General features: G+C 36.7%; 4 protein-coding genes and 1 long non-coding RNA gene across 21 annotated transcripts; 3 read left to right on the top strand and 2 right to left on the bottom strand.

Annotated features, from left to right (window-relative positions):
• Window positions 1-8,149: 8,149 nt before the first annotated feature.
• Window positions 8,150-112,238, bottom strand: BLTP3B (bridge-like lipid transfer protein family member 3B). 15 transcript variants are annotated; one of them, XM_033427662.2, is made up of 24 exons: window positions 111,945-112,235; window positions 102,608-102,754; window positions 85,029-85,129; window positions 76,034-76,180; window positions 74,275-74,437; window positions 73,030-73,068; window positions 71,785-71,876; window positions 68,092-68,281; window positions 67,094-67,234; window positions 65,051-65,221; window positions 60,571-60,751; window positions 55,562-55,645; window positions 53,614-53,796; window positions 52,970-53,088; window positions 50,121-50,262; window positions 42,308-42,501; window positions 39,348-40,846; window positions 38,845-39,020; window positions 34,855-34,997; window positions 34,028-34,178; window positions 21,927-22,180; window positions 21,501-21,609; window positions 12,275-12,468; window positions 8,150-10,562 (listed from the first exon to the last, which is right to left on the bottom strand). In XM_033427662.2, the coding sequence occupies exons 5-24, from the start codon at window positions 74,335-74,337 to the stop codon at window positions 10,443-10,445; spliced, it is 4,245 nt and encodes a 1,414-aa protein (XP_033283553.1). In that variant the 5' UTR covers window positions 74,338-74,437; window positions 76,034-76,180; window positions 85,029-85,129; window positions 102,608-102,754; window positions 111,945-112,235; the 3' UTR covers window positions 8,150-10,442. The 15 variants fall into 15 exon arrangements, 12 of the variants coding, with proteins under 12 accessions (XP_033283553.1, XP_049550668.1, XP_033283554.1 ...); XM_049694711.1 differs by lacking the exon at window positions 102,608-102,754; XM_033427663.2 differs by lacking the exon at window positions 85,029-85,129.
• A 4,258-nt stretch (window positions 112,239-116,496) lies between these two features.
• Window positions 116,497-148,608, top strand: ACTR6 (actin related protein 6). Its single transcript, XM_004269491.3, has 11 exons — window positions 116,497-116,656; window positions 118,604-118,721; window positions 119,306-119,374; window positions 120,244-120,367; window positions 121,561-121,696; window positions 121,789-121,845; window positions 131,888-131,986; window positions 132,082-132,160; window positions 137,500-137,671; window positions 139,148-139,286; window positions 147,353-148,608. Exons 1-11 carry the CDS (start codon window positions 116,589-116,591, stop codon window positions 147,480-147,482), a joined length of 1,191 nt encoding a protein of 396 aa, XP_004269539.1. The 5' UTR covers window positions 116,497-116,588; the 3' UTR covers window positions 147,483-148,608.
• Window positions 148,609-158,490: 9,882 nt separating this feature from the next.
• DEPDC4 (DEP domain containing 4) lies at window positions 158,491-168,786 on the bottom strand. 2 transcript variants are annotated; one of them, XR_007470246.1, is made up of 5 exons: window positions 168,639-168,786; window positions 166,065-166,476; window positions 165,351-165,496; window positions 158,708-159,687; window positions 158,491-158,617 (listed from the first exon to the last, which is right to left on the bottom strand). XR_007470246.1 is itself a non-coding variant. In XM_049694737.1 (4 exons), the coding sequence occupies exons 1-4, from the start codon at window positions 168,760-168,762 to the stop codon at window positions 159,629-159,631; spliced, it is 741 nt and encodes a 246-aa protein (XP_049550694.1). In that variant the 5' UTR covers window positions 168,763-168,786; the 3' UTR covers window positions 158,678-159,628. The 2 variants fall into 2 exon arrangements, 1 of the variants encoding a protein (XP_049550694.1); XM_049694737.1 differs by lacking the exon at window positions 158,491-158,617 and having other exon boundaries at window positions 158,678-159,687.
• LOC125960516 (uncharacterized) lies at window positions 158,535-162,554 on the top strand. The gene is made up of 2 exons (XR_007470253.1): window positions 158,535-158,756; window positions 160,812-162,554. It is a non-coding gene; the product is annotated as an uncharacterized LOC125960516 (long non-coding RNA).
• Window positions 168,787-168,902: 116 nt separating the features above from the next.
• Window positions 168,903-227,327, top strand: SCYL2 (SCY1 like pseudokinase 2). 2 transcript variants are annotated; one of them, XM_004269490.3, is made up of 18 exons: window positions 168,903-169,125; window positions 184,673-184,877; window positions 194,520-194,677; window positions 200,380-200,524; window positions 203,194-203,343; window positions 204,556-204,777; window positions 205,570-205,686; window positions 206,600-206,725; window positions 207,658-207,834; window positions 209,499-209,621; window positions 213,297-213,410; window positions 214,680-214,812; window positions 216,892-217,010; window positions 221,292-221,392; window positions 222,848-222,914; window positions 223,052-223,147; window positions 224,141-224,260; window positions 225,681-227,327. In XM_004269490.3, exons 2-18 carry the CDS (start codon window positions 184,701-184,703, stop codon window positions 226,323-226,325), a joined length of 2,790 nt encoding a protein of 929 aa, XP_004269538.1. In that variant the 5' UTR covers window positions 168,903-169,125; window positions 184,673-184,700; the 3' UTR covers window positions 226,326-227,327. The 2 variants fall into 2 exon arrangements, with proteins under 2 accessions (XP_004269538.1, XP_049550679.1); XM_049694722.1 differs by having other exon boundaries at window positions 168,920-169,229.
• Window positions 227,328-230,573: the final 3,246 nt, after the last annotated feature.

Below are 230,573 nucleotides of genomic sequence, written 5' to 3' on the forward strand. Positions count from 1 at the left end.
TTTTCACAATGTTGATTCTTCCAGTCCAGAACATGATATATCTCTCCATTTGTTTGTATCATCTTTAATTACTTTCATCAGTGTCTTACAGTTTTCTGCATACAAGTCTTCTGTCTCCTTAGGTAGCTTTATTCCTAGGTATTTTATTCTTTTTGTTGCAATGGAAAAAGGAGTGTTTCCTTAATTTCTCTTTCAGGTTTTTCATCATTCGTGTATAGGAATGCAAGAGATTTCTCTGCATTAATTTGTACCTTGGTACATTACCAAATTCATTGATTAGTAGTTTTCTGGTAACACCTTTAGGATTCTCTATGTAAAGTATCGTGTCATCTGCAAACAGTGACAGTTTTACTTCTTCTTTTCCAATTTGGATTCCTTTTACTTCTTTTTCTTCTCTGATTACTGTGACTAAAACTTGCAAAACTATGTTGAATAGTAGTGGTGAGAGTGGACAACCTTGTCTTGTTTCTGATCTTAGAGGAAATGGTTTCAGTTTTTCACCATTGAGAACAATGTCGGCTGTGGGTTTCTCATATATGGCCTTTATTATGTTGAGGTAAGTTCCCTCTATGCCTACTTTCTGGAGGGTTTTTACCATAAATGGGTGTTGAATTTTGTTGACAGCTTTTTCTGCGTCTATTGAGACGATCCTATGGTTTTTCTCCTTCAATTTGTTAATATGGTGTATCACATTGACTGATTTGCATATATTGAAGAATCCTTGCATTCCTGGGATAAACCCCACTTGATCATGGTGTATGATCCTTTTAATGTGCTGTTGGATTCTGTTTGCTAGTATTTTGTTAAGGATTTTTGCATGTATGTTCATCAGTGATACTGGCCTGTAGTTTTCTTTTTTTGTGACACCTTTGTCTGGTTTTGGTATCAGGGTGATGTTGGCCTTGGAGAATGAGTTTGGGAGTTTTCCTCCCTCTGCTATATTTTGGAAGAGTTTGAGAAGGACAGGTGTTAGCTCTTCTCTATATGTTGGATAGAATTCGCCTGTGAAGCCATCTGGTCCTGTGCTTGTTTTTTGGAAGATTTTTAATCACAGTTTCAATTTCAGTGCTTGTGATTGGTCAGTTTATATTTTCTATTTCTTTCAGTCTCAGAAGGTTGTGCTTTTCTAAGAATTTGTCCATTTCTTCCAGGTTGTCCATTTTACTGGCATATAGTTTCTTGTGGTAATCTCTCATGATCCTTTGTATTTCTGCAGTGTCAGTTGTTGCTTCTCCTTTTTCATTTCTAAGTCTATTGATTTGAGTTTTCTCCTTTTTCTTGATGAGTCTGGCTAATGGTTTACCAATTTTTTTTTATCTTCTCCAAGAAAGAGCTTTTAGTTTTATTGATCTTTGCTATCGTTTCCTTCATTTGTTTTTCATTTATTTCTGATCTGGTCTTTATGATTTCTTTCCTTCTGCTAACTTCGGGGGCTTTTTGTTGTTCTTTAATTGCTCTAGGTATAAGGTTAGGTTATTTGAGATGTTTCTTATTTCTTAAGGTAGGATTGTATTGCTGTAAAGTTCCCTCTTAGAACTGCTTTTGCTGCAACCCATAGGTTTTGGTTCATGTTTTCATAGTCAATTGTTTCCAGGGATTTTTTGATTTACTCTTTGATTTCTTTGGTGGTATCTTGGTTATTAAGTAGTGTATTGTTTAGCCTCCATGTATTTGTATTTTTTACAGACTTTTTCCTGTAATTGATACCTATTCTCATAGTGTTGGGGTCGGAAAACATACTTGATATGCTTTCAATTTTCTTAAATTTACCAAGGCTTGATTTGTGACCCAAGATATGATCTCTCCTGGAGAATGTTCCATGAGCACTTGAGAAGAAAGTGTATTCTGTTGTTTCTGGATGGAATATCCTATAAATATCAATTAAGTCCATCTTGTTTAATGTAGAATTTAAAGCTTGTGTTTCCTTATTTATTTTCATTTTGGTTGATCTGTCCATTGGTGAAAGTGGGGTGTTAAAGTCCCCTACTACGGTTGTTTTAACTGTCGATTTTCCCTTTTATGACTGTTAGCATTTCCCTTATGTATTGAGGTGCTCCTTAAATATTTATAATCGTTATATCTTCTTCTTGCATTGATCCCTTGATCATTACCTAGTGTTCTTCTTTGCCTCTTGTAATAATCTTTATTTTAAAGTCTATTTTGTCTGATATGAGAATTGCTACTCCAGCTTTCTTTTGATTTCCATTTGCATGGAATATCTTTTTCCATCCCCTCACTTTCAGTCTCTATGGTCCCTAAGTCTGAAGTGGGTCTCTTGTAGACAGAATATATATGGGTCTTGTTTTTGCATCCATTTAGTCAGTCTATGTCTTTTGGTTGGAGCATTTAATCCATCTACATTTAAGGTAACTATCGATAAGTATGTTCCTATTACCATTTTCTTAATTGTTTGGGGTTTGTTATTGTAGGTCTTTTCCTTCACTTGTGTTTCCTGCCTAGAGAAGTTCCTTTAGCATTAGTTGTAAGGCTCATTTGGTGGTGCTGAATTGTCTTAGCTTTTGCTTGTCTGTAAAGGTTTTAATTTCTCCATCAATTCTGAATGAGATCCTTGCTGTGTAGTCATCTTGGCTGTAGGTTTTTCGCTTTCATCACTTTCAGTATGCCCTGCAACTCCGTTCTGGCTTGCAGAGTTTCTGCTGAAAGATCAGCTGTTAACCTTATGGGGATTCCCTGTATGTTAGTTATTGTTTTTCCCTTGTTGCTTTTAATATTTTTACTTTGTATTTAATTTTTGATTGTTTAATATGTGTCTTGGATTTATCCTGTATGGCACCCTTTGTGCTTCCTGGACTTGATCGACTATTTCCTTTCCCTTATTAGGTAAGTTTTCACCTATAATCTCTTCAAATATTTTTTCAGCCCCTTTTCTCTTCTTCTTCTGGGACTCCTATAATTCAAATGTTGGTCTGCTTAATGTTGTGCCAGAGGTCTCTGAGACTGTTCTCAATTCTTTTCTTTTTCTTTATTCTGCTCTGCAGTAGTTATTTCCACTATTTTATCTTGCAGGTCACTTATCTGTTCTTCTGTCTCAGTTATTCTATTGATTCCTTCTGGAGAATTTTTAATTGCATTTATTGTGTTGTTCCTCATTGTTTGTTTGCTCTTTAGTTCTTCTAGGTCCTTGTTAAACGTTTCTTGTATCTTCTCCATTCTATTTCCAAGATTTTGGATCTTAATTATCATTACTCTGAATTCTTTTTCAGGCAGACTATTTCCTCTTCATTTGTTTGGTCTGCTGGATTTTTACCTTGCTCCTTCATCTGCTGTTTCTGTGTCTTCTCATTTTGCTTCACTTACTGTGTTTGGGGTCTCCTTTTCTCAGGCTGCAGGTTCGTATTTCCCATTGTTTTTGGCGTCTGTCCCCAGTGGCTAAGGTTGGTTCATTGGGTTGTGTATGCTTCCTGGTGGAGGGGACTGGTGCCTGTGTTCTGGTGGACGAGGCTGTATCTTGTCTTTCTGGTGGGCAGGTCTGCATCCAGTAGTGTGTTTTTGGGTGTCTGTGACCTTGTTTTAGGCAGCCTCTCTGCTAATGGGTGGGTTTGTGTTCTTGTCTTACTAGTTGTTTGGCATAGGGTGTCCACAACTGGAGCTTGCTGGTGGTTGAGTGGAGCTGGGTCTTAGCGTTAAGGTGGAGATCTCTGTGAGAGCTTCCACCATTTGACATCACATGGAGCCGGGAGGTCTCTAGTAGACCAATGTCCTGAGCTCGGCTCTCCCACCTCAGAGGCACAGGCCTGACACCCGGCTGAAGCAGCAAGTCCCTGTCAGCCACATGGCTCAGAAAAAAAGGGAGAAAAATAGAAAGAAAGAAAACTACAAAATAAAATAAAATAATTAAAATTAAAAAATATTAAAAATTAATAAAAATATAGAAAAAAAAGAAAGAAAGAAGGAAGACAGCAGCCAAACCAAACAACAACAAATCCACCAATGAAAGCAAGCACTGAAAACTATACTAAAAAAAAACCCAAAAAACGAACAGACAGAACCCTAGGAGAAATGGTAAAAGCAAAGTTATACAGACAAAATCCCACAAAGAAGCATATACATACACACTCAGAAAAAAAGGAAAAAAAAATATATATATATATATATATATAAAGGAAGAGAGCAACCAAATCAATAAACTAACCTACCAATGATAATAAACTCTAAATACTAAGATAAACATAAAACCAGAAACACATTAGATGCAGAAAGCAAACCGCAAGTCTACAGTTGCTCCCAAGCTCGGAGAAATTTCCTTCTCTTCTTTGTTCGCCCACCTCCTGGGGTTCAGCTCTGGATTTGGCCCCGCCTCTGCATGTAGGTCACCTGAAGGCATCTGTTCTTCGCTCAGACAAGATGGGGTTAAAGGAGCAGCTGCTTTGGGGGCTCTGGCTCACTCAGGCCGGGGGGAAGAAGGGGTACGGAATGCAGGGCAAGCCTGCAGCAGCAGAGGCAAACATGACATTGCAACAGCCTGGGGTGCGCTGTGTGTTCTGCCAGGGAAGTTGTTCCTGGATCATGGGAACCTGGCAGTGGTGGGCTGCACAGCTCCTGGAAGCGGAGTTGTGGATAGTAACCAGTGCTTGCACACAGGCTTTTTGGTGGCTGCAGCAGCAGCCTTAGCATTTCATGCCCATCTCTGTCATCCACATTGATAGCCACAGCTCGAACCCATCTCTGGAGCTCATTTAGGCGGTGCTTTGAATCCCCTCCCCTCCCACACCCTGAAACAGTGGTCTCTTGGGCAGATCCAGACTTTTTCCCGGACTCCCTCCTGGCTACCTGTGGTGCACTAGCCCCCTTAAGGCTGTGTTCACGCAGCCAACCCAACTCCTTCCCTTGGGATCTGACCTCTGAAGCCCGAGCCTCAGCTCCCAGCCCCCACCCGCCCTGGTGGGTGAGCACACAAGCCTCTCAGGCTGGTGAGTGCTGGTCAGCAGCAGTCCTCTGTGCGGGAATCTCTCCACTTTGCCCTCTGCACCCCTATTGCTGTGCTCTCCTCCGTGGCTCCGAAGCTTCCCCCCTGCCACCCCCCATCTCCGCCAGTGAAGGGGCTTCCTAGCGTGTGGAAACTTTTCCTTCTTCGCAGCTCCCTCCCAGAGGTGCAGGTCCCATCCCTATTCTCTTGTCTCTGTTTTCTCTTTTTTCTTTTGCCCTACCCAGGTACGTGGGGAGTTTCTTGCCTTTTAGTAAGTGTGAGGTCTTCTGCCAGCATTCCATAGATGTTCTGTATGAGTTTTTCCAAATGTAGATGTATTTCTGATGTATTTGTGGGGAGGAAGGTGATCTCCATGTCTTACTCCTCTGCCATCTTGAAGGTCTCTCTTTTATTTTTAAAATTCTCAGTCTTGATGGTTGTAATTCAGTATTTGAGTTTTTTGTTACATCAATAAAACAATTCTCCTAAGTGGTTGCAAGAAGAGGGTTAATCACCTCACTGTACTCTCTTAAACTCCAAAACGCTCAGGTATATTTCTTCACCTAAACAATCAAATATGTCTTCACATAAAAGTGAAGAATTAAAGTCAAGAATGAGAAATTTTACTTACCATTCAATCAGCTTAATATAAGTTATTGGAAAGAATGAATTGACTTTTGATTGGTGACACAAGCAAAGTGAAAATAAAACCTAATGTATAAATTATTTACTATTGCCTTTTAATCTAAATGGTTTCAAAATCTTTTAAAACCCTGATTACTCCTCTTGGTGATGTAGTGATACATTTTTTTTTCCTAAGACTAGAAAAAACTATCATACTATACAAATAGAAAAAAAAGACATTTAGTTGATTTCATATGTCTTAAAATTTTTCTCGTAAAAGAGTTTCAAATCCTCAGACCTACCAGTCCAGTAGTGTGGGCAGCACTTATATTGAATTTCAATACTGTAACATTAACATGAATTTCCCTCCAGTGTACAATGATCTATTAGTTAATATCTAATGGTTTATAAAAATCATCATGCTTACGTTTTTGCTTCACGTTACCTTAATTTTTGTACTTCTCAAAAAAGCAGCAAAAATTTTTTTAAATGTCAAGTATTATAATTTAATGAAGAAATCAGTGTTTAAAAACATTACTTCTTTAATGTTTCTATATATATCCTGCATAATTCCATCTTTGGGTATTTTATTCTAAAAGGAAATTGAAACATAGCTCAAAATTTATTCTCTTTAGCATCCCTGGGTGCAAGGTAAAATGAGACTGTTAACACCTTAAGGAATTAGGCACAACTGATCCTGTGTATCAATTTCTCAAAATTGAAAACTATTTCAGCCACTACTTTTTTGGCCTTATTTCCATTCTGTTTAGCTGACAGGACTGGCAGATCTCAACAGCCGCAACACCATATGTTACAATCAAAGCCAGATGACATTCTGGCACTGCAGTGCCTGTATGAATCGATGTGCTAATTTTCTCTTTTGTGATGATTTGTGATAAATCATCTAGAATTTCAGGTATTTAAAATTCAGAAGGACATAATATGGCAAATTTATCCATTCTCCATCTTTTTCTTTCCCTATGGACTCAAGTAGTCTGCCACTTTTAATAACTACCACCTCCAACTTTTATGCCTATGTTCCATTTCCCCTCAATCCAACTGAGGGGAAGAACTCAATACCTGAAAAACATCTTTGATACCTCATCCATTCATTTTATTCTTTCAACAAATTTATTGAGAACCTACTATGTGCCAGGCACTGTATGAGGCACAAGGAATACAAAGTTGAACAGTGGCAACAAAAACACACACAATTCCTGTCCTCATGGAGTTTACAATGTAGAGGGTCTACATTAATCAAAAACATATAAAATTACAAAGGTGTTCAGTGCTAAGTAGTGGTATGTGTTCACGTGATAATGTATAACAGTGGGTCTTATTCTGGTGAAAGAAATTAGGGAATGCTTCCCTGAGGAAGTGATGAATGAGCTGAGATCCAAAAGACAAACAGGAATTAACTAAGCGACGAAAGTACTTCAAGCCAAAGGAATAGAATGAACAAAGGTTCCTATGGTGGAAGAGGCACTTTGATTCTCACTTATTCCAGATAGTTAAAGTGCAATGAGGGTAGAAGACAAAGAAAGTAAAACATGGTGCAAAATGAAACTAAGAAGTAATAATAATAACTAACCTCTATTAAATGCTTTTCAAGGTGATGTGCCAGTCATTGTTTTAATGTTTTGAGACATTAACTTTTTCAACGTTCATAATTATAATATAAATAGTGGCCCTAATACATAATCTCATAGGCAACATATTTTTGTTTTAATCATAAGAGCAATGAAATGCCATTAATGTGTTTTAAGCTAGAGGTGAAACTGGGGTAGGTGGGTTGCCTTGATTAAAACTGCACTTCAAAAAAGAGAATTCTCCCTGCCTATAAAAATGAATCAGGAAGGCCAGAGTAGCTTAGGAAGACCAGTTACGAGTCGACTGCAGTAATGCAGGTAAAAAGTGATGATGGTAGCTTAGATTAGGAAGGTGGTAAGTGAAGAGAAGTACACAAATTTACGAGGTAAAATGAGAGGATGCAGTAGTGAACTAATTTGGGGGTGGGGGGTTGCAGTTAGGGAGAGGAAGGTGTCTAAGAGGAGTTCTAGGTTACCAGCTTGGAAACCAGGGTGATGGTGGTACCTTAGATTGGATACGTTAATAAAAACATAAAGAGGAAGTTTTAACCCCTGTACTGACAAGTACTGAATAACAATAACTACAATAAAAATCCAAAAGGAGTTTCTGGTTAATTTTTTCACATATATTTGCCTGCAATCCTATATAGCCATTCTTACATGGCTTAAATAAAAATAATGTTTCATTACAACTAGTGTCACATGGTGATCTTTTGAATTCTAGGATAAAATGAGAAAAGAAAAAAAATACAAGATGCCAAGAAAATGTTTTTCACATATGTAAAATTAAAAAGGAAAACACAAGTATCATTTTCTTCCCCTGATTAACATCTCTGCTAGGGATTTAGCAAAGACATGGCAACTTTATATCTAATTTGTGGTCATTTAAAAACTCTGGTAGGTTGATTCCTGTATTTCTCACACAGCTAAAAAGGTTGGGGTTAACTTAAAAAAAATTCTCCCCGTATCTTTTAAATAGTTTGAGTAATACACACATCATACACACACACACACTTTAAAAGTATTATTATTTATGTTTAAAAGAAAAACAGATAAAAGACCAACAAGTGATTCCTTTCCCCACATCAGGAAAAAATCTGTGAAATAAGGAATAAGATAAAATAAAAGCATATAATTGGGATGTAAGTAAAAAGAGCAGGTTATTGTGATTTCCGTCAAGTCACTTGTTCTTTCTGAGCCTTAAGGTTTCTATTTAACTTTTAAAATGTTAATAATACCTACCTCCCAGGTTTGCTGTGGGAATTACATAATGGTTTTGGAAGTGTTTTATTAATTTTAAATCTCTATAAAAATAGTAATCACTATAAATTTTAAAAAATCTAACAAAGCATACAGAATGTTCAGATCCACATTAATTACCATCTCTACTGTTTACATGATTTTCTTGAGAAAGCCAAATAAATTGAAAATAAGAAAAACATTCAGCATCTATAACACTAAATAATTATAATATATCATAAATTTAAAATTCATATAGAGCAAATAGCTCAAGTCTGAGAAACACTGCAAGCTCTGAAGAAGTTAATGTCCCATCAATCCAGGTTTTCTATAATAGAGACTGCTTTTGTTGACTATATACCTACAGATCAAAAGTACTCTACTAAGGATATAAGCTATACATTTAAAATATTTAATTAGACCTTTGCTTTTAATCTAAAACTATATAATAGTCTTAGATTAAAATGGTTTATCAGGATTTTTAAAACACTCTGAGGTAAAATAATAACAATTTAACTTGTTCTTTGCTGTATCCTTAGCTCCCAAAACAGGGCCTGTATTTTAAATAATGTTAGTTAAAATGGACATTATAGAAAAAAAAAAAAAAGCCAGTACCATTTTCAATAAAATCTAAAATCACTCCAACACTTAATGTAAAATGAAAGATGTATTTCCTTCCAAGTACTTAGATAGAGGGATGGCTATTTAAGTCATACCAAACAAGCAAAGCACCATAAAGTGTCCGAACGTGGTTGAAAAATTTCAAGTATCTTAAAGAAAGAGCAGTCCAGCTAGTTCATGTTCTATCTTGGATATATTTATGTTTAAGAATGTGAATTTTAAAATAGACCCCACTTAGTTTAATTCTATAAGAAATATATTTCAAATTGTTAAAAGCCTCTGTTTCTTAAATACTCATAAACTTTTATTTCATAATGCATGATTGAGATTCTCTCTCATGTTGCTTTCAAACTTAACAATCCCTAGAAAATAGAATTCAAAATTTACCAGTTTTTCTTATTATAGAAGATAATATATAAGTCATACAGAACTTTAATCAAAACTAGCATTATAAATTTGACATGTGCAAACATCCACCTGTTGTGATACTACAGGAATGGTATGAAATTGTTTTATGTATGTGAAAAGAAAATTCTCTGAAAACATTCCCTTCCTTAAATAAAGGAAAGATGAAGGTAAAGAACTAATATAAATAGTATTAGTTAAAATTCTTACAGTTACAAATGCTAAATTTAGTAGGATAGTTAAATTACTCTTTTACTTCTAACAATAAATGTTTAAAGGAATGTACAAATAATGCTTTTTAAATCAGTTGGCCATATACTCTAATGTCTTGCTTTTTTACAGTTTATGCTTTTTATTTTAACATTTGTGCCATCTTCTTTGTTGAAAATTATAGCTTCAACTTACACAGTTTACCCATCACTTAAAATGATTCTTTTTCACATTTTCAAGTTACTTCATAAGTGCAGTAGGGTGATGATTTTCTAGAATTTTCAAACCGAGCCATTAGATATTTATTAATTTGATTGGACTTTTTTTTACAGTAATTAAATATAGATTTAAGTACATAATTTTAATAACATTTAAAATGTAAGCCTCCTTTTATTTTACATTAGCCCTAAAAGCATCTGAATCTTTGTAAATAATAGTAAATTATTAACAAATAGTGATAAATAGTGGGAACACATAGATTTTAACTTTTCTTTTTAAAAAATGCCTATAATGTAATATCAAAATTAGGAAATGACATCTTCTATTCATTAGGCAGGTAATTATTTTACAGTATGCATTGACTTCCTTATATCACACCAGTTTAAAAGAGGGTTTAAACCCCAAAACACAAAACAACCAAAAGATTGTAATGCCCGTACCTAGTATTTTCTAAACTGGCTTTGGAATAGTCACCACTTCATCACATTCTATTTCATTTTATTGTCTTTTCATGAAAAGGAAAGTCTTCCACTAACTGGAAACATCACATTATAAATATAACCACCATACTCCAGAGCTATAATTTGAGTTTCTGACTGCCACTCCTGCTATTCAACTGTCATCTTCTTTATATGATGGAGAAGAGCATCTTTTTCCAAGTGAGCTTCTGCAAGAGCTGTTTTAGCTTTAGCCAATTCCTGTTTAAGAGATTCATTCTCTTCCATGAGCTGAAATGATAAATTTGGAAAATAAGAAAACTTAACCATTTTCAGAAAACACAAACTATTTATACAGTATCAAAGGTGTGACACATGAGTCAGTAAAATTACCCAGTGCTGGTGAGGATGCACTTAAGCCGAAAACTGCTTTGAGAAGTTATTTGGAAACACATACCAAGCACTTAAAAATGTCCGTAAGTTTTGACCCAGCAATTCAAAACACTAATTAACTTCTAATTTCCAAATCTAATAGTGATTTTGTTTAATTTCAATTTCTCTTAAGATGCTGCTGCCTCACCACTCCTTGCTAAGCCTCTCTCCTCTTTTGCCTTTTATGCTACAGTTCTTTCTTGTTTACCCCTCTCTACCTATGGACTTTTCATCTCTTCCTCAGCTGTTTAATAACCCTTAAATTTTTCATATTCTATTAAATTCCATAATTGGTCACCTTCTCTTATCACTGGAGCCACTCTCTTAGATGATCTCATCTACTCCTGTGGCTCCAATAACTGTAGATAGCCTGATGCAGCACAAGCCTCTCTCTGGAGCACCAGACCCACATTCTGAATATCTCATTAGACATTTTCATCTAGATGTCAATAGGTCTCCCCTCATTAAGACTCGGTTCAAGCATTTTATCCTCTTAGAACCATTCCCTAACCCCTAACCAGGAAGATGTGATAAAACTTTCTCCAAAGGAAAACACATTTACACAGATATATTAAAATAAATTCGTTCAATTTCAAAGAGTTCTCAGACCTTTTAGTACCAGCTTAAGAATGCCTGCCTTACAGACCAAGTTGGGTATTTCACTATACTTCCCAAACTCTAGTACATATAACACATGAAACACTATGTTCTGACTACCGTTTACATGCTTCTGTCTTTCCCACTAAACTTTGAGTTTCTTAATAGACAGGGAGTGGTATACTGTTACAATTCTATATCCTTAGCTTAGAGTTGACATCCAACAAATCCTGTTAAACAGATGAATGAACTCATTCTGTGGTTCTATCATAGAGAATTAAAATTCTGCTGGACAGAATTTGATAACAGCAAAAAATAAAAAGCAACTCAAATATTAACAAATGTTAAGAGGAACCTTTAGAAATGACAATACGTCCACACCCATATTAATCTGCCACTAACAATAAATATGAAGCATCGACTATACTTGAATTAAAAAAACAAATAAAATACATATATGAAGCATATGTAGTAATATGGAAGATATCTGTTAAACAATGTTATGTAAAAAAAATACAGTTATATACACTAGAATAGTAATTGTTTAGAAAAATTACTAAAGAGCCTGGGAGGCTCTGGAAAGAGCCTGGGAGGAAAAATTTAAAAATACTGACAGCACTGTAGGAGGTTACAATATGTTAGAGTTGTTTTAAAATATTTTTCCAAAGTTCTGAAACGTAACAATACTTTTGCAACTTAAAAATAAGACATCAAAATGAATATATCTTCCAAGAAGCCTTCGTGGATTCCAGAAACTGGCACTGTCTCACACTTACTCCTTTATCTTCCATCAGACTACAAACTCTGTGAAGGCTGGGGATGTCCATACCTTGCTCAACACTGTATCAACAGCATCTAACACAGTGCCTGGCATATAACAAGCACTCAACAAATGTTAAATAAGTAAATAATGTCTTAACTATTTAATATTTAATTGCTGAAACTGAATGAAAATGAACTAGTTTTTCCATTACCTGTTCCCTAGTAAAGTCAAAGGAGCACTCAGGAAAGTTGACTGACTGAGAAGGCCAAGGAACCTCTGGGCTCGTCTGAGTGGCTTGAGTGACACTGTGTTGTTTTTTCAGATCACACTTTCCACTGGTAAGCAGCACTGAATCACTTTCGACATCTTCTTTCAAATCATTTCTAGTGTTAAGCATCTGAGAATCTAATACAACAAATAAATACTCAGATAACATTTCTAAATACTTGATAAATCTTAAGTTCTCTTGTGAAAAACTAATTTAAAAATGAGTATCTCTATTAGTAGGAAGACATTATGAAACAGAAAAACAATAAAGTCAATAAAACAAAAAAGCTCATTCATTGAAAAGATGAACAAAATCAAAACCAAAAGCTCATCTGTTGGATGAATAAAATTGATAAAACCTTAGTTAGATGGACCAAAAAATAAAAAAGGAAACAAATTACTAGAATCAGAAATGGAAGAGGGGACGTTACTATCAACCTAACAGAAATAAAAATAATTGTAAAGGAATACTGTGAAGAACTGTATACTAATAAATTAGACAGCTTAGACGAAACAGAAAAATTCCTACAAAGACACAAGCTACCAAAATAGACACAAATACAACAGGTAAAGAGATTAAATCAGTAATCAAAAACAAGTGATGGTGCTTCAGGTATAGCCAGATACTGAAATTCATACGATGTCCTCAGGAGTGTCAATTTAGGAACCTGACTCTCTCTACTTCTCAGGTCCACTTTTCTTCTCTTCTGGGTTAGTTCAGTCATATCATGGCAAAGGTAGACTCTGGTGACCCCAAACAAGTAAGTTTTACAGCCTGTGACCCCTTCTCTCTCAGTGTCCTTTTCAATTCACAAAAAAAGACTCAGAATGCTTGGGTCACAGTCCATTCATGTATCACTCAGTGTCCCAAGGGCTGAAATCTTTTGACTGGCCCTGCTGGGTCCCATCTCCATTTTTGTGATAGGGTTATATGATTGCTAAGTCCACCAAAATCACATGCAACAGTCATGATAGAAAGGCAGTTCACCATATCAAATTACACTGAGCAGACAAAAGAGTAATACTGCTCAAAATAATTTTTCCCCTTAAAAAGATTTCCAGGGCTTCCCTGGTGGCGCAGTGGTTGAGAGTCCGCCTGCCGATGCAGGGGACACGGTTCGTGCCCCGGTCCAGGAGGATCCCACATGCCGCAGAGCGGCTGGGCCCGTGAGCCGTGGCCACTGAGCCTGCACGTCCGGAGCCTGTGCTCCGCAACGGGAGAGGCCACAACAGTGAGAGGCCCGCGTACCGCAAAAAAAAAAAAAAAAAAGATTTCCAGAAGGGGTTAGCTAAGTCAAAGAACAAAAATATTTTTTAAAGCTTTTGTTCATATTGCCAAATTACCCTCCATAATGGTTCCATCAACTTTACCCCTATTCTGTATATATAAAAATGGAATAGTTCCATCAACATGGATAAATGACATCAAGTTGAGTTTTGGTTTCTTCTTGGGTTCATTATATTACAGTGGTCTCAAATCAGAAACTACTTTTTATAATATTGTCCTGTACTGATTATGTTTTAGTACTACTAAAAAATGTAGGAAAAAAACTACAAAAACTGTTGTACTGGTTCAGACTAGCATACAATTCAGCTTGGCAGTGACTGTAAGAGAAATTCTAAAGTACTATGCCATGGAAAAGCCAACTTCTCCACTCTTTCAACCTCAAAAAATTAATAACACCGCTAAAATTCTACTTGATTACAAATTTATAACATACTTTTGTTTTTCAAACTTGTAGAGGAGCAAAACTCTTCTTTTAAATGAAATCTGACATAGAATGCTAATATGAACTAAAAAAAAAAAAAAGCTGAGTTACATAGGCTGTAGTGAGAAAAATAGAGGGCCCAAGACCCATTTTATTTAGCCTATATCTCACTACTCATGGGATCCTAAGAATAAAGAAAAAACCACTGACCAAACAATTCTGAAACCCATTTTATTTCGATCACTAGCAGGTGGAATGAGGAGAGAAAAGGGAAGGAGAGGGAAAGAAGAGAAGAGGAAGAAATATGGGAAGAGAAAAAGAAGGAATGAAATAGAGGAGGAGGGAGGAGAGAGAGCTAGAGAGTGGAGGAGACAGAGGAGTGAGGATGGGAAAAGAGGAAGAGGGATGTAGCTGTAACTGGAGATAAAGACGGAGAGTTAACTGTGAGTCTGCTTTGCATATACACTCATTTGTAGTACCTAAATTTTAGATTCCACATATAAGTGAAATCATTAGTATTTCTTTTTCTCTGTCTGACTTATTTCGCTAAGCTTAATATTCTCTAGGTACACTCATGTTGCTGTAAATGGCAGAATTCATTCTTTTTTATGGTTGAGTAATATTCCACAGTGTGTGTGTTTATATATATATATATCTATCTCATATCTTCTTTATCCATTTGGGTTGCTTCCATATCTTGGCTACTGTAAAGAGTGCTGCTCTGAACAGAAACAGACTCACAGATACAGAAAACAAACCAGTGGTTACCAAAAGGGAGAAGAAAGCAGGGAGGGGCAAATGAGGAATATGAGACCAAGAGATACAAACTACTAGGTATAAAATAGATTAAAATAGATAAACAACAAGGATATATTGTATAGCACAGAGAAGTATAGGCATTATCTTGTAATAACTTTTAATGGAGTATAATCTATAAAAATATTGAATCACTATACTGTACACCTGAAACTAATATAATATTGTGAATCAACAATACTTCAATTAGGAAAAAAAAAGAGGGAAAGATAAGTAGGGAGAAGCAGGTAGGAAGGGAAAAGGAAGAGATAAGAAGGGGAGGAATGAGGAGGAAGAGGCAGGAAGAAGCAAGTGTAAAGATGGGAGGGACTGGAAAGGGATAGGAAAGGAGAGAACCTGTAACTGACAAGGGTAATTGGAGTCTATTACTATAGAAAGACATATTTCCTTTTATTTACTTTAAAAGAGCTTCTTTCTAGCTCTTTCTAGAGCTTTCAAGCTTCTTTCTTGTTTTTTTTTTTTTGCGGTACGCGGGCCTCTCACTGTTGTGGCCTCTCCCGTTGCGGAGCACAGGCTCTGGACGCGCAGGCTCAGCGGCCATGGCTCACGGGCCTAGCCGCTTCGCGGCACGTGGGATCCTCCCGGACCGGGGCACGAATCCGTGTCCCCTGCATCGGCAGGCGGACTCTCAACCACTGCGCCACCAGGGAAGCCCTTCTTTCTAGTTTTTAAGACAAATTTTGATGAACAAATCCATGCCCCTCATGGATGAAATGTGCACCTTACGACAATGTACACTTTTCCCCTCGCATAGGCTCTGCTAGTTACTTTCTAGATCTTGTACCTTGGACAAGCCATTCAACTTATCTAAACTTTAATTTCTTCATTTGCAAAAAGGAGATGATAAGAATACTTGCCTTAATTATCTCAAAGGGTTATGGTAAGAATTAAGTGAGTCAATATTTAATGTAAAAGAACTTAACAAACTGGAAAGCATTATTCAAATATTAACTGCTGTTAGTACCACAGCAGGTGTTCAATAAATACTTGACTCTAAATCGAGGTTTTAACAGTTCTCTGTTTATTCAGACAGAAGATGTCTATTCATTTGTCTTCTCTGAGTGTCATACAGGCACTCTTCCGAGTTTAGGTTTTACACTACTCCTTAGGTTTAGTAATTTAAAAATTCTTCCCTCATTCCCAGTGAGGAAGTATTATGGCAATGATTCTAAGGCTGTATATGGCAAAGAGTTGTTCATCACGGACCGTTAAATATACAATGCCCCATCCTACCCCCAACATTCCAATATAATCTATTGGGAGGTACTCCCTCACAACACTTTTGCTGGGAGTCAATGCCACAATGGGCACTCTCTCAGATGGGAGTATGCCAGGTCCTAGGTGTGTTGGGTGCAAGACATGTTGAGAGACAGGACACTACTATTAAAATTAATTAACAGCACATGGCATAGGATATACACACATACTATATATATATATATATATATATATATATACATACACACATATATACACACACACACACACACACACACACACCCCCAAACACATACACAACAAACATTTTCTATCTTTTTCTCTTATAATAGTGTTATTAAGTTACTCAATTAGTCATATTTCACTGGAGCAACAAGAAATTGTAGTATACCTTTGTAATTTTCTGAAAAATTATTTTAACTTTCTCTTTACTGAAAAACTAGTCTTTCCCAAGAAGTGTGGAGTACTATGATAAGTGGCAATAAATAAATAAAAACAAAAAAACACCTATTCCTTCATGATGAACTTTATTTAATCACATCCAGAGCAGCTGCAAGTATACCTCATAGTACACTAAAAGAACAGGAAGGAGTAAAGAAAAATATTAGGTAAGCTGCTATTATCACAGCAACAAACACCTAAAACTAATTTTTGAAACACCTACTAGTCAGATTATTCTGAATGCTCCTGTTGGCTAAATAAATTTGTTTTAAGGGAGAAAAAATCAGCATACCTCAAAATTTCTTTCCTTATTTTTCTTTTTTGGCTGTGCCACGTGGCTTGCAGGATCTCAGTTCCCCAACCAGGGATTGAACCTGGGCCACGCAGTGAAAGCACCGAATCCTAATCAATAGACCACCAGGGAATGCCCATACTTGAAAATTTCTTAAAGAGCTATTTGAGAAAGTAGGGCCATTCAAATTATTTACCCAAAGTGCTTCAAAATTCTAAGAAGCAAATAAAATTGTTAAATACTTGTTTATCATGGCTAATATATTAATTTGAGTAGTATTTATGATACATTATCATACAAGCTTTATGTGCGATACATTAGACTATGTGTTACATTACGTACATCATACACCAAAGACCCTCATGCAATTCATTTCCACATGATAAGAAAAATAACATAATGTAATCTGCTTCATGATATTGCGCTTAGGAATACACTGAAATAAAACATGAGACACTCTGTATAAAACAAAGCATACTTGCTTATGCTTAAAACATGTTGTTCTTTCCAGAGACAATGGAAAACTATTTTAAAATAAATTGTCTTAAATTTTGTACAATTGCTAATATCCTGAATAACACAACAAACTTTTCCATCGTCTCAATGAGCTTTTGAAAGGTACATCAACAATTTACAGGACTTCCCTGGTGGCACAGTGGTTAAGAATCTGCCTGCCAATGCAGGGGACACGGGTTCAAGCTCTGGTCCAGGAAAATCCCACATGCCGCAGACCAACTAGGCCCGTGCGCCATAACTACTGAGCCTGTGCTCTAGAGCCTGCGAGCCACAACTACTGAGCCTGCGTGCCACAGCTACTGAAGGCTGTACACCTAGAGCCCACGGTCTGCAACAAGAGAAGCCACTGCAATGAGATGCCTGTGCACAGCAACAAAGAGTAGCCCCCACTGGCCACAACTAGAGAAAGCCTGTGCGCAGCAACAAAGACCCAACACAGCCAAAAATAAATAAATATTTTTTTTTAAAAAGTAATGCTTAAAAAAAAAATTTTATATACATGAGTACTGCTGCTAAATTTAAATAATACCCTGAGTTTTGATGCCCACTTAAAGAAAATCTAGGATATGCTTTTCTCTAACATTTCATCACTACCTAAATGGCTTTGCTGAAAAGATCCAAGTGTCACTGTAAAAACATGAAATAAGAAAAATTATATTCCTAAAATGTAAAACATTTGATAAGGAGCAAGAGTTTTCAAAAATGTAAGAAATGAAGTGTATAAATATGTGACATATTCTGAAAAGATAAATATGTGATTTTTTTTTTTGGCCACACCACGGGGCATGTGGGATCTTAGTTCCCCGACCAGGGATCGAACCTGCGCCCCCTACAATGGAAGCGCAGAGTCTTAACCAATGGACCGCCAGGGAAGTGCCTCATATGTGATTTTTTTTTTTTAACCCATACAACTTTAAAGACAAATCCAAATGGAGTTTCCATACTGAAATGATCTTGCAAATATATGCCCTTGCTGTATCAGTGATTCACTTTTGCCTTAGCTACTACATTAAAATACAGTTCACAATTGGTAAAATATGTATTGATATTTCACTAATTGTAAAATATAGATAAGAAATATAGGGGAAAATACAGAGAAAATTTTTTCAAAGCACCTTGATTTTAAATTAGTTTTTACTCATTAAATTGATGTTTATTTAATTCTTTATTTCTCCATTATGTGTATGCAAGTGGATATTTTTCTTTAGATATTATAAACCTCTCATTTAAAACAAATATTTGTTTTTGTTTTCTTTAGCAAATAGTAATTAATCTCACTCAGTTGCCAATAAATCCCCAACAGTTAGAGCAAGGATTGTTTTAAATTTTGTCAAGTATAGATATTTTATTTGGGACTTCCCTGGTGGCGCAGTGGTTAAGAATCCACCTGCCAATGAAGGGGACACAGGTTAGAGCCCTGGTCTGGGAAGATCCCACATACTGCGGAGCAACTAAGCCCGTGTGCCACAACTACTGAGCCTGTGTGTCACAACTACTGAAGCCCGTGTGCTTAGAGCCCGTGCTCTGCAACGAGAAGCTCACGCACTGCAACGAAGAGTAGCCCCCACACCGCAACAAAGACCCAACGCAGCCAAAAATAAAATTAATTAATTAATTTAAAAATATTTTATTTTCTGGTACATTTTTATGTCAATGACAAACTTTATTGCACTGATATCAGAGAAATGGTCTGCATGAACTTCATGTTTTGGAATCTGTTGATATTTTCTTTAAGACTGAATTAATAGAGAAGTTTTATGGGTATTTGAAATTACCCATTTGTTGAATTCAAATATATATATATATACATACACATACACACACACACATATTTATATTTATGTATCTATACTTGTACTCTGAGAGGCATGTAAAAGTTTCTCTATGATTGTAGCATCTCAATATGATATGATTCCATTTCTCTTTACTTCAAATAGGTTTGCTTTATATTTTTCAGTTATGTTGTTAGATGGATAAAGGTTTATGACTGAGGTATGTTTTGGGGGATCTTTTATCAATATGAAATCTCTCTCTGAGGCCAAAGACTTTAAGAGGCACCTCACAAAAGAAGATATATAGATGGCAAATCAGCATACGAAAAGATGTGTACATCATATGTCATCAGGGAAATGCAAATTAAAACAACAGCATACCACTACACACCTACTTAGAATGGCCAAAATCCAGAACATTGACAACACCAAATGTTAGTGAGAACATAGACCAACAAGAAATCTCATCCACAGCTGGTAAGAATGTAAAATAGTACAGCCATTTTCTTACAAAACTAAATGTACTCTTAACCATAAGATCCAGCAATCACACTCCTTGGTATTTACCCAAAGGAGCTGAAAACTTATGTCTACACAAACACCTGCATGTGAATGTGTACAGCAGTTTTATTCATAACTGCCAAAATATGGAAGCAACCAAGATGCCCTTCAGTAGGTGAAATAAACTGTGGAACATTCAGACAATGGAATATTATTTGGCTCTAAAAGGAAATGAGCTATTAAGCCTTGAAAAGACATGGAGAAACCTTAAATCATATAACTAAGTGAAAGAAGCCAATCTGAGGGCTTCCCTGGTGGCGCAGTGGTTGAGAGTCCGCCTGCCGATGCAGGGGACACGGGTTCGTGCCCCGGTCCGGGAAGATCCCACATGCCGCGGAGTGGCTGGGCCCGTGAGCCATGGCCACTGAGCCTACGCATCCGGAGCCTGTGCTCTGCAACAGGAGAGGCCACAACAGTGAGAGGCCCGCGTACCTCAAAAAAAAAAAGAAGCCAATCTGAGACAGCTACATACTGTATGATTCAGGTCTGACTCTGGATATCTCTTGAAGGTAGAGCTGATAGATTTTAGGTGACCTACTATTTTTTACTTCAAAAATCAGGCTTTTAATTTTCAAGGATTTCTAACTGGTTATTTTCCATAAAAGCTTGTTCTTGTTTTGAGTTCAAAATCCTATCATCTGTCTGAGGATATTAATTATAATTCTTTAAAAGTCTCAACTTTTCTTCAGCACTCTGAAGCACTGGAACACTCTGTTCTGGTTTTGTGTAAGACAGACCTGCAGTTTTGGGATATAAAGCATCTGGGAGCAAGAGCCATATAACAAACCTAACTTCTCACACCTGAGCTATCTTCACCTGAGCTTTTATCAGTAATGAAGATGACATTTTTTTTTAATTAATTTTTATTTTTGGCTGTGTTGGGTCTGTGCGAGGGCTTTCTCTAGTTGTGGCAAGCGGGGGCCAGTCTTCATCGCGGTGCGCAGGCCTCTCACTGTCATGGCCTCTCTTGTTGCGGAGCACAGGCTCCAGACGCGCAGGCTCAGCAGTTGTGGCTCACGGGCCTAGTTGCTCCGCGGCATGTGGGATCCTCCCAGACCAGGGCTCGAACCCGTGTCCCCTGCATTAGCAGGCGGATTCTCAACCACTGCGCCACCAGGGAACCCCAAAGATGACATTTGATCTTCGTTGGCCTGACTTCTATGTTTGCTGTAGCTGTTCCCCAGCTCCAGAGAGGAAGGACTCTTCAGTCAAGAGTGCCCCACAAACTGCTTCTACCTCAGCAATAGTCTTCTCTTTCATGGTTTCTGGCTACAGATTTTTCTGGTTTGTCTCTTATCAGTCCCTTACATTTCACCCTCAAGTAGCTACTAACAAAGTGAGGACTAGAATACCTAGGTCTACCAACTCAAGCTCTTTCCACTACTCCACACTACCTTAGAAGACACAGTCCTTACATTAGAGACCTTAGAAATCTTGCTAGAATGGAGATACAAGCACTGAAACAGAACTAAATACATAGCAATATACTATAAGTAACTAAGGTATGGAGAATAAGTACTCAAGAATTTTAAGAAGTCACATCAAGTTATAGAGAAGGGTTCATTGAAAAGGAGAAGATTGAGATAACCCTGGAAGGACTTCATTCAAAACACCTTTGTAGAACAGATACTAAATCAATTATAGATGAGTTATTCCTGAGCTAGAGGTTCATACATGGATGATATTTTATCACAATGTACTCACAGTGTCCCTAAATCATCTACTACTACATATGCATACACATATAAAATAGTATATAAAAAGTATGAGTGAAAAAAAAACAATCAGCATACTAATAATGACATATTTCAGTTAAATGTTCACTTAAACTGTTTTCATATGTACCTCTGATATGAAAAGAGCCATCATCATTTCTCTCTACCACAAGATGATCAATATGAACAGTTACAGGAGCTGGTTCAAAGGATACTGTATTACTACGAGGACTGTCATCCTACAGGAAAGATAAATAGTATTGGCATGTTGTTATTAAAGTAAAAGATAAAATTAATCATCTTCAATTAATCATTTTCTTAAACATTACGTCAGCCAATAATATTCTTAATGAGTTTGAAATATATCTTTAACATGCTTTAGTTCATACAGTGAGAAAACTGCTCATTTTATTTTGATATTTTCTAATTTCTATGAAAAATCTCTACACCATCACCACAAAGACCAACCAGTTCATATTTCTAGACATGAATCAAAGTCCAGGTAGGCAAAGTGAACATTTATAACATGAAAATATAAAAATATTTGTTAACATACTTTTAAATTTATTTTTGTGTTAGAAACTTGTATCTTCATTGGCATCACTGTTGCAACAGTTTCATCTTCCAAAAAATGTTGAATATTCATAAGAGAAGATATAAGAAACTCAGTGCTAAAGTTTTCTATATGGCACTGCAGAAAGCCATTCTTTTCTGCAAGCAAAGAGTGTATTACAGCACCAGGCCCACTTTCAAATCTCAGAGTAATCTCAGGAGAGGATTTAGAATGAATTACAGCTTTATGATCTGAACCTATGAAAAAAGAACAAATAAAAATTATAACTTTGTAGCACTACTCAGACATGTCACTCTCAATTACCGGTCATTATTGTCACTTTGTACAATGTTAAAGCAATAATAAACTTTTAATATTTACTCTTAAAATAAGATATTTACAGTACATGTACCTCACCTTAATTTTCCCAATTTTCATTTTTATAGACAATCTTCTACTGCAATAACGCTGTCTTGTCTATACTTTTCTAAAATATTTATTTATTTATTTATGCCTGCGTTGGGTCTTTGTTGGTGTGCGTGGGCTTTCTCTAGCTGCGGCGAGCAGGGAGCAGGGGCTACTCTTCGTTATGCTGCGCGGGCTTCTCACTGCAATGGTTTCTCTTGTTGCGGAGCACAGGCTCTAGGCATGCGGGCTTCAGTACTTGCGGCACACAGGCTTAGGTGCTCCACGGCATGTGGGATCTTCCTGGAGCAGGGCTCAAACCCGTGTCCCCTGCATTGGCAGGCAGATTCTTAACCACTGTGCCACCAGGAAAGCCCTGTCTTGTCTATACTTTTATATATATTTTTTGGTAACATGGAAAAACATGCCGTGATATAAATCTGATGATGCATAACTCAGATATTTGGAGTGTGTCTGAGTGTGTACATAGCTATACATTTATTATATAATGGACAACTGTGATGAAGAAACAGTCATGGCATTTAAAGTGACTCAAGCCATTTCTCAAGTAGTGACAAAAGCCTGAAGTTTTGTACATTCTTCATTAAAATTAGGCCCTTAAATAACTGGAAAGGTAAATAGAGAAGACCCCATTAACACGTTACTACTAGAAGACAATTTTGAAACTAAAATTATAGCAAAGGAAATATATTTATGTTTATATTTATATTTACATTTATTTATGCCTTGGTCTTGCTCCAAAAAAGAATTTGAGGTGGCTTACAGAGCTATAAATACTCAAGTTCAAAACAAATTTCTTTAATTTCAATAAACACCCATAAAATATCTTTAAAAATAAAAGTTCCTAGTGGAACTACTTAAGTGAATTGGCGCTCATGGTAACTATTTTGTTTATTTTACATTACCTAGCTCTCAAAAGAATAGGAGAAAACATGCACGTGGTATAATCAGATTAAAAAAATAAGTAGGGGAGAGAGAGGGAAGATGGCGGAAGAGTAAGACACGGAGATCACCTTCCTCCCCACAGATACATCAGAAATACATCTACACGTGGAACAACTCCTACAGAACACCTACTGAATGCTGGTAGAAGACCTCAAACCTCCCAAAAGACAAGAAACTCCCTACGTACCTGGTTAGGGCAAAAGAAAAAAGAATAAACAGAGACAAAAGAACAGGGACACGACCTGCACCAGTGGGAGGGAGATGTGAAGGAGGAAAGGTTTCCACACACCAGGAAGCCCCTTCGCGGGTGGAGACTGTGGGTGGCGGAGGGGGAAAGCTTCGGTGCCGCGGCGGAGAGCACAGCAACAGGAGTGCGGAGGGAAAAGCGGAGAGATTCCCGCACAGAGGATCGGTGCCGACCGGCACTCACCAGCCCGAGAGGCTTGTTTGCTCACCCGCTGGGACGGGCGGGGCTGGGAGCTGAGTCTCGGGCTGCGGTCGGAGCGCACGGAGAGGAATGGCACTGGCAGCGTGAACACGGCCTGCAGGGGGTTAGTGCACCATGGCTAGCCGGGAGGGAGTCCAGGGAAAAGTCTGGACCTGCCGAAGAGGCAAGAGACTTTTTCTTCCCTCTTTGTTTCCTGGTATGCGAGGAGAGAGGATTAAGAGCGCTGCTTAAAGGAGCTCCAGAGACAGGCACAAGCCGCGGCTTACAGCGCGGACCCCAGAGTCGGGCATGAGACGCTAAGGCTGCTGCGGCCACCACCAAGAAGACTGTGTGTGAGCACAGGCCACTCTCCACACCCCCTCTTCCGGGGAGCCTGTGCAGCCCGCCACCGCCAGGGTCCCGGGATCCAGGGACAACTTCCCCGGGAGAACACACAGCGCGCCTCACGCTGGTGCAACGTCACGCAGGCCTCTGCCGCTGCAGGTTCACCCCGCACTCCATACCCCTCCCTGCCCCCGGCCTGAGTGAGCCAGAGCCCCCGAATCAGCAGCTCCTTTAACCCCGTCCTGTCTGAGCAAAGAACAGACACCCTCAGGTGACGTACACGCAGAGGCGGGACCAAATCCAAAGCTGAACCCCGGGAGCTGTGCGAACAAAGAAGACAAAGGGAAATCTCTCCCAGCAGCCTCAGGAGCAGCAGATTAAAGCTCCACAATCAACTTGACGTACCCTGCATCTGTGGAATACCTGAAAAGACAACGAATCATCCCAAATTCAGGAGGTGGACTTTGAGAGCAAGATTTATGATTTTTTCCCCTTTTCCTCTTTTTGTGAGTGTGTATGTGTATGCTTCTGTCTGAGATTTTGTCTGTATAGCTTTGCTTTCACCATTTGTCCTAGGGTTCTATCCGTCCATTTTTTTTTTACTTAAAAAATTTTTTTTATTTTAGTAACTTTATTTTATTTTACCTTATTTTCCTTTATCCTCTTTCTTTCTTTCTTTCCCTTCTCTTTCTTTCTTTCCCTTCTCTTTCTTTCTTTCCTTTCTTTCTTTCCTTTCTCTTTCTTTCTTTCTTTCCTTTCTTTCTCTTTTTTCTTTCCTTTCTCTTTCTTTCTTTCTTTTATTCCTCTCTCTTTCTTTCTTTCCCCTTCCTTCCTTCCTCCCTCCCTCCCTCCCTCCCTCCCTTCCTTCTTTTTCTCCCTTTTATTCTGAGCCGTGTAGATGAAAGGCTCTTGGTGCTGCAGTTAGCAGTCATTGCTGTGCCTCTGAGGTGGGAGAGCCAACTTCAGGACACTGGTCCACAAGAGACCTCCCAGCTCCACGTAATATCAAATGGTGAAAATCTCCCAGAGATCTCCATCTCAACACCAACACATAGCTTCACTCAATGACCAGCAAGCTACAGTGCTGGACACTCTAGGCTAAACAACTAGCAAGACAGGAACACAACCCCACCCATTAGCAGAGAGGCTACCTAAAATCATAATAAGTCCACAGACACCACAAAACACACCACCAGATGTAGACCTGCCCACCAGAAAGACAAGATCCAGCCTCATCCACCAGAACACAGGCATTAGTCCCCTCCACCATGAAACCTACACAACCCACTGAACCAACTTTAGCCACTGGGGACAGACACCAAAAATGGGAACTACGAACCAGCAGCCTGCAAAAAGGAGACCCCAAACACAGTAAGATAAGCAAAATGAGAAGACCGAAAAACACACAGCAGATGAAGGAGCAAGATAAAAACCCACCAGACCTAACAAATGAAGAGGAAATAGGCAGTCTACCTGAAAAAGAATTCAGAATAATGATAGTAAAGATGATCCAAAATCTTGGAAATAGAATAAAGAAAATGCAAGAAACATTAAAAAGGACCTAGAAGAACTAAAGATGAAACAAGCAACGATGAACAACACAATAAATGAAATTAAAAATACTCTACAAGGGATCAATAGCAGAATAACTGAGACAGAAGAACGGATAAGTGACCGGGAAGATAAAACAGTGGAAATAACTACTGCAGAGCAGAATAAAGAAAAAAGAATGAAAAGAACTGAGGACAGTCTCAGAGACCTCTGGGACAACATTAAATGCACCAACATTCAAATTATTGGGGTTCCAGAAGAAGAAGAGAAAAAGAAAGGGACTGAGAAAATATTTGAAGAGATTATAGTTGAAAACTTCCCTAATATGGAAAAGGAAATACTTAATCAAGCCCAGGAAGCACAGAGACTCCCATACAGGATAAATCCAAGGAGAAACACGCCAAGACACATATTAATCAAACTGTCAAAAATTAAATACAAAGAAAACATATTAAAAACAGCAAGGGAAAAACAACAAATAACACACAGGGGAATCCCCATAAGGTTAACAACTGATCTTTCAGCAGAAACTCTGCAAGCCAGAAGTGACTAGCAGGACATATTTAAAGTAATGAAGGAGAAAAACATACAACTAAGATTACTCTACCCAGCAAGGATCTCATTCAGATTTGATGCAGAAATTAAAACCTTTACAGACAAGCAAAAGCTGAGAGACTTCAGCACCACCAAACCAGCTTTACAACAAATGCTAGGCAAGAAACACAAAAGAAGGAAAAGACCTATAATAACAAACCCAAAACAATTAAGAAAATCAGAATAGGAACATACATATTGATAATTACCTTAAGTGTAAATGGATTAAATGCTCCCACCAAAAGACACAGACTGGCTGAATGGATACAAAAACAAGACCCTTATATATGCTGTCTACAAGAGACCCACTTCAGACCTAGACACACATACAGACTGAAAGTAAGGGGATGGAAAAAGATATTCCATGCAAATGGAAACCAAAATAAAGCTGGAGTAGCAATTCTTGTATCAGACAAAATAGACTTTAAAACAAAGATTATTACAAGAGACAAAGAAGGACACTACATAAAGCTCAAGGGATCGATCCAAGAAGAAGATATGACAATTGTAAATATTTATGCACCCAACATAGCAGCACCTCAATACATAAGGCAAATACTAACAGTCATAAAAGGGGAAATCGACAGTAACACATTCATAGTAGGGGACATTAACACCCCACTTTCACCAATGGACAGATCACCCAAAATGAAAATAAATAAGGAAACACAAGCTTTAAATGATACATTAAACAAGATGGACTTAATTGATATTTATAGGACTTTCCATCCAAAAACAACAGAATACACATTTTTCTCAAGTGCTCATGGAACATTCTCTAGGATAGACAATATCCTGGGTCACAAGTCAAGCCTTGGTAAATTTAAGAAAATTGAAATTGTATCAGGTATCTTTTCCGACCACAACACTATGAGACTAGATATCAATCACAGGAAAAGATCTGTAAAAAATACAAACACATGGAGGCTAAACAATACACTACTCAATAATGAAGTGATCACTGAAGAAATCAAAGAGGAAATCAAAACATACCTAGAAACAAATGACAATGGAGACACGACGACCCAAAACTATGGGATGCAGCAAAAGCATTTCTAAGAGGGAAGTTTATAGCAATACAATCCTACCTTAAGAAACAGGAAACATCTCGAATAAACAACCTAACCTTGCATCTAAAGCAATAAGAGAAAGAACAAAAAACCCTCAAAGTTAGCAGAAGGAAAGAAATCATAAATATCAGATCAGAAATAAATGAAAAAGAAATGAAGGAAACGATAGCAAAGATCAATAAAACTAAAAGCTCGTTATTTGAGAAGATAAACAAAATTGATAAACCACCAGCCAGACTCATCAAGAAAAAAAGGGAGAAGACTCAAACCAATAGAATTAGAAATGAAAAAGGAGAAGTAACAACTAACACTGCAGAAATACAACAGATCATGAGAGATTACTACAAGCAACTCTATGACAATAAAATGGAAAACCTGGAAGAAATGGACGAATTCTTAGAAATGCGCAACCTGCCAAGACTGAACCAGGAAGAAACAGAAAATATGAACAGACCAATCACAAGCACTGAAATTGAGACTGTGATTAAAAATCTTCCAAGAAACAGAAGCACAGGACCAGATGGCTTCACAGGCGAACTCTATCAAACATTTAGAGAAGAGCTAACACCTATCCTTCTCAAACTCTTCCAAAATATAGCAGAGGGAGGTACACTCCCAAACTCATTCTACGAGGCCACCATCACCCTGATACCAAAACCAGACAAGGATGTCACAAAGAATGAAAACTACAGGCCAATATCACTGATGAACATAGATGCAGAAATCCTCAACAAAATATTAGCAAACAGAATCCAACAGCACATTAAAAGGATCATACATCATGATCAAGTGGGGTTTATTCCAGGAATGTATTCTTCAATATACGCAAATCAATCAATGTGATAACACCATATTAACAAATGGAAGGAGAAAAACCATATGGTCATCTCAATAGATGCAGAGAAAGCTTTCGACAAAATTCAACACCCGTTTATGATAAAAACCCTCCAGAATGTAGGCATAGAGGGAACTTTCCTCAACTTAATAAAGGCCATATATGACAAACCCACAGCCAACATCATCCTCAATGGTTCAAAACTGAAAGAATTTTCACTAAGATCAGGAACAAGACAAGGTTGCCCACTCTCACCACTCTTATTCAATATAGTTTTGGAAGTTTTAGCCACAGCAATCAGAGAAGAAAAGGAAAGAAAAGGAACCCAAATCGGAAAAGAAGTAAAGCTGTCACTGTTTGCAGATGACATGATACTATACATAGAGAATCCTAAAGATGCCACCAGAAAACTACTAGAGCTAATCAATGAATTTGGTAAAGTAGCAGGATACAAAATTAATGCACAGAAATCTCTTGCATTACTATACACTACTGATGAATAATCTGAAAGTGAAATCAAGAATACATTCCCATTTACCACTGCAACAAAAAGAATACAATATCTAGGAATAAACCTACCTAAGGAGACAAAAGACCTGTATGCAGAAAATTATAAGACACTGATGAAAGAAATTATGGATGAAAGAAATAGATGGAGAGATATACCATGTTCTTGGATTGGAAAAATTAACATTGTGAAAATGACTCTACTACCCAAAGCAATCTACAGATTCAATGCAATCCCTATCAAACTATCACTGGCAGTTTTCAAAGAACTAGAACAAAAAATTTCACAATTTGTATGGAAACACAAAAGATCCCGAATAGCCAAAGCAATCTTGAGAACGAAAAACGGAGCTGGAGGTATCAGGCTCCCTGACTTCAGACTATACTACAAAGCTACAGTAATCAAGACAATACGGTACTTGTACAAAAACAGAAATACAGATCAATGGAACAGGATAGAAAGCCCATAGATAAACCCACACACATATAGTCACCTTATCTTTGATAAAGGAGGCAGGAATGTACCGTGGAGAAAGGACAGCCTCTTCAATAAGTGGTGCTGGGAAAACTGGACAGGTACATTTAAAAGTATGAGATTAGATCACTCCCTAACACCATACACAAAAATGAGCTCAAAATGGATTAAAGACCTAAATGTAAGGCCAGAAACTATCAAACTTCTGGAGGAAAACATAGGCAGAACACTCTATGACATAAATCACAGCAAGATCCTTTTTGACCCACCTCATAGAGAAATGGAAATAAAAACAAAAATAAACAAATGGGACCTAATGAAACTGCAAAGCTTTTGTACAGCAAGGGAAACCATAAACAAGACCAAAATACAATCCTTAGAATGGAGAAAATATTTGCAAATGAAGCAATTGACAAAGAATTAATCTCCAAAATTTACAAGAAGCAGCTCATGCAGCTCAATAACAAGAAAACAAACAACCGAATCCAAAAATGGGCAGAAGACCTAAATAGACATTTCTCCAAAGAAGATATACAGACTGCCAACAAACACATGAAAGAATGCTCAACATCATTAATCATTAGAGAAATGCAAATCAAAACTACAATGAGATATGATCTTACACCAGTAAGAATGGCCATCATCAAAAAATCTAGAAACAATAAATGCTGGAGAGGGTATGGAGAAAAGGGAACACTCTTGCACTGCTGGTGGCAATGTGAATTGGTACAGCCACTATGGAGAACAGTATGGAGGTTACTTAAAAAACTACAAATAGAAGTACCATATGACCCAGCAATCCCACTACTGGGCATATACCCTGAGAAAACCATAATTCAAAAAGAGTCATGTACCAAAATGTTCATTGTAGCTCTATGAACAATAGCCAGGAGATGGAAACAACCTATGTGTCCATCATCAGATGAATGGATAAAGAAGATGTGGCACATATATACAATAGAATATTACTGAGCCATAAAAAGAAATGAAATTGAGTTATTTGTAATGAGGTGGATGGACCTAGAGTCTGTCATACAGAGTGAAGTAAGTCAGAAAGAGAAAGACAAATACCGTATGCTAACACATATATATGGAATTTAAGAAAAAATAAATGTCATGAAGAACCTAGGGGTAAGACAGGAATAAAGGCACAGACGTAGTGGAGAATTGAAGACACGGGGAGGGGGAAGGGTAAGCTGTGACAAAGTGAGAGAGTGGCATGGACATATATACACTACCAAACGTAAAATAGATAGCTAGAGGGAAGCAGCCACATAGTACAGGGAGATCAGCTCGGTGCTTTGTGAGGACCTAGAGGGGTGGGATAGGGAAGGTGGGAGGGAGGGAGAGGAAGAGGGAAGAGATATGGGAACATATGTATATGTATAACTAATTCACTTTGTTATAAGGCAGAAACTAACACACCATTGTAAAGCAATTATACTCCAATAAAGATGTAAAAAATAAAGAAAAAAAATAAGTAGGGAATGGAAAAGTAAAGACAAGTGGTAAGATTATTAACTTAAAATACATTATTTAAATTTCTGTGCCAAAGGTAGACCAAAAATAACTTCCTAGCAGCAAAAAGAAAAATACGATCAGTTTCACACACAATTCATAGAATCCGTGAGTTAAAAACAAACTGTTCTGGAAAGGTGAAGCTGCTTCAGTTATTGAGGGTCCAAGTTATCTGTCCCATGGGCCCTCATAAGAAGACTTCATTTATCAAATTCATGATAGAAAGATGTTTAATTTTCCTCAGTATGCGTGTGAATACTCTAGTCTTACAGAAGTGAAATGTATATATATTTATGAAGGGGAGAAAGGTGCAAGAAATTAAAGATACTTATATTTATGCAGCACGGATAGATCTCTACATGCAACATAAAGTGGAGAGTTGTTTTTAAAACTTTTATTTCAGGTAAAAATTGATATTTAATTAATGTTAGCACTATTTATTAACAATTCAAAATAAATAAATGGTATAGATACTAGAAAAGATTAAAAATACTCCTAGGGAATTCCCTGGTGGTCCACGTGGGACTTAGCTGCCAAAAAAAAAAAAAAAAAGACACCCAAAGAATTCTTTTAACAATTAAGAACTCGATATTCTAATTTTTTTAAATAGAAGGTAAAAGAAATGGTCACAAACTGATCATGGTTAGTGTTTTTTCCTGTACCAAGAAAAATAAGAGTTAACTAACTTGTCTACTTAATACTAAGAGCAACTGAAAACAAACAACTTGGTAAATGTGATTTTATTTTGCCTTTTATCTATCTGTATATCTATATAAGTCTATCTACACACAAGCATACACACACACACACATACACACTACTCACTCCAGGGAGCTGAGAGCCATAAATAATTTCAAACGAAAAAGAGTATTTAGAACAGAGGTAAAACAAAACAAAATTCTCGTTAGTCAAAAATCACTCCTGCTTATTATCTTTTATGCCATGAAACTTACATTAAGGTTTTCCTATTAAAGGAATCCAAAGTCCACCCATTACAGAAAAACAAACAAAAGCAAAAACAACTTTGCAATTTTTTTTCTTTTTTTTGTGGTACGCGGGCCTCTACTGCTGTGGCCTCTCCCGTTGCGGAACACAGGCTCCAGACGCGCAGGCCCAGCGGCCATGGCTCACGGGCCCAGCCGCTCCGCGGCATGTGGGATCCTCCCAGACCGGGGCACAAACCCGCGTCCCCTGCATCGGCAGGCGGACTCTCCACCACTGCGCCACCAGGGAAGCCCCAACTTTGCAATTTTAACTGTTCATGTCAGAGTGACAGTGTATATAAACTGTAGATCAAATACAATCTTTGTTCATATGGCTTACTAATGTTTTAAATGTTCAAGCTATTTTTTTCTCCTTTTCCCTTTATTCCCTTTCCCTTTCCTTTCCTTTCTTTCTTGTTATTTTGTTTATTTTTAAATAACCAAGACAGCTGTGAAAAAATAAGGTATTAGACAGCACTGACTGTATACCCCATACATATAAGGCATTTCAAAATGATTTCTGCAGTCAGGAACAACATGAAACAAAGTAATAAGTGGGCCATGGTAATAAGTGGGCTATAAGAAGGAGTAAAAAACTGTGCAAAAAAGTGTTTGTGTTGGGTATAGAATAGGGTCTAGCTTTGGAAATTTTATGTTCAATCTTTTTTTGTTGATTTTTCATTGACTACAAAACCTTTCCAACTATATACTTATCTTCCTCCATTTTGTATGCTATTGGGATTTACACTTGCTAATATGAAATTCTTGAAGTTTTTTTTTAGGAGATACATTGTAAACTGCAAGGCCTACACACAGAAAAAAGCCAGGAGCCAATTTTTTTCTATAATGCTAGTTTATAGACAAATTACTTGCAATTCCCAGGATGTGAGGTGATAGCATACTTATTTGATATCATGCAGGACTATATGTATTTCAACATGTTATATATCAGATATAGCATTCTGTGTATATAGCAAAGAAAAACATTCCAGCTCAGTGACTTTTTAATAGAACATTGTCATTTAAATTTCTTAGTATAACTATTTTAATAAATTCATTTCTTTAAATAACTGAAAACCGTGAGTGATAATTCCACGTAAAGTTTGAGAAAGGGCTGGTTTAATGTGGTATTCCTCGTCATACACTGTATATTTTGTTGCTTATATCCCTCTATGTCTAAGTGAATGTGTTGATCTTAGAATGAAAAACCACAAGAACAGGATACGTGATTTTACCAAATATCAAGTAACATGCCAGACTCAGAAAATGTTTGCTTATAAGCAAGATAATAGAATACAAAAATTGACACTCATTCTAGTGTGGAACTAACTTTGACCTTTTAGGATTACTTTATCACTCTTTTTTTTTTTTTTTTTTTTGCGGTATGCGGGCCTCTCACTGTTGTGGCCTCTCCTGTTGCGGAGCACAGGCTCCGGACGCGCAGGCTCAGCGGCCATGGCTCACGGGCCCAGCCACTCCACGGCATGTGGGATCTTCCCAGACCGCGGCACGAACCCGTGTCCCCTGCGTCGGCAGGCGGAATTCCAACCACGTCGCCGCCAGGGAAGCCCCTATCACTCTTAATATAGAAAAGATTTTAGTTTTCTCAGACCTATCATCTCAAAGAATGGGACAACTGAAAAAGTAAAAGATGGAACTTAACAGCAGAAACAAAGATAAATGAGGAAGTACCTCTTCAACAGGTTATGTTTCTAATAACTTAAAGTACTTTATTGAAATATGGTAATCTAAAAGAACAAATCTCTTGCATTATTATAAATAAATGTCATTTTCTGTGAATGCATTTATATCAAAGACAGAATTGCTGATAAATCATATGGGTAAAAACAAAACAAGTTTAGGCTTTCTTGGTGGCACAGTGGTTAGGACTCTACCTGCCAATGCAGGGGACACGGGTTCAAGCCCTGGTCCAGGAAGATCCCACATGTCGCAGAGCAACTAAGTCCGTGCTCCACTACTGAGCCTACAAGCCACAACGACTGAAGCCCGCATACCTAGAGCCCGTGCTCCACAACAAGAAGCCACCGCAACGAGAAGCCCGCGCACCGCAACAAAGAGCAGCCCCCTCTCGCCACATCTAGAGAAAGCCCCCACGCAGCAACAAAGACTCAACTCAGGGGGCTTCTCTGGTGGCGCAGTGGTTGAGAGTCCGCCTGCCGAGGTGGCGGACGCGGGTTCGTGCCCCGGCCCGGGAGAAACCCGCGCGCCGCAGAGCGGCTGGGCCCGTGAGCCATGGCCGCTGAGCCTGCGCGTCCGGAGCCTGTGCTCCGCAATGGGAGGGGCCACAACAGTGAGAGGCCCCCGTTACCGCAAAAAAAAAAAAAAGACTCAACTCAGCCAAAAATTAATTAATTAATTAATTTTTAAAAATTAAATTAAAAAAGTTTAAATCACGTAAAAGTCTTACCTACTGGACGATTACAAAGGTAATGCCGTAGACTGATATTGCCTAACTGATCTGGTGTCACTTGGTCTACTTGAAGACAGATTTCCATATCTTCCCCTCGGATGTCAATTTCTCCATTAACACCAATAATTTTAAACACCACAACTGACATCTAAGAAGGATTGCATAAATAATATTAGTATACCAAATAATTTAAAACAAAATTTAGGAAATAACAAAGGAAACTACTATAACCTCTAAAAATACAACTGTGACTTAATAAACCAAAAATATATTTGTGATCAACAGAAAGCAGTTATTGCACTACAGTGATAAACTTCCACTTCCTTTCTTCCTACTTAGTCAAGAGAATATTTTTAGGTCACAAAGATTAATTATATGACATTTCTGAGTGAAATTATTTTCACTCAATGCTGAACTTATTTTCTAAGTCATCCATAAGAATATTTCACTGGGCAAAGATGGCTTAAAATAAACCAGTAACATTTCTTTTGTAGACAGCCCCTCATAAGGACTGACCACCATCTTTACTATCAAACTTTCTCAAAGTGTATTTAAATTGAACTAAGATCAAAATATAAAGAACTGAAAAAAGAAACATACAACCTTCCCTCCTCAATACAAAAAAAAAAAAATTAGAAAAGTGAAATTCAGAAAAAAATGATTCAGTAAGAGCAAAGGAAAAATTTCAAGAGTAGAATGAGCAAAGTAAATCACCCACAATCTAAGTCAATTCATTTTACATATTAATGTCTTTAAATGTGTACATATTGGATATGAGATAAAGTTGGTGGCATTTCTCTTCATAGAATGTCTCAAAAGATTACCAGGTCGTCATGATTTTCTTGAGCACCCTCTGAATTTGTACTGATGGCATCTGGAGAGGTTTCACCGTAATTCTGTAGGTTTTCACTGGCATTTGCCCGATCTGCTGGGCTCTGGTAATTTGTAGTTGAGTTCTTTTTAATACCTGAAATAATACAGAAATAATTAAATTAAATTAAAATCAGTTTACACATGGTCCAACAATGTTACATTTATCTAACCAAAACAGATTATTTCTTCAACACTTTCTCAAGCACAACCATGTTTAAAAGACAATAAGCAAAGAAAAATTAAACTGTGGTTAGTTAGCAAATAATAAGAAATAACTTTCCACAATAAAACGTTAGAGATACTAAACCCTAAACTTAGACAGTATGACAAGAAATCTACCACAGCCGACCACAATCTGTGTTCTTCCCATTGCAGGTGTGGTGCTGGCATTACTAGCAGGTTCCTGGTCAGCCAGCTTTGCCTCCTCTATTCTACCCAACATTCAGTGGTCCCAGTCTGACCACTTCATTTCCCTTTTCATTCCCCTTCATCTACATGAAGTTAATGCTACTATTGTCAATGTGATTGTTCTCCATCCTTATCGACCTGCCTTAATTTCTCAACATGCTATATTTCAATATTTCTCAAACTGTCTGTGGTAAAAGGCAATTTAAAAAAAATTTTGTGTCCATAACACATCAATACTTTAAAAAAATACTATAAAAATAACTATTGAAAATGAATCTAGAAAAATCAGAAGAACCAAAGACACAAAACAAAGCCTCAATTTTTTTTCACTTCAATCTTGCATGGATTCTGACTTTATATTTAAAAAAAGGCTAATAATTCTGAAAATGATTTCAAGGATTAATTCACTGAAGGATACAAGCAATCAAGTTACTCTTTCACTAAATCCTTTTGCTTAAGCGATAGTATTTTACAAAGCTTTACTTTGTTGCTGTTGTTGTTGTTAGAAACATCTTTGTTATGTCTTCATAACACTTCAGTGCATGCATTATAAAATGAGTATCACTTCCATTCACTGAAAGAACACTCTGCTGAATGCAGATTCCAAGTAGCTGGTTAAAAATTTCTTTCTTTTCAGATGTACATTATAATTTGATATCTGTATACACTACAAAGTGATCACCACCAAAAGTCTAGTTTACCATCCATAACCATACAATTGATCCCCTTCATCCATTCTGACCATTCTCCTACTCCCTTACCCTCTGGTAACCACCAATCTGTTTTCTGTATCTATAAGCCTGGTTTTGTTCTGTTTTCATTTGGGATTTTAAAAAATATATCTCACATATGAGTGACATCATATAGTATTTGTCTTTCTTTGTAATAATTTTTTATTATTATATTTACTACTATATAATTAGGTTCTAACCCAGTGCCTGACAAAACAGTAGGTGCTCAATAAATTATTTATTGAATGGATGAATAAAATGATTTTTAGGGCCAGGGAAAATGCATAAATACAATTGTGGTATGAGGAGATAATAAACTCCCATTTCACAGGGAATTCCTAACATTGCCAGAGGTTAAGATTTCACAGATAAAATAATATTTAAGCTAAAGTAAACAGAAAGAAAAAAGAACACTCTAGGCACAGGTACAAAGGCTAAAGAAGTTTGTCATAGTGAAGAGATTGACAGAAAGACTGAAATATACTATAGTATAATTAAAGCGTAGTAAGCACGTGGGAAAACAGCAGAAAAGGTAAGCTGGGGCCATATCACATGGAGCAACTGTCAGTAATGTTAAGTTTTTTAAACTTAATAGCCTTATAGTTGTTAGAAGTTATCAGGACTAAAATGGAAATTGACATGATAGTATATACATTTTTAAAAGAATATTCTGCCTGTGGAATGAAGTATGAACAAGAAATTGACAAGAAGAGAATTGGGGAGACTAGTTAGAAGCGTGTGGTGGAGTGGTACTCCAGCTACACATTTGTTCGTTTATAAATATGCATGTATATTCAAAAATATGTACTCACAATATACCTATGTATGTATATGTGTATGTGTATATGTATGTGTGCATTAGTGTGCATATGTATAAACATGAATGTATATAAAAACACACAGAAAAAGGTCTGGAATTATGTCAATATATACCAAAAGTCAATGGTAGTTACTTCCGGAATGGGGAATGGTATCAGGGCAGAGTAAGGGTGGTATTAAAGTGATATTCTAGATATCCCCATGACATCTGATTTTTTTTTAAAGAGAAAGTATTCATATATTTCTTGTAAAATTAAAACAAAACAAAAGAGAACTCAGAAAAAACAAGTCTTTTCCCAATGAAAATCAATTCCTTTGACAGAAAATTATTACAGTTCAGGAGAATAACGAATGTACAGTCACATATCGTCTAAGTGTTACACATAAAATGAATGCCCTTGTATTTTTCAAGATCCTAAAATCAGCCTACTGCTGGAATCTATTCTAAGACAGTTATTAGAAATGAAGACAAAAATTTATGAACAATGATATAATTATAGCATTTTATAGCTGTGAAAAAACTATAAACAATCTAAACATCCAGTATCAGGGAAACAATTAAAAGGTGAGGGTACATTCTTATGACAAGTTAATATAGACAAGTGATAAAAAGCAGGTTGAAAAACCATATATGTGATGTAATACCAAATATACATATATGTGAATACATACATACATATATATATATATATATATATACACATACATTTATAAGATAAATTATAATCGATAGCTCTAGATTGTGGGACTTTTGGGTTATTTTATTTTCCAAACTGTAGTTGTTTATATTTTCCAAGTTCTCCACATTGAGTGGTAGTCACTTTTATCAATTATTTAATTTTCAAAAATAAGAAGAAAATCACTGATGCTTTTTACGAGTAAGTAGAGATATTTTCTAGAGGAACTGTTTTTGAAGCATCATTTGATCACAAAACAGAAATCCTCTATTAAAGTAGAATTTTAAGCCATAAGGGGGCAAGGGAACTAGGCAATAGAGCTATCTGTGAATCTAGAATAGATTTTTTGACCCATACCAGTAACTTGTCTACATTTAACTGGTAAAGTATGCTGGAAAGGGGTTTGCTATGAATTGCCTATAAAAGTGTTGGGTTAAGGCTTTTAGTTTACATATAGTAATCATTTCCCAAGTCTGGGGTACTAGCATAGCATACTGGTTGGTTAAAAACTGAGGTTCCTGAGTCAGACTAGCTGAGTTCCAAATCTGCCTCTATTACTTCCTGACTGTATATTCATTTCTCTAAGCTTCAGTTTCTAAAGCTATGAGCCTTTCCTTACCTAAGCTGTTTTCAACTACATCAATAGGTTTATTACTCTTCATATACAAAGTAATTCACATTTGCCTCTGGTCTCTTATGCTTTAGGGTCTGTGGCAACTATTCTCTGGCTATGGTCCATGGTTTTATTCCTGTTCACAAAGTACCCAATGCCTTAATGATGGGGATGCATCTAATACTAAGTCATTCCTAGTGGTCTGTACTAGGGCATTAGTTGCTTCTGAATAAAATAGGGGAACCATGTAGTTCCATCATACACTATCATGTATGAAAGAGAATTCTGGTTATGGGAATCAACAGATCCAGTCTGGAAAAATTCCAGTCATAGGACCACATAGTTGAGAATTCATCATGCAAATTAAGCCTACCTAATCAAAATTCCAGATATAGGAGTCCCTGTGATAGAGGCTAGTAGAATTAATGTTGTCTGCTTTACGATCTAAATGACTGTATATAAATAATTGCTGGATGTCGTCCATAAAAAGGAAGGAGTATCTGGTCAAAAGAAGCAATGAAACAACCATTAGAAAGTTAGGTACAATGCTCTTTGTATTGTGCATGTATGTGTGTATAAATAAATAAGTCTTTTTGGGCTGTGATTGATTATTGAATATAAATTAAAAAACTTAAATACCACTTCTAAGATTTGTGTATATATAATATGAATTCTTAAACTGTATTGCTTTACCTTTTTCCAAAAATATATGACTATCACTTCCATCACTTTCTAACAACTGTTCTTCCAATATCATGCTGTCAAGTGAAATGGTGTCCAGTGAGGTTTGTGAGGGGCTTCTTCTCATGTTCTTGTAAGAAACAGAGAGTGGAGCCATGTTGGGTGGGCAACGTTCCTTAGGCTTTCTACTGTTAACAAACAAAATTATCAGAAAATCATCACATAAAAGGAAAAGAATTCTTTCTAAAGAATACTTCAAACAAAATAAATATATATTTATATAGTATATACAATTTTTAAAATTATATAAGCTTAAAGTATTTTCATATTTTGAAAACCCTACTCTTCCATGTGTTAACTCTAACAATGCCACATTTATCATGGTTTTCTGTCCAAAGCCAAAATATACTCATAAGTACATGCACATGCGTGTGTGCACGCACACACACACACACACACACACACACACAAATAAAACAAACCCCCCACCCCAAATTCTAACAGTCAGTTGTTACCTTAAAGATGACTGTGATGTAAGTGTTCTGACTGTGGGTGCTTCTTCTTTACTGATTTCCATGTTCTCAGAGAGTGAAACTGTTTCTGGAAGCAAATCTTCAGCTTTAAAGATTGACTCTATGGTTTCATTTCCTTTACTAGTTAAACTATTTGAAAGCATGTTCTGATTACCACCATTATCAACTGACAGGATACTTGAGTCTTCTCTGTAGTTTAAGACACTATTTGAATCTGTATAAGACGAATCCTTTTTGCCACTTGTTTCTGATCCAATTTCTCCTGAGCCACTTTTGCAAACAATTCCACTACTTTCATCTTCGCTTATTTTCCCTAAATTTTTATCTGATAAATAATCCACAAAAGAAATACCTTTCTGCAGATTTGTATCACTAGCTGATTTAAAAAGCAAAGAATCCTTCAAAGGGACATGGCTAAGGTCAATACTCATAGATCTGTTGTCTGACATATGATTAACAGTTACACTTCTAATTTGTTTTATACCACTATTAACTTGTTTTCTTTTTGAAGACAAAAATTCTCCACTTTCTGTAGGCAAATAATCAGGAACCACTGGACTCACACTTTCAGAAACAGGAGACTTAAGACTATTTGCTTTATCTACTGGATGAAGCAAAAGAGCCACTTCCGCACTTTTAAGTAAAATTCCAATGCAAATGGATGTCTGACTAGCTGGATTGCCAGTCACAGCTTCTACATCTTTCCTTAAATTCTCTGAAAGCAAAATAAGTGACTCATGGAGGAAAAGCAGGAGCAGATACTGGTAGTGATTGATCTGCATACTGACATGTTTATGAATGTGAACCAGGACATGAATATCTGCATCTGATGATGAAGAGGAAAATCTTAAAAATGTATCTGAAGGTTTCTGACTACCATTTGTCAAGGGATCAGACTCTGTACTATAATACTCCTTCAAGAGCTTTTTCCGCTTCCATCGGCCAGTCAGATCACTAGACTCACTTTGTGAGGTATTTAGAGATATTTGATTACAAGTCTGCAGCAATTTTTGTGACAATGCATACCTTTTTGGTTGACAAATCCAGATGGAAAGAGGGAAAGAATCTACAAAATTTATTGGTCGTCCTTTTCCACTTTTCATCCCTTCATAATCTATCCAAAATTGAGAAAAGTACACAGCCCAAACATCCGTGGCAGCAGAAGTTTTAAGAGTGTATTTATTCAACTTAGGAGTAACATTTCCTTTATAAACTTCATGCAGTTTGGTATCTTGTTCATGAGCATGTCTCTGGAAGATTGGATGCAGGAGATTAAAACTGTCACCAGATTTGGGGAAACTGGTATATGTTTTACTGAAAAAATCACAATCTTTGAAGTCTTGAAACAAAGCTTCTAAATCAGAATGTCGACAGTTTGAACAGTATCTTGTATTTGTAGCAATCATTTCTGAACTCTGAATAGAAATTGCATGTGGTTGATCTTGATGACATTCAGATTTCATTTCAGAAGGAATGACAAACTAGAAGAGAAAAAACATTAATCCAGTCTGACTTACAAATCCATATATCTTGAAGATAAAATAATTAAGAGCATGACTTGGTTCAGGAATTCTTTTTGACATTTTGCCCCAAAACACTAATTTTCTATCTTGACATAAAATACTCTCCCTCCCAAAGCTTATTAAACCAAATGAAAAAGGCTTAAATGATTAACAACTAAGAAAACAACCAAAGGAAAAAGCCCAATAAATAATGAATAAAGTACATAACACACATATACATATTTGTAGACAATATATCACAAAATAAAAGGAACAAAACTGAATTAAATGCTTACTATGCCCTGAGTATATATACACCCTGAGTAAATAAAAAAGCACAAAGTTTGGAAGAGATAATTTTTTGATATGATATTTTAAATCCAAGCAATTTGGAGGATGACTAGATAAGTAAATGGAATGACTGGACAACTGTCATTAGAATCACTTTTCTGGGATAAAACTATTAATAAAATAAACTTAGGAGTATAGGTCAAACGATTTAGTAAAATTATTTTCTACAGATAATTAAGCCCAGTCCTCAAAATATTCACAACAAAGAGTTCAAACTGACTGGTTTTAAAACTCAAACTGCCCATATTCACAAAATGTAAAGATCATTATGTAATTGTTTTAAATTATAATTATAAGTGTTATAAAGTGTGTCTTTATATTGAATATTTTAAGGTCTTTGAAACGATCTTTAAAACATTTCTGCAATGCAACCGTTGAGTATTATTAATCTCATTTTACAGAGAAGAAATTAAGGGTATGTAAATTTAGGCTACCAGCAACAGAGCCAGAAAATGAAATATTCATCCATGCCCAAATCTTACTGTATTTACTACACTATACTGTTTTGTTTTTTTTTTAGCTTCCTTCCTTTAAAGTTTAAATATCCATGGAATTCTGATTATCAACTACTTGGCTATAATAAAACACAACTTTCTTTTATCTTTGGCATTACACAACTTTCTTTTATCTTTGGATATTAATAACAGAATAAATGTAACAAATAAAACCCAGATATAACTTAAAAGTGTCACTGTATTATTTACCCTTCTTAAAAAAATTTTATCAGATCCAGCAAGAAGTAGAAAAAAAAAGATATTTAAATTTATTTCTACTGCTTACCTCCAAATGGATGAGCTCCAGTAAGAAGTAGAAAAAAAAAGACATTTAAATTTATTTCTACTGCTTACCTCTAAATGGATGAGCAGGGGGAAGAAAAGGAAGAAAAGTAGAGAAAGGGGTGGAGAAGGGTGGGGAAGCAGTCTCTTAAAGCTTCCATAATTGAAAACTGATATTAAAATTCAAATTTCAAAATCAAAATTAATATTGCAATGAAGTTGACTTATATTTGAGCACCCATCTTAAATCCTGGAAATAACTTTTCTTCTGTAAAAATGGTTTTGTTCTCACAGCCACTTGTTTATATGGTACCTTTAGCATTAAGCCATCAACTCGAATATCAACATGCTCATCAGATTTTGAATTGTCATTCAACTTGTACACAGCCATAAACTGATTAAGACTCTGTTTCAAATCCAACAGAAACTGATTTAACCATAGAATACTTCTTTCATCCACAGTAAACTGTAGTGCATTCAGCTGGCTATAAAGGTTGGGAGATGGAACTGTGGAGAAAAAAAATTTTTAAAGATTTTTAATAAACTGATAGTTTTAAATCTTCCCTGAGAAAAGAAAATACATTTTAACCAAGTTTTATTCTTCTTAAATTAAGATTAAAAGATTTTGCAATGTTATTTACAAAATTAAAGTGATACTACATGTAGATGATAGCAAACACATTTGGAGAGACAGAAAACATCTTTCATTGCTTCACTAATGGAAAAATATGCAGTTTAAATGCAAATCAATTAAGAAAATGGTAACAGGTACATATAGATAACTACCTTAAATGTAAATAAATTAAATGCTCCAGACAAAAGACATAGACTGGCTGATTGGATACAAAAACAAGACCCGTATATATGCTGTCTACAAGAGACCCACTTCAGACTTAGGGACACATAAGTGAGGGGATGGAAAAGTGAGGGGATGGAAAAAGATATTCCATGCAAATGGAAATCAAAAAAAAGCTGGAGTAGGAATTCTCATATCAGACAAAACAGACTTTAAAATAAAGATTACAAGAGACAAAGAAGGACACTACATAATGATCAAGGGATCAATCCAAGAAGAAGATATAACAATTATAAATATTTATGCACCCAACATAGGAGCACCTCAAAACATAAGGCAAATGCTAACAGCCATAAAAGGGGAAATCAACAGTAACACAATCATAGTAGGGGACTGTAACAATCCACTTTCGCCAATGGACAGATCATCCAAAATGAAAATAAATAAGGAAACACAAGCTTTAAATGATACATTAAACAAGATGGACTTAATTGATATTTATAGGACATTCCATCCAAAACCAACAGAATTCACTTTCTTCTCAAGCACTCATGGAACATTCTGCAGGAGAGATCGTATCTTGGGTCACAAATCAAGCCTTCGTAAATTTAAGAAAATTGAAATCGTATCAAGTATCTTTCCTGATCACAACGCTATGAGACTAGATATTAATTACAGAAAAAATCTGCAAAAATACAAACACATGGAGGTTAAACAACACGCTACTAAATAGCCAAGAGATCACTGAAGACATCAAAGACAAAATCAAAAAATACCTTGAAACAAATGACAATGAAAACACGACAACCCAAAACCTATGAGATACAGCAAAAGCAGTTCTAAGAGGGAAGTTTATAGCAATACAATCCTACCTTAAGAAACAAGAAACATCTCAAATAAACAACCTAACCTTACACCTAAAGCAATTAGAGAAAGAAGAATAAAAAAACCCCAAAGTTAGCAGAAGGAAAGAAATGATAAAGATCAGATCAGAAATAAATGAAAAAGAAATGAAGGAAACAATAGCAAACAACAATAAAACTAAAAGCTGGTTCTTTGAGAAGATAAATAAAATTGATAAACCATTAGCCAGACTCATCAAGACAAAAAGGAAGAAGACTCAAATCAAAAGAATTAGAAATGAAAAAGGAGAAGTAACAACTGACACTGCAGAAATACAAAGGATCAGGAGAGATTACTACAAGCAACTATACACCAATAAAATGGACAACCTGGAAGAAATGGACAAATTCTTAGAAAAGCACAAACTTCTGAGACTGAACCAGGAAGAAATAGAAAATATAAACAGACCAATCACAAGCACTGAAATTGAAACTGTGATTAAAAATCTTCCAAGAAACAAAAGACCAGGACTAGATGGCTTCACAGGCGAATTCTATCAAACATTTAGAGAAGAGCTAACACCTATCCTTCTCGAACTCTTCCAAAGTATAGCAGAGGGAGGAATACTCCCAAACTCATTCTACAAGGCCACCATCACCCTGATACCAAAACCAGACAAAGACGTCACAAAGAAAGAAAACTACAGGCCAACATCACTGATGAACATAGATGCAAAAATCCTCAACAAAATACTAGCAAACAGAATCCAATGGCACATTAAAAGGATCACACACCAGGATCAAGTGGGGTTTATCCCAGTAATGCAAGAATTCTTCAATATATGCAAATCAGTCAATGTGATACACCGTATTAACAAACTGAAGGAGAAAAACCATATGGTCATCTCAATAGAGGTAGAAAAAAGCTGTCAACAAAATTCAACACCAATTTATGATAAAAACTCTCCAGAAAGTAGGCATAGAGGGAACTTTCCTCAACATAATAAAGGCCATATATGACAAACCCACAGCCAACATCATTCTCAATGGTGAAAAACTGAAACCATTTCCACTAATATCAGGAACAAGACAAGGTTGCCCACTCTCACCACTCTTATTCAATATAGTTTTGGAAGTTTTAGCCACAGCAATCAGAGAAGAAAAAGAAACAAAAGAAATACAAATCAGAAAGAAGAAGTAAAGCTATCACTGTCTGCAGATGACATGATACTGTACATAGAGAATCCTAAAGATGCTACCAGAAAACTACTAGAGCTAATCAATGAATTTGGTAAAGTAGCAGGATACAAAATTAATGCACAGAAATCTCTTGCATTCCTACACACTAATGATGAAAAATCTGAAAGAGAAATTAAGGAAACACTCCCATTTACCACTGCAACAAAAAGAATAAAATACCTAGGAATAAAGCTACCTAAGGCGACAAAAGACCTGTATGCAGAAAATTATAAGACACTGATGAAAGAAATTAAAGATGACACAAACAGATGGAGATATATACCATGTTCTAGGATTGGAAGAATCTACACTGTGAAAATGACTCTACTACCCAAAGCAATCTACAGATTCAATGCAATCCCTATCAAACTACCAAGGGCATTTTTCACAGAACTAGAACAAAAAATGTCACAGTTTATATGGAAACACAAAAGACCCCAAATAGCTAAAGCAATCTTGAGAAAGAAAAATGGAGCTGGAGGAATCAGGCTCCCTGACTTCAGACTATACTACAAAGCTACAATAATCAAGACAGTATGGTACTGGCACAAAAACAGAAATACAGATCAATGGAACAGGATAGGAAGCCCAGAGATAAACCCACACACCTATAGTCACCTTATTTTTGATAAAGGAGGCAAGAGTATACAATGGAGAAAAGACAACCTCTTCACTAAGTGGTGCTGGGACAACTGGACAGCTACATGTAAAAGAATGAAATTAGAACACTCCCTAACACCATACACAAAAATAAACTCAAAATGGATTAAAGAGCTAAATGTAAGGCCAGACTCTATAAAACTCTTAGAGGAAAACATAGGCAGAACACCCTATGACATAAATCACAGCAAGATCCTTTTTGACGCACCTCCCAGAGGAATGGAAATAAAAACAAAAATAAACAAATGGGAACTAATGAAACTTAAAAGGTTTTGTAGAGCAAAGGAAAACATAAACAAGACAAAAAGACAACCCTCAGAATGGGAGAGAAAATTGTAAATGAAGCAACAGACAAAGGATTAATCTCCAAAATTTACAAGCAGCTCATGCAGCTCAATATCAAAAAAACAAACAGCCCAATTCAAAAATGCGCAGAAGGCCTAAACAGACATTTCTCCAAAGAAGATATACAGATTGCAAACAAACACATGAAAGGATGTTCAACATCACTAATCATTAGAGAAATGCAAATCAAAACTACAATGAGGTATCACCTCACACCAGTCAGAATGGCCATCATCAAAAAATCTACAAATAATAAATGCTGGAGAGGGTGTGGAGAAAAGGGAACCCTCTGGCACTGCTCGTGGGAATGTAAATTGATACAGCCACTTTGGAGAACAGTATGGAGATTCCTTAAAAAACTAAAACTAGAACTACCATATGACCCAGCAATCCCACTACTGGGCATATACCCTGAGAAAACCATAATTCAAAAAGGGTCATGTATCACAATGTTCATCACAGCACTATTTACAATAGCCAGGACATGGAAGCAGCCTAAGTGACCATCGACAGATGAATGGATAAAGAAGATGTGGCACATATATACAATGGAATATTACTCAGCCATAAGAAGAAATGAAATTGAGTTATTTGTAGTGAGGTGGATGGACCTAGAGTCTGTCATGCAGAGTGAAATAAGTCAGAAAGAGAAAAAGAAATACCATATGCTAACACATATATATGGAATCTAAAGAAAAAAAAGATTCTGAAGAACATAGGGGCAGAACAGGAATAAAGATGCAGATGTAGAGAATGGACTTGAGGACACAGGGAGGGGGAAGGGTAAGCTGGGATGAAGTGAGAGAGTGGCATGGACATATATACACTACCAAATGTAAAACAGACGGCTAGTGGGAAGCAGCCTCATAGCACAGGGAGATCAGCTCAGTGCTCTGTGACCACCTAGAGGGGTGCGATAGAAAGGGTGGGAGGGAGACGCAAGAGGGAGGAGATATAGGGATATATGTATATGTATAGCTGATTCACTTTGTTATGCAGTAGAAAGTAACACACCATTGTAAGGCAATTGTACTCCAATAAAGATGTTAAAGAAAAAGTATGCAGGGCTTCTATGGTGGCGCAGTGGTTGAGAGTCCGCCTGCCGATGCAGGGGACATGGGTCCGTGCCCCGGTCCGGGAAGATCCCACATGTCGTGGAGCGGCTGGGCCCGTGAGCCATGGCTGCTGAGCCTGCGTGTCCGGAGCCTGTGCTCCGCAACAGGAGAGGCCACAACAGTGAGAGGCCCACATACCGAAAAAAAAAAAATGTATACAGTTTAATCTAAAACTAACTGTATAAATAAGAGGTATTGTTTTGATTTCTTTTCCTATTGTTACAGTCAGCAAGAAGCAACCTTCAAAAACTTTCCCTTCTTGGGACTTCCCTGGTGGCGCACTGGTTAAGAATCTGACTGCCAATGCAGGGGACCCAGGTTCAATACCTGGTCTGGGAAGATCCCATGTGCCATGGAGCAACTAAGCCCGTGCACCACAACTACTGAGCCTGTGGTCTAGAGTCTGCGGGCCACAACTACTGAGCCCGTGTGCCGCAACTACTGAAGCCCACGCACCTAGATCCCGTGCTCTGCGACAAGAGAAGCCAACGCAATAAGAAGCCCTCACACTGCAACGAAGAGTAACCCCTGCTCGCCGCAACTAAAGAAAGCCCACGCACAGCAATGAAGACCCAATGCAGCCAAAAATAAATAAATAAATTTAAATGTATATATTTATATATATAAACAGAAACATCTTATTGGGATGTGGAGGTGCTTATCTCTGAGGATAGTAAGGAAGTGGGTTGCTGAAGCGATCATGTCAAGGGAAGAAAGTGGAGGGAATCTCAAATATAGATTGAGTGATGATGGCAGCCACAGAGAGAACTAGAGAGCAAATGTAGTCCAGGATAGAAGAACCCTGACTGCATATCCTGGGATGGAGGAAGAAACCTGCTACACTAAGCAGTAGAGAGATCTACCTGCAGTTTCTTACAGGGGTCTACTTATGAAATAGATTATTACATAGCTATTAAAGATATTTAAAATGAACTTGTAGAAACTAGGATCATTAAGGGAAAAGGACAGGATGTAAATCAAACATGTTAAAGAAACGCATACATTAAAAACAGGACTAACAACACTATACTTATTGTTATGGTCTGAAATGCATCCCCTCAAAATTGATATGCTGAAGTTCTAACCCCTAATACCTCAGAATGAGCTGTATTTGGAGATAGGGCTTTTAAAGAGGCAATTATGGTAAAAATGAGTTCATATGGGTGGGCTCTAGTCCAATATGACAGGTGCCATAAGAAGAGCTTAGAAAATGGATACACACAGAGGAAAGACCATGTGAGAAGACAGCCATCTACAAGCCAACTTAAGAGGTCTCTGAGGAAACAACCCTGTCAACACTCTGACCTAGAACTTCTAGCCTCCAAAACTGTGAGGAAATAAATTTGTTGTTTAAACCACCTAGTCTGTGGTATTTTATTATGGCAGCCTTAGCAAACTGATACACTTATGTTAGTAGAAGTTGTCTCTAAGTTGTAGGCTCACAGGCATTTTTTAAATTTTTGGCATTTTCTCTTTTTTTTTTAATATAATGAATGTATGTTACATTTACAATTATAAAAAAAGGTTATATATTTTTAAAGTTGGATCGCTTAACAGAAAGACGAAATGTGAGGACTGAAAATGGATCCCTATACACAGGGATTCAGTATACTATGTTCTTTACTTTTATATCTGTTTGAAATTTTCCATAATAAAAAGTTGAAAACAGTTAAATGTAAGCAACCGATTTCACTCCTAGGTGGCTAAGATTTACATTGCTGGGAAGGAGTTTTATATTTTTATCAGAAAAAATCATATAGATTATAGAATGGGATTATAATTCCCTTGGTGCATGTTAACAAAACTGATAGAAATAAACCTAGATTAGAAGTCTGAAATCCTGGAAACTATAGGCTTTAGTCTGAAGAAAAGTTACTAGTTCAATGAATGAGACATTATTTAAGGAAAACAATTTGGGGGGTGGGTGTTGGAAACAATGGGATTATCCAATTACAGGTAAATAGTTGTGAATAACCTGGGGAGGCAGTGAAATATAGTTGGGGGGAAAGGGTAAGAAGAATTTTGATTTAGAAGACCTATACTTGAGTTTCAGCTGTGCCATTTTATTCTTCATAAAGGTGCTGAGCAAATGCCTTAACCTATCTTAATTTTCTCACTGTTCCAGTCAAGGAGGTAGAAGAGAAAACAAATTTGAAATACACAAAAGAATACTGAAAAGCATGAAGATGGTGAGGAGATTAGATACTAAAAGGTCATTACAAATGAGGATTAAAATGATAAAATAGTTTGACATCTCTTTCTCCAAAGTAATTTCTTTCTCCAAAGGATATCTTTTTTTTAATTTAACAACAAAGGCATGAGCATCAGAAATTCCCTTTGAAACTAAAAACCTATATTAAGTGAATATTAAACAAATGAGCTAAGTAGGTCAAAGAATCTGGAGTTCTACTTAAAAAATTTTTTTTTCCTCAAATAATATAACCTATTTCATTTAAACACTTTTTCTCAACTATAATTTTCAACCAAAATAATGAAAAAGGTACCACATAAACAAAGGTAAATTTTAGTTTGAAGAATTAGATGAACTGAGACAATAACAAAGAATACAAATGTATAATCATAAAGTAGCTTACAAATAAAAATTCATGTAATTCAATGTTTCTAACAAAAGACAGTGCCAAAAGTTGTCCAAGGTATACATTTGGGTATCAAAACCTAGCCTCCCAAATTCTCTATAACTAAAAGGCTGACTTCACTATTCATTTTTTAATGAAATAGAGTTTTATGTAGCTGAAATATAAATGAAGTTTTACTAAAAAAAAAAAAATGACCTTATTCTACAATAACCTAACTTTCATTCATTCTTTCATTTAACAACAACAACTAAGAACAAAAATGAGTCAAACCTCAGGGATAAAATGAAGCATGAATACTACATGGTTCCTGATAACAAGGATGCTACAAGCTAGTAAGGGAAAAGAACATATGAACAAATAATAAGTAAGTAAAAATGCTATACTAGAGTTATATACTAAACACAATGATTACAAGGGCAAAGAACAATGGACTTTTTTCTTTTTTCACATTTATAATACTTGAAAACTTAGCAAGAAAAAATCAACTTCCCAAGTAATGGACAAACAATACCAAAAAAGGAAACTCTCTTACTTGGAAAATCCTTTCCATCTGGATAGTAATATTCTGTGAATTCTATATAGACAGCTGACATTTCTTGTGGAAGATACAGGGATTTTTTATTGCAAGAAATCATACTTTTGGGGGAAGAACGACATTGTTCTGCTGTAGAGACCTGAAAAAATAATTAATTTTATTGAAGTAACACTAAACAAAGCCCTTTCCAAAGAATTTATGCAACATGGACAGTACTTCAAACTCTTAAAACTACTTCCAATAATTAATTAGTTAATTGCCAATGTAATCTTTATCATATATTTAATTTCATATTAAATTATTTTAAAATAATACCAATTAACTTATTCATAAAACTATAACCTCTTTGGATTCTTATTACAAAGTCAACTCTGTACAATTTTCTTTGCAAACTTACTACTTTGAGCCTTACAATAACAGACAGAATATTTCTGTAAGACAATACAAATAAGTGGCAGTCAGGACACAGATACAAGTCCTCAAGACTAGACTGCTTCCCAACTATGTACTTTATAATAGTTCTTTACCATAATTCATTATTATGAAAAATAATTATATACAGAATGTTAGTTTAGAATAACAGAAAAATTACAGAGACAGACAGTGGTGATGGTTGTACAACAATGTGAATATACTTAATGCCAATGAACTGTACACTTAAAAATGGTTAAAATGATAAATGTTATGTCATGTATATTTTACCACAATAAAAATTAATTTAAAATTAACAGTACACTATAAATGCTCCTGTCAAATAGTTTAAGCTCGTAAATTATTTTTCCAAAAAGACTATTAGTTTTAAGATTCATGTTACACATTTTTCACTCTCTGCCCAAAACAGCTAATTTATAATCACATCAAAAACTTGTATACTAATTTCTCCAAAGTTCAACCAATAGCATTTTATCAGTTTCACTTATTTATGCTTGTTTAGCAGACCCAGGGATATATCTCAATGTTATTTTTTTTCATTCATTCAACAAACATGTATACTTCTCATGTGAAGTGGAATGACTCTTCAATGTTTTACTTGTTTCCCCTTGTATAAATTGTTAATCAAACCTTTGATTATTTGTACAGTCTTCATAAATTTAAGTCAGTTCCTTACATTGTCTAATAAGAAGCTTTTCTCTGCATGCATGGAAACAAATTCTTTTCAACTCCAGAGTGTCAAGTTATTTTATACAGTAGACAATAGCTTTTTTCCTTTTTCTTTTAATAGTTAAAAAGTTATTCAAATTGGGATGAACATACTATCTTATTTTCTTCCAGTTACTTTTGTTTGTTTTGTTCTGATGTATTCGTGTATGTCGGATTTCTTTATTGTATTTCATTCTCAATCATATGGGATTATGGGTGATTCCCCTTCCCCATTTCCATATGAATTTATTCAAATATAATGCATTATATAGAGAACATAAAGAAAGAAGCAATTGCACAATAAGAAAGTAACTCTTAAATCAGGGTATCTCAGAATTGGCACTATTGATATTTGGGGCCAGATAACTTTGTTATGGGGGCTGTCCAGTGCACTGTAGAATGTTCAGCAGCAACACTGATCTCTACCCACTAGACATCAGCAGCAACCCCCTCCAGCTGTGACAACAAAAATTGTCCTCAGACATTGCCAAATGTCCTCTGGAGGGCAAAACTGGTCCCAGTTGAAAACTACTGAGTAAAATGAAACCTTTCCAGATAAAACTAAGTCTCAAAGACACAGACTTATCAAAATATACACACAATTCACAAATGATAATACATACTTGAAATCCTTTATTTAAAAAAAAAAAGGGTCATATTTTTACCGTGTTGGTCTCAAGGATTGTGATGTTAGACCATGTTGTACCGATTATAGCCTGAATAAGAATGTTAGTATAAATAGGACAGAGTTCTTAGCTATAAAATTATGTTCACAGTGTAGTCAATACTTAGTAGTTAATTAAGCAAATATCGTGTTCTAGTTTATTCCACTAAGACCTTTGTGAAATAAGGAATCTGGCCTACAAAGAGAGGTCTGGCCTTTGTCCCTACTCTTGGGAGGTAATTCTTTTTTTTTTTTCATGTTTTCTTCTTAAATTTTTTTTTGGCCGCATTGCATGGCAAGTGGGATCTTAGTTCCCCGACCAGGGATCGAACCCACGCTCCCTGAAATGGAAGGCAGAGTCTTAACCACTGGACCCCTGGGAAAGTCCTGGGAGGTAATTCTAAAGTCTTGGAATTTCCTATTCATGGTAGACCCCTGAGACCACAACTGATAGTTTATGCTCACAAGATGACTCAGAATGGGACTGACCACACTTGATAGTCTTAGTAGTGTTTAAGACCACCTGTAGAGACTGAGTTCAACTACGTGGGCAATATTTCATACATATTGTTACATGTTCATTCTGGGAGGCTAATGTGTCCTAGGGACAAGGAAATTCTGAATTTGGAGCCCTTTGAAACTCCACTCTGTGCTCTCTTCCTATGGCTGGTTTTAATTCGTATTCCTGCCTTGTAATAAATGTGCCTCTGAGTATAACTGATTACAGCGAGTTCTTTGAGTTTTTCTAGTAAATTCTCGAATCTGAGGGTAGTTTAGGGAAACCCCAGAAACTACAGTGGTGTCAGAAGTCTTGTGCAGACTTGGCAGTCTGGCAAACTGTGCCCTTAACCTCACAGTTTGCCTAATTCTGGGTAACCATATAAGTGAAAATTAATGAACTGTATTTTCTATTCTGTCTAATTTAGTCATTTCACAATACTGGTCAAGATGTTTTTAAATAAAATGGTGGCACTGGTTTATAAGAGTTGTTTGCAGGAGATACTAAAGATGTTTATCAGAAGATTTAAGAAATAAAACATACCTGGTATATATTGAAATCTGCAAGTCTAACCACAACAGAACTAGACATTAACTTAACTTTGGATTGTTGAGGTAACACTGTAGGCGTTTTGGAAGTCCCTTTCAGAGTTGAGTCTTTCTCTGTGGGAAACAAAAATTCCTTTTAATTTATAATAAAATTATTTTTACCAGTCACTCTTTTATTACTAAGACAGCTACTAGAAATATAGATGAACCCTAATTTCTCAAACAAGGTAACATATGTGGAAATACTTTATATATAAACTGATATAAGAACATAAGTTATTATGATGATTACTCTTTTATTTTGTGATAATTATTCTTTAAATGGGAATCATATCACATTGAAGAAACTCTCATACAATAACTTTTGGGTGGAATTCTTGTTAAAAAGAGAAATCTACCTGTCATTTAAGAGTTTGAAATATTCTACATGGGTATTACTTTTATTAGTCATATTAATTTATAAAGTGCTTTGATCTATAAGCCTATGATCCGAATGAGGTACAGGCTTTTTAGACATTAATTAAACACCATATTTATTTACAGAAAATACCATATGGTGAACATACACACACACTCACACACATACACACACCCAATTAATATCAGGGGAATGACATAATGTTGTTAGAGGTAAAATACCTGTTTGTGTGTGCTGGGGAGAGGCATGTGTTGGGGATTTAGGAGGTGAACCTACATCATGATCCTTTACAGCCTGTTTAAGCATTTCAACGTTGCACTCAAATTCATGTAACAACTCGTTGGCCCAACCATTTTTTATTTTCGTTGCATCACTAAAATACATCCAATGATTACAACTATCTCCTGTAAAATGAATAACAAGTATTTCACTGAAAAATGTACACTTTTCATTTATTCAATTATAGCAGAGTTTCTAATGATAAATATTCATTTTCTCAAGGGACTCTTTAACCTGCTAATAAATTTGAAGCTTTCACCTACTACAGACATTAATCTTCCTAGAAAATATGAGTAAAACATTTAGAATGGAGGGAAAGAGTGTCAAAAGCAAATAACCTGGGAGGGTTTCTGTCTAGAACCCATCTTAGGTAGAACATCACTCAAAGTTTCAATAAGAAGCAGCAATGCTGGTCAACCTTCACTGAATGCTCAACCCCTGGCATGCCTCCATTGAATAGAATCCCAGTAAATACCATACAGGAAAAAGTCTCATCATCAGAGATTTGTTGCAAAGTGAGTAAATGCAGCCATATATATATATACACACATATATATATATATATATATATATATATACACACACACACACACATATATATATATGTATGTATATGTGTATATATATATCACATATAGGATTTTTGGAGGAAAAATTTTAAATCAGGATTATTAGGTTTATCTGTAGCAATTAAGAAAAGTAGTATCTACATAAAAGGGTTAAGAAAATAAAACCTACTTTATGACTAAAAGTTTTACCTTCTAAATAGGAATGATTTCTATGGTAAAAATTATTTTCAGTATATGTAAGTCACTTATGAATCAGGAGGTCAAACTGTAAGACAAAGCCCTTCAAACAAAACTCTAAACAAATAGTACAACCTTTAAATTCTACCAGGTACTGACACAGAAATGACAAACACTGAGAAATTGAAATTTGTGAAGAGAAAAATTTTATCATATTTTAAAAGTTCTAGAAAACTCATTATAGTTATTTGTTTTTTTCTTATTTGTATGAATTAAAAAATAAAAAGCCACATATCACCAAAATGCAGAGATGGGCATAAGGTCAAATTACTTAATTTGGCCATAAACATACATATTTTTGTTTTTATTATTTGGGGGGAAAGTGCCTATCAATATGTGATTATTAAAGAACCTATTAACTCTTATCTATTGATGAAATTTAGAAAATACAAAAAAGTTTTTAAAAAAAGGTTCCTGGGGCTTCCCTGGTGGCGCAGTGGTTGAGAGTCCGCCTGCCGATGCAGGGGACACGGGTTCGTGCCCCGGTCCGGGAAGATCCCACATGCCGTGAAGCGGCTGGGCCGGTGAGCCATGGCTGCTGAGCCTGGGCATCCGGAGCCTGTGCTGCGCAACGGGAGAGGCCACAACAGTGAGAGGCCCGCGTACCACAAAAACAAACAAAAAAAAAAAAAAAAAAAAAAGGTTCCTGGAATCCTACAATTTAACTAAAATCACTGTTATCCTTTTGCTTTATTTTCTTTTTTGATTTTTGAATATATATAATTAAAAAATTCAAAACATTAATAACTTGCTTTTGTCATAATTAACAAAATAGCACAAATATATGTCTTCTATCTTCTAATTTTTTAAAGTTTTAAATCACTTTACAATATTTTCAATTTCTAACAATTATATTTACTAATAATCTACATAAACCTCAATATAAGATTCATGAATATTTTCCATGGCAATTACATTTTCTTGGTAAGATACTGCCAGGGTGGGGAGGGAAATAATAAATGCCTTGATCTCTTTTCTCCTTAAAAAATTAAAACAAAATAATAAAATAACAACAAAACAAAATAAATTGGCTATATAATTTAAAAGCAAGATTTACATCTTTTAAATAAACTGTTATACAAACCTGCTTTGTGATAAGGATAATAATCTATAGTTAGCTGTGTAAAAGACAGTTGCATAGCCCCTCCAGTAATACGTCTGTTTGACTCTGGGAAAAGAAAAAGATGAAATTGAAAGAGAGACAGAGAAAGAAGTATTAAGCAAATATAAGAAACATTTCATTTACCATACCTGCAGTCCAAGCAGTGATAACTGTCTCTCTGTTACCAAGGTTAATACAACAAGGATTTTAAGAAATGCAATTCAGGGATTTCCCTGGTGGTCCAGTGGTTAAGAATCTGCCTTGCAATGCAGGGGACACCGGTTCGATCCCTGGTCCGGGAACTAGGTTCCCACATGTCGCAGGGCAACTATAAGCCCTCATGCCACAACTAGAGAGCCTGAGTGCCACAACTACAGAGCCCATGCGCTCTGGAGCGTGCGTGCCACAACTAGAGAGAAGCCTGTGCACCCCAACTAGAGAAAAGCCTATGCACCCCAACTAGAGAGAAGCCTGTGTACCACAACGAAAGATCCTACGTGCCACACTAAGTCCCAATGCAGACAATAAATAAATAAATAAATATTTTTTTGAAAAAGAAAGAAATGCAATTCAACCTAGTAAGTATTTATTGAGCCCCTATCCCCTGCAAGGTACTAAGCTAAAAGGTGAGGATACAAGAATAGCAGAACTTTTATATTTACAGACCTAACCATATGCCAAACATTGTTTTAAATTTTTTAAGTGTACTTATTCATTTGCTCTTCATGGCAACCCTATGAAATAGATACCATTAATATTATGCCTATTTTCTAGATAAGAAAATTAAGTAAATAGGCCAAGGTCATACAATCAGTTAGCACAGGGCTGGTTTTGAAACCAGGAAATCCTAACCACTACCTTATATCATCCTGCCTCTTGTTGAAGAAGCAATTGAATCTACTAGGTTAGGTAAGTTTTCTAAAGTCACACAGCTATGTTAAGATTGGAAGTATCCAAAAAAAAAAATTTTTTTTTCCATTTCAAATGTTCTAATTCTGTAAATATTTATTGATATAATCCACGTAAAAAAAGCTCTTGAGGTTCTTAATAGTTTTTGAGAGTGTAAAGTGGTCCTGAGACTAAAAAGCTTGAGAATTACTAAGCCAGGCTTATCAGAAAAACTTAAGATTGCTAGTTTTTTACTGCCATTTAATTATGGGTATATTATAATAGAGCAAAAGCATGGATCCTCACTCTTAGAATAAGCTTCTGTCATCTAGTTGGGCAGAAGCTTAGATAATTTCTTAGATATGGTATGTGGAATAGAATCTATGCTTTTAGAATCTATCAGACAAAAAATAAAACAACCTCCCCAAAACACCCTTAAGTAAATGTAGTTGGTCTTATTTAAATGCCACTGAATAGAATGTGGCATTAATGTTTGCCCCTTTGTTTAAAATGTGATTCTTCAAAATAAAATTTAGAGATCAAGTCTTCTCACATTTTTGAAATAAATGCTATTTGGCAGGGCTTCCATTTGTCCTAGTCTTTCTATTGCTTTTTGGGATGTCAAAACACCCTTAAACAGCTCTTTAGGGTTAGAAGTTCTCTTTTTTTGGCACTTTGCCTTCCCTTCTAATGCTACTAAAGGTTGGATCATTAGAAAGCTGACTGATAGATATATTCCACCCAAGGTTATCACCTCAAGATGAGGTTATGAAACTCCTTATATGGATAGCCATATTCCTTCTACCTGAAAATAGAGCTGTAGAAAAATAAAACTTTAGGGCTCGGTACAACAAGGTTTGTACCACTTATTATATTCCAAGTAATTTTCTAGATGCTTTACAAATGTTGACCCATTTAAATCTTGTAACAATCTTATGAAGGGCCAATGAAATTGAAGAACATAGAGGTTAAGTTACTTATTCAAGGTCACACAGCTGTTGCATGGTAGAGAGTCCAGACAATCTGACTTCAGACATGTGTCATTAACCAGGATAGTATGCTGAAATAGTGCTTTAATTGGGGATAATTTTAAAAATAATATTTCAAATGAAGAGTTGCTTTATTTTGGTGGACATAATCTTAATTAAATTTACTTGTGCTTTGGACAAATATGCTTACGCTTATAAAACTTCTGAGAAGAGATTCAGGAGCAACTGAAGGCACAGGGGATAGAAGTTGCAATGATTTGGAGTTGCCAGAAATCTAGTTATGCTGCTCAAACTCTGCCAGTAAAATACCCAAGAATGGCAGTATGAGAACCTGGTTCTCTGGTACTAGTGACAAATGTCTTTGAAATTTCATGCTTTCTTTTGTAAATGTTCTTGAATTCTGCAAACTATAATACTATATTTTAATACAAAAATCATGTTTTAAATGACTCCTCATTGAAAATAAATGATGCTCCAAGAAAAAAAAAAAAAGATTGGAAGTATCTAAAACTGTTTCTGTTTTGTTATGTCTGTTCATTTATTTTGTTTTTTAGATTCCACATATAAGTGAAATCATACAGTATTTGTCAATAGGTGATTGCCAGAGGGCAGGGGGATAGGGGAAGAAGAAAAATAGGTGAGGGAGATTAAGTGGTACAAACTTCCAGTTGTGAAATAAATGAGTCATGGGTATGAAATGTACAGTGTGGGGAATATAGTAAATAATTACATAGTATCTTTGTACGGGGACAGATCATAACTAGACTTATCACGGTGATCATTTTGAAATGTATAGAAATAATGAATCACTATGTTGTGTAATAGGAAGTAACATAGTGCTGTAGGTCAACTAAACTTCAAAAGCAAACAAACTCATAGAAAAAGAGATCAGATTTGTGGTTACAAGAGGCAAGGGGTGGGGGAAGGGAGAATACGATGAAGGCAGTCAAAAGGTACAAACTTTCAGTTATAAGATAAATAAGTACTAGGAATATAATGTACAACATGATAAATGTAATCAACACTGCCGTATGTTGTACATGAAAGTTAAGAGAATAAATCCTAAGAGTTCTCATCACAAGGAAAATTTAATTTCTTTAATTTTGTATCTATATGAGATGATGATGGTCACTAAACTTACTGTGATAATCATTTCATGATGTATGTAAGTCAAATCATTATGCTGTATGCCTTAAACTTATACAGTGCTATATGTCAATTATACCTCAATAAAACTAGAAGAAAAAATAAAAATAAAAAAAGGTAAAAAAGAAATCCGAAGTAGATGAAAAGTCAGTGTAACTCCAACATAGAACTCAAACACTAAAACAGCATACACAAATCAAATACAAATTAGTATAGAGCTATGTACACACTCTCTATATTAATTTGTTAACTGCAATTTATCTCAACTGGCAGAATTTCTAGTACAGATCTACAACCCCTTATTTAAAACCCTTGGAGCCAAATGTTTCAGAATTCAGAACTGTTTTAGATCTTATTAAAGTAATGTACGTATATCTGTGTATACATACATATATATGTATGTATATAAACACAACACTGCCAGCAGGTTCTGAAGCAGCACTAAGTAACAAAAGATAGTAATTCTGCAGCAAAACTCAAGTTTTTACACTAAGTGGGTATAAGAAAGATGATAAATAGCAACGTGCTCATTTAGATGAAGTTTTGCCAGCAAATGAATTCTTTACAAACTTATGAAAAAGCATTTCAGACCCTTCTGGATTTTAGAATAGCAGAGAACTGATTATAGATCTTTAAGATGAGGAAGCTATTTTGGTGGAGGGGTTTTCTCCTTAAATAACATCATTTAGCTTATTCTATGAGGGAATATAGAGGGAGGAATGTAAAAGAGCTGAGAAAACACTTTTCTGGTTTTTTGCTGATCACTTAACCTTGACCCCTCATATTGTTATTTTGGTTTGTTTTAACTTTTTTGATTTTCCTTTCAAATCACTAAAGCAGAAGATGCCAACTACAAGCCAAATGACACAAAGATAAACAAACAAAAGACAGCAAATCTCTCTCCAAACTCCAAATCTTCCTTACCTTTGCTGCTCCACCCTTTTATCTGGTAGCTGATATCTGGCTGCCCTTTCTGAGAAGGCAAGGTAACTTCCATTGCTAAGTATAGGAGCAACAGAAGTTACAGGGGTTGGTCTCAATATTCACTCTCTCAGCTTTAAAAATTCAGAGCAACAACTCTCATAGACATAGATTCTGATTCAGGTCTGAGGCCCCAGGTTGGATGTCTCCATTTAAAAAAGATTCTCAGCTTGATTCTCATGCTCACCAAGGTGCGAGAAACACTGTCCTAGAGGCAGGACTACCTGACGAGTCCTTCCAACACTTATGGGCCAGAGACACTCTCTGGAGGAGAAACAGAAATGCCCAGCACCTAGAGTATGGAACCACAGATTTTCAAAGTGACCAAGAGCAGCTCCCTGTTAACCACATTACCTGTGTTTACTAAATAGGGAAAAATAAGAGAAGCAAAAGCTAAAAGGAAAGAAAAAACCTTCCTAACTGGGATTTAGCTTCCTGACCAAATTTAGGGAGGATCTGGAGTAAGGAGACACAAAAAATGTTAAACAGCCACATAGTTCTGTTTATATGCACATAGGGTCAGAAAAATGTAGATAAACCATCATGCTGAAAATGCATGTGCATCGCTTTTCGGCCTTTTGGCTAAGATCAAGTGAAAATACATGTGCAAATAATTATGAATTGAGTGTGCACTAAAATTTAATTTACAATTTCAAAATTATGAAAAAGTTAATTCAAAGGCTAGTCTAATTTTTCATCAACCTCTAAGGATGTCAGTCGTGAAAAAAAAAAACAACGAATTTTACCATTAGCATTGACAGCTAACAATTAATTATGTTGAGGTACTATTAAAGCAAAATAAAATTTTATACCAATACAATGCTTAAAATTATACCTTTCATCTACATACCTCAATGAATGATAAAATTATGACTAGTTATCTTAAGAGTACAGACTATATATTGCATATGATAAACAATCCAGATGTGTAGTAAGTTCTACAAAAACCAAAAATAGTTTCAAATAGCAGCTTTTATTATTTATTACCTTTTTCTTTAGCATGAATATCATCACATATGTGTAGATCTAGATGAGAAATCACTAAATGATGGGAGGTTTCTTTAACATCAAAGTCATTGAATAGTTTCACAATTGCATCATTTAGATCAGGAGCATTTGAAGTCTGTGGTGTCTTCACTTGCTGGGTAGATGGGGCTACTGTAGAGCTCTAAAAGATTCAAAACTGCCTTAGCACTGCAAGTTAAATATTTGACATTCCTCACTCAAAAAAACTGAAATATTTTTAGTAATAAAGTCATAAAAAACAAGCAAATACATTTTCTTTTGTATCAGTAACTCAGTTTCCTAAAATATTTTCTGAATTATGTAGGAATAAAACTAAAGCCTAAAAACTGGAGAACTGTAAATAATTTGAATATGAACCCAATGCATTTTAGTAAATATCTGAATAGCTATATTTATAGCCCTTCCTGTTTTAGAAAATATATTTTTAACTATTAAAGGCAGCTTATTTAAATATTATTAGTTTTATATATTGAAAAAGAAAACAAATGTGAGCCCTGTATACATCAGCTATATACACTATTGTATGTCCTGTAGAAATAAATCATTACTTTGTAAAAGCACTTGTGATATTATTTAGTACTATACGTGCTCTCATGCCTCTTAAGAGGTGTGGTATGTCCTCTGAACTTGGATATCTGAAGAAGCCAGAAAGCAGAAGAGATTTATAACGGATTGTGAGTTCACATTCTTTTCTCCCCAAAGAGAAAAAACAGAATACTGTTGAAGTATAAAGATATCTGTGAACCTCCAACAGCCTAAAATAACTCTGCATACATAAGAATACTATGAGATGATATGTACATGTTAGCCATAGAACTATACATGAAACTCTGGTAACAATTAACAAAATGAAGACCAGATTTTTTATTAAAAATATTTAAAATTTTTCTAATTAAGAACAGTTCATTAAAAGTATAGTTATTTACAGAAAATTAAAGTACTATATACATATAGCTTGTATACAATATACATATTCTTAATAGTAAGAACTATGGTCATACTGTAAAAGAATTTCAAAGTGTACTCGGTAAATGAGAATCTCTCAATGAAAATGATTGGGGCCCACAGTATTTAAAGAAAAGCAAAGATGAATATAGTTGTGAAGGCTTAAATTCTAGGGGCTCAAGTAAGCTTTTTTACTAATTAACTGTTAAACTGATTTCCATCAGAAAAATCACTTTTTCTTATGTTTTCCCCCATCTACTTTCAAAGCCTTACAGACATGTCTATGATGGTACTGTTTTGAAAGAAAACACTCTCCTGTATTTCTTTAATCATGTATCCTCTTTTTCATCAAGACAAATGCTGATACAAATAAAAACATAAGCATTAATCTCCCTACAAACACTTTTCTTCATACTGAGGTAGATTTAGGTTTTTGGATGACAATTGTGGGGGGAAAAGTGGGTCACTATAAATTCTTTTGCCTCATGAATAATCTTAAAAAACTTAATTTTCAAGTTTGTAAAGCTCTCAAGTTATAAAGTTGAGCAAAGGAAAACTGTCACCTATTTCACTCTCTAATGCACTCTCTTGGTACCTCAAGTGATCAGGACATTCTGTATGATAACTAAAGTAGTGACGTGACAACTACTACCCAAGAAAGAAACTCCACAGTAATGTGAATGGTTAAGTACATCTACTATAAAATATTATGGTGTGACAAAAAATACTAATTACAAATACTAATGACATGGAAGAAAACTATAGCCATTTGCTACTACATCCTTACTAAAACTAGGAAAAAATGCAGATGCTTAGGCAAAAAATCTGTAAGGAAATACCTCAAAATGATAACACTGGTTTTGTTATGGTGGTAGGATTATAGAATTTTGTCCTTGTTTCTAGTTTCCTAATCTGTATCTTTATCTAGCTTCCTAATCTACATTCTATTTTATATAATCATATCCACATATTGCACAAGTAAGAACTACAGTAACATCAACACTTTGTCTATTGGTCTTTAATTTCAATTACCATCTCTGTTAATGACTTCCTAAGCTACATAAATCCTTATTGCAAGCCTTAACAGACTAGTGTTTATGTCTATGATGGTAATATTGTAAAATATTATCTCCTGTACTTCTTTAATTATTTTTCCCACTCCAAAATGGAACTCATTATTACCTTTTCTCAGCCTTACCTCCCCTAATCAAACCTGCTTCCTTCTGCATTTATTCTATTGGCCAATGGAATTACCAATTATTTGAAAAGTTTCAACTCTTCTCTCTTCTTTATCCTCAACTGGTGAAAGACTCAGATGTCTTTCCCCAATTTGGCTTGTTTTTTCTTCTTTCAAACCATTACCAGAGGTCCAAGTCCACTCCTCCCCTAGAATAGCAATCTTCCTACTCTTCAGTCTACCCTCTATAATACTACCATGTCATACTTGACTTTTGTTTCCTATTTAAAAACTTCCATTGGCTTCTGCATGCCTATAGGAAAAGTAAACATATAATGCTCATCATGTCTAGTTGCCACTTACTTCTGCTTAAACTCAGGCTACCTGCCTAGGAAAACTCTATTCTACGCTATGGTCCAGTACTCTGTTCATCAAACTTTTAAAATTAGGTTCCCTTGAAGAATTATGAAGACATCTTATTGGATAAATATTAATTATTGGTAGAATGATACAGGGTTCACCATCAATTCTCTGTTTGTTTTTATCGTTTAAAGCTCTGGGAAACTTTGTTATCATAAATAAGTAGATTAGAATGAAATGAATTTTGTTTTAGCAATGTGACACGATTCTTTGAACTCTTTCAAGTTACATGCCAGGATTCACAAAGTGATCTATTGTAAAAAATTATTTTTAATAGTCTAGCAGCTGACATTTATTAAACTTCCTTCAAATGTGTTGAAAGCAAAGAAGTGGGAATCACCTAATTTGTTAGTCTGTCATGGGTCATTCACTTCCAACATGGACAGCAATATTTCAAATTGCCTGTCTTATTTTCCAGAGGTTTGAGTCAAAACCCTCCCTTCCCAACCCCCCACCCCAACAAATCCATCAGAGTAAGAATGAGGATGAGTAAGAAGAATGCCTTTCATTTGTAAAGTAGGATACTAGGATACGAGAAATTATGGAAAGGGAGAACCAGTCTGACATCTTAACAAGAACATTCTCACGTAGCCCAAATTTAAGAAAGAGTACACATCAAAATGGAAGATGTGAAACAATTTCTTTAAAGCTTAGAAAGTTGTCATATATTCACAAGGCATGTATACCTCACTCTCAAAAATAATGCTCTAGGAACACCAAACCCCTTATTTTTATCAGAAAATACCATGCTCCTTAACACCATCATACTTTTGCAGATTCTATTTCCTCATCCAAAATACCCTTTCCCTCACCTGGAAGCTTCTACTCATTTTTAAGACTTAACTTCATTATCCTCTTTGTGAAACCTTTCCAAACTCCACAAGCAGTTGATTAAAACTTCTCTGTGCTTCTATAATCTCCTCATTCCCATTTTTAATTCTGCACTCTCGCATATACATTGAACTGCAATGATTTGTTTTATATTTGATTCCCCATTACACTGAGATCCTTGAGGGCAGGATCAGACAATATTTATTTTTACATCCACAGCATGTAGCCCTGCACCTTATGACAAAGCAGACAGGCAGTAAACAATGCCAATCTGATAGTCACAGGAAAGCCCATGCACCAGCCAGATCACCAACAAGCTATATATCTAAGATGTAATTACTCTGTTTCTAATGAAATAATTCATAGAAGTATGATTTCACAATATCCTTTAAGTCTTTATTGGATAGATATAAAAAGTCAATCGGACTTATAAAATTATCAAAAGACACTACACATTGGGATTTTCAATGTCCCTTCTACAAAAATCTTCATGTCAAATTCTCAGAATTTACTACTAGGAAAGATTAGAATACCTCTTTCTTTTAAGAAAAAACTAGTAATGCATCTGATTTTAAGAAAGTGATCAATAAATAGCTTCCCCCATTTTCGTCCCAGCCATCAGACAATTCTAACAGTTTTGTGTTCAACTTCAGCAATTCCCTAGGGCTTTAGTTTCCTATTTTAATATTAATCCTTACATTCTTTCCCTTGACTATAATTACCCAGGTTTTTACCTTTTGCACTTACTTTAGTAATTTTTAAATTGTATTTTTTAACTTCCTGAAAGGAAGTATTTATAACATCAAAATACTTTTATGTTATCAGTAACTCTGATGCCAAGCACAGACCTCCAAACAAGATAAGTACTATATAGACAGAAATACATTTAATATATGCTTTCATATAGATACCATGTAGGTAAAATTAATATAGTAAGATATATAAGAAGATTCTTGGACTCAAAGTATTATAATCTATTTTGCATAAAGAAAACAACCAACCATTCTGATTTTTAAACCATTTACATGTAAACTGAAGTGTTTTTCCTATTAACATATAATAGCATACCTGTGTAGGTTCAGGAGCCATACTCTTCCTTTGGTCTGTTGATTTTTCTATTGCTTCACTAAGAGATTTTGCATATTGTACCATAGCCTTCAACTGGGAATCCGTTAAAACCCATAATAAGTCATCCAGCATTAGAACTAACTTTGTTGCAATGACATTGCAATCCTTTAACTGTCAGGAAAAAATGATTCATAAAATTAAGCCAAGAAATAAAACTTATAATGCACTTGTTTATTTTAAAAGTTTTAAATTTTTCAATGGTTTAAATATGGATCCTTCCTTATTCACCAAATATTTATTGAGTTCCTATAATATGGAAGGAATATCTCCTAGTATTGGAGACACAGTGGTAAAAAAGACTGATAGATTCCTGTACTTTAACAGGAACAAGTTATATAGGTACAAGTATTTATATAATTTAATTTTTCATTTATAGCTAATAAATCATAAAATTACCTATGTTAATTCAACCCCAGTTGACCCTTGAACAATGCGGGGTTAATGCATATAACTTATAGTCGGCCCTCTGTATCCAAATTTCCTCCATATCCAAGGTTCCTCCACATCCACAGATTCAACCAGCCTCAGACCATGTAGTACTGTAGTATTTACTATTGAAAAATATCCACATATAAGTGGACCCATGCAGTTCAAAACTGTGTTGTTCAAGGGTCAACTGTAATTCTAGTAGAAAAAGGGGCATTAAAATTAATTAAAGGGACTTCCCTGGTGGTCCAGTGGTAAAGAACCTGACTTACAATGCAGGGGACGCTGGTTCGATCCCTGGGCGGGGAACTAAGATCCTACATGCGTGGGGCAACTAAGCCCATGCACCACAACTACCGGGCTCGCACGCGTCAACTAGAGCCCACGTGCCGCAAACTACAGAGCCCATGTGCTCTGGAACCCACAGGCCACAAATACAGAGCCCACGCACCCTGGAGCCTGCGCGCCACAACTAGAGAAGAGAAAACCCGCAAGTCATAACTAGAGAGAAGCCCGTGCGCCACACAAAAGATCCCACATGCCTCAACTAAGACCCGATGCAGCCAAAAATAAATAAATCTTTTAAAAAAAATTTAATAAAAAACTGAAATGCTATTTTAACCATATTTCACATTTTAGAATATCTGTATTGTCATACTCTGAAAAATTCTTTTCAATTTAATTTAGTACAGTGATTTGTGTCTAGTATTAGAAAACATATCGTTGAGATTTTAATTGAGCCAAGTTTTTTAAAAAGTCGTTACTCCCCCTAATTAAATTTCATCACAGTCCACAGTGGACTCTCAAATACTGACATCCTTAAGTAACTATCGTCCCTATTTATCTAAATTACCACTCATATCTTAACCTTCTAAAACTAGTCGTTTTGGTTACTAATAGTGAAGACTTTACCGTTTACCCACTCCTGAGCAAGATTCAATAAGAAGTAAAATTATAAAACAGTTAATGTTCAATAAATATTTGATAACTGAGAAATCTATTCAATTTATCAAAAATAAAAATCTGTGGGCTTCCCTGGTGGCACAGTGGTTAAGAAACTGCCTGCCAATGCAGGGGACATGGGTTCGAGCCCTGGTCTGGGAAGATCCCACATGCCACGGAGCAACTAAGCCCATGCACCACAACTATTGAGCCTGTGCTCTAGAGCCCATGCTCCGCAACAAGAGAAGCCACCGCAATAAGGAAGCCTGTGCACTGCAACGAAGAGTAGCCCCCACTCGCGGCAACTGGAGAAAGCCCACGCACAGCAACGAAGACCCAACACAGCCAAAAATAAATAAATTAAATAAATAATTTTTTTAAAAAGACCCTATTTCCGAATAAAGTCACATTAAAAAAAAATCTAAATATTAAACTTAGAAACCTGAAAAATGTTACCATTACATTAGATTTCTTCAAATATTGCTTGAGGCACTATATTTCCTTTTATTTTACACTGTTTTAATATGCCAATATTTCAGCTAAAAAATAATTTAAAATTTCCCATCAATTCTAATAGCTATCGCATAAATCATAAGGGTAACCCTGTTGACTTACTCTTCTTTTAAGTGTGACTCTGATTTTTGATTGGTTGGTTATTAATCGAACAGGAGCACACATAATTTCAAGATGTGAGCTTTGGGTAGCATCTGCCTCTATTCGAATCATCTGCCAATTTATTTCCTTAAAGGTCAAAACCTAAAGAGAATATAGAGATTAGCTTCACTTACACAAAATAGAATAAGAAAAATGTAAATTTGTAAAAACAAAATTATTATAAAAATGTATTTCTTCACTAATTTTCATATGACATTCTAGATCTATTCACTATGCTTTGATTTTTTTTAATTGTAGAATTCCAAATTCAGTAACACATCTTCATAATTATATTCATCATCTGTAAAGCTGTTAACAGTTTTATTCTAAGTAATTTAATTTTAATATAAAGCACAAAGAACATTTGAATTATGTAACCAAGAAGAATTTTAAAAACATATTTTAGTTATGTATATTTAAAATTCAATTCTGAGAAGCTAAGAAGTTAAAATAGGACTCATTAACTCTGTAAGTTGAAATATTACAGTAAAAACATTAAAATATGCACATTATATAATTAAATGATTAAAAGTAGTACAGAGAAAAGTATAAAGGGCAAAAGTAAATCTAGTAGTATGTGAATATAAGCAACCATAAAAAGTAATTATTTTAAATATACTTTTTAAAAATTTATTTATTAAAAAAAATTTTTTTTAACATCTTTATTGGAGAGAGTGGTATGGACTTATATATACTACCCAATGTAAAATAGATAGCTAGTGGGAAGCAGCCGCATAGCACAGGGAGATCAGCTCGGTGCTTTGTGACCACCTAGAGGGGTGGGATAGAGAGGGTGGGAGGGAGACCCAAGAGGGAGGAGATATGGGGATATATGTATATGTATAGCTGATTTACTTTGTTGTAAAGCAGAAACTAACACACCACTGTAAATGTACTTTTATATTAATCACTGACTAAAACATTTTTTAAACAAAGAAAGAAAAGGAAAAAATCTTTACCTCTCCTCTCTGTGGATCCTGAATACGAGCAAATCTTAAATCTCCATGTTCCCAGTTCGCATTTACACTATAGATCCGTAGCTGGGAAAGTTCAAAGGATGCATTGAAGGCTTTTGCTCCAATGCGGATGACAATGGAATTTACAGAAACAGTAATTCCCTCAACCACTTTTTCAGCAAAGCCGTATTCACTGGGAAAACAAAGCAGAACAAAATATAATGCACTAAAACCAAAATAAAATCATTAGAAGTGAAAAAGTTTTGTTAATATTCTCACACAAGTACACAAACTGCCATAATAGTATTCATTTTTGTTTAACAAAACACATTTTTGTTAAAACGATAATCTAGTCTGGTTACATGTAAGTTACAAAAAAATGTTCTTCTCAAAATGACAAAAGGTTTTTAAAATTGGAAGTTACTCTCTAAATTATTAAAATCACCTTCCAAAGTTGCCTAGTCTCAAAAAGCATTAGTGCAGACAACTGGCATCAATGTTAGTAAGTAAGAGGGCTAAATTCTTGACACAAAGAAGGTTGTAGAGGCCAAGTGGAATATAATCTCATAATTTAGAAATAAAGTCAGAAAAAGTTCACATTCTCTAATTCAATTCAGCAAGTATTGAGCATCTACGATGGGGACGATGCTAGGACATAAAGAAAAACAAAGTAGAGTTGTGGCGTTACAGGGTTTGCAAGTTACTTGGGAAGGAAAAAGAAACACATATCCTAGCAACTGAAATATGAGGCAGTCTGTAATTAAGTGTTTTCAAAAAGGAATCATCAGTACACTTGGTAGAGGAAGAAACTGTTTATAGTTAATGAGAAATATATCCAGGAAAGAAAGATGAACTTTCCTCAAGGAGGGATGAAAAGGAAGGGAAATCTTAGAATAGGGAAAAGCATGAGCAAAGACATGGAGAAAAATAAAGTAAAGGTCACATTTCAAGAATGGTAAGTACAGTATGACTTGAATATAGACTATTAGTATATTTTGGCAGGGGGGTGGTGAAAGTTTGCCAAATTGGCACCTTACTTCAATTATGACCATTATTCCTAAATCTATATCACTATCCAGATCTCTTGTTGTAACTTCAGACTGCAAAATTCAAATGTCCACCAGACAGTTCTACCTGGCTGCCTCTCACACATTTCAAAGCCAACACACATAAAAGTGAGGCCATCATTTTTAATGATCATGCACACTGCTCCTCTATACCTGCTGCTATGCTTCTTGATTTACTATCTTAATGAATAAATAAAATTACTCTTTTCTAAAATTTAGATGACATCTTTTAAATCAGGATACACTTTGTAGGTTATGTGTAGATTGCATGAAATAATGCATATGAACCACATAGCCCATCTCTGGACTCAAAATACTGAAAAAGATATAACTGTTATTTATAGTATTATAAATAGTAGTATATTATTATTAATACTACTGAAAGTCTCTGAGTCTCAGTTTCATCATTTGTAAAATGAGAATCATACCTATTTCAAAAGGTTGCTGTGGTCCTTAAGTGAAATGGTGTATGTGTAGTAATTTATACGGTCCTTGGCTTGACTGAGGTAATTTTGTTATTAAAAAAAAAGGTGGTTGTCTACCTGGGGTTTAGAAAATTGAGAACTGAAGAGGAAGAACTCATCAGCATCCTAGGGAGGAGTTGCTGTGATCCTAAGGACAAATACTGGTCACTTAGACAGAAATATTCCTGGAGTTGGAAGAATATTTCTATAATAATTATCTGGGAATACCCTTTGGAATATCCAAATCCATCTAATCTAATCTATGCACATTAAAAAGTGCTACAATTGTACTGGACAATTTACCATCAGAAGGGTGAAGGCAGACTCAATGACTAATGTCTACATGTTTCTGGTTTATGTCATCCATTATAAACGAAATTTCAGTTTACAAATAAGTCTCTTCTGAGTTTGGTTAATCTTCACGTAGATGTTTATCTCCTTCATGTGAAGTGATAAAATCAAATTTCTGAATTTACAAAGTTTCGTAGACCATCAATCTGTGGGAGCATTGTTAGCCTACAGGTTCTGCACAGAAGGAAGGGTCACCCTATTAATCGTTAATTTCCCTCTATTTTAATCTCTTAGCTAGAAATAAAATCAAATAGATCAGTGTTTCCTTAAATTGCATGACTATAAAGAATTGTTGAAAATACATATTCATATTCTTGATAACCATTCTAGACCTAATGAATCCTAATTTTAAAGGAGGAGCCTAAAAAACTGTGAATTTCATAAGCACCCTAAATGATTGCTACAATTAGGCAAGTCTGGAAAACATAGAAATAAAGCTACTACCATACAATATAAGGATTACCATCATATGATTACAAAGCCAAAATTATAAAGCTTGTTGACACTACAAAAACATGAATTGGGAAGAACAGTATCAACTACACTTAGCATACAATAAGAAAATACCTAATTTCTGTCACACCTAATTAAAATAAATCATTTGCTTATAGCAACTTTCCTGATCTTCTTTTGCCCTTTTAATAGTCTTATAAACATCTCAACTTTTTCTCCAATTTTCTGAGTCTAGCCAATTTTAAGATCAACTGCTCCAACCTACTCTATCTAACCTGAAATCATAATCTAAACTTTAAAATCTCAAATTGCTGGAAAATACGTAAACTACAAAGAAGTTAATGTGAAAGCTCTTTTCCCCATCACTATTACATATAGTCCAAATATAAACTGTATATCTGAAAAATCTGGCCTTCAGTCAACTCTCAGCAGTGGATGGATCACCATTTGATTCCCACACGAAAAGCCACTGATAAGACTGCAGGTATTCTCACAGAATGCATTAATAATGGTGGCTCAACCTTGGTGAAAGAGGAGGAAAATATGAGAGTGCAAGAAACAGAGTATGTGTGTGTATCTGTATGTGTATGTTCATTCTCAAGAAGAGTTTATCACTGGTTTTATACAGCACCCAGAATACTGTAAATGTTCAGGGCTGCCATGTTGTACAACTTGAGGAGGCACTAATCACATTAAAATCAATGTAAACTTTTTACGTGAATAGCTGCAGCATCCAAAAATAGTACAGAAAACCTGTTTTGAGGAAATGATATACAAGATCCAAATTTACTGAATGCAAAGATGAATAGGCAAGTTTTTGAAGATCTATTTTTTAAGAACTATTCTAACTTCTCAAGGCAGCTTTGTGAAACGCTCCCCATGCTCCTACTTTATTAACATCTGATTTTTATCTATCAAAATTCAATCTGTGTAAAGTGTGAGCATTCTATATTTAATGAATTTTAGAGCAATCCGAAAGGTCTATAATTTTTTAAGGCATCAACTTAACTCTTAAGAGTCATAAAAATTCCACTGATGCATAGAACAAATGTTATACAGAGAAACCAAGTAAGAGACTATCTGATTTAGAATGCCTAAGCTCTTCTTTTATTTTCTGCTACTGCTCTGCATTTGACTGATCATTAGTATTTAATATCAAGGAAAACAAGATGAATAAAAGAGGCTAAAAATCAATTCTGCTACTTTTGCAATGTATTTACTAAAACTGTAAAATGTTTGATGGGAGAAGTAACTAAAATAGAAACTGAACTTAGGAAATTTTACTTTATGTCCCATTACTGCAGATAACAGAAAAAAAAATTCCCTTTGCCAGTCATACAGATTAATGGAAAATAGCTTACCTTTGTCCTGAAGCAGTTGCAATTGGTGATGGGCCATTTGGGGTTCGTGGTTCTTCACATGTACTCATTTCCATTATTACTTTATCCAAGGACTAATAAAAATATATTAAAAATGTAAACATTAGGTATTTTATTTTATGTATATTACGTAGATATTATTTAAGACTATTTTCTCTTTCATTTCTTTAGGAGCAAAGAAAACAGTAAGTAAGCAGAGTTATTTTAAATGTTTCTCTAGAGGTCTAAAAAGAGAAATACTAAAAAAAAAGTGCTTAGTCCTTTCTCAAGGCACTTATTATCTGGTGGAAAAGCTTATTACAGGAGTACAGGAGAAAAAAACTATAAGAAGTAACCATATACTGATGACATCATCAAGTTTTACAGACATATAATCGCTAATCCCAGAGTGTACTACATTATTAATTGATAAATTAGATTATTTATTAATAAATAGGATTAAACCACCTCTAAAAGCTTAAACCTGAGCTTTAATTAAAACCTGGGCTAATTAAAATAAATAGAACCAATCTAAAACCTGAGATTTAAGATGTGTAACTAAGAAAAATGCAAGAAATATGAAAAAGTAAATACTCTCATAGTAAAAAAGTTTCTTTCTCAGTCCAAGTTTTTTCTTGAAGGAAGATCAAATGTCCTTAGTAGTCATCACTAACACATCTCCAGTCATTCTTCATTCTCTATTTAATATTGTACTTATTATCTGAAACTGTCTTGTTTTGTTTACTTGTTCGTTGTCAGTCACCTTGTAAAAATATGCTCTCTCAGGGCAGAGGGGAGGTGCTCAGTAAATATTTGTGGTATGAATGAATCAATAAATGACCAACTGATCAGTTTTCCTTAAAAAGTAAAGTATATTAAAGAACGTATTATATTAGATCAGTAAAAGCAGAAACACAGAAAGTCTGGACCAAAGTTTATTAAAAGAAGAATCTCATAAATAAAGTATAATATATCAATAAAAAGTTAAAAAATGCAATAAAATATACCAACTTACAATATAATATTCTAGACCTGAAAAACTTTAAAGACCCTCTCATTTTAAAGTTCAAACTTCTCATTTAAGAACTGATAAAACTAAGAACCATCAAAATAGAATGAAAGATAACTAGCAGAGAAGCCATGAGATTATGTTTCTATGAAACAAAATATTAATATTTTGTTTAATATTAGATTTGTTAGATTATATGCATATATAAGAGTTTATTTCTGAAGCAATTCAGAACTTACCAAACAGATGGGATGTGTTTTCAGTTTTGTCCATGGTATCTACAAAAGAAAATTTTTCTTTCTTTAAAATGAATCATTAAAAAAATAATATAAAACAGTAATCAACACAGATACTCTCTTAACATAGTGAAAGACATACCAAATTATATCAGATGACTTTTTTCTTAAATTGAAAAATAATAAACTGAGCAATTCATTCATACTCTTGAAATCAGCTGCACCTATTTTATATTAAAAAAGACTACTAGCCTTATTTTCTTGGTCATCTTTTTAAATAAAAATTTCAGGTTCTCTTAATATCTTTTTTCCCCAGTTCTGAAAACACATTTTAATTTTGTAGCTGAAGAATTCCTAGCAAAGTATAATCAGTGTTTTGTTTATTTAACAATTTTTTAAATTCTAGAATTCCAACCAATCTCCTTGTAGGTATTCAAGACAAATACAAAAGTGAGACCATTAATGTTAAATACAAGTAACATCAAATAAATAATGTTCAAATATATCCTGCACTAAAAATGTCATGTTTTTAGACATTTGGGCTTATGGAGGATAGAACAAAAATTAAAGGTTACCATCAAAGGATACAGCAACTTTTCTACAATCTTTTCTTTGGAGCCCAATTTTAATTTTATGAAAAGTTAGCATGCAGTATTTCTACTGAGTAGGCTCCCAAACTAAGCCTAATCTTTAAGAGAAGGAAATGATATGATGTATGATTAGAGCCAAAGATAATAAGAAAGCTTAAGTTTTAATAAGCAGAACTAGTATTAAAAGAAAACTTTAAAAACCTCAAAATAAAAAACAAATGAGGAAAAGAGACAGAATTTCAAATAAAAGTATAATGTCCAGAATAAGATAACTTATCAGTCCTTATGTCTTCATTTGAAGTAGTGTTTACTAACTACAAATTTAAATTGTCCCTTTTGACAATAAATCGTGTGAAAAAAATTTTAAATATGTACCAAATTATTTTATTAATAAAGCATGAACAATTTTATTTAAATATTAATATTAAATTTTAATAAAACTTAAAACCTATAAATTAATAAACATATATTAGCATTCAATTAAATTCAAAAGGCACACATTCATGCAATTATTTACAAGGTATCTGTCTTTTAAAATTATGTTAATAAAAATGCTTCTTTTCAGAATTACCGAAAACAAAATATTTATTTTAAAAGATAGGGATTAAATAAACAAAATGAAAACAGAAAATGCCTTGCACAGATATCAAAGTCTCACCCTAATAGATGCTTTATTACAAAAAACTTTGTTGATAGCAAGCCATGTTGGCAAATCCAACATATTCTGGAGCACCTCTTCATCCAACTCCAAATTCTTCAGTTCACCTTCTCCTTTAAGGGTACTTAGATTTATCTTGTCAGGAGATAAATTTTTGGTAAATCTGAAAGAGAATATATATTGACATTTATTTTAGTGTTAGTTACTGTACCCCTGACTTGTTCTTGCAAATATACAGAGCATTAAGAATGTAATAGCAGCACTAAGAAACACAAAACCACAATGATAGGCTCTACTCTAATCCGTGTTTTTCAATGTGGTTTTGTTATTATTGTTTTGATCTCCCTTGTCCATAGCTCTCTTACACAAAGTCTACAGTATTTTTGGTATACATTTAAATATCTTATAACCAGACACAATCAAGCTCTAGTTCTTACTGTCTTTCAAATTTATGAATACTTAGTATCCACTATTTTTCAGGAACTATGCAAGGCTTTGAGCCATCCCTTACAACATTTTGTTCACTTCACTACAGACAATATCACAGAAGTGGATATTCCTATTTCACTAACCAATATACAAGTAAGGTAAGGAAATGAGGTGGACCTTTAGAAATAGTAGCAGCAGCAGCTGCCACCACTGCCATTCATCATGCCAAGAGCTTAATGAAAGTGCCAAAAGTCACATAGGAGACTGGACCCTGAATTCTAATTAAAGAACTCAAATTCTCTATAATGATTTAGAAAGGAAAGTTCTTAAACTCAAAAGAAAAGATTGAAAATAATAATAGTTAAAATAACAGTGACCATTTTCCAAGGGTTTACTGGATACCAAGCTCTTCTCTTTGAGTGCATGCGTTACTAATTTTCATGATAACCCATTAGGGTCAATACTATTTTCATTCCCACTTTTTTTTTTTCATATTTATTTATTTGGCTGCACTGGGTCTTAGTTATGGCAAGCGGGATCTTCGTTGCTGCGTGCGGGATCTTTAGTTGCATCGTGCGGGATCTTTTAGTTGCAGTATGCGGGCTCTTAGTTGCAGCATGTGGGATCTAGTTCCCTGACCAGGGATCGAATCTGGGCCCCCTGCGTTGGGAGTGTGGAGTCTTAACTGCCGGACCACCAGGGAAGTCCTTATTCCCACTTTTTACAAGAGTAAATATAAAGAGAAACTAATTTATTTGCCCAATGTCACAACTAATAATGATGATAATAGTAATAATAACAATAAATTACACATGCACTTTAAAGAACTTTCGTATATGTTAATTCTTAACACAATCCTACAAAATAAAAAATTGCTAACTTTACCCAGCCTTACTTTTTCAAAAGTGAAACTATTGAAAAAGTTAACTACTGGCTAACAAAGGAGTTATTAGCCAGTCTTCTACCATTTTTTGATATTAAATATTAAAGTAACAAAATGTACTGGGTTATTTACATGCCCTACACATCAACAAGAATCAATATGCACATGCTTCTGCACTGACCCTAAACCAGAATTTCTTGAGCCAGATCTTATCTGGATTCCTATCTTCTCACAAAATGTCAACACACTGACTTTCTCAACATAAAGCTCGTATTTAACCCATATTTGACCAAAGATGCTGAGCTGTTTCTCACTTACTACCAATCATGTTTCATTTAAGAATATGAAGTTTCCTGAGAGGCTGCCATTTCTAATCATATAGGAATGACCTGCCACTGCCTCAAGGCAGAATATTAATGCAGAAGGGAACATTCAATAAGTACTTACTGAGGATTCACTATTCCGACACATACACTGGCAAGCAGTATACTCAAGGTTTTTGCCTTTCTGAAATATTCAGTTTAGTTGGTGAAGAGTGAATACAGGGGTTCTTAATCCAGATCTTCTTTGAAATAGGGACTTTTGAGCTGATATCTAAAGGATGAGTAATAGAAGTTAACTAGGCAAGGAAAAGAAGGGGTCAGGAAATAAAGCGTATTCCAAGTAGAGGGAATAAAACATATAAAGGTTCTGAGGCAGGAGGGAGCATGGTATAAAGTGGAAGTGAAAAAGATCAGCATCTGGCATGTAGCAAGAGAGCCAGGGGAGCAGAAGATAACTCTGGAAGGACAAAGAGAGGACTGATTACACAAGGCCTTGACCATTTTATTCATTCATTCATTCAATAAATTTTAACTGATTACCTATAATTTAAAAGGCACTAGGCAGGGCGGGCTTTCCTGGTGGCACAGTGGTTAAGAATCCACCTGCCAGTGCAGGGGACAGGGGTTCGAACTCTGGTCCGGGAAGATCCCACATGCCGCAGAGCAACTAAGCCCGTGCGCCACAATTACTGAGCCTGCACTCTACAGCCCACGAGCCACAGCTACTGAGCCCACGTGCCTAGAGCCCGTGTTCCGCAACAAGAGAAGCCACCGCAAAGAGAAGCCGGTGCACCGCAACGAAGAGTAGCCCCCGCTCACCACAACTAGAGAAAGCCTGCGTGCAGCAATAAAGACCCAATGGAGCCAAAAATAAATAAATATTTTTAAAATAAATAAATAAATAAAAGGCACTGGGGATTTGAGAGTAAACAAAATAGATAAAAATCTCTTCCTTCATGGAGCTTAACTGGGGGGTAGAACACAGAGAATTAAGAAATAAGTTAAATATATAATAAGTCAGATTCAAAGTGAAGAGGTACTCCTTATAGTTGAAATAAGAAATACAAATTTAAGTATATTGTTTAACCTCACAAACGTAAGCAATGGAAAAGCTAACAATAGTGATATAATTTATTAGGTATTGTAGGTCGGTAAAATTTGGAGTGGTTAATTTAGTAAAATCCTTACCTATCTTAGCAGTAAGTGAGTATGCAAGATCTAACACTGATACATCTAGAATGAACAGCATAGATATATAATTTAGAGCTAGTAGGGTAACAGTGAGGTAAATGCGACTGCCACTGGGGAACAAGATTGGAGGGATCAGGAAAGGATGGGTTGGAGGCTTGTTGCTTTTTGTGTTCAGCCCACTTGAATTCATTCATTCATTTATATAACAAATATTTGTTGTGTGCCAAAAATGTGCCAGACACATAAATGAAACAGATGAGTGGGGGAGACAGGGTATTTTCTACCACAACAATGCCAAAATTTGAAACTGAATATTAGGCAGCCTTGTTCTTAAAATTTTTTATTAGGCAATTGATGCCAACATTTTGCTCCCCTCTTCTCTTACCCCTCCTCTTACACTGTCATTCTGTAACACAAACTTTTCAGTCATCTGGTGCCCACACCCAGTCTTGTTTTTTGGTGTTGTGGGGAACTTATGAATGGGGCAGTAAAGGAGAACTCTTACCTGTCCTACCTTTCCCCTCCAATGGCATGGCTAGGAGAGGTCCCAGGATTTCTGTGGAGGGGATTTGTGGTTGTGGAGTTCCAGGTAGTTATGAGACACTGCAGTGAGCTGAAGCAGCAAGGATGATAAGCATACTGAGCAGACTACTTTGGAGCCCGAATGAGAAAAGCTGTCTCTTTTTCTATATATTCAGGTACCAGAGCAGTGCATATAGAACCACCTGGGAGCGCTTAAAAAACTCAATGCCCAGGCACAACCCCCTCCCTTCCCACCCTCACCACTACCAATTAAATTAAAAAGTCTCTGGCAAAGGGACCTCAGGCACATGATTCAAATCATTAACATATAGTTCATAAGCGATTTCTGCACAGTTGATTGAGTTAAAAAATTAGAGCTTCAAACCACTTTTCATCCTGATATTCATAATATAAAGTCTAAGAAAGAACAACACTGACTTCCTTGACTTTATAATACATAGTTATAGTGTAAATAGAAAATGTATAGCTTTTATTTCATGAATAAGGTTAATTCTGTGACCAAAAGCCCCCCCACACACCAACAAACATACTAGTTTACAGTTCTAATCTCACCTCTTACCCTCAGTGTCCCCATGCTGTTCTCCAAACATACCAGGCAAGCTCTCCTCCTTAGAATTTTTCACTGGCTGCTCCTACTGCCTGCAACACTATTTCCACCATATCCATAAGGCTAAGTCCCTTACCACCTTAGAGTCTACTCAAATATTACCTCCTCAATGAGGCTGCTGATGAAACAAAATTATTTTAAGGCAGGAAAAGAAATTTAACGTGAAATTTTCTCTGCTGTTTGAGCCACTATACCTTCTCCTTAGTGTGCATTGTGCATCTGCATTATACATTAACTAGATTCCCTAAGAAGACACAGGAACGTCTACACACACACACACACACACACACACACACACACACACATCAATTTCCTGCTGGCACCAGCAAGGAAACTCCTTAGGAGATAGCATTCCCTCCGTTATCGTGTAAGGGGTTATGATGACCCACTACTCACTTTGTTGAACTATGTAAACTGTCAATGCCACCTTGATGTTTAACCCTTTGATGTATAACCCTTTGTCTCAAAAACTTATATAACTGTGCTTAGACCTCTAATGGGCAGAACAGTCCTCAGAGCTTTCTGAAAGACTATCTCCCTAGTTATAATTTTCAGATTGGCTTGAATAAAATTTCCCATTTCTTTCTTGAAAAAAAAAAAAGTCAGATTCTGATAACTGTGGAAAAAACAAAGCGAAAGTAAGATAGGAGGTGCAAGCAGAGGACCTTTTAATTTTTAAAAGAGTAGACAGGGGGCTTCCCTGGTGGCGCAGTGGTTGAGAGTCCGCCTGCTGATGCAGGGGACACGGGTTCGTGCCCCGGTCCGGGAAGATCCCACATGCCGCGGAGCGGCTGGGCCCGTGAGCCATGGCCGCTGAGCCTGTGCGTCCGGAGCCTGTGCTCCAAAATGGGAAGGGCCACAGCAGTGAGAGGCCCGCATACCGAAAAAACAAAACAAAACAAAACAAAACAAAAAAGAGTAGACAGGAAAAGCCTCATTAAAAAGATGACATTTGGGCAAAGATCTGAAGAAAGCCAAGGAGCTAGCTATGCAAATATCTGGAGGAAGAATGCTCTAGGCAGAGGAAAAGCTAAGGGCAAAAACTGAGGTAGGAACATGCTTGGCAGGTCTGAGGAATAGCAAGAAGGCCAATGTGAGTGGAGGAAATGAACAAGGGCAAAAATGAAAGGAGATGAGGTTAGAGAAATAACAAGGGCCAGATCATGTGAGGCCTTTTAAGCCACTCTAAGGACTCTCTGGCTTTTACTCTGAGTAAAAATGAGAGTGACTGGAGATGGTTTTTGACAAGAACAGGGAGTTTTAAAGGATGGCTCTATTGAGAATAGATAAAAGAAGGACATGGACAGAAGCAGGGAGCCCAGACAGAAGGTTATTGCAATAAGACAGGTAAGAGAAGATGTTGCCTTGGACCAAGATGGAAGAGTAGGAAGTGGTGAGAAGGGAACAATTCTAGACATATTCTGAAGGTAAAGCCAACGGGATTTGATAGTACAGATTGAAGTCAAGGATGGCTCCAAGGTTTTTGATCTAAGCAAACAGAAGGATAGAGCCACCATTTATTGGGGTAAAGAGACAGAGGGAGAAATAAGCTTGGGATTAAGGATCAGAATTTAGGCTTGGAATAGTTTCATTAAGAGATGCTTATTAGATATCCAAGAGGAGATACCAATTAGGTAGCTGGATATTCAAATCTTATTCAGTAGTTGCAGACACAAATTTAATAATCACCAATGTTATATATGGTATTTACAATTGCAAGATGGAGACAAAAAATGAAATGGCTCAAGGACTGTGGTCAAGGACCAATAAGAGGCCAAGTAACCAATAAAGGCGATTAAGAAGGAAGGGCCAGTGAGGTAGGAGAGAAATCGTTTTTGTTAGGTGAGAGAAAATTCAGCAGGCTTGTATGTTGATGACCATGATGCAGAGAAAAGAAAACTACTGATGGACAGACAATGGATGGAATAAAATCCTTGATTAGAAGACAGCACATAGAGTACACAAGAAGAGGGACTGGCTTTGAACAGTTTTGATTTTGGAAAGCATATTAATACTCTATATATGCAAAAAATAAAATAAGAAAGAATGTGAAGAGGGGAAATGCCTAAAACTGAAAGCGACCTGAAACAAATGAACCTAATTGTATTAAAAAATACTGTAACCATATTCAAGGGGAAGATAGGAAGAAAGGACAGAGGGATAGATGGACAAAAACGAATCTGATTAACTCATGAATACAACATTTGACTATATATCCTTAGTATTGGGCAAGGAGGGGTGATTAGTGGAGAAATCAGGCAACATCTTAATGGTCTATGGTACAAGAATGTTCATCTCAATGATATTTACAAAAGGAAAAAAGTGAAAGCACTCCATAATAATCCCTTTAATTATGATACATTATGCCTACATATATATCAAGCAATACGTGTTGAGAATTATATAAAGAAATGGTTATACTATAGCGCCTGGTGAAAATTCAAGGTTCAAAATTATATACTGTGATTTCAATATGCAAAAGTGGAAGATGGAAAGATTAAAATGTTATTCACAAGAAATTCTATCTTCAATTTAGTTCATACCAAAGGGACAACATGTGCAAGGAGCATGGACCGTATTTAAAGTCAGACAAACAAATGTGAATTCTAGTTTAGCCACCTACTGTGACACCCCTCTGCCTCAATTTCCTCATCTGTAAAATGGAGAAAAAACTCAAAAAATGTGCAACTCAAAAAATTTTAGTGAGGATTAAAGATAATATGTAAAGTATTAAAGATAATATGTAAAGTATCTGATACAAAACAGATATCCAATTAAGAGTTCTCTTTCTCCTGACCTGCTTTTTATTGAGTTTAAATTATGAAGGCATTGATTATAGTTTTAACAGGAGCAATATCAAAAGTTCAAGCTTGGGGGGACTTCCCTGGTGGCGCTGTGGATAAGACTCCGTGCTCCCAGTGCAGGGGGCCCAGGTTCGATCTCTGGTCAGGGAACTAGATCCCACATGCATGCCGCAACTAAAAATTTGCATGCCACAACTAAGGAGCCCACGTGCAAGGAACCAGCAAGCCGCAATTAAGGAGCCCTGGAGCCACTACTAAGAAGCCTGCCTGCTGCAACTAAGACCCAGTGCAACCAAATAGATAAATATTAAAAAAAAAAAAGTTCATGCTTCGGAATTCCCTTGTAGTCCAAAATCTGCACTTTCACCACCGAGGGTGCGGGATCAATCCCTGCTCAGGGAACTAAGATCCCGCAAGGGGTGCAGCCAAAAAAAACCCAAAAAAGTTCAAGCTTATCCAAACAGGACTTTAAAATGGCAGAGCGGTGGAGCTAATCTTGAAACATATTAATACTGCTCATCTATTAAAATATTTTAAAGAGGAAGCTGAAGATGTATTGGTAACTGTCACATCCACAGCTATTAGAGAGTTGGTTTCTTATACTGGGTAGGCCGTGGACATATCAAATTATTTATCTTCTATTATTCATACATGAGGCTTTCATTTAACATATATTTCAGTTTTGCACAAATATTTCCCAATCATTTATTAATATAATTATGTTCCTTCCAAAAACAGAGAGAGGAGGATGGTTTTTCAGTCACATTTGTTAACTTAATTGATAGAGGAAAAGCACACTTTCAATAAGTAAACAAAGGGACTAAAACCCACAAAATAACATTAAGGCATGGACTAGCTATGTGTCTACCTATGCTTTGTCCAAGTGTTGCTATAGGCTCTTTGGACTAAATTGCCATGTGAAATTTCCAGATAATTGTATTATTCTACTAAATATTCTACTAATATTAGAAGGGTTATAATACTGGGCCTGATCCTAAAGAGAATAAATTATTATCCAAAGTAAACCTCTTCAGTTCACTAAAGACTCATTTAAAGTTCTAAAAGTTATATAAACATTTTAAAACAAACTTTTTAAAAAATGGTAGAAATCTAGGTCAATGAATTAAACTTCCAAATAATTAATTATTTGGTGGAGATAAGAGTGGAGTGGGAGAATGGAAGCATGAAATCTATATAAAACCGAAGTAGACATGTTAAAGACTCAAAATGAGGATAAAAAAGAAAGCTGATTGACTTGAATATGTCAAAGTCATAACAACTGTACAGAAGAAAGTCATAACACATAATAAAGATAAACCTGGCACAATTCTTACTGAATTTTTTATTTTTAAAATTCAGAACACACAATAATGTTCCATTACTATGTACATTATGGCATGTAAAGAGGTTTATTTTAAAGTAAACATGTGTTCTTTATTTTAACGTTAGTATTATATGAAATAAATTTTAAATGTGGATGTACATATTTTATTGGTTAACTATATTTTTAACAATGTAACAATTTTAAAGCTAACTTAAAACATGCAAACAGGCTTCCATTTTTCCAAAATCTTCTTTAATTACATGTAATACATGAAAATAAATTTACTAGGTTTTTCATTAGTAACAACAAAATAGCTAAGTAGAGGAATAAAATTTCCAGGCAAATGGAAAGGAAAGGTTTGATTTAGATTACACATTTTACAGTTAATACATAGAGTCTAAATTATGTGTAGAGCACTGTACACGGTAAAATTTAGGGCAAAACAAGTAAGTCAGTCCATATAATCAAGATTTATAATTTGCTTAAGGGAACACAGCACAAATGCACTAAAAGTCAAGAATCGCTCTGCAAGAAGAAAAATGCCACTTAACACTTAACCTCTTGTGGATGACCTAGAGTCTGTCATACAGAGTGAAGTAAGTCAGAAAGAGAAAAACAAGTACTGTAGGCTAACACATATATATGGAATCTAAAAAAAATAAATTAAAAAAAATGTTTCTGTAGAACCTAGGGGCAGGACAGGAATAAATACGCAGACGTAGAGAATGGACTTGAAGACACGGGGAGGGGGAAGGGTAAACTGGGACAAAGTGAGAGAGTGGCATGGACATATATACACTACCAAATGTAAAATAGATAGCTAGTGGGAAGCAGCCGCATATCACAGCGAGATCAGCTTGATGCTTTGTGACCACCTAGAGGGGTGGGATAGGGAGGGTGGGAGGGAGGGAGACACAAGAGGGAAGAGATATGGGAACATATGCATACGTATAGCTGATTCACTTTGTTATATAGCAGAAACTAACACAATAATGTAAAGCAAATATACACCAATAAAGATGTTAAAAAAAAATTGCATCCCCCTTCAAAAAAAATACTTAACCTCTCAGACTTCCCTGGTCGCACAGCGGTTAAGAATCTGCCTGCCAATGCAGGGGACACAGGTTTGATCCCTGGTCCAGGAAGATCCCACATGCCGCAGAGTAACTAAGCCCATTGCACCACAACTTCTGAGCCTGCGCTCTAGAGCCCGCAATCCACAACTACTGAGCCCGCGTGCCAGAACTACTGAAGCCCACGCGCCTAAAGCCTAGAGCCTGCAACAAGAGAAGCCACCTCAATGAGAAGCCCATGCACCGCAATGAAGAGCAGCCTCCACTTGCTGCATCTAGAGAAAGCCTGCGTGCAGCAACGAAAACCCAACGGCAGCCAAACATAAAATAAATAAAATTAATTTTTATTTATTTATTTATTTATTTATGGCTGCATTGGGTCTTGTTGCTGCATGTGGGCTCTACCCAGTTGAGGCAAGCAGGGGCTGCTCCTCGCCACAGTGCACGGGCTTCTCACTGCAGTGATCTCTCCCACTGCGGAGCACGGGTCCCAGGCGCACAGGCTTCAGTAGTTTTGGCACCCGGGCTCAGTAGTTGTGGCTTGCGGGCTCTAGAGCTCAGGCTCAGTAGTTGAGGCGCCCAGGCCCAGCTGCTCTGCAGCATGTGGGATCCTCCTGGACCAGGGCTCAAACCCGCGTTCCCAGCACTGGCAGGCAGATTCTCAACCACTGCACCACCAGGGAAGGCCAAAATAAATTTTTATTTAAAAAAATAAATAGGGTTTCCCTGGTTGCGCAGTGGTTGGGGGTCCGCCTGCCGATGCGGGGGGCGTGGGGTCGTGCCCCGGTCTGGGAGGGTCCCGTATGCCACGGGGCGGCTGGGCCCGTGAGCCATGGCTGCTGGGCCTGCGTGTCCGGAGCCTGTGCTCCGCAACGGGAGAGGCCACAGCGGGGAGAGGCCCGCGTACCACAAAAATAAATAAATAATAAATTAATAAATAAATAACCTCTCTATGGCTCAGTTTCCTCATCTGTAAAATGGTGATAATAATATTACCTGCCTCATGGGGCTGTTTTGAGGATTAACTGAGTTAGAACATGGAAAATGCCAGGAATTGTCTCTAACACAGAAAATTCACTGATGTTTATAAATAAAACAAAACAAACACCCCCCTCCCAAAACCAGCCTTTCTAATAAACAGACTTGTTTAAAAAAAAAAAAACAGAAAAGAAAATTCAGTGAGTGTTACCTATACTATTAATATGAAGATGCAGGTTAAATAGGAATATGAACAACACAGAGACATTACATAACCAGTGATCAAAATTTTCTAAAAAAAGATCTCTGGCTTGATAAATCACTAAGTATACAGTAGATCATAAATCAGAAAGGTATAATATCTGATGTTACTGTAAATTTTAGTTATGATTTATTTGAAGTTTCATCAGATCCATTTTATAGCTGTATCATAAAAACAAAGATCATAAAGTTGTTTTATTTGCTAAAGCAAACTGCAACAGATCTGTGAAATGAACCATCTCTAGATTAAATATAGTATTTGGGGGTAGAATCATAAAATCTTAGTGCTAAAAACAATCTTAGAACATAGCTTATAAACCCTTTTCTGACCTACTTACCTTCTTCCACAATTCTTTGTATTCAGATAACAGCCCCTCCCTGGGACATTGTTTTAAAACTTCATCAGCAAATATGCATTTCTTGAATTATTCACCTTGTCCTGAAAGTATTTATGGTTCCTATTATTGTACAGGTTGTTAGAGATTCACATCAATGCCTACTATTCTTCTAAACTTAAGAAGTGGCAAAAAAAAAAAAAGAAGAAGAAAGAAAGAAAAAGTAGCTATGCTACTTGATAACATTTTTCTCAAATAACAGTTGTAATTAGAAGTAATCATTCTGGGCCTCCCTGGTGGCGCAGTGGTTTAGAGTCCGCCTGCCAATGCAGGGGACACGGGCTCGTACCCCAATCCGGGAGGATCCCACATGCCACAGAGTGGCTAGGCCCGTGAGCCATGGCTGTTGAGCCTGCGCGTCCGGAGCCTGTGCTCCGCAACGGGAGAGGCCACAACAGTGAGAGGCCTGCGTACTGCAAAAAAAAAAAAAAAAAAAAGAAAAAAAAAGAAATAATCATTCTCATTCTGATATTTCATGCTATAGCATGAAAAACTAGACTTTACAGGGAATTTTAAAATGCACGTTAAATTGTTTAATTTAAAAGTTTAAAGTAGGCATACTTAATCTGAAGTTCTTGGATGGGCTTCAAGGGGTCCAAGGTACTTCATAATATTTTCAAAGGGGGTTTTTGGACACCGAAAAGGCTCAGAACCATTGCCTTAACGTAAATAGCATTAATTGTAACCATCCAGAAAATAAATTACTTCAATACTGTAATTTGATTATTAATATCATTGTTGTTTGATTTAATTAACTTATTATAAACAAACACCTCTCAGGGTGCCTACCCAGTTACCACTGATTCTGTCTTCCCAGAGAAAGGCTATAAACATAGGGGAAAGGTGCATACCTAACACATGTTATATACTTCCTTGGTTACAGCTGATTTGATCTAGAGAATGACAAGGCATTTAGACTCTTCAATCAGATTTCTTCCTTCAGAAATTTAAAACTAGAACACTACCTTAGGATCAAACTGACAAACAATAAAGGAGCAGAACTGAGAAACACAAATCCAACATTTAAGAACTTAAAGATACCATAAAGATTCTTAACCCATCATTGTTCCATTCTCTCCAGTTGGGCCTAACTAAAACCGTTGAAATGAACTAGTAATTGAAATCACTAGCTAGTATCTCAAGACTGTGCACCCCTACAAGGATTGTGTTCTCACTGCATATGAAAAGATATAAAAAGAACCAAAATCTTTATGTAAGCAAATCTAACAACAGCTTCAACTTGACTTTATTAAAAACAATATTTCTAGAAGAGAAAATACCTAAAGACCACATGGTAAAGCTGTACGAGAGAACATGTTACTGGAGCACGTTCCGAAAATCTGATAGTCTGCCAAGTCCTTTGGCTAAAAACATTAAGTTATTAATCTGCACCTAATTACACCCTTTCACAGACCATGGGCTTCATCATGCAGCCATAAAGATTCCTCCACTTAAAACTAAGAAACAGGGCTTCCCTGGTGGCGCAGTGGTTTAGAGTCCGCCTGCCGATGCAGGGGACACGGGTTCGTGCCCTGGTCTGGGAAGATCCCACATGCCACGGAGTGGCTAGGCCCGTGAGCCATGGCCGCTGAGCCTGTGCGTCCAGAGCCTGTGCTCCGCAGTGGGAGAGGCCACAGCAGTGAGAGGCCCGCGTACCGCAATAAAAAAAAAAACAACTAAGAAACAAATGAGGTGTTTCTAAAGAAACCCCTATTTCCTTTCTGCCTTACCCAACACCCCAGTTGCACCTCCTTTAACCTGGCAACCTCCTCTTAAGTCTAGTTGCCTTCTTGCCCCACTCTATGCCTCATTGTCTTCAGGTTCAAGAAGTGAATTAGTTATTTTCAAAATTTTGGATATGAGATCAAGAAATAGACTTTACAATCCAGTACACACATACAAAACAAAAATTTCTCAAAGTGATAGTTTAATACAGTCTGATATTTTCCATTCTATTTCCTCCTTTCAAAATGGTGATTGACTACACTATTTTCACAAGGCAAGCTATGACCCACAGTTTAAGAAACAATACATAAGAAGTACATACATCATGACCAAGTATTTATTCCAGTAATGAAGGTTGGTTTAACATTCAAAAATCAACTAATATAATTCACCACATGAAAAGTAAAATCACATCGTGATCTCAATAGAGGCATAAAAAAGCACTGGACAAAAGTTAACACCATGCATGGAAAAATAATTCTCAATAAACTAGGAACAGAAGAGAACTTCCCCAAAACTACAGGGACTTGTACAAAAACCCTACAGTTGCGATCATACTTAATGATGAAAGACTAAAATGCTTTTCCCCTAAGACAGAGACAAGGCAAGGATGTCTGCTCTCACCACTTCTATTCAACATTGTACTGGAGGTTCTACCTGACACAGTAAGGCAAAAAAAAAAATGAAATAAAATAATAAAAATAAAAGGCATCCAGTTTAGAAATGAAATAAAACTGTGTTATTTCCCAGATGACATTATCATCTATGTAGAAAATCCTACAAATCTTAAAAAAAACCAAACAAACTACCAGAACTAATAAATGAGTTTAGCGAGGTTACAAGATATAAGACCAACATAAAAAATAAAATTAATTAAAGACACAAGAGCCATATGAAAGAGCTCCCAATAGCCAAAGCTGGAAAAACCTGGGCAATAAAATAAATTAAATATTATTGGATTATAACTCAAAGTATAAAATAAATATACATCAGTCTACACAGATTAAAAAACATGACTGAATAAGTAAATAACTGGGAGAAAACAGATTAATCTCCCACACAGAAAATTTTTAAATAACTTAATAAGATATTCAAACCTTAGGGAACTGCAGAATTCCTCACTCATTTTGTGTGTGCTGCACATAGTATTTCCTTCCTTCCAAAATGTACAGTATGAAAGTGGGGAAGAGAGTAATTTTATAGTGGATAACCTGACAAACACTACATCAGCCAGGTGATCAAGGTCAATGTCAACAATAAGAGATCTAAAGACACATACAGACTGAAAGTGAGAGGATTAAAGAAGGTATTCCACGCACATGGAAATCAAAAGAAAGCCAGAGTTGGGCTTCCCTGGTGGTGCAGTGGTTGAGAGTCCGCCTGCCGATGCAGGGGACATGGGTTCGTGCCCCAGTCCGGGAAGATCCCACATGCCGCAGAGCGGCTGGGCCCGTGAGCCATGGCTGCTGAGCCTGCACGTCCGGAGCCTGTGCTCCACAACAGGGGAGGCCACAACAGTGAGAGGCCCGTGTACCGCAAAAAAAAAAAAAAAGAAAGCCAGAGTAGCAATAACTATAACAGAAAAAATAGACTTTAAAACAAAGACTGTAACAAGAGACAAAGAAGGACATTACATAGTGATCAAGGGATCAATCCAAGTAGAAGACATAACAACTATAAAGATATATATGCACCCAACATAGGAAAACCTAAATATATAAGCAAATATTAACAGACATAGAGGAAGAAATTTACAGTCACACAATAATAGTAGGGGACTTTAACACCCCACTTACATCAATGGACAGACTATCCAGACTGAAAATCAATAAGGAAACACTGTTGTTAAATGACACATTAGACCAAGTGAACTTGATTGATATTTAGAGAGCATTCCAACTGAAAGCAGCAGAATGCATATTCTTTTCAAGTGCACATGGAACATTCTTCAGGACAGATCACATGATAGACTACAAAACAAGTTCATTAAATTTGAGAAGACTGAAAACATATCAAGCATTATTTCCAACCACAATGCTATGAGACTAGACATCAACTACAAGAAAAAAAAAAGCACAAACGTGGAGGGTAAACAATATGTTCTAAACACCAATGAATCACTGAAGAAGTCAAAAAGGAAACTGAAAAAAAAAACCTGGAGACAAATGAAAACAAAATGATCCAAAATCTATGGGACTCAGCAAAAGCAGTAATAAGAGGGAAGTTTACAGCTATACAAGCTTACCTCAGGAAACAGGAAAATCTCAAATAAACAACCTAAAGAAACTAGAAAAAGAAGAACAAATAAAACCCAAAGTTAGTAGAGGAAAGAAATTATAAAGATCAGAGCAGAAATAAATGAAATAGAGACCAAAAAACAGAAAAGATAAATGAAACAAAGAGCTGGTTATTTGAAAATTTAAACAAAATTGATAAACCTTTAGCCAGACTCTTCAAGGAAAAAAAGAGGGCCCAAATCAATAAAATCAGAAATAAAAAAGAAATTACAACTGACACCACACAAATACAAAAGATCATAACAGATTACTACAAACAATTGTACATCAATAAAATGGACAACCTAGAAGAAATGGACAAATCACTAGAAATGTACAATCTCCCAAGACTGAATCAGGAAGAAATAGAAAATATGAACAGACCAATTACCAGTAGTGAAACTGAGTAAGTAATTTCAAAAACTCCCAACAAACAGAAGTCCAGAACCAGAGGGCTTCAAAGGTGAATTCTACCAAACAGTTAGAGAAGAGTTAACACCTATCCCTCCAAATTATTCCAAAGAATTGCAGAGGAAGAAATACTTTCAAACTCATTCTACAAGGCCAGCATCACCCTGATACAAAAACCAGACAAAGATACCACAGAAAAAAAAGAAAAAAGAAAATTCCAGGCCAATATCACTGATGAACATAGATGCAAAAATCCTCAAGAAAATATTAGCAAACCAGTTCAACAATACATCAAATGTATCACACATCATGATTGAGTGGGACCTGTCCCAGGGATGCAAGAATGGCTCAAAAATCCACAAATCAATCAATGTGATAAACCATATTAACAAACCAAAGAATAAAATCATAAGATCATCTCAACAGATAACGGAAAAGCTTTTGATAAAATTCAACATGTGTTTATGATAAAAACTCTCAACGAAGTGGGTATAGATGGAACAGACCTCAACATAATAAAGGCCAAATATGACAAACCCACAGCTAACATCATACTCAATGGTGAAAAGCTGAAAGTATTTCCTCTAAGATCAGGAACAACACAAGGATGCCCACTCTCCCCACTTTTATTCAACACAGTATTGGAAGTCCTAGCCACAGCAATCAGACAAGAGAAAAAAAATAAAAGGAATAAAATTGGAGAGGAGGAAGTAAAACTGTCAGTTTGCAAATGACATGATACTATACATAAAAAAATCCTAAAGACACCAAGAAAAAAATACTAGAACTCATTGATGGATTCAGTAAAGTTGCAGGATACAAAATAATATACAGAAATTTACTGCATTTCTATACACATATATCAGAAAGAGAAATTAAGGAAACAATCCCATTTACCATCACATAAAAAAGAATAAAATACTTAGAAATAAACCTACCTAAGAAGGCAAAAGATTTGTCCTCCAAAAACTAAAAGACAATGCTGAAAGAAACTGAAGACAACACAAACAGATGGAAAGATATACTGTGTTCTTGGATTGGAAGAATCAATATTGTTGAAATGACCATACTACCCAAGGTAATCTACAGATTCAATGCAATCCCTATCAAATTACCAATGGCATTTTTCACAGAACTAGAACAAATAATTTTAAAATCTGTAAGAAAACACAAAAGGCTCCAAAGAGCCAAAACAATCTTAAGAAAGAAGAACGAAGTTGGAGGTATCACACTCCCTGATTTCAAACTATACTACAAAGCTACAGTAATCAAAACAGTACAGTATTGGCACAAACACAGACACATAGATCAATGGAACAGAGTCCAGGAATGAACCCACACTTACATGGGCAATTCATCTACAACAAAGGAGACAAGAATATACAATGGGGAAAAGACAGCCTCTTCAATAAATGATGTTGGTAAAACTGGACAGCTGCATGCAAAAGAATCAAACTGTACTAATTTCTCACACCATGCACAAAAATAAATTTAAAATGGATTAATAAAGACTTAAATGTAAGAACGGAAACCATAAATAAAACTTCTATAAGAAAACATAGGCAGTATGCTCTTTGACATTGGTCTTAGTAATATTTTTTGGATATGTCTCCTCAGGCAAGGGAAACTAAAGCAAAAATAAACAATGAGACTACATCAAACTAAAAAGCTTTTACAAAGTGAAGGGAACTATCAACAAAATGAAAAGGCCACCTACTGAACAAGAGAAGGTACCTGTAAATGATATATCCAACAAAGGGTTAAAACAGAAAACAAAGAACTCATACAACTCAACATCAAAAAACAAAAACCAATTAAAAACCGGTCAGAAGAGCTGAATAGATATTCTCCCAAAGAAGGCAGACAGATGGCCAGAAGGCACCTGAAAAGATGCTCAGCATCACTAATTATGAGGGAAGTGCAAATCAAAACCACAATGAGATATCACCTAATACCTGTAAGAATGGCTATTATCAGAAAGACCACAAATAACAAGTATTAGAAAGGATGTGTAGAAAAGGGAACCCCCATGCACTGCTGGTGGGAATGTAAATGGGTGCAGCTGCAATGGAAAACAGTAGGGAGGCTCCTCAAAAAAATTAAAAACAGAACTACCATACAATCCAGCAATTCCACTCCTGGGTATTTACCCAAAGAAAACTGAAACACTAATTATAAAAGATACATGCACCCCTATGTTCATTGCAGCGTTATTTACAATAGCCAAGATATGGAAGCAACCTACCTGCTCATCAATGGAAAATTACTCAGCCGTAAGACAGATACTGAGAATAAACAGGTGGTTGCCAGAGGGGAGAGGGGTAAGGAAGAAGAAAAATAGGTGAGGGAGATTAAGCGGTACAAACTTCCATTTGCAAAATAAATGAGTCATGGGTATGAAATATACAGTGTGGGGAATATAGTCAATAATTATGTAATATTGCATGGGGACAGATGGTTAACTAGACTTATTGTGGTGATCATTTTGAAATATATAAAAATATTGAATCATTATGTTGTGTAACAGGAACTAACATAGTGCTGTAGGTCAATTATACTTCAAAAACAAACAAACTCACAGAAAAGAGACCAGATTTGTGTTTACCAGAGGGTGGAGGGAGGGGGAATTGGATGAACGCAGTCAAAAGGTACAAACCTCCATTTATAAGATAAATAACACTATGAATGCAATTTACAACATGATAAATATAATTAACACTGTTGTATGTTATATATGAAAGGTGATAAGAGAGTAAATCCTAAGAGTTCTCATCACAAAGAAAAAATATTTTTTTCATTTCTTTCATTTTATATGCATATAATATAATGGATGTCCACTATTACCACTATTGTGGTAACCATTTCATGATGTATGTAAGTCAAATTATTATTCTATACACCTTAAACTTATACAGTGCTTATACAGCACAATTATATCTCAATAAAACTGGAATAAAAATAATAATGATAAAATATGCTGATAATATGTACCCTTGATATGACAATAAAAATGCCACTTTACCTTTGTGGTCTTCTTGCCAAAAACCCATAACCTATTCAAATTAAGAGAAAAAGATTATACAAATCCTGTTTGAGAGACACTGAACAAAATATCTGACCAATACTACTCAGAACTCTCAAGGTCATCAAACACAAGGAAAGTCTAAGAAACTGTCACAGCTAGGAGGAGCCTAAAAAGAAATGATGACTATATATAACGTGGTATTCACAATGGGTTCCTGGAAAAGAAAAAGGACATTAGGTAAAAAGCTAAGGAAATTTGAATAAAATATGTGCTATAGTAAATAATAATTTATAAATATTGATTCACTAATTGCAATAAATGTACCATACTAATGTAAGATGTTAATAATACAGGAGATGGAATATGGGATGTATGAAAATTCTCTGTACTATCTTTACAACTTTTCTACAAATCTAAAAGTATTCTAAAATAAAAATCTTATTTAAAAATCATTGAGCTGCATATGGAAGGTTTACCTCAATAAAAAGTTACTGCAATAAAAGTGCTGATTGTGTTTCTATATACTAGCAACAAACAATCGGAAATTGAAAATTTTCAAGTACTGTTTACATTAGTATAACAAGTTTGAAATTTTTAGGGATAAATCTGACAAAGGGTGTATAAGACATACTGAAAACTACAAAATATTGCTGAGAGAAATTAAACAAGACAAAATAAAATGGAGAAATAAAACATGTAATAGACAGAAGACAGTATTGTTAAGATGTCAATTCTCCCCAAACAGATTTATAGTTCCCAAGCAAATATCTAGCAGGCTTTTTGGTAGGAATGACAGGCTGATTCTAAAATTTATATGAAAATGCAAAAGACCTGGAATGTCAAAATAACTCTGACAAAGATTAATCGAGTTGGAGGCCTGTACCACCAATTTCAAGACTTACTTAAAAGCTACAGTAATCAACAGTCTGATATTGGTGTAAAGATAGGCAAATAATCAATGGAACAAAAGAGAGTCCTGAAATAGACCCAAGTTTATAGTTAGCTGATTTTCAACAAAGGTGCAAAATCAATTCAATGAGAAAAAGATGATATTTTCAATAAATTGTGTTACAGCAATTGTATAGCCATATGCAAAGAGAAAAAAAAAAGAACCTTGACACTTACCTCACATCACAAATAACAAATTAACTCTAAATGGATCACAGACTAAAACCTAAGAACAGAAACTACAAAACTTCAGTAAGAAAATACAGGAGAAAATCTTGGTGACTTTGAGCTTGGCAAAGATTTCTATAACACAACAAAAAATTCACAAATCAAAACAGAAAAAAATCAATGTTATACTTTATCAAAATTAAAAACTCTGTGCATCAAAAGACACTGTTTCTGGGACTTCCCTGGTGGTCCAGTGGTTAACAATCTGCCTTCCAGTGCAGGGGACACAGATTCAATCCCTGGTAGGGGAAGTAATATCCCACATGCCATGGGGCAACTAAGCCTGCGCGCCACAACCACAGAGCCTGCACACCATGACTACTGAGCCCATGAACCACAACTAGAGAGAGGCCCGTGCGCTGCAATGAAGAGCCCACATGCCACAACAAAATCTCCTGCATGCTTCAACTAAGACCCGTCGCAGACATAAATAAATAAATAAATAAATAAATAAATATTAAAAAAAATTTTAAAAGACACTTTCTAAAGAACAAGCCACAGACTGGCAGAAAATATTTACAAAACATATGTCTGGAAAAGGACTTGTATCTACAATATATAAAGAACTCTTACAACTCAAAAATAAGACATCCCATTAATAAAATACGCAAAAAATTTAAACAGACCCTCAAACCAAAGAGGGCATACGGGTGGTGGATAAGCACACTGAAAGATTCACAACATCACCAGTCAATAGGAAACTGCAAATTAAAAACCACAGTCAGCGGCTTCCCTGGTGGCGCAGTGGTTGGGGGTCCGCCTGCCGATGCAGGGGGCATGGGTTCGTGCCCCAGTCCGGGAGGGTCCCGTGTGCCGCGGAGCAGCTGGGCCCGTGAGCCATGGCCGCTGAGCCTGTGCGTCCGGAGCCTGTGCATCCGGAGCCTGTGCTCTGCAACGGGAGAGGCCGCAGCAGCGGGAGGCCCGCATACCGCAAAAAGAAAAATAAAAAAACACAGTCAGATACCACTACTTACCCACTAAAACAGGTAAAATTAAAAAGACTGACTATACTGAGCGTTGGTGAAGATACGGAGCAAGTGGAACTCTCATATGCTTGCTGGTGAGAATATGAAACATACACCCCAGAACCACTTTGGAAAGCTGTAAAGCAGCTTCTTAAAAAAGTTATATATGTTGCAGAGAATTCCCTGGAAGTCCAGTGGTTAGGACTCCATGCTCTCACTGCTGAGGGCTGGGTTTCAATCCCTGGTCTGGGAACTAAGATCCCACAAGCCACGAGGTGTGGCCAAAAAAATTTTTTTAATTTATACATGTCAGGAATTCTCTGGCAGTCCAGTGGACTTGGCACTTTCACTGCCAGGGCACGGGTTCAATCCTGGGTCAGGGAACTAAGATCCTGCAAGCTGAGTGGTGCAGCCAAAAAAAAAAAATAGAAAAAAAGTTATATATGCACCCACATATAACTCAACCATTCTACTCCTACATATTTATTGAAGAGAAATGAAAAGCATGTGTCCTCACAAAGACTTATACATGAATGTTCATAGCAGCTTTATTTGTAACAGCCCCAAACTAGAAACAACCCAAATGACCATCAACAGTTAAATGGATAAAGAAGTTGTGGAACATACACAATGGAATATACTTAGCAATAAGAGAGAATGCATAGCACTCCCTCGTGTGAAAGCACTGGAATCATAACTGACCGCTGAACAATCATCGACAGGAAGACACTGGAACTCACCAAAAAAGATACCCCACATTCAAAAACAAAGGAGAAGCCGCAATGACACGGTAGGAGGGGCACAATCACAATAAAATCAAATCCCATAATTGCTGAGTGGGTGACTCACAAACTGGAGAACACTTATGCCACATAAGTCCACCCACTGGACTGAAGGTTCTGAGCCCCATGTCAGACTTCCCAACCTGGGGGTCCACCAACAGGGGCAGGAATACCTAGAGATCAGACTTTGAAGGCTAGCAGGATTTGATTGCAGGACTTTGACAGGACTGGGGGAAACAGAGACTCCAAAGAGCCAGGAAGGCTCCAGTGCTGGGTCACCTCACGCCAACCAACCAACAGGGAGGGAACCAACCCCACCCATCAGCAGACAACCGGATTAAAGTTTTACTGAGCTCTGCCCACCAGAGCAACACCCAGCTCTGCCCACCACGGGTCCCTCCCATCAGGAAGCTTGCACAAGTCACTTAGGTAGCCTCATCCACCAGAGGGCAGACAGCAGAAGCAAGAACTACAATTCTGCAGCCTGTGGAAGTAAAACCACATTCACAGAAAGATAGAAAATGAAAAGGGAGAGAACTTGGTACCAGATGAAGGAACAAGATAAAACCCCAGAAAAACAACTAAATGAAGTGGAGATAGGCAAACTTCCAGAAAAACATTTCAGAATAACGAGAGTGAAGACCATCCAGGACCTCAGAAAAAGAATGGAGGCAAAGATCAAGAAAATGCAAGAAATGTTTAACAAAGACCTAGGAAAATTAAAGAACAGAGATGAACAACACAATAACTGAAATGAAAACTACACTAGAAGGAATCAATAGCAGAATAACTGAGGCAGAAGAATGGATAAGTGACCTGGAAGACAGAATGGTAGAATTCACTGCTGCAGAACACAATAAAGAAAAAAGAATGAAAAGAAATGAAGACAGCCTAAGAGACCTCTGGGACAGCATTAAACGCAACAACATTCGCATTAAAGGGGTCCCAGAAGGAGAAGAGAGAGAGAAAGGACCACGAAAATATCTGAAGAGATTATAGTCAAAAACTTCCCTAACATGGGAAAGGAAATAGCCACCCAAGTCCAGGAAGTGCAGAGTCCCAGGCAGGATAAACCCAGGGAGAAACATGCTAAGACACATAGTAATCAAATTGACAAAAATTGAAGACAAAGAAAAATTACTGAAAGCAACAAGGGAAAAATGAAAAATAACACACAAAGGAATTCCCATAAGGTTAACAGCTGATTTCTCAGCAGAAACTCTAGAAGCCAGAAGGGAGGCAAGATATATTTAAAGTGATGAAAGGGAAGAATCTAAAATCAAGGTTACTCTATCCAGCAAGGATCTCATTCAGATTCGATGGAGAAATCAAAAGCGTTACAGACAAGCAAAAACTAAGAGAATTCAGCACCACCAAACCAGCTCTACAACAAATGCTAAAGGAACTTCTCTAAGTGGGAAACATAAGAGAAGAAAAGGACCTAGAAAAACAAACCCATAACAATTAAGAAAATGGTAATAGGAACATACATATCGATAATTACCTTAAACGTGAATGGATTAAATGCTCCAACCAAAAGACACAGGCTCGCTGAATGGATACAAAAACAAGACCCATGTATATGCTGTCTACAAGAGACCCACTTCAGACCTAGGGACACATACAGACTGAAAGTGAGGCAATGGAAAAAGATATTCCATGCAATTGGAAATCAAAAGAAAGCTGGAGTAGCAATATTCATATTAGATAAAATAGACTTTAAAATAAAGAGTGTTACAAGAGACAAGGAGGACACTACATAATGATCAAGGGATCAATCCAAGAAGAAGATATAACAATTATAAATATATATGCACCCAACATAGGAGCACCTAAAAACATAAGGCAACTGCTAATAATTATAAAAGAGGGAATCGACAGTAACACAATAATACTGGGGGACTTTAACACCTCACTTATACCAATGGACAGATCATCCAAAATGAAAATTAATAAGGAAACACAAGCTTTCAATGACACAATACACCAGATAGATTTAATTGATTGATATTTATAAGACATTCCATCCCAAAACAGATTACACATTCTTCTCAAGTGCACACAGAACATGCCCCAGGACAGATCACATCTTGGGTCACATATCAAGCCTTGGTAAATTTAAGAAAATTGAAATCATATCAAGCATCTTTTCCATCACAACGCTATGAGATTAGAAATGAATTACAGGGAAAAAAACATAAAAAACACAAACACATGGAGGCTAAAGAATACGTTACTAAAAAACCAAGAGATCACTGAAAAAATCAAAGAGGAAATCAAAAAATACCTAGAGACAAATTACAGTGAAAACACGACAATCCAAAACCTATGTGATGCAGTGAAAGCAGTTCTAAGAGGGAAGTTTATAGCTATACAAGCCTACCTCAAGAAACAAGAAAAATCTCAAATAAACAATCTAACCTTATCCCTACAGGAACTAGAGAAAGAAGAACAAACAAAACCCAAAGTTAGTAAAAGGAAAGAAATCATAAAGATCAGAGCAGAAACAAATGAAATAGAAACAAAGAAAACAGTAGCAAAGATCAATAAAACTAAAACCTGGTTCTTTGAGAAGATAAACAAAATTGATAAGCCATTAGCCAGACTCATCAAGAAAAAGAGGGAGAGGACTTAAATCAATAAAATTAGAAATGAAAAAGGAGAAGTTACAACAGACACTGCAGAAATACAAAGCATCCTAAGAGACTACTACAAGCAACTCTATGCCAATAAAATGGATAACCTGGAAGAAATGGACAAATTCTTAGAAAGGTATAACCTTCCAACACTGAACCAGGAAGAAATAGAAAATATGAACAGACCAATCACAAGTAATGAATTTGGAACTGTGATTAAAAATCTTCCAACAAACAAACGTCAGGACCAGATGGCTTCACAGGTGAATTCTAACAAACATTTAGAGAAGAGTTAACACCCATCCCTCTCAAACTCTTCCAAAAAAATTGCAGAGTAAGGAACACTCCGAAACTCATTCTATGAGGCCACCATCACCCTGAAACCAAAACCAGACAAAGATATTACCAAAAGAGAAAATTACAGACCAATATCACTGATGAATATAGATGTAAAAATCATCAACAAAATACTAGCAAACAGAATCCAACAACACATTAAAAGGAACATACACCGGGCTTCCCTGGTGGCGCAAGGGTTGAAAGTTTGCCTGCCGATGCAGGGGAGGCGGGCTCGTGCCCCGGTCCAGGAAGATCCCACATGCCACAGAGCGGCTGGGCCCGTGAGCCATGGCCGCTGAACCTGCGCGTCTGGAGGCTGTGCTCCGCAACGGGAGAGGCCACAACAGTGAGAGGCCCGCGTAACACACACACACACAAAAAAAGGAAGATACACCATGATCAAGTGAGATTTATCCCAGCGATGCAAGGATTCTTCAATATACGCAAATCAATCAATGTGATACACCATATTAACAAATTGAAGAAGAAAAACCATATGATCATCTCAATAGACGCTGAAAAAGCTTTTGACAAAATTCAACACCCATTTATGATAAAAACTCTCCAGAAAGTGGGCATAGAGGGAAACTACCTCAACATAATAAAGGCCGTATACAATAAACCCACAGCCAACATCATTCTCAATGGTGAAAAACTGAAAACATTTCCTCTAAGATCAAGAACAAGACAAGGATGTCCACTCTCACCACTATTATTCAACATAGTTTTGGAAGTCCTAGCCACGGCAATCAGAGAAGAAAAAGAAACAAAAGAAATACAAATTGGAAAAGAAGAAGTAAAACTGTCACTGTTTGCAGATGACATAATACTATACATAGAGAATCCTAAAGATGCCACCAGAAAACTACTAGAGCTAATCAATGAATTTGGTAAAGTAGCAGGATACAAAATTAATGCACAGAAATCTCTTGCATTCCTATACACTAATGATGAAAAATCTGAAAGAGAAATTAAGGAAACACTCCCATTTACCATTGCAACAAAAAGAATAAAATACCTAGGAATAAACCTTCGTAGGGAGACAAAAGACCTGTATGCAGACAACTATAAGACACTGATGAAAGAAATTAAAGATGATACCACCAGATGGAGAGATATACCATGTTCTTGGATTGGAAGAATCAATATTGTGAAAATGACTATACTACCCAAAGCAATGTATAGATTCAATGCAAGCCCTAAGAAACTACCAATGACATTTTTCACAGAACTAGAACAAAAAAGTCACAATTTGTATGGAAACACAAAAGACCCTGAATAGCCAAAGCAATCTTGAGAAAGTAAAATGGAGCTCGAAGAGTCAGGCTCCTGGACTTCAGACTATACTACAAGCTACAGTAATCAAGACAGTATGGTACTGGCACAAAAACAGAAATATAGAACAATGGAACAGGACAGAAAGAGATAAACCCACGCACCTATGGTCAACTAATCTATGACAAAGGAGGCAAGGGTATACAATGGAGAAAAGACAGCCTCTTCAATAAGTGGTGCTGGGAAAACTGGACAGCTACATGTAAAAGAATGAAATTAGAACACTCCCTAACACCATACTCAAAAATAAACTCAAAATGGATTAGAGACCTAAATGTAAGACCGGACACTATAAAACTCTTAGTGGAAAACATAGGAAGAACACTCTTTGACATAAAACACAGCAAGATTTGTTTTTATCTACCTCCTAGAGTAATGGAAATAAAAACAAAAATAAACAAATGGGTCCTAATGAAACTTAAAAGCTTTTGCAAAGCAAAGGAAACTACAAACAAGACAAAAGACAACCCTCAGAATGGGAGAAAATATTTGCTAACGAGGCAACTGACAAAGGATTAATCTCCAAAATATATAAAGAGCTCATGCAACTCAATATTAAAAAAACAAACAACCCAATCCAAAAATGGGCAGAAGACCTAAATAGACATTTCTCCAAAGAAGATATACAGATTGCCAACAAACACATGAAAGGATGCTCAACATCACTAATCATTAGAGAAATGCAAATCAAAACTACAATGAGGTATCACCTCACACCAGTTAGAATGGGCATCATCAGAAAATCTACAAACAATAAATGCTGGAGAGGGTGTGGAGAAAAGGGAACCCTCTTGCACTGTTGGTGGGAATGTAAATTGATACAGCCACTATGGAGAACAGTATGGAGGTTCCTTAGAAAACTAAAAATAGAACTACCATACCACCCAGCAATCCCACTACTGGGCATATACCCTGAGAAAACCATAATTTAAAAGAGTCATGTACCACAATGTTCATTGCAGCTCTATTTACAATAGCCAGGTCATGGAAGCAACCTAAATGCCCAATGACAGGCAAATGGATAAAGAAGATATGGTACATATGGAATATGTAATGGAATATTACTCAGCCATAAAAAGGAATGAAATTGGGTCATTTGTAGAGAAGTGGATGGATTCAGAGACTGTCATACAATGTGAAGTAAGTCAGAAAGGGGAAAACAAATATCGTATATTAACGCATATATGTGGAATCTAGAAAAATGGTACAGATGAACCGGTTTGCAGGGCAGAAATTGAGACAGATGTAGAGAACAAACGTATGGACACCAAGGGGGGAAAGAGGCGGGGTGGCGGGTGGGGGGGTTGAGATGAATTGGGAGATTGGGATTGACATGTATACACTGATGTGTGTAAAATAGATAACTAATAAGAACCTGATGTACAAAAAATAAATAAAATTAAATTTAAAAATTAAAAAAAAGAATGTCTATATGTGTAAAACAGTCATTCTGCTGTACAGCAGAGATTGGAACAACCCTGTAAATCAACTACACTTCAATAAATAAAGGTAATAATAAAATATGGAAAGAGAATGCAGTGCCAAAACTGGCCTGAACGCTTACAAAAAGTAATCAGACAGAAAGTCTGAGTGTGGGGCAGAGAATACTCCTCTATATTAAAAGACACTAAAAAGACCTAACAACCAAACATGTGAACCTTGCCTCCTGAACTGAAATAAAAATGCTGTAAAGACATTCTTGAGACCAGTAGGGATGACACGACTGACTGTTTATTTCCTTGGATTTGATGTGGTGCTCTAATGGTGTAGAGTGGGGTCTCTCAGCCTCAACACTTAGGAGACAGAAAATTAATTCTCTTCTGGGACTTTAGCAGCATTTCTGGCCCCTGCCCACTAGGTGTCAGGAGCACCACACCCGTTCAGGAGCAATAACCTGAAAAGTCAGTGCTGGTTTAGAATTAGGAATGAAGGTTGCATCACATCATGAATTTACTAAAGAAACACCTTAAAATGGTTAAATGGTGAATTTTATGTTACGTGAATTTTTTTTCAATAAAAAATGTAATAATAGAAAAAAAAGAGAGCGCATAGGGCTTCCCTGGTGGCGCAGTGGTTAAGAATCCGTCTGCCAATGCAGGGGAAACGGGTTCGAGCCCTGGTCCGGGAAGATCCCACATGCCAGGGAGCAACTAAGCCCGTGCGCCACAACTACTGAGCTTGCCCTCTAGAGCCCCCGAGCCACAACTACTGAGCCCGCGTGCCACAACTACTGAAGCCTGAGCGCCTAGAGCTGTGCTTGGCAACAAGAGAAGCCACCGCAAAAAGAAGCCAGGGCACCACAACGAAGAGTAGCCCCCACTCGCCGCAACTAGAGAAAGCCCGTGTGCAGCAATGAAGACCAAACACAGCCAAAAATTAATTAATTAATTAATTTAAAAAATATTATACTTAACATTAAGTACACAAAATAAACTCTTTAAGTCCTTCAGTGAATTGATCAAAACATCCTCATTATCAAAAGAGCCTTCATACTTCATTAATTAAATTAGACTATGATGCCTAACCCATTAAAGAGTAGATAATGCTAATTACTATTTTCAAATAGCTGACTATAAGTTTTAAAACTCACTCATGCAACATCAGAAAGAACTGGTTATAGCTTTAAGTGCATTGCCAAACCTTATATACTAGAAGACATTCTAAGAGAATTGCATGAGCCTGTAGCTACATGGTAAAAAAGAAAAAAAAGAAAAAAAAACCAAACAAACATGAAGTCGGTGCCTGACAAAAAGAAGAAGAATCAGAAAATATTCTCAAAGTATCTTTATGTGGGGCATAGTAAGTGCTTGCATCTACAGAAAGAAAAAAAAAATGGGGAATAGAAGAATTACCTGAGGGCAGGAAATTCAGACAAAAGGTCCCTACTCGTGGTGAAAGCAAGTAGTCAGTTGCCAGGGTTTCTTAGACTCCTCTGGTACTCATTTGGGTGATTATGAAATTCACAGCACACCAATCTCCACCACAGCCAGCAGGGATCGCTGCAGGGAATGGGTACACAGGGGACACAGAAGGGAGCAAGTTTAAGGGAAGGAAGAGGAAAGGAATGATATGATAAAAATATTTAGCTCTGATGCACTTTAAAGAAAATACAGTTGTATTTCACACTGGATTAACTAAAGGCAAATGCTGCTTAAATTCTAAGATAAATTAATCATTTATGATTTTCTTCATTCTCTCTACCACTGGTAGCACTACTACTCTATTAAATCAGTATTTTAAAATTTTTATATTAAAAATAATATTTAACAAAAATGAGATAGCTATATTGTACAAAAGTTATACAAAGACTGAACTGTACAATTCAACATTAAATGAAACCAATTAGCACAAGCACTCTAAAAGACAAGCAACCTATAAATACAAATTGTCAAAATTTTAACTGCCGTAAGGCCCAGTTAAAACTATAATCCTCATTTCATTTCATAGAGAATACTAAAGAGTAAAGTTACCTATGAAAAATAACCCACAAAACCAAGAGATCCAGCAATAAACTACATCTATATACTCAAAAGTAAATTGGAGAACTAAAGTATTAAAAAAAAGTTTTAATTTAAACTTTTTGGATATAAATCAACTTTTCATGTTTCTGAACAACTACTATGTACCACAGTACTGTGGCAGATGCTAAAGATACAATGGTGAATAACATAAGCATAGTTACTGCACTCAGAATTCAAAGCCTATCAGGGTTATTCTACCCTTAAAGAGATGAAGTCTATGGAACTAATAAACATGAAGCTTTTGTTTTAATAAATAGACAACAGTAGAGGAAAACAACACGATGCTATGATAGCAGTGGCAAAAAGGAGCCAGAGATTCCTCTCTTAACGGTATTTTTGGGTAGAAAAAGAGTACATTATACATATAGCTAAAATGAAGTCTTAAAGGATAGACTAATATAGAGATTCAAAATTTACACACAACATTCTCTTTGGCTGGGAGAAGTCTCGAAATAAGTCAGTGAATTATCAGACAGATCAATAGTAAGTCTAATGCCTGAAAAAAAAACCCAAACAAACAATAAATTACCATATCCTGAGTCAAATTTGCTCAGCTCTTAATTTTGTTTTAATAACTTGGTCTTGATATGATAACTACTTATATTTCACTTGTGGAAACAGTCATAAAGCCTTTCACTTGTAACTTATGTTCAATGTGAGCTAATACCAACTTGTAAATACCAATATTTAATAAATATTAAATTACTCATCCTAAGTAACATAATATGCAGACTTTAAAACATATAAACTGATAAGAGATCAACTTACTAAGGAAACGTTTAGACTGGAAACTGCAGTATTAAGGCAAAGTGCAATATTGCAAAAAAGTGATATTGCAAAAAAATTATGCAAGTAAAAAGAAATAAATGGAGAAATTGTCCTTCCCCAACTTTAAAGAATTGCTGAGTCAAAAGACTATGTTTCCCAAGCTTCAAAGGACTGCAAAGTCAAAGTATTCCCAAGTAATAAAAGAATCTCCTAAGGGATATTGCAGGAGGATGATAAAACACCATAAAAGAGTAATAAGGGAAATGCCAAAAACTAAAAGAAAAGCAAACTGTTAGGTGGGAACAACAGCCTGAACAGGTAGTATAGAATAATCAAATTATAAGGGTGCTGGATCAGTGACTTAACCACTCAACACTACCTGTTAAACCTTGGGAAAGTCAAAAACCTCAATGTTTTAATAACCTCCTTCTAGGAGACAGGAACAAATACCTTCTGATAGGATTATAATATTACAACATCCAATGGACCAAGCATCCAATCTCCATTTCACCTGAAGTTTTCAAATCAATCTCCTAAAAGTAACTTTTCCAAGAACCAATATCTTGGTTATAGTTGTAAATTAATGTGAAAGAAATGGGCACCTTGCTCAATTTCAGATGCTTCTACATAGTGTACGTAATAGAAAAAAGGAAAAATCCACCCCCTAAAATTCAACTCACAATTCACTTTTCTGTAATTATCCATTGCATAAGCCAAAGGATAACCACACACAAAAAACACTGACATTGTTGTTGCCTGACTATAAGAGATGCAGTCTAAATTAGCTTACAAATAAAAGGGATCTCCAGTAAGATACTTAATAGGCATCCAAATTAATGTATCCAGAGCCAAACTCCCGATCTTCTTCCAAAAGCCTGCTCCTCCTCCATATCTTCTCCAGCTTAATTAACAGCAACTCCATCTTGTCAGTTGCTTATGTCAAAGTCATCCATAACTGTTCTCTTTCTCAATGCACATCTTATCAGCAAATCCTGAGGCTCTGCCTTCAAAACACATCTAGAACCTATGTATCCCAACAACTCTACTGCATCCACCTAGCTCCAAGCCAATATTTTTCTCATCGGGATAGTTATCACTTTTCATTGGGCTCTTCTTCTGCCCTTGCCCTCCTATTATTTATTTCCCACTTGGCTGCAGTGATCAATGGCTCAAAGCCTTCCAGTGGCTTCCAATCTCACTCAGGGTAAAAGCCAAAGTCACTACAAGGTCCCACAAGATCTGGCCCTTGTTTTCTCTTTGATCTCATCTTCCTCCACTCACCTCATTCCTCACCTCACTTCACCTAGATCGGCGGCCTCAATATATTTGCCAAAAAATGACAAGTAAGCTTTCACTTCTGGATCTTTGCATTTGTTCCCACCCCCACTTTCAGGTCTCTTCTCAAATAACATCTTCTCAATTAAGCCTTCTCCATCACTAGATTTAAAATTGCAAACTCTGTCCCCGCCTCCTTGCACTTCCTATCCCCTTTCTGTGTTATTTTTTTCAACAGCACTTACCACAAATTGATATAATGTACTTCACTTATTCATTTAATTACTCTCAGCCTTCTCTGATTGAAATGTAAACTCCATCGAGGGCAGGGATTTTTGCCCAGCACTATGGACCAGTACCTGGTACAAAGTAGCACTCAGTAAACATTTGCTAAATAAACAACTAGTATATATAGCATTATTGGAGTAAATCAGCATTATTGGAGATTATTTTTAAAACAATTTAAGTAACCAAACATTACTTCAAAAAATCCCCAAAATTATAAAAGTAAATTTATTTATAATCCTAAAAGGTAATATTTAACTCACTCTTCTCCCAGTTGCCTCATCCAAGTAAACCAAATCTCACAAATTTGATATGGCAGTACAGTTCTAGAAATAGGTTACATTTAGTGATCCTATTCATGCTTCTTATGCCAGAATAGGAATCACCGAAATTTTCCAAGAGTTGAGACCATGTATCTCTAATGCCCAGTTCTCAATAACCTGGTACATATAAACTCTCAAAAATTATTTATTGAACTTTAAAGTGAAAAATGTAAATAATTTGCCTGTCAATAATTATATGAAATTATAATTTGAGAAAATAATTTCTTTTTTTTAAAGCTTTTTATTTTAAAAATATTTATTTAATTTATTTATTTATTTATTTTTGGCTGCAGTGGGTCTTCGTTGCTGCGCACGGGCTTTCTCTAGTTGCGGCGAGTGGGGGCTACTCTTCATTGCGGTGCGCAGGCTTCTCATTGCGGTAGCTTCTCTTGTTGAGGAGCACGGGCTCTAGGCGCGTGGGCTTCAGTACTTGCAGCACGTGGGCTCAGTAGATGTGGCTCACCGGCTCTAGGGCACCATCTCAGTAGTTGTGGCGCACGGGCTTAGTTGCCGGACCGGGATCGGACCCGTGTGCCCTGCATTGGCAGGCGGATTCTTAACCACTGCGCCACCAGGGAAGTCCTGAGAAAGTAATTTCCAACAGTCTAAATAATCTATGTTGTATTTCTTTTTAAGAATGTCTGATACAAGAAGAATTATGGACCCAGTGGTATTCATCTCCAATTACATGCACCTTAACTTCTCTTCAGCAATGCACTTCCATGGCCTTTTCTGATACCTTGCCCTAAACTAGGCTTACTCTAAAATCTTTTTTTTTTTTTTTTTTTTTTGCATTACCTGGGCCTGTCACTGTTCTGGCCTCTCCCGTTGCGGAGCACAGTCTCCGGAAGCGCAGGCTCAGCGGCCATGGCTCACGGGCCTAGCCGCTTCGCGGCACGTGGGATCTTCCCGGACCGGAGCACGAACTCGCGTCTAACATCTTAAACTTTAACATATATGACACTTTCAGACAAAACATCTAATCCTTCCAGTTTTCTCATTTGTTCTTCTCAACTGCTCTTCTAGTAGATAAAATTTCCAATCTTTTGAGGGTTTTTTCCTTTTCTCCCCAGGCTATCATCGGCTGCCCCACCCCCCTTCTAGCCTTATACAGCCTAAGCCATCCCAATCAATACACTGTGAAGCACTGGAAACTCACTTCACTTTGCCATTCAGTCACAAGATCATGCAAGCCCTCAACCCTTCCTAATCTCCTTAACAAATATTCCAAATATTTAACAATCTTCTCAGGCCACCCTCCCTTTCTACTTGTTCCTTCCCCTTTATTTAGGGAGCATGTCTTGTTGAGACTGTCAAGTAGTTTCTCTTACCTAGATCCTTGGAGCTGACCTGTATCCAAGCCCTTCCCAAGTCTGTTTCTCTAACCTTCCCATAGCCTCTGTGGTACACTGATATCCTTCTACATTACTTTTCTACTTAAGTTAATCAGAGCCCCTCTAGAGACTCTATGTTTCCACCCCAGACAACTGCTCCTGAACCCTGGACTCCAAACCAAACTGATTACCATGCACCTTTAGTGATCATGTCCCTCTTTTGTCAGAAACTCTTTATTAGCAGTCACCTCCTGGGATGAAGTTCAATTTCAATTTCCTTAACATAGCAAATGAGGCCCTCTGAAATCTAATTAAGTTCAGTGCCTATTAAAGACACCAAATGGAGCAGCAAAGCCTGACTCAAAATAGTTCTCCCCATGACCATATTTTTGCTCTATAACCCTTTGCCATTGTTAATTGATCCATAGATAAACAGAACTGGGCCAAACATTTTCTCTCCCAGGAATCTGAAACTTGACAGGAGATCAGATTGGGAGTTATGAGAGATGGGACAGCACCCTAAAGCAGTGATTCTCAACCAGGAGCAATTTTGCCTTCCAGGGGACATTTGGCAACGTCTGGAGACATTTTTTCATTGTCAAGACTGTGGGAGTGCTATTGGCATCTAGTGGGTAGAGACCAGAGATGCTGCTAGACATCCTACAATGCACAGAGCAGCCCTTCACAACATAGAATTGTCTTGTCCAAATGTCAGTAGTGCTGAGGTTCAAGCACGCTTCCAATTAGGCCCTAGGAGTTGTCTAGTTCCAGATTCTGTAACCCACCCCAAGAGCTTTCTGTTACATTTCCTTTTTCAGCCTAAGTTAAACAGAACAGGTTTTTGTTGTCTGAAGACAATATAATCTTAACTGGCATAGTATCCTAGTTTAATAATCTGACATACATGTGTATACTTTAAACCAGTTTCTCAACCTCAAAACTATTGACACATAGGCCAAATAATTCTTTCTGTGGGGGACTGGGCTGTGTACTGTAGGATGTTTAGCAGCGTCCCTGGCCTCTACCCACTAGTCACCGCCCCACCCCCACCCCTGCCAAGTTGTGAGAATCAGAAATGTCTCCAGACATTGCCAAATGTCCCCTGAGGGGTAAAAACACCCATATTTGATAACTACTACTTAAAACTATACAAAGACTGTACCCAGGTGTGGTGTATGTCTGTCCTGCCAAACCCCCAGTAAACCTTGTGCCCAGCATAATATGCCTTGAGCCAAAGGAATAGTGGGGAGCATTTGTATCTAAATCTTCCCCACCCCTTTTCAGGTCCTGGCTTAAATGTACCCCATCTTCAAGCTTCTATTCCCCCCCTCTGCCTTTGCTGGAGCACGCATGTACACATACCACAGTAACAGGTAATGAGGCCTTGAGCTGAAAGGTAGCTCCTGCTCTTATTTCTTTTCTTACACTTGTTCTAACTTTTCTTTAGAAGTTTCCATTTCCTTCTGAAAAAAATACTCTCCTAGAGAAGCCTCCAAAACATATTTTATGCTGATGATGGTATGAAAGATCAGGGTAAATTCTCCTTCAAAGGCTTTTCCTGTTTCACTTCTCTTAAAACGCAACTACTCCAACCCCCATATCCAACACACACACACACACTAACTCTCCCTCTTCAGTACTGTTTTCATTAACAATGAAAGAGATGCTTGGAATACAAACTAAACAATTAGGCAGGGAACAAGTATATAGATTTACACTTCTCAAATAGTTCAGCGTTTGCTTAAAGCATTTGTTAATCTCTTAAGAATAATTCCCCTTTCATACTTTTCCAATACACCAGTTTCTTAAGCCCCTGTATCTAAGTAAACCTGGTTTTAACCTTACAATTTCACCATACTTCAATCTCAAGGCTCAGAGTTGGCACTCTCTTTCTCCTGTTGCTTCCTAGATAGTCTTCCTTACTGGAAAACCCCTTATATAAAGGGTCATTTTCCTAGTTCTTCCTTTCCAGGACACCGGCACCACATTTATTCAATGATTCAATTGCCCATTATTCCCTAAAACCACAGGAAAATAGGTCATGCCCAATATCTGCAATAATATTGGTGGCTTATAGTCTTGCCTTAGTTAAAAAAAACAGCAATGTGAGGGAGAGTCAGTTCATTGTTGTCATTCATGCATTCATTCAAAAAATAGTCGTTGAGTGCCTACATTATTCTAGACTCCGAAAAACAAACAACAACAACAAAAATCCCTATCCTCATGGAATTTACATACAGTGGAGAAGACAAACGAACTGCAAATAAATAAGTATATATTATGACTGATGAGAATGAGCGCTACAGAAAGAGTATGGTCAGGTAAGGCCTCCGTTAAGAAGGTGCCATGAGTTCCATTCACTGGCCATAAGAAAGGTATTGGAAGGTAGTATGTTCTAAGTATTTCCTATCAAACTGTGTTCCAGATGATTAGATCAGTATAGTGACATCTTCATTACTGAATAACCTGTAAAATTAAGCTTGACCCAGGTAATTTCAAAAGTTCATTCCTATTTGAGTAACTATAATTTATCACAACATCCACCTTGTTTCTTCTACTGTCATCCTTTATGTTTATAAATAATTGTATTTTTCTTAGGAGATGACAAATGACAGCAACAGCAGTAAGATTAATATTTTAACCAAGAATATGAATTTGATGCTCTTCAGTTCATCTGACTTAAGGAAGTTTTGAAATGTGAAATAACTGAAAACTCAAGTGCTTCAAAAACTCATCTCAAAAAAATCATTGTTATTTACAACACAGCTATTGAAAATCATACAGATTAAAAAGTAATCCTCGAGAGTAGCACTGACATATATACACTACCAGATGTAGAAGAGATAGCTAGTGGGAAGCAGCTGCATAGTACAGGGAGATCAGCTCGGTGCTTTGTAACCACCTAGAGGGGTGGGATAGGGAGGGTGGGAGGGAGACGCAAGAGGGAGGGGATATGGTGATATATGTATACGTATAGCTAATTCACTTTGTTATACAGCAGAAACCAACACACCATTGTAAAGCAATTATATTCCAATAAAGATGTTTAAAAAATAAAACAAACAAACAAACAAAAAAGTAATCCTCAAGGCTCAATTCTGAATGTGTCTATTTTGTGAAGTTAGCCATTACCTTTACAACTAATTTTTAAGAGTCCTTCCAAACTGGAGTTCTACAAGAGAATTAAACTCTAATGCCCTAAAGCACTCACTGACAGAACAAACTTTTCTCCTACGCATCTAGAATGGAACTAGCTAAGTACTATCATCCTAGGGAGAGTGAGAAAATAGAAATTCAAATCATTTTCTATAGGTCTGAATTTTCTTGTAGGAACTGAGTATGAGAAAGGCTGGAGGACATCTGATAAGTCAGATCTTACTTAAATCATAAAAAATAATAATAAAGATAAAATCTTCCAAAGTGAAATAATTCATTATTGGACTATACGGACAATTTTAAAAGAAACTTTCCAATTAGTGATAATGTTAAGAAATGTAGATTCATAAATGCTGCTATAATTTGTTACTTTAAAAAAATATATCTTATTCAATGTTATAAGTGAGAAAAATATTTGCTGAATCACAGAAATAATTATTTTGTTCCCTAATATATAACCTGTGGTATACAACGATTTGGAAAATCAAGAATTGTTTGTATTACGAAAGTATATCATCACACCCAAGTGTTTTCCTAAAATCAGTTAAAATTAATCATTAATTTACAGACAAATAACAGAGAAAAGGGTCATAACTAAGCAGTTTGAATTCGCTGTTAACAACTTGCAAACAAGATCCTACATTTAGCCTGTGTCTTGAGACAAATATGGAGAAGTCAGGGGCAGTAACAAACTGCCAGCTTTACTGAGTCATGATTCCGACTAAAACCACGTTACGAAATGGAAAGAATGACAAGTCTCGGGTTTATTACCACAGATGTTGGCTCCCTGAATTTATGGGTCTTAGATTAAAATAAAGCAAAAAACAAACAAAAAAAACCTGCTTTGTACGAATGATGTGGGGCTAAAACGACTCCAGAAAGAACTCGCCAAAGCTGGTAACTCTGATTATTTACCTAAAACAAATCCTAACTGTGCAAACAGGCACACCCTCTAATGCATTAGACTGGGAACGGCGAGGTAAAGTGAATTCAGAACAATAACAAGGTTAACATTTCAGTGAGAAAACAATTCTCAGCCCTAACAGTCCACACTGCGCCAGACGCCCTCGGTTAACGGAACCACTCAGCTCCGAAGGGAGGCGAGCAGACACCGGGCACCTGGGTGACAAACCATCTGCAGCCTCCGCGCAGGACCGCCCGAGAGGGGTCCTCCAAACGCCCCCAGACGCCGTGTCGGCAACGATCCCAGTCCGCCGCCTCCCCCGGCAGCCCAACACGCTCCTTCGCGAGCCAGCCGGGAGAGAGAACCCGTCCAGGGGCGAACCCATCCAGGGACGAACCCGTCCGGGGGCGAACCCGTCAGAGGACTGACTCGTGAGGCCAGTCTTGGGCGCCGCAGGCGACGGGAGATCCGGGGCAGCGACCTCTGCCCGGACTGGAGCGGGGAGCCCGAGGGTCGCCTCCTGCTCGGCTGCCAGTCCCCGCCGCCCCCGAAGCCGCAGGTTGCCTCTGATAACCAACTAGGGCGGAAGCGGACTAGCGCCCACGCCCGAGGCTCTGACTGACCTGGAGAGGTGCTTCAGGATCTGTTTCTTGATGAGCCCAGCCATGGTGCCGAAGCGGGGGTCGCCGCGCTCTCTCTCCGTTCCTCACTGCCTGCTCTCTTCGTGGCCGTCTCCTCTTTGTCTGGGTTAACCCGGCCGGAGGAGAGGCGCGTGAGCACTCACGCCCAGGACAGACCTGAGCCCCCTGCCGAGGCCACATCCGCCACCGCTGCCGCCAAGGACCGGGAGCATTCCGCTTAGGTAGCCGCGGCCGCCGCCGGCGCCATCTTGGCTGCAGCATCACCTAAGAGATCTGGGGGAGGGCCGGAGCGGGGCGGGCTCGGGGCGGGGCGGGCTCGGGGTGGGGCGGGGCAACGCAGGCTCCGGACAGGCTCTTGCTGCCCCGCCTCCCTCCCTGGGACTAGCGCGCTAGTGCCCCTGACACTGTTGGATGCTTTGACTCCCAACCCCAGAAGCTTCTTGGGTTTTAGACCTCTGTCCCCACGCTCTAGTCATGTCCCCGTCTCCATCACTGAGTTCTTCATACACATCTTCTCTTTTTCATTTCCCTGTCAGAATTTGCTCTACAAACGGCTCTAATTGCTTTGCTTTCTTTACCTACTCAGCTTTTTTCATATTCTTGCCTCAGTGTCTTATCCTTTGCTTAGATATTCTGCTTTTCCCCCGGCTAAATGCTATAATTTGATGTTTCCTCTAGAAATTCTAAGAGAAGTAAAAGTTGATAATGTGTCTTAATAGAACCCAGGACCTGGGAATTAGAAGGCCTAAATTTAAGTCCTGGCTCTAGTATTTTCTAGCTGTGTTAAGCTGGAGAAAATAATTTACTTACGTTTAGCTTCAGTTTAATCTTCTATACAATAGATTAATAATATCAGCCTTACCCAACTCACTAGGTTGTTGTATCTAAAGAAATAAGGATTTTAAATTTCACTTAAAAATTTCTATGTGGGCTTCCCTGGTGGCGCAGTGGTTGAGAGTCCGCCTGCCGATGCAGGGGACACGGGTTCGTGCCCCGGTCCAGGAAGATCCCACATGCCGCGGAGCGGCTGGGCCCGTGAGCCATGGCCGCTGAGCCTGCGCGTCCGGAGCCTGTGCTCCGCAACGGGAGAGGCCACAACAGTGAGTGGCCCGCGTACCGAAAAAAAAAAAAAAATTCTATGTAAAGGAAGGAAATTGTTGAAATAGCAGGGAGAACTATTACAGCTCTGCACCTTCACCCCACCCAGCCCCAAACCAACATTTTACAGAGGTGAAAATGACCACTCTGTTTACAGAGGTGACATCTAAAAGTGGGGGGGGGGGGAGAATAACACTACCTCTGAGGGATGTATCAGAAAATGCTGTGGGTGTCTATGGGGATGGCCAGGGGATAGTTTACACATATAGTCCAACACCTGAGCCTTTTCAAGCAAGGGAAAGGAGATATATGTGGATTGACTGTTTACTCACTTAACATTTATAATGTACTATAAATGAGGCACTATTCAAGTAACTAGGTAGCCTAAACAAACAAAACCTGTTCCTGCCATCAAAGAGTTAACAGCCTCAGAGGGAAGCTAAATTCCTAGTGCTAGGACCTTGAGCTCTATCATTACACTCTTGTTCAAAGCCTTGCTCGACCATTTTGTAGCTGTGTAAACTTGGGCAAGTTATTTCACTCTCAGCCTCAGTTACCTCATCTATTGGAGATAATAGTACCTAACACAATTTTGTGAGGATTAAATGAGATTATGCATATATAGTGTTGAACAAAGTGCCTAGCATATGTCAAGCTCTTAATAATGCTATTATTATCCTTAGCATAATTGAAAATAGAAGCAAAGTGCTATGAAAACACAAGGGATGGAGTGATTCTATCTTGTTTAGCCAGAGATGGATTTACAGTGGAGATATTATTTCAAAGGTGAGAATGTCAGTTTAAAGTTAAACGGACTGGCCCTGAAGTCAGACTTGGATTGGAAACTTTGCTCTGTGGATTTTTAGCTATGTGGTTGTTGTGAGGATTAAGCTAATGAAGTTTAAGTACTTAGAGAATGCCAGACACAACTGTGGTTTAAATTTACATTTTTGTTAATTGGTATTTAATTCTCAAAGTATGATTTTCAAAAAGTTAAAAATGTGACTGTCATACAAATATATAATGAATGTGCATCAAAGATTTGTTAACTCATATTGGCAAGAACCAACAAGATAGGGTATAAAGTTAGTTCACTCATTAATGTGACTTAAATCTGTTGCACATGTTCATTATGTATTTATATCAGAGTGATATTTTTAACTTTTAAAATTACACATTCTCAAAATATACATGTATTTGAAAAGTAATAGTTACATGCTTGAGATTCTTTATACTAAAACCTGGGAGGGGAGAGTGCATGGTGTGAAGGTGAATAGAACAGTCTGTGCTGAAACTGGCTTATACTGGCTCATGAGAACCAGTTGTGCACATCTCTTCCCAACTCTGTGTTCTGGTGTTTGATGAGTTCAGGAAAGCTTGAAAACAGCCATTGTGACAGTATTTTCACCACAGAAAATGGTAAACACTACAAATCAGGACTTTTTTCTTGGAGATCCGGTTGTTAAATATTTACCAACACAGTGTAGGATGGGTTGAAGGGGGATGAGATTGCAAATGTATGGACATTATTTCATAGGCAGCGTCAAGTCTTGGGAGACTTCTATGGTGACTGAATTTGGGGAAGATGATCAGATTTCTGATTTAGAAAAATAGTCTGATAACCATACTGGCAGTACAGAGGACAGATCATGAGAAGAGAATGGAGACAGGAGCCTTGAGAAGGCAGCAGCATTACTATTTTTGGTGAAAGATAAGGCAGTATCAGTAAAGGTAAATAAACAAAAAAGGGTCAAGGACAAATTCCAGAGATTAATACAAGGATTGGAGTTGAAGTTTACTGAGGTTTTTAGTTTGGGGCACCGGGTAGATATTGGGGCACACCACTAATTGAGACAAGTAATATAGGTGAAACAAGCAGTTTTGGAGATAAAATTGTTTTGGATTTGTTACCTTTAAGGTTATCTCAGGACCCCCGGATAGAAACATTCAGGTTGCAGGTGGGGGTAGAAATTCTTCTTTAGGATTTATTGGTATTCAATGATAGCTGAAGCCAAGAACAAAAATGATCTTGATCCAGGATCAGGTAAATATGAAGGAAAGCGAAAAGGGAAGCTTTTTGAAAGAGCCTATTTTAAAAGATGAGAGGTGAATAGAAATGATGGTTACTCTGTGATGTAAGACTGATAAAATATTTTTTACATGGGGGATCCTATCAATTTAATATTGTTAGAGAAAATAGAATGACTAAAATTGGACATAACTAACTTTGGACTTTCAATGACTTTTTGATACAAAGGAATATAGACACCAATAGAATGCCTAACTTAAAGGAGTTTGCCATGGCAAAGGTAACAATGATCACATGATAAAAGGATGACGATGATGATAATTACTAACAGGTACTTGACTTTTATCATTTACTCTTCATAAAATAATTCTGCAAGGGAGGATTATTATAGTATTCCATTTTACAGATGAGGAAGCTAAGGTGTAGAGAGGTTAACTCACCTGTCCAAAAGGTTTGGTGTAGAGAGGTTAACTAACCTGTCCATTTTACAGATGAGGAAGCTAAGGTGTAGAGAGGTTAACTAACCTGTCCAAAACATGTAGTTAGCCAGGATTTGACCCAGGAGTTTGAATGCAGAGACTGCACTCTTAACTACTATCTTTGATTTCAATAATAGGACCTACTTCATAAATTGTAAAGATTAAATTAGTAAATATACATAAAGCTCTTAGAACAATTTAACCACACGCATTAAGCCCTATCTAAGTATTAACCCTTATCTTTATCGCCCAAGGTTACACAGCCATTTTGTGGCAGAGTCCGGATTCCAACTTAAAATTCATTCTCTTAACCATTACGATATAGACAAGTGAGCCCAAGACATTAAGGGAACACATACGAGGAACACCTAATTTCAGGAAGGGGAAAGGAGGAGTGTGTCAGAAGTCTAGAAGCTTTTTGAGATAAGACACAAAACTCCGTGCAGAAGAACAAGCAGACAGGGAAGGCTGTGAGTTAAAAAAGCGAGGCGGTTGACGTGTTGACGTGTTCCGTGTTTGTAACAGGGTGGTTGGATCCAACAGTCAGAATGGCAGTGGTGGGCAATAAAGCTGAAGAGTCTTCATATCCAATTCCGTGCTGCGTATGGCTTTGCAATTTATTCTTCAAAAGACGTTACTGTCTGAACAATACTATTCGAACACACACACACCCACAACCTTCCCCCCCAACCCCCCACAAAGATGGTTCGTTATAGGGGTTAGAAGAAACTCCCAAGAGCGACTCAATCTGCAAAAGTAAAGAACAATCACACATTGGGCGAAAAAAAACAGCGTTTTCTCTCTTATTGGATCTGGCCAAAACGTAAACGGGTTGAGACAGGAAGCACGTTACGACTCTTGCTGGCAGGCTGGGCTGCAGTGCAATCTCTGCCTTCCGGCGTCCTCAGTTGCTACGGGAGAGCGGAAGCGCCCTTACGCTCCGTGGGTGCCACCATAGAGTGCCGGAAAAAGCGTGAGCAGAAGGGTCGGGAAAAGAAAGCAACTGCGGTTAGTACTAAAATGACGACCTTAGTGCTGGATAACGGAGCCTACAACGCCAAAATCGGTTACAGCCATGAAAATGTCTCGTAAGTGTTCGCTTCCTCCGAGGGACAAAGCATATATGCCTAGTAGTTACGTATATTACGCTTCATCTTGGGACGTCTGTAAACTGCAAACGCCCCCGCGCGGCCCTCAGGCAGAGGGATGCTCTGGTTGGAGTTGGGTAGTTCGAATGCTTTGAAGTGAGACATGGTTACTAACTTTGGGCTACGTGGCCCCGGAAGTGGGACGTGTTTCGTTTCGTAACAGGAAATAGTTCAGGAAAATAGGCTTCTAAGGAAGCGGTTCCCGAAAGAGGGGTCCGTACACAAAGTTCATGAACCCTCAGGAATCGTGGGCAACGTTTTTGTGTATATGCATTTTTGGGGGGACGCGATCATAGCTTTCAAGAGATCCTTAAAGGGTTCCATGGCCCCCAAAAGTGTAAAAACCACTGTTTCAGTGGCTGTAGACTTTGAAGGCTTTGTACTTTAGCCGTTCTAAGTGCTCATTGGCTGACCAGGTTAATCAGACTCAAACAAATACTACACTGGCTTTCATAAACTATGTTTGAGTAGAGACTAAGCAAATTAAAAGACACACTTTTGCTCTAGAGTATTCACAGGGGACTTTTCCCCTTCCTCCCTCCTTTCCTTTTTCTTTTTTTAGAGGACAAACTGCGTAGGAATGTATATTGTTACAGTCTTATTTTGGCAATGTGTATCATTGTTCTCATCCTTTGACAGCAGTTCTATTATCAGTTACTTAAGGAATAATTTAGAAGTCTTGATAAGAGTGCGGAATACTCTATTATCATGTATAGACATTGTGTATGGTGACACAAAGGTGTAGGGAGAAGCAAGCTAAATATTCAAGAACAGTAAATTGACTAAAATTGTAATACAGCCAAGATTGACTACAAGGCAGGTTTTAAAATTATGTCCTTGGGCTTCACTGGTGGCGCAGTGGTTAAGAATTCGCCTGCCAATGCAGGGGACATGGGTTTGAGACCTGGTCTGGGAAGGTCCCACATGCTGCGGAGCAACTCAGCCGGTGAGCCACAACTACTGAGCCCGTGTGCCACAACTACTGAAGCCCGCACGCCTAGAGCCTGTGCTCTACAACGAAGAGAGTAGCCCCCAATCGCCACAACTAGAGAAAGCCTGTGTGCAACAATGAAGACTTAATGCAACCAAAAATAAATAAAATGAATAAATTTTAAAATATATTGTTTTTATGTCCTTGAAGACTATTTAAACATAGAGAAAATGACAGCATAGTAAGTGAAATAATCAGGTATAAAACATTTTTACAGTATTATCCCAATTAATGCAAGGATTTTAATCGCCTTTAGCGCAAAATAATCCTTATACCAAAGTGGAATGTTTTGGGGTGACAAATTATGTTCCCCTTCACTTTCTCTATCCCTTTCTCTGTATGTGTGTGCATATATATGCACACACACACGCATACACACACATACATGTGTACACATGTATGATGGATAATGGTTCTAGTTTGTCTTCCTAACCAGATTGTAAACCCATGGTGCGCAGCAACTATATTTAAAACTACTTCCTACATCTGTACCTTATAGCATCTTGCTGATTGAAAATCTTTGACTCCATGGAAACTTAATTTTATGGTCAGAATTTTGAACTTGGATTTTTTTTTTTTTCTTACCAGAATGGTATTAAGAATTTTCCAGGAACTTTATTTACCTCAGCCCCTCTTCACCTCTGTGCAGTGGCAGAACCAATACCCACCCATAAGGGTGTCCTGAAGATTATTTGAGAAAGATAATGGGTCCAGTACAGAACTGGTATATACTAGAACCTTAAAAAAAAAAAAAGGCATGTAAAAATTTTTTGAAGACAGAATGAGAAACACTGGTTTTGGATATTTTTTGACACCAAGGGTGGTGGTTAGGTAAATGTATTTTTAGGAACTAAGTATTTAGGGAATAATTACATTATTTGTTTCTTTGTTTATAGAGTTATTCCTAACTGTCAGTTCAGGTCAAAAACGGCACGTCTTAAAACTTTTACTGCCAACCAGATAGATGAAATAAAGGATCCTTCTGGACTCTTTTATATTCTTCCTTTTCAAAAGGTAATTCAACTGTATGTCATTTCTAGCATTAAAGACCTAAACTGAAGGATAATTTGGAATGTATATTTAAGATTTTGTATGTATGAAAATATTTTTGAATCTCTGAGAAAAAGTTATTTTAATTAAGATCTTATTAAAACCAAAAGTTGAATTTAAATTGTCATGTTAAAAAATTGACCATGATTAATTATACTTCAATGAAAAAAAATCAACTATACTTCAATAAATAAAAATAAAAATAAATGACCATGATTTAGTTACTGATTGTGGGTACTGAATTTTACTTGTTTATGTTAAAGCTAAGTGAAACGAACACATTAAAGAAAAAGAGTATAGAGAGGCATCTCTACATATTGGTGTGTCTTTTGAACCCTTGATATTTTGGTTATTGTTAATTTGTAATATTTTGAATTTCTAAAAGGAGAAAAACATACCAATATAATAGGTTTCAAATTCAAACATCATTAGACTGGTGAATGTGACCATAAAGAGATAAGAATCAGTGATTTAGAATATATTAATCTGATTTTTAAAAAATTGTTCAAATATTTTTGATAATTAAATTCATAAAACAAATTTTTTAGGGCTACTTGGTGAATTGGGATGTTCAAAGACAAGTCTGGGATTACCTTTTTGGAAAAGAAATGTATCAGGTAACAAATTGGAGTATGTATTCAAATTTCTATTTCCATGTCTTATTCAAATGAAAAATTTAAATCTGTGCTTATATCTTAAGATTTATAAATTTTTGAATACGTTTCTTATATATATTTAAGTCATTTAATCTACTGTGCTTAACTTCGATTTTCAAATAAGTGCAAGTGAATGGAATTTCCATTGTGAAGTGGAATTTGAAGTTGAGAAGAGATAGTCTGTATGAAACTTAAGATTAAAATTTTTACTTCAGATTTCTGCTATTCTTAGACCAATTCACTGTCTAATTTTTTTTACAATAAAATATTTTTGCTGATATATCTGAATGTGTGAATGATACAATGTTAAAATTTTGTGCTTTTAATATCTTTAGTGTGACTTTAGGTATACTGAGAAAATGTTCAAATTTTAATGCTTCTTAAGAGTGTGTGGGAGAGAATTATGTAAACGTTAAATATTCTAAAGCTTCTCACCTTTTAACTTTTAAAAACAAAATAACAGTCCCAGTGCCTGTAGTTGTATCATTTATTACTTTTGCATAATTATCTTTAAACAATTTGACAGTACCATTTTATCAATGCTATCATTAAGAGAGTTAAAATTATATAATAGTTAAAGTGCATGTATTCTGTAACCAGACTTCCCAAGTTCAAATCCTAGGTATGTCACTAACTAGTTATATGGACCTTCGTAACTCATTCAACATTATTGTGCCTCAGTTTGCTCACCTTTTAAAAGGGAATAATAGTAAGACGTGTCTCCTAGGGTTATTGTGAGGATTAAATAAATGTGTTTATATATATAAAACAAGTACTTATAATTATGACTACAAAGTTACAAAACTTTGGGAATTTTTTTCCTCACATAGGTTGATTTTTTAGACACTAATATTATTATCACAGAACCATATTTTAACTTCACTTCAATTCAAGAGTCAATGAATGAAATCTTATTTGAAGAATACCAGTTTCAAGCAGTATTAAGAGTAAATGGTGAGTTAAAGTTTTTATTGAAATTGAGTTATGTGAATATGAATATGAATAGAGTAAAGAAACACTTAAGGTCCAAGAATATTGGGTGACATTCTTTTTGATTTGAAGGAAATAAAACCTGGAATTTAAAAACTAGATGGACCCTTAGAGATTATCTAGTCAGATTTCTCTCACTTTATCTTTTTACTGATATGATATTTCTCCCTAATGAAGTTACTAGCCACATTTCTAATCTCTGAAAGATTATTGTTTCTGAGTTAGTTGTCTTTTCTGTCACTGATGTGTCTGCTATTGTTATTATTATTGTTTGAAATAATGTTAATAGCTCAGGCTGCCAATATGAGGGAAAATAATCTGTAAATATTATTTAGAAGTAAGTTTATTAAAGGCTAGAATCACACTACATGACTGTACAAAGAAAGTATTCACATATTTAGCTTGTAGAATTTAAGTCTGTATAAGCAACAGTATACTGTAATGGTTAGGAGCATAATCTCTAAACAGTGTTCTCAACCAAGGGTGATTTTGCTCCTGGGGACATTTGACAAAGTCTGGAGACATTTTTCGTTGTCACAACTGGGAGGGTGCTACTGGCATCTAATGTGTAGAGGACACAGATGCTGCTAAACATCTTACAATGCACAGTAAAACCCCCAACAACAAGGAGTTATCTGGCCCAAAATGTCAGGAGTTCCAAAGTTGAGAAACCCTGCTCTGGAGTCACACTGTCTATGTTTGAATCCTAGCTCTGTTACTTTCTAATCATGTGACCTTGGGCACATTATTTAACTTCCCTGTGCTTCACTTTCTTCATCTGTGAAATGGGATTGTTGTGAGGATTAAAACACACACACTCATGGAGTTTAGAATAGTGCCCAGCATGTAATAAATTCTCAGTAAAATCATCTGCTATTAAAATAATTATTATAAACTGTGAAGTGAATATTTACCTTTAAAAGTTGATCACAAATTTTTTATCATTTTCCACAAAAATATCATGTTTTAAAGTTTAAGCATTATAAAGAGCTTGTGACAGAATTAGGAATGTTATTTTAAATTAGCATTTTTCCTATAAATAAAGTTTTTGTCTTTCTGCTTGTTTTAGTTTGCTACCTTTCTTTATTTATTGCTTCAAATTAATTATACTCTTATTCAGTGTGTTTATTTTTTCTTTATCTTTTTTTTTTAAATAGCTGGGGCTCTCAGTGCACATAGGTATTTCCGAGATAATCCTTCTGAATTATGCTGTATCATTGTAGATAGTGGATATTCCTTTACACATATAGTTCCTTATTGTAGAAGTAAAAAGAAAAAAGAAGCAATTATTCGGTGAGTTGCATTCAATTTTCATCTTATTTCTTAGAATAAAACTGAATGAAATGTGTAATAAACTGAACCAAATTTGAATTCTCCCCTTTTAGGATAAATGTGGGAGGAAAACTCCTAACCAATCATCTAAAAGAGATTATATCTTACAGGTAATACTTAACTTTGATTCTTTGGGAGGATGGGATGCTGGGGGTGAACTTTTTAAAGTAATTTAAAATTATTCCTTACCTTTAGTTCTAAGTTCAGGTGGCAATTCTATATTATTGCTTAGAAGACTATATCACATATATAAATACTAATGATGTTCAAGTTGAAAAGCTTTCTAACATATGAAATGGTAGTGTCCACCAAAAAGACATTTCCAAATTCTAGAGAGCTTAATACTTAATAATATTTTAAAATGACAAATGTATATGTACCTCGTAAAACAAATTTTAAAATACGTATAAGGAAATAAGGATCCAAAAAGAAAATAAATCTCTGCCTTCCCTTTCCATTTCTCTTGTCAGTTTTACTCCATACACAGCATAATATTTCAACTTTATTATCTTTTACTCTTTTTTAATCTCTATAAGCCTTAATAATATATTGATATGTTTCTGGATTAGCCAATATTAGTTGACTGTCCACTATTAAAAGATGAAGAATTAGTACTTAATCACGTGCCAACTCTTCTCCTGCCTCCTAAATTTTATTAATGCTATTATTTTTAGTTTTATTGTGTTTAAAAACATAAGTAGAATTCTTAAATCTCAGTTTTTGCTACATTAACTTTGACCGGTATGATACTGTCAGTATCTCTTGGCTTCCCTCTGTGTTATATATGAAAATAAGTGCATCTACATTTTCTTCCCTCCTTTTCTTTCTCTCAGATGTATCATTACTTTTTTAAACAGCTTTATTGAGATATAATTCTCATACCATACAATTCACCCATTTAAAGTGTACAGTTCAATGGTTTTTAGCATATGCATCCATCACCACAATCCCCTTAGAGCTGTCTTACCCATCTCTAGCGCATTTAAAAAAACAACTTTTTATTTTGAAATACAGACACAGGAAGTTGCAAGAATAGTACACAGAGCCCTGTGTACCCTTAGTGACATTTTATATAACTAGTACAACATAAAAATGATAAAATTGACGTTGGTGCAATACTGTTAACCAGACTACAGATTATATTCAGTTTTCACTATTTTTTACGTGCACTAGTCCGCCTCTAGTTCTGTGTGGTTTTTATCCCATGTATAGACTCATAAACACCGCCACAGTCAAGATACAGAACTGTTCCACCATTACAAAGGAACTTCTATGTGCTCCCACTTTATATTTGCTCCCCCACCTTGTCCCAGTACCTTGGCAATTGCTAATCTGCTTTCCATTTCTATAGTTCTATTATTTCAAGAATGTTAGAGAAACAGAATCATATAGTATGTAACCTTTAGAGATTGACTTTTTTCATTGCTATACCATTTCTTCTTAATTATTGAAATTTATAATATTTACATAATGCTCTTTACTATAGTTAAGTCTTCTTGCCTTGATTGTAGATTAATTTTAAAAATAGAACACTTATAAATAGTATTTACAATATTATGATTACGTGAATGTTACTCATTATGAAACCAAACAGAATTAGGCTCAGCTTCAAAAAGTTTAGTTGTTTAATTCCCTTTCCCAGAAACAGCAAATTAGAAAGGTAAGGGAAGGCTGATACAGATGAGGACATTAACCAAGACCCACGCAGTTTCAGTCCAAAGCCTATATACTTAGTCCTTCTGAATGAAACACTGAATGAAAGAAAATTCATATGTTTTTAAAAGCAAGGCTGTTGAAGTCCAACTTGAAGAGAAGAAGCTGGCAGGAACAACTAGAAATACTGATGAAAAAGAATGATAATGAAAAGAGACTTCTCTAGTAGATGATTAAAAAATTAAAACTAATAATTAAATTAAGGTGACACTTGTATAAGAATTAACTGACAGGGACTTCCCGGTGGTGCAGTGGTTAAGACTCTGTGCTCCCAATGAAGGGGGTCTGGGTTCGATCCCTGGTCAGGGAATGAGGTCCCACATGCATGCCACAACTAAGAGTTCGCATGCCGCAACTTAGGATCCCACATGCTGCAACTAAGACCCAGTGCAACCAAATTAAATAAATAAATTTTTTTTTTTAAAAAAAGAATTAACTGACAGATCAGTGACACTGAATTGTTAATCCTAAATCAAACATTATATGTTAAAAAAAAAGTAATTACATATTAAACAAAGCATCAGAAACCAATGAGGAGGGGAGTAACTGTTCAAGAAAAGATACAGGTAAAGTTCCCTGTTTGGAGAAAAATTAAGATTTTACTTTGCCTTATACACTGAAGTTCAGATGGTTGTAAGACTTAAATATAAAAATAAAACCACAAGAAATATTTAACTGAGTTGCTAAGCATAAAAACAGTGGAAGAGGGCTTCCCTGGTGGTGCCTGCCAAGGCAGGGGACACGGGTTCGAGCCCTGGTCTGGGAAGATCCCACATGCCGCAGAGCAACTAAGCCTGTGCACCACAACTACTGAGCCTGCGCTCTAGAGCCCGTAAGCCACAACTACTGAGCTTACGTGCCACAACTATTAAACCCTGCACTCCTAGAGCCCACGCTGTGCAACAAGAGAAACTACTGCAATGAGAAGCCCACGCACTGCAATGAACAGTAGCCCCCGCTCGCCGCAACTAGAGAAAGCCCACGCTCAGCAACAAAGACCCAATGCAGCCAAAAATAAATAAATTTATTAAAATAAAAAAAGTGGAAGAAGTAACAAAGGGTGTATTTTCTTACAACTTCTTTTTAAAATAAACTTTTTATTGAAGTAAAACATATATAAAAAGAAGTTTAAGACCATGAGTGTACAACTCAGTGAATTTTCAAAAAGTGAATACACTCATGTAACCAGAACACAGTTCAAGCAGAATATTACCAGCACCCTTAGCCCCCCTTTTGTCTCTGTTTAGTCTGAAAACAACTGACTTAAGGACAGGATAGATTTTGCCAGCTTTTGTTTTTTAACTATGTAAAAATTTTAAACCTTATGTACATCAAAAGCCTTTGTAAGCAAAACTAAAGTAAACAATCCTGAGAAATAAACCTAAAAGAAATATGACACAGGGTTGTTTTCTTTAATATATTAAGAGCTCTTATCAATCCATAAGAAAAACACTACCCCAGTATAAAATGGTTAGATAATTTTCAGAATACAGATGGTCAGTGGCACAAATAGATAATCATTGGAGAATTACATGCTGTCAAAGGTTATAAAATGGATAATTCTCAGACATAAAAAGTGTTAAACATCTGTAGTAATCACAGATTCAATTGCGATATTTATTGAGCATTTATTTAGGAGCTTGGGATGCAAAACAGAAAAGAATTCCTCTTCCTCATGGCACATTCTAGTACAGAAAATGCAAATTAAAATACTACTCTTACAATCCAAATTAATAGAATTTTTTCAAAAGGTGTTGCAGATTTGTGATATGGACACTCTTATTTGCTGCTGGTCAGAGTATAATTTGAAATAACTTTTCTGGTAAACAATTTTGCAATATACCAAGAGACTAAGTATTTCATATTATGTGTCCTAGAGTATGAATAAATAATGGGATAATCAGAGATATCGATTAAGATGCCTATATTTCGAATACAGGGACTATGCTAAACGCTTTACATGTATGATTAGAATTATTTACTTCTTGCAGCTGTATTAAGTTGGTGAACTTATTACCCTTTTAGAGTTGAAGAGATTGAGTCCCAAAGAAATAAAGTAATTTGTCTACTAAGTTGTGATTAAGCCTGTCTCAGACTCCAAAGTCCATGTTTATAAACACACGAGTATTTTTCCTCCTGATCTAAACTTTCAATATTTGGAATATGGATAAATACATATTAATAGATCCCTCTGGTTGAAGTATGATAGGGCAATAAGAACCTGCTGTATAAAAAAGTAAATAAAATTAAATTTAAAAAGAAATATGATAAGGCATTAAATCATATTTTTAAAGAATATGTAATAGCATAAGAAAATGTTCATGAGATAACATTTGGGCTAAAACATAAAAAGTAAAAATCTATGTGCAGAGAAAAATATTCAAAGGAAATAACCTCACATTTTTGTTTGTTTTTAAAAACATGTTTATTTCCTACATTAAGCCTGTGTTGTCTCTGATTCACTCATCAAATATTTAAGCATCTACTTTTTTTTGCTGTTTTTTTTTTTTTTTTTTTTGCGGTACACGGACCTCTCAGTGTTGTGGCCTCCCCCGTTGCAGAGCACAGGCTCTGGACGCGCAAGCTCAGTGGCCATGGCTCACGGGCCCAGCTGCTCCGCGGCACATGGGATCTTCCCGGACCGGGGCACGGACCCGTGTCCCCTGTATCGGCAGGCTGGCTCCCAACCACTGCGCCACCAGCGAAGCCCTAAGCATCTACTTTTTGCTAATTACTGTGTGGTGCTGACTAACAGTCCTTGTCTAATAGGAAAAGAAAGTGCACATAGTTAAGGCATTTTAGCAAGGTTCTATTCAGAATGGTTGGAAGAAAATGTTTCCCTTTAATTGGATAATCCTTGCCGCTTAAAACCTCTCTTTTCAATTTCCTTCTGCAAACTGAACTGTTTGCCCTTAGAGGGATAATGGGGAGATTAAATAACATAATGGAATGGGTATTCCATAAAGTAAAAAATATTTTACACATTCAAAAATTTAATATTTTTAAAAAATCAGTTACCTGAAAATTTAATTCCAGAAAAATATTTTAAATGATAATTGTAAGTTATGGTTAAATTTTCTTTTTTTTTTATTAGTCATCAGTTTTATACACATCAGTATATACGTGTCAATGCCAATCGCCAAATTCGTCACACCCCCACCACCCCCACAGCTTTCCCCCCTTGGTGTCCATACGTTTGTTCTCTACATCTGTGTCTCAACTTCTGCCCTGCAAACCGGTTCATCTGTACCATTTGTCTAGGTTCCACATATATGCGTTAATATACGATATATGTTTTTCCTTTTCTGACTTACTTCATTCTGTATGACAGTCTCTAGATCCATCCACGTCTCTACAAATGACCCAATTTCGTTCCTTTTTATGGCTGAGTAATATTCCATTGTATATATGTACCACATCTCCTTTATCCATTCATCTGTCGATGGGCATCTAGGTTGCTTCCATGGCCTGGCTATTTTAAATAGTGCTGCAGTGAACATTGGGGTGTATGTGTCTTTTTGAATTATGGTTTTATCTGGGTATATGCCCAGTAATGGGATTGCTGGGTGGTATGGTAGTTCTATTTTTAGCTTTTTAAGGAACCTCCATACTGTTCTCCATAGTGGCTGTATCAATTTACATTCCCACCAACAGTGCAAGAGGATACCCTTTTCTCCACACCCTCTCCAGCATTTATTGTTTGTAGATTTTCTCGTGATGCCCATTCTGACTGGTGTGAGGTGATACCTCATTGCAGTTTTGATTTGCATTTCTCTAATAATTAGTGACGTTGAGCAGCTTTTCATGTGTTTCTTGGCCATCTGTATGTCTTCTTTGGAGAAATGTCTATTTAGGTCTTCTGCCCATTTTTGGACTGGGTTGTTTGTTTTTTTAATATTGAGCTGCATGAGCTGTTTATATATTTCAGAGATTAATCCTTTGTGCATTGATTCGTTTGCAAATATTTTCTCCCATTCTGAGGGTTGTCTCTTCATCTTGTTTATGGTTTCCATTGCTGTGCAAAAGCTTTGAAGTTTCATTAGGTCCCATTTGTTTATTTTTCTTTTTATTTCCATTACTCGAGGAGGTGGATCAAAAAAGATCTTGCTGTGATTTATGTCAAAGAGTGTCGTTCCTATGTTTTCCTCTGAGAGTTTGATACGGTCTGGCCTTACATTTAGGTCTCTAATCCATTTTGAGTTTATTTTTGAGTATGGTGTTAGGGAGTGTTCTAATTTCATTCTTTTACATGCAGCTGTCCAGTTTTTCCAGCACCATTTATTGAAGAGACTGTCTTTTCTACATTGTATATCCTTGCCTCCTTTGTCATAGATTAGTTGACCATAGGTGCATGGGTTTATCTCTGGGCTTTCTATCTTGTTCCATTGATCTGTGTTTCTGTTTTTGTGCCAGTAGCATATTTTCTTGATTACTGTAGCTTTGAGGTATAGTCTGAAGTCAGGGAGTCTGATTCCTCCAGCTCCATTTTTTCCCCTCAAGACTGCTTTGGGTATTCGGGGTCTTTTGTGTCTCCATACAAATTTTAAGATGTTTTGTTCTAGTTCTGTAAAAAATGCCATTGGTAATTTGATAGGAATTGCATTGAATCTGTAGATTGCTTTGGGTAGTAGAGTCATTTTCACAATATTGAATCTTCCAATCCAAGAACATGGTATATCTCTCCATCTGTTGGTATCATCTTTAATTTCTTTCATCAGTATCTTATAGTTTTCTGCATACAGGTCTTTTGTCTCCCTAGGTAGGTTTATTCCTAGGTATTTTATTCTTTTTCTTGCAATGGCAAATCGGAGTGTTTCCTTAATTTCTCTTTCAGATTTTTCATCATTAGTGCATAGGAATGCAAGAGGTTTCTGTGCATTAATTTTGTATCCTGCAACTTCACCAAATTCATTGATTAGTTCTAGTAGTTTCTTGGTGGCATCTTTAGGATTCTCTATGTATGGTATCATGTCATATGCAAACAGTGACAGTTTTACTTCTTCTTTTCCAATTTGTATTCCTTTTATTTCTTTTTCTTCTCTGATTGCCATGGCTAGGACTTCCAAAACTATGTTAAATAACAGGGGTGAGAGTGGACATCCTTGTCTTGTTCCTGATCTTAGAGGAAATGCTTTCAGTTTTTCACCATTGAGAATGATGTTTGCTGTGGGTTTGTTGTATATGGCATTTATTATGTTGAGGTAGGGTCCCTCTATGCCCACTCTCTGGAGAGTTTTTACCATAAATGGGTGTTGAATTTTGTCAAAAGCTTTTTCTGCATCTATGGATATGATCATATGGTTTTTCTTCTTCAATTTGTTAATATGGTGTATCACATTGATTGATTTGTGTATATTGAAGAATCCTTGCATCCCTGGATAAATCACAGTTGATCATGGTGTATGATCCTTTTAATGTGTTGTTGGATTCTGTTTGCTAGTATTTTGTTGAGGATTTTTGCATCTATATTCCTCAGTGATATTGGTCTGTAATTTTCTTTTTTTGTAGTATCTTTGTTTGGTTTTGGTATCAGGGTGATGGTGGCCTCATAGAATGAGTTTGGGAGTGTTCCTTCCTCTGCAATGTTTTGGAAGAGTTTGAGAAGGATGGGTGTTAGCTCTTCTCTAAATGTTTGATAGGATTCACCTGTGAAGCCATCTGGTCCTGGACTTCTGTTTATTGGAAGAGTTTTAATCACAGTTTCAATTTCATTGCTTGTGATTGGTCTGTTTATGTTTTCTATTTCTTCCTGGTTCAAGCTTTGAAGGTTATACCTTTGTAAGAATTTGTTCATTTCTTCCAGGTTGTCCATTTTATTGGCATAGTGTTGCTTATAGTAGTCTCTTAGGATGCTTTGTATTTCTGTGTTGTCTGTTGTAACTTCTCCTTTTTCATTTCTAATTTTATTGATTTGAGTCCTCTCCCTCTTTTTCTTGATGAGTCTGGCTAATGGTTTATCAGTTTTGTTTATCTTCTCAAAGAACCAGGTTTTAGTTTTATTGATCTTTGCTATTGTTTTCTTTGTTTCTATTTCATTTATTTCTGTGACCTTTATGATTTTCTTCCTTCTGCTAACTTTGGGTTTTGTTTGTTCTTCTTTCCCTAGTTCCTGTAGGTGTAAGGTTAGATTGTTTATTTGAGATTTTTCTTGTTTCTTGAGGTAGGCTTGTATAGTTATAAACTTCCCTCTTAGATCTGCTTTTGCTGCATTCCATAGGTTTTGCATCATCGTGTTTTCATGGTCATTTGTCCCTAGGTATTTTTTGATTTCCTCTTTAATTTCTTCAGTGATCTCCTGGTCATTTAGTAACGTATTGTTTACCCTCCATGTGTATGTGTCTTTTACGTTTTTTTCCCTGTAATTCATTTCTAATCTCATAGCGTTGTGATGGAAAAGATGCTTGATATGATTTCAATTTTCTTAAATTTACTGAGGCTTGATTTGGGACCCAAGATGTGATCTATCCTGGACAATGTTCTGTGCGCACTTGAGAAGAAAGTGTAATCTGCTGTTTTGGGATGGAATGTCCTATAAATATCAACTAAATCTATCTGGTCTATTGTGTCATTTAAAGCTTCTGTTTCCTCTTTTTTTTTTTTTTTTTTTGCGGTATGCGGGCCTCTCACTGTTGTGGCCTTTCCTGTTGTGGAGCACAGGCTCCAGACACACAGGCTCAGTGGCCGTGGCTCACGGGTCCAGACACTCTGTGGCATGTGGGATCTTCCCGGACTGGGACACGAACCCGTGTCCCCTGCATCGGCAGGCGGACTCTCAATCACTGGGCCACCAGGGAAGCCCCTGTTTCCTCATTTATTTTCATTTTGGATGATCTGTCCATTGGTGTAAGTGAGGTGTTAAAGTCCCCCACTATTATTGTGTTACTGTCGATTTCTTCTTTTATAGCTGTTAGCAGTTGCCTTATGTATTAAGGTGCTCCTATGTTGGGTGCATATATAATTGTTATATCTTCTTCTTGGATTGATCCCTTGATCATTATGTAGTGTCCTTCCTTGTCTCATGTAGCACTCTTTATTTTAGAGTCTATTTTATCTCATATGAGTATTGCTACTCCAGCTTTCCTTTGATTTCCATTTGCACGGAGTATCTTTTTCCATCCCCTCACTTTCAGTCTGTATGTGTCCCTAGGTCTGAAGTGGGCCTCTTGTAGACAGCATATATATGGGTCTTGTTTTTGTATCCATTCAGCGAGCCTGTGTCTTTTGGTTGGAGCATTTAATCCATTCACATTTAAGTTAATTATTGATATGTCTGTCCCTATTACCATTTTCTTAATTGTTACGTGTTTGTTTTTCTAGGTCCTTTTCTTCTCTTATGTTTCCCACTTAGGGAAGATCCTTTAGCATTTTTTGCAGAGCTCATTTGATGGTACTGAATTCTCTTACCTGTTGCTTGTCTGTAAAGCTGTTGATTTCTCCATCGAATCTGAATGAGATCCTTACCAGGTAGAGTAATCTTGCTTGTAGGTTCTTCCCTTTCATCACTTTAAATATATTATGCCACTCCCTTCTGGCTTATAAAGTTTCTGCTGAGAAATCAGGTCTTAACCTTATGGGAGTTCCCTTGTATGTTATTTGTCATTTTTCCCTTGCTGCTTTCAATAAGTTTTCATTATCTTTAATTTTTCCTAGTTTGATTACTCTGTGTCTCGGTGTGTTTCTCTTTGGGTTCATCCTGTATGGGACTCTGTGCGCTTTCTGGACTTGGGTGGCTATTTCCTTTCCCATGTTAGGGAAGTTTTCAACTACAATCTCTTCAAATATTTTCTCTGGTCCTTTCTCTCTCTCTTCTCCTTCTGGGACACCTATAATGCGAATGTTGTTGCGTTTAATGTTGTCCCAGAGGTCTCTTAGGCTGTCTTCATTTCTTTTCATTCTTTTTTCTTTATTCTGTTCTGCAGCAGTGAATTCCACCATTCTGTCTTCCAGGTCACTTATCCGTTCTTCTGCCTCAGTTATTCTGCTATTGATTCCTTCTAGTGTAGTTTTCATTTCAGTTATTGTATAGTTCATCTCTGTTTGTTTGTTCTTTAATTCTTCTACGTCTTTGTTAAACATTTCTTGCATTTTCTCAATCTTTGCCTCCATTCTTTTTCCGAGGTCCTGGATCGTCTTCACTCTCATTATTCTGAATTCTTTTTCTGGAAGTTTGCCTATCTCCACTTCATTCAGTTGTTTTTCTCGGGTTTTATCTTGTTCCTTCATCTGGTACATAGCCCTCTGCCTTTTCATCTTGTCTGTCTTTCTGTGAATGTGGGTTTTGTTCCACAGGCTGCAGGATTGTAGTTCTTCTTGCTTCTGCTGTCTGCCCTCTGGTGGATGAGGCTATCTAAGAGGCTTGTGCAAGTTTCCTGATGGGAGGGACTGGTGGTGGGTCTAAATTTTTTTTATTTCACGTTACCATTTTTTTTTTCTGTTTAGGCAGTTACATGTTATGGACGAAACACATGTGATTAATCAAGTGAAAGAAGATGTATGCTATGTGTCTCAGGATTTTTATAGAGACATGGATATTGCCAAGTATGTATAATGGTAACCTAAGAACTAGAAAGTTGATTCTTGGGTAATGTTACACATAGTTAAAATATTTTATAAGTCTATGTTTTGTTTTCCAGGTTGAAAGGAGAAGAAAATACAGTAATGGTAGACTATGTTTTGCCTGACTTTAGTACAATTAAAAAGGGCTTTTGTAAGGTAATTTTTAAAACTTTATTTTATATTGGCGTATAGTTGATTTACAGTGTTGTGTTAATTTCAGGTGTACACCAAAGTGATTCAGTTATACATATATCTATTCTCTTTCAGATCCCTTCCCATATAGGTTATTACAGAGTATTAAGTAGAGTTCCCTGTGCTGTACAGTAGGTTCTTGTTGATTATCTATTTTATATATAATAGTGTATGTTAATCCCAACCTCCTAATTTATCCCTCCCCCCACCTTTCCCCTTTGGTAACCATAAGTTTGTTTTCTAAGTCTGTGATGTAAGGTAATTTAAAAAATACTCAATGATATTTCTTCAAGTGACCACCTCAGTCAGGTTTGAACAGCATCCAGCTGGGATGGGTGGAATCTCACAGAGTTGTTGATGACTGCCTTCCTGCCTGGTGGCCATTTCTTTAGGCACCAGTGTATGAATTATTAGTTAATATCTCTACTAAAGTTATTTAGAAAAAGAACTATCTGCCATGATAGCACATGGGACAAATCTGGAGATTAACAGTATCATTACCTATATTATGGTTTACCCTTTTGTGTTTCATTAAGAATTAGTTTAAGTCCAGTTAGAAGTAGGTTATTTGTTGTGAATATTACTGGCACAGCTGACCCAAGGCTCTGCTATCAGATTGTAGTTGAAAACAGCAAAATCCAGTGCACTTTCAAAGTGTTGAGAAGAGTTTATCTTGGATGTGAAAACAAAGTAATTTCTCCCTATCTTTGAGCAGCTCAGGTAAATTATCAGTTCTGTGGTTGGGTAAATGTGAAGTTTGCCCTTCTAGTTACTGGCTTGGTGAGGAATGGTAGGAAGTTAAAAATCTTTGGTCAGAAACTTAAGCACAAGGAGATATTTTCTCAAGGGGACATGTATGGTAATGTTCATTGTAGTATACATTAAAAGAGTGAGAAATTGGGAAGAGCCTAGGTAGCCATTAATGGTAGAAAAATAGATAAATTTTGATATATTCATATTATAAAATAAGCAGTGAAAATGAAGTAGAGCTACATGATCATCATGGATAAGTCTCAGAAATGTGTTTCTGTCTAAAACATGATGATGTCTAAAAGCCAGTTTTCGAAGGACGTATACCATTTCAGGCTATTCAGAATAATTATTATGTTTAGGAATTTATAAATATGAAGTAAAAGTATATAAACTATGTATGTGAATGATAACACCAAATTTAAAGGGGGAGTGTTATATCTGTGAAGTTACATTAAAATGGTTGATGGATATATGGGGTTTTTTCTTTTTTTTAAAAAATTATTTATTTTTTGGCTGTGTTTCATCTTCGTTGCTTGCACAGGCTTTCTCTAGTTGCAGTGAGCGAGTGCTACTCTTCGTTGTGGCGCATGGGCTACTCATTGCAGTGGCTTCTCTTTTTGCGGAGCACGGGCTCGCGGAGCACGGGCTCCAGGCGCATGAGCTTCAGTAGTTGTGGCACATGGGCTCAATAGTTGTGGCTTGCATGCTCTAGAGCGCAGGCTCAGTAGTTGTGGCGCACGGGCTTAGTTGCTCTGCGGCATGTGGGATCTTCCTGGAGCAGGGCTCAAACCCGTGTCTCCTGCATTAGTAGGCAGACTCTTAACCACTGCGCCACCAGGGAAATCCAGATATATGGGTTTTATATAATTATTTATACTTGTTTTTATGCCTGAAATTAAAAAAATTTGGTGGCCAGATTATTGAGGTGAAATACACATCAGAATTCAGAGAAGGCTACCCAGGTCCTCATAAAATCAAAATCATCCTGTAGTGTCCTTAGAAACATATCCTTGCGGAAGGACCAAAGCCAGCTTTTAGAAGTGGGAATTGTGACAGATTATGGGATCATGTTGTCTGGCATGAACTGGGGAGAGAAACTGGAAGCCCATGTCCCACTTAGGATATGGAAGGTGTATTTTTTTCTTTACAAGACAGGGAAAACTGCCCCAAATATATAGATACCAAGCCACTTTCTCATTAGGCACGTTTGATCATCCTCATTTATTATAGCTGATTAAACAGTCCAGTGATATAAAACACCTTGTGGAGAATTTATAGCACTCTGGACTCATGGTGGTAAAGTAATCCATATTTCTACAGGGATGGACCCCGAGTAAAGTCTCAGTAATTCCCAGTTCCTCCAAACCTGACTAAAAATCACCTGGGTCACTTGAAGAACAATTGGTATCCATGTTCTCAGTCCCTGTCCCTGGCAATGCTTAATGCCTAAGTTTGAAAACTTAAACTTAATCTCTAAAAAAGAAAAAAATTTCTTCCAGGTGATTGGACTATCAGCTATGTTTGGAAATCTTTCTCTTTTTTAAAATGTAGTTCTCGCTTGCCCTGCAAATGAGAACTTACCAGTTTATTGGACATTATCTGCTGAACTCCGCTAGCTTCCTTCCCAAATCATAAGCCTTGATTTCTCAATCCTACACCTTACATAGTGAGCTAGTAGAGTCATGGTTGTTCCCCCAGTTGATTATTGTTTTACTCATCAGCTTTGGAGAAAAAAGGCAGAAGCCACATTGTATTGTTTGCAGCTCTTTTATTGGCCTTTGGCCTTGTGATCAGAATCTTGTTATGACGGCACTTCACTAATTGAGTATAGACTCCCTGTTACTTGTACACTTTAACATCAGTTGAGTGGACATAGTCAGTTGGACTGAACTTTTACCAGATGATGGAATGTTACATCAAATATTTATTTCAGAAATAATGGATTAACCTTTACTTTGTCAATTAATGTTAACATTTTTACCATAATACATGTTAAATTGTGTACATCTTAATAATTTTTAAGGTTTAGAAATGGTTATATTTTGTATATGTTAGGATTACTCCTAAAATGTATTTTTTAAATTTAATACTTGATTAACTTGTTTTCATCATTGCCTGACAATCAAAATCTTTGATGAGGGCTGTTAAATACTTATGAAACTAGAAAAACAATACTGCATAAGATGAAAGAGAATTATACTTGTTTGAGAGCCTTTATACTTAGGATATTGTTAAACTCGGACCTTGATTTTATTCAAGAATATTTTTAAATACTTAGGAAAAACTTACAACCTTGATTTTCTAGTACTGATGACAGTAACAATAATGATAACGTCTGTAATATTGTTGCTGATTACAACCGATAGAAATTCCAGTTTTATTTTTTAACAGAAAGAGGATGCTTACGAAAGTGTAATGAATGCTTTACTGACCTAAATTGAGAAAATTGTCCTCATAGTTAACTGTTATCACTTTCTGCAGAGCCATTGTAGTTTAAACATTTCTTTCATGGTACCGGAATGAAATTTATGAGGGCTGTACAGTAATCATGACTTGCATTGACTAAAATAGCAACTCCCAGCAGCCTTTATAAATTCCTTCATTTGTCTATGTCTAAAACAAAAATCTTTTTGAAATTGTACTCTTAGAAACAGAAAATACTTGTAGTTCCAGATTATATATTAACGATTAGTGGCTTTAGAGCTAACATTCAGCAAGGATATCTAGTTCTGGCTTTTCCCCCAGTTAGATATTTGACCCTGGGTCAGTCACAGGATCTTCTTCTGTAAAATCAGGGCTGTGGACTAGATAACTTCTAATGTTTTGTCAAATTAAATTCTCCAAGTCTGTATCTGTCTCAAGTTATTTTGAGTGTTGACAATATGAGTTATATCCTATACACTCAAGCCAATATCATTTTTAAATGAATTTGTAAATTTATAGGAAGTATTTTCCATTCTGCCTGAGAAGGAAGAATACTTTATCTGTGAAGAAATAATATTCTTCTCTTTGCTAGTGCAACCATAGTTTAATCGGGTTGAAAGTGATGTGTAGCTTTCCTTGTTCTTCCTAGGGTATTGTGAATTTTGTGTAATTTTTAGGATATTTTTATTTAAAAATAATGTTTCAAGGGACTTCCCTGGTAGTCCAGTGGTTAAGAATCCATGCTTCCAGTGCAGGGGTTGCAGGTTTGATCAACTGGTCTGGTAACTAAGATCCCACATGCTGTATGACGTGGCCAAAAAAATTAAAAAAAAAAAAGAAAGTTTCAAGCATGGAATTTCCAAATGATAGAAATCAGAATCATTCATATCCAGGTTAAGAGAGGCAATGTAGTAGGAGGAATATATTGCGTGTGCTCAAGTTATTAGTTGAATGATCTTGAGCAAGTCACGTAACCTTGCCTAGCGCAATTGCATCATTAGTAAAAGGAAAATATATCTACCTTACAGGGTTATATGAGAATTCAGTATGATAATGTATGTAAAATGCCTAAAACAAACACCACATTGTTGACTGGCATGCTATACTGGGTAGTGGATATGTGATGGCGAACAGTGTAGATGATGAGGGATAATACAGGGTGATAGTAAGAATACTAGAGGGATCTTTTATTTGGGAGTCAGAAGAAGCCTCTCTGAGGAAGCTGAAACCTGAACAGAGAGTAGATGACTAATTATATTAAGGAATAGTTTTTATATACTTTACTCTTTAACAATAAATTATTAATATTTCTTTTCATATATTTTAAGTATTTTTATATTTATATAGAGGATTGGGATATACTCTGTTACAGGTGGAAAATTGCATATATGAGTCAAATGAAGTTAATGTCTTTAACAATCTAGAAAAGCTGATGAGTCTTAGTGCAATTGAGAGGGACCATTATTTTAATGATGTAGAATGCTGTAGAAGGAGATTATTTTTTTCTGGCCCCTTCAGGAGCACAGCTCACAGAGTGGGTGGGTTAACAGAAAATAAATAGCAAAAGAATTTCAGTGATAAAGTCCATGTATTTGCTTAAATCATTTTGGAAACTGTTTTTTGAATAGAGATTGAATAAATAATAAAGAAGTTTAATGATGTAGGCTTTTTGCACAAGGGAAAGGGGAAATCCTAATAGAATAAAACCATAATGCCCAATAAAAATCTAAGGCAAGGCCAGGGGAGTGAAAGTAGATAGTGCTGGAAACATAAGGTACAGTGTTTTTTATTTAGAGTATGTTCTTTGTTCTTTAAAAACTGGAATCACTCTGTTCTTAGAGGTAGATTATGAAGTTCCTTCTCCTCTATTCTCCTTTTCTTTCTTTCTGTTTTAAAATGTGTGGAATAAAGCCAGATCATCTTTGGGGGAATAGCTATATTAAGAGTCAGTAGTTATTTATGTGTGTGGTTAGGCAACAGCAGAGAAGACCACATTTTTCTAACTTTTGAGAATCCTGAAACTTCCAAGAACATGGTTAATATATTGGTATTACATATTACTAAATGTTATTAGTGATGTGAGCTAGATAACATAACTTAAACTTTTCATCTTATTTTTCTTTAAGCCAAGAGAAGAAATGGTGTTAAGTGGAAAATATAAATCTGGGGAACAAATTCTTCGTCTGGCCAATGAGAGATTTGCTGTTCCAGAAATACTCTTTAATCCTTCTGATATAGGAATTCAAGAAATGGGAATTCCAGAAGCTATTGTCTATTCAATTCAGAACTTACCTGAAGGTGCATAAATAATGAGGAATAATGATATTTTTTAAAAATCATAAGCTCTGTGAACCCTAGAGAAGTCATCTGTTTCTTCTAAATAATTTGAGCAAATGGCTACTTTATTTGCAGAGATTTCCAGATCTAACTTGAATAATTCTTATTGTACTTTATTTTACTTGAATAATTCTTTATTGATCCTAGATTGTAAATTTGATATAAGAAGAGTAATTATGGTCTGCTTATATTTGAAGAACTTCATCTCTTTATAAGTATTAAATTGCTATATCCATTTAAAAAGTTTTAATTTAAGCCAAATTTGCACAGAGTAGAAATTTATAATTTAACAATTTAATGGGTTTTAGCTGTTGATGAGACTGGTTTATTCCTTCTGTTACATTTTGATTAATATACAGGAAGTTAGTTTTAATGAGATTGAAGTATAGTGCTTCACAGTGATTTCTGGGTTCTCCTGAAGCATGATTTAACTAAATAATGTTCTAAAGTTTTGGAGTACCTTTATAGCTTAAAAATGTCTTCCTAGTTCATAAGGAACAGTGTAGGCATTGGAGAAAATCTTGCCTATGCAGTGTCCTTTCCTCCCATTAAAAAAGAAAAAAAGTCAGATAATGCCATCACCTTAATATAGTTATTTCACAACTAATTTCACATTAATATTTCATATTGATTTCTCATTTTATCTAAAGTTGCAGTCATGAGATATACAACATTTTGTACTACACTGTTTTAATGTTGTGTTGTAAGACTCAATATTAACGTAACAGTACTCTGTCCCTGTTTTGTGAACAGAAGCATTAGGTGGGATGGCCAGTACCTATCAATTCCTGACAAATTTCCCAGTGGTGCTTGGTAGCCCTTTAAGATTGACTAACCATGTGGCACTTAATATTTGCTATCATGTAACTTTAATGAGTGTAGAACATAAGATCCTTTCTTTAAATATTATTAGAGATTGAGTATTTTTCACTATCAATTGTAAGTGTTGCACAATAAGAATGTGTGTCTCAGTGAGATAACATGGAAACTTGGATTTTCAAGTTTAAAATGTTATGAAGGACCTCCTTTTCATCTTTACACTAGCTAACAGTCTCAGCCTACATAAAGACCGCCTCCATTTTAGGGGAGAACAATTTTAATTTTCAAATGTCTGCTACTAGAATTTTACTCATTTATGTATAGCTTACATGTATATGTAATAAGTTGCTAGTAGTTCAACCCCTTCACCTTAGCCTTTCTTTTAAAGAACTGTGAGGTCATATTTCTGTTTAATATGTTTATTTGTATAAATGATAACCTCATTATAAAATCTTATAAGTTATAATTTATATGGTTATAAAAAACTATATGGTTTCCAACCAGTAACTTTCATCCCCAATTGCTTTTACCTAATCTCTCATCCCCATTTCTCCAGAAAGATAAGTAAACAGATATTCTAATGCCTTTTTTCTTTCTCCTATTTTTCTCTTTTAAAAGAAATGCAGCCGCATTTTTTTAAGAACATTGTTTTGACGGGAGGAAATTCCCTTTTCCCGGGATTTAGGGATCGGGTTTACTCGGAAGTTCGATGTCTCACTCCGACAGATTATGATGTTTCTGTTGTGCTGCCTGAAAAGTAAGTGTTGGCTTATATAGAAACAAATCATGGAAGTTAGTTTACAGATAAAGAGGTCTGTAGGCAGACTTGAGTTTAAAGCCTGGTTCTACTGGGTTGCCAGGTTAATTTCACCTTTGGGATGCTCATTTTTCTTTTCTCAAAAAATGAAATGATATAGCTGCTGGACAGTCATCGACAGGAAGACACTGGAACTCACCAAAAAAGATACCCCACATCCAAAGACAAAGGAGAAGCCAAAATGAGACAGTAGGAGGGGCGCAATCACAGTAAAATCAAATCCCATAACTGCTAGGTGGGTGACTCACAGACTGGAGGACACTTATACCACAGAAGTCCACCCACTGGAGTGAAGGTTCTGAGCCCCACGTCAGGCTTCCCAACCTGGGGGTCTGGCAGTGGGAGGAGGAATTCCTAGAGAATCAGACTTTGAAGGCTAGTGGGATTTGATTGCAGGACTTCGACAGGACTGTGGGAAACAGAGACTCCACTGTTGGAGGGCACACACAAAGTAGTGTGTGCATCGGGACCCAGGGGAAGGAGCAGTGACCCCAGGGAAGACTGAACCAGACCTACCTGCTAGTGTTGGAGGGTCTGCTGCAGAGGTGGGGGGTGGCTGTGGCTCACTGTGGAGACAAGGATACTGGCAGCAGAAGTTCTCGGAAGTACTCCTTGGCGTGAGCCCTCCCAGAGTCTGCCATTAGCCCCACCAAAGAGCCCAGGTAGGCTCCAGTGTTGGGTTGCCTCAGGCCAAACAACCAACAGGGAGGGAACCCAGCCTCACCCATCAACAGTCAAACGGATTAAAGTTTTACTGAGCTCTGCCCACCAGAGCAAGAGTCAGCTCTAGCCACCACCGGTCCCTCCCATCAGGAAACTTGCACAGGCCTCTTATATAGCCTCATCCACCAGAGGGCAAACAGCAGAAGCAAGAACTACAATCCTACAATCTTCTTGCAGAAGCAAGAAACTACAATCCTGCAGCCTGTGGAACAAAACCCACATTCACAGAAAGACAGACAAGATGAAAAGGCAGAGGGCTATGTACCAGAGGAAGGAACAAGATAAAGCCCCAGAAAAACAACTAACTGAAGTGGAGATAGGCAAACTTCGAGAAAAAGAATTCAGAATAATGGGAGTGAAGACCATCCAGGACCTCGGAAAAAGAATGGAGGCAAAGATTGAGAAAATGCAAGAAATGTTTAACAAAGACATAGAAGAATTAAAGAACAAACAAACAGAGATGAACAATACAATAACTGAAATGAAAACTACACTAGAAGGAATCAATAGCAGAATAACTGAGGCAGAAGAACGGATGAGTGACCTGGAAGCCAGAATGGTGGAATGCACTGCTGCAGAACAGAAAAAAGAATGAAAAGAAATGAAGACAGCCTAAGAAGCCTCTGAGACAACATTAAACGCAACAACATTTGCATTATAGGGGTCCCAGAAGAAGAGAGAGAGAAAGGACCAGAGAAAATATTTGAAGAGATTATAGTCAAAAACATCCCTAACATGGGAAAGGAAATAGCCACCCAAGTCCAGGAAGCGCAGAGAGTCCCAGGCAGGATAAACCCAGGAAGAAACACGGAGACACATAGTAATCAAATTGGCAAAAATTAAAGGCAAAGAAAATTTATTGAAAGCAGCAAGGGGAAAATGACAACATACAAGGGAACTCTCATAAGGTTAAGAGCAGATTTCTCAGCAGAAACTCTACAAGCCAGAAGGGAGTGGCATGATATATTTAAAGTGATGAAAGGGAAGAAACTACAAGCAAGATTACTCTACCCGGCAAGGATCTCATTCAGATTCGATGGAGAAATCAAAAGCTTTACAGTCAAGCAAAGCTAAGAGAATTCAGCACCACCAAACCAGCTCTACAACAAATGCTAAAGGAACTTCTCTAAGTGGGAAACACAAGAGAAGAAATGGACCTACAAAAACAAACCCAAAAGAAATAAGAAAATGGTCATAGGAACATACATATTGATAATTACCCTGAACGTGAATGGATTAAATGCTCCAACCAAAAGACACAGGCTTGCTGAATGCATACAAACCCAAGACCCATCTATATGCTGTCTACAAGAGACCCACTGCAGACCTAGGGACACATACAGACTGCAAGTGAGGGGATGGAAAAAGATATTCCATGCAAATGGAAATCAAAAGCTGGAATAGCAATACTCAGATCAGATAAAAGACTCTAAAATAAAGAATGTTACAAGAGACAAGGAAGGACACTACATAATGATCAAGGGATCAATCCAGGAAGAAGATATAACAATTATAAATATATATGCCCTCCACATAGGAGCACCTCACATAAGGCAACTGCTAACAGTTATAAAAGGAAATCAACAGTATCACAATAATAGTGGGGGACTTTAACACCTCACTTACACCAATGGACAGATCATCCAAAATGAAAATAAATAAGGAAACAGAACCTTTAAATGACACAATAGTCCAGATAGATTTAATTGATATTTATGGGACACTCCATCCAAAGACAGCAGATTACACTTTCTCCTCAAATGCGCACGGAACATTGTCCAAGACAGATAACATCTTGGGTCACAAATCAAGCCTCAGTAAATTTAAGAAAATTGAAATCATATCAAGCATCTTTTCTGACTGCAGCGCTATGAGATTAGAAGTGAATTACAGGGAAAAAAACATAAAAATCACAAACACATGGAGGGTAAACAATACTTTACTAAATGACCAAGAGATCACTGAAGAAATTAAAGAGGAAATCAAAGAATACATAGAGACAAATGACAATGAAAACACGATGATGCAAAACCTATGGAATGCAGTAAAAGCAGTTCTAAGAGGGAAGTTTATAACTATACAAGCCTACCTCAAGAAACAAGAAAAATCTGAAACAATTTAACCTTACACCTACAGGAACTAGAGAAAGAAGAACAAAACAAAGTTAGCAGAAGGAAGGAAATCATAAAGGTCAGAGCAGAAATAAATGACATAGAAACAAAACAATAGCAAAGATCAATAAAACTAAAACCTGGTTCTTTGAGAAGGTAAACAAAATGGATAAACCATTAGCCAGACTCATCAAGAAAAAGAGGGAGAGGACTCTAATCAATAAAATTAGAAATGAAAAAGGAGAAGTTACAACAGACACTACAGAAATACAAAGCATTCTAAGAGACTACTATAAGCAACCCTATGCCAATAAAATGGATAACCTGGAAGAAATGGACAAATTCTTAGAAAGGTATAACCTTCAAAGCTTGAACCAGGAAGAAATAGAAAATATAAACAGACCAATCACAAGTAATGAAATTGGAACTGTGATTAAAAATCTTCCAACAAACAGAAGTCCAGGACCAGATGGCTTCACAGGTGAATTCTATCAAACATTTAGAGAAGAGCTAACACCCATCCTTCTCAAACTCTTCCAAAACATTGCAGAGGAAGGAACACTCCCAAACTCATTCTATGAGGCCACCATCACCCTGATACCAAAACCAAACCAAACCAAAACCAAAACCAAAGAAAGATACTACAGAAAAAGAAAATTACAGACCAATATCACTGAGGAATATAGATGCAAAAATCCTCAACAAAATACTAGCAAACAGAATCCAACAACACATTAACACCATCAACACCATGATCAAGTGTGATTTATCCAGGGATGCAAGGATTCTTCAATATACACAAATCAATCAATGTGATACACCATATTAACAAATTGAAGAAGAAAAACCATATGATCATATCCATAGATGCAGAAAAAGCTTTTGACAAAATTCAACACCCATTTATGGTAAAAACTCTCCAGAAAGTGGGCATAGAGGGACCCTACCTCAACATAATAAATGCCATATACGACAAACCCACAGCAAACATCATTCTCAATGGTGAAAAACTGAAAGCATTTCCTCTAAGATCAGGAACAAGACAAGGATGTCCACTCTCACCCCTGTTATTCAACATAGTTTTGGAAGTCCTAGCCACGGCAATCAGAGAAGAAAAAGAAATAAAAGGAATACAAATTGGAAAAGAAGAAGTAAAACTGTCACTGTTTGCATATGACATGATACCATACATAGAGAATCCTAAAGATGCCACCAAGAAACTACTAGAACTAATCAATGAATTTGGTGAAGTTGCAGGATACAAAATTAATGCACAGAAACCTCTTGCATTCCTATGCACTAATGATGAAAAATCTGAAAGAGAAATTAAGGAAACACTCCGATTTGCCATTGCAAGAAAAAGAATAAAATACCTAGGAATAAACCTATCTAGGGAGACAAAAGACCTGTATGCAGAATACTATAAGATACTGATGAAAGAAATTAAAGATGGTACCAACAAATGGAGAGATATACCATGTTCTTGGATTGGAAGAATCAATATTGTGAAAATGACTGTACTACCCACAGCAATCTACAAGTTCAATGCAATCCCTATCAAATTACCAGTGGCATTTTTTACAGAGCTAGAACAAAAAAATCTTAAAATTTGTATGGAGACACAAAAGACCACGAATAGCCAAAGCAGTCTTGAGTGAACAAAGCGGAGCTGGAGGAATCAGACTCCCTGACTGCAGACTGTACTGCAAAGCTACAGTAATCGAGACAACATGGTATTGGCAGAAAAACAGAAATATAGATCAATGGAACAAGATAGAAAGCCCAGAGATAAACCCATGCACCTATGGTCAACTAATCTATGACAAAGGAGGCAAGGATATACAATGGAGAAAAGACAGTCTCTTTAATAATTGGTGCTCGGAAGACTGGACAGCTGCATGTAAAAGAATGATATTAGAGCACTCCCTAAAACCATACACAAATATAAACAAAATGGATTCGAGACCTAAATGTAAGACTGGACACTGTAAAACTCTTAGAGGAAAACATAGGAAGAACACTCTTTGACATAAATCACAGTAAGATCTTTTTTGATCCACCTCCTAGAGTAATGGAAATAAAAAGAAAAATAAACAATGGGACCTAATGAAACTTCAAAGTTTTTGCACAGCAATGGAAACCATAAACAAGATGAAAAGACAGCCCTCAGAATGGGAGAAAATATTTGCAAATGAAGCAACCGACAAAGGATTAATATCCCAAATAATAAACAGCTCATGCAGCTCAATATTAAACAACCCAGTCCAAAAATGGGCAGAAGACCTAAGCAGATATTTCTCCAAAAAAGACATACAGATGGCCAAGAAACACATGAAAAGCTGCTCAACATCACTAATTATTAGAGAAATGCAAATCAAAACTACAATGAGGTATCACATCACACCAGGTAGAATAGGCATCATCAGAAAATCTGCAAACAATAGATGCTGGATAGGGTGTGGAGAAAAGGGAACCCTCTTGCACTGTTGGTGGGAATGTCAATTGATACAGCCACTATGGAAAACAGTATGGAGGTTCCTTAAAAAACTAAAAATAGTACTACCATACCACCCAGCAATCCCACTACTGGCCATATACCCAGAGAAAACCATAATTCAAAAGGACACATGCACCCCAGTTTTCATTGCAGCACTATTTAAAATAGCCAGGTCATGGAAGCAACCTAAATGCCCATTGACAGACGAATGGCTAAAGAAGATTTGGTACATATATACAGTGGAATATTACTCAGCCATAAAAAGGAATGAAATTGGATCATTTGTTGAGACGTGGATGGATCTAGAGACTGTCATACAGAGTGAAGTAAGTCAGAAAGCGAAAAACAATATTGTATATTAACGCATGTATGTGGAAGCTAGAAAAATGGTACAGATGAACCAGTTTGCAGGGCAGAAGTTGAGACACAGAGAAGAAACGTATGGACACCAAGGCGGGGAAGCCGTGTGGGGGTGAGGATGGTGGTGTGATGAATTGGGCGATTGGGATTGACATGTATACACTGATGTGTATAAAATTGATGACTAATAAGAACCTGCTGTATAAAAAATAAAATTAAATTTAAAAAAAAGAAATGAAAACTTTACTTTCAGTGGATGAAAGGGGATGAAGTATGTGAAGTAGCATCCATTATTGTTGGTACATAATGGGTGCTCAGTTACTGTAAGATCACTTCCCTATAGTGAATCAGTCATCATTACTTGGAGATTTTTTACAGGCAAATCACTTAGGTTATTTATTCGATTTGGGACTTCCGTCGTGGAGCAGTGGTTAAGAATCCACCTGCCAATGCAGGGGACACGAGTTCAGGCCCTGGTACAGGAAGATCCCACATGCCGCAGAGCAACTAAGCCTGTGCGTCACAACTACTGAGCCTGGGCTCTAGAGCCCGTGAACTGCAACTACTGAGCCCGAGTACCACAACTACTGAAGCCTGTGCGTCTGGAGCCTGTGCTCTGCAACAGGAGAAGCCACCGCAATGAGAAGCCCATGCACAACAATGAAGAGTAGCCCCTGCTCGCCGCAACTAGAGAAAGCCCGCACACAGCGATGATGACCCAACGCAGCCAAAAAGAAATAAAAAATAAAATAAATTTTAAAAACTTTATCTATTTGATTTATCTGAGATATGCCATTTCTTGAGAGTTTCTATGAAGAATAGAAATCTGAGAATTTAACCAAGATAAATTATGTCAATTGGTAAGTTGTTTTGGAATGTTTTTAAATAATTTAAAATACTTAAACTTTTACATTTAAGTAGTCATTTTTTTTATAATTCAAAACTTTTATATGTACCCCCTATCCTGTTTTATGAGAAAAATCAGATAATTAAGGTATAATTTTAGAGCTGTAAGAAAGGCTTATAGATCATCCTCTTCTTTGTACTTATTTGTAAATAAACAAGGGCTCATGAGTTAGCAAAGGTCTTATGATAAGTTAATAGCAGTAACCAGACTAAAATTCAGTTCTCTTTATCTGGAGGCAGAAGTTCTCACGAAATCTAGTCTAAATAATCCCCCGTCACTGCTCCACTGTTTTAAGCGGCAGAGTTGCAAACAAGACCTGATTTTTAATTTTAGAGGTTTGTTTCAAAGCTAAAGAAGAATTTTTCAAAATCAATAGCAGTTAATAGAAGACCCTCATCAGATCACTTAATTTTATAGCTATCAGATAAAAGAATAAATTATCATTAGATATTGGAATGATTTTTATCAGCATTAATGTTCATATACGCTTTAGAATATGAAGCATATTGGATTTTTATCCTGCATTTTAAGTGTAAGTCATGCATACATTACAGGCCAAGGGATCTATAGAAATAGTTTTTATTCTTTTATTCATCAAATCTTTATTGCACATCTGATTTTATAGATAGATATATATTTAGGTTTTTTTAAGGTTAGGAAATGTAATATAGTAAGGAAAACACTTTTTTCTTTATCATTTTTCATATTTAAAGCTGAATTGGGGGAGAGGAAGAGTAGAAGTAGAATTACACAAATTCAACCAATTACACAGAATTACAACCAATTAACTTGGTTGTACATAAAATTAAACTAAAAGTTTGATGTGCTCTAATTTTGCTTATTGTCCATGTCCTACCATGTAGCAAGTTTATCATGCACTGTGGTTTTTAAATGTCTCATTTATTAGAGGCAACAAAGTATAGGAGCAAAAGCACAGACTGTGTGAAAACAGTTCCGAGTTGAATCCTAGTTTCAGTCTTAACCTCTCTGAACCTCATTTTCCAAATCTATAAAGTGGGAGTTATAATATCTATTTCATTGGTTGCTGGGTGAATTGATTTGATGACATATCTTTGCCATGTACAAAAGTTAGACTCAGTTATTACAGTGTTTTTATTTTTATGCATTTTTTGTATTTTGCTTGTATTCTTGTTTTTTATTAGAGGTAGAAGGTCCATAAATTCAGGGCACAGGGAAAATGAAAAGAACACTTACTTGTAGTGGTGACCAACTTTCCTTTCCAAGTTTGCTTTACTCCTATGAAGTTTATGCTTATTTTCACACTTTAAATGATTTTCTGTTAAATCAGGTTGTGTAGAGATTGCCACATTTTAGTTACTAATTAACGTTTCTGGCATTTCAGTTCTGTAAAATCATCTGGGTTCACTTATTTTACCTTTATTTTTAGCCCTATTACTTATGCCTGGGAAGGTGGAAAATTGATATCGGAGAATGATGATTTTGAAGATATGGTGGTAACAAGAGAAGATTATGAAGAAAATGGACATAGCATCTGTGAAGAGAAATTTGATATTTAAGAAACGTTTCTGAAAGTTTTGACTGTGACAAAGGTTTAATTTTCAATGTTCTTTTTAAAGGAAGTTAAGGACCTGTGTTAACTTTCATCCTAAGATAAGATAACATCTTGAACTTATGTAAATACTTTGATCCATGGCTGATTTTCAAAGGTTTCTTACCTAGGTTAGTAAGTAAACTGTAACTCAGCCCAAATTTTCATTTAGGAGCTAGACTTACTATAACAATGCTTATGCTGTTTCCGAGACTAAGTTATCTTTCATTAGAAGATGAAAGAGTGAGTGTATTTTAAGTTTAATTCTTTATAGCTAAAAGCACAAACTTAACTGTCTCACTGGTCAGGTTTCCTTAGAAGGTAGTTTTGTGTGACTGACTAGGAATTGGCCAGAGTATTTTCAGGCTGATATGATTTCTCTCTTTCTTCTAGAGCGAAGTATTTTATCTTTTAATTGTCATTTTTATTTGTATATACTAAAGTTAGAAAAACTAATCTATGTGTATGTAATGTTTATTTTTTACTTAGCCTAAGTTTGAAAGCATGAAGACCAAAGCCAATTTGTTAAAGTGTTTTTGGTCAGTACTGTGTTGCAGAAATGTATTATTTCACTCATAAAAATACTATACCATTTTTTAGGATGAAATTCTTGTGTCATTGGGCTCATGAATCAAATTCCTGCCAATCTCTTTACCTTAGCTTGGATCATGTGCCTACCCCATGGCTTCATGGATTTTAACAGCCCTACTAAGATAGCCTAGAGTGAAAGAAGGTAGTTTCCCAAAGGAAAATTAAGGTGAAGAGACAGATGCTGGGCAGGGTGAAAGAGCTGTCCACTACAATTATATTTGGATTATAGCGACTTAATGATTTTTTGACTTTACAATGGTGTGAACGCAATATGCACTCATTAGAAACTGTTCTTCAGATTTTGCACTTTAATATTTTCCTGGGCTAGCGATATTTGGTATGTTTCTCTCTTGTGATGCTGGGCAGCGGCAGTGAGCCACAGGTCCCAGTCAGGGTAAACAACCAATATGCTTACAACCATTCTGTACCCACCAACCATTCTGTTTTTCACTTTCAGCACAATATTCAATAAATTATGAAATATTCCACACTTAATTATAAAATAGGCTTTGTGTTTGATGATTTTGCCCAACTTTAGGCTAATGTAAATATTCTGAGCGCGTATAAGGTAGGCTAGACTAAGCAAGCTATGGTGTTTGGTAGGTGAGGTGTAGTAAATGCATTTTTGACTTAATCAAAGAAGATCTGTATTAGTTAGGGCCTGGTCAGTCCTTCCTAGACCTAGGCTAGTTACATTACTTGTTATCATTGCAGAGTTGCAAATTGATTGTGTTTGTATGATACCCAGGTACTAGCATATAATCTGTGGAGAGTGTAGCAAAAAGATGCTGGTGGCATAAAAGAAGTTTTTGCAACCATACAGCGTAACAGTGTAACTGTGCTAGAATTTCAGGGTGATGCAGTTAGAGTTATAAAGGTAAGTCACCATTTAAAGGGCTTTCCTTGACCTACCAGGACCTCATCTTGCAGGCAGAATACTATCATCAACAACCAAGATGTTTTTCGTATGAGGAACCGGGGAATTCCTCAAAGCTGCATTTCCAAAACATGCCCTAGCTTGATGTTTCCCATTTTGTTCTGCTGAGAATAATGTGTGTGTCACATGCTTACTACAGTACACTAATTTCTGTTCACAGTGTAGGTCTCATAGTGCTTATTTTTGAGACACTAAAAATTCATTTCTGAAATTAATGAACATAGATGCTAATCGTTTATCTCTAGCCTTGAAGCTCCCATCAATTTTAACACCTGCCTAATTTTGAAACTTTATTGCTAGAGATAATGTTTTAATATTATACAGTAAGTTGACTTCAAAGAGAACATTTAACATTATCTCTAAATAATAACAAGGTTATCTATTTTTGAAAGATGTTAAAGATCCTGATTTGAGATTCACTAGAAGTATTGAGCGAGAACTTAGCCACGTTAGAGTTTATAATTTTGTGCTGCAAATTGCATGCATGGAAACAGTGTTCTAGCATTGGCCATGCATAATATGCACCTTAAGACAGTAGAGGATTAGGGTTTACATCAATGACTAATCAAGATAGGATAATTCTCTCCAACACTTTTCTATCTTGGTTTTGAATTTTTTAATTCAGTGGTGATTGGCTTGACGTGGCAAACTGATCACGTTCACCTACTTTACCTGTCCGAAATCCCTTTAAACAATTTCTAGTGGAGGAATGCACAGGGAACACTTACTTCAGTGCTTTTTGTGATATATTATGTCTCAAGCTGGGTTGGTGGGCACATGGGTATTCATTATATTAGAATCTTTATTGTGTGCATGAAATAGTTCATATTATATTTTGATAGTAGAGTAAATCCTTAAGGGGACTCTAGGAAATAAAAAGGGTGGCACTGATGAACAAATGTGGAAGAATTCCTAAAAGATGGAAAACAAATGGGATTAGGTTGTTAGAGAAACAAGAAAACGTATGTGCCAGATCAGGGCAGGAGGAAACTACTAGAGACGTAAGAGCAATTCCAGAGACGTTTTAATTCAGGACAAATAGAGGAGATCATGGATTAGACAGTAAAAGAATGAATTGGAAACACTGAGCGCGACTCCCTTTTTTTGGTTGGGGGGGCGCTGTGCTGCCTGGATTGCAAGATCTTAGTTCCCCTACCAGTGATCCAACCCCGGGACCCTGTGCTCTGCAACGGGAGAGGCCACAACAGTGAGAGGCCCACATACCGGAAAAAAAAAAAAAAAAAAAAGAATGACCCCTTGGGGGACTTCCCTGGCAGTCCAGTGGTAGGACTCGGTGCTTTCACTGTAGTGGCCTGGGTTCAAGCCGGGAATTAAGATCCTGCAAGCTGTGTGGTGTGGCCAAAAAAAAAAAAGTCCCCTTATGGAATAAAATTTTAAAAATTTTATAAATAACATTCTGTAAGAGATTGGTGAGGCAGTTGCATTTATTGCAACAAGAATAGGTTGCTGTACAGGGAACTATATTCAATATCCTGTGATAAACCATAATGAAAAAGAATATATATGTGTAACTGAGTCACTTTGCTGTAGAGCAGTAATTAACACAACATTGTAATTCAACTATACTTCAAAAATAGGTTGCTATAACAGGCTCCAGACGCGCAGGCTCAGCGGCCATGGCTCACGGGCCTAGCCGCTCCGCAGCATGTGGGATCTTCCCGGACCGGGGCACAAACCCGTGTCCCCTGCATCGGCAGGTGGACTCTCAACCACTGCGCCACCAGGGAAGCCCCGAACCTATGTACTTTTATGCCAGTTTGCTGAAGAGTGCACAGTCCTGGAGGAACGTGACACGTTAAGGAGAATGACGTAATCGTAATAAACTGGGGAAAACTTAGCAAGGTCTGTTTGTTTAGATTCTTCTTGGCCTCCCTTTGTCTTTGGAGCTAAGGATACTCCTTTCCTCTGGGTATAAGGAGGGCATCTCTCATATGAGGGTTTTATGGCCAGTTTCAGGGAGGAAGGACAAGGGGGAAGTAGGTCAGAGTGATCCTCCTGCTTCTGCATTTTCTCAAGCCCTTTCAGCTTAAAATATTCAATATGTCAGGTGCCATATTTTGCGGTAGTGTGTCCTGAGCCCTATCAGAAGCATGTGCAAAACATGGACAAAGAATTTCATGAACATGAGCAGTGTTTTTTCACTGCTCTGTGAGCTGTCTTAGCATGTACAGTCAACCAATCAACCAAGCCTCTCCCTAGGCTGATCTACAGATGGGGACGCCTTAGCCTCCAGACACACGAAAGCACCTCTCAATCAGGGTAACCTTTGAAATCCTAAAGCCCATTAATATTAGGGGTTTGCCTATTTTCACTATAAACACAGCTTCACTTAAACACACCTATGGTGACACCTGGTATTACACTGCCTCTGAAAACTTAAAATCCTACACCTAACTCTCTATTCAGAATCTATTGTCCTTCAAATAATAATACAATAATAACTTACGGGACTTCCCTGGTGGTGCAGTGGTTAAGAATCCACCTGCCAATGCAGGGGACACGAGTTCGAGCCCTCATCCGGGAAGATCCCACATGCCGCGGAGCAACTAAGCCCATGTGCCACAACTACTGAGCCTGCGCTCTAGGGCCTGCGAGCCACAACTGCTGAAGCCTGGGCACCTAGAGCCCGTGCTCTGCAACAAGAGGAGCCACCGCAGTGAGAAGCCCACGCACGAAGAGTAGCCCCTGCTCACCACAACTAGAGAAAGACCGCGCGCAGCAACAAAGACCCAACCCAGCCAAAAGTAAGATAAATAAATTGATATTAAAAAAAATAGCTTACAATGAGTGCTTACCATGTGTCAAGCTTTTTGTACTTTTTCTCATTATATCTTCAATGTTCTAAGGTGTAAGTGTGCAGGTATTATTATTAACAGCCCTGCCTTATCGATAAAGAACAGAAGCTTGGACCACATGGCTAGCTAGGATCTGAACCTGGGATTGTCCCACTCCCAGGGTTTGGGGTCCCTATACTATGCCATACTGCCTTTAGCTCTGTCACAACTCTCGTCAATCTCAGAGCGATGTGCCATTTTTCTTTGTTCATCATCTCTTTTTTCCCATCCTGAGTCAGACACATATCGGATCATCTGAACCACTTTCTCACTAATTTGTGTCCTCAATCTTCTTGCACTCCAATCTTTCTGCAACACCTGACAAAGCAAAATTTCAGCCCTTAATCAATGCTTGAATCCACCTTTTACACTTGAACATTCAAGTATATAAGTGCTGCTGAGAAAATTACTGTCCAAATTGGCATCACTAAAATTTATAATCTACTTCATCTGGATCCTCAGAATTACTCATCAGTCCATTTATTTGTCTTTTCTCAACTGCTTTTCCCGTTCCCTGTCTACTTCAAACTATTCCTTTTTTCTCATGTCATCCATTCAATGGTCCCCCTACAACTCCTCAGACAACAGGGTCTCCTCCTCCTACTTTGTCAAGGAAAATGGATTCATCATTTAATGATCTCCTTCAACTTTCTACCATGGACCTACATATTTATTTATATCCATACACACTATCAACTTTACTCTTCATATCCCTCCCCTGTTCAAGGCAAACCCTTGGTCCTGTGCCCTTGAAGACATTTCCTCCTGCCTCCTCCAGGGCCTGGCTCCATCAGTAATCTCTTTTGACCTCTCAGCGGGTCATTATGCTCAAATCTCTGGCTTGATTTAGCATCGCCCCCGTTATTCCCAGCTTCTCTCTTCCCTTATCATAGATCCACTCTTAATCTCTCACCCATTCATTCCTTTTCATCCTACTTGCAACCTGGCTTTTGCCTCTCAAGCTACTAAATCAGCTCTCACTAATTGGCTCCAGAGAGTCCGGAGCAGTCCTGATCTGCTGCCACATGCAATCCTCTTCTTTAAAATGTTACATTTCCTTGGCTTTACGAGGACGACTTCACCTCATTCCCCTTCTAACATTCCTTCTCTGTCTCAGTCATAGGTTCCTCTTTACTCACCCCTTGATGATTAGTGTTCTTTAATGTTTTATCCTGGACCTCTTATATTGCTCAACATACTCTAAATGACCTCAATTTCCACATGCTCCCAGATATTTAGTTTTAGTTCATATCTTTCCCCTGAACTTCAAAATTGCACATCCAGCTGCTCTGCTGAAAATATCAACCAGAATGTCCCACACATATCTTAAATCAAATGGTCAAAACAGATTCAATCATTTCCCTACACATGTTCCTCTCCTGTGTTTTTCTATCTGAATTGGTGGCAGTCACCTCACCTGGAAACTTGAGAATTATCTTTGAGTCCCCTTTCTCTCGGACCCCCAGATGCAATCAAGTGTTGCCACTTTTACCTCCTAAATATTTCTCAAACCTGTCCCCTCCTCTCCATCCCTCTTGTCTCTGCTACAGTACAGGCCTGCATGATTTCTCACTTGCACCATTGTAGTAGTCTCCTAAGAACTCTGCTTCCAGTCCCCCTGGCCAACCCATTCTCCAAACTGCTGCTAAGCACTATCTAAAATATAAATCTAGCCGTATCACTTTTTAAAAAATAAAAAATGCCTCCCCAGCTGCCTAGTGAATTCCTTGGCTGCTAAATGAGGCCCTTCAAGATCTGACATCTATTTCTCTAGTTTCAATTCCTGCCACCGCTCAGCTGTAATTTCTAGCCTGTACCTATTTTTGCTCACAATGTTCCTCCTGTCCAGAATATCTTCCCCTTCTCCACTCCTCTGGTTTAGCTTGCATCTAGTTCTTTAAGACTCCTAGGTATCATCTCCACAAGCCTAGCCTGATGCCCTCAAACTAGGTCAAGTAATCCTCCTCCTCTAGTCTTCTATAACCTCCTCTGGCTTGAACATATCCCTCTTATATTTTATTATGATTGATTTATAAATGGTTGTCTCTCTCATACTTCAGTTCTTTCACTGAATTAATTTACTCAACAACTATCTATTGATATCTGTAACTACTAAGTGCCAGGTGCTTTTAACATGGAACATAAACTTATTGCAAGCAGGGGCATTATCTTATACATCTTGTATTTTGCGGTGCTTATACAAAGTCTGGCACAGAGTAGATCTTCAAAATGTTTAGTGAATAATTGAATGGATGGATGGATGAATATTTGATATCAGGAACATTTTAAATCAAGATATGAATTTCAAGTAATCAATTCAAGCATGCAGAAAAGAGCATACAACACCAAACACAGAGGCAATTAAAAAATTCAATTAAGTTGTATACTGATATCATCTGACAATTTTACTGAATAAGGGATAAACTTCAAGAAGAGACGAGAGTTAAGCTATTTAGGGAAAAATATTATCAGATAACTCTTCAGTTCCCAAGTGCTTATAGCACACGGCACAATGCAAAGCACTTATATTCATTATCTCCCTTTAAAGCATATTGTTGAATAAATGTTGGATGGAAATAAATGTTAAAATGCCTACAATTCCTCCATTTTCCTCAAAGCCAAAACTAATGAAAAATTGAATGTGAAAAGCTAATATAGTATGGCAGCCAAATGAAGTTTATTTTGAAATTAGTCAGATGAGATCTAATTAATCTAAAAAGATTCCAGATGTTAGGTTCTGAATACTTCGTTAGTATCTGTTTAACAGCATCAAACAGGATGCATGTGGCAACAGACCTGTGGCCATATGCCCTATGTTCAAAGAAGGGAATGGGAGGAAATGGCATCTATTAGCTGAGAAATTCCAAATAATCCTGGCAAATAAATGTATGCCCTACTCTATGAATACTTTTCTAGAAATTAGTAATGCCTTAGAAAACTTTTTTTTTTTTTTTTTGCGGTACGCGGGCCTCTCACTGTTGTGGCTTCTCCCGTTGCGCAGCACAGGCTCCGGACGCGCAGGCTCAGCGGGCCTAGCTGCTCCGCGGCATGTGGGATCTTCCCGGACGGGGGCACGAACCCGTATCCCCTGCATCGGCAGGCGGACTCTCAACTACTGCGCCACCAGGGAAGCCCGAAAACTTTTTTTTTTAAGGAAGAAATGTTACCTACATTTCTAGTTGGTCAAGTTACTTAATCTAAGTTTCAGTTCTTACCTATAGAATGGGGTAATAATAATGCCTACATAATAGGTTATTGTGTAGAATAATTTCATAAATGCATGTTAGTGCTCAGCACAGTCTGACACAGAGTAGGGTTTAATACTAATGTCAATTAATATTAAACATCATTAGTACTTAGTATTTAAATAATACAATTTAAATATAGTATCTGTGATTTATAACTATATTATTTTTTTAATTATGAAATTCACCGTATTCTCTCATTTTGTGTTTATTTTTTATCTATAAATTTATTTATTTATTTATTTTTGGCTGAGTTGGATCTTTGTTGCTGCGTACGGGCTTTCTCTAGTTGCGGCGAGCGGGGGCTACTCTTCGTTGTGGTGCACGGGCTTCTCATTGCGGTGGCTTCTCTTGTTGCGGAGCATGGGCTCCAGGTACATGACTTCAGTAGTCGCGGCTCGCGGGCTCTAGAGTGCAGGCTCAGTAGCTGTGGCGCATGGGCTTAGTTGTTCCATGGCATATGAGATCTTCCCGGGCCAGGGCTCAAACCCATGTCCCCTGCATTTGCAGGTGGATCCTTAACTACTGTGCCACCAGGGAAGCCCCCAATGTTATATTATTAATATAAATACTAAATATTTAATAACAACAAGGTAGATACTATTATTCTCATTTTGGAGATGAGGAAGGTGAGGCACAAAGAAGTTAATTTGCCCAGGCAATTTGGCCCTAGCACCCAAAGTTATACCTATTACTTTATTTTGTCTCTCACATGACAATCTTAGGAAATTTGACTTTTAAATATTTTATGGTTTAAAGAAATTAAAAGTAAGGAATCAGATCAATTGCCAAAAGACATGGAGTAAAAAGAATCATGAAGCCTTTTCAACTGGGTAGGGGGAAGTGTTTAAGCTCCTTCTCTATAAAAACTTTGTCATTTCCTAGAAAAGAGGAGGGAAAGAGAGAGAGAATGAAAAACAGGAGAAAGAAAAACAGTGTGCACAGGAGCAAGGAAGCAGGCAGGTGGGTAATAAATGAGGGGAAGGTGAGACCTGGGAGCAGCAATGAGATATAGTAAGTGTTTACCTTTTTAGAAGAAAGGTAATCAAACAAAGAGCTTCCAAAAACAACTAGAGAAGAACTTGCTCTGGAGATATTAAAAAATAACCTTAATGTAACCACCTTTTATAGCATTATATATTTATTACATACTCACCCTTGGCTCCTTTCCAACTTATGTGGCTATAACAGTCACTTAATGATAAAGAATGACTGAATCAATACCTGATATAGCATCTGTATCTTCTCCATGTAGAAGCTTCTTAAGTTTCTTACTAACCAGATCCAATAAAGTAACCGGTGTCTACATAAAACCAGATATTTTCAAATTTTTAATATGAATTTTTTTCTAGCCAGTAATCCAATATAGAAAAAAAAAAAACCCTCAATATTTTTGACCAATGCATAGGGGAAGAGGATTGCAGATGGGGAGAGGGGGCGGGTAGCAGAAGGCCTCTGAATTATAAAGGGTATAAATACTTGAAATTCTTTTTTAGAATTCTTAAAATTCTATATTCTACTCCCACATATGTAGTATATCTGAAACTAGATTAACCAATCATTAGTGCAATGTTCTCTTATAATAATAAAAATTATTTGTACTTCCATAACAGCACTGGTCTAAATAATCTTACATTGTAATTACATGATCCATATGTAAATAGTAGCTCTAAAATACATAATAATTTCATTCTCTTAAAATGGATAAATACTCCTTTTCCAGTTTTGGTTATACAAAAGAAATCCCAGATTATAACATGTATCTGGGGGAAATAATTCCTCAGCTAATATTGTTACAGAGGGCACCCCCTAGACCTACCAATGTTGAACCTCATATCCACATAGCTCCTTCATCTTGAGCCCCAGGGTACCTTTCCATTAACTTCTATTGTCCTGAAAATTTACAAACATGAAGCCATCCCCATTAATTCATTCTGTCATTCAACAAAAATTTAGTGAATGATTTCTACGTTCCAGGACAGTTCTAGGTGATGAACAAGCAGATCTAGTCTGAACTCACAGAATTTACATTCTCATATGAGAGAAAGACAATTTCAAAAAATCAGCAAATACATAATATAGTTTCAGGTAATGATAAGTGCCATTAAGAGAGCATAAAGCAGGATAAGAAGCTAGAATGAAGAAGATGGGTAGCTATCTCAGTAAGGGAAGGCTTTTGTCTTACTGAGAGGGTATCATTTTGAGCAGAGGCCTGAAATGATGTGAAGGAGTAAGCCATAAAAATACTTGGGAGAAAATGTTCCAGACATACAGTAGACAACACAGGTAAAGCCCTGTAACAGGAAAAAGCTAGGCATGCTCAAGATCCCCTATTATAAATACCCACATCTCAATCTCCCTGAAATACTTCATTCCCTAATCTCCAGAAACCAGTCATTGGAGCCACTTCTCCCTGCTTCCTGAATCCCATACCCCCACTTCCTCCAGCCCACATCAAGTTCCTTTTCTCCCTTTGTGTCCTGCCACAATATTTGAACCAGTATGTTTCTTTATGGCACTGCTAGTTCTGACATGAGGGGAAGTAAAAAATGAAAAAATCCTTTCTAACTTCTCAACCATATGTAGGACAGAGGAGAATTCATTTACCTAGAGGAGGAAGCAGGGTGAGAAAGAAGAAAGTGGAGAGGCTAAGTGGTAAGGAAGAGGAGGGTAGAGAAAATGTTCATTCTAAATTCCTGGTTGGAATCTGGGACCCATTTCACAAGCTATAAACATGAATTTTGGTTTAGTGACTGTAGAATTAAACATTTATGTAACCTGGGCCCTAATCTCCATTTATTATATTTTTTGATGAAAAACTAGGTGCAGAATAACTAAAAACTTTTTTTTAACATCTTTATTGGAGTATAACTGCTTTATAATGGTGTATTAGTGTCTACTGTATAACAAAGTTAATCAGCTATACGTATACATATATCACCATATCTCCTCCCTCTTGCATCTCCCTCCCACCCTCCCTATCCCACCCCTCTAGGTGATCACAAAGCACCGAGCTGATCTCCCTGTGCTATGCGGCTGCTTCCCACTAGCTTCTGTTTTACATTTGGTAGTGTATGTATGTCCATGCCACTCTCTCACTTCGTCCCAGCTTACCCTTCCCCCTCCCCATATCCTCAAGTCCATTCTCTATGTCTGTGTATTAATTCCTGTCCTGCCCCTAGGTTCTTCAGAACCTTTTTTTTTTTAAGATTCCATGTATATGTGTTAGCATAAGGTATTTGTTTTTATCTTTCTGACTTACTTCACTCTGTATGACAGACTCTAGGTCCATCCACCTCACTACAAATAACTCAATTTCGTTTCTTTTTATGGCTGAGTAATATTCCATTGTATATATGTGCCACATCTTCTTTAACCATTCATCTGTTGATGGACACTTAGGTTGCTTCCTTGTCCTGGCTATTGTAAATAGAGCTGCAATGAATATTGTGGTACATGACTCTTTTTGAACAAACTGTAAACAGAAAGAGTAACATTAACTTGAATCATTTTTATTAAAAAAAATAGCAGAAGATTGTAAAACTGTTATTGCAATTTTTTTCACCTGTTTTTGTAATTTGTAGGCATTGGGTTCTGATGCAGTTGCCATAAAAGTGAGTAGCCATCGTAATTCTTCTCTAACGTTGGGCAACAATAATCTTAGATATAGTTGTGTTGCTTCAAGTGCTTCTGTTCTTTTCTCATTTTCTGTTACATGGGTTACAAAGAAGACAAAGCAAGGGACAAAAAAACCCCAGAGATTATAGTACGTAGCAGTCAATTAAAATGCTATGATACTGTGTTTGGTTTGCAGATTCTTTTTTACACTTGAAAGTTTTTATTAGGAAATATTTCAAACACACAGGAAATTATCTACATATTATGCCAAACACCTGCATAATTATATCCAGCATTGTCAAACAGCAATTTGTTTTTAACATGAAATTATATGGCCACCTACAAAGCTAAAAAAGAGACATGATGTGTCACTCAATTTTTATTTTGCTAAAAGGTCATCAAATTAATACAATATTTCCAGATACCTCAGTTCTTTAATCCTCTAGTACTATATCAAAATTTTTCTTAGAATGTCCCTGTGATAGAATTACCTTAGATCTAATTGCTATACTACAGTATTACATTTGATAGTACAATTTACGTGGCAGGCCAAGTGAATTGAAAAAAGACTCTATGAAGTACTTTGACATCATAGAAGAAAAATATTAAAATGTAATACTCATATAATACATAAAATCTTCTGCAACTTGTATTATTAAAAAAGATTATGCAAAAAAACTGAAGTTTAAACATCTCTTACCTAAAAGTTCAATAATTCCTGAATGAATATCAAAATACTCATCAGTTAATAAGCAATCTCTCTCTTGATTATAATATTTTACTATGACATCAAAGAGTAACTTTTTCTGTGTATTCAATCTTGTCTCTTCATTTCTGTTTTGAACTAACTGCTCACTGACAGTAACTATTAACTGGTCAGGGAAATATTCCAAGCATTCAATTGCTGAATTAAGCCAGTTATCAATCCTGGAGGTAAAAAACAAAATAAAATAAATTAATGGTTAACGTTTCCATTTAACTGCCTAAAACATTGTTTGATAAAACAATAAAATCTAGCTTATAATTAACCAAACCTAAAGAAGAAACTAGTTTTGAGAATCTTTTTAATAATTTTTGCTGGATGACTGAAGGAGTAAATGAGAGGGAATAGCTTTTCTCCTCACCAAATACCACCACACCTTTCTGTACCTTTACTTTCAAGGAATTAAAATATTTGTGGGCCACCTTTTCATTATTTGTTTCTAACTTTGTTAAATTTTGTTCAGAGGAGTTCATCTGTACTGTTGCATTGCAATGGTGTTTCCTCTCCCCTTTCCCACTCTGATCATTAGGTGCATATGGTTCTATCACTATTCGAAAATAAGATACCAAATATTTCCCCCATTAAGATGCACCGTTTATCCCACCACACACTGTTTTCCCCTTTTTTATCTCCCGACCTCAATAAGATAAGCAACTTAGGATCCTTTCACTCCTCCCTCCCTTCAGTGATGATTTTGGAAGGCCTTTAATTCCCCCTTCTCCTCCACCTTCCCCACCCCCAGGTTTTGCTGAGATAGGTTAGTATTCATTATAATTTCCCTTAATACTACGTCCTTCTTTTTTTGATATCTTATTTAGCACTTATATTTTGTACATTCTCACACAGCCTTACCATATCAACTTCGAATATGTTGTGTGTACATGTGTGTTTGTATGCATGCACATATGTGGGTACAAAATTAGGGAGAAGAGAAAATAGTGAGAGTGCACAGACCAAAGTTCATTGCCTACCAATTTTTCCTTTCCTCTTCATCTGTCTCCATCTTGGGGTTCTGGTTATTTCTTTGTAGTCAGATTAAAATCTTTCCTCAAATATTTTCCTAGGAGGGGGTTCCTGAGTGATATATTCTATGAATTCTCGGTGATCCTCAAATATCTTTCCTTCTTCCCTCCTATTCTCTTTCCCGTTCCATTTCCTTTTTTCTCCCCACCCACACCAACCCCTGTTGAATGGAACATATTGCCTAACATGTGTGACTTATTATCTTCTAGCTCCTAGTGTTGCAGATGAAAAAATTAATGACAGTTGGATTGCATTTCTCTTGCAGATAACCTACACTTTCTACTTGGAAGCTCATAAAGGCTGACTAGCTGCTGTCTGTTTCCTGCAGAGGCATCTAAAGAAATCCTGTTTCTTTGCTGGTGTCCCTATATTCTCCCTGACTCAGGGGCTGGGGAAGACTCATTTGCTAGGTCTTTCTCAGCCTGTTGAATTAGGAGCAAACATGTCATGTGCAAACAGGACAATGGTTGACGATCTAAGTGGGTTCACAGGTCTCTGATCATCAAGCTCCTTGTAGGATCTGAAGCTTTCTGGTTCTCAGGTTTGGAGTCTGATGTTCTTTTCTTGTTTGGCCCATGCGGCAGAAAGCATCATATCAGTTCTCTTTGCTGGAATCTCAACAGTACCCAAGGTCTTATACTTATGGTTCCTAGCAACTGATTTATGATAGGGCTTATTTCATTGGACTGTAATGTTTTGTTTCATGAATGTCTCCCCTACTAGACTGAGGATTCTCTTAAAGCAGGAATAAATAAACTGGTAGAAACCATGATGGTTTTTATTTTATGGTTATAGAACGGAAATAATAGAACTTTGAAAAAACACTCAGGGCTGGTGCAGGGAAAGAATGATTGACAAATCATGACTGAACTCATATGAATGAAACCACTCAGATTTCCAATAATCTTCTCACAGGTCATAACCAGTGTCTTTCTATTTTAGATCAAATGAAAATTCACAGTGATTAATTTTTAAATCAATGATGATGTCTGCTCATACATATGAATATGTTCTCCCACCTTAAAATACCAAGGGCAAAATATGTGAAAGAACATTTTAGTTATAAATTGACAATAAAAATGGTCACTCACTCAAGTAGACATAAGCTTGGAATAACCTCTTTGTCGAGGTAAGTGTTTGAGATAACAAGATCTTCCTCTTTACTTAATTAGAGATTTTGTGTTTTAACTGGAGGCTCCAAAATATTTTCTAAGAATGGAATGTGAATCAGTTGAAGAATACGTAGCAATGTTTTTTGTTTCCAAACATGTTCCACAGCTTAGAAAGAAAAATAATATAACTATCATACTAATAAATAACATATACATATTCAACCAGTATCATAGAATTCTTCCATTTCTAGTAATACAACAGAAAAGCTAATAATATAATGGATTAATTTGTTAGGATAATTTAACTTTGCTAAATTACAATTTCTCTTTTCAAGATTGACCTTTAAATAGACATCAGGGTTATGAGCCATATTGATTTTATTTTCTGGCTATGTTAATTATAAAGTGATATTATCTAGCTTTTAAGGTGATCAATAGGTTTATTCCAGATATTAAAAAAAACTACTGGTCCTGCTTATAAATTATTTTGATGATTGGAGAGAATGAGATTACTAATTATTTATAATTTTATTCAAAGCAGAGATAATTGTAGTTAAATTGCTTTTAAATAAAAATACAGTATTAGGTTAATTTTAACTTGGGTTTCTGGTCATTTATGTTAAGGGTTAATAAAGTTTTTCGTTATCCTAATTATCAGATCATCATTAATATTTTGTTTTTCCTTTAAATGAAACAAAATTACAAAAGCAACAGCTGGGCTTCCCTGGTGGCGCAGTGGTTGAGAGTCCGCCTGCCAATGCAGGGGACGCGGGTTCGTGCCCCGGTCCGGGAGGATCCCGCGTGCCGCGGAGCGGCTGGGCCCGTGGGCCACGGCCGCTGAGCCTGCGCGTCCGGAGCCTGTGCTCCGCAGCGGGAGAGGCCGCAGCGGTGAGAGGCCCGCGTACCGCAAAAAAAAAAAAAAAAAAAGCAACAGCTACAGTAAATCTCTCGTGGAGCTTTACTGCCAGTAGCCTACGTATTAAATTTGGACCATAGTCATGATTTGTTTGGTTATAAAGTATTTTGACTAGCATTAACTTGTATAAATAATGGGAGATTTCAGGCTTCCCTGGTGGCGCAGTGGTTGAGAGTCCGCCTGCCGATGCTGAGCCTGCGCATCCGGAGCCTGTGCTCCGCAACGGGATAGGCCACAACAGTGAGAGGCCTGCGTACCGTAAAAAAAAAGGGAGATTTCATATAAAATTCCGGGTTTCAAGCTTCTCTAAAAATATCTTAAGAGGGCTTCCCTGGTGGCGCAGTGGTTAAGAATCCACCTGCCAGTGCAGGAGACACGGGTTCGCGCCCTGGTCCGAGAAGATCCCACATGCCGTGGAGCAACTAAGCCCGTGTGCCACAACTACTGAAGCCTGTGCTCTAGAGCCTGTGAACCACAACTACTGAGCCCATGTGCCACAATTACTGAAGCCCGCGCACCTAGAGCCTGTGCTACGCAACAAGAGAAGCCACCACAATGAGAAGCCTGCACACCTAGAGCCTGTGCTCTGCACAAGGAAGAGTAGGCCCCCGTTCGCCGCAACTAGAGAAAGCCCATGCGCAGCAATGAAGACCCAACGCAGCAAAAATAAACAAATAAATAAATAAGAAAAAAAAATCTTAAAATCTCATGACACCGGGCTTCAATTAATGCCTGACCAAAGTTAGCTGATATGAATTAGTGGCTACCTTATTTGCATTGGAATGTCATTTCCAGCTCACCACAAACCCCACCACTTCCTACTGTATCCCAAACAGTGAAGTTGAGTGTCAGCTACCATTTTCATGGTATTGTCCTGTTGGTTTTGTTACAGTAGAAATTAATTTCCCTATAGTTATATCTCTTCCTTAAGTGGGAAAAGGAAAAATAGCCAAGAGGGCCCTACATTTCAAGCAAAACAACAATTTTTCCTACACGTTTGAAAATGAAGTACTCACCTGCTCTCCAATCTGCCTGGCTCCTAAAGGCATCTGAGTTTACTACTTCTGAGTTATTGGCCCCAAATAAATCAAATTAGCAATCTTTTAGTAAAGACTTGAGATCGTAAGTAGCCTCTAATCAATCAGTCCACATTTGTCAGAAAGATAAATAAATAAATAAGACATGGTTCCTATAAAACTATAAAAAGGAAGTTTTACCCCTCACTTTACAGGGCTATTGTTAAATTACAGAGAATAAATATAAAATGCATAAGAAATTGCCTGGCCCAGAGAAAGGCCCAATAAGTGAAAATTACTTTTATAAGCATCTTTACTGATCAATTATATCCATCTTTAGTTAGAAATTTCTAGAGGTACCCTATATCCTCATGGGAAAATGATGACAAGTTTTTCTTTTTCATTTGTAATAGGTAAAAACTGAACTTTTGTTGGCTCCTCTTCTTCAGCCTGTCCTCTAAATATTAATCTTTCTCGGAGTCTTCTTCTAATCCCTCTTCTTTTCTCACTCTGCACCCTTTCTTTGGGCACCGTGCATTTCCCTTATCACACTTATCCTAGTTATTGTTGATAACCTTTGCTCCTCCAGTGTGCAAATCATGCTTGTCTTACTTCCATCATGGTTTGACCACATGCAGTAAAGTGTGTAACCATTAATGAATTGTGTATGCAACCCTCCTAATTGCCCTGGGTATGCGGCTCTTCTTTCAACTGTTAAGTTGCCTTATAAGGACAAAACCACAAGTAGATAGATGAAGTAAATGGTAAAGAGAATTAGAGCAATAGGTAGCCTAGCTAGTTTGTTCTGAAAGGCAAAGAGTAGGGAGATGTTTGGGAGGAGCTTATACAATGGGCAAAGGATATGCTCATAAGAAGATGGTCTTGCATTATAAATAATAAGGACTGGTAATGAGTTTGCATGTTTTTTTTCCGGTAGTAAGGACTGTAGTACCTCCAGTTAATCTGATCATGGTCATTGTAAAAAAATAAACTAAATGTTATTGGATCTACATTGCCTCACCTGTCTTGTGTGATGCAATCACTATGTAGAAGGAAACTCTTACGGGGAGAGGAGTAGTGAGTCAGTACGCCAAACACACTACTTCTATTGTATTTGAAAAGTCAGTTCTTGGAGACAGTAAAAAGATCAGTGGTGGGCTTCCCTGGTGGCACAGTGGTTGAGAGTCTGCCTGCCGATGCAGGGGACATGGGTTCGTGCCCCAGTCCGGGAGGATCCCACATGCCGCGGAGCGACTGGGCCCGTGTGTCTGGAGTGCTCCGCAACAGCAGAGGCCACAACAGTGAGAGGCCTGCGTACCACAAAAAAAAAAAAAAAAAAAAAGATCAGTGGTTGCCAGCGGGGTAACGGGGAGGGAAGGAGGAACAGGTGAAGTACAGAGCATTTTCAGGGCAGTGAAACTATTCTGTATGATACTATAATGGTGGATACAGTCATCATACATTTGTCAAAACCCACATAATATACACCACCAAGAGTGAACACTACTGTAAATTGTGGGCTTTGGGTGATAATGATATATCAATGTAGGTCCATGGATTATAACAAATAACCACTCCAGTGCAGGATGTTGACAGTGGGGGAGGCTGGGTATGTGTGGGGGGCAGGGAGCACATGGGAACTCTCTGTACTTTCTGTTCAATTTTTCTGTGAACCTAAAACTGTTCCAAAAGTAAGTTCTATTTAAAAAAGTCAGCTCTTCTTACAAAGTTCGGAAAAAAGTAATGAAAACTGAAATTACCTTCTTTTGAAAGTGGAAGAACAGGTTTGTCAACTGTGATGTTTGGAGGTAAAGCCAGAGTCCCACTCATTGTATCAATAAGTTCCTCAATTCTTTCCTCACCAATCTCTTGTGCTAGAGGATTTGAAATCACTTTGCCTTCTGGTCTGTTAAGAAATAATATGTGAATTTTTCCATTACATACAGGGCCAAAATTACAAATATGCATTTTAATTTACTTATTAAAACTTATTTATACATTTCCTATTTCCAAAAAGGATGTCAGGCAGCTTACAATAAAAGATACAAGTAATAAATGTATTAAATAACAGAATATCACGAGAAGAGGATGTTAGGATTGTAAATAAACAGAAAAAAAAAAGTTAATTCTAAGGTTATCATGGCTGCTGTGACAGAGTAGAAAATTTCTGGTCTAGTTTCGTTTCCATAACTTTGGCTTTAGCTACTTTGGCTAAGTCATGTTTCAAAAATTAGGAAGCATATAATTCATCAGAGGAGATAAAGTTTTTCCTGGTACAAATTCTGAAATATTTTTGTGATCATGTCCTCCAAAACAGTTTTACAGCAAATGCAGAAAAGATTAATTTTTACACGGCTATTTCTTTTATTGACTTCTGAAAAAAACAGAAAGCATAATATTCAAGGTTTGTTCAATGACGACTGTCCTGCCAGCAACTAAAAACAATATATTACAGTATCTTGGTTAACACTAACCTTAAAGATTCCTTTGCTTTTATTTCATCATTTAACCCAGTCTCAGAATCCTTTTTTCTTTTGCAAAAAACATAAGATGATTTATTCCCTAGAAACCTGTAGAGACTATTGTTTGAATCCTCAAATTCCAATTCCTTTTCATTTTTGAATAGCTTCATTTCTACTGGTTCAAATACTTTATGGTTCATTAGAAGTTGACAAAGACGAACTCCTTTAAGACGAGAGATATCATTACTGCTCAGGCACGTATTTTGCATAAGATGACTTAGTACTACATCAACAGCATCAGAACCAGTAAAACAGTCTCTGTATGTTCGTAAATGATGCCTCCTTCTTTTTATTACCACTTGAGTCTGAAGGGAGTGAATAATACCATCCCATAGCTGAGTAGCTTGAAAAGGACCAGAGCATCCTGAAAAAAAAAAATTAAACATATGTTTCTAACAAATTTAGATTACACAAAAATATGTAAGTTTTTTTTGTTTTGGCAACCTTATGCTTTTGTATGGCACATCTGCTAACAATGTCTTTCTTAAGTTTCTTCTCTTCCCATCTTGTGTAAACTATAATATGTTTACTAAGTTTGCACATGTTCGTCTGCCAATAAAATCAGAGTAAACCTAGGAACTTGCTTTACTGATATGAAATATACTACTATGTGAATTTATACATCCTAATGTTACATGCTTAATAACTAGCTAGACTTAGTCTTGAAGAATATTATTTCAGGCTACATTTTAAAGGAATGTACACACACATTGGAGTCTTGATTATTACAGAGATGTGGCTTCACCAGACTCTGCTTTTCCTTTCTTCTTTTTGCCTTTTGAACAATGACAAGCATTGCATGAAAGAAATCTACAGCAAGGAGCTGAAAAAACTGATCAATTTATCTGCCAGCTGTTCTTCTTGAAAAATAAAAGTTTGTGAGGAATAATGAAAATCTGAAAACAATGAAAATGTCCAGTGCCTGGGGAATAGTTAAGTAAATTATGGAATAGCCTTATTATAGGATATTAAGCAGCCATTAGGAAGAATGACATTTATAGCACGGAAGGATTTCATTAAGTAGTAAAAACAAAAAACCAATGAGGTTGGGCAGAACAATTTATATACTATCATCCTAGTTATGCAAAAATGAATTCCCAACCTACATACAAATATATGTAAATAGAAAAGTCTGGAAGGATAAACCTCAAAGTAACCTTTAGGAAATAGGTGTAATGAAAGGATACTCACTTTTTAGAATACATATTTCCAGTTTTTATAACGTACATATATAATTTTTTCAATTAATTGTAGACAGTAAAATTTTAAAATTGAGATATAATTCACATTCCACAAAATTCACCCTTTTAAAGCATACAATTCAATGGTTTTTAGGTACATTCACAAAGCTGTGCAGCTATCTCTATTATCTAACTCCAGACCATTTTATCACTTCAAAAAGAAACCCATACACACATATACACTCTTGATACTATGTATAAAATAGATAACTAATGAGAGTATACTGTATAGCACAGGGAACTCTACTTAGTGCACTGTGGTGACCTAAATGGGAAGGAAATCCAAAAAAGAGGGGATATATGTATATGTATAGCTGATTCATTTTGCTGTACAGTAGAAACTAACACAACATTGGAAAGCAACTATACTTCAATAAACATTAATTAAAAAAAAAGAAACCCATAGTTAGCAATCACTGCTCATTCCCCTCTACCCCAGTAAATTTTTATTAAAAAATTTTTAATAAGGGAATACGTTGAAACATCTAGAATGTTGTTTCTAGATTTTCGTTGTTGTTACAATCTGAGAATTTAAGCTCTTTCTTCCTCTGACTATGAATAACTGGAAACAGGATGTCCAACTTTACATAATGGTCTGATGTTTAGGACAGAAATAAAAGCCCATCACCTTCAAATGCCTTCTGTAACAGAAGCTTTCTGTCTGTCTGTCCTTGAACTATTGGCCCGAGACACTGTGGACAGTGCATAGACAGGAGTAGGGCGTGGAGGGCGAGGAGTGGAAACGGGGAGGGTTTGAGGAGGGAGTAGGGACTGGGTTAGGGTAGGGTGGGGTGGATAAAGCTAGGAATCTATGAGAGGAGGAGACAGGGGTATTTTCCGTCTGCCCCCTAAGCGTCATTAAACAAGTAGGCTAGGTTAAAGAAATAGTCCTCGTGCTCAAGGACTTGCCATCTAGTACTTTTAACCCCTTGTTCTAAGTGTAGCCCGCTGACCAGCAGCAGTGGCATCATCTGGGAACTTATTAGAAACGCAGAATATCAGACCCTACTCTTGAATCCAAACTGCATTTTAACAAAGTTCCCAAATGATCTGTATGTATATTAAAGTTTGAGAAGCACCGCTTTCCAGGACGCCCCAAGGAGAGTAGCTTCTGAAAAGGTCCAGTGCCCGTCCTCAGCGGGACGGGGAGAGCAGTGGGCCGGGAAAGAGGCGGGTCCAGGAAAGGGGCGGGCCCCAGAGGCCTGAGGCGCTAAGGCCAAAGCGCCCGCTCCCCTCAGCCGTCCCCCCACTTCGGTGCACATTTGGTTAGGATCCAAAGGTGTACCTGTCCTCCTTTTCCGGCAGAAAACATCTCTAGGGCTCACGAAACTTGACACACTCCGCCCTGGGCCGGGAAACTGGCTCTGGCTGCCAAGGCTACGGAACCACGGAGTCAAAAGAACCGCCATAAACTCGTCCGCCGGGCTCCTCCCCCGGCCCGTAACCCCGCCCCCACCCCGTTCTCGGGAGGCGGAGGCCGAAGACGCCCCGGCCCCGCCCCTTCCGAACAAGCAGGAAGTGACGTCATGCCAGGGCTGGCTGGTCTTTCGGTCTTCTTCCCCCTCCCTTACTCTTCCTCCCCAGTCCCTCCCCTCCCCTCCCCCTTCCCTCCTCCGGTTCCAGCCTTTGAGGCCGCGCGAGTGTGAGAGGCTATGGAGTAAGCCGGCGGCAGTGGCCAGGCGCCGGGGCTGAGCAGGAGCAGCCAGGAGGCGTTTGGGGGGGCGGGGGAAAAGAGCCCCAGCACCGCCCCTCCCGGGGGAGAAGGGGAAGAGGTGAGTGACCCCCCCACGGGCACGGAACGACCTCCTTCACCGGCAGCGCTCTCGCTTGGGCTCCTCAAGCAGCGAAAAGGAATGGGGAAGGACCCGCGCCTGGGGTAGGCCTCCCAAGGTCCCCGGGGCTGGCGACTGTTGCCAGGTGACGGGCCTGCCGGGTGCAGGCGGGGCGGCGGGGCTCTGGGCGCCCGCGCGAAGCCGGGCTGGGGGAGCGGCGAGCTCCGGGGAGAGGATCTGGGAGGCCCGAGTCTCCCCTAGAGGCCTGGAAGCGACTGGAGACCCCGGGCTGGAGCCATCTGCTGGAGGGAGAGCCCCCGGCTCCGGCTCGGGAGCTCGGGTTTCCGTGGTGGAGATCTTGGTTCCGTTTTGGGAAATTGGACACTACTCTGGGACTGGGTGAGAACAAACAGCTCCCCTCGGTTCTGAGGTCCACCTCTGATAACCTGGGTTACCATCTAGGGCCCTACCGCCCGGCGTCCTTTTCTGACAGTAGCTTTAGTTCTGGAATGGAAGGTTATTGTTTGTGAGGTGGGTGGGGCAGGTGTTTTGTTAAATACCCGCTCCGAGGCTCCTGCACTCCTGTTTTTCTAAGCGGGAGAGAAAGGATGGAAGAAGGTTGAGACCCATGAGGCTTGCAAAAACTTGGGATACGACTGAATACATACCTATGATCAGTTATGAAGGGGACCAGTATTGTCACGTCAACTCCCAAAACAGTCTTCCCGAGACTCCAGACTCAAGCGAGTTAAAAGCACTATGTCGGTAGTGACTTACGATTGTAAGTTGCAAACTAGTATTTTTGTAGATCAAAGTCAGGAATCATCTGAAAAATGAAATGAAAATCATCTGAAAAAAAATCATCATTTTTTTTTACAAATTGGATTCTATGAGTAAGAAGTTTTCTAAGTCGCATTCGGAAGCCTCTCCATTCTGGAAAATTAATATAGTTTAAGGTTAATGCTCCAAACCAACCTGTCACTAAAACCGGTCATGTTCTGGTAACAGCTTGAAAGTCAGGTGATTGAAGCTTCCTTTTGGACTTTGCAGGCCTTTTTTCGTTTGGCTTCTTATTTTTTGGTTTAAATATTAAGTTTTAAAAAGTTTTAAAATAATTTATCAGCTGAGTGTATAAATAGAATTCTTGAGACACTATTAAACTGTAGTCATAAAAGACACTTTTGGGGGACTCTAAAGGAATGGAACCTAAAGGAAGGACCTTCATTCTGTTCAGATCCACTTAACACACATGCAGAAACCTTTTGTCTCTAAGATCCATAAACACCCAATAAAATAAATAGAAGAACATTGTACTTACATACACTGGAATATTTCTGTAAAAATCAACCCCATACTTGGGAATAACTACTCATACTCACATGTTTGAAATTCATGACTTATCCCCCAAGAAAAAGAGGTCCTCTTACTGTTTGACTCAAGTGACTAGCTTCATCATCCATCCCTTTCTATAGCAGTAGAGATTTGACAACTTCCTGTCTCTCAGGCCTCATATCAGTCTCTCTTGAAGTCTCTTGATTTTGCCTCTTTGAATATCTCTTGAGTCTGTATACTCGTGGTTTTCAAACTAGTACTCTAGTTCCAGCCACCATCGTTTCTCATTTGAAGTACTTATGGTCTCCTAATTAGGGTCTACCTGCATTTACTGTGGCTCCCTCTGTAGTTTTCCACACCAGACTTAGTGACTTTTTCAAAATGTAGATCTAATCACATTATCTCCATGTTTAAAACTCTTCACTGTTTTTAAGCTCAACTAAAATCTTTAACAGGCTGTTTAGGTCCCTCTTAATTACCTTTGCGACCTCATCTCCACAGCACCTTCTGGCATTCTTTCCTCCTAGTCACTCTGTTCTTTCTGTTCTGCTTCAGGTATATGGCTTTTGATTATGATGCATCCTTTGCCTGGAAATGCTCTTCCTTTCCTTTTCATTCAGTTAATGCCTGCTCATCACTCAGCTCACGTCAGGGAAGACTTTCCTGATTACGATAGATTCCCCTAATTATATGTTCTCATGATGCCATTGCAGAGTTGCCATGCTTATTAATACTTAATAAATTAATGAGATTTCCCTAATCTCCTGATACTGTGTAAGTGCTTAATAAATGTTTTTTAAATGAAAATTCATTGACTGCTTACTAAATGTGCCAGGAATTGTACTAAGCATTTTCTGTGTACCATCTTTAATCCTCACAACAGTCACTTGAGGAATGGGTGGCAATTCCCTCTTTAGCAAGATTGGAATTAGTGTTAGGGACGCTAGTTGGTGGTCATAGTGCTTGTATTAGAACTGGCGTTTGAACCCAGGTTTTGTTGCCACTGAAGATTGTGTGCTTAATTATATAATTCACTGTGCATCAGAATCACCTGGGGAACTGCTCAAACTATAAATGCCTTGACTGCACATTTATGGATTCTGATTCCAAAGGTTTGAGATAGTACATAGACATCTATATGTTTTAACAAGTTACCCAGTCATTCAGATGTTATTAGATGTTTTTAGATGTTCACCAGAGTTTGAAAATCATTGCTTTGGAGTTTGAAAACCATTGTTTTAGACAACACTTCAGTGCTTTATGAGTTTCAGTTTTCATGCATTGTACTATGCTGTGTTTCGGATTTTATACGCTCTTAAATCAAGGGCACTAGGGAAGTGCCCTTAATGACCATTTCGTCTAATTTCCTACCCAGTTATTCCTTTTTCCTCTTTCTCTGGCTAGAGGAGCTGAATAGTGAGACACTGCCACCCCAGTGCTGTTGCTACTTTTTTTTTTTTTAATTTCAATAATTTCCAAGTATCTGGTTGACTTCCTATAGTAAAAGCTACACTAAGTTCATGGGCTGGAAGGGCCTTCTAAGGAGTTGGATGTAATCTCTCCTCAAATTTTACTTATTGTTCAAATTAGTAGTTTGATATTTAAGTATATGTTGCCTTATAACCTCTCATTCTGCTTTTAAAATCTTATTGTATACAAACTTAATGATAGAAACAATGTTTTACTTCTTGTTTCTCCTATTGCATCTTAGCATGGTGTTTTCCACCTCTTCTGTACCCAGTAGTTTGTTGAATGGATGTGTGCTTCACTGTACATTGCTAAGTCTTCTTAGTTTTTTATGTTTGTTTCTTAAATCACGTGTGTCCCCTGAAGTAATCTGTTCTAGCTCAACTGATAATAATTAGATACCTTCTGTAGTTGTAAAGAGAATGATTGTATTGAGCTGGTACAATCTTTGTTTCCTGAGTAAAATTAAACATGGTTTCTGTATAGGCCAAAGAATGTTTTTAACCATTTTTTAAAAACTACCTTTTAAAAACTTTTAGTAATCTGTAAGCCCCCCTACAAGAAAAAAAACACGTATTTCAAAGGTATATCTCAGGATCATCTTAGATATAAACAGATAAGTACTGCATATAGGAGTATAGGTACAAAATTTTTACCAAGTTTTACGAAGCATTTTGTCAAAATTATTTGTCATGTTAATGTAATTCTTATTTCAAATTATAAAATTTTATGAGTATTTGTACAAATGACTATATAAGTGGTATTTTAAAATTCTCAGACCCTTGTACCTCTTAAGGACTAAAACTATTTTGAATTCATTTGTATTTTTTTGTGTTGTTTTTTGTAGTCAGTGTGTATTATTTTGTACTTATTGAAAGTCTAGTCTCTGTAACTAACAGTTACTAAACATAATTTCATTATCAGGTGTAATTACAGTAACCTTTTTATTTGCATTACAGTGTTTCCAACAAAAAAATCAAGCTAATTCTACTTATTGTTCAAATTACTAATCAAATTACTAAAAAAAGAATATTTTATTCTTGGGGAAGTAGAAAAAGGGACTTTTAGAGTTTTGCTACTTGAAAATTCACAAAGTTTTATTTCATCCTGCTATATCTAGAGTTTATGAGTAGGCAGAACTGAAAGAATTGCCAGTTCCTTTCAGCCACCTGCCATCAGGTGCCGAATACCCAACTCACCTTATGCCAGGTGCAACTAAAATCTAGTATGAACAGATTCATCTACTGGTTTTAGTAGAAGCCAAGTGATGGCTGAATCAGATGGTAGGGAGATATAATCTTGGGATCATACTGAAGCTGCCCCAAGTCTTATTTTGGCTGGGATTTACAAGGGGAATATTGAATTTCAAGTGAATTCTACTAAATGGTGTACAAAGGACAATCACTTATACGAATAAATATTTCTATCACTTATAATTTTGTCTTAGAGAAATAAGACTTCTTTTCATTTATCAAGTGAAATATGAAAAGCTATCATTTTAAGAAAATATATTTGGTCTCTAGGTTGCTTACATGTCAAAGAGCTATTGCCGGGCTTCCCTGGTGGCGCAGTGGTTGAGAGTCTGCCTGCCGATGCAGGGGACACGGGTTCGTGCCCCAGTCTGGGAAGATCCCACATGCTGCGGAGCGGCTGGGCCCGTGAGCCACGGCCGCTGAGCCTGTGCGTCCGGAGCCTGTGCTCCGCAACGGGAGAGGCCCGTGTACCGGAAAAAAAAAAAAAAAAAAAGCTATTGCCAATAATTCAAAATCTCATTTAGGCTCAGATCTTATTTCATAAACTCATTCATTTCATTTTGTCCTTAGCCTTCTGTTACTCATGATACACTTTTTCTTTTTTTTTTCTCCCCTTCATTCGTCAAAGTAGCCTTCTGTTACTCTCGTGATATACATATTCTTTTTTGGTCTCCTTGGGTAACCTTTTTCAAGCCCGTAGTCTTAACTACTATACTGCTTTAAGCTCATGGTGCCCACATTTTTATTTTCAGCTGAGACATTTTTTTCTAAGTTTTTGGTCTGCATATCTAAAAGCCTCCTAGCTATATATGCATATTAATGTCATTCAGGCAACTCAACTTTAACATGTCCAAAATTGAGGTTTTCCTCCCACAAAACAAGCAATTGTCTCCTGTAGCCTTGCCTTGGTAAATGGCTTCATCCTCCGCCTAGACTCTGAAATGAGAGACTTGATTGGGATTCCTAGTTTTGTCTCTTTCCATTATCTAATTATCTAGTGGGTCACCAAGTTCTCTTAGTTCTAACTTTTAATTTTTCCTTTCCTCTCCTTCTTTACTGCTATTTCCTTAATTCAGCAACCTCTCCCTCTCAAAGTTTGTTTAAAATTTGATATATGATACATTTAAATGCATAATGAAGTTTAATATGTAATTATAAAATAAATATCCATGTAACCAACACCTTTAAAACACCCTCTCCACCTATTGTCTCTTTCCTGTCTTCTCTATCCCTATTTCCAAGTGTCCTTTCCTTTGTTTTGTTTTGTTTTGTTTTTGTTTTTTGGCCTATATACATTCTGAATTATGTATGTATAAAATTCCTGAAGTACAAATTGACAGTGTCTTCAGTCTTGTCATATTCCCTACTTCCACCCCTAGTATATCTTTCACTTTGCATGATGGAGTGATTAATCATTTTACTCAGGCCTGAAACCTATCTGTGGCTTATCATAGCTTGGTTTCTTACTACTTAATGCCCTTGGTAACCTGGCTTTTCTAAGTCTCCTTTGCCATACTTGTCTCTTTTCCTCCAGTTTTTATCTGAACTGCTAGTTTTTACTCCTACACTTGTTCCATTCTCTATCTAGTTCACTCCTCCTCCCCTTTAAAGACGTGTATGATTTTGCTGTTTGGGGGAAACTTTCTTCTGTCTGTTCCTCTTCTTTTTGTTCCTGTAGCGTCTGTGTATGTATATTCTGTAGCATTTTATTACTGTAGGATAATAATGCTGTGGTTGGTTTACTTCTCTGTCTCTTACCTTTGATGGTAAGCTCTTTATGGCTTATTTTTCCTTTACTTCTTTCTTCCCCAGTTTCTTATGTGGTATCAGGTACATAGTGGGTGCTCAATAAATATTAAATAATTCACTGGATTAATTTCCATGTCTGTTTCTACCTTGTGTACACCAGTGTTGACTCCGGGTGATGGATAGGCATCTCAAATTTGACTATTAACTCTGAAAATATCCTTTGTTTTCATACTGAACTATCTCTAGTTTTCAAATCACATCATGTATAGTCTTCCCTCCATGTCTTGGCACGTAGTAATCCTTCTTTCTGAAAGCTCCTTCCCTTTTCTCCTACCTGAAAAACACTTTTTTTTTTAGTTGGAGTATAATTGATTTACAAAAAAACCCTTCATTTTTGAGCCAATCTTCATGTTCCCAAAGCATGGTACATTCATACCTCTAGTTAATTGCTATAAATCTTTGCAGGTCTGAGTCTGCTACTGGACTGATCCCTAAATATCAGACATGTTTCCATTTACATCTATATTTCCAGTGTATGGCAAGTGCATGGCATGTAATATGTAGCTACTCAGGCAGAGTTAGAGGAAAGTATATGTAGATTTTTAAATAGCGTTTTTATGTCTCTTCCACCTCCCCATCAAAATCAGCAGCAGATGTTCATAGAGAACAACTTGGCATGGCAATGAATGTTTTCATGATGCCAGTAGCAACATTTTCTAACTGCTTACAGAAATGCAGCATTAAATTAAAAAAGGAAAGTGAATTTTTATTTCTATTTACAGATAGTTCAAATCTTTAATAGAAAGTAAATTATATGAATATAATGTAATTAACTGAGGAAATAGGACACAAACTAGTGCTGCCTTAGCCCAGTGGCCTTCCAAATATTTTTGCTTGTGTATTCTCTAAATAATTTTGTAAGATGTTGTACTTCTTTTTGTGTTTTAAGTTGATGGCATCTGAATTTTTTTGTCAAGGGCTAGATAATTACAAAGTATCTGATTTCTAGATTGTGGTGTATTATGATTATGTTTTACTTTTATCAAAACCTTGGAGTTTTTGCTTATTAATTGAAATAAATAAACTTGTTCCTATACAGCCCTGTGACGACTATCTTGTTTCTTAATTGTAATTCTGTGACAGATAAGGCATGGGGTTTTGCTGTTAAGAAATTAAGCACAACCCTCTTCAGAATTTCTTACCAAACTTCTTTTTGCTTTACTCTTAAGAGACTTTCAGGATTAATGTATTCTCAGATTGCATTTTCCCTTTTGGCATGCCTGCCAAAGATTTTTATACCCAGGGAAATACCCTAGAACAAGACTGGGATGGCTGAGAAAAATATTTTACTTTGTTCAGGTGGGAGAAAACTGTGAAAAAAGAGTTGGTTAAGGAAAATTTTGCAGGACACAGACTTGTTCTTAGGTAAATCAATTTTTGGAAAGAATACACATGGCAGGTGAAGGTTTGAAGAGTGATAGGACTTTAAACCTCTTTCTGGGGCATGGACCCTTAAACAATCTAGTGGACCTGTTCTCAGAGTAACATTTTAACAGCTTGTCAGTTTCTTTCTACAGAAGCCTCTGGGATTCTGATTGGACTGCATTGAGTCTATAGATTGATGCGGAAAATTGACACCTTAACAATATTGAGTCTTTCATTTCCTGTACAAGTTTTTAAGTCATCTTCAATTTTTTGCAGAAATTTTTGTTATTTTCATTGTACAAGTCTTTGTGTCTTGTCAAATTTATCCATAGGTACTTCACATCCTTGAAATGGTATTTTTTTTAATTTGCTGTTTATTGTGTTTGTTTGCATCAATATTTGTCCTTTACATTTTTTACTTTCTTCGCAAATTTTTTCTAGTTCCTTAATTTTTTTTTTTTTTTTTTTTAGCGGCATTTTTGTTTTCTTCTCTAGTTGCAGTGAGCAGGGGCTACTCTTTATTGCGGTGCGCGGGCTTCTCACTGTGGTGGCTTCTCTTGTGGAGCATGGGCTCTAGGCATGTGGGCTTCAGTAGTAGCAGCACGCAGGCTCAGTTGTTGCGGCACATGGGCCCCAGAGCATGCGGGCTTCAGTAGTTGCAGCACATGGGCTCAGTAGTTGCGGTGCACAGACTCCAGAGCACAGGCTCAGTAGTTGTGGTGCTCAGGCTTAGTTGCTCTGTGGCATGTGGGATCTTCCTGGACCAGGGATTGAACCCATGTCCCCTGCATTGGTAGGCGGATTCCTAATCACTGTGCCACCAGGGAAGTCCCTGTGTGCATCCTTTAAGAGTGAAGTCTCTGTTTCCCTCAGTCCTGTGGAGCTCCTGCAGTTGAGCCCTGCTCGCCTTCAAAGCCAGATGCTCTGGGGGCTTCTCTTCCCAGTGCCAGAGCCCTGGGCTGGGGAGCTGATGTGGGACTCAGAACTCTCACTCCTGTGGGAGAACCTTGGTAATATAATTTTTCTCCAGTTTGTGGGTCGCTCCCCCAGGGTGGTATGAGATTTGATTATGTCGTGAGTCTGCTCCTCTTACCAGTCTCATGGTTCTGTCTTTATGTCTTTAGTTGTAGAGGATCTTTTTGGGTAGGTTTCAGTCTTTTTCAACAGTGGTTGTGCAGATTGTTGTGATTTTGGTGTGCTCAAGAGAGGAGGTAAGCTTAGGTTCCTTCTACTCCACCATCTTGGCCGCTCCTCCCTTCAAAATGGTATTTTTGAAATTTCAGTGTTCAGTTGTCTGTTTCTAGAATAGTCTTTTTAAAAAAAGTATTGTTTTTGTATTCTGCCATCATGCTAAACTCACATATTAATTTCAGTAGCTTTCTTGTGGGTTACTTATGGCTTTCTCTGTACATGATCATGTTGTTGAGAATAAAGAATTTTACTTCTTCCTCCCAGTATGAATGTCTTTTATTTTGTTTTCTTTTTTGCTTTGGCTAGGACCTCCATTAGAATAGTGAATAGAAGTGGTAAAAGTAGATATCCTTACTTTGTTCCCTAATTTAGGGAGAAAGTGATTAATCTCTTATCTTTAAATGTGATATTAGCTATAGGTATTCAAAGGTGCCATTTATGAGGTTGAGGAATTTCCTTTCTGTTCTTAGTTTGCTGAGAGTTTTTATTGTGAATGAGTATTGAATTTTTATCAAAAAATTTGTTCTGCCTTTACTGAGATGATCATATATTTTCTATTACCCATTATTCAGTTAATATGGTGAATGACGTGGATTTGTTTTTGAGTGTTAAATCAATGCATTCCTGAGATAAATTCCACTTGGTTGTGGGGTTGGATTTGTTGGATGTGCTAATGTTTTGTTAAGGATTTTTACCTGTTGATGATGTATATTGATATGAAGTTTTCTTGTGTCATTATTTGGTGTTGGTATCAGGGTTATACTGACTATAGAACATCAAAGTGTTCTATTGTCTTCTATTTTCTGGAAGAGCTTATATGGATCTGGAATTATTTCTTCCTTAAATGTTTGATAATATTCAGCAGTGAACCCCTCCGAGCCTGGAGTTTTCCTTGTGGTGAGAGTTGCAGTTATGAATTGCATCTCTTTTTTTCTTTTTTCTTTTTTTTTTTGCGGTACACAGGCCTCTCACTGCCACGACCTCTCCTGCCGCAGAGCACAGGCTCCAGATGCGCAGGCCCAGCGGCCACGGCTCGCGGGCCCAGCTGCTCCGCGGCACGCGGGATCCTCCGGGACCGGGGCACGAACCCGCGTCCCCTGCATCGGCAGGCAGACTCTCAAGCACTGTGCCACCAGGGAAGCCCTGCATTTCTTTTAAATAGGATTATTCTGACTTTCTCTTCAGTTATGGTAGTTGTACCTTCCAAGGAATTTTTTCACTTTATCCAAGTTGTTGAATTAATTGGCTGGCATAAGATCATCCATAATATGATATCTGATTTGTTTAGAATCTTTAGGCTCTATATAGGATTAGCATCCGTAGGATTTCTTCTGTTTCTGATATTGGTCATTTTGTGTTTTTAAAAGTTTTCTTAATGTAGCTAGAGGTTTATCTTTAAAAAAAAAGAAAGAGCATGGCTTCATTGATTTTTCTTTTTCATTTTTCTATTTAATAGAGTATTAAATTACATTAAATTCAGTCGTTCCATTGATTTCTACTCTTTTTTTTTTTTTAATAGATTTATTTATTTTTGGCTGCGTTTGGTCTTCATTGCTGCACGCAGGCTTTCTCTAGTTGTGGCAGCCAGGGCTACTCTTCATTGCTGTGTGCAGGCCTCTCATTGCAGTGGCTTCTCTTTGTTGCAGAGCACAGGCTCTAGGCGAGCGGGCTTCAGTAGTTGTGGCACACGGGCTTCAGTAGTTGTGGCTCGCAGGCTCTAGAGCGCAGGCTCAGTAGTTGTGGCGCACAGGCTCAGTTGCTCCGTGGCATGTGGGATCCTCCCAGACCAGGGCTCAAACCTGTGTCCCCCGCATTGGCAGGTGGATTCTTAACCACTGCACCACCAGGGAAACCTGATTTCTACTCTTTATTTCCTTCTTTCTACTTATTTTGAGTATAATTTTCTCTTTTTTTCCTAGCTTCCTAAGATAGAAGCTTATACCATTGATTTTTTTTTTTTTTTTAATAAACATTTAAAGCTATAAATTTCCTATGGGGCACTGCTTTGCCTACATACCACAGATTTTTCGTTTTCATTCACTTCAAAATATTTAAAAATTTTCTCTGTGATTTCTTTTTTAGCCCTTGGGTATTTAGAAGTATTGTTTAATTTCCAGATATTTGCATTTTTCTAGATATTTATCTATCACTGACTTCTAGCTTAATTTCATTGTGGTCAATGAACGTATTTTGTATTATTTCAGTAGGTTTAAGTATTTTGAGACTTGTTTTATGGCCCAGCATATAGTCTATCTTAGTGAATATTCCATGTACATATGAAAACAAAACGCATTCTGCTTTTGTAGAGTGGAGTGTTTTAGGTCAGGTTATTTGTTAGTGTTGTTCAAGTCTTCTACGTCCTTATTGATTTTCTGTCTACTTGGTCTATCTGTCCATTTGCTACTGAGAAAGGACCCATGAAGTCTCCAACTACACTTGTGGATTTGTCTATTTCTTCTTTCAGTTCTGTCAGTTTTTGCTGCATTTATTTTGAAACTCTCTTATTTAGTGTGTACACTAAATAGGATTGTTATGTCTTCTTGAGAGTTTAGGATTGTTATGTCTTCTTGAGAGTTGACAACTCTGTCATTATGAAGTGTCCCTCTTTGTCTTGAAGCCTGTTCTGCCTGTTATTAATATAGCCACTCTAGCTTGTATATTTTCACATTTTTTTAGTTTTAAATCATCTTGTAAAGTGTGTTTAAAGTGGGTTTCTTATAAACAGCATACGGTTGGGTCTTGCTTTTCTAATCTAGTTTGATAGTCTCAGCCATTTAACTGGAATTTTAAATCATTTACATTTGATGTAATTATTTATATGGTTGGATTCAAACTTATTATTTGCTATTTATTTTCTGTTTTTCACATTTGTTCTTTGTTCCTTTCTTTTCCTACTTTTTTTTTATTAATTCAATTTACTTTAGGAATTGCATTTTATTTCCATTGTTAGCTTTTTAGCTTTGTCTCTTTATTATTTTAGTTATTACTCTGGGGTTTATAATATGTCTTAAATATGCCACAGTCTACCTTCAAATGATGTTGTACTACCTCACATATAAGGATATTTCAAAAATATACTTCCATTTCCCCCTCTCTTTTTTTTTAATAAATTTATTTATTTGTTTTTGGCTGCATTGGGTCTTCGTTGCTGTGCATGGGCTTTCTCTAGTTGTGGTGAGCAGGGGCTACTCTTTGTTGTGGTGTGCGGGCTTCTCATTGCATTGGCTTCTTTTGTTGCGGAGCACAGTAGTTGTGGCACATGGGCTCAGTAGTTGTGGCATACAGGCCCAGTTGCTCTGTGGCATGTGGGATCTTCCCGGACCAGGGCTCGAACCCATGTCCCCTGCATCGGCAGGCAGATTCTTAACCACTGCGCCACCAGGGAAGCTCCCTCCATTTCCCCTCTCTTATCCTTGGTTTGTTTTATCATATTTTTACTTCTACATATATTATAAGCACAACAGATTTTTGTTATTTTTGCTTTAAATGATCAGCTGTCTTTCAAACATAACATGAGGAGTTTTTTATAAACCTGCATAATTTTTATTTTCAGAGTCCTCCATTCCTTTTGTAGATTCAGATTTCCATCTGGTATCATTTGCCTTCTGTTTGAAGGGCTTCCTTTAATATTTCTTATAGTAAATATATGGTGGCAACAAATTGTCTCAGGTTTTCATGAAAAAGTCTTTATTTCACATTTATTTTTGAAAGTTTTTTTTTTTCTTTCCCTCATGGCTTATAGAATTCTATGTCAGCAGTTTCTTTTAGCTCTTTTGAGACCTTATTCAGTTGTTCCCTGGCCTTTCCCTATTCAGCCTGTTCCCTAGTATAGTTTCTGATGAGAAGTTTGGGGGAAATTCTTATCTTTTTTCCTCTGTATATAATTTGCCTATTTTCTCTGGCTGCTTTTAAGAGTTTTCTCTTAATCACTGATTTTCAGCTATTTGATATGACATGTTTAGGCATGGTTTTCTTTGTGTTCATCCTGCTTTGTGTTTATTGAATTTCTTGGTGCTATATAGTTTTCATCAAATTTGGAAAATTTTTGGCTATTTTTCGAATATTATTTTTCCCCTTTCCCCCTCATTTTTGAGATTCAGTTATATACGTTAGACTGTGATATTGTCCCACAGGTCACTGAGACTTTGTTCATTTATTTTTTCCCAGCCTTTTACTCTATCTTCAGGTTTCACTGATCTTTTTTTCCTACATTGTCTAATCTGGTAATTATATCCTCTGAGTTTTTTATTTGAGATATTTTTGTCTCTAGAGTGTTCATTTGATTTGTTTTTAATATTCCATTTTCTTTTATTATGTTCGTGCTTTCCTCTAAATACTTGTTTTGCAGGAGAAGAGAGAAGCGAGAGAATAGTCATGTCTCAGGTCTCTGGCGAGTCCCAGGACAGGCTGCCAAGTGAGGGTCCTTGGCTTCCTGTATGGAAAGAATTCAAGAGCCAGCCAAAGTAAAGTGAAAACAGGTTTATTTAGATAGATAAACATTAAAATTGGCAGAATGCGGACTGTCTCAGAAAGTGAGAGCGGCCCTGGGATATGAAGTTGTTAATTTTTATGGGCTGGGTAATTTCTTATGCTAATGAGTAGGAGGATTATTTCAACTATTTGGGGGAAGGGGCAGGGATTTCCAGGAACTAGGCCACCACTCACTTTTTGGCCTTTTATGGTCAGCCTCAGAACTGTCATGGCACCTGTGGGTGTGTCATTTAGCATTCTAGTGTATTACAGTGAGCATATAATGAGGCTCAAGGTCTACGGGAAGTCAGATCTTCTGCCATCTTGGGCCTAACCAGTTTTTGTCATATCCTCAATGGCTGTGTCATTCTTTTTTTTTTTTTTTTTTTGCGGTACGCGGGCCTCTCACTGTTGTGGCCTCTCCCATTGCAGAGTGCAGGCTCAGCGGCCATGGCCCACGGGCCTAGCCACTCCGCGGCATGTGGGACCTTCCCAGACCGGGGCACGAACCCATATCCCCTGCATCGGCAGGCGAATTCTCAACCACTGCGCCACCAGGGAAGCGCTGGCTGTGTCATTCTTTTAACTGTTGTCCCCTGACCTCTTCCTTCCTGTCTCACTTGGACATATGATAGTTTTTTATATCTTTGCTGCTAATTCTATAAGCTCATTTTGGAGTCTGTTTTTATTGACTGATTTTGGTCTTGGTTATGATCACATTTTCTTGCTTCCTGGCACGTCTGATAATTATTGATTGCATACTAAACATTGTGAATGTTATATCGCTTAGTATCTGAAATTATTTTTGTCTCCATTTCATGAGTATTGGATTTCATTCTGGTAAGCAGTTAAGTAATCTATGATTAGTTTGATCATTTGAGGCTAGCTTTTTAGTTTGTTAGGTAGGGCAGGTTTAGGATACTTTAAGAATGGTTTATTCTGTACCAAGGCATAGTCCTTCTGGGGTTTCTACTGAATGCCTTTAGTGATCAATGAGGTCTCTCCACTCTAGCTTGAAAAATTAAAAGATTTGCAGCCCTGTATGAACTCTGTAACTATTCAGCTCACAGCTCGCTATTTGTTCCTTGCCTGACCTTCTTACTGAACTCAGGTTCGGCTGCTTGCTGTTTGAAAGCCAATACTTGAGAGGCAAGTGCTGGTAAGAACGGAAAGGTGCTTTATTCAGGAGGCCAGCAACTTGAGGAGATGGGAGACTGGTGTCCAAAAACCCAACTCCAAAGATTCTGCTTGATCTTGAAAGTTTTTAAAGGGAGAATCATTTGGGGAGGGGATCAGTCCAGTTTATCTGCCACTGTGTGCAGATTTTCTTCTGCTTGGTTGGTGGTGAGGTAACAGGGTGGTGTTCCAGGAATCTCATGCTCAACTTGGGTGGGGGTGGGCCTTAGTTCCTGTAGAAGAACTCAAAGGTATTGTTATGTATATTCTTTGAGGACCAGGACCCTGCCCTGAGGCTGCATTATTGTTTCTTGACTCCTCCTCTTTTGTTTCTGCATTCCCTCCATTCCCTGATAAGCAATTGTTTGATTTTGCCCTTTGGAACTCAGGGAAGGTCAAGGGGGCTGAATGAAGCCTATTTCCTACAAACAAGAAATGGGGGGACACAGAAAGTATTTGTACCTGAGAGGACCCCATAGGGTCCTGCTCCGTTTCAACCTGGTGAAGTTGCACACTATGTATGTGCATCTTAGTATTCAACAAAGCATCAGGGGGACCCCTGCAAATTTCTGGAGCTCTTTTTCAGCACTGTTCCCTTCTCTTTTTTTGCCTTAAAAATTTTTTTTTTCTCTTCTTCCCCCTTCTCTTTGAAATTCTGTCTCAGAAGTCCCAGCCATCTCAGCATCATTGAATTCCAATTTCTTTCCTCAACTCCTTAATTCAGTTAGACTATGCTTGGGATTCTTTGTCTACTCCATGGTTTGCAGTGTGCCTCTAGGCAGAAAACTGGGGCAACCCTAGAATTCACCTTGTTTGCTTTCTCACTGGGATCACATGGCCTGTGCTGCCTGTTCAATATCTGAAAACATTTGTTTCATATATTTTGTCCAGTTTCCAGTTGTTGAGGAGGGAGGGTAAATATAGTGTTTGTTCTTCCATCATCACCAGATATGTGTAAAATCTGAAAAATATTTTATTACCTATTGCTTGTTCATGTGTTATTGTCCTTTAGCTTTTTGTTTAGAAAATATTCTTAAGTGACTTCATAGTTCAACAGTGGACAAAACGTTTATGAAATACAAATTTATTGCTTAGTATAACATTAGAGCCTTTCAGGTTTTTTATAGTTTTTTTTTTTACTGTGAAGATTCAGACCCTCTACACCCCTTTAAGTCTTAAAGGGTCTTATAATATGGACCATGTTATATAGTTGAGCAACATTCATGTTAGTGTCAGTGTGAATATGTCTTTTCTCTTATTGGTCTGTGACAATTGAGGTTGAAGCACAGTTCAGTTCCTAGACTTAAATTTGCATTCAAGTATATTGGGTTCTCTGAAGGCAAAACTAACATACAGCTTTTGTTTCTATAGGATTGTTTTGCTCATTGTTTGGGGTATATTAAGCTTTCAGACTAAATAATGAATAAATACTTAAAGAAGTAAAAACAAATGATCTGTGCTCTCCTATCCCCCTATGTTTCTAGGTAACTATAACTACCCAGAATTGCAGCCATGGAGTCCATGCTTAATAAGTTGAAGAGTACTGTTACAAAAGTAACAGCTGATGTCACTAGTGCTGTGATGGGAAATCCTGTCACTAGAGAATTCGATGTTGGTCGACACATTGCCAGTGGTGGCAGTGGGCTAGCTTGGAAGATTTTTAATGGCACAAAAAAGTCAACAAAGCAGGTAAGTTTTAGTTTAGAGTCCAGTTGGAAGGAACACACAAGCTAATAAGTACCATAATGTGCATGTATGCATTTTTATGTTAAGAAATGCTAAAAGTAATGGGTTCTTTAGTTGTCATTTCATCTAATGAAGTCATAGAAAAACAAATGCTTTTAAACATGTCCTTGAATCTCATTGTTACAAATACATTGTTTGATATATCATCTCATCTTGTACTTTAATTTTGTTTACTTAATGACAAACATATCAGTTGCATAAATGAGTGTATTAGATTTTAATATTTAGCAAAGTGGTTTTTATTATTTTTTTAACATCTTTATTGGAGTATAATTGCTTTACAACTGTGTGTTAGTTTCTGCTTTATAACCAAGTGAATCAGCTATACATACACATATATCCCCATATCTCCTCCCTCTTTTAGCAAAGTGTTTTAGGATAAAAATTGCCATGTTCCTTTTTATTTTTATCAATACATTACGACAAAATACTCAGTTAAATTTTTCTAACATTCTTTTTTTAAGCATCCTTATTCCCTCTTTTATTCTATAGCCTTATAGAAAATAGGCTTCTATAATATTTTTTCATATTTATTAACACTATAGTTTTTACCGTCAGGGGATACATTTGTGGCATATAATCAGTAGTATGTTTGGGGGTATATTGATTTAAAAATTATTTTAAAACTGTTCTTTTAGTGAAGAGTAGTTTGAATGAGTTGTATTTTTATTTTTATTTGACTTAAGAGACCAACAGACTGTTCTTAGAAATGTGGAGGATTGTTAGTGTTAAATTTTACTAACAACTTTCTGTTGGAATTGTTAAAGAATTGAAAAATCACCAGGTTTAAAATGTTTGTGGAAATATGTTCTTTAAAAAGAAGAATCAAAAAAGAAAAAAGAGGGCTTCCCTGGTGGCGCAGTGGTTGAGAATCCGCCTGCTGATGCAGGGGACACAGGTTCGTGCCCCGGTATGCCGCGGAGTGGCTGGGCCCGTGAGCCATGGCCGCTGGGCCTGCGCATCCGGAGCCTGTGCTCTGCAACGGAAGAGGCCACAACAGTGAGAGGCCTGCGTACCGCAAAAAAAAAAAAAAAAGAAAAAAAGAAAAATCACTTTCCATAAGTACTTTTACTTCCCTATACGTGAAACATATCAAATTTAAGACATGGGATTTAATACACATATTTTCCAATGACTATCAAAATTGTACAATTGTGGGTATGCATTGTGACTTTTCCAAAACCAGCTTATTTCCCAAAGAAGTATGTTAAAGACGGAATTGGCTTTGGTTATCCTTTTATGAAGGAAGAATCTTGGTTCTGTGATAGATTGCTGGTATGTGGTTTGTACCCGACGTGTAAATCTTGTTTTTATTGCCATTTGGTTAGAAGTCTTTAAGTCCAAAGTTGATCTTTATCTTAAATATTGATTGGTCATTTTTTTTTTTTTTTTTTTTTTGCGGTACGCGGGACTCTCACTGTTGTGGCCTCTCCCGTTGCAGAGCACAGGCTCTGGACGCGCAGGCTCAGCAACCATGGCTCACGGGCCCAGCCGCTCCGCGGAATGTGGGATCTTCCCGGACCGGGGCACAAACCCGTGTCCCCTGCATCGGCAGGCGGGCTCTCAACCACTGCGCCACCAGGGAAGCCCGATTGGTCATTTTTGAACATTGTTTTCTCTTTCACCAAGAGCTCATCCAAAAAAATAAATGATTTCTTGAGTATTGACTACTTAAAAAGTTATGAATGAGGTCATGAAGTTATATAAATGACCAACCTCCAACACCAGCACAAATTGCTTTTATAATCAATTATAGAAAGGGAAAATGAAATAACGCCAAATTTACTAAATTTTGCATTGTTTATTAAGGACGTGATAACATAATAGTGTCTTTGTCCTTAACCAAAAGAGTTCTAGGTGTTTGTGTTTATATCATTAGTTCATATGCTGAAATCCTCTAATGTTGGAGCTTCTGTTGTTGCTAATAGAACATGAGAACCAGGCACAAATAATAGATAGTTAATTCGATATTACACATTAATACAGCATTTCTCAACTGCTGACTTCCGGAACTGAGATCTCTTATGACACTTTAACTGTATTCCTTTTTTTCCCCAAATTTATTGCTTTGAGGAAAAAGGTAGTTTTAGAATATATCATTGCTCTCTGTGGATTTTGAATTTTCTTTTGCCTCTTTCAAACCTCAGAGGGTTAGAACTCTGAGTATCCTGTCTTGACTGCTGGCTAATTCCTTAAGGAATAGCTAAGTCTCTTGGCACTGAAGCCTCATTTGAATTTCTCCCTTAATTGAAAAGTTTTAGTTCTTTTTTCAATGGCCTCATTTTTATTAAAAAGGAATCAGAGAAAATAGATAATCTAGAGCTGTACTTGATACAATATGGTAGCCATAAGCTATATATGGTTTTTTCAATTAATTAAAATTTAATAAGATTAAATTCAGTTTCTTTATTGGACTAGTCACATTTCAAATGCTCCATAGCCACATGTGGCTCATATTACCCTATTGGACAGTGCAGGTAAAGAACTTTCTATCATCACTGAAAGTTCTATTGGGCAGTGCTGATTTTAGAGAAACTGGGAGAAAAATAATGGAAAAGGATACTCTGCTAGTCGTTTTCTTCCCCCTTAAAGGGACATTGAGACTGAAGGCATCTTTCTTACCCTCTCAGCTTTATTTGATTTAGCATACAGTGTACTTGATTGTAGTTGTGTTTTATAGTAGAATATATGATCTTAAATTTGACTTTGAGGTAAACATCGGGTACGAGGCTTTGGGCCAGGAGATTTTCATACCTGTTTTTTAAAAAATAAATTTATTTATTTATTTGTTTTTGTCTGTGTTGGGTGTTCGTTGCTGTGCGCCGGCTTTCTCTAGTTGCCGTGAGTGGGGCTACTCCTCATTGCGGTGTGTGGGCTTCTCATTGTGGTGGCTTCTCTTGTTTCAGAGCACGGGCTCTAGGCGCATGGGCTTCAGTAGTTGTGTCACACGGGCTTCAATAGTTGTGGCGTGCGGGCTTCAGTAGTTGGGGAGCGCAGGCTTAGTTGCGGCATGTGGGATCTTCCTCGACCAGGGCTCGAACCCGTGTCCCCTGCATTGGCAGGCGGATTCTTAACCGCTGCGCCACCAGGGAAGCTCTCATACCTGGTTTTAATAGTTAAAAATATGAAGGTGTTTTCTGTGTTACATGGCAGTGAAATAAATACCATGATATTTAAACCATTGCATTTAAAGTTTAAATCTTGTTCTTTTTCCCCATTTCACTTTTTTACATGATCTTCAAAAAAAGTATCATAATTTCACATTGTCCAAAAAAAACCCAACAACAACAAAAAACACAGCAGTATTTCCAAGTTAAAAGAATCCTTTTTAGGGTTTGCATACCCCTTTAAAGATTACCTGTGTATTTTTTCCTAGGGTTATTTCAAGTTCACATTAGTACATGATTAATTATAATTTTCAGATCATGTAGAACTTTTAACTTTAAAATTTATTTTTATTTATTTTTGGCTGCATTGGGTCTTTGTTGCTGCACACGGACTTTCTCTAGTTGCGGTGAGCTGGGGCTACTCTTCTTTGTGGTGTGCGGGCTTCTCACTGCGGTGGTTTCTCTTGTTGTGGAGCACGGGATCTAGGTGCACGGGCTTTGGTAGTGTGGCGCGTGGGCTCAGTAGTTGTGGTTCCCGGGCTCTAGAGCGCAGACTCAGTAGTTGTGGCACATGGGCTTAGTTGCTCCGCGTCATGTGGGATCTTCCCGGACCAGGGCTTGAACCTGTGTCCCCTGCATTGGCAGGAGGATTCTTAACTACTATACCACCAGGGAAGTCCCAACTTTTAACATTTTAACCTAAATGTTTGAAGACCTCTTAGAAGAGTAGTAATAATAGCACCTACGAAACTGATGAGAAAAAGTACATATTTATGAAACCTGGAATGCAGCACGATAAAGAATTGGTAAATAAAAAGTTACTTGCACCTGGTTACTTGTGCCTTCATTGTACCTGATTGGACATCTGTATTATTATTCTGTCTTTATGCTTCCAAAAATAAGTTTCTGTTGCTTTTTATTATTTTTGAAATAATAAAAACATTCATTGAAGAAACACCTCATAGTGAATAATTTATGAAAGTGAAATTAAGAATTCTAAGAATCTTCAAGACAAGTATATAGTTGATTTTTTGCAGTAAAATAAATTTCTTAGGCCAGTTTTGTATATAAAATGAGCCGTTAAGATTTTTAAAAGTTATTATTTAGATAAACTTAACCAAATACAACATGTAAACATGTTGAAATGGATAGATCTTTACAGCTTATTAGCACTGGAAGCTACTATTTAGGCTCAAGTGCTATTTAGTTTCCTTTTTGAGTGTTTATTTAGAAGCAGCTCTTAGTTCTTAACCATTACTCTTTCTAGAATGTCTTTCTAGAGATGCTATAAAACATTTCAAGGTAACATTTAGGGAATTTAAGTTGTCTAATTTTTAAAATATAAACTTATTTTTAAGAACTCACATGTGGAATAGTGCACAAATCATGAGTGAGCAGCTTTTTGAATGTTCACCGTGAACACACCTGTGTACCCAGCATCCATATCAAGAAAACATTGCTAATACTCATGTCTCTTCACATTTATTACCTCCCCCCGCCCCAACCCTGCCCCTTCTCTCCAGGGCTAACTGCTCTCCTGTCCTTTGACACTGAGGAATAATCTTGCCAGTTTTTGAATTTTGTTTAGGTGGAACCATAGCATGTACTTTTGTGTTTGGCTCCCTTTTCTTAAATTTATTTTCATGAAATACATCTATGTAGTTGAACATAGCAATTTTTCTTTTCATTGATATATAGACTACTGCTGTGAACATTGTTGTGTGCTGTTGGCATATATGACATGTTACCTACATATGGAATTGCTAGGTAATAGTGTATGTATCTGTTCAGTGCCAAAAAGCTTTCCAGAGTGTTTGTGCCAATGTACACATCCACCAGCAGTTATAGATCTCCACATCTCTGCCCAGACCTTTCCATAGTTAGTCTTTTGAACTAAAAAGGGCTATTTAATTTTTGAAAATTCAGTGAAATATTTCCTGCTCCCCTACCTATTGAACTTTTATAATGTCTAGTAGATAGTTGCTAGGCTTAGAGTTTATGCTGCTGTATTTCTCTTATAGCTTTGAAACTGACTTAGTCTTTCTACAGAGTAGCATATTTAGGACTAAAATGGTTTTATAAACATAGACACTTTTCAAATATATCCTTATTTCCTTTTTAAAGAATATTTAAGAGAGATTTCTGAGACAAATGCCCTGCACTGGATTTCATTAGCTTTTCTGATTTTTAATTAGACTTTATTTAAACAAGTCATTAAAGGGAAATTTTTTTGGTCAAACTGTATATATGTGAGAAACGTTTGCTTCATATATATGTCCTTTAAAATTGAAATACCATCACCGTATCTGTTAGATAGGAATACTATAACTATAAAGGCTGCTATATATTTAAATAATTTGTAATAAAAGCACTACATAAATAGTTTCTGTCCCACCTGTATATATAACTTTTACTTCTTTTCAAGTAGAAGAATAGCTCAACATTTTGAAATCTCTTTCAACTCTGCTATGTCAAGCCAAGGGATTTATTTGGGGGGAAAATGTTTTAAAAAATACGTGTGCGTGTGTGTATGTTTATATATAAAATTTTGCCTGGTTCTCAGGCTATTCATGCATTTATTTATTAAGCATTTCTGTTTATCTTGACACAAGATTCTGTGTTGCCAGGTGACTACTCTTCAAATGGATTTAACATTTATTAGGAGTCTTCTAGTGTCCCACATTTATTACGATCTTTTTTATCCAGCTTTGGAGTAGTTCTTTTTTAAAAAAATAAGGCAACTTCAGTCTTATTTTGCCTTAAAAGTCATACTTGTTGGCCTATTTCTTTTGCCTTGCTTCATAAGCTTCGTAACACCCCCAGTTAAATTGCTATTCATATGAGGATAATAAACATTGATCAGTTTTTTAAAATCATGCAGTAAAAATTTACCTATTCATATTTATCCACTCTACTACATGTAGGCTTGGACACAGTCCCTTCCTTATTACAGAATTTACATTATGTTATTTTAGATGCCAGTGTCCATGGGGTAAAGCTTGCTAATATTGTGTAGACAGAGGCATAATTAAATTATTATAAATAGTTAAATTCTAAAATATTAACAGCTCTAATGTAAAGGAAACCATTGTGCAAAGGTGAATGTGCTAGTCAAGTTGCTTAGATCAAAAATGATCATAGACTATCTCTAGTAATTTTAAGGAGTATATCTTGTTATCTCTCAGTCATCTCAACTTATTTTTAACTTAATCTAAATAAAAACTTATATTTTGTTTTATTGTTTTGAGAAAGGAACATTGTCCCAAAATCACACAAAAAAAAGAAGAACATGATGCTTGGAGTTACCACCAGCCAGTCCTGAAAGGCCCATAAAATAAAGGATTTCAGGGAATGTCTATGTTTCAAAAACCATCTCTGGTAGCTCTGAGGAATAGGTTAGTGGAGTTCATGATTGCTATTAGGGAATCCTAGATACATTGGTGTATACTAACTCAGATTTTATTACTTAAATTATCTTGTTTTCAGTGAGAGTTCAACTTTGTAGTTATAGTAAGCAAAGTAGCTTTTAAAAATTATAAATTAGGTCTATATCAAAAGACAGCCTCCATTATGACAAATATTAATTTTTAGAAAAGATAATTTATTTCATATCCTTTTCTGTTTAAAGATAGGCTATTGAGAAAAATACTTTTTATTTATGGGTAACTCTCTTTGCCAATGTATTTTAAAAAATATTAAGTGAATAAACAATAGAGTGCCAAATGTTGCTTACATTATTTTATATTTGGTATTATTTGTAATTTTGCAAAAAGGGCCTCACATTTTAATTAGCGTTAACAGTTGTTGAATCTTAAGTGGAAGATATATTGGATGATTGCACTACCTCATTTTTTTTGTATATTTGAAAATTTTCATAATGAAAAGTTGAAAACGGTTTTAATTCAACATGATAATGAAATGCTTCGAGTAGTTGCTTATCTTTACTGACCATCAGTAGGCAATGAACATCTGAGTATCTTTTAGGTGAAGATCCTGTGGTGGGTACAGAGACACTTATGTCATGGTTTCTTTCTTCAAGAAGCTTGTAATATACATATAGGTATAGACGGATAGGATTTTTATACAAGTGATATGTGTTAGCAGAGGGAGTAGTATAGTGAAGTAGTAGAGGAAAGACAAATTTAGAAATTAGATGATAGTCTATTCTGTTGAAAGGTTTCAAGGTGCAGGCTAAGAGTTTTCTTTTAAGGAGTCAGTATGAGGCCTAAAGGTTAGTTAATTAGTCATTACTTTGTTGACGTTGGTTAATTTTAATTAACTGATCCGAACAAAGAAATTTTTTTTTTTTTTTTTTTGCGGTACGCGGGCCTCTCACTGTTGTGGCCTCTCCCGTTGCGGAGCACAGGCTCCGGACGCGCAGGCTCAGCGGCCATGGCTCACGGGCCCAGCCGCTCCGCGGCATGTGGGATCTTCCCGGACCGGGGCACGAACCCGTGTCCTCTGCATCGGCAGGCGGACTCTCAACCACTGCGCCACCAGGGAAGCCCCGAACAAAGAAAATATTTTTAAGATAGTTGATAACCTGCTCTGATCTATGTAGGAATCTTTCATTTTTGACCTAAAACAATAAATGAATGTCAGAGAGAGTTGTGTTTTTTTTCTTTATGAACTGTAGTGTTCTGCCTTTAGAATGGTGAATCTGTAGGAGCTCAGAAGTTACTTCATGTAATCTTTTTTTAAAGACTTAAAACATCTTGAAAAAATAAACACATTTAAATCAGATGCATTTATAAAATATGTTGGAACACTTACTAAAAATTGTACACATGAATAGTGAGGTGGGAACTTGAACTTGTAGGTCATTTGTTTTTAGTTCAAGTTAATATTACATAATTCTCTTAGCTCCTGTTCTGTGTCTCAAAATGATCAAAAGAGCTAATATTTTGTGTTTGTGTGTGTGTATGTGTATATGTATATGCCAGGTTAACTTGTGAAGGCAGTATATATATGAGTGCTATTTAAAGCTCTCACGCAAATAGTTTTACTGAAGGCATATATCATGTTTTACTAGGGTCTTATTTATTGGCCCTGTTATTTCTGGGGAGACAGAATGGTGTATTGGCTAAGAAAGTGACCCCTAGAGCTGGACTGACTGGGTTTGAATCTTGATTCTTCATCTTACCAATTGTGAGATCTTAGATAATATGTTTATCTTTTCCACAGTGTCCTCATTTGTGAAGTGAGGATAATAACTTGTCTCATGGGTTGCTGTGAAGAGTGGAATAATTCCTAAAAAGTACACAGATGCTTGGGGAATAGGGTGTTCAATTTGAGTTACTAATGTAGTCCCTTTACGTTATAACTTTTCAGAGCCTCAATCCTCTAAAATCCTTAACTTATCTATATATGTCTAAGGAGGCTCCAACTTAAAACAAGTTGTGTTTTGAGGAATTTACTGATTTGGATTTCTGCAGTGAATCTCCGTTGTGTAAATAGGTTGCCAGGCTAACTTGTGAAGGCAGTAATCATAATGTAGCAAAAATAATTAGAAGAGAACAGCAATAAAATGGAAAGACACTGTCTTGGTATCAACTCAAAGATAGTTGAGTAGTAGTAGGTTTAATTAAAAGCATTTGAAAGAGACACAGAGCTCTGAAAGAGTCATTCAAAATCTTCCATAGAATTTTGGAGGGCTACCATTGATTCTTTGCTAATTTTACTTCCAACTTTATCAGTTTTCTTTGCATTTATGATGGAGAGCTAGCAGCATCACTGATGTATTACACAGTTGTAATATATCATCTATCAGTACGGCTATTTTTTGACTGATTTGTTAAGATTAGGTAACTTGATGGGAACTGTTTTCTTTGTGCAACTGAGAGAGAATGAAAGAGAGAAGGTGGTTAAGGAGGTTGTGTGATTTTAGTAGTATAAAATAAGCTGTGACTGATCTCAGAGAGACGATAGGGGAGCAGTTTCCCGTGCTGGTAACCATTCCCAGTTACTGCCCTTAACAAGAGGAGAGAGAGAAAGAGTATGGGTTATTCATATGTAAAAGATGCTTACAAATTGAGTTTTTGTATAAATAAGCACTCCCTGACATATAAGACGTTTCTTTTAAAAAGTATTTCAAGATTCTGTAGTATAATCCAGGGTTATCACTATGAAAAGCATTTTGAATTTTTTAACATTTTAACTTTTATTTGAATTCCAGTAAAATAAGAGATTACTACATAGGAGACAACACATTACACACAGTTTGTGTGTATCTCTGATACCAGAGTTGAAAGATGGAGATTTTCCTATGTTCTCCTTAGATGAGGGTTCTTAGTCTTATAACTCTAAAAATATTTAACTTTGGTAATTATGAAGAAACCAACGTATCAGAAAAGTATTACAATGGTGCTAAAATGCACCGTTTTTAGTTATTTCTCTTTGTAGACTGTTGTGACACTCAAATAAAATTTTATTGCTTTTATATATTCTTGATTAATTAGTTACACATTTCTTTCATTAGGAAGTAGCTGTTTTTGTCTTTGATAAAAAGCTGATTGACAAATATCAAAAATTTGAAAAGGATCAAATCATCGATTCTCTAAAACGAGGAGTCCAACAGTTAACTCGACTACGACACCCTCGACTTCTTACTGTCCAGCATCCTTTAGAAGAATCCAGGTAAATTTTTATGAAAACTTACATAAGAGACTTCCTAAACAAATAGTTTTTTTAAAAAAAAACTTAATGTTTGAAATCTATCTATACAGTATACTGTCAGTGAAAAGTTCTTATCAACTGAGTGTTGAGTTCTTATGGATTAGTTACTTCTTTGAAATTTATTTGCATATTCTATGTATATGTCTCTTTTTGAAATATTAATAAAAGTTTTCTTCACATTTGCCATGAGTCTGTATTTGCTTACTCTATGTTCAAGACTACAGCAGTCCAAATGGAAGATGCGAGAGAAGTATAGAATACAGTCCCTGCCTGAAAGTAATTTTTCTTGTTAATTTGCTAGAATTCATTGCCCCCTTTTCATTGATTCAATATTCAGAGGCTATTTTTATGTGTATTCCAGGTAGTACTGTTCTCGACGTTTAACCTTTTACTATGTCCATCCAGTATGTCAGTCCATAGTCCTCAGTTACTCTACTATCTCTTTTTCTCAAAATGAGCTTGGGAACTGTTGCTGAGAATGACAAGAAAACAGAATTTATGTTGTGTAATCTTAACTGGATCCTCAAGCCTTGGTGCTTTCAATAACTCCTTTAGATACCCAGCTATATAAATCTTTTCCACATTACTCATAACCCCTAATTTATTCCTTCCTTCCTACTTAGCAGACTGTATTCCCCTCTCTTAAATCAGATCTTAACCAAATGGTTTGCCAATGCATTCTGTGGACCCTAGGATTTTAAGGATAGGGAAAGAAGAGGCAGGGGGAGGAACCTAGCTGGCAGGGGCCCAGGCTTCCCATCTCCCTTCAACCAGGACAGTTTGGTTTTTATCTATTTTATATTTTGGATTTCTACATAGTTCTTACTTTAGAATCTTAGTAACCCACTGTCACTTACTCACTTCCCCCAAAGACACAAGATCTTTTCTTTGAACCTAAAAGAAAAAAATCTAATGTTTACCATGTGAAAAACTGTACTAAATTTTTTGTATTTGTTTAACTTATTTAATTCTCAACAACTATATAGAAGAACTGAGGATTGGAGCTGCTACTACATAAGCCACATAGTTATGGCACCCTGATTCCTGAGCCTATGCTGTGCCTACCCAGAAATATACTTATTTTATGTCTCTTATCATGATAATATTTTACTGCCCTTCTTTGTGTAAATAAACCCAGAAGAAGATTATAGTTGTTGTCTTCTTACATAACACTCACTATTATGAACCCTCTATCTCAAAGTGGACTAAGTTTTGTTGGTCACACTTGTCCTGAGCTTTCCTGACTCCATGCTTGTTTGTGCTATTTCCTCTAGAGTGTTTTCTATCAGTAGTTATAGTGTCACCTATCAGAACCTACCCACCTTTGTTATTTTAACTTGTATTTCTTTTTTTTTTTAATATTCCATTGTATGAATATAGCACATTTTGTTTACCTGTTCATCAGTTGATGGGCATTTGAGTTGTTTCTCCTTTTTGGTTTTTATGAATACTGCTGCTGTAAACATTTGTGTACAAGTTTTTGTGTGGACATACGTTTTCATTTCCCTTGGGTGTACAACCTAGGAGCCAACTTGCTGGATCATATGGTGACTCAATATTTAGCCGACTGAGGATAAAGTAGGATTTTTTAAAAAATTTAATTAATTAATTAACTTATTTTTGGCTGCATTGGGTCTTCGTTGCTGCGTGTGGGCTTTCTAGTTGCGGTGAGCGGGGGCTACTGTTCGTTGCGGTGCTCAGCCTTCTCATTGCGTTGGCTTCTCTTGTTGCGGAGCATGGGCTCTAGGCGCGTGGGCTTCAGTAGTTGTGGCACGTGGGCTCAGTAGTTGTGGCTCACGGGCTTTGTTGTTCCGCGGCATGTGGGATCTTCCCGGAGCAGGGATCGAGCCTGTGTCTCCTGCATTGGCAGGTGGATTTTTAACCACTGCGCCACCAGGGAAGTCCCTAACTTGTATTTCATCATTACGTTTTAAGTCTCTTGAAGGGAGAAAGGCCAGTGCTTTATATCTTTCTTTGTCCCTGCAGCTTCTTTTATAGTGATTTAAATATTATAGGACTAGGGCTTTTTTGGCGTTCATGAAGAGAGATAATTCAAAGATTACTTTAAGGCATTTTCATTGATAGGTTGTAAAAATTGCAGTAGCATTGATAGAAATAGGAACCCTTTAGGGAAGGAAAAAAATAACTTCTGGTTTTTAATGACTTAATAATGTGGAGATGACACTGGAATCATCCAAAAGAAATGTGCTATAGAAAATAATCCAGGGACTTCCCTGGCAGTCCAGTGGTTAAGACTTTGCCTTCCAGTGCTGGGGGTGCGGGTTCAAACCCTGGTTGGGGAGCTAAGATCCCACATGCCTCAGGGCCAAAAAAACAAAACATAAAACAGAAGCAATATTATAGCAAATTCAATAAAGACTTTAAAAATGATCTACATCAAAAAAATTCTTTAAATAAATAAATAAAAAGAAAAGTAATCCAGGTGAAAGTTCAGAGTTGGTGATGTATATGGGGGTGAGTAAAATATAGGTAGTAATTAAAACCATGAAAAAAAAATGAATTTCAAGAGCATGAGTCAAAAGAGCAGAGTAGTGAGGACAGAACTTGAAATGTAGAGGGGAAAGAAGAGCCAGCAAAAGAAATTGGAAGGATCATGTCGTATGACAGGAGAAAAATTGGCAACATGTTATGGAAGCCAAAGGAGGGAAGAAAGGACTCCCTAACACTGGGGACCACCAAATAAAAAGGAAATAAGGACTGAGAAGAATCCATTGCATTTGACTAGTGAGAGGTTGTTAGTGATATTCAGTAATTTCAGTAGGATGGCAGTTTGGAAGCTAGAAAGGAACCCAGCAGAGAAGACATCATTATGTGAATAAAGTCCCATAGGAGGAACTCAAAGGAAATTTCAGGAGGATAGTTGCAAATCACTAATATACTGAGGTAAAGTGTAGGGAAATGAGATCATTCATGTTCGATGAACTTTACTTTTTCAAGATAGAACGTGGATAATAGATGAGTAGTAGGTAAAGGAATAAGGAGTTAATGGAATGAGGAGTTAATATAAGAGGGCTATGAAGGGATGTTCTTGAAAAATAAAAAGAGCGAGGTTAAATAAAGTATACTATGTATCTTTAGGCTATGAGTCTACAGAGACTTGGGTTTTCTATTTTTTCCTTCAGCTTACGACATAAGCAAGAGAGTAAAAGAAACCTGTGATGGCGCCTACAGGGTTAATAAGGGTTTGCCCAGTAAAGGGTAGTAAGGGCGATAGTTTATTGTTGAGGTAGTAGGGAGAAAGACAGGAATCAAGTGTAGTCAGAACTGAATACTTCAAATTTGTTGAATAAAGATACTGGGAAGCTAGGTTAGGTGGTGGTAGTAAAAGGATGGGAGATGAATGGCTAGTAAACAGCTGCGGTTGGGGGAGGTGGTCCTTGAGAGAGGATTTAGCCCTTCTGGTGTGTAACTGTTTGTAATGATGATGGAAATAAATATTCATGAAAGATAATAAGGCCTTCAAGCTTGAAGAATAATCTTACGAATATTGATATGACCAAGGATGATTTTGGGGACAAGACAGAAAAGGAAAAAAATAAGAGTTGCTAGAATAAACGAGTCCTGGGAATCATTGGAAACTGTAGAGAAGACTAAGGGGTTTTTGAGCAGTTTTCCTCCAGTGCAGTTCAGCAAACGAAAGCCTGTGTCCACTGTGTTAATGAGCTTAGTGTGGGAGTCAAGAACAAGATCAAGATCATCATCTTTATTGATAACTGAGCAGGGAGGACAGTGTAACTTTCTTCTTCAACCTAAGCAGCTCTGTCTTTATCACTCATACATATTGAACTTCTGCATATGCTTTCATTTGAAAAATGGGTTCAAAGTGAAAGAAAAGTAACTCAAGTATTACTGACAGAACAGCAAAAGGCATATTTGCCATTAAACAGTTACTGTCCAGGTGCAGAGGCTTGGTATAGCTTTGTTACCGCACTGCCTTGTAGTTCTTCATAGCCAGAGCCCAAGCCAAAGTCCAAAATGTTAGGACTTGAATCTCAGACAGTTGGTAATTACAATAGCAATTGTAAACATTTATTGAGCTTACATTTTAGTCAACATGCTATGTATTTTATATGCATTTGCTCATTTGATCTTTACAGTAACCTTTCAAGGTGGTCTTTTATCACCAGTTTACAAATGGGCAAAGTGAGGCTCAAAGTGTCCAAAGTCACCAACAAGGAATAGAGATGCTGGGACTTGAAGTTGGGTATTTGTATTCAGAGCTTGAGCCCTTGGTCATTACTCTATTAGACTTATTGAAGGCTTATTGAATGTTACTAATGCTGAGGGCCCCGGCTCGATCCCTGGTTGGGGAACTAAGATCCCGCAAGCTGTGTGGCACAGCCAAAAAAAAAAAAGAACAGTAATTTAAAAAATTGGAAACTTGTGACACCTTTAAAAATGATACATAAAATAGATAAAAGCAAAGGTGCTCTGAGATTGAAGCAGTCATCAGGCTAGTCACTCGCACTGGCATCTGGACCTGACTGCCCGGTCCTGAGATCTTCCACATGGACCTCCTGCCAGGGAGCTCCCCGAGCTCCAGGTATGTCCATGTGGCCGTGCTCTGGCCAGGACGTCACATCTCCTGACACGTCCTGCCCCTCAGCAACCTGGGGAAGCCCTGCTGATCCTCTGCACACAGGCTCCACGGTCACTCCTACTCACCCACCCGGAAACAGGAACCCCCCCCCCGCCGCCGCCACCCCCCCACCTCCTCCGCACCGAGCACACACATGGCATTCCTGTCCTGGCAATGTGCTGTGGAGGACAAGTGGACATCAGGGCTTGCAAAGTACCCTAGGACAGTGGTCCCCAACCTTTTTGGCACCAGGGACTGGTTTCGTGGAAGACAGTTTTTCCATGGACGGGGGTGGGGGTGGTTCAGGAGGTAATGCGAGCGATGGGGAGCGGCAGATGAAGCTTCGCTCCCTGGCCCGCTGCTCACCGCCTGCTGTGCGGCCTGGTTCCTAACAGACCGCGGCCTGAGGGTTGGGGACCCCTGCCCTAGAAGACACCACAGGATGCCATGTTTCCCAAAGCAAGAACAAAAGGGTTTTCACATTGTTTACAGGAGCAAAAGACAGTCCTAGAGATGCAAAAATGATGTGCCCTTCCAGGGTTCCAACAGCTCACAAAGGTCCCAAGAGACGTAATTCAGGACCCTTCCCTCACCCAGGTGTTTGCTCTTAACAGTGAAAAAAAAAGTGACCGTCCTGTGGGAGCTGGAGCTATGCCCTGTCCCTCTTCCTGACTCATTGCTCCAGAGGTGTCTGTGGGAAATCTACAGGTTCCTTTGAGCATATTCTGAGATTTAGAGCCTTAGAAATAAGGGTAATATCATAGGTATAATGTAACAGTATGTTAAATTAATTCATTGGTTTTCCATAAAGAATATCAATCATTCAAAATGCACAGTTGATATAATGTTTATTTCCTGACTTTTTAAATTTAAAAAATGTATCACAGCTGTTATAACACTTAAAAGACTGAATGATTTATCCAGTGGAATTCATATACAAAGCTTCCTGACTTTGCTTTATTGGCCTAAGTGTGTTATATTAATGCTGAAAATAAATCTAAAATTGTCCACCTTCTTGTTGATAGTTAAATAGGACCACTAATATTTTTCTTTTTTAAAACAGGGATTGCTTGGCATTTTGTACGGAACCAGTTTTTGCCAGCTTAGCCAATGTTCTGGGTAACTGGGAAAATCTACCTTCCCCTGTATCTCCAGACATTAAGGATTATAAACTTTATGATGTAGAAACTAAATATGGTTTGCTTCAGGTATGTATTTTTATTCATCATGTGGATAGAATATTTTCCTTCAAAATTGTTTTTAGCCATTTCAAATTTAGCTGTATAAACTGCTTTATGTAAACCTTTAGATCTTCTCAGTAATTTAAAAATTATTTCTATGTTCTAGAATTTTTCTACAGTTTATTGTTAGGCTTAAACTATCTTTTTAATGTATGAAACATAACATTAGTAACCTTTGGAGAAGAGCACTTGTTGATTGGTGGATGTGGTGGTTCCTTTTTAATGTTTTTGAATTGTAAACCTTCACAGTGCATCCGTTAAGTCCATCCACTTTTTCTGATTTTCCTTCCCCTGCTTACCAAAATATCTTTGGCTTTCGAGAGTGAATTGATACAGTAGATTCTTTGTTTTTGGGGGGCAGAGATCATTTTATTCATTATTTTTAACAGTACTGTTAAGGTATAATTAATTGGCATACAATAAACTTCACATGTTTAAAATATACAGTTTTTTAAGTTTATAGGTGGAACCGTCACTACAATCAAAACAATTTACATATGGACCTTCCAAAGTTTCCTCATACCCATTCCGGTCCTCCCCTCCTGCTCCTTGCTGTCTTCTGTCTCTCACCCCAGGAAGCCACTGACTACTTTCTGTCACTAAATCAGTTTGTATTTTTAGAATTTTGTAAATGAAATCATACAATATGTACTCTTTTTCTGGCCTGGCTTCTTTCAATCAATCTGATTATTTTGGTATTCATTCATATAGTTGTGTATATCAATACTTCTTTTATTACTGAGTAGTATATCATAGTTTGCTCATTCATTCACCTGTTGTTGATCATTTGGGTTGTTTCCAATTTTGGGCTATTGCAAATAAAGCTGCTATGAACATTCATATGCAAGTTTTTGTATGGACGTATGCTTTCATTTCTCTTGGTTAATTACCTAGGAGTGGAATGGCTGTCAAATGGTATGTGTATATTTTATTTTTTAAGAAACTGAAAAACTGTTTTCCAAATGGTAGTACCATTTTACATTCCCATTGCAGTGTATAAAAGTTACATTTTTTTCACATCTTTGCAAAACTTGGTATGGTTGGCCCTTTCAATTGTAACCATTCTTTTTTTTCGTGGGATCTTAGTTCCTTGACCAGGGATTGAACCCAGGACCTCAGCAGTGAAAGCATGGAGTCCTAACCACTGGACCGCCAGGGAATTCCCTCAATTGTAGCCATTCTAGTGTGTGTGCAGTGGTATCTCATTGGAGTTTTAATTTGCATTTCCTTAATGAATAATGATGTTGAACACCTTTTTATATGCTTCCTTGCCATCTGAGTGTCTTTTTTGGTGACATGTCTGTTCAGATCTTTTGCTTATTGTTTAAATGGGTTGTTTGTTTTCTGTTATTGAGTTTTGAGATTTCTTTATATATTGTGGACACAAGTTCTTTGTCAGATACATGACTTAAAAATATTCTCTCTTAGTCTGTGGCTTATCTTATTCTCTTAACAGTATATATTTTCTAATTGTGGTAAAATACACATAACATAAAATTTGCCATCTTAGCCATTTTTAAGTGTACAGTTTAAGTACATTCACATTCTTGTGCAACCATCACTTCCATCCATCTCCAGAACTCTTTTCACCTTGCAAAATTTAAGCTGTACCCATTAAACAATAACTCCCCACACCCCACCTCTCATACCTCCCAGCCCCTAGCAACCATCATTCTACTTTCTGTCTCTATTAGTTTGACTACTCATATAAGTGGAATCATGCAGTATTTTTCTTTTTGTGACTGGTTTATTTCAGTTAGCATAATATCCTCTAGGTTCATCCATGTGGTAGCGTGTGTCAGAATTTCTTTCCTATTTGAAGGCTGAATAATATTCTGTTGTATGTATTTACCACATTATGTTTATTCATTCATTCGTTGATGGACACTTGGGTTGCTTTCACCTCTTGGTTATCGTAATACTGCTATGAACATGGGTGAACAAATATCTCTTCAGGACCCTGCTTTCAGTTCTTTTTGGGATATACCCAGAAGTGGAATTGCTGGATTCTATGGTAATTCTATTTTTAAGTTTTTGAGGAACTGGCATACTTTGTACGGTTAGCCCTTTCAAATCCAGTTTTCACTTTTTGTTAACAAATTCCATGGTAATCTCAGGCACAAATATAAAATTACCAAATATTAATCCCGTGTGAGAATGAGTGAATATCAGTTAATGTTTGAAAACTGAGTACAATGCTATTCAGAAAAACTTAATTTCAATATGAAGTATAAGTATATAAAAATATTAAGAATTAGAATCAAATTGACAAAGGTATTTCTTGATATTTACTGTCTTTAAGTAAGAAACCAAAGATTCTCTTGCTTTTCGAATTCAGGAACTGAATAAATTTGGGTAGCAAAGTGCTTTTATTACTGTCTTTTCTTTTGCTTTTGTGCGTATAGAAAGGAACTTAATAAATAGTTGTCCTCTGTTTTTACAATTGGGTTTTTCTTGCTAATGCTTAGAATGCTCTGGCAACTGAGAATATCTACACTTTTGCATTTATGAAATTTAATTGTTACCTGGCGTGTAAAAAATTTTTATTGGGAGAAGCAGCAAATTTGATTATTATGAGATTTATTATTGTAATTGAAAGGAGTTTTATTAAAAATGTCTTTTATTTCCATTTACAGGTTTCTGAAGGATTGTCATTTTTGCATAGCAGTGTGAAAATGGTTCATGGAAATGTTACACCTGAAAATATAATTTTGAATAAAAGTGGAGCCTGGAAAATAATGGGCTTTGATTTTTGTGTATCATCGACCAATCCTTCTGAACAAGAGGTAATGAAGGTTTTATTCTTCTCATTTTTTAAAGCTCTGGAAATTTGTGATTGCATCTGAAATAGATTAGAGAATTTATAAGCCTGATAAATGTGTAGAAATAGGCTATGTGGTACAATGGTATGTTTAAATGTATAGCTTTATAGAAAATTTCTAGTGTTCATTGTACCTATGAATATTTAGCTCATTAATTCCTCAGTAATGTTACTTGAGAAGAAAGTACTAGAGTTAAGCAAATTTGAGCACTATTGGGTTAAGTAGATTTTTTTCCCTCAGAGTGTCAGATACACAAACAAACATTGTGAATCTCTAGCAGTGTTTCCCCAGTTTATTGGATCACAGAATCTTCTTTAAGGAGCATGATAACAATAGCAGTGATAATAATGGGTAACATTTATTGAAGCGCTTTTCTGAACACTTCTTGTGTATTTACTTATTATCCTCACAACGACTCAGTGAGGTATGGGAATAATACAGATGAGTAAGTTAGACTCATAGAATAAAATAATTTGCCTAAGTTTAGGCAAGTGGTAAGTGGTAGAGCTAGGATTTAAACCCAGTCTTTCTGGTTAAAAAGCACCTGTTACTTAGTGATTATGAAACCTGCCTATTTATACTTAGGAAAACACTGCAATATTTCAAATTTTTACAGTATAGTTGTTACCTTTAACAACCATGCTTTGACCTAAAATACATTTCTAATTTAAGTAAACATTTTTAAGGGAAGCAGAAAGAATTAGTATTGGTTGAGTACATACTATGCATCAGGCACTGTGCTGGCTCTGTTTTCCATACTTTTGTTTATCTTACAACATCCCTTTGAACCTGTTAACTAAATCACATAGCTAGTTGGTGAAAGAACAAGGTTTCAAACAATAATCTATTTGAACTCATAAATTTGAAGCCTGTGTATCAGAAAACATAGGCCAGACCTTTCCATATTCATAATGCATTGTATAGTGTAGTGATAAGTTGTCTTCTGGGAGAGAGCGCCAATAATCTCAAAGTTATAAGAGTTCTTATTCTTATCTCTTAACTTGTTTCATGCACTTTCTAGTTTTGGGATTTGGGGAAATTTAGAATTGAAAGTGATGGTGACATTTTTACTTGCATGACTGAGTATGAATTTAAAACTAAATTGTTACTACTTGACAGTGGTTTGCTTTAATTTAACTATTTAATCTATGTAATCCCTTTTCTGTCTTTTTATAGCCTAAGTTTCCATGTAAAGAATGGGACCCAAATTTACCATCATTGTGTCTTCCAAATCCTGAATATTTGGCTCCTGAATACATACTTTCTGTGAGCTGTGAAACAGCCAGTGATATGTACTCTTTAGGAACTGTCATGTATGCTGTATTTAATAAAGGGAAAGCTATATTTGAAGTTAACAAGCAAGATATTTACAAGAGTTTCAGTAGACAGTTGGATCAGGTATTTGCCTTTAAACATTTTCTTGCATTAAAAATGTATTAAGTGTTTGGTTTTTTCTAAAATATGTTCAGAAATTTCTCTAAACTGAGATGAGTGTCTCATATTTTAAGTTTTCATAAAGTCAACTTAACAAAAGTAATTCTTAGGATTAATATTTGTTACTACAACTTTAATCATGGCATTTATTTACTAGAGTGAAAATTGAAATATGGTCTAAAATACTGGGTGTTTTGTTTTAGGAATAGAGACAATTTCAGGTATTAAAGATGTGTTTTAATTATCTTGCAACAGTAGAATTAGCCCTTTGTTCAATCTAAAAATATATTTTTTAGTAAATTTCAAAAATTTTTTTTTTTAATTTATTTTTTATTTATTTTTGGCTGCATTGGGTCTTCGTTGCTGCGCGTCGGTTTTCTCTAGTTGCAGTGAGCGGGGGCTACTCTTTGTTGCGGTATGCGGGCTTCTCATTGTGGTGGCTTCTCTTGTTGCAGAGCCCGGGCTCTAGGCTCTTGGGCTTCAGTAGTTGTGGCATTCGGGCTCAGTAGTTGTGGCTCATGGGCTCTAGAGCGCAGGCTCAGTAGTTGTGGTACACGGGCTTAGTTGTTCCGTGGCATGTGGGATCTTCCTGGACCAGGGCTCAAACCCATGTCCCCTGCATTGGTAGGTGGATTCTTAACCACTGCACCACCAGGGGAGTCCCTCAAAAAGTTTTCTTAAGTGGACTATTGACAGTATAAATGTGTATCTTTTGAATATTTTATATTCATATTTAACATTATTACTCTTTTGAAGTTGAGTCGTTTAGGATCTAGTTCACTTACAAATATACCTGAGGAAGTCCGTGAGCATGTAAAACTACTGTTAAACGTAACTCCAACTGTAAGACCAGATGCAGATCAAATGACAAAGGTGAGTGCATATGAATTCCTGCCTTAGATGGAGGGACAAAAAATGAGTTAAAGTTGATTAAATGCATCTGAAGATTTAATCAGATACAGTCCCCAGATAACATCTGTATTCTTGAATGTATTAAATATTCATCTTCTTTTAATCTTAAAGAGTTAAACAATTTATGCAGGTAAGTGCTCTGATATAAAGTTTAAAATTTAAAATAAAGAGACCTAATAGTTACAGTTAGGCATGCAGAAGTTCTAGACACCCCAAGAATTCATAGCCTTCAAATTCACTCATATAACCAATGGATTTTTTTTTTTAATGTTTATTTGTTTATTTATTTATTTATTTATGGCTGTGTTGGGTCTTCGTTTCTGTGCGTGGGCTTTCTCTAGTTGTGGCAAGCGGGGGCCACTCTTCATCGCAGTGCGCGGGCCTCTCACTATCGCGGCCTGTTGTTGTGGAGCACAGGCTCCAGGTGCGCAGGCTCAGTAATTGTGGCTCACGGGCCCAGTCGCTCCACGGCATGTGGGATCTTCCCAGACCAGGGCTCGAAACCGTGTCCCCTGCATTGGCAGGCAGACTCTCAACCACTGCACCACCAGGGAAGCCCCTAACCAATGGATTTTAATGAATGGTACTGTTTATGCCCTCAAGATATTTTACTTAATCTTTTAATATTTTACTAGTTATGTAAAGAAAATGTTACTGTGCAGCTAACTCACAGGTACTGTTTCTGAAAAACTGACCTTGAAAAGAAAAATAATTTATTACTTTCTTATTCTGATTTTTATAATTAGAATTTTTATTAAGTGGTCTTTAGCATTTCGCTAAATGTTTCTGAATATTTTTTCACCATAATGTGTCAGTTTCAGATATGAGAAGTACTTTAATACTTATCAGAATAATTCTGTTTCTCTGTTTTTAGATTCCCTTCTTTGATGATGTTGGTGCAGTAACACTGCAGTATTTTGATACCTTATTCCAAAGAGATAACCTTCAGAAATCACAGTTTTTCAAAGGACTGCCAAAGGTTCTGCCAAAACTGCCCAAGGTTTGTTGTTGATCAGTTTGTTATTATATAGTCAGAAGTATAGAATTTAAAATTTACTTTGACTTACTATAATAACCCTTCCAAAAAAAAAAAAATGTAACTTTTGCCAGGGGTATATAAATGACTATAAAAGGCTACAGACTGAAGTCACAAAAGTTTAGTGGACCTTTTGTGTGTGCTCCAAAAATTATTAAATAGGGTAAAAAATTGGAAGGATACCACCTATGCAAGGGCAGCACTTGGACATTAAACATCAGAAGAGAATTCCGTAAACCGTCATTGTGGAAATCACTGCCTCACTAGCAGTTATACTGCTGTATTGATACTAGTCTCTCCAATTCCTTTACTCTCCCTTTCTGGCTTATTAAATCGTGAGGATAATATGGTATAAAAATATTAGTGATTGCTAAAGAAGCCACTGGCTGGAAAACTAGTAATTCCTTTGCAGAAATATCTCCAGTGTTTAATCTATCAGATATTCATTGGTTATGCACTGTTTGTCTAGCCCTTTACTTAGATGCTGTGGAGAATAAATGGGAAACAAAATATTGTCCTTGCTTTCAAGGGCTTTACAGTAAGTGTAGATAGGGTTAACGTGCATGAAACAACAATTAACAATGTGTGGTATGAATCATAAGTAATGAAGAAATTAAGAGGAGAACTGTATTAGTGAAGACTAATTGGGGAAGATTTCCTAAAGGAAGGGTAATCGTATGTCCCTCTTTATCTGTGATGTTCCCAAGTTATGTCTTTTGTCCTGGCATAATTAGCAATAGCACCCTATTTTACTCTCAAAAGTGTCCCAGTTTCAACTATAAATTACATAGTCACCTTACCCAAAGGGATTGAAGATTTTAGACTCTTAACTTCAATGTTAATACTAAAGACCTGATATAAAGATTAGTTTTATGAAATCATTTTTTGCCTTTCAGCGTGTCATTGTGCAGAGAATTTTGCCATGTTTGACTTCAGAATTTGTAAACCCTGACATGGTACCTTTTGTTTTGCCCAATGTTCTACTCATTGCTGAAGAATGTACCAAAGAAGAATATGTCAAGTTAATTCTACCTGAACTTGGCCCTGTTTTTAAACAGCAGGAGCCAATCCAGGTATGTATGTAGATATTTTTTTCCTGTTTATTCAATGGTCTTAGTCAATGATAACTATCATTGAAAAGAAAAGGAAAGGATATTTGACTTTTTAAAAATTGAGGTAAGTATGAGAGACTTTCTTTTCCATTAGTTAGAAGCTATTTTGCATATGTTTGAAGTGAACCATTCCTAAAATTATAATTGAACTTTGCAAATAAATGTCTGTAGCTCTCCACAAGTTACTGTCTCAGAAAACAAATGGTAATGAGATTTTGCATGTGTTATATTGTTCCCATTGCCTTATTGAAAGTTACAGGTTTAGGAAAATATTTATTTTTCTCCTGCACTTTTAAGTATTTCTGTTTTTTTGTTTTGTTATTAAGAGTCTTTAATTTGTAGATGGTTTATGCCAGTTGTTTATTTTATTGCTAATAAATATTTTCACCAGAAGAGGAGAAATGCTTCCAGCACCATGGAAGTAATATGTGTGTGTATATATTGTTAAGGGAAAATTTAATTAGTCTCTGATATAGACACTATTAAAATATTTATTTGCCAGATTCAAAGTAGACTTGGATTTAAGAGAGCAGTAGGGTCACATACCTGGGTTAGAATCTCGCCTTCTTCATCTCCTTGGACAAGTCATTACTCTCTTAAAGTTTCTATTTTGCTCATTTCTGAAATGTGAAAAGGGTTGTTGAAATTAAATGAAATTTTCTGGCACATGGTAAATATTATTAAGTTTCTGCTACTACATGGCAAGAGCTTATTGGTAAACCATTGATTACCTGATTTAATCGTTTTATGACAGACTGTTTGTGGTCCTTCCATTGAAAGGAGGGGAACAGAAGGAAGTCTGTGGTAGTAAGACAGGAGTTTCCCTGCTTAAGGAAAGGGCAGGTGAGAGAACTGTAGGCTTCGAAGCAGAGTTCTCCAAACATGGTCAAGGTGTCAGGAGGGAAAGGAGTGGAGTCCCATGGTCACTAAGCTATGCATCAGATAAGATCCTAAGGAACCTATCATCTGAGCTCTTATTTGTCTTCATTCTTTGTATTTTTTTTCCCGTAGTAGTAGTAGTAGTCGACGTCGTCGTCGTCGTCGTCGTCGTCGTCGTCTAGCTAAAAATCCCTTCTGAAAAATTTTAACTGAGCCTTGACAAAACTAAGTATTCTGCATGGATAGAAGGGATAGTTTCTTCCTTATTACTTACATATGTGGTGGCAAACAAATGATCAGGGACAATTGAAAATGTTTCTAGAATTTTTCCCGACAGTCCTTTTCATTTCTGTACCTTTTCTTCTCTTGAACTTTATGGAAGCCTAGTGATGGAATTTACTTCTTTGGGACATCTGACTTTGCTGCCCTCAGGCTTTTATTTTTTTACCCAGTAGCTTTGCAGATAGTTGGTACTTGTGGGTGAGTGATGTATTACTGAAGATATGTGAGAGTTAGGACATTAGTCTTTATTTAAATGTTTAAACTGAGAGCAGATGTTAAATATAGTGCGTCTAGAAACATAAGAGACTTGATTTATATGTTTTTGTCTTCCATGCCTTCAGGCTAGCAACATGGTGAGTGTCAAAATACATAACTTATTCTTTTGAAGCTACTTTAAATTTTGACATGTATAAAGTGTCATAAAGATTCTAGACTTTAATACATTGTTTGCCTTTTCTACACAGATTTTGTTAATTTTCCTCCAAAAAATGGATTTGCTACTAACCAAAACTCCTCCTGATGAGATAAAGAACAGTGTCCTGCCAATGGTTTACAGAGCCCTAGAGGCTCCTTCCATTCAGATCCAGGTATAATATTCAATTTTTTTCCTTTAATGATGATTTTGATTCTTAAAGCAAAAGAAAGAAGTAAAGTACCTCTTAAGTTTGTCATAATTTTTTTAATGTAAAGCTCAATAGTATATATTAATCCATTGAATTGCATGATGTATACTACTACTAGTGTGTTCACTCCTAATTTGAAGAATCAATTGATGAACACCTGTATTAATAAAGTAAAATGATTTGTTGCTTTTACTTATCAGTAATGTACTATTATAGAAGCTTTGATTTGTTGTAGTTTGGATTGCTATATACCTTCTTCCTAAATGAGTAATTAGTATATGAATGAAAATGACGAAGATGTATGTGCCTTTTTCTTATGAAAGCGTTAAGTAGGTACTTCTCATACTCATAATTTTCTTCCATGTTTGGTAACTCAGTCTTCTATTCAGAAATGTTCCTTTTGCATTGAAGTTAATTTGTATAGGAGGTAGGTAGAAAAGCAGATAGTAATTTAGTGTGACCATCCCTAATGCATTTATAGTCATGCTTTTGTGTTACAAAAGTGCTGTTAAAACATCACATACTTTGCCAAACTTTTAGTTCTGTAATTTTGCTACTAAAATTTTGGTTCTATGGGTTATCTGGAAAAAAATTTTTGGATTGCTATTAAAAGTATAATTTAGTTTGAGCTTTTTTTTCTCACTTTGGAAAATAAATACTTATGTTAAGAACATCTCACTGCATAAAAGGTGTCGTATTTAAAAGTTTATGGTCTCTTCACCAGTGCAAAGATTCTAGTAAAGAAAAACAAAGAATTTTACTTTTTTTGTGTGTGTGTGGTACGCGGGCCTCTCACTGTTGTGGCCTCTCCCGTTGCGGAGCACAGGCTCCGGACGCGCAGGCTCAGCGGCCATGGCTCACGGGCCCAGCCACTCCACGGCATGTGGGATCTTCCCGGACTGGGGCATGAACCCGTGTCCCCTGCATCGGCAGGCAGACTCTCAACCACTGCGCCACCAGTGAAGCCCAGAATTTTACTTTTTATAAGTTATTGACCAAAGCTTTTTTTTTTTTTTTAAATGCGAACCTAATACCACACATATAAGGTCACTTGTTTGACTCATTTCAGTCCTTATCTAAGTTTTCTTTTATTCCAAGTTGTGAAGTTGATGTTAAAAATTTTCCTTATAACGTCATCTCTTGCTGCCTTTGTCCAAATGACGTGGAATGATTGGGGAAGGTACTTACTATTACTTTTAAGTGTTTTCCAAAGGAATTGTGAATTATAGCTTCTTGAAACGTTCCCACAGACCCTGTGTAGTCCACCTGGTTTTATATTCAGTGAAATTAGGGAGGAGAGGGAGGATCGAGTGATGTGAAAGGTCATTTTTCTTCCTAAGAGGGTTAGTTTGGCCAATAAGTTACCAGCAAGTATTTTATTAAAATAGTTAATACATAATTCAAATTGAGTTGTGCACTTTGCCAAGTTTTAGAAACTAGCTTTTCTGATATCATTCAATATAAGTGTTTAGTCACCAGTCCAATTAACTAGTATCAACATTGCTTGGTACGAGTCTGATAAAGTTAAAGTCTATCTAAGCTTTGGGAGAGAGAGCAAGAGCAAGAAACAAAAATCTTTTCCTCAAGCTTCATGCAAGTTAGAAGGCTAGGAGATAACTTCTGAGATTCATTTTTGGAATGGTATTTTTATTTTTATTTATTTATTTTTTTTTAATTTTTTTTTTTTTTATTTTGGTACGCGGGCCTCTCACTGTTGTGGCCTCTCCTGTTGCGGAGCACAGGCTCCGGACGCGCAGGCTCAGCGGCCATGGCTCACAGGCCCAGCCGTTCCGCGGCATGTGGGATCTTCCCGGACCGGGGCACGAACCCGTGTCCCCTGCATCGGCAGGCGGACTCTCAACCACTGCGCCACCAGGGAAGCCCTGGAATGGTATTTTTAAATTGAAGTTTGATTAGAACTATTTAAGAGGCTAGAGAGAGTTTAGAAAAGCATTTGGAAAAGTAAAAGATGGTTTACAAAAGTTAGGGTCATTAGAGGCATTAATAGAAATGTATATGAGAACCAGTTTTTAAAATTATTTACCTTTAAATAAACGTAGAATATGTTTTCATTCTCCCCTCCCCACCACCAGTTACAGAGAAAGTAGAAAATAATAGGCAGAAGTTCCTGAGAATATGCTAATTGGACTTCCTTTTGTTTGTTTTGTTTTTTTCAATCTCCTGTTCTTAGGTTCTTTACTCTGTCTCCTCCTATGGTTCTCCCCTCCTCTAGCTAAGTGATTTAGACATAATTTAAGATTTCCCTCTTTGTAACCTACTGCTGGATTATATGGCATAGTGCATGTGTGCAGTCAGTCTCTGTCTCTCTGTCACTCTGATATCAATTAAGCGCTGAACTTCCTTGTTCCCGTCTGGTAACAGGAACACAGTATCTCACTGACTGCTCATCCTTGCTCATTCTCTACCATCTGTGGAAAATAGTCCCTTAAATATAGTTTGTATTTATTATCCTCAAGTTATATCACCTACATAATTTATTATACTTCTGAATAGATATTAATATTAACTCTTTTCTTTCTGTCTGCCTTTTGGAAGTATGGGGATAAGTTAAAGCAAATAAAATACTTGCCAGTATACTGATAACAGATTTTTAGTGGTTGATTCATTTCTATCTGCTAACCATAAATGAATGTCTTTAAGTTTACCAAATATCGTCAATAACTCCTTCCCTGATATACATTTATACCCCCATTTTCTTCAGTAATCTCTTTTTTGCTTTCCTACAAGGATCATTCTGCCTTATAAGGTATCTAAGATTAGGTTCTTCAGCCAGTTAGTTCTCAAGCCATTTCCTGTTCTTTTTTTATCTCATTTAATCCTTCATCATCCCCCCTTTCTTCTGTTATCCTTGAAGTTCCCAGTTACAGTCATTTACACTATGGCATGGCATTAAGTTAACAAGAACGTTTTAAATAACTTTTCTGTTTCTGTCATTTATAGTGGCTTTAGTTTCAGAATTTAGAAATAGTTAAAAATATAAAGGGAAATTAAAATCCTCTGTCAGAGATGCCCACAGTTAACATTCCCAGATATATCCTTCCAGTTTTTTTCCCTAAGCCTGTAGACAGATTTAAAAAATGGGATTATATAATAGTATCTTATTGCATTTTATCCTTGATATTGTTAAACAGTCTTGAAAATATATTTCAAAATGTTTGTCTTATATCCATCATATGGATATATGTAACAGCTAAGAAATTCCTTATTTAAAGAGGAATAGTTTTACGTGACTTTGTACTTGATTTTCCCTTGTTGTGAAAGATAGCAAAACTTAGATGTTACTTGTTTTTTAGATGTTCCTATTTCTAAAAATAAATGAAGAATTAATTGTGTTATCAGGGAAAGAAACTAGGAATGCGATCAGGGAATTTGGGTATATATGCTAGTTGTATGACCTAGCGTGAATTTGAGCAAGGTCTTCTGAGCCTGTTTCCTCATCTGTAAAATTCAAAATTGATACTAAGTATTTTTCTTTCAAATAGTTGTTGAAAAGGTCAAACGATATGCCGTACATAAAAGTTTATTTCAAGCTATGTGACAAATTAGCCATGCAAATGCAAAATGTTTTTTAGTATGTGAGAGAGTCTCTAAGATTGATCCGATTTATTTTCTTAATAGGAACTCTGTCTAAACATCATTCCAACCTTTGCAAATCTTATAGACTACCCATCCATGAAAAATGCCTTGATACCAAGAATTAAAAATGCATGTCTACAAACGGCTTCCCTTGCTGTAAGTAATAGCATATTAATTTTTGTTTTTCTTTCACGCCTCATTGGCTTAAATAATTTTCTTATTGTTTAATAACCCTTTTATAGTTTGTTCATATATTTTGTCATGGCTATAAGTAGACTATATATAGTACTATGAAAGTGAGCAATAGCTGTAGTTTTCCCTGATATATAATTTTACAGTATTCCATCCCTGACATTACTCCCTGTCCCCTAACTTTGAGTGCTTCAGTAGAAAATTTGAGTAATTTTTTTCTTAACCCTTTTCTGCTTTAATCCAGTTTATTTTTTTTCATCGTTCTTGCAGAAATGTGGTGCTTTTTGTGTTTTTTTACCAACTAATTGTTTTCTGCTTTTCTTAGTTTACTTTAAAAAAAAATAGTTTCATTGATATTATGATCCTGACTAAAAGTATTCTATCTTAACAAATTCTAGCTAAAAAAGTAGGGTGTGAAATATTTATCAAAATAGTCAAGAGAATATAGATATCACAATTGATAGAATTGTGATAAAAGAGCTCCTAAATATCAAGTGTTAGTAACTATATTAAAGATATATTTAGAAATACAAAACTTTATGTAGGACAAATATACTTTTCACATGTTGTTAAAATATTTAGTTTAAGAATGACTCGAACCTGAATTAGAGAAAAATACTGGAAGCCCAGTAAAATTAATCACTTGGTGGGAAAATTTAGTCCTTTTTTTTTTTTTTTTTTTTTTTTTGGCGGTACGCGGGCCTCTCACAGTTGTGGCCTCTCCCGCTGCGGAGCAGAGGCTCCGGGCACACAGGCTCAGAGGCCATGGCTCTTGGGCCCAGCAGCTCCGCAGCATGTGGGATCCTCCCGGACCAGGGCACGAACCCGTGTCCCCTGCATCGGCAGGTGGACTCTCAACCACCACGCCCAGGGAAGCCCAAGTCCTTTTTTATAATTCAAATGACCCCAAGGAAATATTCTTGGCAAACAAATGTGTAATAAAGCTTTTCAAATCCTAATTACTTTATTTAAAAAGATATAAAATTAAAGTCATTCCTTACCTTTAACTACCTAGTATCCTGGCAAAGCAATCAAAGATTCTTTCTGAAACAAGTCAGTGGAATTTATAAATATGTGAATTTTCTATATTAATAAAGGACAAGAGCTTTTAAACCTACTTTTATTCTTGAGGATTTAACATATACCTATATGAAGATTATACTCATACTTAAAATATTTTGGTCTAGATTGCAAAGACTTTAAATGACTAATTCAGTTTACCTCTTTTAATAGGTACGTGTAAATTCATTAGTGTGCTTAGGAAAGATTTTGGAATACTTGGATAAGTGGTTTGTACTTGATGATATTCTGCCGTTCTTACAACAAATTCCATCCAAGGAACCTGCAGTCCTCATGGGAATTTTAGGTAGCTGAAAACTTAATGTCATTTGATGCTACTTTGTTTTACAGTTATGCAAGTAAACTTTTCAATCTATAAAACCATTTTGTACTCTTTTCATGTATATAGCATTCAGTAACTGAAGAATGATGGGGTAAATGCCATGATATAACTTTTTCTTCGTGTTAATTTTAGCAAAAGTGGTAGTACTTGACATTTATAAAGGAATAAGATATTTGGGAATCCTGGCTTCACAGGTATCATGATAGCATGTAGTTTTCTCTATAAAATGGTACTAAATAAGAGAGGCAAACAAGACTACTTGAAATGCTGATACCAGTCTTAATAGTAATACCTGATGTTTATTTGGTACCTGATTTGTAAGAGGCACTGTGCTGAGTCTTTTCTCTGCATTACCTTATTTTGTCCTCTTCAAAATCCAGTGAGATAGGTACTGTTATTTCTGTTTTACAGTAAGGAAACTGAGGCTCAGAGGGGTGAAGTAAATTATTCAAGGTTATACAGCTGATAACTGGTAGAGCTGGTTTTTAATTTAGATATGTTTAAGTCTGAACAAATATTTTTCACTGCTAAGTGATGTGCCGATGAAGCATTATTGGCCTTACAGCACATTCTGTTCTATCAGCATAATTATAAATCACTCTGTAAAAAAAACTCTGAAATTGCCTATAAATAGTTAAAGCCCAATCTGAAACTGTTCAGGGTCTGCTGTACTAACAGAGATAGACCTAGCTGTGGAATCACAGAAACATTAACAAGTTACTGAACTTGAAGTTCTTTGTTAGTTTTGAAGAAAAACTATGTTATTCAGCCATGTATCTTTAATACCTACTGTAGTGCCTGATTTATAGAAAGCCCTCAGTAAATATTTGTAGAAATGGTCAGTGAGTAATCTGTTGTGGACCTCTGTAGACATAGAACTTTTGTGATATGGTATGAAACTTTTGAGCTCAAAGAAATTAGTCTTCTTGAGAAGAAGTTTGACATAGTGGAAAGAGCCCTAACCCCAGTCCTGGCTATGCCAGTTCCTGGAGTGACTTTGAAAAGTTTCTTCATCTGTCAAATGAGGATAAAAATAATATCATTATAGGAGTTTTGTGAGAATCAGTGAGACCAAGTGAAGGGAAAGTAATGAGCATAGTGCCCTGCAAATAAGCATTTAATGGGCACTCAAAGTTAATCTTTTTTTTTTTTTTTTTTTTTTTTGCGGTACGCGGGCCTCTCTCCCGTTGCGGAGCACAGGCTCCGGACGCGCAGGCTCAGCGGCCATGGCTCAAGGGCCCAGCCGCTCTGTGGCATGTGGGATCTTCCCAAACGAGCGCACGAACCTGTGTCCCCTGCATCGGTAGGCGGACTCTCAACCACTGCGCCACCAGGGAAGCCCCAAAGTTATTCTTTGAGTATGTAAGTGAAGTGTGCATTAACAGCAGAATAACAGGAGATGGTGTGTTCTAAAGCTTTGGATTCTATACAAAACACTATAACACAAAAGCATTCAGAGAATGAGAAGCAAACGTGCTCAGTTTACCAAATGAAGGCTGTGTGCAATAGGTGTATCAAGCAGGGTCCTGAAAGTTGAGTAAATAGGTAAGACAAGAGGGAAGGACTTGTGTGGAGTTGACTTAAATTATTAAAGTTCAGAGATGTTGAGTCTGGTTAAAGAAGTGAATAAAGGTATAGGACCTATACTTAGACACTTTAAATAGATGTCTCGAGTTTGAATGAGATGTCTGAAATATATATTTAGATTTGTTCAGAATAGAGAGACATTCTGTAGCCTTACTGCTGCACTGTAAGAACTGTATCTAGTTCTGATAGACTTTTAATTTTATACTATCATTAAATGTGTTCTTAAAACCAAAAGAATACAGGATAAATGTGTCATGGTATGTTAAATCTAAACTGACAGTAAAGCTGAAATCACCCTGATCCATATATAAGAGCATCCTTCTTCTAAGCATTGATAAGGAAAAATTTGTAACTATACTGATTATCAAGAGATTTCATATAGATACACTGTTTTTCTGATTTCTATTGATTTGTGGTACTGAATTATATAACATTTGTCTTACTCTTTTCTGTCAGGTATTTACAAATGTACTTTTACTCATAAGAAGTTGGGAATCACCAAAGAGCAGTTGGCTGGAAAAGTATTGCCTCATCTGATTCCCCTGAGTATTGAAAACAATCTTAATCTCAATCAGGTAGGAGTAGTTCTGTGCTTTATTCAGTTTATTCAGCTTACTGTTTTCTTGGCATTGAATGTATAAATATATTACATATAAATTGGTAAAACAAGGAAAAATGTGCCAAAGAGATGAATGAAGATAGTTTGTGGGTTCAAAGTAAGGAGTATGTGAGTTGGAAGGATGGATTATTGATTGGAGGCCTAATTGGGAGATAGTAAATGAGCAGAATTTTGAAAGATGTGTAGGATTGGGGACTACTTCAAATTTGGGACTGTGAAATTGACATGAACAAAGGGAAAAAAAAATATGTCTGGGCTGTGTATTCATTATTTATTGCTACCTCACAAATCACCACAACTTGCAGGTTTAAAACAACATAGATTTATTATCTCACAGTTTCTGTGGGTCAGCCAAGCCAGGGCATGTGTGCTCTGCTCAGTTTCTCACAATGCTGCAGTCAAAGACTGAGGTCTCATCTGAATGCTCAGCTGGGGGAGGATCTGTTTCTAAGCTCACTCAATGGTCCTTGGCAGGATTAAATTCCTTTCAGACTCTTGAACCGAAGGCCTCACTTTGTTGCTTTCTGTTAGCTGGTTGCCACTGTGAATTCCTTGTTTCATGGGCCCCAACACGGCATCATCTGGTTTCATCAAAACCACAAAGAGTCTGCTAGAAAGATGGAAGTTATAGTCTCTTATAATGTAATCAAGGAAATGCCATCCCGTTACCTTTGCCATATTCTGTTGGTTACAAGCAAGTCACAGGTCCTGCCCATGTTTGAAGGTAGGGGATTACAGAAAGACAGAGTAGCAGAATGAGGAGATAATTGGGACCATTTTAGAGTCTATCTGCCACAGGGAATGAATAATACAGTTTGAGAGATACCTATAGTATAATCAGGGAGTGATGATATTAAGATAAATTGAGACTAGAATAGGTAGACTTTCGTTTTATTTTATTTTGGCCATGCCGTGCAGCTTGCAGGATCTCAGTTCCCCCACCAGGGATTGAACCTGGGCCACGATAGTGAAAGCCCTAGAATAGGCAGACTTTAAATGCTCATCTCGTTTAGGTATTTGAACTTTCAAGATGTGGTAAATGTTTGAGCAAAGGGACTATGTACTCAAAGGTTATTATAGAATTACCTCTGCATACTTCTGTCACCGTAGTTGTCACAGCTATATACTTGTGTGTCTGACTTTCCCAGAAGGCTGGTTGTTATAGCTTATTCTTCATTACATCCCCAGTACTTAGTACAGTGCCAGAAACAAAAATTTTTATTGAACTGAGAGAAAATTTGAGGTATAGAGTAATGACAAGGCATTTTGTTCACCATAAAACTAATGTTTAATGATGTATAATGGAAAAGATGGGGAAGGGTTACTATTTAACTGAGAGTGTCAGAAATGGATAGGCTGGCAAGGTTTGGAATTAAGGACTAAAAGTGAATTAGAGCAATGAAGGAAGCAGAAAGCTGAGAGTTAAGCAAGAGAGCTTTTGGCATAGGGGAGAGTGCTGAGTGAATGGAGTTTTCAAAATAGAGAAATTTGTAAAATTAATCAGATCCAAAATTTCATTTGAAGTGGTAGGGTAAGCCCCTGAAGGTTTGTGTCCTTAGATTTCAGTTTCTGTCTTGATAATTTCTTCATATCTTGGATGGCAGGGTTGAAATTAGGATTGGCAAAAAGGGAGGATGAATATTGGGGAAAAATAGAATGATAACATGCCTAAGATAGTCTTCAACTTTTGGTCATTTCTGTTCTTAGTTCTCATATTTATGATTTAGGGTGTTTTAAAATATTCTCAAATGCTTATTTTAGGATATATAATTACATTTGAAGTGTGTTAGTTTTCTTCAGCTTTATGGTTGTTTTTTGGGGGGGCCTATTTTCATCAGCAGAAATATTTAGATTCATATCATCTTGTATTTTACAATAGTTAGCATGGATGTGGTCTGCTTTCCTATTCATTTCATAGACAGGGTTCCTAATTCAAGACTGCCCTCTTCTGTCAGTTCTGATTTAAAATAATCTAAGTATATTATACATTATGTGAAAAAGATAAAGTAACTTAGGAAAATACATTTTTAGCATTTGATTAAAAAAGAGAAAACACCATGCAGCAATCCAAACACAATCACAACTTGTGTTGGGGGACGGTTCCTATGACCACCCCCAGATTCAGTGATTCACCAGCAGGACTCAGGCCTCAGCCAACTGTTGTGCTCACAGCTATGATTTATTATGGTGAAAGAATATAAAGCAAAATCAGTGAAGGGAGAAGGTTCATGGGGCAAAGTCTGGGGGAAACCAGGCTCAAGCTTCCAGAGTCATCTTTTGGTGGAGTCACACAGAATGTGCTTAATTTCCTGGGTAATGACTTGTGACAGTGTGTCTGAAATATTGCGAGCCAGAGAAGCTCATTGGAGACTCGGTGCCTGGAATTTTTATTGGGGGCTGATCAAGTAGCACCCCCTGCCTGGTACTCAAATTCCAGTTAGACACAGTGAGCCACTATTATCAGTTAATGGTGGGAACCTCCCAACATCTGAGTTCCTGGACACCAGCCAAGGGCCAACCTTGCAAGCAGGCTTTTCCAAGGATAGCCGTGCAGGCCTACTATGTTAATGCTGCAACAATATAGATGAATCTCACAAACATTATGTTGAGCAAATGAAGCCAGACATAAGAGGATCTACTGAATGATTCCATTTGTATGAAATGCAAAGACGGTTAAAACTACACTGCTAGAAGTCAGAATAGTGTTTTGTCATATGGCGAGGGAGGGTAGGAAATGACTAGAAGGGGGCACGGGGAAGCTTCTGGGGTGCTGCCAATGTTCTGTTCTTTTTCTGGCTACTGGTTAAATTCAGTTTGTGAATTTTTTGAGATGTGCCTTTATATGTATACTTTTCTGTGTATGTTATATTTTGTTAAAAAGTTAAAAAATCTAATCAGCAAAGAGTCAGTCATGGTAAACAGCTAAGGAAACATGCCATTTGTTACTCTTATGATCAGACAGAGGATAAATGGATGATAGAGCATGGTTGAGAGGCAGGATAACGTAGTAGAAAAGAGTACAAGCTTTGGAGACAGACTTAGTATGAATTCTAATTCTGCCATATAAGTTATTTAGTATTTCTGAGTAAGTTGCTTTCTCTCTTGCTGAGCCTGAGTTCCCTCATTTATAAAGTAGAAATATTAATAAATTTACTTTGAAGAGTTGTGAGGATTAATAAAATAGTGTATTTATAAGCACCCAGCCCAAAGACGTAGTTGCAAGATTTGGGGAGGGGAAGAAAGCAGTTTCTAGAGTCTTCCTGTAATATGTGGTATTATTAAAATAAATTGTTTATGATGATCCTAAAGTACCATAAGAATTATTTAACTAGGGGCTTCCCTGGTGGTGCAGTGGTTAAGAATCCACCTGCCAATACAGGGGACACGAGTTTGAGCCCTGGCCCGGGAAGATCCCACATGCCGGGGAGCAGCTAAGCCCGTGAGCCACAACTACTGAGCCTGCGCTCTAGAGCCCGCGAGCCACAACTACCAAAGGCTGCACACCTAGAGCCTGTGCTCCGTAACAAGAGAAGCCACCACAATGAGAAGACTGCGCACCGCAATGAAGAGTAGCCCCTGCTCACCGCAACTAGAGAAAGCCCGCGTGCAGCAACGAAGACCCAATGCAGCCAAAAACAAACAAATAAATAAATAAATTTAAAAATTATTATGTAAAGTTTAACCAAAGCTTAAACTATGTTTAACTTTAAATTAGATATACTTTATGAATTTTAATTATTTGGAAGTTAGATTATGTATATTTAATATTTCTACTAACTTTTTAGAAAACAGGCTTATTTTAGCCAAACGTCATTTTTACAATGATTTGAATAAAGAGTAATTTTTTATGCATTATTAAGCAGATTGTTTTCAGATATGCACAAATTTAGAAGGTCATTTTTGGATTAGTCTAGAAAAATCAATATGTAATAACTGCTGGAGTTGAATTTATATAAGACTGCTGAATAATAGCTGTTAGGATATAAAACTTATTGAGAACATGTTTTCTGGAACTTAAAAGTCTCATCAACTATATCACCACCATACAGAGATACTGTAAAAGCTTGCTATGATATATTGAGCTAAAATGTACTATTCTTATGTCATCAGTGCTATGAGTGGGTCATATTCTGATAAAAATAGAGAATATTATGAATGACTTGTTGAATTATTTTATTAGATTACCTTTGTGGCTAACTTGAAACATTATAACCATATCAATTTCTTATTACACCAGTTCAATTCCTTCATTTCCGTCATAAAAGAGATGCTTAATAGATTGGAGTCTGAACATAAGACTAAACTGGAGCAACTTCATATAATGCAAGAACAGCAGAAGTAAGTAGGTTGCATATGAATTGCACATGGTCCAGGAGTGACATCAAAGTTATGTCATGGTTGATTTTCTAGAATACGGACTAGAAAAATTGAAGGATTTCATTTTTTTTTTTTAACATCTTTATTGGGGTATAATTGCTTTACAATGGTGTGTTAGTTTCTGCTTTATAACAAAGTGAATCAGTTATATATATACATATGTTCCGAAGGATTTCAATTTGACTATATGTAAAGCATATAAAAATTTTCCAACATATTAAGTTGAACTGAGTTTAGAATGTTGTTGAAAATCTGATGTCATTTCTGAATACAGAAGCATAATAGGATGTAACCCTAGCATTTTCTCTACATAAAGAAAATTCTGTTTCTAAGAAAATCTCTTGTCACATTAGTTACTGGCATTGTAAACTCAGGGTGCTGATTGCCAAGAGCACCACTTAAAAATATTTTTCAAATCTGTGAAATCCTGGTGTTTTGATTTCTCCTTCTTTTTTCTCTAACCCCAGAAACAGTTATAGAGAATTCATTCCATATGTAGTACCACAGTGTGTACCTCTTTTTTTGTTTGTTTTTAGGGAGGATTTTCTCAATTATTTGCAAAATACTAGTATTCAAAGGAAGAGGGGAAGGGTAAAAATTATTCAGTGGAAAATGCCAGTTTTTATGATCAAATCTCCACTATATTCTTTGCTCCAGAGGCAAAACATGATTTTAGGATGCCTGTTAAAGTTTAATCCTGAGTCAAAGACATCTGAAAATCAGTAAAATTGGTATCAATCATGAGCCAAGTCCCCCAAAAGAAACTTTTTAGGTTCTGCTCCTGTGTAAGATGAAAGCTTTATGGAAATAAATACACAAGGTGTAGAATGATGTGAAATAGCTCTTTGTATGCACTAAGTATTCTGTGATGTATATATTTATCATGTTTAATGGATTGACTATATTAACTTAGGAACCCTGGAAAATAATCTTTAAAAATTACAACAGAGAGAAATTTTCTATGTATTCTCTTTTTCTCCTTCCTATCTATATCTTACCTGTTTTTCAAGGCATAGATCTTGTCCACATCACTTATTCAGTGATTATAGCATTTATTGTTAGAATCACAGATTCTGAACTTAATCACATTAAGTTCCCATATCATATCTTGTCTCTCAGTGAGCTGTAAACTCTCCTATGGTAAGAACCATGCTTGCCCGGTTTTATGACACTAAGTTCTCCAGTAAATCTCAAATGCTGAGCTTTAAAAAAAAGACGTGTACAAATGTACATTTTGGGGGCAAGCAGACATTAATAGTAGTAAATAACGAAAGAGATTATGATTCTCCTTAAAGAATGAAGTTGCAGTTTGTTTAGATTGTAGTAAATTCCATGTGGATGAACTATTTTTAGTACAAGTATTTTTAAAACATACATTTCTTTTTATTGCTTTGTCATAACTCAACTCTCTCACAGATCTTTGGATATAGGAAATCAAATGAATGCTTCTGAGGAGACAAAAGTTACAAATGTTGGGTCTCAGGTAAGAAGATATTTAGATTATTCTAATTTTTGAAAAAAAATGCTTGATAGTGTGCTCCATTTCGGGGGCCTCTGATCTTTAAGCAGTAAAATCACAATCTTGCACGTCATTCAGCTGGTTCACTTTTGGTATTTCAGCATATTGACAAAGTCTTTAACAACATTGGAGCAGACCTTCTGACTGGTGGTGAATCAGAAAATAAAGAGGATGGGTTACAGAATAAACATAAAAGAGTAAGTGTCTTTACTGTTCTTTTAGTACTCGTATTTATATTATATAACTTCTAAAACCACATATTTTTGTTGGGAAATACTATTTAGCTTAATAAGAAACATTCTTTAATTATCTTTATGAAATTTAAAAGTTATCAGTGGGTCATGCATGACCTGACTCATGTTGAGAATAAACATGCTTAAGATTTTTAACTTTCTTTATTATTCAGTCTCCCATGTTGGTAACATTTCTAGGTTGCCTGACCTCTTTGTCCTTTCTACTGTACTTTGCCGGTCACATCCCTTGATAAATTCTACAGTGTCTCTTCTCTGATTCTGATTTTGAATAACAAACTTTAAAATGATACTTTCCAATCGAAATGTTGGTTAGCATCCGATATAAAAAATATGTCAGTTTTGAATTTCTGCTGAGGGCAGTTTTCTTCTGTTTATTCAACAGATATGAGTACCTGTACGTGTAGAGCCAAGGAACTACTAGACATTGTGGTTTACAAAATTTGTTAATAGGACATACTGCGAGCTTATAGGTTGGCAAAGTTGATATAAGAAAAAGACAGATGTTGAATTTGATGCAGACATTAGCAGTGAAAGGAATGTTCACGTTAAAAAAAAAGTTGTTTCCTTTTTACTTAGCTTTTTGATGAGTTTCTAAAATATTTTTAGAGTGAGCTAGAATCTCCCAATTTTATAAAATGATATCACCTAGTCATATTCTCATTGTCTGGAAAAAGATGATTCTAATGAATGGTTTTAAAATAATAATTTTATTATTATTTTCATACTGGAAATAGTTTAGCAGGGATCCTGTGAGTTTCTACCTAAAGTTAAATTTTACCGTAATTCAAAGTATAACTTACGCTGTGGCAATCACCAATACAGGAGTAGTTTGTAAACTACTTGGTATTGTCAGACATACCAAAAAGAAATCTTCTGTTTTACAAATGGAATTATGAAAGTTGTCAGTTGATTTTTTTGGTTTTGTTTTGTTTTCAGGCATCACTTACACTTGAAGAAAAACAAAAATTGGCAAAAGAACAGGAGCAGGCACAGAAGTTGAAAAGCCAGCAACCTCTTAAACCCCAGGTGCACACACCTGTTGCTCCAGTCAAGCAGGTCAGAGTTCATTTCTTTTGCATAATTCAAGCATACTACAGTTTTTTTTCCACATCTTTATTGGAGTATAAATGCTTTACAATGTTGTGTTAGTTTCTGCTGTACAACAAAGTGAATCAGCTGTATGTATACATATATTCCCATATCCCCTCCCTCTTGAGCCTCCCTCCCACCCTCCCTATCCCATCCCTCTAGGTTGTCACAAAGCACCGAGCTGATCTCCCTGTGCTATGCAGCAGCTTCCCAGTAGCCATCCATTTTACATTTGGTAGTGTGTATACATCAGTGCTACTCTCTCACTTCATTCCAGCTCCCCCCCCCCGCAAGTCTGTTCTCTACGTCTGCATCTTTATTCCTGCCCTGCCACTACGTTCATCAGTACCACTTTTTAGAATTCCATATATAAGGCATACTACTCTTAAGGAGTAAGGTAGTATAGAACTTAGTCTACCTACTAGTGTTTTATAAAAATGTATTTCAGAAAATACTTTAATGTGTAATTTCTAAGAAGTATGGGCGTCAAGAATTTTCGAACAACTCCTCAATAGCCTGCCTAATATATAATGTTTTGTAATAGTGCTTGTTACCAACAAAGAGGAAGCTAGATTAATGGGAGGGTTCTTAAAAAATATTAGGTCTATGGTACTAATTCAACGCTGCTCACTTTGAAATGACCAGGAATATTATATTCATGCATTTATGTAGTTTTGAGCAAAAAGTAATTTTCAATTTGTAGCTTTTTTGTTATAGTCATGTTTGTGACTTGATTTAGGAACACTTACCTGTATGTCCTGACCAGTATTTATTTCCTGCTATGGTCCAGGCAGTGTTCTACGTGCTGGTGTTAGAGCAGTGATTAAGGTCTCTGCTGATAGAAAGTTTACACTATTGCTGATTGCAGAAATTACTTTATCTTAGAAGCTTTCTTTAAATTATTTTTTTGTTGTTGTTGTTGCCTCTTAATCATTAAATTTCTTCCTCTGGGAAAAATCTTTGTGAGCCAAGAGGCAAAAATAAAGTATTTTGTAGGTACTTAGAATAGAGAAAATAAATTTCCACAAACTTTTGATGAAATTCAAAATACAAAAATAATAGAGTATCCTTGTCTGTAATACAGATCTAATGAGAAAATGCAATTCTGTTTTTTGGTGGAGGTGCAGCGAGGGAGACAACATTTCATTTAATTGGAGTTCAGAGTTGGGTTCCCTATCATCAGATTGATTACAAATGTTCATGCTTAAAAAGCCTTACAAAAATATGTGGCAGGCTGGATTTGGCCTGTGAGCTGTGGTTTGCTGTCTTAGTGTAGACTATTGAGCTTAATTTTAACTGTCCTTTATAATAAAATTTATCAAATGTTTACTAATTTTTAAGTAATTTGGAATTCTTGGAGATAAAGTAATTTCCTCATATTTTTCAGACTAAGGACCTGACAGACACATTGATGGATAATATGTCATCTTTGACCAGTCTTTCTGTTAGTACCCCTAAAATTTCTTCTTCAAGTACCTTCACTTCTGTTCCTTCCACGGGCCTTGGTATGATGTTTTCTACACCAATTGATAATACAAAGAGAAATTTAACAAACGGCCTAAATGCCAACATGGGCTTTCAGACTTCAGGATTCAATGTGCCAGTTAATACAAACCAGAACTTCTTCAGCAGTCCAAGCGCACCTGGAGTGGCCAAGATGACATTGGGAACACCTTCCACTTTGCCAAACTTCAGTGCTGTGAGTGTTCCTCCTGCTGGTACGAAGCTGACTCAGCAGAGACCCACAGATATGTCTGCTCTTAATAATCTCTTTGGCCCTCAGAAACCCAAAGTTAGCATGAACCAGTTATCACAACAGAAACCGAATCAGTGGCTTAATCAGTTTGTGCCTGCTCAAGGGTCTCCAGGTGTGGGCAGTTCGGTAATGGGAGCACAGACACGCATGATAGGACAGTCTGCCTTCGGTGTGCAGACTAATCCTTTCTTTAACCCGCAGAACTTTGCACAGCCGCCACCTACTATGACCAGTAGCAGTTCAGCTAGCAGTGACTTAAAAGATCTTTTTGGGTGAGGTGTCATGCTCCTGTTTTTGAAGGATCACTTCAGTTTTAATCATGGGTAAGCTGATTTACATCTATATAATTGGCTTGGAGGAAGTACTTCTGTGGGAAAGTAAATGGTCTTGTCTGACAGAAAAAAACCTGTTGTCATGCCAGCATAGTAGTTGTATGGACTCTTTAACAGTTGAGGTTTTTAAAGCCTTGAGGATTTTTTTCCTCTTACCAACTCCTCTTCAGGTTTTTAAAAGACCCAACCCATATCAATCTCAATGAGAAAAAAAGACACCTGAGTATCTTGAATAGCAGAATTTTTAAATCAAATGTTTATTTTGGCTTGTAAATCTTGGTGTTATTTAAAAAATTGAGTTGATGGTAATTGCAAGTTTCATCTGTTAAATACTACATGGTACACAGTCTGCCTTCACAAGTCATTAGTCTTCATTTTTACTATGTGAAAAATCTTGATGCTGTATTGATTTGTTTGCATTTAGTGTGACTGAGTGAGAAAATGATAAGCCTAACGAAAAGGATCGGGTCATTTGCTTTTCCAATCTTATTACTTCTCAGATGAACTAATGTTTAGTGCAAAAGACTGAGCAAATACTGCAGAATTTAACTTAACCTTGATTTCATTGGTTCAAACTAAGGCATTATTAACTATCATAAATGCAAACTAATCATTGTAAATTATATTTTAGCATGGTCTGCCTCAAATAGTAATGTTTTTTTCTGCATTTACTTGGATATGTTTAGAATCACTTTTTTTCCTACTGTATCACAGACAGAAGAGGTAGGTACTGATTTGTACAGATATTTGACAAAGCCCTCTGATGTGCTTTCCCTGACTACTGCCTCCATATTTCATTTTGAATTCAAACTTCTGAGGTTGCAGCACATATGAATTGCATTTTCAAAAGGAGATTTGTAAGAATTAAACTATATTTAATGAGTATACTTTTGAGATTTCTGCTGTATTGTTTCAAATGTAATAAACTTTACTTCTCTAAAAATGAGCACTTGTATCTTCTGGCTACTAAAAGATTAATTTTCAGCTTGATACGTTATGATAACGTCTGACTTCGTCAGTTACTGCATCTGAAGTTTAAATCTTCTCTAGGAATTTCAGGACCCTTTGTTCAAACATTTTTATGTCCATAATTAGCCATTTTTAGGAAAGAAAGAATAAATTCTTCTAACAGGAAACATGCTTTCTTTTTCAAGGCCTTTCTCTGATATTTTTCTTTGATTTGCTGATTAGTCAACCATGGAATCTTATGCTATAGATGTCATTTGTATTTCGTTATATTCCATCATTATGTTATAACTTTAAACTGATCTTTCAGAGAACTATAAATGTATTATAATCGCAGCCATAGAGTTTGTGGTTTTTAATTATCTGAAACCAGCAATCATTTAAAATAAGTCATATGAAGTTTAGTGTGCTGACACTACATTTATTCATTGAAAAAATACGTATACACACACTGAACATACAGTACTTGATTATAAAATGTAAGTTGATAATATTGCTGGCAGCATTCAATAAGAGGGTATGTTAAAAAATAAAAAGTCAGCTTAACATCTGGTTTCTGTATGAGCTGTATTTTGTTACATGGTTTTAGGAGAAGGACTGATAGGAATGCTAAAGAAACTTTTCCAAGAAATGAAAAGCAGTAGGAAGAGCAGATGTTTTTGGCAAATACATTCATACCTGCACCTGATTATTTGTCTCGTTCGTAACACAATATCTATCTTGAGAAAAGTTTACATAAGGAATAAAACTGCTTAACATTGAAGAATTTTTCTTTGTAACAATTCAGTAGTCACAGTTCATTAGGAAATTGCTTTTTATTTTGTAAAATAACTTTGTCAGTGTTGAACTCCTAATTAGAAGGAAAACTTAATAGAACAATTTATATAATTTGAACTTCTAAATATAAAAATAGATTATTTGAAAAAATATGTGATTCTTAGGTAATTTTCACGTCTTGAAATTTGTTCATTCATTGAGGTAACGATGCTACATTTTTAGAAGATTTTCTACACTTTTTTCTTACTTTCTTGAAGGTATTTTGTTTAAATCATTTCTATCACTCGAACTGTTACCATTGCCTTTTTCTGTTGTGAAACTGCCTCTAAAAAATAGTGCTATTTTTAGGCTTGTATCTCTCTGTGAACAAAATTTTCAAAGTACTAGATAGATCACCTTAAAATTATGGTAGATATTGACGGCATTTTAAGTCCCTTGGGCTTAGAGTAGAAAGTTAGTAGGTTAAAAAGCACCTGTAGACAAAAATTACAAGAAAGATTCCCTTTTATTTGAATTGGTTCTTTATTCTCCTAATGCTAAAGTGTGTGATATATTTAGAGGATGCATAAAAAGAAATGGAAATAGACTGTGTACTTGGCTGGGGTTTGTTTGTTTTGTTTTGTTTTTATTTTGGAACGCTTATAACCCTCTTTTCACCTGAATAAGTTAAGGAAATAGGTTTTTGTTATTGTTTTTTAACCTGTAAAATACCTCACATGGTTGCTTTTACATATTAAAGGAAAAGGTATATGTGAAAGTACCTGATAGCAAGCACAGAGTATGCACCAAATAAATTTCGGCTTTGACGAAACTTTCCACATTAAGTTGTGATTTCATGCTTTGTTATTTACTGGTCTTGAAATAATTTTAGAACAAAACAAATCTGTAAGAATTCAAACTGTATAGGATCTTAAGAGATTATTTATGTTGCTGGCTTTCAAGCTATAACTGTGACACTCAGTAAGAAATATATCTTACATTACAAACCCAGTATATGAAATTTATACCTGAAACAAAAGTTTCAGAAAATCTTTGATACATATAGTGTACTCTGTTTTTTTTATTATATCCTACTAATTAAAAAAAAAAAAAAACTGGTTACAATCCCTAACAAGACTTCATGATATAGTTTGAGTAAAACTGAAATAATTCAACACCATGCAGATGTAGAAACAGAGGGTCAGAGATTTACATGCCCTAACCCAAGAAAGTTAGAGCCAGGAATAGAAGCTAGATTTTTTTTTTTTTTTTTCTGATCTGCAATCCCATGCTTTCTACCATTATATCTTTTATTGTATGAATTCTGGAGTTGCTTTTGTCAAAATGGTTTAATATAGTAAGTATTATGTGTTCAGTACTTATTTGGTACCATAAATATATTTACATTGGAAAAATTGGCATTGAAGAGGAAGAGGGAGATGATAGAACGGAAATGTTCGTGGTCAAAATCAGCCTCTGGGCTGTTTCTCTGAATTGTGGATGAGATGGTTGGGGGAGCCAGGTTAGCAGTGCTTGCAGTACCCAGACATGTAGTAGAATTAAAGCATATAACCTTGAGGAGGGGGTGGCATAGTGGAAAAAGCCATTTCACCAAAATGGAGCTTGTTAGATATTAGAAACTTCTATCCAAAGCAGCCAAGTTGCTCTAGCCACTCAGAGAGGACTTAACTACCTGGAGTGCAGAACACATACGTAATTTAAAATTTCCTAGTAACCACATTAAAAAATAAAAATGGGGCTCCCCGGTGGCGCAGTGGTTGAGAGTCTGCCTGCCGATGCAGGGGACGCGGGTTCATGCCCCGGTCCGGGAAGATCTCCCATGCCGCGGAGCAGCTGCGCCCGTGAGCCATGGCCGCTGAGTCTGCGCGTCCGGAGCCTGTTGTTCTGCAACGGGAGAGGCCACAACAGTGAGAGGCCCGTGTACTGCAAAAAAAAAAAAAAAAAAAAAAGTAAAAATGGATGAAATTAATTGTAATAATATATTTTGTTTAACTTAATAGAGCCAAAATATCTTTTCAACATGAATTGATACAAAATTTAATGATATATTTTACGTTCTTTTTTGTACTTAGTCTTGAGATCCAGTGTATATTTTACACTTAGGACATATCAATTCAGGCTGGTCACATTTTGAGTACTTGATAGCCACGTGTGGCCAGTAGCTCCTGTGTTAGATATGTAGGTATATATGGAAGGTCAGACGCCAAAAGAGTGAACTCTGGCAGTTATCAGTTTACTGTCTCCCAGCTCCAAATCCATCCTTCTCTGCCCTGCTTTGTGATACTCGAGCTGGATCCTGTAAACGCATCTCCCTTGCCAGCTTGGCAGAATGTTAGGCTTCGTCGGTAGAGGGTCCTGAAGTGGCACTGCAAAGCAATAGCAGTAAGAAGTCACTTCTGGATTCTGCTTCTCCATTTTTGTTCACTGCAGGAGCCCGGCAGCCCCAGCA

The sequence above is a fragment of the Orcinus orca genome, chromosome 11 (genome assembly GCF_937001465.1).
Source record: "Orcinus orca chromosome 11, mOrcOrc1.1, whole genome shotgun sequence".
NCBI lineage: Eukaryota > Metazoa > Chordata > Mammalia > Artiodactyla > Delphinidae > Orcinus > Orcinus orca.

What these genes read in the sequence shown, in the direction of transcription:
- SCYL2 (XM_004269490.3), top strand. Translation starts at nt 184,701, where the DNA reads ATGGAGTCCATGCTTAATAAGTTGAAGAGTACTGTTACAAAAGTAACA. An exon ending in CCAATCCTTCTGAACAAGAG is followed by an intron (nt 203,344 to 204,555) that starts GTAATGAAGGTT and finishes GTCTTTTTATAG; the next exon opens with CCTAAGTTTCCATGTAAAGA. An exon ending in ACAATCTTAATCTCAATCAG is followed by an intron (nt 217,011 to 221,291) that starts GTAGGAGTAGTT and finishes TTATTACACCAG; the next exon opens with TTCAATTCCTTCATTTCCGT.
- BLTP3B (XM_004269492.3), bottom strand. Translation starts at nt 111,988, where the DNA reads ATGGCTGGGCTCATCAAGAAACAGATCCTGAAGCACCTCTCCAG. An exon ending in GTAATAAAGCATCTATTAGG is followed by an intron (nt 73,069 to 74,274) that starts GTGAGACTTTGA and finishes TTTCTTTTGTAG; the next exon opens with ATACCATGGACAAAACTGAA. An exon ending in AGGATCCACAGAGAGGAGAG is followed by an intron (nt 67,235 to 68,091) that starts GTAAAGATTTTT and finishes TATTCTCTTTAG; the next exon opens with GTTTTGACCTTTAAGGAAAT.
- DEPDC4 (XM_049694737.1), bottom strand. Translation starts at nt 168,762, where the DNA reads ATGGCGGTTCTTTTGACTCCGTGGTTCCGTAGCCTTGGCAGCCAGAGC. An exon ending in AAAGCAAAGGAATCTTTAAG is followed by an intron (nt 165,497 to 166,064) that starts GTTAGTGTTAAC and finishes ATTTCTTAACAG; the next exon opens with ACCAGAAGGCAAAGTGATTT. An exon ending in TCTTCCACTTTCAAAAGAAG is followed by an intron (nt 159,688 to 165,350) that starts GTAATTTCAGTT and finishes TTTTACCTCCAG; the next exon opens with GATTGATAACTGGCTTAATT.
- ACTR6 (XM_004269491.3), top strand. Translation starts at nt 116,589, where the DNA reads ATGACGACCTTAGTGCTGGATAACGGAGCCTACAACGCCAAAATCGGT. An exon ending in TACAGCCATGAAAATGTCTC is followed by an intron (nt 116,657 to 118,603) that starts GTAAGTGTTCGC and finishes CTTTGTTTATAG; the next exon opens with AGTTATTCCTAACTGTCAGT. An exon ending in AAAAAAGAAGCAATTATTCG is followed by an intron (nt 121,697 to 121,788) that starts GTGAGTTGCATT and finishes CTCCCCTTTTAG; the next exon opens with GATAAATGTGGGAGGAAAAC.